Below are 287573 nucleotides of genomic sequence, written 5' to 3' on the forward strand. Positions count from 1 at the left end.
ATTGCCTTTGGTATTAAGACATGATGATTAAATGGCTCCGCACATCAACTGATACTGTATTTGTAACTGCCAAATCAATCATTTTTGAGACTCTAGTAAGTTGATCATTTTTGACAAGAGTTTTGCTGCAAGAAAAGTCAAAGAAGACAGCAATAAAAGATGCAGAATTAGGAGTATTGAGGGAAAAGCACTGCTGTCACTTTTGATTGGTAGCTGGCCTTTCATCAGTGATCATGCCACTCTTAACCCTTACGCCAAACTGATTATGATCGATTAGGAGGCGTACATGTTGTGGCCTAACTCTCATGGAACTGTCATGCTAACTAACCTTGTTTACAGATCAACATTTGAATTTTGTTCTCCTTTCTTTGGTGCTTGTTCAAACAAATCTTTCTTTTCCTTTGGACTTCCAAAAAAGCAAGCAGACCTGTTGTGACCCGGTTTAGAATGACTTTATAAATCATCTGAAGGGGTCATCCAGCTTTCTGCCATGTGATGTATTTATCAGTGTAATTGGATATAGACCTTAAAAAAAACAGTATTCTCTTAATGCACTGCGTTGCATTCAAATATGATTCCGGTTCTTAACTTTGTTAATTGTACTTAACTCTTCTGGGTTGTGTACTCCACTCAACACCCCCACCTTTCCTTGTAATGAATTTAATCACAAGGACGCTGATGTATTTTGACATGTATGCAGTAAATACTCATTGTTTGGTGACTTTTATCCTGGAAGGAGAATACATTTAGCTTTTTGTTTGACTGCCCTGCTCATCAGGGGTTTTTACCTCACATGCACGAAAAACAACAATCATTATGTTACAGTCCTGCAGCTCTATGTCAAATGACTCCCGCAGCACACTCTGCTCTAATGTTGTAAGGAGACTAAAGCAGGTGCGATTTTCTCCAAGAGGATTTTATTAGAAATGAGGGTTTTGACAATGAAATGAAGTAGTATTTTCTAGCAAACTTAGGGATGAATATCTCAAAATCTATGTGGATATCTTTGATTGAAATAACAGATTATTTCTTACGTAATGTGGATACAGGGTTTTTAAGATATTTTTTTCCAAAGGTTGTTTTTGAGTGACAATGCCAGTCCAAAATCAAAAGCTTGTTGAGCTTGAAACCTTCTTTGCATCGCGTCTAAATATCCCAAACTGTGAATGATGTTGAACGTTTGTGTTAGGATTTTCACTTGTTCCGAGATCGTTTTTTTAAGATGTGATAAAAATAAAAGAATGACTTCCATTGTACTGCAATGATATGAATGTGTTTAGAAAAATACATGGCTAAAGGTTGAGTGCGAGATACTGTTGTAATAAAGAGTTTCTATGTTTGTAAAACACTTTGGATGCATTCTCATAATTTCACAGACAGCATGGCGCCGCTGTCACATATATAGCTAAGTGATACCAAATGCATTACCCAGGGTCTTCATAGCTCCTTTCACTCAACACCTTAGTGCTCTGTCTCTGTATGATTGTACTCTCTGATTCAATGCGTGTGGCTTAATCTCGCTGCTTTGCTTTGATATTCCCTTGCAAGGGGTGGGGTGGAGCGAGGATAAAGTTCAAACACTTTGACCTTAAGGTAACATTTAAACTTCAAAGGCCAAAGCCAGTGGTATGACCTTAATCACAAAGAAAATATAACTGTCAATAGAGAGATAGATGGATTGATAGATGGCTGTAAATGTAGAGAAAAAATGTGGATACTCAATATAAACAAATGCATCTTGCCACTGTTCCATGCTGTGTTTCAGTTGGAAGGAGCTGGTGTGCAACAGGCCTCACACCTCAACATGGACCTCAGTCAAACCGCCCCCAGCTCGCCAGGCCCTGCCATCCCCATGGCAATTATTACCTAGTGACATTTCTCAGAGCTGTAGTGGGCGGGAGGAGGAGCTTGCTCTATTGGGAATCCAACAAGACACCCTTATCTGTGACTCCTAAAATAAATTCTCTAGACTAAACCAGAGCTGACATTTTTTTTCTATAATCTTGGGATTGCTTGTGTGAGTATCTCATACCGTAAATAACTCTCCGCCTATTCTGCTGTTCAGAGCAAGCTTTGATTATTTCTTCGAAATCTTGGATTGCTTTACCTTAATGTTTTCAAATTTAAATTTGAGTATCATATTCTAACTGTGTCTTCTGATAATCTAGACTCAAAATGCATTATTTTATATGAAGTAAAATGTTTGTATGCATAATTTTTGTTTGTAAGAATAATTAAGATTGTTGTCCTTGTACTTAAATTACATTACTTTTGCAAACATAACTGCAAATTGATCACTGTGCTTTGTTTTTTTTTTAAAGTAAAACAGTTAAGTACTGAAGCTAAAAGCACTAGTTGTTTACATTAAAATCAATATAACCTGTTACCTGGGACCAAAGAAATGCAAAGCAAAAGCTAAGCCATTGTTAAAAATGTGCTTCTCATGTAGACTGTGTGACAAAATAAAAGATAACTGAAAAAAACTGAAGAAAAACCAAGAACAACACAAGTTGCAAAGTGTGAGGATGCACAAGATCCCAAAGAGAAAGTAAATATCCACACATGTATGTACATAATAACGTTTATTATAGAACAAAGATCTGGAACATTAAAAACATCCAAATTGATCCTGTACACACTTAAAGCTGCAGTAATCATTTATTGCCACACTGGGGGGAAGTGGAGCAACCTGAAAATGCAACACTGGCATATTATCATTTTACAAAGTTGTTACGATGAAAATCTTCATGAACAGTTGCCTATTTACGGTACATATCTAGCAGGGACCAACATTAGTATTCATTTGGAGTTGTGTTTGTTGCCACCTGGTGAATGCAAGGCCAATATTCACTTTCCTTTTAGCTATGGTTTGGTCTCCATTAATTCTTGAAGGAAATATTAGATGCTCTTCAGCTGCTAAATGCTTTGCTATGTTCACCAGCTGGTTGCTACCGTTGTGTGTCTGCTGTTTGGTGCTGGCCAGGTAATGTAAAGTGTGTTTATCAAAGGGTTTTCACTAAAAACAGCTGCTGCTGCATCTGGGAGTGACACTGATGAGCGTTGAGAGACTGGACCAGAGCAGTAAAGTTCAAGGTTAGTAGGAATAATTCTCCATGAAGGCTCAACATGCACCATTTGACAAAGATATGTATGGATAGGGTTTGGGGGCCACTATCAAGAGAACATATGGTTATACTGTGTAATGTTGTTAGCCATATGGGGACACAGCACCAGACAAGGTTTCAAATGAACATTTTTGGGAGATTGTGAACAGCAGTCCTCAATGTATTCTGATGCCACTAAAGGTGGAGGGCCCAGCTGTTGTCTCAAAATCGTATTTTAGTTGTAATTGGTATTGAACCCGACGTGGAAGGGGGATATTGTTGCCGAACAAACCCAAAAAGTTGACTCCAGATGGAAGTCAGCGCTTCAGATCACGTTTCCTGCCACTGGTGATCAAGACGAAGTGACAGCAGATGGACAAGAGGGCTGCAGCCGGATTCTGTGGCAGAAACACAGACGAGGAGAGCAAGCAAACAGCAGTATCATTTGTTTGTTTGCACCAACTTTCCAGGCCAATTGTCAACATTTCACAACAGCGAGACACCGTTTACAACAGGGACCGCAAGCGGACAAGACAAAGGAAGAAGAAGTGAGAGGACAGAAGAGGAAATAAGATCTGCTGAATGGATGTAAAATTAAGAGACGAATAAAACTGTCAGACACATGGTCAGCATTAAGGTGAACATTATAAATATAATAATAAAAAAAACAAGTTATATTTTAATATTTTTAAGACAATAAGGAAAATGCAGCTATTGATACATTAATAATGTGATTTTTAATAAAGAAATCTTTGAGTAAATCATCACATCATATCAAAATCATTCTACAACAGGATCTACTAAATTATCGTTATAAATTAAGAGTTTATAACAGATAAAATTAGCTTCACCTTGAGGAGCTACATTACAATTATGCTTACATGTCCAATCAGTAATATCAACCCAATCATATATGACAATTTGCTGTAACACTGATGGCCCATGTCAGAATAATGTGTGTTATATTACTGGATTATAATTATCGATGTCTTGATGTATACATCAGATGTACTTAGTTACTTTTCACCATTGCTTTAATACATAGTAACACTACAGTAGGCCAAACCGTACTTGAGACAAGTGGAGTTTTTTACATTGAGGTATTACAAAGGAAAAAAGAGGTCTTAAAATAAAAGCAAAATGAACCACACTAAAGTCAAATTTCTCCATATTAAGAATAGTTTATCTTACATCCAACAAAATGAATATACAATAAGCTTCCTGGAAAAAAAAAAACCCTGACGACACCTGTTTGCGTGAGTCAGGTGTCTATCAGACGACCTTTGAACAGCGTCACAGTCAAAGCAGGCGGATCCTTTAAAACTTTAGAGGAAACTGCATTCACGTCAAAACAAACAGCGACCTGGTCGAACAAGGGTGGAGGATAGCTCTGGTAATTAACTATTCGCTTCGTTATATATTAATACACTGTTCGTTCAGGTGTAACGCTAGAAGTAAGGGGCGCCAGAGTTACCTCACTAACTTTATAATATAGCCAAGTATGAGATGTAACTGACGTTAGTTGACTTCTTTGTGGACAGTTAACAAGTCAGTGAGGCAGCTAAAAGCACATTTCCACGTTAGGAATGTGAAGCTTTCATTTGAGCAAACTTTCCAGGAACGTTTAGTCATATTATTTACCGTTAATAGATAATCTGGCGGTCCAGGTCTGTGTGTGTTAGCTTATCGGCTAGCTAACTTAGCTATCCACTGTCATGTTAACAGCGTGTGATGTTGTTCTGTGTGTTCGCTGCAGGGCAGTTCTTGTCTCGTGCTGCAGTCTAAACGTTCCTTCTGTTCCCTCTGGGTCCTCAACGATGTCTGGTGGTGAGTCAGCACAAACATCTGTCAGGAACCATTCAATACAAGTACTTACTGTGGCTAAGGTCCAGGTTGCAACATCAACAGCAACATGTTTCAAATATGGGCAGCAGCTTTAAACTTCTTTAATGTACTGTATGACCGTAGACTTACTGACCTTTTTTGAGCACTTTATTGTTTTTAGTGGCTTTTTCAACAACCAAAGTGGCTCATAAGGTTACACCCTCGTTTTCTGTCAGCCCAATATAACAATGTTACCTTAAAGGGTTTTACAAGCTGTACAACATATGACACCCTTAATCCCTACAGGCCCTTTCCTTGGATGAGATAAAACTAGTAGTTACTTGGTGTAAATATCACTGATTGTCATTAAAGAAGTACAGATATTTTAAGATTAGTGCTACATTTCTTAAAAAGTACATAGGTAACATGTCAAACTAGTGCTTTCAGAGACTACTCACATACATGGTTGCTCTGAAATGGCCATGGTGGCGTACTAATACCTTCAATTCAGTGATGTTTGTGGTGGTGACTGGCTTCTGTTTATTACAGAAGTTCCATAAAAAAACCCCACAAGTATTGCCCTACAAAAACTCCCCAAAGCTCTCAGTCTCAGTTATGCTCTTGCAAACAGAAGCAGTGCTGTTAATAGGAAAATGCCATGGCTCTGTTTTGTAAAAACGCTAAAACAATCCTGGGTTTCCTGCTCTCCTCATGCATAGGGTTGGCAACATCAGCCTTTGAATAAAATAATAAAGTATGAAAATTATGTGTTGGGTTGGGTTTGATGCATGGGAACAGAAAACCCTCTGGGGTTTTTTTTTTTGGTGTATGGTCTCTGGAAACAAATTGCTGAATTCCATGAGCTTTGCTCTGAATGAGTGAGTGAGCAGCCAGTGATATGCACAGTGGTCTCATTTTTAGCAAAAGGGCGTGTAGACAGAAAGCTTGACTAAGCAGCAGAGAGCACAGAGACAACCAAAGGATTAGCAGAAGCTGCCTCGCTAACTGTTTCTCCTGTTTCCAGGTAAGACCTTGAGAATGTCAGTGATTTGGTTTTAGCAAAATGCCTTTAATGGGGGCAGTTAAGATTTTTGTTTCAGACAAAAGTAGGCCTCTGTTTTTTAGCCTTTGCTGCTGCTGCTCCAGATGGTGAGTGTCAGCTCGCTCAAAAACTGGGTCAGATTTCAGAAAAGGCTGGAAACATCCTGGAACAAGATTTTTCTTGGAAACTTGGGAAAGATAAACCATGGTCAGTCAACACCAGAATTTATCTTGGAAACATGTTGTTGCCCAGCTGATTTAACATACAGGTTGAATTTTAGCTATTTGATTGCTGTACATGCAGGTCCGTTCTGTCTTCAGTGTGTAGTTTGTGATGGGAGTTTGGTCTTTGTTTTAGCTTATACTCTGATTCTAACGAAAAATAACTTATAGATTGTGTTTCAGTTTTAGAGATCAGTGTGATAGCTTTAAGCATTTTGGGGTTTGACCTCAGGCACAGTTGTATTAGTGAATATCTGATCCACATTTCACCAGTTTATTAACATCTAAATTCATTCTACTACATAAATTCAAATTTTTGCATTTTGTTCAGAGTTGATCAGATTCAGTCTATACATTAATGCCAGGAGCCAGTTTAATTGAAGACATTGTGAGCATAATCCTGTAGTTGCAGGATCTGTTCATATGTAGTGTATTAATTTAATTGTTGCTTTTAACAGCAACCCATATGCTGAGAGGGGACTAACATGTTTTTCTGTCACTGCATTAAACTTTCATACCACTAGATGGAGATATTTACTCTTTTTTTGTAGCTCACATGCTCTGGCTGCTCCGCAAGTCATGGAATCCCAAAGCACTAAAGTGTCTAATATTACATAGTCAGTGTCAGCCAGCCAATAACCAATTTCATTCAGCTCGAGTAATATAAAGTAGATGTGAAGCAGTTTTTGAATATATGTAGATTAATATGTGATGTGAAAAGCCAAATTAGAGGCAACACAATTAAAACTGTATTTGTGTATTGTCTTTATAATATGTACGAGTATGCTTAACAACAATTGTAACTTTTCAGTTGAGGAGGTTTTACTTTACAGTTCAGGGATGAGTGTGTCTATAGCATGAAATGTCAATAAAGCAAAGTTGAAAAAAGCGAACTGTCGTTAAAACAAAAGACAAAAAAACACAGCTTTATTTGTTTTACTTTCTCAGGCTCTGCTTATGTTTTGGAAGCTTGTGTGGTTATTACACTTATTTAAAGTGTTTAATAATTATTACTCCTAAACTACAGGAACCACAGAAGCAAAACTTGCGCGCATGCTCGTCACAGGTTGCATTACTGGCTCTTGCTAGGCTTTGGTTGTCACTATTTATAATACTTCATGTCAGGCGGGCCTGTGCTGTGTGTGTTTAGGCTGTGTGTCTCCCCTCAGAAATTTCCAGCAAAGAAGATTGAGAGTTCATTAGTCAGCTTACACACTAAGCTGGTTTCTGTGCTTATCCACTCCGACCATTCTGTATTCGTTTACTTATTTTGTCACCTGCCATTCATCTGGATCCTCTGTGCTTTTTTACCCCACTCAGTTGAATACAGTTCCTCATGATATCTAGTGTATCTAATTGCTATTTTTAGAAGAGTGGAAAAAAAACTTTTGTCCTTCACTCACCTTGGCACTCAGCTGGTGGGTTGTAGTCGGTTTCCAGGCTTGCTGGCTATCTGGCTAGCGACACACTTTGATCAGCAATGCCCTCTTCGGTGGCTGTTTTTCCCTGCATTGGCTACAGGAAGCTCATTCCCTGGTTGCTAGGGCAACCAAGGAGGATGGCCCCCAGCAGGAGTAGGGGAAGCCTTGGTCTGCCTTTCAGCTCGTCGTTGTGCAGCCTGCCTGCTGACCTGCCGCGGGCTGGGAGGAGGAGCCAGCTCTGCAGCCCAGTATGGGTCCTGCCGCCCTGCTGCCCCACCATGAGACAGAGCTCCAGCATTAGAACTAGTGCTCCTCTCTCCCTCTGCTGGCCACTGCACAGCTCTGACTCACTCTGCTTCGGTAGTAACAAGAGCACAGGCAGCAAGATGTCATCCTCTTTCTCCTCCTCCTCCTCCTCCTCCACCACCAACGATGGACAAGGGAAGCCTAAACCTAAATCCCCGTTTCGCAAGAGGGGAAGCCTGCAGAGCACCACCAGCCCTGGTGAGTGTGGGTGAGAAGGGGTCCCATAGAAAGAATGAGTGAACTCTCAGATGTTACATGAACGTGGAGGCAGAAAATTACACAGATGCGTGTGCAGTGGCATTTGAGAATCCACGGTGTTCACCAGAGATGAGGACTGCTGCAACTGTAGTTTGCTGCTCAGTTATGTTCTGTATCTGTTGTTGAGACATTGGTTGAATTTGTTTGAAGCTTTGACTGATGTTGTATATTTAGCATTCAGCAGACATGCTGCTTTGTGCGGAACTGTAATGCAATTTACTGCAGAGATTATTTTAACTAAACTGAGGCTGCAACTGAATTAATCCACTGATGATTGCTATTTTTTTTATTAAACATGTAATAGTTTAGTAAATGAAATGTTAGGAAATATGGGGGAAAAAGCACATAGCATTGCCTCAAGCCCAAAAACCAGGTGAAAATGCAAAGGGCGTTCACTTTGTGAAAAATACAAAAAAAAAAACTTCAATTCTAAAACAAATGAAATGGTACATTATAAGAGAGCCAAAACTTAAACACATTAAAATATGGATTGGACTCTGCTTTTGCTGATTTTACTGTCATATTGTACATGCTGATGAAACAACATCATGGTATACCATAGGAGCCCCTTCTGAGGGTGTTCCCAGAACAGTTACATGGTAGATATGCAGCCTTGAAGAAGTGCCCTTAATGGACCCCTTCGCCCATCCCTCGCAGCAACAGCAGTTCATAGGTCTACTGGCTGTGGTTGTCCTTATCAGCTTTGGTTAGGCGGTGCAGTAGGATTTGTTTATCTTGCAATTTACCATTATCAAGAACCTCCCCAACTGTTTGCCTGAAATCTCATTATTTGTCTAAGGGACGCAGTGACCATGTGGAGAGAAAGAAACATAATTGTATCATAGATTTTTTGTTACTACAAGCTAGAGATTACTGGATTTCATCCTCTCTTTACGTTACAGATTCTTCCATTAGCCTCACAGATGTGATGACGCTCATGAACTTTGAGTATATTTTCAGCCTGCTTTAGTGACCTCTGGACTTCTGAATCAAAACTGGACAGATTGTAACAAATGTCATGTTAGAAAATTTAGGGAATGCAGTTTCCTAATTACTTTTTTGGTTGTTTGGTTTGAGTTCCTTTGCTTGACTTAAATTGGGAAAACTGTTTTGTACAAAATTAATATGACAAAGCAGTTCAACCTCAAATGCTTCTCTATAAATATGATATTAGTCATATACACTTTAATTGGCTTTGTTACCATGGGCCTGTGTTTTTCTGGCGTATGGTGGTGTATCATTTACTGTTACCGTAGTGTCAATTCGTAAGGTATGCGTAGGTGTTTCATTAAGTTTTTAGTGTGATGGGATACAGGACAAATGATTGTAGCTCTATGATTACCTTTGAAGTTGATGCGAACTGGTCTCTGTGGGAAGAAACTAGACAAGCAATTTATTTGTGTAACAATTAAATGTTGAAATTGATTTGATCGAGCTACTTCCTCAGTGTGCCACAGCACAGCACAAATGCTGAGTGTTTGGAGGGATGCAGCAGCAGGTTTCAAGCAGTAACTCATGTTGACACACACACTGTACTGTATTTGCTGAGGAAGCCTGTCTTTGCTGCAGTAATAAATAACTTAGAGGTCTCTCCATCCATGCAGTCATTTAAGTCTTCTCAATTAGCCGCCTGGCTGAGCCCTCTGCGCTCCCAGTCCGTCATAAGAGCCACATGTAGGCCACCCATTATAGTACTTCCATCTGACCGCCCCAGTCTGTTGGTTTTCGTGATGCCAAATTTCTGCTGCAGAACAATCTCCTGTAGCTGCAGCTTGAGCAGCTGGTGTTTTTATCCATGTCATGAACTGAAGTCTTCAATATTTCCTTTGTTACTTCTTGTAGCAGCACCAGAAATAGCTCAGCTTCACAGCATCTTTCCTTTCAAGTCTGTTGAAAGTTTAGTTTTTTTGTTTTGTTTTTTAAGTATATTCTAATCCTCAGCACATCTGCACATTTGAAGCAGCTGTCTTATATAAGTGTTGGTGTTGATTTGCTGGTGGAAACATTGATTACTCAGTTTTCTCATCTGCAGGAATCTATCTCTGCCTGTAGGCTGCACTCTCCCACTGGACCTTCATTGCATCACATGAAGCAGAATATGTGATGTCCTGGCTTTGCAGCCCAAGCTATATGACGTGATATATAGAGGCTGTTAAGTATCTGCCAGAGAGGTGCAGGGAATTCCTCTCTCCAGCACTGCTGCACTTTCTGTTGTGATCTGATCTGATGCAGAGGCTCTCTTACTTTGATCTTCCCTAACGTACCAGCCCTTTAGTTTGATATCACTTTTTATCCCCAGGCTCTCTGGTAGGCTAGCTTATCTGATGAGTTTGTTGCCACAGATTTTCTTTGTTTCTTGGGTTGTCAATTCAATAACATTTGCACAGTAGTGTGATCCCTGACTCATTACCTGACTGTGCTCTGTATGGTACTGGATAATGTATACAGAGTAATACATCCTGCTCCATGCTGCAGTTGACTGGTCTCTGTACTGTCTCCACCCGTCCAGCCTCCCCCATAGTTCATTCTGTTTCATTATTAATCAGATGTACTGTTCCTGTCGTGGAATGTCTCTATTGTCTCTTGGACTCACGTGTATTCTGTTAATCATGAGTAGTCATATGAGCTCTGTTGAGTTACCCCTTTGGGGCTTTGTTACATTCCTTACCGAATAGCACATCTACATGTTGTTACCCTGTGGATTTTAACCTGCACAACTGACAACCCCCATTCCCGCCCATCTCACTCCACCCTCATCTGTACTCCCTGGCCCCTCAGCAGACAGAAATATGTGACAAGCAAACACTGGGAGTCCCTGTCCAGGGCCTCATAACCTCACAGCTGTGGTTGTGGGTGTAAGAGCATATTACCTACTCCTGCTGAAAAGGTGTCAGTGGGATTATTTTTTCTTCTTCAGAGACAAAACGGATCTCAGTGACACTGCACAATTTAATGTATCATTTATATTGTTAGACTGCAAAAACTTGAGCATTGCAGGAAACACTGAAGACTCATTTGGGTCTAAAAGGTATGGCAGTAATGACTTTTGTAGCACAAAACAGTCCATGAAATATGTTTGAGCTCAGTTAGGCCTGTGTGTATATATTGGGACTAAATGTGTCAACATTTAGAACATTTTCTTGTGAAGTGTTGCTCTACACTACATTTTAATAGCACATTTAATAGTACCTCACTTTTCCATCTCACCACTAGAGGGAGCCTCTGGCACAAAAGTGCTTGTAAAGTCAGACCATCAGTTTTAAACAAGTGGCTGGTGGTCAGTGTCTGGGGTCTTTGACTGTTCTGCAGTCTATGACTGAGGACCCGTTTGCTCTGTGTTTGGGTGGAAAATTCCAGGGCTTTCTTCTGCTATGAATAGCTCAGTTGCTTCCCATGCATCAGGGGAAGTGTGTCTGTTCTGGAAAAGGGATTTTAGAGAACCAGTAACCAAGGCCTCGAAAGCTGTAACACCAACAGGTGGGCCTGTTGTTGCTGGGGGCATGTAGATAAACGGCAGATAATCCTCACCACAACATAAACACACACACACTCACATGCACAGAGCAGCCAGACTCAACATCATGCTATTGGACACACCATATCTCACTGAGGTGATTTGCAGGCTGACAGACAGAGCTTATACACATGTGTTATGATGGGTTGAATTTCATCGCTGTGGTACAGTTAAGCTTTGTTCTGTCTCTGCTCTCAGCAGGGCTCCTAATGAAGATCCGTTTTCATTTAATCCACCTCATTTGATCACAGATGAACCAGTGTCAGCTGGTGTTTGGTCCCTGACTGGATTTTATTGTCCTGTGACTTCAGTGAGTCAGTGAATCGCTCGGCTAATGATCTCCCTGCTCATATTCCTTCTTTGTTTAGGAATACAGGCACACACATGGGCCTGTCACAGTATCTGCTTTTGTTGGATGATAATATTGTCCCAGAAATACTTGCAATAAACAATATTATTGTCATTTCAGGACCACTTTATGCCGCTGATATAATGATTGTATGATAGAATAATAATGCAAATACAGTTTGGTTTAGTTTGGTTTTATTAATTCATGCTTGCAATGAAGCCATGGCTCCACTGAAAAAACGCAGAACTTTACAAGAAAAACATTGGAAAAAGAAATTACACAACAATATCAAGATTAAGAAACATAAATAAATAAGTGAAATATTTCTGGAATATATCAGGGTAGTGAAACAGAGGCAGTTAGCAGTCATGGTGGCCATGCTGTGTTGTTGTTGTTGTTTTGTTTTGTTTTTTTTCTTTTTCTTTTTTCAGTCTAAGTAGTGTCATTATATAGCCTGACTGCTGTGTGCAGTGTTGAGTTTCTCAGCCTGCTGGTCTTGGCCATGGGTTCAGCCAGCTTGTGCTGGCTCCACCCTTTCAAAGAGCAATGAACTTTTGATTGTTAAGAATATTCTCTCATTTGATTTAAAGCCAAAATGTTCCCACAGTGAAGCCTTTGGGTGCAGCTTTGAAACCAACACTTAAACTTTCTGGCTGCAATATGCAGTCGGTAGGAAAAACAGCTATTAGCCTCGAGTAACACATTATCTTCACCTTACCTCTTTTGCTGTTGCTGCGTGCATATGTGTGTGTGAGCTGTCTGAGCCCCACCCACGGTGAAACTTCAACACAGGGCAGACGAGAGGACAGAAGCAGCACAAGCAGTAATGACAACAAAATGTGTCCCATCATATTTCTTGTTCTGTTGAATGAACCAGCTGTTTATTCTGGCATTATATTGGCTAAAATGTTGGTGACATTTGAATGTAAACACAACGGGAAGTATTGAGGTCAACAAAAATCATGAAGGTCATGTCCATATATTGTACGATCAATAACGTAATTATCTTGGCACACACATGCACCTCCACTCCAATGTAGTGTAAAAAGATACGGCACAGGAAGAACACCTTTACGGTTTCTCCACACACACTCACAAACATGATGACATCATGAGAGAGCTCTGAGAATAAACCGCTCATATTTGGCAGAGGCCTGAGATGAGTTTTCCACAGTCAGCATCGATCCAGTCAGATAGTTGGTCAGTTTTAATAAGCCTCCCAGTAATTATCAATATTGTGAAACTGTTTTTCATTGTTTGACATCAGGTGACATCAGGAAGCATGTTTTTTTTTTTTGTTTTTTTTGTTTGATGCAATAATGAAACACATCGTGAATAGTAAACTTGCAACTAACACTAACCCTCACCCCAAGTCCACACAGTGTGGTAAAAGGGCTTAACGTTAAAACAAACTTTCTACAATTTATAACATTCTTTCATTGCAGTTCTACCAAACAAACAAGATGTTAAATCAAAGCAGGAAAGATGAGTTCCAACACAGTACCCCACAGTAAAGATAGCAGTAACGAGGCTCGTGCGTGTACATGTGAGTCTGTATTGAAGTTCATGGAAACAGGACACGTGTTATCAGAAGCTTACTCACTTTGCCATGTCAGTGAAGCAACACTATTTTTATTGCCTCCAGCTTTGATCCCTGATACACCTTTAGTCTCAGGATCGGGATGCTAACCTCTTCATGTCCAAGCAGCGCTAACTACAGTGTGCTACATGTTGACAGTTTCAAGTGACACACTGCTCCTCTTTGCTATATTCAGATATGGTGAGAGCTGCACTGACAGTGGTGGTGGTGGTGAGTGGAGAGGGCTGTGTACTTATATGTGTGTGTACATATATATGGGAGTGTGCAGTTATTTCTTGTGTATCTGCATGCCATGGACTGCAGGAGGGTTTGTTGTTTTGAGAACTTTCCTGATGGATTCAGGAAGAGATACATAGCATCAGTCTGAATGCTGGGAAGCCATGAGTATTTTGTTTGAATGTTTGTTCTGTTTTATTCTCATGGGAATATTTGTGCAGGTTAGAGATTAGGCTTGCTTGACACGGCTTTAACAATAATGCCAGGCCTTGTTTTCCTCTGGGAGAAAGGGAGTGAAAAATGGTGAACAGCTACTCCCCCGTGCTGTTGATTAGCCTCTTGGGAAAAAGATGTGTTCAACACAACAGAGGTTGTGGCAGAAAAGCTCAAGCTGGGGTTCAAACAGATACTGAACCTCAGACTTATTTAGAGAAATGTGAATTAAGGAAAAAAAGTGGAGAATGTTTCATTGTTGAAACTGACACAACAGCAAACTTTTCAGCCTGCTCTGATTTTGATGTTATAAGTAAGAAATGATGGAACGCATACTCATCATTAAACTTATACAAGAGATGTGATGTCAGTTTTTACCCATTAATGTCCACAATGGACTTTTATAATTTTCTTTACAGCTTTTAAAGTACTAGCTGAGCTAAGCACAACTCCATTGAAAATCCATTCATTCATGCCTCCACTGAAACTTCTCATAGTATGAGCCTACAGCTTAACATACTTTTTTTAGTCTTTTGTCACAAGCAATCATAGAAATCTCTGATAAAATGTGTAACCCCACGCAACCAACTACAAAATATGGTATGATACAGCAATGGCTGTATCTCAAAATATGCAGGAACTAATATCAAATGCTTGGTACCTTTGGATTCAGAGCAACTGTAATTTCAATAATATGTGCTTTGATCCAGTGTGAATCTGATATTTAGCATGTCAAATTAATGTTAAACCTATTTTGTGATGTTTCGCATTATTAAAATAAACTTTGTCTCCCAGTTCTGCCATGAGAAGTATGAAAAATCAAACATTTTGATTGAGTCGTATGGAGCTACATGTTGCATGTTAGCAGTTTCCACTGCGTTTGAGTTTCCCCCTCTGATGTAGTTGTTAGTCATCAATGGGTTAATCTAAGAACAGACAGTCAAAGAAAGAGATTGGCCTCAAACTTGTACCAAGTTCACAGAAATATAATGCATGAGATGTAGGATATGTTGCAGGCACCATACATCTTCCAACACTTCAGGTGGCTGTAATTTACCGTAGAAGTGACAGTAGCATTCATCTGTAGAAATGAGCTAGTACGTTCACCTAGACCCCCTCAAACACCTGTATGTTATCATAATGTCCTTTATAACTGTTTGCATCTAAAGGCTCCTCTATAGGCTTTTGTCAGACTGATTGCTCTCCTCTAGTTAATTAAATCTATACCAAAAATGCAAGATTATGTTCAGATTGATTTTATTCTGCCCTAATATTTTGCAAATGATCCTTATTATTGTATGTATTTAGAAACTTGTGCTACATTGTAGCCTGTTTACAGTAGATACTGGAGCTGTGTTTGGGTTGCAGCAACAGCCTCTGTTGATTGACTTGCTGTCTGAAAAACTGCACACCCTATAATCAAGAAAAAGGGCAAAAATTGGACACATGTAGGAAACTGTTCTAGGTTAGTTATTCTTTTTTCTCCACAGTGCCAGGATCGCCCAAACATTTCAAGCTTTGCACTCTCCAAAATATACACCGCCATCACCACAAGCCTTCATGGAAAGTGGACATCTTTTTTTTTTTTGCTTTATCAAAGTCATGAGCGATGTACTCTAGGCTTTCAAAATTCTTATTAATTCTTCAGGTTTTGTGTTTATCTTTATACGTTAGCTAATTTAAATCACCATAGGTGCATCCACTGATATTGTTAAATTGATTGTTGACTTGCTGTGGTAACCTCAGCAGAGATGTAAAAGTCCTGCACATAGATTGTGTTCTCAGATTTAAAATACTGAGAGGCGTTGTCTTGTAGTAGCATGAAAGCTTGGTACATTTAGTTCCTCTGCCTGTCAAACTAGGTCGGACTGAGTTTGGAAACGGTAACATGAAAGCTGAAAAACAAACTCTCACTCATGAGTCAGACAAGTAGAGCAGCATTGTCATCGTCGTTTCCTCTGAGTCTTGTACACTGTATATTGTTGGCTTGACTTTACCTGCAGTTTGGTCATTTGTGTGTGATGGTGTTGCACAAAAATGAGGATCTGTCCAGAATTCAGTACCTGGTGTGGTTTGTGTCTGGCCTTTGTGTGTCTTTCATGCTGATGTTTGTGTGTGTCCCTGTGTGCCTATATTTGTTTGACCATCATCTGGAAAATTCCTTGATGATCTTTGTTGTGAGTGTTGCTTTGAAAATTCACTAAAATGGAACTTAAAAAGAGGTCTGGCAGATTTTTTTTTTGTAAATCGTGAAATCCTGGCAACAGGCCACCCTTGTGCTGTATAGCAGTCATGTGAGAGAGGAAGGAAATAGCCTCCCCTGGCATCATGTGATCAGAGAGTACCATGCATGTCAACACAATCATAAACTCGCACACCTCTATGTGCTTACTCATCAATACTAACCTCACAAACACAAGTAATCACACTTCAGACATTGAATCTAAACACCTGGCAGTCACATAAAATGACAGTCGACTTGCAGCATGGATAAAAGCAAGCAAGCAAATTAAACAACATTAGAGAAAGTAGCACATAATGGCAGTAAAACATTAAGTCACAGCAATAAATAGCTAAAATGAATGAATCAAAACAGCTCACACAGAAAAACAGCGCTACATGCAATCACACACAAGGTAAATAATTGATATGAGTGCAGATTAAGTGATTTTATCACACATACCAAGAGGGAAAGTTTCTATCTGCAAAATGTGTGATAATGTATGTGTGATTTCATGGACATGTAATAATTGTTTTTAAATACTGGTACTCATAACATAATTTAAAGGTTTGCAGTCATAAGATGATTGGAGCAGTGCATTCATGAATAGGAAGAGGGAGGTAGAGAAGCAGTGGGTGTGGCCAGAGATGCAGGGCCTCCTCCATTTTACAGCACAATAGAGCCTGAAGTAGTTCACCCCGGTCCCTCCCCTATTTTGCCACGTGGTATCTTCCAACCCAGTATTTAAATCCGGGAGCTTGAAGGCTGTGTTGTTCATGTACTGAAAACCGGCGTAATCCAGGAAGCAGCAGAGAGAGAGAGAGAGAAAAGATCAGAGGAAAAAGAGAAAAAAAACTGCTTCGCCAGCACACTGGAGGTGTCGACAGTTAGAACAGGAGAAGCAAAGAAAATTGGATTGTGTTATCCTGGTGTTAGAGCAGCTGGTGTTACGGGGAGAGCATATCTTGTGTCTCTCCTCTCTCTGTTTGCTGTCATTCTCTCCCCTCCACTGTGCCAGCGGGGGAGGGTGCCTCGGCCGTCCCAGGCCTAGTTACATGTCCCAGCATCCCGCAAGAGCTCAGACAAGGCCACTGCGACCGTAACGGAGACTGTGAGAACAGGACAAGGCAGGGAGATAGAGGTACTGTAAACTATGCTGAGTAATGATGAACAGCACCATCCATACTCTAGGGTCTGCTTACATGAATGCTGTGTTACTAGAAGTTTCAGCAGTTCTTTGTGATGCATGGTACTTATGACTCCAAATATACTGCACAAGCAAGCTGATAGTGGCAGTTGAGGTGCTAGTAAACACAGGTGCTGTGTACTGGAATAAGCCGACGGCATGCAGGAGACAGTGGGAGGAGGGGGATGTCTTTATGAGGAAGCATAAGCAGATGGAAGAGAAAAATATGTCATGCATGTGGTCTGTTGCTACGATGCTGGTATTTGGAAAGCTTGATTTGTTCCATAGTGTATTGCAGAGTCTGGCTGTTGCAGTGAGTGTTTTTTTTGGACCATCTAGTCCCTCCTGCTGTTTGCTACACTCCTGTATGATGCAGTCATATTGCCCAGTGGATTAATCACTGAGATTGTTGTGAGTGTGCTGACCAAAAGAAAAAGTACACATTATATGGAACACGTTCTACAAGTAAATCAGAAAGACAGTGCAGCAGAGTGTCAGTTACTGAAAAGATGCCACAGACGCTGGAGGAAAATAAATCTCCTATTCAGAATTACATCCCCATCAAGACTGTGACCCTCAGGCACAACTGCTCTCAGTTTTAAAAGTCCACCTGAACGTGTTGACCTTCCTGATGTTTATAATGCTGTTTTTGTGAGAACAGCTGACGTCTGTTTTATGTGTTGGTGTGTGTGTTGGCGGTGACTTATCCGTCCCCTCTTAAAGGCTGTTTATGTTACAGAAAGCTGTGGAGTAGCGCTAAAGGTAAACGGTCTCCTGCCACAGTGCTGACAACGATCTTGTGGTGGATTGAAATGTATTTCTGTCTCTCCAGTAGGCCGTCATTAAGTTATTTTAAAAAGAAAATTACGCCCCGACTGTTTACAAAGTGAATTTGCAGGCAGTAGTTTTTGGCTGACATATTTCATCACCCTTGTTTGTTTGCTTGCACCCAGCCTGCTGAGCACTGATAATATATTTTTTGAGTCGAGGACCCAAAGTAGAGGTTTATTCTCATCTGTGGTTGCTAAGGAACATCTGAAGCTTGTGTCATCACTCTCCCTCTCAGGGAATAAAGTGAAATCTGCAAAGAAAAACAAACGCTTCTAAACACTGGAACCAAAACACAATAGACCAAAACACATTACTGTGGGACACACACATTCACACACACATGCACTAGCATAGTGTTTGTGCCATCAACGCTTTCTTTCAAATTTAATATCCCTACAATTATAAGTTGTCAGCCTTTATTTAATTGATTTTTCTTGATGATTAATCTTGTGGTTTGATAAGGGTTTACATGTCTGAATAATACATGTACAAACATATGGTCAGCTGTGTAACTATAAGTAGGGCTTGCAATATTTCAATATTATCCCTTATTGACTTCCAGCAAGATCTTATTGTAATGACAAGATTATATATATATATATTATAAGCAAAGTATAATTAATTAGTAAGTGTTAACAAGTATTAATGAATTAGTAAGGGTTAAAATTAGTTGTTATAGTTTTAATTTTGCCTCATATGAAAAACGGTGTCATAAAAGTAGAACACAATTTGACATCAGCTTGATTATTTTATGTTAAATTATTATACATTTTCCATGTAAGGATCACATTGTGACATTGTACTTTGTTTTTAATATTGTGATAATGATATCATTACCTGTTCATTTAATCAAAGTATTAAGGATTGTTGTTATTTATTTTATTATTCTTATTGTTATATATATATTTTATTTTACTGTCTTGGCTCCTGATCAGCTATTACCAGTGGCCAGAGCCCCCAGACCTACATTTCACTGTTGGCAGAGGGTTATGTGGGATCACTTCGCCGTCTGACTAAAAGTCATACTTAGTATTATTTACAGTTCTAATTAAAGATTCTGATACTACAACAGATTGTAAAGGTAGACAAGAAAGGAGAGGAGGAACATGAATTGTTTGCTTAGCACAATAGTTAATTTCTCCACACAGCTACAGTCACCTTCACTTTTGGAAAAAAAAGCACACCTGCTAAACAGTGAAAAATACAATGACACCTCCTGTAAAAGGTGTGGTGCCAACAGAAATCTCTAACGGCTGTAGCAGTGTAGCACCCTGGTTGTTCACCTGGCAGAGCACATGGCACATATCGAGGCTGAGGACTGGGTTTGAATCGTGCCCAAGCCCTTTGCTCCATGTCATTCCCTCTCTCTCCACTGCCCATCCTGTCTCCTGTCTGCACTATCAAATAAAGAAGAAACCAAAAGTTTTTTAATTGTATATTAAACTAAAACTCTCAAAGCCTGTTTTGGCATTCCCAGACCACAATGACAAAAGGGAATTGGAGGCTGGCATAGTGAGGTTACATGTAAAAAAAAATTGAAAGAAAAGTATATTTCTTTCATTAATTCTTTGAGACATAAACTGGTGGAGTTCCTCGTAGCATGCTTTGGTTTTGGTGTCATGGTGGAGCAAAGAATGCTGCGCTACAACATGGAAGCATTTCCTCCATGCTGACATTGATATGTTCTTTGCCTGATGAGATGAGGCAGCGCAAGGCCGGATGTGGTGTCCAAAACGCCAGTTACCTTGGGTGTTGTTATTGTGGTGACAATTGTCTCTGTGAAATTGCTTTGAGAATAGTTGCGCAACAACAAGGTGTTTTTTCATCATGTCATGCAGTAATCTGGTAATTTAATCAGTGACCATACACTATTTTCTTGACAAATGTGATCATCAATTACTATTAAAATACATATAGAAATCATACTGGGAGATAACTGACACCACAAGTAGCAAAGATGCCGCTCATCCCTTCAGTGGCAGTTAAATGTCATTAATTCTGTGGATAACATAATGTTGATCATCACAGTAAATGGCTCAGCCAGTGGGCCTGCCAGGGAAGTTTTGGTAACAATTTGGGGCTCATGGGATTTGAAATTTCTTTGCACACAAAATGACAGAAGAAGAAGACAACAAAAGTTGGCAAATTGATATAGATATGTTCTGGTGATAGAATATTTTTGTGGACATACTGTGCAATGTTTTGATTGACCACTTCAGAATATGAACTAGAATGGCACTGCCAAAACTAGTCTGCTGCTACTTTTGGCCCGAGGGACATGGAGGATGAGACAGGCTGGAAGGATTGTATTGATCCTTGCAGAGCAGAGGCAGCTCCACAGATTCTAGATGACTGTCTCTCTGGTCGGGTTTAAAATAACAGGTGGGTTGTGTATGTGGGTGGTGTGCAGACGCAGGTCCCAGGGATGTGAGAGAAAGCTGAGATGGAGAGCTTTGTCAATATTACGCACTGGGCTCAGAAATTAACTCACAATGGCTGCAGGAAGATAGAAGGGCATTTCATTCTAAAATAGATAGACTCTCACACTAGTGCACGGCGTGATTGAGGTGAGGCTAGACTTTTTGGCCAGCTTTTGTGCAAAACATATTCTCGTGCACAGTGGTTTCAGAGAAAACAAACAAAAGTGTTTATGCCAAAACTTCACAGAAAAAGGAAATGATGATGTTTTGTCCCATGTTGAGCTACACTCTCTTCACAAATGAGTTGCATATATTATATTTGTCTGAAGGACAAGCAGAGGCTACAGCCTAAAGTGCTTTCTACCGTTGGGCTGCATCGTGGCTCAGACATCGAAGACATGTATTAGTCATTGTTCAAATTATAGATAACATTGTCAAGACAACCTAACAGTTTTCATTCATCTTTCTAGCTGCTATTTGGACAGACTTTTCCTTTAACTAGATTAATCATATACACCTTTATGACTAATTTCAAGGCTTTCTTGAAGTTTCCCATCAGAAACTTGTGAGGGCCTCTGTTGCAGTTTTGATGCTTGGCTCATGCTGTGTTTTTGTTGCGTTTGCATGTCTGTTGGCTGATTTTTGAAAGGGTTATCACAGCGGAGAGCAGCATATGAGCCAAAATTCACTGAGAGAATTTACTGACCGAAGTTTCATTCTTCTGCTTTACTTTATTTTTAGCTTCATATTCTTCAGAGTTTTTCCCAGCTTTGTTGTGTTTGCTTGTGTAGATGTGTGAAGAAAGTCTGTGCTCCCTGCTGCCATGATGTCACTGAGATAAGTAGAGTTGGGGGTGCTGGATTAAGAGTCATCTGTGGTGGAAAGGCCGGGGGATTATATGCATACTATACTGGGGATGACTCTGTTTGAATGTGTGTCTGTACACTTGAAGTCATGTGTTTGTCCATGTGAAAATGAACATGTCCTCATAGCCACGCACGCGTGTGCTCCGCATATAATCTGATAAACTGGTCCAGTAGATATGACGAAGATATGTTTGAGGGACTTTAGAAACAGTGTCATATGTGGTTTGTCCACCAGAGAACGCTGTTAAGTTTATTTTTCAGTGGTTAAATGGTTCGCTCAGTACATGTTGAGATCATAAGCCTTTAAAAATCAAAGTTATGAAATCTGTTTTTCCTCATGTTTATGTTGCATTTAAGAAATGTTTAAAACTATCCTATATGGATATCTGCCTCAATAGTCCAATATTGGTCAGGCAATAATGATATGCACACATGTTCAAGCTTTCTTCTTATGTCCTTGGGTATATGATTGTCAGCAGATTGTGGCACAGCTGTAACCTAGATCCTTTAAAACTCCTATGTGCGCTATTGAAATGCCTTACAGTGTCATGCCAGTCTTACTATACTATGGAGAGTTACCCTCTGTTCATTCCTAACTCCACAGCCTTGGAGGCAGACAGCAGATAGCAGAGACTAATTGTCACAGGCCAGACACAGCACCAACAATGGCAACAATTATAGAGGAGCGTGAACACTCCACTCCCAAAAGCCATTGACTTGTAATGAGTGAGTGATTACTGTGTGTGCACATAACTAAGGTACTCCTTAGATTGTGGTACTCTTCATCTTAAAAGCATGGCTGTCTTTAAAAAGTACAGAAGAATCAGTAAATTTGATCTTCCTCATTGTACCTCAGACAAAAATATTTTGTTTTTTGGTAGTTCTCCTCTGTTGTGTTGTGTGGTCTAGTCTGGAGAGGAGCTGGCGTCATCTGTTTCCAGCAGGTCTGGAGTGGGGAAGGCCCCTCTCTGTCACTCTCAGGTGTGTGTGCACACGACTAAGTGTGTACATGTGAGTCTGGGCAATTCTGTTTCAAGTGTATGCATGCACATGTGTGACTGAAGTGACACAGTATCTGCTTGTACAGCTGTCTTTCCTTAAGCCGGCTTCTGTTCTTGGTCATGCAGTCCTACAAGGGTTTTCATGCTCTGTCACAGATGGCAGCCACTGTCATTGTCACCAGAGCTTCATAGGTAATCATAATTATGTACATTTGATTAATGTATGGCTGACTGTTGAGTATTTGCAAATGATGTCTTTGTGTTTGATGTGTTTCGTGTAAGTAAAGAAAAATGGACAAATGTTTTCCTGTAGCCAGAGGAAAACAAAAGAAGTTATCGGCCATAATTTCTCAATCTCAAGAGCTCTGTTTTTCTCTCTTTAGCCTGTCTTTATGTTATGTGAACTGTAGTTGACAGATTTTCTAGTTTTATATAAAATGACGTGTTAGGAGCAGTTGTTTATATTAGCCGTATGTCCAAAATCTATAGTTTTTAACTAAATGATTGTGTATTTCTCTTTTTTTAGTTTTTCTCGTTTTTAGGATCACGTGCGACTATGCTGCAGTTTACTCAGTCTGAGCCAAATTTGTGGTTTCTAAAATCATAGTTCTCCACAGTCAACCCACCACACATTGCAATCTTTGGTCAACCAAACATTAACTGTTTTCTATTTCTGTCTAGATAGCTTTGTCTGTTTTTACATATTTGTCTGGCTCTGCTGTCAACAGACTGTGAAATGAAGAATAATTGTAGAGATTGACATCATTGCTATTGAATTAGCTGTGCGCCTGCAAAGCACCCAGATGGCCCTTGTGTGTCTGAATCCACATGACTTCTGCAACACACTGCCATGGCTGTTTTAATAGTAAACATTTACATTGTAAACTACAGGCCTCATCAGTCCAGCAATTATCTGTACATGCACACACACAACACACACACAACACATAAAAAGAGTTGAATATAGTTTAGGTGATTTTGAGGCAGGCTCCTTCTTTTAATGCAGACATTTAATGCTTTCTGGACTTTCAGCCTTTACCTTTTTATGGATGTTTTATGTTTGAATGTGTAGATGATTATGCTCAAAGGGCTTAGTTTTTGCAGTTTGTTACTTTTTGATTATAATCCATCTCCTCTGCCTTTACTGGGCACAGTACCAGAAAGAAAACACTTAATAATTTCTGATTCTGAAGTCATGGTGCCACCATGTGTTTCTGTCACATACTGTAACTCTGTCTGTGTCTGCCTACAGACCTGTGTGGTGCGTCTGGGCCCAAGCCCCTCAAGCCCCAGAGATCCCTCCCAGGGACGCCTGTTTCTATCACACACTACCCCATCGACCTGCGGACATCCATGGAAGAAAAGTACAAAGAGATTGCTGAGGTAAAGTTTCAAAGCTGCACAGACAATGTTGCCGCACTGTAAACTCACAGAAACTGTGTGATCCATGATTACTTCAGGTGTTTTGGGTACAGCTGATCTAAATAACCTCAAACTAGGAGCACTATTGATTTTTCACACAACAATGGCATACACATATGAACATTTATCTATACAGACACAGCACCTCACACATTTAGCTGCACATTGTTTTTGTTTTTATTATTTACATCACTATATTTCTATGTTATTGTGCTTTACACAACATTTTAATGCCCTTATTGTTAGTTTTATTTTTACTTCTGCTGCAATGTCAAGGAGCCAAAACCAAAACAAATTAACACTCTTGTAATTGTATATTTGAGAAGTAACAATAAAGAAATCTTGAATCTTGAATTAGCACCCTTGCACCAGTTTAAACCTTTCAGATATTTTGGCTGTTGTTGCCTTTGTTTGTGCCTTTTCCAGCTATGAAAATACATGTTGGCAAGTTTGAAAATCTTTCCTTAATATTTAACCAATTAACGACTTTGCAGCCTAACTATAAAAATAATGCATTCAATGTTTGCATAAACATTAGAAGCTAAGTCACAAGTTCATCAGAGTTTCCTCATTTTGAACAGCAGCACTTGAATTAGCTTTATTTGAAAGTAAATGCACCTGGTGGTTTCGAGTGAGCCTCTGAGTCTGCCATATGTTCGTAAGTGCATGGAAGTTGACCTGTTTGCCTGTTTTATGACACCATAAATGGTATAACTTGTGCTTGCACCAGGAGCTGTTCACACGCAGCATGGCAGAGAGCGAGATGCGTAGCGCTCCTTATGAGTTCCCAGAGGACAGCCCCATCGAGCAGCTGGAGGAGCGACGGCACCGCCTCGAGAGGCAAATCAGCCAAGACATTAAGTGAGGAAACACAAACACAGCACACACACAAAGCCGGTTAAAAAAACCCTTTACACCACCCCAGACAGATATAGGTCTCCCCTGCCCCGACCTTTTACACACAGTCTTGCTTTCCCCCATGCACACATGCTTATCAGCTTCCAACATGCCAGTTTGCGGGCTAACTAACCCCAGCAATCAGCTAACTGGGCTGGACAGCAGTTGGCACCTGTCCCGGTGTTCGGTACTTTTATGAGGAGGCGGGTTCTCTTTTGGTTGCTGGGGTTGACGCTATCTGCACCACTAAGCCAATCTTTTGGGTGGTGATTTGACACAACCCCTGCAATCCCCTGTTTACCAATCAGGGTGTAAAGCTACTAACTGATGATATTTGTCTGTTTGTGTCATCTCCTTGATCACTTAATACCTAATATGCTCTGCCTGTATATTTATGTATATGTGTGTGTGGGAGAGGGAGATTGTTTGTTTGAGTGTGTGATTATGTGTGTGCTTGTGCATATATTGGGTGTCTCCCCTTGTGTGCTATATTTCTTCTCACTACCTCTGATGGCCATTTGCCACCCCTGCCTTGCCCACACTTATCGTGCGCCGCTGCATATCACCCCAAGGCTTGAGCCAGAGATCTTGCTCCGTGCCAAACAGGACTTCATGAAAATCGACAGTGCTGCAGACCTCGAGTGAGTGAGATCTACTCCAGTATGTAGGATTTGTGTGGTGATCTTACCTTTGGTTGTGTATTTTCTCACAGTTCATCTCTATTTTGCTTGCTTGTACTCTTCTACTTATTTAAATATTCTAGCATTAACCAATACTACATACTTAGTCTGCAATATTTAGGAAATCTGGACTCAAGTTTGAGTACTTTTTTCCAGAACCAGCGGCAGAGATTATCAGCAGACGGAGATGGACCATTGACTTGATATAAAATGTATTTATCTTTTTGCTCCATTTTTGAGCCTCAGTGCCCCGTGGCATTAGAGATGACTGCAAATGTATTAAACTTAACACACAGAAATACCTCATCTACATATGTTGCCAGATCCTTTGCAATAACATTTTAAATCGAGTTTGGATGCATCCTCCTTAAGTCATTCCAGAGCTGTTTCTGCCTCCCTTTCTCTTGTTTTAAACTCTAATTTTCTCTGTTTGTAACCTTTAAGGTTAATGAAGGAGAAGAGCGTGGACACTGTTGATGATGGCTTGAAGGAGCGGGAAATGCCAATGGAGAAGGAGTACCAGCGGGTCTCAATATCTGGAGAGGAGAAGTGTGGGGTGAAGAGCTTTTGTTCTGATGAATTTTGATGTTCTCATCAGTAATTTAAACTTAGACTCCAGTAAGTTAAATTACCATCTATTGATATCTTCCCAGGTGCCCTTCACTGACCTGGTAGATGCTGCAAAGTGTGTGGTGAAGGCATTATTCATCCGGGAGAAGTACATAAATCGATCTATGCAGAATTTTTGTAAGACCACAGCTCACGCCCTGCAGGAGCTCGGGATGAAGCCTCTGGATCTGAGAGTCTATGAGGATATACCAGAGACCCCTGTAGATGCTGGTATTACCTGAACACACAGACTTTCTCACACAGACACTTAAAGTGTATTTTAAGATTATTTTTTGTAGTGTGGATGATACAATTTAATTAATATCAATTTCCTGTTTTCCCAGATGCACCTGTCCACCCACCTGTTTCAGAGACACACCCCTATGACAATCAGGATCCCAAGAATATGCCAGCAGACACAGGATACGGTTGCAAGATGGTGGATGGAGTAGTCCATGTCTACACCAAGAAAACTAACATGGACAAGTATGTGTTTGTACCTGCAGGATGACATGCTAATTCAACAAAAAGGGTGAGTCTGTTAACATAACTTTGATGCTGTCCTTTTCAGAAGTGCAGAACTGGACCTGCCCTATCCCGACCTGAAGGAGTATATCGCAGACATGAATGTAATGATGGCTCTCATTATCAACGGGCCAGTGTGAGTATTTCTTTGATACCATCATTCTGCTGATGTCATTGTTTTGTAGCCCAGCGTTTATTTTAAATATAATTTGCCTTGCTTGGAATCTACCCAGTAGGTTTCACACAAACAGAGTACAAGCCAGGAGAGTTATTGCATTACAGTGGAAAAGTATATGGACGCTCCCTCTATGAAACAGTGGAGAAAGGAACTTTCAGAATATATTGGTCTGGAAAGACTAACATACATTGTCAAAGGAAAACGAAAGGATTTTGTATACCACTGGCAACCATATTTAACAACATTACAGAAGCCGGGAAGTAGGCCTCATCTGTAAAAATGTGGATCATGTTTATTTTCACATTTATTTATGTATTTTATTTTATTTTAGGATATTGCATTTCATTGGTATATAATTTGTGCAAGTCTATTGTGTGTGTGTGTGTGTTTGTATGTTTGAATGATCAATTGTTGATCTGTGACCTGTGTTAATGTGGACCAATTGTTCATTTGTTTTTTAATGTAATAGCAAATACATGCCAAAATATCTGAAAATATATATACATATATATATAATTTGCCTGGATGGTGTTTACAGGAAGTCGTTCTGCTACCGGCGCCTACAGTACCTAAGCTCTAAATTTCAGATGCACATTCTCCTGAATGAGATGAAGGAGCTGGCGGCTCAAAAGAAAGTTCCCCACAGAGACTTCTACAACATACGAAAGGCAAGAGCCGACATATGACATGTGACAAATATTTAAACAAGACATTCTGAAATGATAAGCAGTGCTGGTGTAGCTAGAACTGAACTCTTGCATGTTCTGCATCGTCCTAACTCCAGGTGGACACGCACATACATGCGTCATCCTGCATGAATCAGAAGCACCTGCTGCGATTCATCAAGCGAGCCATGAAGAAATACCCCGAGGAGATCGTTCACATTGAGCGCGGCCGTGGTCAGACTCTTAAGGAGGTGTTTGAGACCATGAACCTGACGGCCTTTGACCTCAGCGTGGACACTCTTGACATGCATGCGGTGAGAAATGGGAACAGCCGTAAACACTTAACTTGAAGTGTTTTGAGAGATTATGCAAAGGAATACTGGTTGGGTCGGTTTAGACATAAATGTGGTTTGACTGTTGTTGTTAACTTATCAGGACCGCAACACGTTCCATCGCTTTGACAAATTCAACGCCAAATACAACCCCATCGGAGAGTCCATCCTCAGAGAGATCTTCATCAAGACCGACAACCACATTGAAGGAAAATACTTTGCACATATAGTCAAGGTGTGAAATCACTCGTATGTAAAGCATCGTCCAAACAATTTATCAGCACACACACTGATACATCGACGTCTCCTGTTACTCTGTGTCCAGGAGGTGATGTTTGACTTGGAGGAGAGTAAGTACCAGAACTCTGAGCTACGCCTGTCCATCTATGGTCGCTCCCGAGACGAATGGGATAAACTGGCTCAGTGGGCCGTTAAACATCGAGTGTACTCTGATAATGTGCGCTGGCTTATCCAGGTGCCCCGTCTGTTGTGAGTATTCCCGAAACTTGCGTTATCTTTAAGCTGAGATCTGCACCATTCTGATTTTAAATTGGTGATTGTTTGTCATAAATATCTTTCCTTCTTACTTAAGTAGACATGGATTATAGCTTCTAGGCTCTACACTGAAATCTACATTTGAAATACCAAACATGTCTATGGTAACAACAAATGTCGCTGTTCAATCACCACCTCTCTAGCGATGTGTACCACACAAAGAAGCAACTGGCTAATTTCCAGGAGATGTTGGAGAATATCTTCATGCCTCTGTTTGAAGTCACGATCAACCCCCGCAGTCATCCAGAGCTGCACCTCTTCCTGGACCATGTGAGTATCACCTCACAAGAAATCCAAGCTGTCCTGATGAGTCAAAGAGACAGACGGATTGTTGTTTACTTTTGTTGCTAGGTGGTGGGCTTCGACAGCGTGGACGACGAGTCTAAACCTGAGCACCACATTTTCAATCTTGACAGTCCGCTGCCAGCCAACTGGACAGATGAAGACAACCCGCCCTACTCCTACTACCTCTACTACACCTATGCCAACATGACTGTGCTCAACCACCTGCGAAGGTATGGGCCAGCTGCACATATTCAGAATATTTCACCCTTCATTAGGCCCCACGTCCATTCATTCAAGCACAATCATTCACAGAAAGCACAAAATACACAAGGTTGTTTTTGTCAATACATTTGTCTGACTCAGGCGGCGAGGCTTTCACACGTTCGTGCTGCGACCTCACTGTGGGGAAGCGGGGCCGATGCACCACCTGGTGTCGGGTTTCATGTTATCAGAGAACATCTCCCACGGGTTGCTGCTCAGAAAGGTAAGAACATACTGGATTGTTTGCAAAAGACTGCTGTGGAAATGTTTGTTGAATGCTGTGTGGCAAGTGAAGTGTATTAATGGGTGTTGTATGTCATGTGAAGGGTGAACACATTAACAAGAACAACTGAATTATAAATTTAGACATGTATTTTTGACTGTGTCAGAGCTCCATAGCAATTTTAGTGATAATTGTATTAGACTGCATTATATTTATAGTAGAGTTATAAATTAATGGGCCCCACTGATGGAACTACAAAAGGTTCAAGATTAAATGACATGGACACTCTGACATAATGGTGTCCAACATATGACACCCTTCCATCCTAATCAACCAACACTGATTACCAAAAAGGAAACCAATACCTACAAAATAAAATCATAGATAAAACAACATAAAACTATATTCCATAATAAACCTGTCAATCCATTATTCAAATAATAGAAAAGCAGGCCAAGGTAAAAATAACGTTTACGTCCTCTGTTATACTGCTGTGGACTCCCCTGTGGAAACAGTTCAGTGTGTTTGTGACAGGTGGTCTTAAACTAACTGCTGCTTTCAGGTAACTAGTGACATAGACTTTATACAGTGGGGCTGTAAAAAAAAAAATGCTGATGCTGTTTAGACGTCAGAGACAATGATGTACTCACAGCTGTATTTACTGGTTTATCTCTCATGCTGTCTGTCTCTTTGATATCCATCAGGCCCCGGTGCTGCAGTATCTTTACTACCTGGCTCAAATTGGCATCGCCATGTCACCACTGAGTAACAACAGCCTGTTCCTGAGCTACCATCGCAACCCGCTGCCAGAGTACCTCTCCAGAGGCCTCATGGTCTCTCTGTCCACCGATGATCCTCTTCAGTTCCACTTCACCAAGGTCAGCACAAAGCAAGCTTGTGTTAATCTATACATGACCTTCATTTAAAGTACAAACTGCAAAAAGAAGTGACGAAGCTGACAATTTTCTGTGTGTATTTTCTCCATCAGGAGCCTCTGATGGAGGAGTACAGCATTGCAACTCAGGTGTGGAAACTAAGTTCCTGTGACATGTGTGAGCTGGCGAGAAACAGTGTCCTCATGAGTGGGTTTTCACACAAGGTAAGCTAGTATAAGCCCGCTCTTCTTATTTTGTGTATTCAATCAACTGGCATGCGCTCAGTGGCCACTTTATTAGGCAAACAATCTGGTGCAATTCAGTACATCAGCTCTGCCATAAACTCTACCTTTATGAAGTTCAGAATGTTAAGTTTTTGGTGACATTGTCACAAATATGTAAATTTAGTCTTTATGTTTGTTATTGAGGTCATATTTCAAAGTGGTGTTACTGTGGACCACATTATATTAAGAGGTGTTTTTGCCCTCTCTATCCCTTTGTCCTCCCGTCACCACTCACAAGGACCTCAATGCTTAAACATACAACTGAATGGACACCTCTATGACAGTGGAAAACAAACAGAACATTATAGGTGTCATAATAGAAGACTTTAAAGCAGACCAGCTGTTAGATTGCATTAGATTGTAAAGGTGTGCTAATAAAGTGGCCACTGAGTGCAGTTTATCCTCATATGTGACACAGTCTACATTATTCTTTCTTGTGTCCCTCAGAGCCGTTAGTATTAAAGGGACACTTTAATTCCAATATGGGATGACAAACATAGGTGTCAGTCAGATGTATGTTTCCTTCTGTGTCTCACTTGTATCTGAGCCTCCCACTCATGTAGCCTCTCCTGATTCCAGGCCAAAAGCTACTGGCTGGGCCCCAGTTATTCTAAGGAGGGTCCTGTGAGCAACGACATCCGCCGTACCAACGTCCCCGATATCCGCGTGGCATACCGCAGCGAGACACTGTCAGAGGAGCTTCAGCTCATCACTCACGCCGTGCGCACAGAAGACCTGGACACGATTGACGAGGAGGACTCTCTGTCCATGGGCCCGCTCCCAGGAGGACGCTGAGATCACCCTCACCTGGATCCGTCCTGCTAATCCCCAAACCTGTGGTCCACTCGGTATGACACTGAAGAGATGTGGCGTGATAGTAATTCTGTCAGTCATCCTATATACAGCATAAACACCACCAACCATCACTAGAATTAATAAAAGTAAGCTACACACTAACAGATACACAGCTACCGAAAGGCCCAAGATACAGTCCTGCCAGAGCACTTCAGCGGCGATGTTCTTTTTTTAGGTCGCTGGAAAGGATTTAAAACCCATATTACAGTTGAGTTTTCAAAATTTATAGTCAAGGTTTCCCCCAGCTCTTCTTCTTTGACCTCTGCTTCTTTTGTTCTCACTGACATGTTCACTCTTAGCATTGTGAAGGTGAGCAGAGAGGAGCAGCAGCAGGGTTTCCTCTGAGTGAAAAGCAGGAAAACACTCACCACAGACACTTTCTGTATTTCTTCAGCGCTCCATCCTGTTCAGCCAAAGCTATTAGATGATCCCTGTGATTTATTCTGTTGTTCAGTGATATGATTTACTTCACCAGAGATATTATATAGCATGTAGTGTCTCTGTACTATCTATGTACGACAGAAACAACCAGCACATTGAGACTTTCGTCACATGAAGCTGCTCAGAACGTTGGTTATCTTCCACTTCACTGTACAGTCGCACTGCTTGTCTAAACTTAATGCATCTGTCATCGTCATTATATGAACTTATAATGAAGACATTGGTGATATTTGTGAAAGTTTTAAGCGACTTCAGGGCAGCTTAAAACTTGGACATTTACAATAACAGAATCAGAGAATCCTATAACCAGAGAGGATAGCTTCCCTCTGAATGCTGCAGCGCTGAGTATCAACCGTGCCTTGGCGCGCTTTCAGATCATTCATTTGCCAAATTGCACACAGAATCGTTCTTCCGTGATTTTAATCAGCTCGGAGTCTGGTCCGGAGAGAAGCGGACTTCCTGTGATTGACAGAAAACATTCCATGAAGCCAGCTGTCCTCTTCAGCTGCATATTAAAGGTGTTCCAGCAAACGTTGGAAACCAGAGATGTTAAAGGGGAAATGTGCATTGTAAATTGCAACCACAGCTCAAATACATGTGGATGAATTCAGCATCGTCTGAGGAGAACGCCCTCACCGTTACCTCACTGTGGCCACGAAGATATGGACTTTCTGTCCCTCCTTAGGGCCCTGATTTTGCTCATTCCTTCCCCAGCAGACAAACCACAAAGTTTTTTCCCTTTGCATGCAGTGCACTGTACATATGCACCAAGCCAAGACTTCACAGTGCCTTTTCATTTTCAGCTTCGGGCACTGCATGCCCAGTTTTTGTCTGTATCGCCTGCACCAAGTTTTGCATCTCTTTTCCTCAGTCACATACAGTAGGCCTCTATGCTGTTGTAACATTGTAACAACACCTAGCTGCATGCTCGGTGTAAAATAGCTTTTACCTTGGCCTTCATTTGAGGACGAAAGTTCATTTGTTTCTAGTTCTCTACTTTTAAGTGCTTTTTTTTGCATGTCTGCATGAATAATGGACGGCAGGAGACAATGAGCTGCTTACAGCAAGTTGTAACGTAAAGCATCTTAATCAATTCAGGGCTGCTGTTTAAATCTGTTTGCTCCCTGAAACAGATTTAAATTCATTGTCCACCATGTAGAAATGAGCAAACCATGCTGGGCCATGGTTAAGACTGTGGCATGGTTCTTGTAGCATTTTTTTTTTTAACTCGTCCCAAATCTGATTAAAGCTGGGATCACGTTTTGTATTGTAACCTCATCATATTATCACATCCTGCCACCGGACACGGTCCAACGTCCCTTCAAACTGTGAGCATTCGTCTTAAAACTAGATGCTACTGTCCACTAATATTTGATGCCAAGAGTAGGAGAGCCAATCAGAAAATGTCAGCCTTCATTTGAATAACCAACTGTAATGTATTGGTGTATACGTACATGTTTGCTTTATAGATGATTAGGCTCAAAGGTGAGGTCTTTGTTCAGTTAGAATACAGTAGCTTCTAAGTGTTCAAGGGATTGCACTGGCGCTGTGTGCTGAACATGGCGAAATCTGTGTGTTTGTTGGATTTCATGTATAAAGTGTATTTTTTTAAAGGTGATATAGAGATGAGAAATTTTATAATCACAATATATTGATGTCAAGGTTTAACACTTAGATTTGTTGCAGTTGAGCATTGTGAGTTGGCATTACATCAGAGTTTTTCAATATAGTTTTACTGTTGTTAGCCTTTTTAATTTGTTCATTAGATATTTTAGTGTTGGCTCTTCTCCAGTTTTTCCTCACACTTTTTTTTATTCTTGACCATTCTCAGTTCATTGTCAAAGTGCACCTGTTGTGCCCATGATAGATACCTCTTACTTCACAGCCAAAAGCTGTCTCAACAGTCAGAAACGACAACCTCGACACACAAAAAACAACAAAGCCTAATCTCTACACTCTATCAAAAAAAGGCATTTATTTGTCGTTTTTAATTTTTTGTTTTTGTTACGCATTTTAAGCATTGATCTACAACTGTCCTTTTGTCTGGTAGCGTCAGTCCACAGACTGAAGCACACATTTGATTATGTTCAATTATTGCAGCTTGATTTTGTTATTGGCCTTTTCTAGTCTGTTGTTGACTTCTTTGTGATATTTTGTAGGGTAATTACGGAAATATTGTAAGTGCTCGATGACAACACACCCTGCTGAGGTCCATTATAGCAGAGATAAAGTTAGTCTGGACTGACCTGAACCGTCTCCATCCATCCATGCAGCTTTACAACTCGTTACTGTATTATGTCCACTTCGTGGCTTCATGTTGTCTTTTACAGTCACCGCAGAGCCATTGTCTGTGCACTCACAACACAGTGCACCCTACCTCACGAACACTGATCTGTCATGTGGTGTCCTCAGCAACAGCAGGGCCACAACTAATGATTATTTTCACTGTTGATTAATCAACTGACTCTTCTTCTTCTGTTTTGTCTAACCAGCAGTCTGAAACCCAACAATATTCGCTTTGCCATCGTCAACAACTAAGAAAAAGCAACAAATCACACATTTGAGAAGCTTGAACCAGTCAATTTAAGTCATTTTTACTTTGAGAATTATTTTAAAGTTCAATAGATCATCACAATTGTTTCTTTTTTTGTGGATCAACTAATCAGTTAATCCCAATAAGTACTGTAATTGTACATGAGAAGTGATTCACAGGAGCCACGACACTGTCTAACAGCAGAGACCATTAAAAGTTGCTGTCCAGCTTTCACAGAGCAGTAACACAGTGATTACTTAGTTGAAACATGAAATCATACCAGTTATTCAAATATATACAGTATTCACAGATTTATAGTTCAGTGTGTGATTTTGGTTCTGATGCCGACACTCAGACTCTTTTTGTGTTCAGCTGATACTTGTCTCGTGAAGTATCTTTGTTTTTACAGTCCGGTCACTTTTTGACACTTCCTGATTCATATTTTTGAGTTTGCCTAATTTGTTGTCCATTCATCTGTAGCCATATTGTTGCCTGAAATGGATTGCCAGTGTTAAACAGATGCTTCTGCCAAGGTTCATGTGTAATGTTTGAACAATAAAATAAAGCATGTTTATTCACTAAACATTGTGTGTGTGCGTCAGTCATAACTTTTATTTACATAATGCTCACATTGACTCCAGTTTGTGTTATATAATTCAGACCATTACACCCGGTTGAGTGTCTTGCTGCACACCACACTATTGCTGGAGAAATTGTCTAAATGCACTTTAATTTACACTTGATCATGTAACTTGCCAGCTGATTGCCAAGTAATATATATTATTTGATAGAATGAGTGGCACAAAAAGTTTGAGAGGTTATTTTCTACCAAACAAGCTATAAACCATTATCTCAGAGCTTGCAGTATTTGACCACTGGTGACATGTTTCGGTCCATGATGATTTCATCTTCTTTGATGTTCTCTTCTTCATTATTGGTCCCATTCAACTGGCAGCCTAAACACAAAACAGTCAGAGGGGCGTCTGTGTTCACATCAGCACTCACCAGTCACACAACTATTCATCTCCAGATGGACGGTGGAGAAAAGTGAAGCTGCTCTGTGGCCTCTCACTTACAGCCAACGCAGACTTGACCGCTTGCAGCTGGAAGAAGACTCGGCCCCCTTCCTCAGGACACACTGTCTTCAGTTCCTCTCTGGTCATCCCCAGGAGCATGGAGCCGCTCAGTCCACCCAGACAGCGTACAGTGCTGCCAGTGACACAGTTATATTGATCTGTCGTTAATCAATGCTGGAACAAAAAGTGTTGTTTAACCAAACTCTAAGGCGTGTCGATGGAGTGCAGGTTTTTAAAGCTTCTGCTGAAGCAAAAAACATTAAACTGGTCAAAAGTAGCAACAGAGTCCAATATATCTTGACTCCAAAGCTCCAGAAACGCTTGGCCCTACATTTCCCATCATGCAACTCAATGATGTCTTTCATTAGACTGTCCCCCCTTGTTTCCTAAATGTCCACTTCATTCTAACCCCACGCCTCCAGTTTATGATACATGCTCTCCGTTCAAAGGTTTAAGTCTCAAATCACAAAGTAAGATAAATAAACCCGATAACCTAAAACTAACCCTGACTTCATCAAGCTCATGACATCACCAGGATTATTTTGATCTGAGGTTCCCTCCAGCTATTCTGTGCAGTGCTCTAAGTGACGACTAAGCTGAATGTCATGTGTAAAAGCAGTGTGCTGCCCACCTGTCCCTTTAAATTGATAAACAACAGAAACAAATACACCATAACACTGACACTTTATGCAGATTTACACACTTAAAAATATGCTTTTTTAAAATTCAATTTTTCTTAGAAGGCAGTGTGTAGAAACAAAACATACTGTTCGCCGGCACTGTCATCATCACGCATCAATAAAGCCACAAATGACTTTAATTTCTAAATTCAGATGCATCAGTAACACCTTAATTAGATTTTTTTGCATTCAGGTACAGTGGATTACACTTATGGTAAGAGGCAACGCTTCATATATAAACCAGTTAAATGAATGAATTAAATATAGCTTCCATTGCATTTACATGTCTTCATTTAATACTTTAATAACTGACGCACTTACATTTTACTGAAGCCCTTGTCTTCGAGCCAGGCTTTCACTTCTGCAGACTTGGACATCTTTTTCAGCACAGGAGAGCCTGCAGTCAGCTGAGGAAATGGAACAATGCACTGTGATTATACTAATGTAAGGATGGAAACTTTACACACTGATTACACCAACGATACCTTCAGCCTTTCATTCTGATCACATTTGCATTTCATCTGATGCAGTGGAGACTTTTCTTCTCATGTAAATATCAGCCACAAGGTCAAAATCACTGAGACTTGACACATAATGATGATGACACAAAAGTTTGTTGTGTAAGTAGTCAGCAATCAATTTTCTGGAGAACAGTTTGAAAGTGCAGTCCCTCCAGTGCTAACTGGAGGGACTGCAATGAAAATTTCATTGACATGTGCAATGACAATAAAGACTCTTGAATCTTGAATCTTGAACTGAGAGTGACATCCTGTTTCCTGACAGTGAAGCTGCTGCTTTCCTTCATCGTTGTCACCAGCATCATCCAGTGGCTTTAACAGCTTTCCTATAATAATGACTTAAGTTGACTGTCAGTGTTGGTGGCGCCCACCTCGATAGGCTGCTTGTCATCAGCCTCCAGGACATTGTTGGGCACAAAGCCCTCCTCCCCTGTGCTGTCCCTCACTTTCCACCACTGCTTCGACACGTCCAGCAGCTGTGCGTGCACAAAGCAAAGAGGTCGCGTCAGCTGAAGCGATGGACTGAAAGAACAGTTGCTTCATGTCACTAAAACTCACCTCAACTATCTCTCCTTTTCTGACGGTGAGCTCTCTGCTGTTTCTTGAAACAAAGTCATACTTAACACGCATGCGCTGCAGCTTTGGCTCGTCTGAGCTGAAAAACACATCAGAGGGCATTGAAAACTTTTGAGGTTTAAAACATTCAAATTGCGCTGCGTCATGTTTTGACATGTTGGTGCGTACCTTGCTTTTTGCGAGGGATGTGGCACTCTCCACTTGACTAAAGTCTGAACAGAAAAAGTACACAGCCTTGTTATGTTAGCTCTCCAAGCTGCGTGTCCTCCTGCGCCGGTGTCATACTGAATGTTTGATGTGGGGGTTTACCTGGCTGGGTGCAGGTTCTGGACTCTCCTGTCTGCTTTCTGGTTCTCTGGCTTCAGGTACTGCAGACACCTCGGAGGACTGCCAGCCATCGACAAACTCCAGAGTGTGTGTCGAGATGTCCTCATCATCTTTTGGCCATTTAGTGCTGGGAATATTATCAGAATCAGAGCTGATTATACTTATCAGACAGACAATCAGCAGTCTTACCAGTGTTATCAGCAAAACTACTCCAAAACTAACAGCTGGCATCAAAAGTAAAATTACTCGTTCTGCAGAAAATTGGCATAAGCAGCATTTTACTGCTGCAGCTGGTTTAGTTGAAGCTTGTTTGAATTACTTTTGTATCCAGGTTGGTGGTTCAGTCACAACCACTGTCATGTCTCGCCAGATCAAGTGTTTTTGTTCACGAGCGTCATGTCTTGTCTTACACTTCCTGTTTTATTGTGAAACCTAACTTTCCTCTCGTTTCAGGCCCTTGACTTCCCGGTGTGTTTCCCGCCTGTCTGATTGTCTTCCCCGCCCTAATTGTCTCCACCTGTTCATTGTTACCTCGTGTATATATAGTCCGCGTCTCCCTTTGTCCTGTGCCAGATTGTCTCGTGCCATGTCCTTGTATCAAGCCTTGATTTATCTAGCTCTCGTGATCCTTGTCTTCCTGTTTGTGCCTTGTATTTTGTTTGTAAGTAAGTCATCATTGATTGAGTGTTTTTGTAGTCTAGTCTTGATTCATTTGTTACTTTGTTTCATAGCCATTTGAGCCTCTTTGAGTTTTGATTTTTGTATTCTAAATTATCCTTAGCGTCCTTTGTTTGTACTTTGAAGCCATACGTTGTATGTGCTGTAATCATTTATCCTGAGCGCCTTTTGTTAATAAATTACTTCTTTTTTTTTTAAACTTCGCTGTTTGTGTCTGAGTCTTGCATTTGAGTCCTGAAACCGCGCGCCTCCGGGCTTGTCAACCACAGGAATGCATATTTGTTTTATTGGACTTTGCTCAGATGTTTGATTTTTTTGTGAAATAATGGATAGGTTTTTTTAAATAATTTTTTTGAGCCTGGGACAGTTGTTTAAATGCAACCATCTGAGAAGTTAGCAATGTTATTTAATGGAACTGCTCACAACTCATAGACATCTCAAACTTTGACAAGGGGCTCCAACTAAATGCAGATTTTTCTTTTGTAAGGGGTTACACACCAAAAATGTTGGAAATCACTGGCTTAATCTTTAATTGTATATAGTATTTCATGAACTGTCCTTGAGGTGTGGTGAGAAGCTTAGAAATCAGCAGCTTATTAGATCCAACAGTGTCCAGTGTCCCACCTGGGGATGATCCAGGCGTCCCCCAGAGACCGCCACAGCTGGTCTTCCTCAACATCGACCTCCTCGCTCATCAGACGGATACACTGAGGCGTCAGCAGCGGCTCTACTATGGTTGGTGGCAGATCCTTAGGGCAGTAAGAAACCACCTGGTGAGGAAAAAGCATAAATTAAGTGCTCATCAAAGTGCAGCAGTCTTGTAATTATCACACATCGATATCAGAGAAAATTAACTATCAAGAACATGAACACATTAAAAAAAATTGAATTCAGTGACACTAATTCATAACCAAAGGGTGGCTGAGCTAATCACACATAACAGAACATGATAACAGATTTTTTCATACTGGAGAACAAAACTAAAATCTTTTAACAGTGATTATAAATTCTAAAATCTTTACAATATATCACATTGAATGATTTAGCCACTTACGAGTGCTAATGTGGAGAATAAGGAGTGAACAATTGCAGGAGCACTGGGGTTATGAATGCTTCCATTGAGCTCTCCCTGCCAAAATGAGCACAGAATAATGAATAATACATAACATGCAGCAGCAGCAGCACTGTTACACATACTGCATACTACAGACACACACGTACCAGAAGGTTGAAAGCACGTTTGTATTTATGAAGACATGATGCAAATTCTGCTGCATGGGGCATGTTGGCCATTGCTGAAACACCAAAGTGAGAACATGATGACGCTGTCCCGTCTGGTACATGTTATACATATGCATAACTTCTGGCAGTGTGGCAGTGTCTGCCTTGAATTACCTTTTCCTTTTTTCTTTTTCTTCTTTTGGTTTGCATTTTTAGCCTCTACCTCACTTATCTGCCCTACGAAGATTTCTATGTCACTTATGATATCATTAAGGATATCCTGCAAAGAAAGGAGAAGAAAATCATTTCCATATTCTTCTTCTGTAATATTTTGCTACACATACACCCTGTTAAAGAAATCTGCCATAGTTTATTGGCATATCAAACATAGCTTTGAGCACAAAAGGACACTTACTGTATTCCTTTCCAGCTCTGCCTGTGACCGTGGAGTAGACAGAGTTTCGTCTCTGAAAGGGTCCTCCTCATCTTCCTCAGGTACCTGCAGCTCAGGCTCAGAGATGTCGTCCCCTATATGAACAAGGGAGACTGATTTTAACATCGTCATTGATAATCAGTGCAGCAGTTGTTTATCACCTGTCACACACTCACCATAGTCAGGATTCATCCATTTACGCTCAGGTGATTTTGCAGGATTCTCTCCCTTGTATGACATTGCTCGTGAGAGATCTCTTTGAACAAAGTCAGCCTGTAAACAACAACAACAACAACATGGACTCACTCATTTCTTTCATTTCACACGATAGCACAGCCGCGTTCATGGGTTTGACCTCACCCTGATGTCCTCGCACTGAAACATGAAGACGGTGGTAGTGTGTTTTCTCCTGGCCTTGACTGACACTGTGAGCAGGGAGTTAAACACTCCAGAGTCCAACACAGCCTTTAGCGCCAGGATGTCACTGAGAGCTATGGACTCCAGCTCCTCCTGAGAAAGCATAACAGGGTTTTACACACCTAAACCTCATCATAGACCTCTGCGCATACACAGCTGAGTGACAAATTTAAGGGAAAACCAACATCAAACATCCTCAACTTCAGTTTTATCAGCATGGTACGTGCAGAAATAAATACAGTGAATTTCTTGTACCAAGGCACTCTCAACAATTCCGAAATTAAAATACATGTTACAGTGTAAGATTAGTATAAGTTTATTTGCATCCTCCCTCCTATGAGTTATCATGTGTATTTGTAAGGTTTTGGGCCACCATGAACCTCTAGAACAGCATCAGTGGTCCTTGGCACAGTTCCCAGAAGTTCATGAACATCATTCTACTAATACATATTCCCTCATTTGATATCAACAATAATAAACATTTCTTTGTACAGCACATGTACATACAAAAAGAAGCAAAACAATGTTTTATGTTACATTACGTTAATGGGTACTGCTAATGGTTTATTATATGTTGTTTAACCTTGAAATATGGCCTTATGCCCCTCTGGATTTTCACTTAACATTGACTTTTCAGTTAATGACCAATCAGGAAGTGATGAAATGATAATGATTTGTCAGATTCCCAACACTTAAAGGACTTGCAGCCTGAAACACTAGCAGTATGATATTATCCTTTTTGTTAACAGCATTGGAGTTGCTCTTTAGAACCTAATGGCAGCAGTACAGGCATGAAAAGAATGGGTCCCAGGATTGAACCTTGGGGTACACCACAATAAATATTTGCTTTTTCTGAAAAGAAGTAGTCTTGCCCTGGTAAGTAAGACCAAAACCAGTCTACAAGCATGCTGGAGAGCCCAATCCGCATTTTCAATTGATCTTTAAGTGAGTCATGATTGAATGTATCAATGCGTTGCTCCAAAATCTCTCATGGGTGTTCACTTGAGTTGAGATCTTTTGACTGTCCAGGCTATAACAAATGATTCACATCTGTTATCATATTTATCTAATCATTCAGTGATCCTTTATGCCCCTGGGTGGGGTCGCTGTCATCCTCGAACAGACTACTCCCATCAGATCTATGTTTTAATCTGTCACCTGTCTGTAGGTCTCATATGGCGCTTACCTTGGTTTCAAAGTCTGTCAGCAGCAGTTTGGGACCTTGCACCTCCAGCAGCATGCTCTGACCCCACACACGACCTGTCCCGTCCAGCAGCTTCAGCCGCTCCACACAGTCTGCCACACTTCTCAACTCCCTCCCATCCAGGTCACAAGTGAACAAGTGCTGCAGGAGAGGGACGTTTAAATGCAACATTAAACATGGCACAATGCAGAAAGGGTCATATTTGTATGGATATTGTAAGGTATGATACCTCCACTCTGTACTGAAATTTGTTCATCATCTTGTTAACTGATTCTGCATACTTCTTCCTTTGCACTGTTAAAAAACAAACCACAGCTCTGTAGCATTCACAATTAAACGATCAAAGTGAGCAGGTGTAACAGCTGATTATGTCGATGACAGCAGTGTTAACTTACAGTAAATTGACTTTGCGCTGGGCCTCGACGGATTTGACATCTGTGACGACACTTCATCCACAGTGGAGTCACCACTGCCACAACAAATGCAAGCAATTTACAACACTGATCGTCTGCTGATGAATAAAGCAATGAGTCAGACAATCACTCAACTGATCAATCAGCTCCATAGAACTGTGAAACACATACTTGGACTGGATGGAATCGGCGTAGCTGCTGATGTCATTGCCAAAGAGAGCGTTAGTCCTGAACATCATCAGTATCGATCTAACACACCTGCAATATCATGATATGAAGAACGCACACCATAAATGTGTTATGTCAGAGGCATGAGCTGACTAAGCAGCCTGTATCTGAAATAAAACAAGTAATCACATGTGTGGGAGGTTTGTGGTGCCTTCAGTCTTTATTTAAAGCTGACTGAAGCTTAGGAATCTCAGGTTTTGTTAAGATTTTACTGAGAAACACAACCGTCACAGTGTCTTTTCCTAATCAATACCTCTGTTATTACCAATAAATTGATAACAGGGTCATGTTAATCATCAGCTAGTTATAGTCACCTAGCAACACAGCGCTGGGATTCACCTGACAACGACATCTTTATGGTGCTATATATCAAGAGGTTGCTTATTTTAAAGGCTGCTTTGTTGACCGTCGTAGATGAAATCAGTCCAAAGGTAAATCATCTGTTTGAATACAATAAAATAATCTCCACATGTTTCAAACACAAATTCAGTGTGATGGTTAAGAACAAGTTAGAAAAGTCTTCAGTCTGTTCTAGTCGATCTGTTCTCAAGACTTTCACAATAAGAAATACAAGGACGATTATGGTGGTGGTGATTTTATTTGAATTGTCTTAAATGCAGTAGTGGAATGTAGCTAAGTATTTTTTTTAGGTATTCTATTTTTTGCAACCTCATACTTCTTCTCCACTACACCTAAGAGGCAAATATTGTACTTTTTACATTTCCTGTCCAGTTAAAACTATACATCTTCAGATGTGTTGATTTTGAATGTTTGTGATAAACTGAAGGACTCAGTGTTCCTTTATGGGTTGAGAAAAATCTCCTGCTTTCTTAGATAAATGCGATCTTTAAAACCCCTCTGGATTAGCTAGATATTGCATCAACACAAAGCTGAAACCAGGGCCGTTCTTCTGAGCTCACGAAAAGCCAACTTTCTAGAGATACATGATTCTCACAAGACAGTGACACGACAGACATATGACGATCTTATAGAATATGATGGATTGCTGTAAGTTAAACTACCCAACAGTATATAAAGCAGTTTAACTTAAGATCAACCTTAAACATCTACAGCAGTAAAATGCAACATACACATTGATGCAGCAATGATATTAATTCAGAATCATCATATATGATATTAAAACACTGACAGGGACCATTTTACTGCTCAATGAGTACTTTTGCTTTTCACATTTTAAGTACATTTTGCTGATATCATTACTTTGCCTGCTGCTTAAATGAAATGCAAACACACAGGACTCCTCCACTTCAGATAATTTGCTCAAATAACAAAGACATTCAGTTTATTGTGGAAATTCGTTATAAAGTCCTCCTACCTTGTAGTCTGACAGGTGAATGCTGTTGTTATTTCCTTCTGTAATTACCAGTTAGTACAATGCATATTTGAATCCTGTTCCTCAGTCAACGATCTTATACACCAAAGACCTCTTCGTAAAAGGGAAGGACAAAGTCCAGAGTCAGTAGCAGAGCAATCTGTTGAGCTGACTCTGTGGCGGGAGTTAGATCTCTCGTTTGGGATCACACCTGAGCAAAGGTTATCAAATACGCAGGGAACCATCTTAACTTGCAAAAGCTTAAAGGTTTCAAGGGCTATAAAAGACAACTTGTTTCCTACCAGTGTTTTGTCATTTTGTCCAGATGATAACGTACTGGGATAGGCAGAATGTGCCACCTCCTCTTTTTTTCTTTGTCCTGATAGAAAACAAAAAAATAGTTTGGGCCAACAAATGTGCATGTCACTGCAGATAGAAACACATTGCTGTGAAATAAAATTATTTGTGACCAGTTCTCCTCAGGGAACGCCAATTTATAAAACTGCCATTTAATTATAGTTTATTTAAGATTTTTTTTATGTCTGCCAAAGTTAAGTTCATATCAGTTCGACATCCAGTTTTAAATGCTTTCATGTCTTCTTTTTGATATACTATATATAGTATATGAGGTCAACACTAAAGAAAGAGCAGTCTGAGAAGATAGACAAAGACAGACAGGCATCAGACAATTGTCGATATTTCTCCACCCTCTAGCTCTCCATTGAATCTAATCAAAGACACCATATCACCTGAATCACACTGCCAAACATTAACCAGATGAAATTCCTTTGTGATGGAATAAGCATGAGGGAAACAACACGGCCACATTTAGTTGAAAGACTCTCACGGTGGAGTCATGATGCAAACTGGAGAACTAACACAGCTCACATTCAGAAACTCAGCTGAACCTGTGGCTAAACAACAACCTTCACAGATCATAGCAATCCCATAGCAAGTTAACTTTACTGTTAGCTACAGAGTAATGAACCAGCCAAGTTATTATAAGCTCTCAGCAGCATTGATCTGTTCTCTAAACAGATGAGTTTAGACAAGCAAACATTGTTTAAATGTAAGTTATGCTAACTTAAAGCTAAAAGGCAATGTTTCGTAATGTTAGTGTGGTAATGAAGTTATTAGTATTACCGTAACATTTGTCCTCTAAGCAGCTGATTCCATGCCAATCAAGTACAGCCAAATGTAATCAAACAAAATGTTGATGGTAAGGAAAGGTGTATGTGGACGTGTCTACCTTATGTTGTGAGGACATAAATCTGCTTACACAGTCACATTGTGGGGATCCGCTGTACTTACGGGGACAAAACACAGGTCTCCATAACATAAATCATTAAATTTTAGGTTGATGACTTGGGTTTGGGTTTGGGTAAGGTGAAGTTAAGGTTAAGAGTTACGGTTATGGTGATGGTTATGGTTAGGGTAAGGGTCTCCAGGAAATTAATGTAAGTCTGTGTAATGTCCCTAAACGTGACAGAAACATGTGTGTGTGAGAGTGTGTGTGTGGGAGACAGAAAGGGAATATATCTTTCCTAACTTAGCCACAACTTAATAGATATGTTCATAGATTACTGTAGTTGTGTTTCTCTCTTGGGTTTTTGATTGTACTTCCCTGCCAATAGAGGCCGTAATACTGAATCTATTTGGGAATTCTATAGAAGATATGACTTAATGTAGTTTATTAGGCATTCAGAATACCAAAGACAGTTCTTACATATTAAGTTCAGGCAAAACTGTCAGAATTGAACTGCAATATAAATGGACAGTCATTAAATTATCTTCCTGATTGAAAGCATAATTTGTTCTCTTGGAGATATAATAATCAATGTTCTGTTTGGTTCATTCTAAACAGGCAGCTGTCTAGAACACTCACTACTTTTATTGAAAAGAGTATTGGCGTCTTGGTAGGATTATAAAGACAACATAAGCCTCTTTCACAACAGGTTCCAGTTACTGTAAGTGTACCCAGTTAGAAGGCCGCCTATCCCAGAATAGCAAGTCATTATGACACAACATATCTAGCGTTGTAAAGCTACTGAACTTGTCCCAGACCTGTTTCAGCCAAACTAAACCACTGGAGGTCAGCAGTGCTGCGTGAGACACTCAGAGGGTGCACAGCTGCTGGTCATTTACAACTCTGTCAGCCTTCAGAGTCACATGTCAGAAAAACAAACAAGTGTAGTCGACGTCTAACAGCTCTGTGAGAGGGGATGAGGCTATGAAAGTTCACTTGGAGTTAGGGCCGAAAAGCTGATGCATTTTTTCTCTTTTTGCCCTAAAATGTGTGCAAATATTAAAGTAGTGCAAAAACTCCAATCTTATTTTGGCTTATTTTATTGATAAAATAAACATACAATCACGGGATGAATGCACTTACATTCAGCTAGGCATAAAACATAATTCAGCACCCCGAAGTGCAGTGGCATCCATACTAAAACAGATCCGTACAGCTGAATGTTGTCTAGTTAAATGTCTGCCTGGATACAATAAATGGCTTAAAATCAAGGATATGAATACAAAAATATCCTACAATATAAAAGGAAAAATAAGACAACTAAAGACAAAACTGCAGGCTAGGTAACCAGAAAACTGGTCCTTCTGCCAAACAGGACCTTCTGTCAAACATTCATTAAAAAACTTGATACACCTCATGACATGTGCTCGCAGGAAAACGGGATCTGAAACAGCTGGACTGTTTAGTCATAAATGAAAGGAAGAAGAAAGTATGTGTGCTTTAATTCATATTTGCCTGTGCTATGTCATGCAAAATATACAAATCCCAAATAGGTGTGTTGCTTCAAAACATTTTATCTGACTTCAAAAACGCGAAATCATTCCGCCCTGTGTCTTGACTCCAGGCAAGTTTGCTGATCACTGACCTGTTTCGGATAAATACGACACAGGGCAATTTCTGTAACTCATTAACTATGTTAAATGTTCCAAATACAGCAAATAGGACTTTGGCCCATGCAACCACCACATCTGTCTATGGTCCCTGCACACTGAAGGCACTACTTCTGCATACAGAAAAGCGTCAACACAGCATATTTATACTAGAGAAAAGCATATGAATCCTACAGTATACTGTGCACACTTCTAAATACGATTACACATAAGTACTTCTTTGCTAACAGTAGGTAATTCTCAGCAGCAGTGTGAAACATACAGTGATCTATGATAAAACGTGAGTTCACTGAGAGGGCTGTTTCACTGCGCCTGCAGAGCCTGGACGATGTTCAGGCCCGAGCCAGGGGGCAACGCCCAGCTGTCCTGGCCCTGGTGGGTCTGTAGCAGGCAGTATAGCTGCTTTAGGTGGGTCACTATGTTGTCTTTGATATCTGGGATTGAAATCTGCAGGCGGACGCTGCCGCTGTCGAAGGATCGCGTGTTGTCTCCAGAAAACATCTCGGTAATCATACGGGCCACCACCGGAATGACCTGCGGGACAGAGGAGGAATGCAGGACCAGTATGAGTCACAAAATCAGAGACTGTAAACGCACAAAGAAAAGTGTGGAAAAAAAGAGCACAGCTTATTGACAGTCCTGTGGTCACTCAGTATGAGAAGAGTGTGGAAAAACCGTTTTTTTCAAGCAGTGAAATATTTCCTTGCAGTTTACTTTTGTTATGGAGTAGACTCTTCCTCCAACTGCTGTGGGATGGAGTTTGTTCCTGAGGTAAAGAGGTCTGAGCCCTGATCTGATTACCTGCCTGTGTTGTCCCTCCATGACCACAAACATTCATTACTACAGCCAAACTTCAACATTTCTCACCTGGACCATGATGAGCTTCCTCTCCCGGGGCCTCCCATCAGGCCACTCCTCTCCAAAACACAGGCTGATGTCAAACTGCGGGGGGCTTGGTGTCTGTCCTCGCTGGTAGGCTATCACCCCTGCACGCCATACAAACACATTTATAACAAATCTTCCTCAGAGAATATCACATTTAAATTAAATACAGACCTGCAAAGACCATCATTCAAAATCCAGTTATTTTACAAAAGCGGTAACTCTGCTTACCACTGAGAAAAGACTCCAGGCAGAAGAGTTTCACCTTCCTCTGGCGCTCTATGAGATTTGGTGCAGCCGGATTCGGAGCGCAGGGGCCGGACCAGTACACCTTACACTGGCAGAGACGGACTGCGTAGATATCGTGGCCGCTGACCTCCAGGATTAGGCCTCTGTCCATGACATCCAGCAGGCGGCCGGTGAAAATCCTCTGCTTGTCGTTGGTAATGTGCTCCGTGGTCGGGAAGCGTAGCTGCTCCAGGTTCACCGGCCCGAAGAGCTCCTCCTGGTTGACCATGGGGCCCAGGTCCCCGTAGAACAGCCTGCAGCCGTGCGGGTTACTGACGGTGGCTGTGGGACACATCTCCTTCCCTCTGTACAGGAACTGCACCTCCAGGTCTGTCACTGGACCAGACACAAACGAAGGCACGGGTTAAAACCACGTTGGATGTGTGACTGAAAATGGGACAGTTCATCCAAAAACATACCTCCCGCTGTGCCTGAAGTGCTGTGTCGACACTGTTTGGAGATCAAATTCATTAAAGACAGTGTTGTGATGCTCCAATTTTCTTACTGTCACCCAATGAATTGATCCTTCTAACACAGGTTGTCTGTGTGGTTTATTAGTCTGTGACACAGGCATCCACTGTGGGCCCAAAACTATTAAAACACCTCAATAAGCCACACTGCTTAACATGGGCACTGTAGTTTATTTAGAGCCTTCAAATCCAGAGCTGAAAATCATCCTCAACCAAGGCACTACTTCTCTACTCTAAGTATTGTTTAGTAGAAACTACAATGCCCAGCTGATTTAGTAATGAGGGGGACTTTAAAGGGCTCACCAGGTAATTAAAGTATGTAGCCTTTTCAAAGATGGAACCATACAACCAGTGCTCTGAGCAGAGACCAGTTGGGGAAGTCAGTAGATAGTGAGAGACGGATTAATACACTGTTGGCTGTGGTCTTTTCATTGTACAATAACAAAACATGATCCGCTGCCTCCTTTCAGAACAACTTTCTAACACAGTGCTCCTGCTCTCCATCTCTGTGCACAGTTAAAATTGTTGAATGTACAATCACAAAAAAGCTCCAAAAACGTTGGGACGTATTATTTGTGTAAAACACAAATAATACAGGCTGCGATAACACAGACTGCATTCTGGGAAATTATGTGTGGCGATCACTGGTTTTTCAGCGATGCTACAGGAGGTGTATACTTACTCGGGAGGGAACTGATCCATGTTTCTGGAGAGGCAAACAGGGTGTCGGGCAGAGGAGGGGGCTGCATTGAGTGATCGGGCAGAGGAGCGGGGGGCATGTCACCCAGGGGTGAGGGGTGCATCTCCACATCCACAGGCTCCTCTTTGGGCCAGATTTTAACAGGCTCCTCTTTGGGCCAGACCTCATTTGAAGGGGGGCAGCTGGGGGGCTGCATGGAGGACTCTGAGCCCATAGGAGACCACATAATGAGAGGAGAGGGGCTGGTGCCTAAACGAGGGAAGAGAGAACTAGCTCACGGATTTCTTTGCTTTTTGATTTACAAAATATACGTGGAGTCCACGAGGAGAAGCCACTCACCATTGGACGGGTATGGAGGGAGAGACTCTGGTGTATCTGGAATATCTTCCTCAACACCATCATCATCATGTGGAGTCCAAGAACCTGCGTCTGAGGACCCTGTGAGGTGACAATGAAGAACTGTAAATATGACGAAAATGAAAGCGAAATGTAGGAAAATTAGTAAACAGATTCGGTCATGCTCCCACTGACCTTGGTTGCTGAGCGGCTGCGGGATGTCACAGACGTCATATATCTTCAGAGGATTCATGGGGACCTCTTTGGTGCCGTCGTAGACCAGGTTGAATTCTCGGCTTTTGTTCAGGGCACATCGAAGCTGAGCTTTCCACTTTGCAGGATCGGGTTCATCAACTCCCTCTTGGAACTTCCCGGTCTCCACGGCCCACGCCTGGAGGGACATTCAAATGCAACGGGCGTATCAGTGTCAGCGTTTTCATATCTCTGCACGGGATGCAGGCGTGTGTACTACTGCTGATGGCTGATGCAACAAGTGGGGTCCAAAGAAAGGCGATGCACAGTGGTTACAGCTGCATCAGTAGAAGCAGACAATTTAAGGGACTCATAAGAAAGATGTCTCTTTCTCGTGAAGTGTTCAGCACCAAGATGTTTATTTCACTTTCCCATCTTGTTTGGCGAACACAAAACCAAATGCTCTCCTACGAGGAATGTAAACAATCTGTGATTACATGCCTGCATATAACCTCATAAAAAAGTCCCGACATCACAGTCATGATCTCCAATATCAGCACCACAAATACAGCCTCAGTGCTGGGACCTACCTGCCTGTCCTCTGTGCCATATATCTATATGACCTTATCTTTCCACCATGCTGGAAGCCAGAGACACAGCTCAAATGTAACTGAGAGCCAGGTTTATGTAACTGGGTTGTAAAACCAGATGTTGCCCCAGAAACATGAAAAGCTCTTGCCATTATGCAGGTATGAAGAAGCTTGAACTTGGGACAAAAAAAATCATGGACTGCTAAATGAGTCCAACTAACACTGCTCTGTTAAAGCCAGGTAGAGGTTTAACCTTAAATATGGTGTCCTCGTCCTCGTGCTGGGGTGTGTGGCGCGTGGCGTGTTTCCATGGGATCCTGAAGCGCATGGCATCACGGTCAATCCACACCAGACCCGGGTATCGCCCGCTGTCCACCTGAGCGACCAGCCAGGGCTTCAGCCGGACGCGTCGAGGGGTGACCGACATCCTGACTGACGAGAAAGACACAAAACCAGTCCGCCCACAGCGGATTAGACTCTGATTCACCTCCACAACCGACACACATATTTAATACAGTCCGTGACGAGCAGCGCTGCAGCTGAAACCCTGCAAATCCGGATTTTCCAAACGTTTTGAAACTGCTCGTCCACACCTGGACTGGCGCAACTTATTCGTTTATCATAATGCTGCAGTTTCCTCAAATGCCTTTTATTGTGAGCGTTTTTAACTGTGAGAAATGCAGCAGAATCGACCCAAAAGTCAGATAAACAAAGCGACAAAACACGATACTGAAGAACGACACTCGTACCTGTGCTGAACCAGGAAGTTGGAGAGCTCTTTCCGCGTCGACCTGCTGGACCAACAGCCGAAGATAAAACCGTGTGTTTCCTCTGCGGAGAGCCTCGATCCTGCAGATTTCCGCCGAGCAACGTTCACTGATCGTCCGCTCCGACGAAGGCCGCCGAGATGATCAACAAGAGGAAAATTAACCCCGGAGAATTCTGGAGAGCTGGTGTTGATCGCTCGGCTCGGCCCTTCCCCTTCCCCTCACCGAAACTCAGGTACGGCCGTGACGTCACGCCGGCGACACACCTTTTCTGAGCAGCTGGGGGACAGCGTTTCCTGAAGCACGTGGACAGGGAAGCAACCGCACGAACAAGAGTCTGACACAGAAACAATGACAAATGATTACTCAAGTAAGGAATCATGAGGTCCCTATAAATATCTTTTAACAAGCTTTTAGAATTTCAGGTGTGAAACCAGCTCATTTGGCTTTGTTCAAACAGCTCTGCCCATATTGTTTACATAAGAAACACTTTTTTATTTTTCCTCAACAATCAAATGTGATTTTACAGACTTGTATCACATTACATAAAGAGAAATTCAGGAAACACTAAACGTCTCTTTTCTATTTTTTCCAGGAAGTTAGTTTACATTAGAAGTGCGAAAACTGCATTTAATTTAGCCCATCTAAGGTTTTTAGGAGCCCATTTTTTTATTTTTCTCCACTGATGTTTATGTAATTGATTTCCTGCACATAATTATTCAAAATTTTCTGTATTCTTGTATCATATTTGCTTAGAAGAGTGTGCATTGGTCTAATATAACCGATGTCTGGACTAAGTATCCCTAAACTGGCCCAGATCCAGAGCTCACAGCAAGTGACAGGCCACTCAGCCGGCAGGCAGACGGGGACTTCCCATAGAAAAGAACAATATTGACACATCACTGGTGGTGGATGGCTGATGATGATCCCGTCGCTAACAGTCGCAAAAACAGCCCGACAATAACAAACCACTCCCTGAAACCACCCTTTGAGAGCGTGTGTCCGCCGTCAGCTGCGCACCTTTTCCTTTGGATCTCCTGGTTTCAACATAATATGCACAGCGAGCCTGTGGCCCTGTGTGTGATGCTAATTGTGCATTTTGCATTTTACAGTGCTTGGGTGTGTTAAGTTGTTTTGGGTCCACATAGGCCAACTTAGTGCCAGCTGCCTTTAGCATCACAAAGTATGTGACGTATGCAGTGGCTCCCAGACCCTCAGGTTGGGAGCCACTGCATACGTCACATAATTTGTTCCCTGAGGGGTACATGAGTCTGACATGAGGGGGACTTTAAAGGGCTCACCAGGTAATTAAAGGGATAAAAGAGATAAAACAAACATAACCATAACCGCTACCTGCCTAACCCTTACCCTAACCTTAACCCAAGTCTGCACCCTGAAATGTAATGATTCATATTATGGGGACTTGCTTTTTGTCCCCATAAGAAAGGCGAGTCCCCACAATGTGACTGTGTAAACAGATTTATATCCCCACAACCTGTTTACATGCATACTGAGCTGCCGGCTACATTAATGCAGGATTTGCTTCCTGCTTAGCACGTCACAACATGAACATATCAAAATGAAATCTTTTGAAACACAAACTCTCTGTGGCCTACAGACTTGACGTCATCAGAAACAAATCCAGCGTATGAAACAGCAGACTACAGGATCTCCTAATGCTGTGGGATGAACAGCCGAAGAACTGCAGAACATTTTAAAACATGTCAAAAAATCTGCAGCAGCCGTCTGCTGGCTGCTTCAGCCTTAAAACAACTCAACGGCCAACTCAAGGCAATCACACTAGAGGCTGATTACAGAAGAGAGTCAGATGATTTTATTGTTTATTGGTTAAAATATACATTCCAGCTACTGTCCAGCGACAGTACCTCAGTGTCTGTAGTTTGTTGTATCTAATTCATCCAGAGTATAAAAGAGCTTTGCTGTAAAGGCTTTGCAGAAACACCTACATTCTTCTAATGGCTCAGAAGAAGAGAGATCTCAGGGGGCTTTACTGTACTCTATATAAAACACTACAGTGAAGGAAGTTAAGAGGTCTCTGGACTCTACAGGCAGTGAGTTTCTACCAAAACACACGAAGGGCAATATGTATTTAATGTCAAACATGCAATGGCTAAAATTCATAGCAATAATGGCACTTGAAGTACATGGACAGAGATCATTTCAGCTGGAGTCCAGCAGAGGAAGCATCTGAACACTGTCACAGTTGGACAATGTTAATGATCAACTTGCCTTTATAACACAGAATTGAATTTGTTTCAGTTATTTCAGAACCTGAAGCTGATGAAGACAAGACAGTGTTTTATCACAAAGTAGCACCGAAATGCCGTCCTTTTTTCACGGTGAAGCACTGACATGTTAGTCATCAGCTTGTATGTGTCTGAGGTGGCATACTTTGGGTTTAGAGTTTGCGTCCTTGCATTGACTATTACATGAAAAGTCTTTACTGGCCCCTGAATATGAGGAAAGTCTGTCCTGTCGATGATTTGTGGGTGATCCTAACCCCACGCCTTCACCCGTTCGACCGCGGCAAAGACAAATGTTTGTTTCAGGGTCTGTAATGCTCCACGTTAGACGTTGGCTCTAAGCTCTCCCTGAATCTTTTGGACAATGTGTGTGAGGTCCAGACTCTCTGTTAGTGTCTTCAGCAGCTCCTCGTCGTTCTGGACCCCCTCCATGAACTCTTCATAGGACAGTTCACCTGGAAAACAAACAAACACAAACACACTGAACTCAAATCCTTGACTGCTGGTGGTGACAGAGGTTTAGTGAAGAGGACATTCTTCACTATAGTCCAGCCTCTCACCATCTCCATTGATGTCAATCTTGTCAAAAACCATGTTGGCAAAGTCCTCAGCTGACATCTCACAAGGGATTCCATTGATTGCACGGATGGACTGAAGAAGACATAAAGAAAGGAGATCATGTTATAAACCAGTGGTGGAAAGTAACTAAGTACATTTACTCATGTACTGTACTTAAGAACGATTTTTCGTGTACTTTGGTGTATTTTGCTCGAGTGTTTACATTTCATGCTACTTTTACTCTACACCACACTACACACACACACTTTCCGAGGGAAATGTTCCTTGTACTCATCTACATTTATTTCGCTATTAGCCTCTTAACAGATGAAGACTTTACATGTCTCCTCTAAACTCCTCAAGTGGTTTAATTTAAATACATGTCTGAGGCTCTACAAGGTCAAACTCTTAAATATTTCATAAAAGACAGCAAAAATGACAGAAATTCCCACAAAAAAGAGTACAGTATTTTTGTGTAGCAGGACATTTGTCTTCTTTTCAACCCCATTGACCCTTTGGTGGAGGCCTGACTCTTAGGTTGGGAATGACTGGATGAAGCTACCGGACAGTATATGAAGTACTTAGAGCTATGAAAGCTAAAAACACCTACATTTAATTGATAATACTACTGTACTTTAACCTGAGCTGGATTTTGAATGCATGACTTTTACTTGCAGTATTTCTACACTGTCGCCTGCATAATCAACACAGGCCGACTCATGGTTAGATTTATAGCTGCTGACATTTGTTTGACCAGTAGATGTCAGCTGAGTGTCAGCTATTTGCCTCTGCACCACAGCGTGTCCCACACTCCTCCAGACCTGAGGGAGGGGAGGGGGCTGTGTGCCTTGTATCCTCTTCAGACCCCTGTGGTGTGAGCAGGTTGTGGTCTGAGCAGGTTGTTCCAGGACAGCACTTGGGATTTTCTAAGATCTGTTGCTAAGCCACGAGGGCTCATATGCACCTTAATTATCAGAAGCAGCTCGTCACGGTCGATGCAGCCGCTCCCGTCTATATCATACAGCTTGAAGTACCAGCGGAGCTTCTGCTGCACTCCTCCTTTCAGCACCAGGCTCAGAGCAGCCACATACTCCATGAAATCAATGAAGCCATCCTACAAAAGAACAGGACACCATGAACATTCAAGGTGTACTCAAATTAAGCCCTATTGTAGTGTATAATTTCTTTAAATTATATACTTTGCTACACTGATCGACAGCCTAATGACCTAATAATGCAGTCATAACTACTGAATGAACACTTTTCTTAATTGGAAACTGAGAGATTTATCCCAGATCATACACCCGCTCCCCATTCACATATATGTAAAAAGAGGCTGTTCTGTTTCAGGTTGTGGGTCAGTTGGGTAAGCAGAGGCAATGGGATAAGCCCCTCTCTAATGGATTCAGCTCCTCTCAGATAGATTTCTGTCAGCAGATATAACATGGACAACTTTCCTCTCATGAAAACACAAGCAGACACTGAAGCGAAACACATGCACTGCTAATAGGCATGACTGCTGGAAATAAAGTACATACAACCACATAAACATGCATTTAAAAAAAATCTTGTTATTGTTAGATTTTCCTTATTTATATTATATTATAAGCTATCTATCTGCAAATGACTACATCTAATCTTTTTGTGCAAATTACACATTTTGAGAACCTGTCAATGCTTTTAAAAATTAGAGTAAAGATTAATAGCAACTACTGATGACTACACACAGAGATTCAGCTTCACTGAGACAATATCATTAGAATGAATGTATAACCCTGTGAGAGGAAAATGAAAAATGATCTCACATCATTCATATCAAACGTCATAAACATCGTCCGAACGTAGGCGTTTGACGTATCCGACAGGTTCCTCAGGCCAAAGAACTGCTTGAATTCGTAAAAGGTGAGAAGTCCAGAGGGGCACTCGGTCATGAATTTTCTGTACCACTGATGACTCTCACAGGCTTGCAGTTCCTCCACAGTCGACCCCGAGCAGTTTCCCATGTCTGCTTTTCAAAATCGAGATGTAAAAAAAACAGACATGAAAACCATAACCAGAGAGCACGGCACCCGCCAAGCATCCGGGCATGGCCAGCGCGCAGACAGAAAAACTGTTTGCAAGCAGCAGGATTCAGAGTGAGCGTTAGCCAATCATCTCACTGTGCGTCTGTGGGAAAGGCTCAGAAATTGTAATCCACTTTGCCGGCCAAATGACTAATTAAAGAGACCTAAGAGCAGAAATAAATCCCTGTCTACCAGCTGTCCAACAAACTACTATTAGATAAGATCTCTGATGACTCAAATATCAGTTATTGGTGCCAATTTCAATGCAGGCATTATTGTGCTTCATGAACTCTGCAACACAAATGGCTTCATGTTATCATTCAACTATGGGTCCACCTGATCAAAAACGCATCACATGACCAAAAACCTCTTCTATATTTATGTTAATATCCCCACTTTATCAATTTCAACTCACTATCAGTCTTTTTTTATGCTTCTTTTTGTTCCCGGCCTGTTTGGTCTGTATGTGTAGATACTGGTATAAATGCAATGTTTGTACTTCATTTGATCACATGTAAATGGTGTTTTCCTGCCATGCTCTATAAACAAGTCTACCAGTCTGTGCAGCCAGGCTAGCAGCTTCCTGAGGCTGTACTTGATGCTCACATCAGCATGCTAACATGAATACAACGATAATACCAGCATGTTGATGTTCAGTGTGTCGAAGTTGATGGGGACACCGTTACTGTTGCAGGTATTTTATCATAAAGGGACTAAGTTTGACTGATTCCGTAGATGTTTTCCTGCTCTGCTGTCAGATGTTATTTGGGCCTCTCCTTCGCTGGGTTGCGGTCTGTAATGCAAACATGCTGCCATTGTCTCACAGATGACGTGAAGGCCACAGATCAGCTCAGAGGGCCTCGCAGCGTGGAAGCCGGGGCCGTCCCCCAGCCGACGCTGTGAACGTGTTGCTCCTCTGCTGCTGCAGACATGAACTCAGCTGCACAGCGAGGGGGTCGCTGACACCTCGGGGAAAAGAAAAGGTGAACGTAGAGCTCCACACAGAGGTACATGCAAGGGAAGCCAGCTGTGTTTCCTAGCAGTCCACACACACTATGTGTTTGGGCTGCAAGTTAGAAATCCCCAATAGGGAGACGTTCTTATAATACAGCATAGCAACCTCTTTGAGGCAAACATCAGTTTGAAAATATTTGGCCATATTCATAAAGCTCCTTTCCTTAAGTCGTTTCACCGTAGTCCTAAGTGATCATTCAGCTTACCCTAGTTTCACTGGAGGAATGACAGCCTCTGGATTTCTTTAGACCCTCTTAGAGCTCCTCCATCTGCTGTCAGATCCACTGCGGTGGCGGCCGGCTTTCAGGGCTCGACAGGGACGGCAGTAAGCCTCCAGTGTGAACGTCCCCTTCTGCTGAGAGAAGTTATGGTCCTAAGAAAAATAACATGTAAGAGTGAGTGAGAGTGATTGTGCTACGTCAAGATGTTGAACGGTCAGTTCACCCACATCACAAAAAAGAGTTGTATGAAGTTAGTTTTGGTTTTATTCGCTTTGGTTTGAAGATGTCTGCTTCCACCAGTGGCGGTGAATGATTGTTTTTTAAAGTTTATACATATATATATTTTTAATAGGATGGATAAGAATATAAATAAGTTTATAAGCATGCAGAACAATATTAATATTGATAAAAAAAATATATAATGAGAGGCATCATTATGCTACATCATCACGCAGCCTACTAATTGAAACAGAAGCCTGGAGCACACTGAGCAAACAACACACACACATGAACCAAAAATAAATCCCTCTGGCACAATAAAAGCAAGACTACAATGAAAGCCGAGCATACAGGCTCGCACAGACCTCCCTGTGTACAGCTTTTATTGGAAATACTTTCTTCTTAATGAAATTCAAAGCTTCCTTCAAATGACAGATCTATGACGATGAACCACATTGCGACTGCCTCCATCATCTTAGAGGGGAATAAACCCTCCTCAGATCATCTATAGTTTAATTTCTGTTTTCAGTTGATTCATCAAGATGGCGTGTTCAGTATTTATGGTCTTTCAGTCCTTGTTTCCTTTTTTTACTACTGTTATGTCTGTAAACACATAATGTCAGCTGTCTTTGTGCTCATGTATGACTTTGCTAATTCACAGCGGCTAAATGCACACAGGAACAAAGGGGAGGAAAGCTGATTGACGAGAAAGACGTGCAGCACGCAGCAGCATGGTGCCTGTTAGCACATAAGGACACTGCCATGTTTCAATAAGACATCATAAAACTTTTATTAACTGCTCAAAGTCGATTTATTAGTTGATACGCAGGCAAAAGACATAATAAACTGCCATCATTGTGCCTGTCCTCATTTAATGAGCATAATGTGGCAATAACGGAATGAACGACTGACTAATGAGATGAATGAATGAGGAGCTGATGATATCACAGCTGTACAGTATGTTCAGCACAGCAAAGCAGCTGAAGTGTTAAAGGCTCTTGCCAGCACATTCTTCACATTTCTGCTGGCATCAGGAGACGTGATGAATTCTCACTGAAGACGGAGGAACTGGACGGACCAGTCTGGTTTGTCTCCGGGACAACTGAGGGCTAGGTGCGACAGGCCGACTCGACAGAAACAATGCTGCTGCTGCCAAGAGGAGAAAAGAGATTAACTGGCTTTCTGGAGAGCACGAATACTTCAAAAATCCTCTGTTATGTAATTTAAAAGCTTGGGGCCAAAACTGCTCCTGTTCTTTATTCTCTAATTGATATTAAGTGTTTGTCATCCTGCGTTTAATCTGATCAGGGAAATAAACCAATTGTCCTTATTGGATTATCAATATCTGTAAAAACCAGGGGTGGAAGAAGTATTCAGATCTTGTACTCAAGTAAAAGTTGTGACACCACAAAAAAAATGTTCCTTAAGTATCAAAAATAAACACACTCATAATGCTGGCAAACACTATCATAATATTAGTTTTTTGGATTATTATTTCTTTAAGTGATGCAATTTTCTTATGTAACTGCAATTAGCAACAATTAGTTCCAATCCCAAAAAGAGTGCATTAGGTAGATAGACCAAAGTGATGGAAGTTTTTATTTCATCACGATCATCCAGCCCTACGAACAGATCCTTGTGTTTTCTTCCTGGATATTTTACATATAATCATTCTTGAAGCACCATCTTAATGTTGTAGCTGGTTGAGGCGGAGTTTTAGGTAGACTGTGAAATATAACAAGGTGTAAAACACTCGGTGTCAGCTGCAGATAACCTCGCTGTTAACCCCCCCTGCTCCGAGGCCATGAAGAAACAAAGCTCATCGTTTAGCTCAGATGGAGGTGAATCGTGTCAGGGGTCAGCTCACTCTGAGCTTTAGAGGATTCTTGATCCTCTTTAGCCAAGGCTCTTCATCATTATATTTACAGTCATCCTGCTTACATAGGTCACATGCCTCGCCATCTTAAGGTGAAGAATGCCGTGTAATTCAGATTATACCCAAGTGATGACCCACTAATCAATATTAAAAAACCTAATGTTTAAACCATAATTAATAAATAAGTGAGAAAATATGCAGAGGGATAGACAGCATGGCACTTTGTTACAGCCTCTGACAAACACTAAAACTCCTCTGCGGTTTGGCTCCATAATGTGTTTCTGATATTTCTGACCAAACGTTGTTAAAGTTCCACAGTCCAGGCTCAGGACAAAGGGCGACCATGCTTTAGTTCTCTCACCTCCAACACAGTGCAAACAAGTGGCTGTATAGGCTGGTGCTTTTATAACGAATACTGGATTTACTGTATGTTGTTTGTTTGTTTCATTTCTCCATGTTTGACCATTGCCTGAATTTATTGTTGTATTTCATGGTATTTTATGTGCTAATGCAAATTTCCAAATGATGGAAATCATATTCAGATCATTAAAGTAAAGGAAAGGGAGTAATACCACACTATAGGAATACTCAGTAGAAGTCATCCATTGAAATTTTACTGAAGTAAACACACATACTCTATGTATTATCAGAACAATGTAGTTCATTCAAAAGTAAAAATGCTAACTCTGCAGAATACCAGAGTGGACCCTGTCAGTGTTTTATCATTATTGTTGTTGTTGTTGCTGGTTCAGTAATGTCTAAGCAGTACTTGTAATTTAGAAGCCGGTTGAAGTGGTTTATAATGCATAAACCACTTAATATTTTATAATCTGATCAAGGTTTTGCATTTAAAAGTCTAATCTTCAATGTATAGCTGTCTAAGTGCAGTAAGAAAATACAATATTGGCCTCTGGAATGTGGTGGTGTACAAGTAAAGTACTCCATAAGATGCAAATACTCAAGTACAAGTACATTAAATTCGTATTTAACAATGATGGAAGACGTTTTAATATATTTTGCTAAATAAAACTTGCAATACTGCAATTTACAAACATTCTTTTACAAGTAAAACTCCTGTGTTCAAAATCCCACTTTAGTAAAAGTGTGTAAGCATCATCAGGAAACTGTAGCCAAAGTGGGCCCTGCTGTTGTTAGATTATTAAATACTATAATGCAATGTTGTAGCTGGCTGCATTAAAGCTACTTATGTGGATTTTTGTACTGTTGGTAGCAATGCATTTTATATATTTGTGGTTTTTAAAAACTTCCCTCTGAAAAATAGAAGTAGAGAGGAGCAAAAAAATGAAAACACTTAAAGAGAGTACAAGTACCTCAGAACTGTACTCCAGTACAGAAGTTGAGTGAATGCACCCATATTTACTTCCTGCCAGGATAACCTGATAAGTCTGGTTTAGACAGAAATGAAATGTAATAAAGTCCACCTGCTTATGATTAGGATTACTGTTTTACTGCATCTTTTACAGCAGCCAGAGAGCAAAATAACCAAATGCATTCCCATCAACATGTTATTTCCTGTTGATAGCCAAACACACGTCCCCTGGTGCCTCATATACAAATAAATAAATGACCATTTGGCTCTTTGTCACGGTGCTGTAAAGTGAAGCTGTGTGCCTGCACATGCTCATATGTTTGTGATAAGCAAATTGGCCCCGTGTTTCTTCCAGGTGAAACCACGGTCACAGTCAGCTCTGCCAAGTAGGTAGACCACAGCGCTTTGAAGTGTTCACGATGATGCCAGACTCGTTCGAGGCGATCTGAACCAGGCGGTGAGAGCGCGGTGAGCGCCGAGGAGGGCGAGTAAAGGCGGAGAGCGGCCGGGTCGGTGCGCAGGTGCGCTCGGCTCAGGTTTGTGCTGGAATGCGTCTGGAAAGCAGAGCCGGGGCCTCACCTGTTGGGAGCGTATGAGCACGGGGAGGCACGGTGTAAGGAGAGTGGGCGGGGTTAGCTCCATTTTCTCTGTCTGTCCCGAAAAGTTTGCTCCAAACCGCTGGAATCAGGCTTACCTGGCGCGCGGCGGTGCACCTGTCGCTAGCTCACCTGCTCGCCTTTACCTCGGATTTACCTGTCCATCAAAATGCGTCAGTAATCCTGCCCGAGCCGATCAAACGTATAATCAACTAACCAATAATCATGAAGAGGGGAGCGCTGAATTTCCTGGGTCGGAAGAACCAGTCTCTCTTCGACACCAACATCAAAATCAAGGACAGAGGTGAGTACGCTGCTCCAGGCCCGCATGCTGACAACAAGCACTGACTTCAACCATGTACAGAAGAATAACACGACCTTTGCTCTCCGTGTTGACATGTTTCCTCGAGGCTCCCATGTGAACACTGTGCTGATCAACACTCTTTCACTACTTTTAATGACATGTCCTGATGAGCAGGTAGCATCAGGTGAATGTGCTTCATTCATGAGCACACTTCTCACACTTTAACGTCCCTTCTTGGTGAATCTGGGTGACCCTGCGCGTCTGAGCTGCCCTCAGTCCTCCACGAATCCTGTGACAACATGGTGAAGTGGTTTGTTGCTATAACAGTGCATGAGAGAAATCAGGGATTGTGGTTCAGGCGTCTCCAGAAACTCCTGACAAGTCGGGGGAAAGGGTGCAGCTGAAAATCTCCAAGATCCAACACAATTTTGTCTGAATCAGCTGCTTCCAGTGTGCTGCAGTGACTGAGTGTGACAGCTCTGACCTGTTCAGACAGTTTGAGGCGCAGTTAAGCGTTAAGATAAGCAACAAAATGTGATTTCTTGTTGTTTGTATATATATTGCAGGTATAATATCCTGAAGAAAATGTGATGACTTGGCAGTGGGAATGGATGATACTGATGAAATCAATTACTTTTTGTTTAAATAACTTGACATCAAAACACTTTTTTAGGGAGTAACCATTATTAGTACTATAAGAACAGAGTGTAACAATATATAACAGCATATGTACAAACTGTTAGAACTGAGCAAACACCGTCTGCTGAGGAAGACCACGAGATGTGGTTGAAAGCTTGTGAAAAAGATAGACATTTTGCCACACTATAAGGAGAGAATAAAAACGATGAGCCGGCATTAACCACTCCTTTCACTCCTAAGATCATATTGCTTGGATGTAAAGCAGCCTTGAAGAGCAGAAACACAGAGCCCAGAGAGTATCTGCTCTCACGTGCTGATATCAGTTTATGGATGAACAGCACAAGTGCCATTAGCTCTGTTTGACTGGTGTGAGCAGGAAAGAGCTATGCAAAGCTGTAACATGGGGGAGAGAGCACTATTAAAATGAGGCAGGTGCACAACAGGGAAACTAATGATTTGGTTAGACTGGTTTAACGCCACAGTCGATCCTCTCTGTAGTCGCCCAGACTGAGTTGATCCCTCAGCAGTAATCGCCTTCAGACAGTAAAGGAAAAAAAAAAAACCCAGTCGCTTTCCTCGCTTATAATGTCAAGCTCGCCTTCTTTGCTCAGCTTCGGTGGGAAGCGCCTCTGTGGGCGGCAGACTAAGTGCCTCTCAGTGACACGTTTCTTTCATCAGTCTCTTATTTGACAAGTGACATGACTGACACTAGAATGAACGGTAGAAGAATGTACGACTTTTAAAATTCTGTTCTCCAGCCAACCCCAGTGACCTCTGATACCATCAGTCTGTATTTGTACGTTTAGCTCGCGGGTCTTCGTCTCAGTGATCTTTCAACAGTTGCATTTGATGTGACATGCCGTGAGATAAAGACTTCAAGGCCATTTTCTGACTATTTCCACTAACAGTGAACAATATCTCTTTGCCACTTTGATTACACAATGCAGGCTCGTTACGCTCCGCTGTTTGCAGTACAAACAATACATAAGTAAAGAACTTTAATGTTTGGCAGACAGACGCCAGTCCCAAGAAGTGTTTAGATATGATGAACCGTATTGACTGTATTCCTTAGTCTTTATTCGGATCCCTGTGAGCTTCCACAAAAACTGCCCGCAACAATAAAAGTCACACAGTGTCAACAAAAAAGCAAAACTTTGTGTGTCTGTGTGTTGTGGTTAACGTCGGTTGTCACCATAACTGAGTGTTCATTTCAACACAACGGTGAAATATAAATAAAGATTACCAACGTCCATTCAGCTTCCCATAACCATTTAGTTGTCAGCAACAAAACTCTGTGCAGCAGCACATGTGGATCATTAGAGAGAGTGACAGCTACTGAGAGGCCACTTTGGTGCATGAAGTATCTCATTACCTGTACAATGACTAGAATGTACTAATCTCACCTGAAAGAAGAACAATGGACAGGTGAGCACAGTGCAGTTTCAGAGGGAGAAATGAGCCTTTTATGCATTTTAGAAAGTAATGGATTTCTGGAAGAGTAATCATAAACACCACATAAAGCTGCAGACGACAGAGTCTGCAGTAATGTGAGTTTACTGTTCTTGTGCCAGCGGATAAAAATCTTTTTCTTTTTATTTCCTCAGAAAATGTGGAGCTGGTGCTGGAGTCGTCAGCAATCCCAGAGTCAGGAACCGCCAGCGTGCGGGCCAGACCCACCGTAAAGCATCACAATGTGAGTATCTGAGTAGAGCTTCGTAGTGCGCATACTGTACGCATATTTGAATTTATCACTCCCTTTCCTGTATTGGAATAAAATGAGATATTCATCTGAACAGTCTCCACCCTGTTGTTAACCTGCATGTGCAATGAGCTCTGTATCTGCAGAGCCGCACGCATGCAAATTCACTGATAAAGGTCAGTTTAGTGTGTTTGAATGTGGGTCAGCTAAAATAAACACAGGGCCAGTACATGTGTGAATCAGGAAAAATGGCTCACATTGGGTAATGCGTGTCAACAAGTGTTTGTTAATCAGTCATTTGTAATTCTGTCAGGTTGAGCATTGACGTCATTGAGTTTGTAGATGTTTGTGTGTTCGTTCCCTCACAAGAACTATAATATTCTGTCATGCGGGAGTGATAGCACTGACGTTCTTCTTGAATTTCATGCAATATGGCTGTGGAAGATCATCCTGGTGCTTTGTAAAACATACCGTCAGACAGCAGCCGAATCTACAAATACGCAACTCATAAACAGTACAGTGCTCTGTGCATTTATCGCATTCAGAGGTGCTCTGATTACAACGTGCAGTCAGTAATTCATGCATTTAGATATAGAAACCGTCATACTTGGTGCCAGTGTATTGTTAATGTATCACCAGCAGTGGAAAATAACTAAGTACATTCACTCATTTTACTCAATTTTGTGTTACTCGCAGTTTACTTGAGTAGTTCGATACAATAGAAAACAGTGTTAAAGATGAAAAACAACCTTTTTGGCTTGTGGCCCCTTTATTAAAAATAGTCTAGTTGGGGTACATTATGTACAGTATAGCACTCAGCAGAATAAGCATTTGGCTTCAATCAAAATACATTTTGCTGACAGTACTTTCACACTTTTACGTTAAATTTGAATGTAAGACTTTTACTTGTAATGGAATATTTCTACATTGTGGTATTAGTACTTTTCCTCAAGTAATAGATTACAATACTTCTTAGGCCATGGCGTATCACAAGTGTAGACATTCCATTGACTTATTATACAGCTGCTAATATGCAATTTCAAAATGCTTTGGGAAGACTTGCCTTTACTCGTAGCACTACATTAGCAGCCTGCATGACTGTCAGGCCCTCCATTGTATTGTCATGGTGAGATATAAATAAACAGCTCATCTCTCCCCTGGTTCACACACCTCTGTGTTTGGGAGTGTTCTGTGAATGCGTGGCATGTGCTGGATGTGGCACACCCAGCAGCACATGGGCAGGACAGCTCAGACTCCTGCGACAGATGAAAGTGAGTCACAGCGCAGGGAACAAACAGATGAAATCAAACTGGATCGTACGCCATCTTTCCTGACACACCCTCGGCGTGGTGCGGCGTTCATACCTTTCTAAGAAGCTGCATGAGTGATTATCAGCAAAGGGAGAGCAGTATCGCTCACAGTGTGATATCAGACTGATGTAAAACTTATTTTCATCTTACGTAGATTTCCCTTGAAGCCTGCAGCTTCCTGAAACTGAGACCTGTTTCACTTCTGTTGGGATGAGGATTGTTGGCTGAATTTGCCCATACAGCAATGAGAGCAGTCTGAATCTTTGTGTAGGAACTGTCTACCTAGAATTTGAGAACATGTATTACAAGTATACAAACAAGCATCTAAAGGGCTGAGCAACTTTTACATCCTAATTCATTACCAGCCTCTTAAATAATACTTTTTGAAGAGTTTTTAGAGTGAAACTGGTACCCAGTTAACTCTCATGGGTTTGTATAGTGTCAACAACGTCTGTGTTTAGCAAATCTCACCCTGCCTCACTCACTCACTCACTGCCTCACACACACACGTACTCAAGTGACAGCCTGCGATTTTCTCAGCCAGGCCCACTTTAACACTAGACAATGAGATGAATAACAGGTGTGATTCACCAAGTGCTCCTCATGAGTGAAGTATGCGAAAGTGTGGTGTAGAAAAATGATCCTTTAGAAACCTCCACCTACAGTTTCGTCACAGCAAACTCAAGAACAGCCTAAAAAATGCACTTGTCTGTCTATCTTGTGCAGTCCTTTGTACAGATTTATCTTGCAAATAAGGCATTTATGATAATACCAAAACCCGGGAGCCAGTGAAGCTATTTTGCAACAACTGCAGTTCTATTGATGCCAGTAATGTAACAAATATTGGACGTGCTAATCTGTTTTCAAGGAGCATTCAGAGCCACATTAGTCGAGAACTGGTTTGTTGACTCCGAGAGTGAAAACCTGCCAGCAAAAAAATTATAAAAAAAAACTCTTTTCAGTGCTTTCAGAATAGGATTTAGTATTAATCTGGTGTTTACTGATGTTCTTGAATCATGCTTCGTTTCTTGTGTCTCAGATGTTGAAATATCAACAGTGAGATGGTGTTTATTTTTCTTCCTCACAGTCCTCCGGTTTGGACAGTTTTCAAGGGTTTGCCGTCCCCACACCCAAAGTCCCCCTCTTCCCCCGTGTCAGCGTTCCAAAGATGAACGGTTCAGGTGAGCATCGACCTTCCGCAGATATGTTCTTTAAGTTTAACATGACAAATGGGCCCATTATTTATGCTCATTTGTGGTGCCTTTACTCAGACTCAGTTGATGGCAATCAGATCGTGTCCGTTAAGGGTTGAAAACGAAGGGCAGGTAAATGTTTGTCCAGGTAGTTGCTCAATAGACCTCCTCAAATATTTACAGAATGGGAGTGTTTGCACGTATGGAGACATTCCTAAATCTGTGCAAGATTTTCGTCTTGTCTCAGGCTTTAAAATCTAAGAATTTTACACCATTTTATTGATTGTTTACGATTTATCTTGCTATTTCCCCTTTTTAACATATCTGCTCCAGGAGTTCTATTGTATTTTTACTGTCTTTCTGACAAACTTAACATTTCTCAAATAATTCTGAATGCTAGAAACAATGGTCAGGAACACATGTGTAGCATTGTAGGTGCTCCTGTTCCGCAGTGTACAGCAGCACTGAACTTGTATCCGTTATTCTCTCTCTTCTTCTTCCTTTTTCCTTTTCTTTTTAGTCGGTGGAGATCGCTTGTCCAATGGATCTGTTATATCTGTGCCTGACCTTGTTGAGGGGGAAATATTTGTTCCTCCTCCTCCCTCTATGGCACCTCCACCCCCACCAGGGAATTTTATCCCTCCTCCACCAGACTTCATGGGCGACCTGAACAGTCTAGACCTGGCAACTTCTCAGCCTCCTTCAATGCAGGCTCCAAAACCCCCTTCACTGGCAGTGTCCATGGGAGACTTAACCTCCTTAAAACCGCCACCAATGGCTCCGCCAAAGCCTCCATCTACTTGCTCTAGTGGCTCCTCATCATCCATACCAATTTCTACTCCCCCACATGCCATTGTTCCTGAGCATCCAAGATTCGCCCCACCACAGCCACCTTCTGAAAAGCAACACAAGACTTTTAAGACACCACCTCCAAAACCCATTAGACTGTCGTCCATCTCAACCCAAGACTCTCCACCACAGACTCCTGCCCCACCTCCCCCTGTGCAGACACCCACACTGTCCACCTTCAATCCCCAAAACACAGCAAAGCTTTACAATATTCCTACGGTCTCAATTCTCAGCGGGTATGAGGAGCGTGACATGAGACCCAAGCAGATGTTACTCCTGGAAGATTCTGGGTCTGTAAAATCTGCTCCAGTGCTTGTCCAGTTGGATGGGAATGCCCCGAAGGTGGCTACACCACCTAAACCAGTTTCCAAAGATGTACAGGAGCTAAAGGAAAACTTACAAATCACCCAACCGTCTCCACCACCCGTGCTTGAGCCAAAAAAGGAGACTAAAGCAGATTCAGCACCACCAGAGATTGCCAAACCTGTCCGGGCTCTACATCAGACGTTGCCACAGCCTCAGAAAGTTCACAACAGTTGGGTGAATTCAGAGCCCAGCGAGGACAAACTTGAAGGATCTGGCAACACTGGGACATTCAGTCCGTTATTAGATCATAAACTGCGCAACCTGAAGACCAGTGAAACCAGCGGCCAACGAGAGGGACCTGTAGCTTCCCCGCTGGCTCTTTTAATGGCGGCTAAAGAAAGAGATCGACAGAGATCAACTCAATCTCTGTCGCGGGAAAGCAGCAGCAAGAAGAATGAGCAGCCTAGTGCAAGCATTCACCCGAGTGACTCGAGTCCCAATTCCTTTATTGTCACCCCAAGGTCCAGCTTATCCTATTCTGTAACATCTCAGGACGTGATCCAGGAGACTCCAACGTCTGCCAGTCCTGTGGAACACATAAAAACTATTCAGACTCCACAAAAATCCAGCAGTCCTCCACCGGTCAAGGATGAGATGCCGTCTACCAGTTCAAGTCCCAGCATTATGGCTGCGTCCCCAAGTGCGACAAACCTGGATCCTCAGAAACAAAATGCAGAGCAAAGCCCCTCGCAGTCTCAAGCCACACAGCCTGAGGATAATAAAGAGGAGTTATTTATGCCATTACTCCCTCCACCGCCAGAGTTTGATGATTTAGAAGAGATTACGGAGCCCCCTCCTTCCACCCCTCCATTTGACGCTCCCATGGAAAAGGCACCAGCACCAACTGTGAGCTCTCTTCCTCGAGCTCAAGTTCCACCTCCTCCTCCGAAACCAAAACCTCTAGCAGCTCCAAAATTGCCACCTCCCAACACTGATGTCAAACCAAAGCCACCAGTTCAGGCGAAACCCAAGGTGGCCCCTGCCCAGCTACCATCCAATCTTTCAGCCAGTCAGACCACACTCCTGGGCATTTTACAAAAGAAGATGTTGGAAATGGACTACAAAATAGCCCCAGTGAAGGAGGCAGAGCCCAGTTCTGATGACTGGGGTACCCCGGTTTCTGACGAGAACAATAAGGTCCCTGTTCTCCCCAGAGCCACACCACAGAGCAAGAATTATACTGCAGTCAACAAAGCAGCAACCCTGGACATGCGGGAGCTGGAGAGTAAAGTGGTCAAAAAATGTCAGGAGATGTCATCAACCCAGGTTCCCACCAGGTAAGACTCAAATATGACACCTTCACTTTTTGAAACAGTAAGTCCAGTGTTTAGGTACAGACCCACTCATAATCATGAATCTCATCTTTTTTTCAGCAATGGACTGCAGTCAAAACATCAGTATGGTATGACCTTCAAGGTTCGGCCTGGAACCAAACAGCCCATTACGCTCGTTAGTAAAGAGGAGTCTCAATGAGACGTGTAAATGAGGCAGGTGTTCTTCTGGTCTAGCGCACACTGCATGTGAGTGGACAATGTGATTTTGCATCAGGAGTATACACAATGGGGAATAAAGCACTTTGAACAAATGAGTTACACAAATGTGGTTGGCAAATATGTTACAAATGTCCCATGAAGACGGTCCACTCAGTCATAGTCTGAATGCATTGCTCATTCTCTGGTGAACACACAGTCAAGTAGCGTTTTCTGTTTTCATATTTTATTTTTGAAGAGTCACAGTAGCAGCCAGTCACTTTTTTAAAGGTTTTTATCTGGCTGCTACTGTTAGAGGTATATATTGCATATGTTGCCTTTTTAACCAAAGCTCTTAAAGCCTCATGGGTAATGTTAAGCAAATAAAAAGTAAATTCTGCTAATTAACGCTTTATGCTTAAATTACTCATAGCTGTAATGTGGATGCCGAGTGAGGATGAATCTACATTATTTAGTAATTTGTCTTTAAGAGATTTATCTGTAACGTTGATTGTAAAATACAATAATAATGTACAACGCAATTATTGTGTATGCTGTAATCACGTGCCACAACTGAAATGTTCTTTCACTGTTACGTGTACATTATGTGGATCCATTAGAATGAAGCAAACAGCAAATTCAGAAAAGTGCCAGAGTGAATTTTTCCCTTGGTAGGATTGTTTCTCATATTTATTGATCTTGGAAATGTTTTGCCATCTGTATAATACCTATTCTACTGCAGTAAAGAAAATGTGTCCATGTACCAAGACTCAAGTTGTTTTTGCTGTACATATCAGGTTGTCTAACATGAAAACAGAACTTAGATATTGTAAGATGTAGTTTTATGTATAATGTCAAGGTTTTATAATCAGAGTATTTAAAATATCAGCTATAAAGTCTTTCAGTCGAGCTGTTTGTCTTTGCCAAATGTTGTCCAACAACTCCCCAATAGGAAAATAAATTCAAGATGTAATTGCATGTTTTAGTAAATGTCCTTGATCTTTTGTGTGAATATCAAGACATCTGTCAAGAATAGACAAAAGTGCAGCTAACATGGTGTGTTTGGGTATGCATACAAAAGACTTTAACGTTGCATGATGCTTTTTAATACGAACACTGAGTCTGAATGTCATTTTTTAAACTGACAATCCCACCTCTGGAATTTCATCATACTTATGTCTTATATCCAGGTACCCACCACATCCTAACTGAACTGGTTTTGGAGAATAATTTTGCTATTATGAAATTTATAGCCGTGAAGGAAGTGACTTTTTTTTAATGACAGCACCAAATGCAGCGGTTAAAAGTAAGAGCTTCCCCTTTGATATTTTTGGTAATTAAAATTTAACAAAAGCTTTTTCAAAAAGTAACTTGACAAACTCAAAATGATGAAAACACAGCATTCAATTATTGCAGGCCAGACTTGCTGTTCAAATGCTTCAAAGCTTTGTCTGACTCTCTATTGATAATGGCATTATGGTGTTATGATGGCCACAACACACTGCTCTGGTGCCATGTGAAAATGATTACAGCTCTAAGTCCAGTCTACGTCAGACCACAGATCAGTAATGACACCTTACCGTTCATGGTGTGCAAATCACACATGTAATCTTGTTAACTTCTGAGCCAGCCGCCCACATTTGTCACACACAAACACATAACACACTACCCTCTTTTGACCCAGCCGAGGGTAAATGGGGTCCTGCCTCAGTCACACTGTTTTGTCAGTATACAGCCGTAGCTTTAACCCCATAAAAACAAACTGCAGTTTCTTCCTGTAGTATTGCAGTTGTATGCATATAATAAATTGCTGGAAGCACAAAGAAACATCAAAATGTTTTTGCTATCACAATATTAAGTTACCTTTAATGTAAAATTATGCAGCACAAATGGTTTGTTAGGTGTGGTTGCACATGGAAATGCAATACAGAATGAAAGAAGTGGATAGAGAGAGACTGTTTTAGCATGAGTAACGCAGCTAGGCCAGGATTGTGGGAGCTAAAGTCCAAATAGTTTGCATATATCTGGGGTACTACATGACAACGAAACACGTGAATCCATATTTCCTGACTGACAGATTTGACTTTTAGATACACATGGACACACCTCAAAAACTGGGGGGGGAAGGTAGTTATTTCTAAGCATTGGTCTTCCAAGGTGTGCGAGCATCAGTTGGGTCTAAGAGGAGGCGATGGGAGCTCCAGCAGCCGGACCCACCGTGTGGTGAAGCACAAGGTGATCCCAGCCTATGGTTGTGAGAGTGTCGGAGCCACCGTGGAGCCAGCACACACCTTTGACAAAGTCCTGGTGTTGCCGATCTCTTAGTCTACAAAAGAAGAATACATGATTAGTCAGGACATGTACAAGACATTAAACAGGTGTTTTAGTATGAAGTACAAATGCTCACATTTCTCGTAGTTCAGAGTTCAAAACAGCGAGGGAGCAATCATCGCTTATGGAGGCTAGCATGGAGGCACTGAGATGGGGAAAAAAAAGTTAAAATTCTGTAGCGAAAGCTTGTGATAATATGATAAATAGAATATGATGATAATACCTATGTGTAGAGAAGGCGAGCCCGTTAACTCTGCGGCTGTGGACGCTCTCCACCTGGGCTGGTTCTGTCCCCAGGAAGTCCTTCACAGTCACTCTGCCCAGCTCATCACCTGGAGCACAACAAATATGATTAAACATGCACAGACAGCCAATCTAATGTCTCTGTCAATCAATTATCTGCTGCTGGGCCTTACCAAAAGCGATGGTGCTTCTGTGGTGGGGGTGCCAAGCTACTGTGGTAGGGGAGCAGCTGGGGGACTCGACATCTGAGACAAACACAAAGAATATGGAATATGCACAATTAAAAAAAGATCATGTCTTGACAAGATGTAGCACCCTATAATTACCTTGACAGACTATGAGATCCTGGGATCAACAGTCACAAGATCAAGGCCTGTTAAATCAGACAAACAGCCTCTAGGAAGTTCGACATTTCACATCTATTGTCAGAGATACTAATTTCCACTCTAGCTAAATTAACTCTACTGTGTCAACAACCTGGTGAAAATGAGCCTGGCTGTTAAAGCTGGAACATGTTGCTCACCTATTCTAGAGGCAGGTTTGTTTGGCTTCCTCCTGTCCCACATCAGCACACGACCATCCTGAGGGATGGAGGATAACAACAGGATGAGGTTAAGATGAGTGTCGTCTTATAGTTCTCTCTCTGTTCTCACAGCTGATCCGTTTTTGTCACTGCTACAATATTTATTGTAGCTTTCTTGTGTTTGATCATTATTAACATGAACAGTTAGATAAGCAGCAGAGTGTTCCAAAAAGTAGTTAGGTCTGTCCAATTATGGCAAAGAAAACAACTAAGAATTTAGATTACTTAAGACTATTATTAATTGAATTTGGAAACATCATGCATCTATTGATTTTTTTTTTGTCATTTACTTTTTATTGGTTTTTGATTTTACATGTAAACAGACAAACAGTCAAACTATTGACATGAAGACCTATAGATGAGTACAGAATACATAAGTGGACTAGTAATCACCTCCAGTTAAGAGAATATAAGTATTCTGATAGTACAGTCTGAAATTACCTGAAATCCGGTTTTATGGTAGAGACAAAAGCACTCCATTTTCACTATTGATTTTTTTAACAGTGGATTTCCTTGAATTGTAAATATAATTCAGCTGGAAAAGCAATTAAAAAATAAATGTAATGTACAGCAGCATCATGGGCTTCACTGTGTCCTTATAATTGTTCTGTGTGATACGTCTTAGTTTTCTATAACTCGTTTATTACTGAATGTGCCTGGTGAACAGCGACACTCTGTCAGCTCTAGGAACAGTCATCCTGTAGAGAGCCAATAGATGCGCTGCCAGCTGTCATGTGCTGCATGAGGTTTTGTGACTGGCACAGTTGGTTATGCTTAGGAGACAAAACCACTTGGTGCAGTTTAAGTTTAGGCCATCGCACCTTGTTAACCACGTGCTGACTCCTCCCATGTGCATTTTTTCTGTTTTTTTTCCTGACTGGCAAAGCTATGACATCACAAAACGTGATTTGTCAGATGGTCCTGGAGCAACATTAATTAAGATGTCGTAGGAAAAACACCACGCAGTGACATCGGATAAACCAGCCGCGCACCTTGTGATATCTTCCTGTCTCGTCTTTTTGACCAAAAGCTCTTCTTCTGTCATCTTGGCTCAAGATGACTAAACATGCCACAGCCTGGCTAAGACAGTTTGGGATTTAAGGGAGGGGCGAAAGCTGCTGTGAAGGAAAAGGGTGTGGTGGATTTATAACACAAGACAAGACAAGAGCATCACTGCAAATCTGAATGCGGCACAATAATCGTTTTATCTGGATTATCTTGTCTTCATAATTGTTGGAAGCCAAATGAATTATAAAATTCCCAGCCCTAGTGTTGTGTTTCCAACAATGTGTGCAAACTATCAATTAATCAGTATCTTACCTGACCACAGGAGATGAAGAGAGACTCGTCTATCGGACTGCAGGCAACACAACTAACGGGTTGCGTGTGCACTGGAAGAAGAAAAAAGTTAAGAGACATATTCAAATGTGATTTGTACCATCTTTATGAGTCAGCATGTTCAGGTTTTTTGATTACCGCTGACATTTCACAACCTCATTCTTCCAATTAGACAATTTATTATGCAATCATACTTGTGAATCACTAAATCACACAGTTTTACTGTGTTTTTGAAGTGAATAGGAGGCAGTATTTTTTAAATGCTGTAAAATGTTACAATTTTATTTAAATTATAGAACGTTTTATTCTCCAATTAAATGTATATAACAGGAAATTATATAACACAAGTGCTGAGGCCTTTTTAAGATATTGTGCACATAAACGGGATGAATCATGCATCAAGGGAATGATTCTTATTATTTAACAATGTGATATGTTTGAACAATGTGATTTATCATTCTACTTAACTTAAGTCAAAAGATTTTGACTTTGTGACAAAAATAAAATTAAAACTTTAATATAATGCGATTGATTCACAGAAAATAATAAATCAACACTTCCCATTACTATTATCTAGATGTTCCGAGAGCAGTTTCAAGATGTTCCCTTACCATTGTAGGTAGTGACAACTTTTTCCTGGCTGAGATCCCAGACTTTAATTCTGTAGAGATGAAAGAGTAAATGCATTGCAAGGAGACATAGGTTAAAGAATTTAGCGACAAAATCATAACACCAAAGTTTGCAGTGGCACTTCAGGCAACTGTGTGTGTATCAAAGTGAAACAGAGTCTAACCGACAGTCCATGCTGCCGGTGACAGCACTGTTTGCTCCAGTCACCGGGCTCACTGAGGTGACAATGTGGTCGTGATCATGTTTGGTGAAGCGATTCACAAGCAGGCGCTCATCCTCTGCCAGCTCCCAGAGCTCCAAGGCACCTGCACAGGACCCAGTCAAACAAAAAAACTGTTTAACATTTACTTCTCAAGACTAGCGCCTGGATCAGGAGTGCCATGTATCTGCTTCTTACCAGAGTCTGATGCAACAACAACACCCTTCTCTGACACCCATTTAGCATCTGTGACTCCAGCCTCAGTCTGCACACCAGCTTTGCACAGTTCCTCATTGGGGGCCTTCAATGGGTCGCTGTAGATCCAAACAGACCCCTGCCAGCTCCTGCCACTGAGGCTGGAGGCACCAAGAAGCAGAGTGCCATCTGTGAAGAAAGAGGGTAAGAAAAATACATAAAAAAAACACCGTATTTTAATGCTACCACAACAGATAACTGACTAACTACCACAACTTAAACACATTGTAGAGAGCAACTGCAGTTCAGAGTTGCTCATGTTGCGAATTTGTTTCATATCCAACCACCTGCAACAAATTAGACAGCTGGGATGCTAGCATGTGCACACCTTTTAGAAACCAAAATGTTATTTATTAAACAGTATGCGGATTGTACATACACCAAATTAAAAGTCAGTGAGTCAGCACAGATATAAACAGTCTAATAGTAACCAAATAAATGCACACCACGTGTTTACCTGCGTAACCTTTAGACAGCTTGTTACCTACCTGCTCTGTATTGCGCCGAGCACAGATGCTTCTCCATGCATGCTGGAGCATTGGGGGGTATGTTCCACTGGTTCTCCTTGATCATGCTCGTATCCACTGCGCTGTTCATTCAGATAACGCACCTCAATGTGATTTTCCAAACAACTTTAGAGCTAGTTCTACGTTAGCTAGCTGGCTAGCTAGCGTTACTCTTTGGTTGTTGAGACAGCGCTGGTTTCGTCTTTGGTTTTAGTTTGTAAAGATAATTTATCAGAAAATCACAAAGGTGTCCGCATTCCGCGAGAAACTAAAAATTGTAATGTCGTTAAATTGGTATTTTTAAGAATGAATGAACGTGTGAACAGCGACACATGGGACGTATGAACTTACAGTTCCAGCACCGGGTCTCTTCTTCTTCGTCGATGTTGCCGCCTCTGCTTCTTCTTCTTCTTCTTTCAGGGTTTACTGGGCTTGGCGTCTTTAATGGAGCAATACTGGCATCTTCTGGAGTAAATTATATTACTTCATTGATGTTGTTTTGTGTATTAAATTCTGTCATAAACAAATTATACATAATATAGTTGTGTAGTTGTTCATGCAAACAGATATGGACTTGACTTCAGTCAAAGAATCAGGCTCAAGTGGAGAGATATTTGGTTTACAGCTGCTTTATTGCTGAGTTGCAGCACATTCAGCGAACACAGGTGGTCTTTAGCTGTTTTTATTTGTGGTTGTGGTCTATAAAGAATAACTTTAAAAAAAAGAATACTATAATGCACCCTTGTCTTCCCCACTGTAATTGGTATTTTACAGAAGCTGGCATCCTTATTATCACGCAGGCTAAAGTGTTTCTTCTCTTTTCCTTCTTCCCTCTTCAAACTGGCAAATAATATTTACATCCCAAGCTGCCCAGCAGGTGTCATAGAGAAAAATCACACAGGACTGGCTTTGAAACATTGTCCAGTTATTGCATTGTCTGTTAATCTGACTCACATAAAGCAACAGCTGAACAACTGACATATCATTGCAACACATCTATTGGACCACGTAGACTTAATGTCAGGAGGGAGACATTTTAATACCTTTTTTCATATCATCACAAATTTGGCTTGAATATATCAATACTGTTGAGCTTCAGATATTAGAGAACCGTTATTCTGCCAACCAAATTGTGCTTTTCGTGTTTCCACTAGAGCTTATAACATGCAAAATATATGCACAATATGATTTAAAACAGGCTTCATGTTTATGAAAGTGACCACTTGACGTAGCTGATGTAGTTAGACGATTTGAAGTGGTTTCATTTGTAAAGTTAAATGTAACTACAAGGAAATTAGACAGCGACGTCCTATCTTAAAGGTTTTATTTTTTAATTGTGCCCTGGATATGGTTTATAAATATCAAAGTGGCCACCATTATGCGACCTGCTTATCACACAAATCCCATATTAAAGTGAGAAGAAGGGAAATAATTATTACAATCATTTAAAACGCACTTTTAACTGCATCGAACCGCAATACGCTTTTATTATGAAGGTGAACAAACGGAAGTGGCAGTTGAATTGTCGCTAACCTCACACTTGTGTCCCTCGGTCTAAAATCGATAAGTGATTGGTTTTCTTGATTTTGTGGGTCTGGTAACGTGCTCACAGAAGGTAAGCACACAACTATGTCAAGTGGACTGAAATGTAAGCAGAAATATTTTCCACGCTAGTGTCGTCGATGTTCTTGGCGGTAACGTTAGCTTTGTAACGTTAGACGCAGTTACAGTGATGCCTTTGTCTCGGCTCTAACTAGGTGATGTTGAGGGCTAACCGTTAACTGTAGCTAACGTTAGCTGCTGTGTGGTCCGTACCTGTCCGCCCTGACTGACAGGTACGTGGACAGCCGCTGCTCTGTGTGCTAGCTTACTGCTGCTGTGGGCGCAGCGGGCTGCGGTCAGTGCGCAGCTACATGACATCTGAGGGAGCGGTTAACGTGTTTGGTCGGTCAGACCTCCAGACACGCCGGCATCATTGGTGTCCGTTCACAGAAATGCCATCCCAGGTGATGAGAGTCAGCTGGTGTGGTTGTCACCTTTTCTAATATGGAAACAAGGGATATGAAAGCTACTAGGAGAGCAGATCCTGAGGAAAAACACCATTGAATTGCTTATTTCTGTTGACTTTTGAGACTTTAAATTTGATACCCGTGTCTATTGGGTGCTCATTCATCATTCAAGTTCATTTGGGGTGACATGACATCACTCATCATGGATGACATGTGGGTGTTTGCCATTAAATATTTTCTACCATATCTTCAGAAATATCCCTTCCTTTCCCCCATTTTTTAAAGAACATTTAAAGGTGAGATTCAAAGGGCCTTTTTTAGTGGAGGACATGCTGGCCTGCTCACAGTAGGAAAAGCACAGGTCTAAATGATAAAATGAATGATGGCTGCATTCTGTTTAGCTGCTTCAGTTTCAGGGTCATTTCAGAGCTCTCAAGGACATAGTAATAGAACGGAGTCGTATTAGTAACAGCTGCACTTTTCCTACTGCAACAAGTCAACATGTGTACTGTGAAAAACCCTATTAGTCATCAATAATTGCTCAGTCCTTCTGCAGTGGTAACAAAAGCCTCCTCCTTCACAGCAGTAGTCAGCAGTAGGGCTGCATGTAATGATTATTTCATTGTTGAGACATCTGTCGACTATTTGATGCACGAATATATAATAAATAAATAATGCAAAATGTCAGATAATGGTGACAAATGTCTATCAGTGTGTTCCCGAAGCCCATGATCAAATGTTGTGTTTTGTCCACAACCCAAAGATATTCGGTTCACTGTCATAAAGGAGAAAAAAAAACAGAAATTATCCATATTTAAGAAGCTGGAATCAGTGTTTTGAGGGTTTTTTTGGTAAAGAAAAAAAATTACTCAAATTGGTTATCAAAATAGTTGCCGATTAATTTGATAGTTGACAACTAATTGATCACTCGTTGCAGCTGTAGTCAGCAGAGCATTTGAAGCCATTTTCAAACCTTAAGCCAACTTTGTTCTGTTAAATATAGAAAATATGAAACTGCCATTTATGTGTAGCATTAAATAAGACAACAACTGCATGTCATGACTCACAATATTAAAAAAAAGGCCCCACTCTCCACCATAAGCCACCGGCACAGTAGATCTAAATGTTAATCCATCAAGCAATAATTGTGACAACTAAAGTGAGCAAAAACACACTGAGTGGGAGGGTGTGCCAGTTGTAGCTATAGTTAGACAATTAGCTCAGCAGTTGTGTTTTACAATGAATTCACTTTATTGAAGATTAGGACCAGTGTTTGGTGGAAGGAATCATTAAGGAATGGCACTTCTTTTCATAGAGGAACACTTCTGTACCTCGACAACAGAATATTAAATGTTTCTAGCTCTAACGTAAGATTTCCTCCATGGCTCTTTACCTCAGGGATTCGTCATGGCCTTGAAAAGGAGAAGGGCGACATCCCCCTCTAGCAGTGTGAGTGGAGGAGATTTTGATGATAACCAGACTTCATCGTTAGTGTCTTCAATTGGGAGAAAGAGGAGAAGGACTTCAAACATTCCAACTGTGGATCCTGTAATTTTTTACAAATTTCAGTCACTGTTTTTCTTTGAACATTCTTCCTGTGCAGATTAAGTAGTTGACATGGAAAAGGATGTGTTCACTGATTCATCCCTGCCTTGCAGATTGCTGTATGTCATGAACTGTACAACACAATCAGAGATTACAAGGACGACCAGGGCAGGATGTTGTGTGAGCTGTTCATCAGAGCCCCCAAACGGAGGTGAGGAAAGGGATGAGTGGTCAGTAGATATGTGCATATAGTTACATCCCTTAATATCAGTCAAGAAATGCAACATGAACATGAGACACAGAAAATGTGCAAGTACCCATTTCTTACAGGAATCAACCAGACTATTACCATGTGGTGTCTCAGCCTATTGACATGATGAAGATTCAGCAGAAATTAAAGATGGAGGAGTATGATGATGTTGAACAACTCACCAATGACTTTCAGCTGTTATTCAACAATGCAAAAACATATTACAAGGTAATATTGCATAAAGCTGTGGGCAGAAATTCTATCTATGTATTGCTCAGGCTGTGTGCCTACATGAATCTGTATGTTGTGCCCGTCTAGTCTGACAGTCCAGAGTACAAGGCAGCCTGTAAACTGTGGGACCTTTACCTGCGAACCAAGAATGAATTTGTTCAGCGAGGGGAATATGATGAGGATGATGAAGATGGGTTCGATGCGCAAGACAACCCTGGAGGGTCCACTGAGGATGAGGTGACACTCACACACCCTGCTGATAAGACTTTTTTAAAAATTTATTTTAATTTACTTATTGAAGTATGAGATGACTTACCATACTATTGTTACAGTGCTCATGTTAATATTTCCATTCTACGATAACAACTGCGTTGCCTTTATAAGAACATTATTTTTAATAAGCTCCATTACTGACCATGTTGTGTGTTCTGTATATTCCTTATTGATTTTAAGAGGACGGTATGCAGCTCAGGTGCCTCTTGTTACAAGATATTGTTGGCTGCAGCAAGGAAATTATTGAAAAGTGAAGCCCCACTGAAAGCAGACTTATCTCTCAGATTTGACTTATGCCTCTGATGAAGTTATGTGTTTGATTCTTGACCTCTTGTGTGTGACAGAATGCACCTACCTGCTTGAAAGAGGTCCTTGAGCAGCTCCTCGATGCTGTGGTGTCTTATACTGAGCCCACCGGCCGCCTGGTCAGCGAGCTGTTCCAGAAGCTTCCCTCCAAGATGGTATGAGCAAATTCAGCGTGACTTAAGTCATTATCAGTCAAATGAGTTTGATGCTTTGATGCATCATTTGCCCTTTTTTTCGTTTAGCAATATCCAGATTATTATGCCATCATTAAGGAACCAATAGATCTGAAAATCATCGCTCAAAAGATTCAGGTACACTGTTTCCTTTACTCTGTTGAATATTGATTTAATTGTTCGCAATGTTTTGTTGATAAAATGTCCAATAAATGTTTTGCTTTTAGTTGGGCCACTACAGAGGTGTCAGTGCCATGGCTAAAGATATCGATTTGCTAGTAAAGAATGCCAAAACTTACAATGAGCCTGGATCACAAGTGTTTAAGGTAAGTGTGTAACTGAGAATATGATAGACGCGGGAAGTCATTGACTGTGTTTGATGTACAAACCCTGATGATCCTCCCTTTTGTTCCAGGATGCAAACACCATCAAAAAGATTTTTTCACAAAAGAAGTCTGAGATGGAACACGGAGAACCGATCAAGTCCAGCATTCGTATCAGGTAAACAGGAGACTGCACTGGGAATAATGTGGAATGGCTGACAGCTGTCAAGCTAACATGTTAGTGTTGGGAATTTTGGGAATCACTTTCTCTGCCATTCTTGTACTACTAGCTGGCCATCCAATCATTTCATTCGGGGCTGAATGATTGGATGGGCTTATTACATGCCTACGACAGCCACAGATGCCAGATTTCTTTTCTTTCTTTTTTTTGTCAGAGCATTTGATTTATTGTTTGCTGTCACGATGTAGAGAGAATTCAACAAATATAACAAAAAATGCTTCTAAACTATCCACTCTAGCTTTAGCGTTAGATTTTTACTGTGTTGCTCTTCTTCTTCTTCTTCTGTCTGTCTGTCTGTCTGTCAGGAACAGAAGGTCTGCCCAGGGAGACCGCCTCTCAGCTATCACCATGGCCCTTCAGTATGAAAGTGATGAGGAGGGCATACTTTCTGGTACATCTTCACCTCATTATCCACATAAAACACACACATGCATCCACTGGGCATTCATAAAGATGCTCTGTGCAGTCTGCAACGAATGCTTCTTATTGATGGGTGTGTCATCATTTATCACCTGTGTTTCTCAGGCTCTGTCCACTATGATGAGGGAGAATCTGAGGCAGAGAGTATGACCTCTAACATAGACATGAGTAATCCCATCTTCCAGCTGTATGAGGCCGTCCGAGGTGCCAGGAATAGCCAGGGCCAGCTGATCTCTGAGCCTTTCTTGCAGCTGCCCTCCAGGAAGGACTACCCCGACTACTACCACCAGATCAGTCAACCCATCTGCCTCCATCAGATCAAGTATGACAACACCGCTACTGATCTAACTCAGTGTGTGTGTGCATGTCTGTGTCCACAAAGGCCTGTCAATGCAGATTTTATGTTTTGACTTTTTTTTTGTTTGTTTTTATTTAAATCCCCTTTTAAGATTCATTAAAAATAGATAACCTAAAGTAGCCTCTTAAAATGGTATTCAGTTTGGATTCAGGGTTTAATACCAGTTTAAGTTAGTATGTATGTATATCAATTAATTTCTAAAAGGGCATGTTTTTATTGTTATTATGTCATATTTTTTGCATAGTTGTTTATCTGGTCAATTTTGGATTACTTTTTTAAAATGATTTTAGAGATAAAATGTACATGAGGTCTTTTTATCAGCAAGGTCGACTATCACATCTACCAGAACAATTCCATATTTCTGACTGGCCAGTAGTTTGTTCATTTGTTTTTATTGCTGTGGAAAAAGTTAGTAACGATGACACAGAAATTTGACTTTTTATAGATCCTTTCCAAGAATCAGAATTTACAAACACTCCCTGGATGGAAACCCATTTTTTCTTCATGTTTTCATCATCGATTTGTTTTATTTTGTTTCACCAACGTTCTCTCTTTTTTTATTTTCTACCCCTGCGGCATCACACACACTCACTGTGCAGTACAGTATTTCTGTGCCCTCCTTCCCAAATGTGAGAGCCCGTAATTCCCCACAGGAACAAGATGAAGAACAACGAATACGAGAGTGTTGAGCATGTTGACTCTGATCTGACGCTGATGTTTGAGAATGCCAAACGCTACAATGTTCCTCACTCGTCCATCTACAAGCGTGCGCTCAAACTGCAGCACATTCAGCAGGTCAGTATCAGTGCATGCACATCATATTTGTGGTGTTTTCAAGAGGCATTATAACTGTTTGATATATATGTTACCTGTTAACCGTCTAGATGAAGAGGAAAGAGCTTTTGCAGAGAGATGATGACGATGGAGACAGCATGCTCTCCTCTGCCACATCTGACACCAGTAGCACCAAACGAAAAAGGTTTGCCATCCGTCATATTTAACTCCATCAGCTCTGTGTAGTAGTACTTTGTTGTTTTGTGGGAGTTTGACTTACCTTTTGTTTCCAGTCACAAGAAGAACACAAAGAAAAACCGAATGAAAATCCTCTTAGCTACTGTGACCGAGGCACGAGAAGCTGGCACCGGTCGGAGACTGTGTGACCTCTTCATGGTCAAGCCCTCAAAGAAGGACTATCCCGACTACTACAAGGTCATCTTGGAACCAATGGACCTCAGGACCATTGAGCACAACATCCGCTCTGACAAGTACATGACAGAAGATGCAATGGTGGAGGATATGAGGCTGATGTTCCGCAATGCTCGACACTACAATGAAGAAGGTTCCCAGGTAACAGCTGTTTGGCATTTGTCTCTAGTTTTCATTGGTGCTTTTATTAGTGTTTAGTCTGTATGTCTTTTTCATTACCATTTCTGAGTCTGAAATGTCTGCTGTTGCAAAGAAGAGTCCACTTAGGAATTAGCTGTAAAGTGGATAGATTGAGATGGCGATGGTAAGAATTAACTAAAAAGGAACTTTAACCTGAGGAACCTGGAGCTCCTCATGATGAACTTATTTGTCGTGTTCAAGGTCTACAATGATGCTGACATCCTAGAGAAAATAATGAAAGACAAACGCAGAGATCTCGGGCCAGCAACAGATGACGATGACATGATGTCGCCAAAATTAAAAATAAGTATGTCTCTTAGTCAGGCAGATTAACATTAATTGACTTAATAAAATTCAAGCAAATGTATGAGTTTGTTACCTGTCAAGCAGTGGGAAGGTTGGTTATCGTTAAAACACATACACTTTGTTTGATTGCAGGAAAGAACAGCATTACTCTGAAGAAGTCCAAGTACTTAACACCCTTACAACAGAAGCTGAATGAGCTTTATGAGGCCGTCAAGAACTACATAGATAAGCGGGGCCGTCGCCTCAGCACAATCTTCCTGCGGCTGCCGTCTCGCGCTGAGCTGCCTGATTACTACATCGCCATAAAGAAACCTGTGGACATGGAGAAGATCAAGAGCCACATGTTGGCTAATAAGTACCAGGATGTGGATGCTCTGGTAGAGGACTTGGTGCTCATGTTCAACAACGCCTGCACTTACAACGAGCCCGAGTCTCTGATCTACCGCGACGCCCTAGTGCTGCACAGGGTGCTGTTAGAGACGAGGCGTGACCTGGAGGGGGGAGATGACGCCCATGTGCCCGATGTGCCCCGTCTCATACAGGAGCTCATCCGCAGTCTCTTCGTCTCTGTGCTCGGTCATCAAGATGACGAGGGCCGCTGCTACAGTGATTCACTCGCTGAGATTCCTGCCCTAGACCCTGCATATCCTGAGAAGCCACGACTCAATTTTGAGATTATCAGGACTAATGTGGATCGAGGGAGGTATAAGAGGCTGGACGTGTTCCAGGACCACATGTTTGAAGTGCTGGAAAAGGCCAGACGATTGAACAGGTGAGGTACTGTTGACCATCCTGTGCAAAACCAAATCAGTTGTCGGATCGTCTTGTTATGCATTAATGTTATTGGATTATTGTATGAAAAGAAAGTCAAAGTGTTGTGACACTATGTTCATTGCAGGACTGATTCGGAGATCTTTGAAGATGCTGTGGAGCTGCAGCAGTTCCTCATCAGGATCAGAGATGAGCTATGTAAGAACGGAGAGATCTTGATGTCTCCTGCTCTCAGCTACACCTCCAAACACCTGCACAGCGATGTGGAAAAGGAGAAGAAAGAGAAGCTCCCCAAGGAGTTTGAGGAGGACAAAATCAAGAGGGAAGAGGAAAAAAGGGGTATTCTGTTCAATATATATTAAAGGACACTGCACATAGAAGTTCCATCATGCATTGTCTCAGCATATACTGTCGCAATGTTTCACTGACTCAGTTGTGAATTCCCAGAAGCTGAGAAGAGAGAGGACTCTGTTGGAGGATCATGGCAGTCTAGCCTGCAACGCACATACAGTCAGGACTGCAGCTTCAAAGACAGTATGTACCACGTGGGAGATTACGTGTATGTGGAGCCTGCAGAGCCAAACCTCCAGCCTCACATCATTTACATTGAACGCCTTTGGCAAGACGACACTGGTCAGTCTCATTTTTGCATTTAGTCAATTTTTCAATTAGTTTTTTCACATTTTCTGCAAGATTTTTAGCTTTTTAGCTTTTATTGAGACCTGTTTTAATAAATGCAGGTGAGAAGTGGCTGTATGGCTGCTGGTTCTACAGGCCAAATGAAACGTTTCATCTCGCCACAAGGAAGTTCTTGGAGAAGGAAGTTTTTAAGAGTGACTATTACAACAAAGCTCCTGTTAGCAAGATTCTGGGCAAATGTGTGGTCATGTTTGTAAAGGTGAGCTCTGTCGTTTTCCTGTACATTTGTTAGATTTACGTTTTGCTTTTGAGCAATGGCTTATTGAATGTGTGATGACCAAGTGTTTTTTGTGTGTGGAATTTAAGGAGTACTTCAAACTTCACCCAGAGGGCTTCAGAGCCGAGGACGTCTACGTCTGTGAATCACGCTACTCTGCCAAGTCCAAGTCCTTCAAGAAGATCAAGATGTGGGCCATGCCCTTGAGCTCTGTTCGGTTTCTTCCCAGAGAGATACCTCTACCTGTCGTCCGAGTGGCATCCATGTTTGCCCCCAAACAAGAGGAGAAACCACCAGAGATAGCTGATGAAAGTAAAATGACAGATGGTATTGTAGACAAGGTAAATGCCAGTTTCTTTGTTTATCCATTAAAAAATTATAGTGGACCTGTGATAAAACAGTCTACTGTCAGGAACATAATTTGTGTCAGCAGGAGAGAGAGGATGTGCCAATGGATATGACCAATGGGGAGCCGGGGTGTCAGTACTACGAGCAGCTCTGCTACAACAATCTGTGGCTGAAAGTGGGAGACTGTGTTTACATTGGTTCACATGGACTAGTGCGCCACCGAGTGGGCAGGTAGAGGAAATACATATATATTTACAGGACATGCTTACAGTATTCTGTTTTGAATGGTTGTGCATTGCTGGAGTGGATAAAAGGATTCAGTTTAAACTTGCCAAAGCTGATATTTTGTTTAATTTCTGTAAGAATTTTCTTGATTAAGGCACACAAGCAAATTAATGCAAAGGGTCGAAGTGTTGTTGGTTTTTTTCCAACTGACAATGATAGTTGACCAGGCATGTCACCTTCTTCCCATCAATCGTGGACACTCAAACTCTATATTGTGGTCGGAAAGTATGATGTGCAGGGATCTTGGCGCAGTGGCATGGTCATGTCTTTGAAACTATACAAAGGCTCTCTCATTTCCAGCATCTCTAATGCAACTTATTTTTAAAAATACCTTGAACAGGATTGAGAAAATGTGGATGCGAGATGGAGCAGGCTACTTCTTCGGTCCAATCTTCATCCATCCAGAGGAAACCGAGCATGAGCCGACCAAGATGTTCTACAAGAAGGAAGTGTTCCTCAGCAACCTTGAGGAGACTTGTCCTATGACCTGCATCATCGGTACCCTCCTACCTAAACAAAATACCAGCACTTTGTACTCCAACATGCTGCAGTGTATAAAGTTGCATGTGTGTAGTTCATAGAAATCATTTAATGCATTCGCTGAGTCGGTTTTCTTGTTTCATAGGGAAGTGTGTAGTGTCGTCCTTCAAAGACTATCTGTCATGTCGGCCAACTGAAGTGCCTGAGGAGAATGTTCTGCTCTGTGAGAGCCGCTACATTGAGAGTGAGAAGCAGATGAAGAAGTTCAAGGGTCTCAAGCGTTTTTCACTCTCTGGGAAGGTGGTGGAGGATGAAACTTACTATTTTAGGTGAAAAACCTTTACATGCTGTAAATGAACTGTTGGCAGTAGGACAGAAAAGATACAAATCTTTCAGATCAGAGACACTTTATCCTCCTTTGTAGTTAAATCTTTGGTTGTGTCCTTTGTGATTGTCTATGCCTGTTTTCCAGTTTAGTAAGAGTATAGCATCAAGTCCCTCCTAACTGGAGGATTTATTTGGAAAGGTGGATAAATTGCACAGTATTTTTCTGATTATCTTACACAGGAAGCTCATAGTACCCCAGAAGGAGCCATCCCCTCTGCTGGACAGGAAAATTGAGGAACTGGAGGCAAAGTTTGCTGATATGACAGATGAGGAGCTAGAGGATCTTGGGGATGATGATGGCGAGCTAGGAGACCAGTCTCTTCCTCAGATGCAGTCCTCCATGTCTGGTGACATGGATATCTTGCCTTACACTCCCCCGCAGGTGAGGGTGGAAGCTTTTCAAATTACCAAGCGATTCTGTAGCTTGTAGCATTTTTGTGAACACTTGTCCTGTGTTTGGTTGCCAGTCCACGCCAAAATCCATAAAAGGCCTTTCAAAGAAGGAGGGCTCAAAGCGGAAGATCAACATGAGTGGCTATATCCTGTTCAGCAGCGAGATGCGAGCGGTCATCAAAGCCCAGCACCCAGACTTCTCCTTTGGGGAGCTGAGCCGCCTTGTTGGCACAGAGTGGAGGAACCTGGAAAGCTCCAAGAAAGCAGAATATGAAGGTGAGCAGAACCCCTTTAAATTCTAGTCTTGATCCACACGTTTGTGTTTCAAGAAATGTGAACCACATGAAGTTAACGCCCTGTGCTCGTCTTTATTGTGCTGCAGAGCGAGCAGCTAAAGTGGCCGAGCAGCAGGAGCGTGAGAGGACCCAGCATCAGACATCCCCTAGAGCAGGTACCCCAGTAGGGGCACTGATGGGGGTGGTGCCTCCCCCAACCCCCATGGGGATGCTAGATCCCAGCATGACGCCTGTGTCAGGTAACCCCTCATAGATGCAGATGGATCTCCAGTGTACACTAGAGGGCTGGAATAAGAAGCTGAACTGCTAGATATATTCACATTTTTCTAAGTATTCCTAATCACCCCCATGTTAGCGTGTTTGTGATGTTGTAGTGTTGTGATTTAATTTCATGTTGCCTCTAACATCATTTGAAAAGCCCAAACCTTGATTGTCGTACAGTACTCTTTCTTCTTCCACCTTCACATCATGGTAGACTCCACATGTATTTGAATGCAGAACATGAAGTGGAAAGGTTGCTGTGCGCCATTTGAGAATTGGGACGAGTTAGTGCCTGATAGTAGAGCATGTGCACAAACTTGTTTTCATTGTGCATTTTTCATTTGTGCTGCTTTTCTTTCCATTCATATCCATCATAATGATCTGGTGATTATATGAAAGCGTATATATTAACATTTCTGCATGCTTGGTAGTGAAGTAGTTGATGCATGTTTGACGGATGCATGTTGCTGTCTTGTGTTACTGCTGTTCCTTCTTAACAAGGTATGATGGGTGCATATAGGTCAGCTATGATGCCCCGAAGGGGCCACGTTGCAGGCATGGTTAGTAAGACTGGCATACCACCACATCACATGAGGGTGCCTGTCTTTCCCCAACATCTCCTGCCCGCTATGCCTGGGTTTCCTGGAATGCCATGCTTTGGTAAGAGTGCTGTCATAGCCACCCCACCTGCCACGCAGTTGCTTCCTGTCTACCAATCTGACTCGCTGGAGGGGATACCTGTACCAATAGGCTGAAGTCCTTGAGTTGATGACTTATCAGTTGAGAGCATATATCCTCAACTGGGGCTTCGTTGTTTTCCTGCTCATTACCATTAGGCTTAATAAGCAAAAAAGTAAATGTGATATCGTAAAAAATATATTCATAATTGGCATTCTTAAGTGCTCTCATGTGATTAAAATGACACTGGTAAAGTTAAGTATTGGACTTTGAATGTAGTATTTGTAATATAAACATTATCAAGTATCCTGCTGCAGCTTTTGACAGCGACTTGATGTTGAATATCCCCACAGGTGTCAGTGGCATGGGAGGTGGACCTGCTGCAGGAAGCATTCATGGATCCCAGGTAATCTGTAAGGCTTTGTAAGAACGAAAGAAATTTTAAACAGGTAACAGGGAAGTGCAGGGAAGTGGTTTATTTGCTAGTCACATGTGCATACTGCGGAATATTTATAAAACACCCACATTAGGATAATCACGTTCAGCCTGGTATTATTGGACTTCACTACTGTGAAATGTCAAAGACAGGTCACGCAGAACAATAATCCACATAGTGATAACATCACTTCAGTGTCAAGGACAGCTCATGCCATGGATCTGACTTAAGCAATGAAAAAGAAATAAAATAACATCCACACTGTCCACAATTTGACTACAGTATGAATGAAATCAGCAGGATTGCCATCTTATCCCTTATGCTAAGATTAGCAGAACAGTTTCTCCATCACTGCCACACTTGGGAACAGACAAACACACACACACACAAAAATGTTTTTTTTTTTTTTTTACTTAGCTGTGTGTTTCTCACTGGTTTAACTCCAAGATAATGAAATATTCAGTGATGCCAAACAGCAAACTAGATAAAGGTTAATGTCAAGTTGTAGATGTCCATCGTTGTCTTTCATACTGGCAAACCTGCTAATGACTGAAGATTGAAGATTTACAAAAAAAAAAGGCTTCTCTGCCGTAACGCGTCTGTGCACCATTTTTTTCCCTTCCGCAGTAGATTAATCCCTGTAGACTGCTGCACAGTATCCCTGAAAAAAGTCCCATTTAGCCATTAATTCAGAACAGGACACAGATACACATCTATGTTCGCAACTTATGTGATGGACTCATTTATGTCAAACTAGATAAACAGAATTTCATATAACAGGAAAAGTAGTGTGTGATCTTATGGGTGTCTTAATGAGCAGGTGTGATTTCAGGAACAGCTGCCCCATCTCCCCCATGTTTTTAATTAATTAAGCCATTTATATTCTCATTAGGTGGGTTTGATGGGCTCAGGGCAGCAGGCTCCACCACCATACCCAGGACAAGGCCAGATAGGACAACCAGCGCTCCAGCAGCCCTCCACCCCAGTGTTTGTGTCCCCACCAGCCAAGTCTCAGCGGCTGCTGCACTCTGAGGCGTACCTCAGATACATTGAGGGCCTTACGGCAGAGTCCTCTACCATTAGCAAGTGGGACCAAACTCTTTCAGGTTAGTCTTGTTTTAGATTTCCAGTGATGAAGTCTACACAAAATGACTCTCACACTGACTAACGTAGATTGGGACATATGTGTTTCTGGGTTAAGCTTGTCCAGCTTTGATGAGTGACCCCTGATTTGAGCATTAATCCATACAGTAGGTTTCAGTTTGCAATGGTCTTCTTGGGGTGCGAGACACTAGCACTGATTTTTTTTTACACACTAATTAAAACCATTCCAAATGTAATGTATATTTGTGTACTTTTAGTTCAAAAACAAGATGTGCGCCTGACAAAAGAGCAAGAGAGCAGACTGCCATCTCACTGGCTGAAGAGTAAGGGGGCCCACAAGACAATGGCAGATGCACTTTGGCGAATCCGCGACCTGATGCTGCGAGACACCCTGAACGTCCGTCAGACGCACAACCTGTAGCATGCTCGTATTCTGAGCCTCTGTTCCCTCTGTGCCTGTGAGACAGGAAGAGGATCAAGCTCACTAAAAGTGTTTATTTTGTGTTGTCATTTAAAAAATGTATTTGTAGTCATAAAAGCTTTCTGTTTTGAAGCTGTTTTTCGTTTTTACATTTCAGATTCTAAGTGCATTATTGTTAATGACTGCCATTCTGTGATGATTGCCTTCATGCTTTCATGATTAAAATGTGAAGAGTTCAGTTTGGCTGCAAGTTAATTCCTGAGCAGAGCCTACTGCATGTCCATGTCGCTTGTGAAGGATGATCACGTGACTGTGAATTTTAATTTAAGCATTTTCTAAAAGCCATAAGTGAAAGTAGAAGGGAATGTCTAGCATATTCATATAGCGGAGATTATGAATATCCTTTACTTAGCATCGTGAATGATTATTTAACGCAAATAGTTACCTTGTGTTTCTGCAATTGATAGCCCAAGCAAGGGGTGTGTCTTACAGCTTTCGTCTGACATGTGCGCTTGCGCAGTACACTGACCGCGCAGTTCCTTTGCTTCAGACGACGTTTGAAAGCTGGCAAGGCGAGCACGTCTGAGCGGTCTGTAGTGCCTCTCCATCCCATCCTGACTGAAATTCACTGGAACGGTAAGACGTCCCAATGCTTTAATGTCCAGTAATATGGTATTAGACTTGGAAACGGTATGATGGTTCTCTATCTGGAGGGCGAATACGTTATGTTCGGACATTAGCTAACTTTATGGTCAGCACAAAACCCATTAGCAAGCTAACGCTAACGTTAGCAGGCTGTCTTGGAGGGGACCGGCTGCTGGATCAGTCTATTCACTGGAATTGGGATATTGCTTTCCATTCTGCTTTGAATAGTATTACACGTTATGTTTTTAGTTTGAGACAGTGGCGCATTGGATAACTTCCGTAGAACATAATTCTATATAAGCTCGAGTTCTTGCGACATCCGGACAACCATGTGCTTATATATGAACTATACACAGAAGACTACACAATCTTTACACTGCTAGCTGATACATTCGACTACATAAAACCGATCTGGAGTCAGCGGGGCCAGCTGAGCTAATACTAGATTGAGGCGATGTAGCTAGCTAGCTTAGCTGCTAGCAAGCTAAAGTCAACGGCAGTCTGAATGCATGAATGACTGAAACTAGCAGCGGAGCTGTAAACTTATAGCTATTAACAATAATTACTTTGACTTGTTAGATGGAGCAGTGAAGCTGTAAGTTTTAGCCACAACACGGGTTATTTCAACAATAAATTTAGTCCAGATATACGTACGATATGTAACTTTTAAGTATTTTGTTCTTCTAGTAACCAAATACACGCTTTAATAACGCATGGCTAAAATTTGTGTATAGGATTACTCAGCATTTAAGGTGAGATAAAGTCCATCCATATCTTGTAAAGCTAGGCACCGTCTTGAGGAAATTGCTGCCAGACGCCGGTTTATTTCTGTCATTCATTCAGTCAACGGTTTTCTTGCTTTTAGTTACGAGCATGGAACTGAATGACGCTAACCTACAAACCCTCACCGAGTTCCTCAGGAAAACACTGGACCCAGACCCAACAGTCAGACGTCCAGGTAATACATTATAATGACATGACATATTTTAACACAGTCTCTAAAGAATATTGCTCTTTTTGACCTATTTTTGCTAAGTGTTCACTTGCTTACATAATCTGTGCTTTGCAACACCTGTTTTTTATTTATCTTTTTTGTTTCTTAGCTGAAAAGTTTCTTGAATCTGTGGAGGGAAACCAGAACTACCCCTTATTACTACTCACTTTGCTAGAGAAGTCCCAAGACAACGTGATTCGTGTCTGTGCCGCTGTTACATTCAAGAACTACATCAAAAGAAACTGGCGCATTGTGAGTCTCACCAAGTAACAGCATGCTTACATGTTGTTGACTTTGCTCATACCTATTAGCTGGTATGTCGATATGTTTGTGTATGGAACAAACTGTATATAAAGTAATATTTAGTACCAAGTGTGATGAGGGCCATTGTTGTAATAGACTTGTTGACTATCCTACATTTGCAATATGTTTTCCCAAAGGTTGAAGATGAACCAAACAAAGTCTCTGATCCAGACCGGACAGCAATCAAAGCAAACATAGTGAATTTGATGCTAAGCAGCCCAGAACAGATTCAAAAACAGGTACATCCTCACATGGCACAGTGCCTTAAAGGGTCTGATTTGAATGTTTAAGGGAGATGCTCAACCAAGCCCCTGTTTATCCTATGCATTTCCACAGTTGAGTGATGCCATCAGCATCATAGGAAGGGAAGATTTCCCACAAAAATGGCCCGATCTGCTAACTGAGATGGTGACCCGCTTCAGAATTGGAGACTTCCACATCATCAATGGAGTGCTTCGCACCGCACATTCCCTCTTCAAGAGGTAGAGTTCCCTTCTTAATGGTTTTAAATGTTTTTATGATTAACTTCAAATGGAATTGTCAAATCTTTTCTGCTCCCCCCCTTTGTTTTGTTCTAGGTACCGCCATGAGTTCAAGTCAAATGAGCTTTGGTCAGAGATTAAACTAGTACTGGACACATTTGCCCTACCTCTGACAGACCTGTTTAAGGTTTGTAATGACTTTCAGATCAGTTGCCACAACACTTACAAGTTGCCCAGTTGTTATATAACGTAACAAATATTGAAATGCTTGACACAGTTATGACATTCCAATTTGACAAAGTATTTATCCTTAATTTTCTCTCTGTGTAGGCCACTATTGAGTTGTGTCGGACTCATTCTACAGATGTCAATGCTTTGAAAGTCCTATTCTCCTCCCTCACACTCATCTCCAAGCTCTTCTACAGTCTTAACTTCCAGGTCAGTTCATGTTTCTTTGTATTTCAAGGCCTTACCGTTTTGGACGGTTGCATTTTATGGTAATTCTTTTTCTCCCCTCAAAACAAGAGCACATCACAATCCAGACATGTATGTGTGCACTGTTTTCCCTTTATACATTTTGGTGGCATTTATTGCTGTGGACATGTTTGAAGTTGAATTCAAGATAAATGTTAATCATAAAGGATTAATATGAAGTAGCTGTTTTTGTGGCTCTTGATGGTCACAGAAGTCTCATATCACCGTTATAAAGATTTGATGTTGTATACAGTTGTACACCAGGATGTCAGCACCTCTTATCATGTGCACAACAAAAAATAATTAAGGGAACAGCAGATGTTTGGGAGCCCTGTCAGTTGGTGTGAAGCAACAGCTTTTGATAGGTGTATTGGCTGCTTGCATACAGTTTATGTACAGCTTGTATCAGCTTCTGTGTTAAGTGTCATGTGTTGAGGGCCTATGAATCAAGCATCATGTTTTCATTATTGACAAAGTTTCTTATCTTTAACATGCATGTAGCTAAACACTACAAATATTGAGTTTTTTGGGCTCTCCTGTACCTTAAAAGTCAATATCAGCAATTGCTGGTGATGCAGATGTTTCTGCATTGGAATTGTTTTCACTAATTGAATTCGCAATAGCCAATCATTCCTATGCCTTAATGAAATAAGTTGGACTCTGTAATAGAAATCATCCAAAAGAGGTTCTAAAGTTTCTCAAAAGCTAAATGTTTTCAAATTTGGTCAAGTATTCATTGATAAATTGTAATACATTTGTAATTATTGTAAGGCAGTCATGTAATATGACCACTAGTGAAGAGTTTGAAGTATTTTGCACCATGTGGCTGTCAAGTCAACTTTTCTTTCAGTAATTCATCTTCACTTTAATCAGGGATGTGAAATGTTTGCTTGCTTTTTACTCTGTATTATCTCACAGGACCTCCCAGAGTTTTTTGAAGACAACATGGAAACCTGGATGACCAATTTCCACGGCCTACTGACTTTGGATAACAAACTTTTACAAACGGATGTGAGTTTTTCTTTTCTTTTTTCACTCATGCCTCAGCTTTTCAACACTGATGTGCTAGATCATGGTTTTTAACATTTGTTTTGGGTCTCTTTTGACATCTCTGTAGGATGAGGAGGAGGCAGGTCTCCTGGAGCTGCTGAAGTCTCAAATTTGTGACAACGCTGCTCTTTACGCTCAGAAGTACGATGAAGAATTCCAGCCGTATCTGCCACGCTTTGTCACCGCTATCTGGAACCTTTTAGTTTCTACTGGCCAGGAAGTCAAATATGACTTGGTGAGAGAACTGACCCCCGACTCTGTGCCTGTGTTCTCTCTCAAGTTCATTTTCCCCTTGCTAACAATACACCTTGTCCTTGTTGCAGCTGGTAAGCAATGCTATCCAGTTCTTGGCATCAGTCTGTGAAAGGCCACACTACAAGCATCTATTTGAGGACCAGAATATACTCACTAGCATTTGCGAGAAGGTCATTGTGCCCAACATGGAGTTCAGAAGTAAGTAAATGCTTTATTTTGAGTCATGGGATTGCAACAAGAAATGTTACTCTGACTCTGCCTGCTTGGACACTAATGTGAGATACTGACCAGATTGCCTGTAATTCCTGATTAGGTGCAGATGAAGAGGCCTTTGAAGATAACTCTGAGGAATACATCCGAAGGGACCTTGAAGGATCTGGTAAAGATTTTGATTCTTGCTTTCCCTAATGTGAATTATTCACATAAATATGGGTAGTTATATTTAGTTCTGACTTACATTTTGAGTTTGACTGTTGTTTGTGAAGCGTTGCCTCTGGCATGTAAGCTTAGTCAAACCCCATGTACATACCTATTTAGTTAGCTGGTTAGTTAATACTTGCATCCAAATTTTCTTTAGGTTTCCACATACAGTTTGCCAAATATGGGACACTTAACAAAAGTATGCCAACGAAAACCACGTTAACAGTTTTCCCCTCCCTCCTCAGACATCGACACTCGTCGTAGGGCGGCATGTGACTTGGTGCGAGGTCTTTGTAAGTTTTTCGAGGGCCCCGTCACAGCAATCTTCTCCGGCTATGTGAACTCAATGCTGGCAGAGTATGCCAAGAATCCCGGGGAGAACTGGAAACACAAAGATGCTGCCATCTATTTGGTCACATCATTGGCGTCTAAAGCGCAGACACAGAAGGTATCGTTTAGCCTTTAATTATCAGAGGGTTTTTGAATATATGACTGCGAAAACACTGAACATTTAGAAACTGTGTTTGATAATTAGAATAATGTGTTCATTTTTCTCACCAGCATGGAATAACACAAGCCAATGAGTTGGTGAATCTCAATGAATTCTTTGTGAACCACATTCTCTCAGACTTAAAGTCACCCAATGGTAAGAATACTTACTTACTAAGAAGACTTACAGTTCTCTTTGTTTTAGAAATACAAGATGTATTATGTGTTACAACAGATGGCTCATGTTAAGTTTGGCTGATCAGTTGATATAAACACTGGTAATCTGACAGGATTTTAACTGCAACTTGCAACAGCATCAGCGAACTCTGGTGTAATTTGAATGTCTAAAATGTATTTGTGTATACACATCAATCAATCAGGCCTTCATTGTCATTGTAGTTAATGAGTTCCCGGTGCTGAAGGCAGATGCCATTAAGTATGTCATGATCTTCAGAAGCCAGGTATGAACAGTTAATTCATCCACAATTTGTTGAATTTCAGAACGCATACTGAGTGCATTACATACAGCTTCTTCTCTGTCCTTTTCCTTCAGCTTCCTAAGGAGCAGCTGCTGCAGGCAGTTCCTCTACTGATAAGTCACCTGCAGGCAGAGAGCACAGTTGAGCACACTTATGCTGCCCATGCTTTGGAGAGGCTCTTCACCATGAGAGGCCCCAACAACACCACACTGTAAGTATCGAACAGTAGATACTGGTATTTGAATTAACCAAAACAGTTTCCAGAGTATTGCTCACACAGTTTTTCCAGATACACAAAAAGTGAGCATTAATTGTACAGTGTATTATTCGAATAACGAAGTAAATTAGGTTTTATTCTACTTTCATCCTTGTAATTACATTTCTGTAACTCACACGTCTTTGTCCAGTCCAGTTAAGGAACAGGTCAAATGTCTCCATATTTAAATTCCGATTTGGGATGACTTTCTATTGGACAAAACTGGACAAGCTGTACATCTAAACCACATTAGGTGAAAGAGATCATTTTGTAAATATGTTAGTATATTTACTAGTATGTTTAAAGTAATGACCCATACCTAGGAAAGATTGCCTATTGAGCCTACTTACCTTTTCTGCAGGGATCAGTTGCTACATTCACCAGCAGTATTGCAATAATAGCAGTGCTATTTGTTAAAAAAGAAAGAAATTAGGTTTAGACAGCTCAGATGAAACAAGGTAAAGTGCAGGAAGGCAGCTCAGATTTTTGCATCCATCTTTACAAGCATCCTCTGTGTGTGTTTCAGTATCACACCCGCTGAGATGGCACCTTTTACTGAACAACTGCTCAACAACTTGTTCAAGGCACTTGCTCTTCCTGGTTCTGCGGAAAATGAATACATCATGAAAGGTAAACCTGTCTGTCCTCTGTCCTCTTAACAGCTCCTTGTTAATGTTCCCCAGTGTGTCAGACCAACTCCAGAGTTATTTTAAGTAGCCTCATCATGTCTTTGTTTTGTCTTTCTTTTTAATTTTTAAAGCCATCATGCGCAGCTTCTCCCTGCTACAGGAAGCCATTGTTCCGTACATTCCCACTCTGATTGGTCAGCTCACTCATAAGCTCCTCTTAGTCAGCAAGGTAACTCGCATTTTGTTTCTACTTATGGGTACAGTTAGATTCACCAACCTACAGGTTTGTTTAGGCGATCCACATGTCAACTAATTCAAAATCTGTCACCCATTTTCAGAATCCCAGCAAGCCTCACTTTAACCACTACCTGTTTGAGTCCCTGTGCCTGTCAATCCGGATCACCTGCAAGGCCAACCCCACCACTGTCGGTAGCTTTGAGGAAGCACTCTTCCCAGTCTTCACTGAGATTCTTCAGAACGATGTCCAAGGTGTGTCGGTTATCTATGGAATTGATTTATAGCCGTGTAGATGATATGCTGATAAATACAGCTTGCGGCTGATAGAGGCAACTCCACTCATCCACCTTTTGTGCTCTGTTGCAGAGTTTCTTCCATACGTGTTCCAGGTGATGTCTCTCCTCCTAGAGATCCACTCCAATTCTATTCCCTCTTCCTACATGGCTTTATTCCCTCACCTGCTGCAGCCTGTGCTATGGGAACGGACAGGAAACATCCCACCTCTGGTTCGCCTGCTCCAGGCTTACCTGGAGAAGGGAGGTGCCACTATTGCTGGTACTGCCGCAGATAAAATAGTAAGTGATGGCAGTGTTTTAGTTGTCTGCATTTACTAACAGTGATTATGTCTCCATTTGTTTAATTCTTAAAATTTATAGATTGCATTTATTCATTGTGTGACCAGTATGTTGACACTTGGGTCTTGTCTTGCTCATCTTTCCTCTCAGTCTGGCTTGCTTGGAGTTTTCCAAAAGCTTATTGCCTCTAAGGCCAATGATCACCAAGGTTTTTACCTTCTCAACAGCATCATAGAGCACATGCCCCCGTAAGTCCATTATAGTTCTCAGTGTAAAAATCATCTGTAAAATGTAGTACTTTCCGAAATTGATTGGTTTACGTCATGACGGGTTTTTTGTTTTCCTTCTTTTGCCAGAGAATCTATCACCCAGTACAGGAAACAGATCTTCATTTTGCTCTTCCAGAGGCTACAAAGCTCCAAAACCACCAAGTTCATCAAGAGTTAGTACCATGATCTCATTACAAACCTTGATTTTCTCTTAAGAGCACATGCCTTTTAACTCATGAATTAACTAGTGTGATAGGGCTGTCATAATTGGCTGAAAATAATGTTCAATCATTCCCTCTAAAAAACTGCATAGGTTCAAACCATTTGAATATCTGTGTTTATGCAATATGTCTGTAAGAGGCCAAAACAATACTACAAGAAACATGTATATTATTGTATATTATTTCAACATAAACATTTCTTTTAAAAGATTTACCTCTTTCAATGTAGAATATTTGTTGACAGTCCTACTGTCTTGTAATGGTAAGTTTTGAGTGTTATTGTTTACTTTCTTCTTTCAGGTTTCTTGGTGTTTGTGAACTTGTATTGTGTCAAATACGGAGCTATTGCACTTCAGGAGATTTTTGACAACATCCAGCCAAAGTAAGTGCATTTTCTGTACAGCAAGATGTAAACAGAAAGGTACACTGTTGTCTGACTGCAAAGCTGATGCGGTGGGCGGTTTCCTGCTCAGGCATGTGAGAGCTGCTCTGATTGGTCAGCTCTCACAAGTTGGGGATCTTAAAGAGACAGGCACTAAAAGAGTGTTTCAGACAGAGGGTTAATAGAGGTGCTGCAGCAATGGACAGAGAATAATAATGTTATTTGAACATTAATGCATGTTAACATTTTCGATTAGACACCAAAAATAACAGTATGAACCTAAAAATAAGCATAATATGGGACCTTCAGCACTATAAAAGACTCATAAACTGGCTGTCCTCTTGAATTTGATGGCCCACTCAAGCTGTTGAAGCCTGTCTTTGTTACTGCAAAGCTTTGCCAATGTCTAGAAATAGGACATATTCTAAAGGAGTACTCCATTATCAAACGCTCGGCCCTTTAAAGCTTGAAAGGTGGCTCATTGTGAAGGATGGAAGCTCCAGTCGGCTTGGATTTCACAGGCAACCCAGTTTAAAAAAATGTTTCTAACCTGCATCCTACCATCCTGCAACAATACTTGAACAATGAACACAGGTTTGTGGGTCAGGTTGAATATGGATTTGAAGGCACGCTGTTGACTGTAAGCTCAATGTAAATAAATAATAAATAATCCTGTTTTGTGTGTGTGTGTGTTGCAGAATGTTTGGTATGGTTTTGGAGAAAATAATTATTCCTGAGGTTCAGAAGGTGTCTGGAGCTGTTGAAAAGAAGATCTGCGCTGTTGGAATTACAAAAATCCTGACTGAATGTCCTGCAATGATGGACACGGAGTACACTAAACTCTGGTGAGAAATCATCCTGAAGGAAACAACCAGTACATTTGGCAGAAATTCTTCCCCGATGCATCCTAAGGGAGTGTGTTTCATTAACTTTTTTTGTCCTTAGTAAAACTCAAAAAAGTTTTTGATGTTTCTGTTCAGGACCCCTCTGCTCCAGGCACTCATTGGTCTATTTGAGTTGCCAGAAGATGACAGCATCCCAGATGACGAGCACTTCATCGACATTGAGGACACACCGGGCTATCAGACAGCATTCTCACAACTGGCCTTTGCCGGGAAGAAGGAGCACGACCCGATTGGAGACGCTGTCGGCAATCCAAAGATCCTGCTGGCACAGTCGCTCCACAAGCTCTCTACAGCCTGTCCGGGAAGGGTATGTTGAGACATGCAGGAGATATTTAGCAACTTATGCCAAAAACGTATGTTCTGTGGTTATTCTTTTCAATAAGTTCATGATAGTTTTGTTTGAGAAGAAATGTTAAGATTATTGCCTAAATGTCACTGTGCTCTGCTACAGATGATGGTTAAAAAAAACACTGATTCTTGTCTTGTTTTTTGGTGCAGGTTCCCTCGATGCTGAGCACCAGTCTGAACGCAGAAGCCCTTCAGTACCTGCAGGGGTACTTACAAGCAGCCACTGTGCAGTTGGTTTGAAATTGATGCGATGCTGTTCACGTCATATGGAGACCACAACACACTGCAGGAGCAATCACAGTGACCTCAGGTCATACGACAAACCTGCTTCGGCTGAACTTTAGTCTTTACAGATTTGTTTGATTGGTTTGACTTGACAGTTGTTGATGGATTTACCAGAGAAATGATAATGTTGCCTGAATAAAGGGTGTGTTCTCTAAGGCAAGTTTTTTTTAAGGGTTTTTAAAGACATGACCAAAAGTTGGCTTAACTGAAATACTGTTTAGTGTTGGGGCCCTTTGTTTGCTGTGTGGCAAAGCTTACAAGGATTTGGATATCATGTTCTGATACAATTGTCAGTTTATTATAATAACAGCTGCATCAGCAGAGGCATATTTCAACAGTATTGTGGAACGCTGAACATCTGAATCATATGGCAGATATTTCTTTACAGCTTCTTCTGTATGTTTGAATTCCTTTTTACAGTTATGGAGACTGTAGTCTGTGGCTCAAACATAAAGCTTAATATTTTTCTGTTGCATGTTTTCCATAGATTTGTTCATGTCTAGTCTTTGTTTCTGCACTTGTTTGTTAATGTGAATAAAAAGAGGCACTTGTATAGATCTGTTCTTACTGCAGTGTCTTTTTCTATGAACACTGTTTTCAGATTAATTTATCTTGGTTTGTGAATCTTACTAGCTGTTTGGCCTCCAGTGTTGCAGTTATTCAGAAGCTATTTTTACTTTTCATGAAACTATCCCTGGCTGCCCTTCAGATCCATTTATGGTTATTTTATCAGAAATAGATATTGTGTTGTCCCTTCAGATGACAAATTCATTTATTAAGAATACAACCCTGATTGCAAAATAGCTGAGATGTTGTGTGAAATTAAAAACAGAACGCAATCATTTGCAAACAAAATATTTACTGATGACAGTTTTACAGAGTGTTTCCAAACCTGTGTAGTAACATCCTTTACACAAAGTAGTGAACCTCGCTACATCCCTGCTTGTGAGCGACTGAGCCTTTCAAGGATGCTCCTTTCAAACCCAATCATGATACTATCACCTGTTACCAATCAACCTGTTTACCTGTGGAATGTTCCAAACAGGTGTTTTTAGAGCACTGAAACATTTTCCCAGTCTTTTGTTGCTCCTTGTTTGAAATGTGTTGCTGCACCAACCTCAGCATATATATAACTTAAGCATATATGTACAAAAATTAATGAGGTCAAACATTAAATAATTTGTTTTCAATTGAGTATATGTCAAAATTAGATTAGCAAATGATCACATTCTGTTTTATTTATATTTTTCCACAGCGTCCCAACTTTTTTGGAATCTGGGCTGTAGTATGAGCCTTTGGTGTCTGCATTGGTCCATGATTGAGCAAGGTTATAAGTCAGACTGACAGCGAGGTCTTAGGAGGAGGATTTGATGTGGCCGTTGGAGTTCTTCAGTTCAGCATTCTTTATGAAGGGTAGCATGCATTTGTCACCTCCCATGAAGCGGTATGTTGCCACATTTGCATCCCAAGGTAGCAATCTAGAGAAGGAAAACAAAACGAGGTCCACATTCATTTATTGTCTTGGTCCCAGTATATTTCTGTAAATATTTCTTTCTCACCACAAATAGCTTTAGCTTGTATTGTATGTTTGATAAATAATATAATCAGTACTCACGCCCGTGTGAGGAAGGGGATGTACATAAGGCGAGGAATGCAGATCATTTGCTGTTCGGCTAAAATGGCTTTCATGGACTGTTGTACAGTGTAGAGCGGCTCCAGAGGTGGAATTAGACTCCGAAGCTCCTTCCTGGTAGATATCAAACAAAAAGAATAGGCAGGACATAAAATATTGGATATAGCATCTATTTGTTTTCCAATGTTATCCAAAAAACAGCTCTGAAATAATGAATGGGCACATCTCACCTGATTTCACAACCTGCAAACATCCCTGTGTCTACAATATAAGGACAGACTAAAGTGGTTTTGATGCCATCCATGTCCTCTGCCAGCAGCTCGTGCGTCAGTGACTCGTGGAAACCAACAGCTCCAAATTTACTGGCACAGTAATCCTGGAGGGGGGAAGTTAACACCAGCAGAGTGATCAGCATTTAAATGTCCTCTGTGGTGGGATTTGTCTGCTCTGTTAGTGGTTGAGGAAGCCATTAATCATGTGTCTTACCTCCACACATGCAGTGCTGAATAGCCCGAGAGCACTGGCGATGGTTACAATGTGACCATGGTTCTTTGCTTTCATCTGAGGCAGGAAGGCCTTTGTCATCTTTTGGGGGAGGGGGAGGGTTAATAAGATGATATTAGTATCTCTTAATAGAAATTAAAAGGCGGCCTGATTAACCCATCAGGGCTGTGAACCCTTGGGGCTAGCTCTAACTCTGCATTGTTCACAGGACTACACAGTGCCCCTTCACAAAGTAGGTGTAATTATCTGAACCAGTGTGGTACCTGGGAAACAGGTGAGGACCAGTGGCAGAGCCAGATGTTGTAAACATTCGGGGCTTAGCCCAAAGCTAGGTGAGTGTGGGAACATGCTTCCCTAGTTGCTATGTGCACTATTTTTCAAGCCATTTGAGATAATAGAACACCTAAATATCTGTACATCATCATCAATATCTATATTTATATTAATAAAATCTAGATTTTGGGCATCTATATTCATATTTAAAGTATTGTTACCTATATTTTTTGCCATATATCTTTATATTGAGGTAATTTACGATATTTATCACTTCAAATTGAGTGTAATATCCGCAGAAATGGCACATCATGTGTTCAGAATTTCATTGGCTATATCAGTCATCTGCAAAATCTGTTGGGATTGGCTCAATCTTCACACGGAAGAAGAGAAAGAGGCCCTTCTCTTCAACTCAGACTGTTATTGGCTTCTGTGGTTGTTAGGCTTCATATGGCAGATCGTGGTTGGTCAAGCTAGGTGTCATTTGATAAGACAGTGCCTGATTGTATACATTTCCAGAAGTTAATACTGAATTCACAGAACACAAGCAGAAGACAAGAAGATCTCCTGCTAATTTGAAAGGAGAAAACATCTTTTTGTGGATTATTGTCATGTTTTGGACTAAATATTTTTATTTTGTGTCTGAGTGCTATCGATCTGTGGATCACTGAGAGACATCATCGTTGGTGAGTTGCCTCAATGTTGCATGAATTTTAAGAATGGTTGTTTGTCAGGTGTTGCCGTATACTGTGCCCTGGTTGTGACTGTATCTTGACATGGTTTGCATCAATCGATTGACGAGAGTCTTAGCTTTCTAACAGTGTATAACATGAGTATAAACATCAACGTAGCATTTGTGTCAATATAAGGGAAAAACAATAACAAACTATATGATGGGTTGCGGCTGGTCTAATCACCATCTCCCTGCTGCTAGCCAGCTCCAGATTCACAAACCTGAAACATCAGTTTGCGGTTCACTGGCTGATACTGATGATCCTGAACCATTTTCTATAGCTGGGTGCTGAGGTCGACTCGGCACAGTAAAAATCCTTGTGTCCGTAACTGTTAGTCTATAAACTGGTTAGGTAGCTAGCCAGCAACCTTGCTGAACTGAATGAGACTCGACACACATAAGACTACAACCCCTCATGAGAATGTTAGGACCTATAGATGGAGACATTTCCCCATTCATAAAACTTTGCTGCATTGATTTCCCCGTCCAGTCAGAGAGCCTGAGAGGAAATTACAGAAAGCTTAAGTTATTTTAAAAACCTAAATCCCTCCACTGTTGAGGACTTATCCAAACGTTTGCTCCAGAACCCAAATATGTTGAAATCTTCCAGCGTATATGTGTGAACCAGCTACTTTACTTTACTGATTAGACCTGAACAAAAGAATATTCTGTGCGTTTAAATGGTGCGAATTCTCAAACAAACAACCTGTGGCCTCAAAGGCAAAGCTGGATTACCAACTGGACAAAGTGGGTAACTGCCCAAGGGCCTCTGATCCCCAAGGCGCTCTAGAAAACTCCAGACCGACTGTTTGGAAATTGGTTTGTGGTCATTTGATTAATCCTAATGTTGGGAATATGCATAACTTGAGCACAGCATGACTAAAAGTTGATTTAACTGAAATACTGTTAAGTGTTGGGGCCCTTTGTTTGCTGTGTGGCAAAGCTATCAAGGCTTTGGATATCAAGATCTGAAACAGTTTATTTCAAAAACAGCTGCATCAGCAGAGGTATATGTCAACAGTATGGTGGAACATCTGTATCTTTGCGTCCTCTGAAACCCTACTGTGTTTATTATTTAGGCTGATATTGTGCTCATGTGGTCAACAACATTTCAGAGCTGGGACCATGTAGCATTAAAGTATTAGAGTACAGTACAAAATGCAGACACTGGGAAAAGCTAGAGTTAAGTAAGAGCCCTTCGGCTCATTTTTGCTCACAGACAGTAGGGTCTGGGGCAGCTGCCAACTACACCCAACAGAGAGGCTTTCTCCTTTGCCAGATTGGGTGCATTAGAGCTTGGAAGGTACTTTCATCACTCGCCCACTGTGTCTGTATCCTTCATATTTGGTGCAAATGAGCTTACTCTTTTATTGTATGAGCATGACTGAGGCTTTGAGAGGATCAAGGGCGTAATCACATGCTGTTTTAACTGGTGGGCTCTCCTCCTTTTATTATGGGGATGAGTGGATGAGGTTACCGCCACCTACTTGTAACCTCATGGTAACGTTTAACAGTCACGGGGGGTGCACAGGCCCTGCTGTGGCACAGGCTGCTCTGATCCCTTCACACATCAGTGCACAAATACTGTCCCGAGCCCGGGGAGGCTCACGGTGAATACATGTTACATAACTCATGTCAGGCTGGTACAGTGTGTTAGCTCTGTGTCCAGCAGCTAAGATGGAAGTTCATAGTTTCAGTTGTGCGTAAAAGGTGCGTGCGTCAAAGCCTCACCCAAAACAGCGCGTGGCAGTTCACCAGCAGAGTCCTCTCCAAAAGCTCGTCGGGACAGTCCAGCAGCCTCCGCCCGGCCACCACACCCGCGTTGTTGACCAGCATAGAAACTTCCCCGACCTCCGCCCTCACCCTGTCCGCCGTCTCGTAGATGCTCTGACGCTTGGACAGGTCCACCGTGTACGTGTGCACCCGAACCCCCAGCTCCCGCGCCAGCTTGGCGGTCTGCTCGTTGGCAGCCGTGTTGCAGTCCCACAGCACCAGGTGCGCTCCTTCTTTGGCGAACTCCAGGGCGAAGAGGCGACCCAGCGCGCCCCCGGCCCCCGTTATCAGACACAGCTCCCCATCGACGCACTTCAGCCGCGGCCGGAGGAAAGTCTGGATGACGGCGTGAAGGACGGAGTAGGTTAGGTCGATGAGCATCAGCAGCAGGTCCACTATAACAATCATGATGCTCCGGTCCGGGTTCAGGAGCCACACAAGCAGACCGCCAAGCCTTGGAGGAGTTGTTTCTGTGAGGCGCGGGATTGGATGGACATTTTATATAACTTGTGTGTGCCGGATTAGGACTCCGACTGATGGTGGCCACCAATAGGCTGGAGGGGCTTTTTGTCTGATGACCGCGGAGCTGACTGACTAACCCGTGCACATTAATAACTGCTCAGAAACAGTGGCTGAGTAAGACCGAGGCAGGGATTAAGATAACACTCAGGACCAGAGCCAAAGCACAGAACACTGTATTTTGCATCACTCAGAGAGACCCCACAGGTTTACCCGAGCAGGCCTCATTTAAACTTTACATGTCTGTATTTATTGAATCTCTTCGCATCCTATTTTGTAATGCTGGTTGGACAAACCAAGAATTGTGAAGGTGTCACTTTGTGCAAATTTGACAGCATTTCCCACTATTTTAAGAATAATAACAAAAAAAAAAAAAAAAAAAAAACAAGCAACCAGTCAACTAATGGAGAAAATAATCAGTAGATGCAGTCCTGTACAAAATAGTTAAAAATGAGCTTCACCTCGAGCAGCCACAAGAGTAAAATCCTGCTTTTATGTTAATAATAGATGTCACAGGGGACATTTTTTCTGCACTGAGTAATTTTACCTTCTCTTTAAGTACATTTTCCTGATAATACTTGCATACTTTTACTTTTTCAATGCATTTTCAATGAAGGACTTGTACTTGTAATGAGGTATTTTTACACTGTGGCATTCATACTTTTGCTTTTCTTCACCGCTGATTACATCTGTACTTTTGATTGTATTTCTCCACAGAAGGAGGACTTTAGTCTGATTTATACCCATCATGAACCACTTCATGAAGGGACCTGGTCACAGCATGTATGGAGCAGAGGAATGATTGCAATTACTTGCACAGATGAGCATTTTAGCAGTTTTAAAATAGAAAAAAATGACCCTCCCAAAGTTAAATAACTGTGGCTTTGAGTGTCGAGTTAGATATGCAGTTCCTCTAGTTTTTTCTGTGTCTCAGGTTTTTTGCTGTGAGTCCACTTACGTCAAAATGTCGTGAACCAGTTTGCAGTGAACTCTGAGTCAGCCGCTAATTATTTTGTTTCTGCAGACCTTTCAGAGTGATCTTTGGTGTTTAAAGGTCAAAACAAACTGAAATGACAGGGGACTCAGTTCAATCTGCATTTCCAGTGCTCAGGGTCACACAAAGACGGACGTAACTGAAAAAAGCTGTAGCTGCTGCTGTTACTGTGATCCAGCTTCCTTTGTCCACACCCTAAAACATGAAGGTGTCAGTCATTTAGGCTTTTAAATCTAAAGTCTGTAAACCGAATGAATCTCTGTTCTCTCTTGAGAGGGTTCACTTCTCTTTCATCTCTGTCCCTTCGTGCTTTTACAGTTGTCTGAATAACATCACAAATAACTGTTGTGATGTTTTCATATGTAAGAAAGTAACACATAACTTTTACTCTGAGCCTTTGTTTGACTTTTATGTAAGATTTTTACCCCCAGCCACAACCGACAAACCACTTTTACACAAGTATGATATTTATAGTATTTGATCTGCGACTCGTCACCTCTTACGTAGACATTCCCTTCATCTGTTATAAGAAGTTATTTTCTGATCCATGATGTGAGGTGGATTATCCAACTCTGAGTGAAATGTTAAGGTGATAAACTGCTTAGCACGTGTGCACAAATCCCTAAATATGCGTTCTTCGTAAACTCACATTCTCGGATAAGTGCTCCTTTTCTCCTGTACATCTAATTTGATTGTTTTGAAACATTTCACCGTGGTGAAACCGCTGCGGCCGAAGCTTTAGTGGTTTTGCTGTCAGTTTTTGCTGCAGAGAGGTTGTTGCTCATGGAAGTTAAGAGTGTTTGTGTCTTGGGAAAAGCCTAAAGTTGTGACTAGTATTGACTGTGATATAATCCTCTTCAAAACCTTGGTCATGATGTTGGGTGATGTAATATAACATAACAAATGGGAATCTGTTGCTGCTCTGGAAGAGACTTTCTCTAATATTTACTGTATCAGCTGATCAGAAATGTTGATGCTGAGGATCCAAAAAGATAAATGACCCCCAACAAAGACTTTCATAGTTGTTATTGTACATTTTGTCATAACCACAGTGTTGAACTGAAATCGTGGGAAAAACCAACATTAGATTGGCCTAAAATTATTAATCGATTAATCAGTTAGTTGCACCACAGAAAATGTGTCACAATTTTGATTTTCTCAGTATTTCTTTATTAATTTTTATTTCTCAAGCAAAAATGCCAAACCATTTGCTTGTTCCAGCTTGCTAAACGTTTTTACTGCTTCTCTTTTCTGTTTTGCATCTGTGTAAATTTAATATATTTTGAGTTTGGACTGATAAGTACATTTGACAAAACATTTGAAGACATTTGAAGATCTGGGAAATCATGATGGTAATTAAGTTGTTTTTTTTTTAATGTAGAGACCAAACAGTTGATTAATTGTAAAAATAATTAACAGAGTAATTGATACTGAATATGAACAAGTTTTTACTTTAAAGATAGAATTGAATTAAACAATCACTTAATTTGTCCACATTTAATCCAATCTAGACAGTGATCATCTTGTTTTACTTTTATCCAAACCTGATGCCAAAAAGTTGGGATGCTGTGGAAAACATAGATTGTTAATCCTGTTTGACATAAACTCAATTGAAAACAGTACAAAGACAATATATTTAATGTTTGACCTCATCATCTTCATTCATTTTTATAAATAATGTTTATTCTGAATTTGATGTTAGCAACACATTTCAAACAAGTTGGAAATTGGGACAGGAGCAACAAAAGACTGGGAAAGTTGTGCAATGCTCCAGAAACACCTGTTTGGATCATTCCACAGGTAAACAGGCTGATTGGTAACAGGTGATAGTATCATGATTGGGTAGGAATTCTAAATTGTCCATAGGTGTGAATGAGTGGTGTGTGTGGCTGTCTGTCTATATGTGTAGCCCTGTGGTAGGCTGGCGACCTGCCCAGGGTGTCCCCTGCCTTTGCCTGAGAGACGGCTGGGATAGGCTCCAGCCCCCCCGTGACCCTGCAAAGGATTCAGCGGTGTATAGATAATGGATGGATGGATCCTGGAGAGGCTCAGTCGTTCACAAGCGAGGATGGAGAGAGGTACAACACTTTGTGAACACATGTGTGGTATATGTGTATGTGAGGCTGGGGGTTGGGTTTTGTGTGTGCTCTCTCTCACAGTATCGGTGTGGCTTGCGGGCTGGAGGAGGAGCTGGCTGCACACACCTGTGCCTGATCTTCATCAGGAGCTTACTTAAGGCGGGCCCGCCAGTGTTCTTGCTGCCAGATTGTCACTGCTTTGTGGTAGATCGTTCGCTAGTGCCTCAGAGAATTTGGAGCTTGTGATTTCGTATACTTACATGTGTCTTCTATCTTCAGGATACAGCTCATTACCCTCAAGCCACCCAGCACCTGTACCAGTCAGCTTGAGCCACCGCTGTGCCACATGGCCTACCTTCCTCGCTGCCAGCCTCCTTGCCTCCCCTGCCTTCCCTGTGTCTGAAGACACCACCTCAACCTACTCTTCCCCCCTTACCGCTGCTTAAATAAACTTTCACCTAGCCACCTTTCCCACGTCTTAATGTCTGCATTTTGGGCCCTGCTCCCTAGCCTCATCACAACATGATTGGATAAAGAAGATTACATGGGCTCAGGAACACTTTGTAAAACTGTTGTCATTGAACATTTCGTTTGCAAATGACTGCATTCTGTTTTTGTTAATGTTTAACACAACAGTCCAACTTTTTTGGAATTGGGTTTCAAGCTATTTCGCTTAGTAAAAACAAGAATTTAAAACTCCATGTGTTTAGTCCAGCTCAGTCCTGCAATACCCCCTCGACCCGATGGAGGTGGTGGGAGAAAGCAGGTTGATGGCTACACTATCACCCCTGATGGAGAACACGTCCTGCTCCATGCAGGACACTCTGACAGCACTGAGCTCATTCAGTGACAGGCTGCTTCACCCACACTGTGTGAAGGAGAGGTTGAGCAGGTCCTTCCTTCCTGCTCCTGTCACCTTTAAAATCAACACTGCTCCCAGGAGACCACACAAACTGACAGATTAACTCATATTCACTCATGTGGAATATCAGTGTATACTAAACAGCGGAATAGCAATGTTTCCTATGTGCATTGTAAATTCAAGCATTATGTGTTTTATTTATTCATATCTTTTTTTTTGTTGCTTCTTCCTTTTGCACTATCCTGTTTTTCCTGATCCAGGATTAACAAGATTATTTTACTTCAGATTATGTTAACATGAATGTCGTGTAGAGCATTGATCCCCAACCCGTGGGCCGCGGCCCACTAGTGGGCCGTGGGTCATTTGGTACTGAGCCGCACAGAAAGAAAAAATGATTTCCATTATTTTGTTTTTTCACATAATTTGAAAAACAGGTGGTGCCTGACAGTGCCAGTCTGCAGCCAGGTCCTCTTGACATGATTAAAAAGTGGATTTACGTTCATTATTATTGTTATTATTATTATTAAAGAGAAAATACCACAGTTTTTAATGCCGATCTTATCATTTTATTTTGTTTTTATCTGCTACACCTTTAGACTGGGAATGGAAAATATTGTCAGACATTAAACTGGGCCATGGTACAGAAAAGGTTGGGGACCACTGGTGTAGAGAACTAGAACATATTTATTTTACTGAATACAGAAGTTAACACTAGAGGGTGCTGTTGTATAAGATTCTCAGTTTCCAACCACAAACAACAAGCTCAGTCATTGCACAATCTCACTGCTTGCTCTCATGGACTCCATGTGTTCAGTGGTTTTGTAAAAGCACATATCAGATAATAAAGTGAGGCTCGCTGCACAAAACACTGGATTATTGTCTTTTATTAAGCATCAGTCAGTAAAAGGAGAAAATTGCTTCAAAATTGCTGATCATAGACATTTTCCTATAGCTTCTTAGATGATATTTACAAGTACTGTGTGTCAAAGTTTAGTAGCGCTACATGCATTGAACAACAAGAAACCACAAAGATAATAAAGTCAATTGGTACAAAGTATGAAACTTTACAAAACAAACATTACCCCAGACACAGTAAGGGCAGCATACAGACCTGTGTGAGCTGAACAGACGTGATTCACTCCCTGAAGAACGGGGAAGATTCTTAAAATTAAAATGATGTGTCTGTACGTGGCTTAAACCTCTAGTGTGGCATATTGTGCTTGAAGAAAATGACATTGATACTTATTGACAGTGTAATAGCTTGTGCTTTTAGAAATTGTACTTGAACCAATGTGTAGCTTTGTACGTTGACATTTTACATTTGCATGGTCACTACTCAGCGGAGGATTTAGTACAGAAAAATCAATTAAGTGCAGTTCAGAAAACAAAAAAAAGATATAAAAAGCAATAAGGACATTGCTAACATTCATCCAGCAGACGCAAGAGTTGTTACCTTTTAAATAGACTATGGCTTGTTTGGAGTCCACTGTGATGAGAGACTCAATTCCAAAGATTTTGTCAGTATTTACTGCATGTCTGACTGTTGTCTGATGAATGCTAATAAATCTTCACTGTGTAAGACCCTCTCCTTTTCTTTCTTTCTTTTTCAAAATCTATCTAGTCTTTTCTTCTGTCTCTAATGCCTTGAGTAGTGGAAGCCATATCACCATTTGTCAGTTTGACATTTTTATCCCATTACCATGCAGCGTTAAGGGCTGGGCTGCAACAGATCCCACACACCACTGACTGTTGTCTAGTTTTTGTCAGCCTCTTTTGTTACAAAGTTTGTTCCTCAGAGCTCCATGACACAATCTGACCAAAGACATTGCTGTAACTGAGCCTTTCCTGCTGGCCCAGACCCTCCCTTTTCATGCCCGGGATGATATTTATAGAATCACACAAATGAACACATCCTCAAAAGGATGCCTCAACCCAACTGCCATTTTTGCATTGTCATTCTGCACAATAGACTCAAGCACAAGGCCGGCCCTTGTAATACAGGAGTGCCGTGTGAATAATCTGGCTGCGTAACCTCAGTTTCTCTATGGCAGAATATGATGGCCATTATCAAATCTGAGGGGATGCTTAACCTTCTACAATGAGCAAAAAAAAAAAAAAAAAGGTGAGAGAACTCACAGATAATGTCTGAATGAACATGTTGCCAATGTTAAAGAGCTATTTGGGCTGAAGTTGGACATGGTGAAGAAGCAGAGTGCTACAGCCATCATTAGGGATGTCAGTTGTAATCAGGCTGACTGCTCTGCTGCACAGCTTTCTCTGCCACACGCCGCTTGTTCCTATTCCATTCACATTTCACACTCACTCCCTCCACAGGAGAAGGTGGCTGAAGTGAACATCATAGCAACAGCACCTTAGTTTCAGGCGTGTGTTGCTGTGGCCATGCTCTGTCTTGATGAGATGTGTGCACGTTTCAAAAAAGAGAGAGTGAAGTAAAGGGATGCAAGTCAGATTGAAAGGCCCACAATCCCACATAGTTTTTTTTTTGTTACCATGATATTTTCAATAATTCAGGCTTCAGCGGACTGAAACCACAGATGAGGAGGGAAGAACATATATGAATGAATGAATGTGAACATGGTGTATATTTGAGTCTTTAAGGGCTCCATCTCTTCAAATTAGGCTCCCGGCTCGCATCAAATGCGAGCCAGCTAGTCATCTCAACCATCGCCATGGAAACAGCGGTCGTTCACTCTGCTGAGTGAGCGTGCACCTGTTTGTTTTTGTGGGTCGGGTCTTTCTCATGTAAATGTTGGGTGCGTTTAAGTGTAAGTGCACAGGAAAGACATTCAGAGGGAGGGGTGTGGATATCTAATGTAGCAGTCGGAGAGCTTGACGGCCCAGTTCACTGTGTGCTGACTTTATTTGCTGTACAGTTCATTTAATTGTCAATCGGGCTCAGCGACAGATTCAGGATGCGGAGCAGGCGTTTGTTAAAAGCAAAGGCACAGAAATATCTAACTCATATTATGTCTAATGATTGCAAACAGCCAGACAGAATAAATACTACTTTTTTTTGAAGATGCACTAGTAAAAATAGATGCTTTGTCGCATGCTTGCATGATATGTTGTAAAGTTAATAATGTTAGAAAACCATGCTTCCATGATTAATGTAACAAAGAGCATGAGAGCACCAGATGATCAACACCCAGATCGGTCATATGTGTGGAGTCAGGTGCATACAGAAAAGCAGGACGCAGGATATTTGGTTGAACTAAAGTGGCCTACAGACACACAGGGTTCCTCCGTGTTGTGTGTGTGCCTGAGAGGCGAGCTGTAGGTAGCTGTAAGAGACGTCATGTGAACTCACATGAGCATAATGTTTTGGATTTCTGGAAGCGAATCACTTGCCAAGATCCACAGTGTGTAAATAATCAAATTAGCGCCTCGAAATTGATGTAAAATAAAGTGCTGTGTTGTCTCTTTGTCTTACTTCTCGCCTCTCTTTTCATTCTCTGTCAACAGCTTCCTTCTCCAGAGGTCCGTCCTCTCCACGCCTTACACGTCTGTGCCCAGTGAGCAAGTATGGCTCCCTGAAATATATCAGCTTCTGTTGTTTAGAAAAGGAATTTGAATTTTGAGATAAAACAGTAAAACTTAGTATCATCCATATGAGTTATCAGAAAGAACAGTTCTTTGGTTCCTCACATCGCACAAAGGATAGAGGGGCAGACATTTACAGGAGACAGTAGCAAACAATACAAATTCATCTACTACTGTATATCGTCTAATAAATGCAACTCCATCAAAATAATGCAGTACATATATTGAAATGCAAAACTATGAGATTAGCACAATATATTTGTCTACGAGTCCATTCTTTTAGAAAATATCTTAAAAATATAAATTTTTTTGATTCTTTACCTTGTACAATAAATGTGTTTTCTTGTCATACTCTACTTTTGTAGTCATACATGTACAGTATTCACACTCCTACAAAACTGGAGGCTCAACATAGAAAATCTCTGATTTTCAGTGCTGTCTTTCCAGCTATAGTGATGCTCGCAAGCACTGCCATTTTACATGAAGTTCAGGTTATCAGCTACAATAGGAACGATGACTCCCCGAAACACCTTTTGAGAAAGTTTCGTTTTTACACAACACTTTTTTTGTTTGTTTTTGATTTTCTCCGGATTTGAACTCGAATTACACCAATCTGAGGGACACACACAGACATTTAGAAACAATGTAAATAAGTAAACAAACAAGAGTAAAGATTTTTTTCTCTGCGTTCATGATAAAAATAATTATCACATTAAGGTGCTCTCTCTTGCCAGCAGTCGGGCACAACGGGGACAAGAAGGAAATGATGCAGCCTCACAGTGTCTCTCTGTGTTGTCCATTCTGTGCAGTAAAAAAATGTCACAGAGCAAGACACAACTCCTGTCCAACAGAAACAGACTGAAACACTTGATTCTCCTCAAGTTCACACTTAAGACAAGAGACCAAGGACGCTACATTACAATAAATATACTGTATATGAAAGACAATCTGTGCACACTCTTATATGTGTGCGGTCCACCTGTCTGTCTCTCTCACTCATACAAACACAAACGTAAAACATGGGTGACAACATAAACTAAGGCCAGTTTTGAGGAAGGAAGTTATAGGAAGCAAACTATACATTTCCCCAACACACTATTGCCTTTGTAATGCCATGATTATATGCTCTGTAACCGTAACTTAAAGATAAATGCAAGCCCCCCCCCCACTACAATGTAGTTATTTGAACTCTCAGCTGAGTGGGTTTCCCAGTTTGCAGTGTCACGTTTCAGTGCCCTCTGTGCTTTGCTACTAATTGGACAGCTTTTGCTATAGTGGCTTTAAAGTGGTATCCAGGGTCAGAAAAATAAGGTTTTGCTTATGTATATAAAAAAAATCTATATTACAACTAGGCTGTAAATAATTTTCATGGGAGAATCATTTTGTATTACTGCTGTTCAAATGTTCCTGCAAGTGTTTTCAGTGCCTTTCATATTTTTGGGAAGATCAGTTTTGCTGAGTTCACTGTGCTTCTTATTTCCCTCTCTGCTGCCTCCTCTCCTGTATGTTTCCTCTGTGGTCTCTCACTTGTCGTATCTTTAAGCATTAGAGTGACTCGTCTCGCCCTGAAGTGGGTGTAGTTCCTGAGCCATGTGGTTCTCCTGTGCTTCCAGCGGCAGTGTGCTGTTCCCCATCTTCCTCTGCAGGCTCTCTGTGTGGTTGGACCCCTGCTGGAAGCTGGAGTGATGACCAAACTTGGGGCTGGCTTTGTCCAGGAGTCTTTGGGATGGGTTGTTGCCTGAACCATCATGCATGTGCTCCTCCTCATCTGTGTCAGCATCAATGAATTTGCTGATGGATGCATCGTGGAATGTGAAGATTGTGGGCAGTATATTCTCTGGGCTTTTGGTGGGCGTCCTGCTGCTGGCAGTTGTGTAGACGGACACCTCTGGGCTCTGGACTGATGAGCTGTCTGAGAGGGCCCCTGTCCCTGAATCCTCCCCACTCCTGAAGTTGACCTTGAGGGAGCGGCTTCTGAGTGGGTTTTTGAAGCGCAGACCCGTGGGGCTGTCAGAATACGGTCCAGGCTTGGTGCTTTGTCGTGATAGGGGTGTAGTGGTGCTCTGGGATCCTTCATGTTCATTCTCCAAGGTGGGCTCCAGGCCGGGGTTGGTGCTGACCTTCCCCGGCAGGTTGCCGATGGGGCTGTGGGAAAAGCGAGAGCTCTCAGGAAAGTCAGTGGCACAGCTGATGAAGCTGTCAATGCTGGACATGCTCCTCATGTCTGTTACTGCCTCTGCTGTGCTTGAGGTAGCTTCAGTAGGGATTCTTCCCATCTCAAATTCAGCTTTCTGCTCAACTGCTTTGGACAGCGGCCCTTTTTCCTTGCTGTTAAGGTTGGGTTGTGACTGAGCCTTGGCCATCTTGTTGTACATCTCCTCCAATTTTTGTGCGCTGAGGTGCTGAGGGCTGCCAGAGGGCTTGGCCTGCTCTTGGTAGTTTGGGTCAAGGGTCTTGGTGGGGCTGCTGGGGCTCATCACAGGCTTGAGTTTGGGTGTCCCTTTCGGCTGACAAGGAGACACATGATTATCATGCACCTTCTCCTTCTTTTCATCAATATTTTCTACCATTACATCCATGAGTTCTACACTGCGGCCAAATGCATCTTTAATGTTCATAGAGACAATGCTACCATTTCTCTTAGCCCTCTCCAGAGCCTCCCTTCTTTTGATGGCCTTCTCCTGCCTCTTTTGCTCTTTGTAGAACTCGGAAAAGTTATTCACGATGATGGGAATAGGCAGGGCTATCACCAGTACTCCAGCGATGCAGCACAAGCCTCCAACTATCTTTCCTAGCAAAGTTTTTGGGTAGATATCGCCATAGCCTACCGTTGTCATAGTAATCGTAGCCCACCAGAAGGAAGCTGGAATGCTTTTAAACTTGGTGTCCTCTTCATCCTTTTCTGCAAAGAAGACCAGACTGGAGAATATCATGATGCCCATGGCCAAGAAAAGAATCAGCAGGCCCAACTCATTATAGCTCCTCCTAAGTGTGAAGCCCAGAGACTGAAGACCTGTGGAGTGACGAGCCAGCTTCAAAATACGCAAGATCCGCATGATCCGAAAAATCTGAACCACTCGACGGACGTTCTGAAACTGCAGCACACTCTTGTTGGATTCTGTCAGGAAGATGGTGACATAGTAGGGCAAGATGGCCAGCAGGTCTATGATATTCAGAGGACCCTTAAAGAACTTCCACTTGCTGGGGGAGGAGAGGAAGCGAAGCAGGTACTCCATGGTAAACCAGGCAATACACACAGCTTCCACATGGGCCAGTTGTGGGTTGTCTGAGGACTGGCCAAACTCATCTGTGTCCTGTAGCTCTGGAAGGGTGTTCAGAGACAAGGCAATGGTAGACAGCACAATGAAGAGGATGGAGATAATTGCCAGGATCTGAAAAACACAGAAGACAACAAGAGTGAAAAATACTGAGGACTACATGTTAATGTTTGAGGAATATACGCCAGTGCTGTAAACCCATCTTGTGCCATTTCCCAGGGGTAGTAATGTCGATCAGTCCACCACTGAAATCTCTTATTGGATGGATGATCATGAAATTTTATTCAGACTTTCAAGCTCCTCTAGTGCCACCATGAAGTTCACTTGCATGGTTTTAGGTGAAATGCCTCAACAAGTATTATATGGATTGCAATGAAATTTGGTGCACATATCCATGTGCTGCTCAGAATGTATCACAATGACTTTGATAATCCCTTGATTTTTCGTTTAGAACCATAATTAGATCAAAATTTAATGTGTCCAACACTTTGGTTCATGACCAAAAACCTGCAAAAGCAATGAAATTCTCATTCTTCTCTCTCTCTCATCAGCCTTGTTAGCCATGTTAGCATGCTGATTGGTTGGCATCTAGCTCAAAACCACAGCTGTGCAATCCAGCCTCGTGAGCTGCTAGCATTTCTGTAGACTATTGTATAGTAATCGGTAGTTCATAAACTTTCCTTGAGGGTCACTTTGAAAAACAGCTCCTTTTATTAGGTTTTGAGGGCGTGCTGGTCAAATCCAAAGCACAAATATGCAAGCAAAACATGTATGGTTTCAGAGCCATTGCCTGTTCAGTCCAGGCTTTTAAGCTTTGTGGAACAGGCTGCAGACGTTTGATCATCAGTACATAACAGCACTGATGATGGTCGCCTACATTGAAACGACTAAAAGACTTAAAGATGAAAAGACTGCACTGATTATGCAATAACTCTGAAGCCATCTGTTTTGCGTCCTTCTCTTTACCTTGAACCTGTAGTTGGCAACACACTTTGAGAATGATTACAATTATACTAAACAAAAAACAAGAAAAGTAGATCCAGACAGTATTCATCCAGCATGCATCACAGATCTGAAAGAGTCATTTTGGCCCTTTGCAGCTGCAATATTGAAAGACATACGGTATATAAATGGTTGAATGTGAGTGTGGACGACCAGTGGAGCTTAAGTTAGCAGTTGCAGCCCCTGAACTGCATGCTGAAAGTTAAAGCGCTCCACCAAAGGGCAATAGTGCTTCACCGATGTCAAAGGAAGAAGGTCAGTGCCATGAGAAACTCCATTTCAATGTGTCAGACTGGTGCGGTTCCATTTGTGACACTAAATTGCTTTTCAGAACTGGCTAAAATATCCCAACTAGTGAGGCAATTTTCTGATGATATTATTCCACGGCCCATTTAACTTTCTGGCTACTCTCTCCAAAGCATTCATGAAATGTCATGTCAGCGTTTCAAAAGAAATAGGGTCAGAGCTAATGTGATCTCTGGGGCGGATGTTATTTTTTCTCCTCTTCAAGTCTTGATAGTACAGAGAAAGACAGTGAAGGAGGGAGACGAGAGAGGGAGTTTGAGATTGTATTTATACATTTTTTAAAACCCCTGCCACACTTGTTCTTCACTGTCTCCCTTTCTGTTCAGTCTGCCCCTTCAACCCCTCAATGCCCAAGGCTACAAGAACCACAGTGTATTACTCGTTTTACGAAGCACACCATGCGTGGTCAGTGAGCCGGCCTGACATACTACTGGAGACCTCTGAAGCACTGAGCCACCTACTAATGATACAATCTGCTGAGTACAATAGGGTTTGGTCATAGTGCCGGGGATTAAGAAGGCTGCACAGTTGTGGGTGTGTAGGTGTGCCACACCTATTATTCCTGTCCCAGAGTCAGAGTGAAATCCAACACAAGGTCACTGTGGAGGCTGTGTCCCAGGCCGGTGCCGAGCAGGATTATTCCCTGGCACCAATCAGCAGCCATAAGCTTTAATTAATCTCGACAGGTGACTGCTTGTACACCTACCTCGGCCTTTGAGGAGACAGGGACTAAGAGCAGAGAGGCCCTGCTGGGGTGGACGTAAGAGAGGGCAGGAGAAAGACTAGAGTAAAGGCATTTCAACTTCAGTAGCCAAATGGTTGAACTGTGAGAGTCAATTAAAGGGCAGACAAAAAATTAACTCTGTCAGAGCTTTCTCTGAAATAGCCTGTCTTGATCCCACTAGACCCAAGTGATGGATGGAAACTCTCAAATACAACCCATTAGAGGAAGATTTCCTGTTACTGAATGATCACCCCCAAGAGTATAAAACAACTAACGTCAACATGAAGCATCACCATGAACAGGAACAGACGTCACAGTCACTATATTCAGTGTTCCCTGAGAATGTGGGGGTCAGATAGGTTATCAGAGAGTCTGGAGACTTTGGACGAGGAAACTGTATGCGCATCGATTCTGCAGCAACATCTCAAAAGACAGAGACGAGAGCTGAGCGGCATTGGCTGCTGAGCCTCAGCTCTAAAAACGACCGTCCAGTGGAAAGCACACTCATCAGATCAACACTAATCTATCTTGACGCACTGACCAGACCTGGACGTTGCTAATGAATCATGCTGAACACAAAAGACACTACAGCAAGGTGTGCTGCGCGCGAAGAACAACTGAAGCATGACCGGCCCCACCTCCCATCAAATTCTCCCTCTTACTCACCTTTTCCCCTGCCACCCTGGCAGTACACCTGCCGGGGTCAGCCAGAGGGGAGATTATAGAGATGTGATCTCACCACAGAGATACAGATAGAGCGCGAGAAAGACGTGTCTGCCGAGGACACTCAGCACAGTGACAAATCTGTGACACAATGAGGCAAACCCAGACTGTACTTTGCAGCCGGAACTTGTGAGTTTCCTTGGTTAGGCAATGTGATATGAGCGCCTATGTATGATTTGTGCGTGCGGGGGTGACACTGTTTCACAAATGAGGAAACTGAGCGTGAATGTCTTCATGTAGTTGCCAGACAGAGCAGAGCAGGAAGAGAACAGACAATTAGAGTGAAGTGAGTATTCTCACAGCGCATTAAAGGTAGTAAAGTGAAAATGCAATTGGGTGAATATATTTTACTATGCAGTTGGGACATTAAGACACAGATGCACTGTTAAAGAGGGTTATAGTCAGTGTTCTGTTACCTCACTGGCTCTTAATGACAAGCGCTGAGGTCATGGGGACAGCTTGTCCCGCTTCCTGTTTGCATAAAGGGAAGATGAATCTGATCAAGACTGCTGCTACTCCTGCCCAACCCTGACACACACTCATCTCAAAAAACCACCTGCACACACACACACACACACACACACACACACACACACACACACACACATATTCATATCATATTTATTCACTCAGTAATTAGCCCCAAGCCTGCCTTCCCCACAGGCCAGGAGGCAGGAGACTGAATATTTAATGTCCTCCTGAAGTGCAAGCCATCCTGTCCTGGAAAAGGTGTGTGTGAGTGGGTGCTCGCTGGGCCATGACGGACCGCAGAGCCGGAGAGCTAGCCTAGTTTTCACACCGCATTCACCGCACAAGGTTAGTTCTGCTTCACGCTTGATCAAAGGACGGATGGACAGGGAGGGAGAGTTTCTATGAATACATAGCAGGAGGCTACTCAGAGAGGGAGCGTCCCATCAGGATTGGGGAGTTCAACGATTACCTGGTGCGTAGCCAGGTTGCGCTCGTTTTCCCAGAAATGGAAACCAAAGCATTTCAAGATTTTTGACAGGTTTTCCAGCTGTGTTTAATCAACAGCCTTCCTCTGGTCACAGACAACCTCATCTTATTTTGTGCTACCTGGACTCTTATTCCTCTTGCATTCCATTCACACTGAATGTAACAAAAGACAAAAAAAATACACTTGATTGTAAGTTGCTGTAAAAAGTTTGGAGCTGCTCCATCATGGAGAATGGAGGCCATAGTCAGCTCAAAATCATTGCAGTTAAAGAGGATGTTGTCCCTGGGGAAAACATTGAAAATGTTAACAGGAAAATTTTGAAACACTTGCATCATATTCAACTGTCTGTGAGGTTGCACGCCGTGCTGCTTTGAGCTAAATGCTAACGGCAGCATGCTTGCGTACCTACAGCGACGCTACCAGGCTGACGTTAAGCAGGTGTGTTTACTATCTTAGTTTTGTTAATTTTGTGACAGAGGAGTCAACGAAGAACAGGCAAAGGAGACAGAAGTGAGACAGCAGACGGGACAACTGGAGGAGAGTCGGATGAAGACCGGAGGCGTGTGAGGAATTAATGAAAACAGAAATACAAGACACACGAGTGACATTTAGGTATGAGGACAGATTACGTGATGAACAAAGTGGCATTGTGTTTGTCAGAAGAAATCTCTTCGTCTGGTATTTAGGGCTTTCCCCGGCGTCATGCTGTGTGAAATGTTGATTCACTTCTGGTCCGTCCTCATCGTAACTGGATTTGCCCTTTTCACCACATGAGCTGAATCAATGGAGGGATTATGTCACACCGTGACTCACTCACTTTATTTTTTTGTGGGCATGTTGAATGCGAGGTGGCATCTCTAATCCTCTTATATCTACTACTTCTTCTGTGATTTGCCAATAAATGTTTTCTGGCCCTGTGCGCTGACACTCGACCTTCCTCCTACACAGTCTGTTGTGGTTCTGCTGTATTTCCCTTTGTGGGATGCAGTATCAGATTTTGTTTTTGTTTTTGTTTTTTTTGCAGAGACTTCAGTGGAAAAGATGGATGAAATTAGACAGCCAGTAAACAAAGTGGAGAATCCTCTCCTCACCGGAGAAAATGGTAGAAGCCCCATGCAGCTGTAAACACTTCCTCCCCAGGGATACAGTCACCTTCCTGGAAAGTTCCACATGGAGACCAAAGCTGCTCTCATCTGCTGCCCTCTTACACAACACACACAAACACAGACTCCCATTCCCCCTTGTAGTTTTAAGATTGCTAAAGGTGATCCATATTTTGCTGCTGTCAACAAACCTCATACAAAGGCTAGAACCAGCTCTGTTTTAGTCCATCCCTCAGTACTTTCTGGACAACAATGGACGTCAATGGCACAAAGAAACAAGCTATATCAGGCTTCAGCTACACAGACAATACTCGCCAGCAGGATCAATTCATTGCTGGTTTTAGTCCTTTTATGGGTTTGTTGACAATGAGAAAAATATAGAATATCACCAGACTTGTCCTATAAAATCCACACTGACAGTATCATGTATTCTGTATTGGTTTGTTCTTTGCTGAAGAAACCCAAAAAGACAGTTTTTTTCATGGCTGCACTATTCCATCAAATGGAAATATTCTAAATGTCTTGTGAATCACTTTATACACAAATTCAGCCTGACATTTTAAATATCTTTGGAAAGTTTTGACTCTCCACCAGAATTTAAAACACATTTCTGTGGTTTTTAACAACTTTTGGCATCACTGGAGGAGTTTGTAATGACTGGTCCACCTGCAGACTGCTGCTTGTTGAGGGATCTTAATCTCCTAAACCTCCATTCATATTAGACGTTGACATGACCACTGAAAAATGATGGCATGAGAGAATGGCAGGAGTAAAGACTATTTTTAGGAGGCAAGCAGAAGGACATAGACTCATAAGGCACCACGCAGATCATCGAGAGGTCAGCTGTCATTCACTTATGCCTCTTTTACACAGTGCATATTTTTTAAATACTATAATGTATCAGTTTTATTTCAGTCCATTTTGCCAGTATTGGCTGGGTGACAAGTGTTAATTTTAGTTCAATTCAGTTTTAGTTTTAGTATTGTATTATTTAGTGTTTTTCTAATACACATCGTTCATAGACGTCATACTCAAAATGAATGTGAAAAGATTGTGATTACACAACAAATAGGACTAATGGCAACAAGTTTTTTACTGACTATTACTGAATGGACCAGTGTGTGTGATTTAGGGCGATCTATTGGCAGAAATGGAATCTAATATTCATAAGTATATTTTCATTAGTGTATAAGCCCAGAATGGACAAAAAAAACACTGGCTCTACAGAGTGCCTTTCGTGTTTTTGTGAGTTTCATGGTCACCATAGCTTCTCCTGCACGCTTGGTAAGGGAGGGGTGAGGAGAGGGGTGTTCATTTGGTTGCAATCTGCAACCTCCCATGCCACTAAATCCTACAGACTGGACCTTTACCATCAAAATCCAGTTTAAAAGCAATGAACAGTTAACTACACGTGCCCCCAGTCCAACTTCCCCATCTCTTTCTAAACCAGACAGGCAGCTACATTAAACATCTTCCAATTTGACAAGACCTCCTGTGTCCCGCACAGATGTGACTTCCGCCTCATTTGCCTCGTTTCACCTTGCCTGGCAACCTTTTCTGTTCCACCTTTGAGCCTATAGCAGGGAGCCTGTGCCTATCCTGTGCCGTGCACCAAGGTGCAGACAAGGAGATGGATTACTGAGCTTGCGGCTACACACAGGATGTGTCCTTTCAGAAGTGTGAAGGTGGTGCTAAAATGATGAGGCACACAGATGCAGGACGTGTGTGTGTGTGTGTGTGTGTATGTGTATGCACCAATATATGATTCAAGTCTTTTTTTGGCATCTGCAAAGAATGATTTTATTGTTTTTGTCAAAGAGAACACATATGCTAAATGTTTTGGAAGCTAACAAAATAAATGTGCAAACTTTAAGTATTCATGTGACTTTTCACTGCGCTCACGTTCATCGCCGGGTGCTGGCGGGTGTCCACTGAGGCCAACCAACTGTACTTTTGGAGGACATGTTTTTTTTTCTTGCCGGGCGAATGACAGAGAAGAGGTGAAAAAATGAGAAAAGCAACACAGATGTGTGAAAAATGAAGACAACATAAGAGTGTGACAGAGTGAGAAAACTCCCCTCTGGCTGATGTACAAACCAGAGTGTCAGTGGCCCTCGATAAAACATCTGTGCTTTTGCCACAGGCCTTCAGCCTGGGACAGAATACCTTAACTCCGAAACACCTGGGACACCTGCGTTATCAGGTGCACACTGAGAAGAAGAATACATGCTGTGATTAAAAGATTTCCTCCTCTGTGTGCAAGATGTTTAAAAAAAACATTGCAGAGAATTTGATAGCAAAACTATCTCATGTGTGCTGCACTGGGCTGCTGCACATTTCTCCCTTACTCCAGCTGAGTGATTTTGTAAGGCATATAAATCAGTTTAAGCATGAAATGAAAGACTGATCCAAGATTATTAAGTGATAAAATATGAGACAGGAGCTTCTCCGCTGGTAGAGCGAAGGAGGCCTATAGATCCACATCACTTGCATGATGTAAGACTATTGAGTTCAAACTATAAATTATTCCCTGATCCATAGAAATTATCCCGCGTCCTGCTGCTGTCACCATTTCTTACATGTATTGTAAAATTATCTGTAATGTGGGTGTTTGAGTCCTTCTGCAGTGGAAATATGGTTCCATATAGATCTAATGCTGTGAAATGTGCAGAATATGTCAGTGGATACAAATATTTCCCAACTATTATTGCTGTCCTGTATAGAATGAAAGGTATTACTGTCTGTTGTACGCACACATGCATACACACGATACACACACACCATACATACAGTATGTATCTTAAAATAAAATAATAAATGTACTCTACGCTTATTTATTTTATAATTCATGGTACATATGGAGTCAGTGAGTCCCATTTTCTGTTGCATTTAACACGCTATGATGATCTGAGAGTGTCAATTTTCCATGACACATCTTCCAAAACCCTCAAATATTCTGATACACAGATCATCAAAAATGGATATCAATTTGATGTGTTTAAGCTTGCTGATGTTGTCTCAAAGCCTGGAAAAGAAGGAAAGATGGATTATTCTATCAGTATTTATTGTGATTTCTCCAGTATTATACAGCGCAGCGGGGCTCAGCAGCAAGGCTTCATCCGTGGGCCAGTTATCAGCATTGTTTATTTGGGACCAGTGTGGAAATACAGACATTATTCCAATATGTTGCTTGTTTATTGCTTTTAAATCATTTTAGAATTAAATTGATTAATAAAACCTTCTAGGACTATAAATGACAGCAGATGCCATTATTGCCTCTGTTTTTTTTTTATAGTTGAATGAAAGTACTTTCCAAATAGGTCAAGTTATATTATTGACCTCTAACATTATTAGACTTAATTTCAGCACTACGTGTTGTTCAAAAAGTGTGCATCTCCTAATGTGCGGGCAGTATTAGATGCTATCAAGCCAAATTTATACTATTTACCTTTGTTTATGCGAAAGAGCTAATTTGTCTGCATTCTACCAAAAGTATATCATTTGCGGTGAAATGAGCTGAACCTTTAATGAACTGTGTGCCAGCTGTCTTTGCGCTCTCGGCTGAGTCTGAGACAGGCAGGCCTTTCTCACAGCATGTGCCTGTCTGTCTGTATGCCTGCTGTGGGACCCCTCAGTGGGCTGGGGAGGTTCTCCTCCAGGCAGTAGAAAAAGTTAAAACGCAGGCTGCATGGCTGAACTCTACTAATGAAATAAGCATGGTCTCTGTGATCCAGAGATGTACAGTCCTGATATACAGTGGGCGTTATTATGTAGTCTTAAAATACAGCACACCGACAAGACTCATGGCTCACAGCACAGTCACATCTCCACTCAGCGAAGACACATCACACCCAGCTGAAAATGACAAGTACTCAGAATCTGGCTTTGTTCTTGATACTTGTTTTTTTGCATGCTGGAGCTCCAGCTGTCTCTTGTTGCTATGGTCTTTGCTCAGTCTCAAACTGGCAGCAGTGTTGGCAGGCGAATGGGGGAAAAAAAGAAACAGAATATATGATGCTGAATCACCACCATCTCTGTGAAAATGGACCATTTGGCAGCACAGTGCATAACAAGATCATTGTTTCTTTTTCTTCTTTTATTATGAGCGCGTTCATTACACAAGAGGATAAGTACCAGTGGAGACAGCTAACAGGGTTTTGTGGCGTAATCAGCATGTCAATCAGTCAAGTCAAGCCAGGTTTAATTGCAATTATCAGACAGACCAGCCAACAGTGCCTAAACACTACTCGCTTTAATGCAGATTATGATCAGGATGCAAACAGAGGTCAGGAGATTACATCAGACAAAGAAGTTCATGACCTCTGCCAGAGAAAGTGATTTCTAAGGATGAAGAAATGATTGATTCACTTCCAGTGAAAGCTTTGAAAGTTCAGTAATATTAGACCAGATGTTGTTACACCATTCTGATGAAGAGGAATATCTCTTTTCTGTCATCAAGCTCTGCTATTTACTTACCCGCCATCTCCACGCTACAAAGCATAAAGCCTTATCACATGGTAGAATGGCCTGAAGCTTGATACGAGCCGTGCCAAGCAGCAGTCACAGAGGCCCGATAAGATGCCTTTACTGATCTGGTGTCTGCTGACAGCTAAGTAGCGTTCACTAATTTTCCCGTTTCAGGTGACCTGCCTCAGCGGTGCAGCAGCCCTGTTCGGTGTTTACCATAAAGAGCAGATGTCACTGGGGTCCAGTGACACGATTGGGTGTCAACACCGAGTGGAGAGAGTTACCTGGGCTGCTTACTGTAAGCACCACCTGAAACAGGAGAGGCCTGACCCCTGTCTAATCCTATATGACGCCATATCACTTCAACACTACAGTTTCAGTGCTAGACATTTGATGACATTCAAGAAAGATAAGTCTGATGCTCAGGTGTAATTACATTAAAAGGCACTGTGCGGTACAGTTCTACAGGCTGTTTCCAGCTGCTGTGGATGTTGCTTCATATTTGACAAACAGAAATAAGAGTAGAATCCCTGAAAGTTAGCTGGATGTCTCTTACATCAGCTTATTTATGACTATTTATCAATGTAATGTTTGTTTCTGACGGTCAGTCTGATTTAAAGGAAAACAAAAATGAGGCTGCGCAAATACACGGGTATGAAATAAAGTTTTATGTAACTGGAATCCAGCTAATTTAGTCGCATATCAATTAATGCATGAAGTAACTGATGATCTATTAGGTGTGAACTTGTCACATAAAGTCATAGTGACTTGGTCATTTGTTCACGGTGAGCAACAGGGATTCATGATCCATCCTTCATTAATTCATGAATTAAATCATCGTGAGTCATGCGCTAGTTAAGTATATGATTTGTACCCTTCTTATAAAGTGCTACCCAAACTTCTCATTGAGCACTCAAAACACAGTTCCCAAAATGTCAAACTAATCCTTCAGCATGCTGGCTGACTACTGTGTCATCTGTCCTTTGGTGAATTATCATGCGAGAGCTGAACTTCCGTCCGCTGATGAAAGCGGTGTTGATCCACACTCCAGCGGCGGCCTTCAACGTATTTCGTTTCTGACAAAGCCGTTATTGCGGCAGAGAAGCTCTGGTCTGTCACGCGCCACCTCTCTCCATGTATCTCTGTGTACCTGTGAAACTGCTAATGCATCGAAACTATAATTATCTCAACTGGTCCCAGTGTGCCACACAGTGTAGCTATGACAACAAATTCACAGGTTTGTAATTATAGAAAGTCCTGACAGCATCTGCTTCTGTACCGTTTCCTTTACGCTCGCTGTTACTTTAAGTCTGGCCGAGTGCGCGTGTTGGTCACGTCCCCCTCTGTCTGAATTGTAAAATATTTCTGTTTAAGTGATGGATGAAAGCAAGTGGTTCGTTGTAACACCAGATGGCACATGCACTGCGCTCCATTCAACACTGTCAGCTTTGAATAAAAATCTCGACGAGGAAACAGATGCACAGAGACTGAAATGGCCCACAGTCTTGTTTTAAAAGCATCTCTCATGGAGAAATAAACATTCAAACATTGATGCAACAGAAAATAACCAACCTCAGTGTGATGTGCACTGCCTCAGTGTGGCAAGTCCCTCAAGAGCTATTTCATTTTTGTTTCTGGCGAAATGAAATTTTCCAAAAGGGATGAATGAGATGAAAATATTCATTGATGTGCACCGCTTCTCTTCACCATGTTGGAGTTAGACTTAACACATGACAAATCGAATCTAAGAATATTCCTCACCCATTGAAACAGATGCTAAGTGTAACCTAAAACCATCTATTTTTCATTCTGTGGAAGTGAAACACCTGCTGTGAACCACAATCTCCTCTTAAATGATTCAGTAGGAGAGGAAGGGCAGACCAAGGAACTTCCTGCCTGACCACTGATGACCACAGCTCTGTGTGTGTGTGTGTGTGTGTGTGTGTGTGTGTGTGTCTATCTATCTGCCCGTACAGTATGTCTCCTACATCAGTGTCAGACCATTAAAGGTCTCTCTGGCCTGCTCATTTCTGTCCAGTTCCCCTGCGCTCTGGAGAACAGAGCACTCTGAGACGCCCGCTCATCCCCAGTGGTGAAGCGAGGTCAGAGATGCATAATGTAGCAGGAGATCGAGAGAAAAGCGCTGTTTGAAGTGCACAGTATAGTGTATAATGTATGCAGGAGAGATGTACAGGCGCCAAAGGTCCCTCGGGCAACAGGAAGAAACTTTAGGAGTGACCTATTTTCTTAAACACCTCAATGAAATGTTAAAATTAAGTTGTGCAGTAATGATCAGCGTCTGAAATAGAGCAGGAAAACACGATTAGTTTTCCGTCCTCCAACTCCACCGAGTACGAGAGAAAGAAACTGAGGGTCTGACATTTACAACAACAACAGTTTAGAGGGATCTAACCTTTAAAAGATGAACATTCACTCTGAGCTCTGAGGCCCGAGATACAAAAATGAAACATTCATTACATGACTTTGAAATGGAGCCTTTCATTGCAAGCTAAAAAGAACAAAAGGGCAGAATGGGAACATACTATACTTACAGTGAACTATACATCACAGAGTTTGTACAGTGAAATGGGAGATGCGGACCTTTCGGTCATGCTGTAGTAAGAGTGGACAGTGATTGTAATAGGACAGAAAAGCGTGTCTGTCACAACATATGGCGAGTGCGAACAACGGCAGGCAGCTGCCTGTGATCTGTGTGAACGACTGGGGCAGGATTTGCACACTGATGATCAAGAACAGGACTAGTCTCATCAATGCAGAATGCAGAGGGATTAATTGTCATGTTGTGATGATGCAGGAGGAAAGAAAGCAAGCCTTACCCCTCTCTTTCACACCATCTCCTCTCTCTTCCCTTTCGCACACATGCATTAATCTATTCACATGCAAGTACACAAACACACACACAAAGTGGCAGACAGCGGCACAGAGTGCACGCCGATCTCTTCGCGGGGAGACTGCGGCAATTTGGCACACAGCTCAGCTGATAGTTTCCATGGTGACATGAGGCTTTTTAGCATTTGCATAACAGACGCTGCAAAGCATTCATAAAAACAGGACGGAGAAAACGGCGGCGAGGGGACACGTGGTCGTGCTGAAGCACACAGTGGAAAGAAATACCGTTCATTCCCATCAGCGTTGATCTCTAATTGACACTGAGGATTCCTGGTAACAGTGAGAGCTCAGTAAACAGGCCTCAGTGAGCCAATGCAGCTCTGTGATTTGCAGGAATCAATGCACGAGTAGCATCAGCTGAATCTAAATAACACTCAGTTTATTTGGCAGGCTGCTTCCTGCTGCTTCGCTGAAACCCACATTCAATCTCTCCCACATCAACACAGAAAAAACATGACAACTCAAGGACAATTTAGTGCTTAGTAGCCGGTAAGGGAAAAGTTCAAGCCTCTGCCACTCTCTTACACTTTTCAAGCAAACGTTACCTATTTCCAGCATTTCAAACGGGAGAATGTGAGACTTTTCTTTGTCTTATGCGGAAATTAGAGGTTGTGGCATATTTTCTGACATTTTCCAGACATGCCTGAGGAAAAGGACGTTTTTCAGTCATCAAGAACAAACCCACTAAAGTTCTTCTTCAGCATAAGCCACAGTTACTGCTTTTACTACGACTCAAGGTCAGGCACTCAAAGTTTATTCGCACAGCCTTGATTTCTCATTAACAGTGTCAAAGGGCTTTGCCGTGTTATGTAAGTGCTGCAGGATCAAAACACTCACGTCAAGCTCAGACCCTTAATTACAGTAAAGAGAAACAAAAATCTGGTTGAAAAAAAGAGAAAGGAATCAACCTCGAAAAGCCCCTGACAGAGAGTCAAGCTCCCAGGACAGTAGCAGTAAATATAGCACCTGCGTACCACTTCAAATACAACGATGGCATTGCCTCAGACTGTGTGTGCAACCCTTAAAACAGACAAACTGGAGAATGTTTCAAAGATGACACCCACGATAATGAGCCAGACACCTCTGATGTAGTGGGGTGACTGGCTGAGGCCAATGTAAAGATATCGAACATGGGTTGTATATTACATATATGGTTTAAAAGCTGTAATTGTGTAATTATTTGCTGCCTGCGTCCAGACTAAATGTGCCATCGTAATACCGTCGGAAGAGGAAATATCTGCAGATCATTAGCGGCTGGCACAGAGCCAGTGCCGACCATCGCAGACCGTTGAATTCCAGTCTGGAATGGCCGAGCGTCCCAGTGGTTTACAGCGGCGGTGACAGTGACGATGATTTGCAAATGGAACAAAACCCTAAATTACAGAGGGATGTGTTCAATGCTGCTGCCATCCCCAGGATCCCAAAGCTGAGACAAGAGGCAGAGAGAAAGAAACAATCCTCTGATCAGAATTAAAGAGATGCTATCAAACTGTGCCAGACTAAATCATGATTAAAAAAAAAAACAAAAAAACACTTTTGTCTCCTGATTCTGTGCTCTCGCTTTAGTTTCCCAGACACGAAACTCAAGTGGAAAAAAAAAGGCTAAACACATGTCAGGCTGGTCGTTGATGCTCCACACACTACCTATATCCATCCAGCCTGCTGTAAACTGGCCGACAGTCAAGCACGCCGGCCCAAGCCAATCACTGCCATACATGGAGATGCTGACCCCAGATTAAAACACATTAACCGTCCTCCGTCTGCTTCTCCTGACCGTCGCTACGCTCTGTTGTACCTCCGCTGCCACCCATTTAAGATAATCCTCAGTTTATCTGAGCCAACCCCTCTTCCAGTCTTCCCCACACGCAGTCCCCGTTTCGGATCAAACTTTAATTTAGGGTGAGTAAACAGCACTTGATTGGCTGCACAGTGGGCCATCACAGCGCTTCCCTTTATGAAAGAAATCAATCAGAGAGCTATTTTAATTTGCAGCTGTTATCCTTTCCACAACTGATCTGCCTCTTCTGCTGCTAGTGCACCAACCACTGGATTGGTTCATGTATTGAAGACACAGCACCGTGTGACTACAATCTTCCATATCACTGATGGTTGCGAATGAAGACGATTCAGCATGATCATATTCCCCGCCACCCTCTTCCTCTCTTCATTCCTCTTCCTCTCTCTCCCATGGCAACTTCCGAACCATTTGTGGGCCATTACTTCTCATTTTGTGGTTACTCTTAAATCATTCAAGTAATGTTTATTTTCTTTCCCTCCCAAGGCCACTCCCAAACCATTTTTAACCTCTCAGTCTAATGTATGCACTGTACAGGCTATAACACTCATCAATCTTTCAGTGCACCATCTCCTCACAGTCATCCAGGCCCTCAAACCATAAACAATTAGTGCCTGCATTGGGGCTGAAGTAATCTAATTAATTTATCTTTATTAGGCTGGGCTCTCCTATTTGAACACCATGATTTTATACACCTTTACCCAGCGGATGTTTTTCATCGTATCCTCGTGATGTTTCACAAAAAGAATTGCAATCAATCGTGTAATCACTTTTTGGCATTAGACTCTAAGAGTGAGAGATCACACTAAGATTAGAAAGCAAATCCTTAGAGATTTGGCAACGCTGTTGTTGGCATTATCCACGGAGCCCGGGTTTCCATGGGATAGCCCCTGGGATTTCCATTTAATGCTGATTTTGATCTGGGCAGAGGGTTGATGAAGAGGCTCTGATGAGCAGCCTTCTCGTCACATTTTCTCAAAGCTCCGTCCTGCTCCAAACACACTGTCCTGACCACAACAGGAAGTGTATTACATGAAGGCATAACAAGTAAAAATGACTTGGACCTGCTGTCTTCATCCCCGCTTGATGATATCTGACAATGTTAATTATGAGTCGCGTTTACAGTGAACTGATCAATCGATTCGTCCATCCAGCCGACTGTGAATGGAACAGTTCTCTGTCTAACTCTGTGTTTCTGTCCTCAAAGAGCTGCATCTGGGACCACAAATGTGTTAATGCAGCAACAAGGGAGTCGAGTTTCCCACAGATCACTAACCCTTTCAATTTACATCACGCTGCTCGGTTTACACAGGATCCATCGACTCTCGGCTTCTGCTCTCACGGGAGACGGAGCTGCCTGAGGTGGTTTGAGGGGTCGACGTCACACGCGGCACGAGGCGTTCAGATGATGAATTTCCGACAATTATGAGCTTAAACCGGCAGCTGTAGATGCGTGTCACGTGACTGTGGCAACTTGAAGTGGACAGGAGAGAGAGCGAGGAAGAGGGAGATCACACAGGAACAGAATAGAGTGGTGGTATACATTGTGCTGATAGTATTAATAGCACTACTACAAAGTAACAGATCATGAACAGCAGACTATGTTATGCTGCACCTCTGGTCTTGATACCCACTCACTTTCTTTGATTTCCGAACCTTCAACCTGTGACCAACACCCTCTCCTCTCCTCTCCTGCTTGGCCCACTTTAGACCAACATGTCTATGCATCTCCGTGGCCCATATCTCGCACCAGACAGCGGTAAGGTGATGTGCTCGTGGCTGGTGTCTGGTAGGCGGAGGAAGCAGAGAGAAATGGGAGCAGCGAGTAGGCTGAGCCTCTGGCAGCAGACTGGGGAGAATAGAGACTCCTGGGACTCCTGCCTGGAGATTAGTGGGATAGTGACTGAAACTCACACAGTCCTCCCACTCTGCACCGCCAGACTAACCGCTACACCCGTTCTCAGTGTGAAGTAGCACAGTATGCGAAGGACAAGCATTTAAATTCAGATACATGCGTAGGACCTTTCCGTGAGCCTTTTAATGAGAAACTCCTGCGTGTGTCAGTCATTCGATGTGCTGAGTGGCCACAGGGTTTCAGGTGAGCTACCTGAGGAGGTGTACTGCTTTGAGTTGCCCCTGAGGGACTTCCTCTGTGATGTCATCCTGGCAAACACAGAGTCACGTCCCGCTAAAGCGATCTCCCGAGTCTCGTATGGCTCATGCACAGCACCCAGAGCCCTACTCCTGAATGTAATTACAACAAAACACCGGTTCCTCCTCAGTCAGCACGCCACAGGAGTCTCATGTAATTAGCATCAATATTAGCGTACAAATACCACAAGGATGTGGCCTCTGCTCCTCTCTCACATCCCCATATGTTTACACTGGATTTGCCATATTTTAACCTGACTTGTGCTCCTCTCACTTGAGTGTCTCTGCATCACCGTACCGGCTGCCTGGCGGTGCATCTGTTGCCACATTTGCATCCGTCAACGACAGCTCGCTCTAAACTTTGCGACCTGACACATGACATAGGCAGCTGACCGGCAGAAGAACCCAAACTTGCTCTGCTGACGCCTCGACAACAGAAACATTTTCAAACAGAGAGTATGTCCTCATATTGGGTTTTAAATAGAAGCGAAATCAGCTGCAATTCTTTGGCTGTGTTGACCTAGAAAAGCTTTTCTTTTCCACATCACGTCTCTCTCTCTCACTCGAACACCCTCAGACGAGCACGATAAACACACACACCCACCTACAGTATGTGGTACTGTAAATACAGGACACACAAACACTCATACAGTGTAATGCATCATGCAGACAGGTGTTGTAATCTGTCTCTTTCTATTTTAAGTATATAGGGAATATATGGTTTTGAGAAATATTTTTGCACATGAACAAGAACCCATTATCCATTTTATTCTTATTCTAATACCTGAAGCTACCGGCTGTGAAGTTTGTACAGCTTCTGTTGGTCTATAACGTCCTCTTACTTGCTGCTCTTTGGTACTTCAGTGGGTTCTTCTGTGGAAAATTGTTTCTGGGCGTCTGAGATTCGTCAGGGGTCTATTTGTTCTGTGCCATCAAGTGCAAATGAAACACCCATTTGGTACCAATTACAGCAGCCATTATGCAACAAGTACAAACAAGCTGTGCTTTTGGAGAAAGTGCACACAGGACACCATCAACTAATACTTTTTTAAAGAAGTAGCTTGACACTTTGGGGAATATGGGTATTTGCTTTCATGCAGCCAGTTAGATGAGAAGATCAAGACCACTCACAACTTGTCCAGTCAACGAAGCTAGTGCCAGCACTTGGTTAGCTTAGCTTAGCATTAACACTGAAGACAGGGCGAAACAACTAGCCTGACTCTTTCCAACGATTTCAAAATCCACCTATCAACACCTGTAGCTCATTAATTTACACGTGATATTTTATTTGTACAAAAAAAAAAAAAAAACTATTTCTTGGCACCACAAGTCTCTTGAGTCTTCGCAGGTTGACTGGCAACAACCCGGCCAAGAAAAAGTCTGGCACATAACCCCTCATATATCTGCATCTAGTGCCGATTACACAAATGTGTCAATCACAGAGCTTAAGAGGTGCCGATAGGTGGATTTTGTTACCTTTGGACAGAGCCAGGCTAGGTTTTTCCCCAGGTCCAATGTTCATGCTAGACTAAGCCAACTAGCTGCTGGCTGTAGCTTCATATCCAGCATACAGACATGAGCGTGGTATCAGTCACCTCATCTAACTCTCAACAAGAAACATTTTTCACAAAATGTTCAGATTTCTGTGCTCGCCCTAACAAATAAATACTAAAACTTGTGACAGCACTTCCGGCTACACTAAGGGGCACTGAGTCCACAACCCTCTGACCACTGTCCATCACCACAGACACTCTGCTATCACACCAGTCACACTCTTTCTCACTCACTCCCTGTTTCATTCCTCTGTCGGAAAGAGCTCCGCCTCACACTCTGATGACTTGGGAAAGAAACGTACTTGTCTGCTGTTGGGAAATTAGTTGACTTCCAAACAGTGTGATGTAGCCCTATGAAAAGGCTCCAAACAATCAGCTAAATTACATCAATGTGTCTATTTCAGGATGTAGATGTGTGTGTTTCATGGGTAGAATGAGTGGGTGGGGGAATAATGCATTTGAAAGAAAGCCGTAGAAAGGACGGGAAAATGTGCACGTTGGTGCGCGCATGTGTGTTTCTGTGTGTATACATGTGTGTGACAGCATATTTATTTATAGAAGCCCCCTGGGAGAGGAGTGCCATTACTGTGCTTAGGTAGAAAATGTGGTGGGGCTGTGCTAGATGTCACACTAAGGTGGCTTCATCACTCCTCGCAGGCTGCGCCTCATTAGGATGAGCACCACCCTGTATAATATTAACAGCTCACACTTGTTCTGCATTGTCCTTCTCCATGTCTTTGTGCAAACACCACTAAAAACAAACACCGCAGTCTCTCTGGGAGGAGCAGTTTTTGAATAGATAACTTCTGGTTCTGATTCTGATTCTGAGTGTTTTCATACGGAACATATTAAATAGTAAAGGGGTTTGCAGTGCTAGCTGTCATTATTGATTGCCTTTGTTTGAATTAGTTTCATAAGAATGAAAGAGAGTAGGCGGACTAATTGATCCAGAAATCGAACTGACCTCCCCGTGACTGCTTATCTCTCAGCGGATGGTCGAGCTGCCTCAGATCAGGTAACACGGGGGCTGATCTCTAATGCAATAGCTGCTCTTTTTGGGTCCACACAGGTGAGCAGAGAGGTGAGAAGGTCACAACAAAGCGAAGGCGTGATCTCCCTGTGCTGGCTTAATCATTAAAGGTGGGGACACCAGAAAAACCTCTAACCTTGCTCCCACACCAACCTTCCTGACCTCTCCGCAAACCCCAGCGGGACTTTGCTCAGAAACCCAGCATCACATGCTCTGTGTGAGGGCTGGATGAAACCAACCTCCTCACGCTGCAGAGGATCGGGTGCAAAGTATATTTGGAAATGTGCACCAGCCACACAGCTGGATTCAAAGCTGTCTTCTCTGAACGCACACATCTCGCCCTGAATGCGAGCTGTAAGTGCAGACGACAGGATTTAGACAAAGCTCCTGTGTTTGCTTTTCGTCTCTCACTCTGTTTGCTGAAGAGCAGAAGCTATCGAGTGAGACGTGTCTGGAGAACAATGGGCATCTCCCTCGCCCATCTGCCTCTTTTCCTGCTCACACTCTCCGCCGGCCGCATAACGTGTGCAGCCTCTGTTTTACTTTTCTCATGCAGATCAGCTCATTTGGAAACTGCATTTGTGTCAGGTAGATAAACCCACTGGATGCGAAGAAGTCTAATTTATTTACTGACGAGCCTAAACGTGCCTAAACCAGCATCTATCAAAATGATGCAAGCTGATACGTTCACCACAACAGTAACCCGACGCTTTATTTAACCCAGCCTGTCTAGCATGGCAGACATAATGCTCCACTGTGAGAGACTGGAGGTGATCTTGTGTTAATTGAACCCTGTTGTTGACTGTTCATCCATTGCGCTGTCAGGTGTTGGGTTCTGTATCAAGTTCAGTTAATTACTGTTCCACAGTCTGTCTGATATGAGCTCATGTTTGGATCTCGACATGCTGTCTTATAGTGCTCAGTTTGGTATTGTAGATTTTGTATTGTTATGAAAACATCTGTGCAGCTCAGAGGCGGCCATCATTTATGGCAAGAACACCTTCTTTTTCACTCACCACAGTGAACTAAAGGGCCTGGAAAGAAGACACAGGCTGATCTGAATATTAGTGCTGAGCCTTATTTTCCCTTGAGTATCATGTGACTAGTCCCATCTCAAACAGGAAGCCTGCAAGATACAACCATTATTCAAAAGATGCTCTCTGCTCATCAGTTAACCATTATAGCACTTGCAACCTTTTCTCCCAGGATGAGCTACCTCTAAATCCCACTGAGCTTTCTCCTGCAACCATCTCACTTCAGCAGAGGATACCGCAGGTTGAGGAGCAAAGACTGGAAGTGGATGCAAGTTCGTAAAATCGGCTGAGCTCAGGCGCTGTAGCCAAACAAAAGGGCAAAGCTCTAAACTTCGTCAGCTACTGTGGCATTGCATTGTGCTTCTGTACCACTGCTTGACAGCTTAGTGGCCGTGGATGAGGTGTACATGACGAAGGCAGCTGTTTAAAAATGCAAGAGCCGTCTTTTTGTTCTGCTGCAGCCCATTGATAACGAATAGGGTAAAGCACGTGTAGCACTTGAGTTTGGGCGAGAAGAAGCTAAAAGAGCGGCGTAACAGAGCGATGTCATGTAAAGGGAGAATCTGGGAAAGCTCAGAGATGGATTACCGGCTGCACAGAAAATATATCTGCTGTCAGAAAAGTATTGGACTGACTACAAAATTTCATTGCATTATTCAGTCATGCTTGTCATTCCTGTATGGGTGGCTGAAAACTGACCTTTTCAGTCTCAGCCTGCCGAGTGAGCGATGAAAACCTTGGTGTGTTGTGCAACTGCAGCTTAAGAAGCAGCTTTTAGCACGCAATGGCTTTGGGTTCTAATGTCTAACTCTCTGGAAACTTCTCTTTTAGTCTGCGGGTGACCACCTGGCCCCACACCACTCGACAGTACATCTACTTGAGCGATGCTCTCTCGCTGACAGGCCCGTCTGAATAATGAATGAAGGTCTCCGGCAAAGTAGTCGTGTCTCCGTCCCCTCCTGATTGACATCTCACCTTTTCAAATGTCGGTGTGGGTGAGCACCTCCACAGCCATAAACCCAGTTGCACCAATGTGTGAGTAATGTAAGGAAAGTCAGATAAAGCATTGTACTAAAAATACAGCATGGATTTTGTAGGCCTGTCAAACAGAGATACTATGCAGTGGGAGTCTGCTTGTGTCTGTGTGTGCATGTGTAGCATACAGTGTTGCCCCAGCTGGCTTGTGCGATAAGCTAATGTAGCGTATTAGATCACCTCTCTCCATGGAAACTGCAGGGCAAAAGAGGATCTATAGTGAAGAACCTCTTCCTCAAACCATATGTTCAAAACTGCAGCTAGTTAAGAGCAGCCATCCGGAATCTGGTACAATTGACTGATATTATTATTATGAATGATTTGTCAGTTGTTATTTCTACCCTCTCAGTGCCAATATTTGTCAAACACACAGTCAAACAGTGACATCTCAAATACTCTGAAAACTTCCTTGTTCTGAGCTGCACCATCGCTAATAATGAGACATGCCTAATAATTCAGTTAATTTCAGTTCAATTACATTAATGTGTTCCCAAACAAAGACAAAAAAAACTTTTGAGTTGATGTAAATACATTTTTTAGCAAATAACAAATACTTGTCTACATACACATGCAGCAGACACAGAGCCAAATTGGTATTCATGTGGAGTTGTGTTTCTGTCCACCTGGTGAATATAAGTTCAATATTAACCCTCTTTTTAGCTCTGTTTTTGGTCTCCATTGACTCCTGAGGGACATGTCTAGCTCTTTAGCAGTTAAATGCTCCACCATGTTGAACAGCTTGGTGCCTAGCAGTTGGTTTGCAGTTAATTTATTTAGTTTCTCACTGAAAACAGCTTCCTGCTGTGGCCTGAAAACCAAGCTGGTGACAGCGGTGAGACTGAACCAAAAGTTGTGGTTCAGGAATCCAAACAGTGTGCTGAAAGATGCTAAAACACCACAGCTGAGGGCCACTGTTGAGTTAGGTGATATTCTTCATCGTTCATCATTATAAGTGACCCCCTTTCACATACAGTTAGTCATTTGATCCATCGTTAATATAAAAGTATTGATTGGAGTCACTTTAAGAGAGACACTGCATGTATGCAAATGTTTTTTAATTAAAGAGAGCTTCTAATTTAGCACAGTAATATGTGCAAAACCATATTGCTTTTTTCCTGTGAAAACCTCATAACTCCAAATTTGGTGGTTTATGTATTCAAACCTCAGATGGAGAATTTCATGCTCTTGTATAAACCTAAATCCTATATAACCTCCTCCCCATGCATCGTAGTCTAACTGAAATTAAGGTTGTTTAAACATACATGCTGCAACAACACCAGCATGCTGGTAACTAGTGTTGTGCAAGTTCACACCTACAGGAGCCTGCTCAAAGTTCAGCTCGTACAGATTCAAGTAAACTAGTTCACATTCAAGAGTTGCAAAGGCTGCAGATCTTCTACAGTGTAGTCTAGCATAAGTATTTCCATTTCATGCAACTTTATGCTTCCACACCACTTCACCTCAATGTCAAATATTGTACTTTCTACTCCACTACATTTGTTTATAAAACATCCACAATGATGCAGTATATTATTCCGAAAGCATCAGACATAATAATAAAACACTGACAGGGGCAGTCTTAGTTTACTACTATTATTATATTATACTCTAAGTAAATTTAGCTGATGATACTTACATACTTTTAATTAAGTAAGGTTTTGAATGCAGGGGTTTTACCTGGAGTGGTGTGTGGTATTAGTACTTAAGTAAAGGGTCTGAATACTTCTTACACCACTGCAATGCTTTTTGTTGGGACATAAAGGTAAACGGGCCTTTACAAAATGCTGTGAGTTTGAACTGGGTGGAGAAGCTTTGCTGGTGTTGGCACAGATGCTGGAAGTCAGTCACAGTTGGGGTTGCTGAGAGAAAGTCACAATATTCATGTGTTTGCATTGATTTGAAGGCCGGGATAACTTATATCAAATAGCTATTAACAGCGTTTCACAGCATTTTCCACTACAGCACACAGCAAAGCAACCACAGAGCCAACAACACGGAACTAATGCATGAGAACAACGAGGAGATGAAGAGGGAGAGACTGCGCCTGGACGCGGGGCTGGAGATGTGACCCCTGACCAGTTCGTCATAGTTTGTAACAATGCAGCGCAGTGAGGATACAGACGTTTCATAGAGGAGACGAGCGAAGCCTAAACACGCATCTGTCTGTCTGTTTGTCACAGTTAACAGAGACTCCAGTCTGCAGTGTGCTTCATGCACCTCACTGACAAACCACAGAACTGTAGAGTAACATCAGGCGTCAGGATCAAAAGAGGTTTTTCTATCACACATCAACACTCCTCTCTCTGTTGCAAGTCTGCATCGCACTTTTTATGCATTGTTAACACTCTTAGGAATTAATGTTCATCAGTTGCAAAGTGACACGTTCAGTTCACCAAAAACATGTGAACGCCGAATCACAACACTGATGTTAATACAGCACATCCACCAATGAAGGAAGCCATTTAAAAACCGCAGGAACAGAATCCTGTTCTCCAAAACAGTGATTGGAGAGGACATAGAGAGGACATTTCTTCAAGATCTCAATACATTGGAGAGTCGTAACATAGCTTTCAGTCGTAGCTTAATGAATAAGCATGAAGCATTTAAAGGTCGAGTAGTCAAATGTGTAGGAAGCTGGCTTCAATGCAATGGGGAACCAACTTATGGCTTTGAAGTCTTGGAGAGATCATTTCGGCTTAGCGAATAAGATGCATGTGGAACACACTCTGGCCAACACACAAACAATTTAATCCTCACCTCTGCAGTTCACAGCCGACGGGCAGAGTTTGTCTATCGACCAGCAGCCGCTCTGATGGGATGCGTTACTTCCTTAGGTGAATTTCCATTCACACACACCGATCAAATGACATCAAAGGCATGTTTTAAATCAATAATGCTAATGTGTCTCTCAGTTTAGAGCAGAGCTTCAGCAGAGTGTTGTGACTGCGTAAAGACGATCCTCATGTGCAGCCCAAAAATAAAGATGAAGCTGTAAAGATAGATGCATGAAATAAAGCTCAGAAGAAAACAAGACAGAAATGCGTGGTTGCACTTTGCTATTTCAGCCAAAGCCTTTCAACGTGGCAACCTTTACATGTGTGGCTGTAACTGGTCCCAACAGACTCCAAAGTGTAAGAAAAGACTATGTAATGTCTGCAGGCTTTAAAAACAGCTGGTGGCATCAGGAAAAGGTTGTACATGTCAGTATATGGATGCTCTGTGTGTAGTTCGTGTAGATTAAACCTATAAATCATCTGTTTCTTTCTTCTTTAATATGGCCAGTAAATATTAATTTTAGATCCATCCATGGGTGCAGAGGGAGCTGAGAGCCGAATATTAAAAGCTGGAGAAGGACTTCTCAGTGGCTGTTATGGAATATGAGGGCAGCTATTGTTTCTGTGCATTTAGGTGAATAAGACAAATATATTTATAGAGCTCATTCTATCTTTAAATACAGTTTGTGCAATGAGTGCTTACATGCTCATTAGGTTGCGTGGACTTAAATAACGAGAAGAAAACAGAAACGGGGGATGTGATGATAAGAGCGTGAGAAAGAGACAGAGAGACTTTGGCTCAATCGGACTCTGTGTGAGCCCACTTGGAGATATATATGGCACTGCAATCAGTCAGCCAGCTGGGAAACTGTGTGACATTGATTTATGGCTATTCAAAGCTCACCTCAGCCCAGCGGAAGAGTTGTTGTCACCCAGCAACAACCCTTGAAAACAAATCATAAAACACACTCTGTCGGATAGCCCCGTGCCTGGCTATTAGCATGCATACGCACACAAATACAGCAAGAGACAGGTGGGGAGGGAGGGGGAGAAACACAAGAGACAGAGGAAACTCTCAGCTCCTTCACTCAGAGCCACGGCGGAGAATAACAGCACACGCCATAAAATCATAGTGACTGCATGTCCTCTGGTCCCGCTGCACTCCCTGTGACACAGTGCTGGAGGTTAGCATGAGTGACTGCGCTCCCTCATGCAGGACTCTCAGCAGGCAGTGGGCCATGGGACGTCACACGTCTTAGTCCCTCTCTAATGGCTCTAAAGGGTGTGTCCTCACTCACCCCGGCTTGCCTTACATCTTAATGTCTTTGCGATCGATTTCCTCCCATTCCAACAAAAAGTGGCCTGGCGGGCTGCATGGGGTGAACGTGCAGCAGGTAACAGGACACAGTGGATATCTCCACCCCGACACGGCACAGAGCCTTAGCCTTGATGCACGGAGTAATCTCAGACTTCACAAACAACAAAGCAAAGTGCTTACAGTGAAGTCGATCGGGCATATCTGATGTGCGGTAAAAAGTGCAGTTAAGTCGCCTCCAGTCATGGCTGTCTCTGGCTCGCTGAGAGGAGAAGTTTCCACGCAATTATTTGAAACAGCCTCTGCCAAGGCAAAAGAGCTAAGTGTCAGTTTTTATAGCTCAGTATCCTGTTCTGGACCAAAGCTTCAGTGGGTTGAGAGATCACTGAAAGGCTTTTAGGAGATGGCGATTCAAATTCCCAGAGTGTAGAGGTGTCAAAAGAGTCTGTCAAGTGAAAGCTGTATGTGTCAACATTATTTCTTCGGCTCTTCAAAATGTAACAGGGAGTTAACAATCAGAAGCTGCACGTATTAAGTTTATAGGTTATTATTCTGTCCAATCAGTTGTACTGTACTGCATGTTCACAAGCTTTCTAACTGAATAACTCTTTGTTGTGTTGTCCGTTATATGGTGTAAATTAAATCTATATACAACCATCAAACCCTAACCCTAACCCTAACCCTAACATAAATGTTAGTTTTCTCATCTTTCTAAGCTCTGGCAGGTTGCTTATACCTACGATTTTAAAACAACACAAGGAATTAAAAGATTTATCATCTATTTTCTAACTAATTCATACTGACGCAACTAAAAAATACTATTTCTATTATATTATATATATATTAAATTAACTTTCTTTCAAACTGCCTAAAGTTCACTTACATGTTTACCTGAAACTTGGTTTGAACTCTTCAGTATTTTTCTATAACATAAAATATTTGTGAAATAATAATCAGTATTTCATCAGATTGGATTAATAGTGGCCTGACAACAAAAGCTAAAAGCTTCACAACTGTCATCCCGTGATTCAGATTTTGCTAAATCCTGATTGGTGCATGGAAGTGCGTGACATCACCTTTTTTCAATTGCGCCCCGCCCTTCTCAAAACCCGTAAGCAGAGCACGGACAAAACCAAAAATACAGAGAAATAATGAGGAGCAAATTGTGAAATGACTTAAACTGTTCTGACTTTGGCAGAAATTTGTTTGTTCATGTCTGACTGTAAAGTGGTCAAGGAAACAGGTTTTCAGGGCATTCAAATAAGGTCAATCTTAGAGTTTACAGCAATGATAGTTCTAATGCCAAACCCCTGGGAGTGTAATTTATAGGGCGACTATGATCCCTCTGAGACTGAACTGCGCCTTAGAGAGATTGAGCAACAGCGGCATGCTGAGACATGCTGCATTACATAGGCTGGTTTCGTTCCTAACCCACTAAACCCTTTCCTCCCACTGGGCCACGCTAAAAATGACGACATGGGCATTCAGCACATACTGTTCTGCATCAACAAGAGCTTATCTTTCATTGATGAAATGATCACCTGCACATTTTTGCTTTGTTTTCAGGGGTGCGTATTGTCATGCTTAATAATTTGGGGGGCAGACCTGTGGTGGAAATGTAAACTGAAGTGGGTCTACAACTACTCATTAACACCTCAACACTTCCAAGAAGAAAGACAGACTGGCTGCACACATAGTGCCCTTTACTACTGCTCTGACATGAAAAATGGCTCGTCGAGAGCAAGCGCTGGTGCCTATGTGTATTTTTGGGGAGGTTATAACTCCAAAAGGTCTAGGATGAGGTGTCGTCTGAGCTATAGACATTTCGGATCACACCTTCTCTCTCTGGCATTAAGTCAAGCGTTATTAATGTGCAATTAAAGTTTCATCAGCACTGAAAAATAAATGAGGCAGGATATATGTTTGGGAACAAGCCGTTTCACCGATGCAACTCCTCAATTAAGCCTCTGAAACAAGGCTGTATTTAATGGCTGCCATTTAACCTCAGTTAGACATTTTTACTGTTCTCTGTCACATATGGAGAACTAAACAATGAGAAAATGGCCCCATTTGTCAAACAACGCCCCCTTCCCTACCCTTTCTGTCTCATTCAGAAGTTCCTGGGCCCCATCATTGTACACACTGTGCAGCATGCACTTGTGTGTTTAGCTGAGGACAAGAGCTGACATGTTAGTATGAGCATAAATTGTGTTCACATTTCTCTGTTTGACTGTGTGCAGAAACTGAAGCTGACGCAGCCACAGTGGAGGAGGAACATGAGCTAATGCTAAAGTGTGCATTAATGTATGTAACGAACCTGGAGGCGCTCCATGAGGTGGAAATTCTGCTTGTTAAGATTGTTTTTTAAACTGATGTGTAATACATTTACAAAAGAGTGCATAAATGCAAAATGGAGCTGATTAGTCATTAATGACTGTGCCATGGACCATGTGGAGCCAATTCTGAATTTGTACATTTAAAAAATCTGTTGTTTATTTGACCCTCACCCTTTACGAGCTCTGTGAACAGCAGCGGGCAAAAATTCAGAATCAAACATATATTTGTTCTTTTATTCTCACTGAAATCAGGTTCAAAAAGTCAATGACAAAATGAAAGATGCTATTCAGGATCAATCAGAACTATTATTAGATAAATTCAAAATGTTAAATCATCCAACAAGCTATAATGTCATATAATAACACCTAAAGATGGTGTAATTACGTCCATTCATAAGGTGCATAATACAGCAAAGTGGCTTCTCTGTGTCCAGTATTCACAAATGTAATATCGAAGGCTAGCCGGCTCTGTGAGGTGCTGCAGGGTTTAATTGCTTTTAAAAGCAAAGAGAAGTAGGAGTTAGTGTGACGTTTTCAGAGAAAAGCCTGATAAGGAAAAATAAGGTAAAATGGTAGAAATGTATTTTCTTATGTCTGCTAAAGAGGCCAGTCTTCATCATTGTTATGCCTCTCACATTAATGACTGGTGTGTCTGTGTCGCTCTCTGTATCACATCTGCAGACCATATGAAGTTATTTTAGAGTAGAATTAACAATATAAAGCATACTTTATGCATATATTTTTATTTTTACATTTCAACTCATTTTTCAGATGGATTTAAAGGTGAAAGTTTCCACTCAGCCACATTACTGGCTGGTTTTGTAAGTTAAATTTTACCACTGTTATATGTTTGGAGCAAGAAGAAGAGTTGCAGCAGTATGTGTTTGTGTTAACAAAATGCATTAAGGATTTAAAAGACTTAAAACAAAAGATTAATGAGAAATGCATGAAGAACATCAAAAGAACATTGTCTGCTGGTGTACACATGATAATGTGAACATGAAAATAAGTCTGGACAATTGTATTATTTATATATACTGACAATAAGAGAGGGCCGAGATTAGACCCTTGAGGAACTCCATCGTCAATTTGAAGGAAGACTGATTTAACATTAGCAATAATAGCCTGAGTTAGTAAACGCAGCAAAACATCTTTTCTCAAAATTAACAAATCCAAAACAATGTAACGCATTAGATTAAAAATATTGAAAGCCTTTTAAAAATTAGAGTATGGTAAGCTTTTTGCTTATTAAAAAAGTTTTTAAAAAATACTTTATTATTGTTTTAAAGGAGCAGTGGCTGATATTTGGTCTGATTGGTATAAAACCACCACAGGTTCCATTATCTCAAACTTAATATTTGCCACTCCTCGTGGGAGGCGGATCAGGTAGAGCTCCCTCTGCTGATCTACAAGATGTTTATTGTTTCAAAATCTCAAATATGTGGCCCTGCAAACATGATGAGTAACAGCTTCAGCTGCGGTCTTGTTCTTACAGACAGGAGTTGTTTCATAGATACAGTGTAGAAGAGAGGACCAGTAAAACTCAGATTTCCTTTCCTTGTTAATAATCTAACACACTGATTTCTCAGGTGTGTCAGTCAGCAGGTAAAGGCCGACCAGAGGACCTGGTGTTGGATGAGGCTTTGTCTGTGTGAATAATGGCTTCAGAGAGCTCCAGGGGGGACCGAGGGCCACTGGGTGTCTCAAAATGAGCATGTCTTTAAGCAACGTGATTGAATAATTTAGCTTCAGTAACTCAAGGTTAGAGATGGAGCAGGTTCTTTCAGTAGATGAGCTGAATAAATTATGCAGGACGCCCTGTTCAAGGAGGTGTTTGAAATTTCTTTGGGTAATGATTCAACCATGATATCCTCTCAGCCAGGCATGCCACTGGAGGTCTCATGCCTTCCTGACACATTTCTGTGCACACAAACGTGACATCTTGAAGCCGTTTGATGACACATGGTGAAATATTTGAAACTGCATCTGATAACAAAAGACTGACACAGTCACTGAGTGTAGTGCAAAATAAGATGAACTTTTTTTTTATTTTTCACCCTCTCGTGTAAATGCAGGATGACTGAGAAGGGCAACGTCTCTTCATGTGCAAATTCCCTGTTGTGGCGGTAACATGCAACTGGGTGATCACACTTTTAAATGAATATTGATCCAGTCAGCTCTTTCACAAAGTAAGTTCACTAACATGACATCTATCCATTGATCTAGGAAAAGTGAAGGCCTCTTGTTCCTGGAGTGTGAGCTATGAGCCTGTTAATGAGCAGGATGATTGAATACTGGACTGGAAATGAGGCAGGGGTTGCTAATGAAGCCAAGAGGGGGTGACTGTTGAGAGGGGGGGTGGGGTGGGGGTGTTATGCGATGGGCTAAAAATATCGATTTCGTGCAGTGGAGTTTCTTGCCGTCCTGACATGGATTAAACTCTAACAATAAGTGTCACTCCCTCCATCCTGTCTGCCGTTTTTCAATGAAAAACAAACATCCATAATTACCAAGAGACCAGCTTCCAGACAATACAGGCCTGGGAACACGTATCTGACTGAAACCAATAAAGGGAGACAATGAAGGCTGTCATGCACAAACAAAAAGGGGTTTTAATTGACTCGCCAGAAAAACAGCACCCGAGTCTTTTCTTCTCGGGAGAGTACACCTAGTTAAGATTATTGATTTAAGTGGAGTAGCAAAATGAGTTTCCAAAGTCACGGCGCTCAGATGAATAAGCAAAACTTTGCAGACAGCTTTGATGCACAACATCTCTCTCTCTCTGTCTGTCTCTCGCTCTCTCTCCAGCTGCTGAAAGTGACAGATTAAAAGCACTGGTTCAGGTTAAAAGAGAGTCAGACAGCAGATCAAGCCAGACTCAAAGAGAAGCTTCAGCTTGCCTCTGGATGCGGAACTGAATTTTTCCCCCTTTTTCTAACTGTTTTCTAAATTTAAACCCCAATCATCACCCAAAACTCAGCAAACTTCAAGTGATGATGGTCTGCTGGCTGTGGGCCAATGCTATTCTCTCTACAGCTTTCACTCTACCTGCCCTGATAGTGTGGTGATAAGAAGAGCCCAGGTGGACACTGTACCTTAGCAGCAAATGATGAGCTTGGCTTCTCCAAGAGGTCCCACAGCTTCTTCCTCTTCTCGGAGCAGCATGTGGTGGTAAACTCCTCTCCCTCCCTCTCCCTCATGTTCTCTGCCTCTCTTTTGAGCTCCTCGTTCATCTGCTCCTTCTTCTGGTGGTACCTGGCCTGGCAGCAGGACTCCAGGTAGATCTCGTCGATGCCCCAGAAATCCAGCTCTTGGCTGAAGGAGAGGGCGCACATCTCCTCCATCATGTGCAACTTTCCGGTGCGGTAGAAGTTCAGGATGGAGGTGAAGGCGCCGGGGTGCCTGTCGAAGAAGTACTCGTTGTTGGCCAAGCTGTAGTCGTCGCATATCTCCATGATGGAGTCGTGAGTGTTGCAGTCTCTCAGCTTGCCCAGTCTTGTGCGGGGCAGCCTGTCCAGAGTCCTCCACAGGACTTCGTGGAGTAGGCCCCCGACGTTGAGTCTCACCCGGCGGGTGTGGGTCTTGCTGCGGATGATGTCCATCGTGTCCGGCGGCAGCGAGGTGGCCGGCCGGGACCCCGCTTTGATCATCTTCACTCAAGTCACTCGGTCGCTGTGAAAGACTGGAAGATGCAGTCCGGTAGATTAAGAAGACATGGTCCTGTAGATGACCGCATCAGGGTCGCCCCTCGCTTCTTCTTGTGGCTGTAATAAAAGAAAAGAAAAAGATTTGAGCGCGGGTGAGCAGCCAGTGGCGGTGTCCTACAGCAGCAATGTCAGGTGGTTTATCCACTCATCAGAGAACCAAATAGATATTTTAATCAGCTTTAACGGGCACAGCCGCTTTTCTTGCTGACACGGGTGGCGGCGGGGTGGGGGTTGGAGAGCCGGGGCCAATGATAAACCGGACTCCACTTGTGAGCGCTGTCCGGTGCTGAAGCGCCTGTCTGTCACCCTGCAGACGCGCGTCCGTTGCTGTCCGCAGACTCCGGTGCTGAAGCGCCTCAGCCCGGGCGGGACAGCGACCAGCGCCGGTTCTGAAGCGCTCTCTGGAGTTACATTCAGCCGGACTAACACCGACATCAACTTTGATCGGGAGCCCACAACACATTACATCGCCCCCCAACACCAGCCTGCGTTCACAAGGTGAACGAAGCGTGTTCGCAACTATTAGACTAACGCACAAAGTTAATTTTATCCGAGGCAAACATTACTACTCTGTTTTGCGCATATCAGAGTTATGCAACACAGCTGCATTTTGGGGACATGAACATGAGCTGGCAGTGTAACTAGTAAATATTGCGATGATAGACAGCTACGCCAAAAAAAAAAAAAAAAGGCAGGACAGAAAATTTCAAAGTCAACCAAGCGGCCTGTAAAAGCTTCCTGGCTATAAAAACGAAAGCAAAAAAATAAATAACACAGTAAAATAAATATACATACATATCTTCCTTATATCCCGATTCACCTCAAGGACGGACAGCAGCAACATTTCAGGAGTCGACGCGTTAAAACTTCTGATGTCCGTCCAGGGCTTCGGCGCTCTGCTGGCAGCTGATGGAGGCATCATTAACTACGTAGCGACATGTTGACAAACGTAACAGTTGTACACAGACCATCAGCGCGTCCAGTCTGCCCTGTGCAGCCCTCCTGGGGGGGGCGGTGGTGGGGGGACTCCTGAGAGTAGGCGGAGTACTCGGTGCGTCCTCTCCTCCACCTGCTCGCAGTGTGAGTGAGTGAGTGCGCGCTGGCCGGCGCCTGTGACTGTGATCAGCAGGGGCTGATTTCACTCAGGCTCCTCCAGCGGCTGCAGCCTGTGCGAGTTTAACCCTCACAGAGCCAGCGAGGACCAGCTCAGTGCATCTACACTGTGTCTGTGCTGCAGCCTCACAGGCCAGCAAACACTGCTGTGGGAATTTAGTGCAATTCTGTGAGGATTCATTTAAACATTTTAAACTAAGACCACTAAACACACCACATTTCTCCATAGAGAGCCTACTATTAATAATAATGTAAGGCCTTACACGGATACAAAAGGGATCCTCTCTCTGGATGGTTGTCTGCGAGTCCTTACAAAAGTGGAAAATGGTGAAAAATGTCTGAAATTAGTAGCATAGTTCAGTCTTGGCAGAGACAACCTAACAGGACTGGGACCATGACACACTCAGGTCCAGTGGAAAAGTCACTCATGAATCCACACACAAAGGCACTCAAGCACTTAGGACACACAGTTAAACTGAGGCCAAACTTATTGGAGCTAAGGGCTAATTCTGTCCATGATGGTGCCCTAACTTCGTATGCATCGTCTCATTTAAACATCACGGCTTCAACATGATGACATGACATCCCTCACAGACCTGCACTAACCTGGGGTCTACGGTGGAGCCGCACCTGCTAGCAAGTGATCGGTCGCTTTCCGAACAACATGCAAATCCAAACTTTCCACTCAGCTTCACTCTGCAAACAGCAGGGATGTGCTGGTGTGACAGATGTGTGGCCGGCTCTGTTTACAGTACAGCCAGTCCCCTCATCATGCTCGTGCTCTCGATTTCACATACAGAGCCAAATGCTCCAAAGCTTAACTTGTAACAGCTCCTAAAAGCGACACTTTGTGAACACTGCTCAAATTGTAATATAAGCGAGTATAAAATGTAATTATGTGCAGGAACATAACTGACTTGAACCATTGAATCATTTTACCCAAAAACTTAAAGAAATTTGACAACACAAGATTACATACAAAGCATTATTTACATTTATTGATAAATAATAAAATATATATTACATACAGTATGACATAAATACACACCATAAATATAAAATACAAAAGTACAAAGGGCATATTGACACTATAAACAATGTGCATGTGTTGAAATGTGCTTAAAAGATATGTGTTTTGCTTGTCTAGAGTGTATTCCTGGGTCTGTATCGGACAAGCAAGTCCCCCTCTGGTTGTAGCATTCCAAATCCATATCGACTGGCATTTACCTCTGGCATCTGAGCATTTGGGTCACACAGCTCCAAATCATAGTTAGTCAACACCACGTAAACAAACCTGCAGAGCAAACACAGATAAACAGATGGAATTAGAACAACCCAAGCAGAACTTGGAGATAACAAACTCTCACAGCGTGGGACGTTTTAGCTCTTAACCAGTCGTAAAGATTGATGGTGGAGTGATTCGAGGACACTCACTGTCTGATGGTATTGATGGCAAACTGCTTTCCCACACAGCCATTGGTCCCTGCGCCCCATGGCATGGTGTAATATTTCAGCCGCCTCCCTCCTTTATAAAAGTCCCTCTTCACGGATCCATCTTTATTCAGGAAGCGATCGTACTTGTATTTCTGGAAAGGATTTTTTTCAAGAGCAGATGTTAGATTCTAGCAATTACAGAGGACACATTTATTTATGAAATTTAGCTTGATCGCACAGTTTAATGTCTGTTTCTGCCGGGCAGAGTTTTTCTAATACTAAACTGCCATGTCCTTCCCACGCCTATTAGCTGTGGTCCTGTTCTCGTGCTCGGCTAATCCCTCAGTGGTCCGCAGCTCTGGGTTTGACCTCTCACTGGGTTGTACAGGGTCAGCTTTGTGTAGGCGGTGATTCCACCTTACATAAACAACTACACTAATTACACTTAAGTCTGCCTCCAACTCCTCCCAAAGACAATTACTACTGTTCCTGTTGGCAGCACAGGTAGGTTTTGATAGAGTGAAGAGGATGGCATACAGCAAAGGTGTAACAAGACAGAACAACAAACCTGTGGCTCTTGGTGTATCTCTGGGTCCATTTGAGGGCTGTTGAAGGGGAACAAACACACCCTGTCTCCTTTCCTTAGCAGGTACTCTTGGCCGTCAGCCATGTGGAGGGTCTTATCCTGCACTACCTCTCTGGTGATGAAGGGGGCAGCAGTGAGTCTAAGTGTCTCATCCAAGGCGCTCTCTGTGAAGGGACAGAAAGAAAACGTTAACAGCAAAAGAGCAAGAGCATTTCTGTCATGTTTCTTATACTTTTTATGAATTTGTAACTAATCTGCTCTGTTTCATTCTGCACATCGTGAAAATTCAGATTTCTAAACTCCAAATTTTTTTGATTTAGTACGTTTTCTTTTTTCCATAAATCCTTGAGCACCATTTTGTGCATTATATACATACATATTGTCAATCATTCCAGATTTAATTCTACAGTATTTTTTGCATTCTGAAAAACACTTTTGTTTCACCCTCATCCTGCTGACAACAGCAACAACCTCCTACTCATAAATATCGTTGTGTTTACACAGTCTGGGATTAAGCCCTCACCAAACACTGGGGTGTTCACAGGTCTGTCCAGCACTGAGGTCTCTGAGGTTTCCATCTCGCTCTTCACCGCTGTCAGAGCCTCGGGATTTGTCAACAAGTAGCCCAACATCCAAAATGCAGCAGGACCGACATTACCCTGGAAACAAACAAACACTCGCATGACGACGATGATATGGCTGTCTCTCTCACCCTGCTGTTGCACAGGGCTGACGCAGGGAGTAATTTGGTAACAGCACGTAAGACATCCATACTACTCATGTCTATGCGGCGTGAGAGTCACACAAAGCACACATTTCAATTAAAGTAAAGGTCAATTAAATAAAAACAGCCTCACGCCGAGATTAAAAAAAGGACGGCTTCCTTTCATGTGTCTGGGATGAGAGGAGCCATGCTCTGGATAGTGTCACTACTAGCAAGGCGCAGAGCGGTGATGGTTTACTTAAAAAGGAAAGCCACTGGAAACCTGAGGTCCCCTGCCATCTGCCTGCATCCAAGGGCAGGACACTGAAGCGATTTAGTTTTACAGCAAACTGCAGCATTGTCTGCCAGGAGTCATGCATAAAATAGTGAGCACTGTGGAAACATAAGTGAGTAAACTTCCACAAAATTACCTCTTAAGTCACCACAAATACAATATTAAGTGTAATTAATGACATTATCCAAACTTTTGGCAGATCTGAGTGGGGGAAACCTTTTTTTATTGTATGCTTGAACTTAAAATTTACTGACATCAGCTGTCTGACAATCTGCACGTCCGAATGCATCATGAAAATACGTTAATTTCTCTGACTAAAATGTGACTCAGAGACAACTGACAAAATTATGACTCAAGACTTGTAATAGAATGGAAATAAACCACGGTGACAAGTGCAAAAAAAAAAAAAAAGATGAGTAAGCAGCCTGCAGGGTAAGACCAATGTTGAAGTAAATATCTGATTAACGTATCTGATGCAATGAACCCCTCAGCAGGGCTGTAGGCAAGACCGTATGAGTCAATACCAAGTCAACTCAAATCCCATTCAAGACTAAAACCATCGTCTTATAAATGTAGAAATAACAATCACTTTCTTTAACATGAGAGATGCAGATATGTATACGCTGCTTCATTACTAGAGCTTTAAACATAGAGTCCACCACACTCATCTAAAGGTTTTGGACTTATTATACAAACTATTTGCAGGCCGATTCCATACAGAGATTGTTCAGGAGAAACACTTTAAACCGTGCAGTCAGAGAACAATGTCAATGGAGCTGCAATTTGTTTTATTTTTAAGCAGCCTTTTGAGGTGCATTTCTTGCATGAGAAGTGCTATACAAACCAATTATTATTATTACTATTATCCAAATGTTGCCAATCCTCAACTACAACCCTCTGTCTTATATTCCTGAAGCTCTTTCATGGCTTTCCCGCTCTGAGGCAGAGTAGCTGCTGTGACAGCAGCGGTGAACAGCACACTCATGTGCCAAACAGGAGTACTGCTGCTGCTGCTACCGCACCTCTATGTCTCTATCTCAGGTCCGTTTGACTTCAGGTCTGCTTTGAGAGGCGGATCAAGTTCATCTGACAGAATCTCTGGAGGTGATCAACAACCGAAGTTGTCGTTTTGCAGATGCAGAATGTCTTTGCTGTCCCGACGCCTGACTCACCTGTGTGGCCCAGAGTTGCATCAGCACGGCCTTCCTCTGCGTCTCCTCGTCGGCCCCCTCCTCCTGCAGCAGCCGCCTGTAGGCGTGAAGCCAAGGGCTCGACCCCGAGTCCTCGGTCAGACCCGCTGGGGCCAAAAGCTCCCACAGTCTCTGCCGAACACTCTGGGCTGTCCTCTTCTCCTCTGTCAGATAAACATCGTACAGGAAGAGAGCGAGTGAGTCACAGGCAAAACATAAACAGCTCACCTGAGTCTGAATGTAAGTGAATTACATGCCAATAAACATATATTATTGTGCACAAGAGGCGGGAGGGGAACATTATTTCAGGAATGACAGGCACGACTGCAGGAGGAACAAAATAATATTACAACTGGCTGACTTCCTTGTGTGGGAAGGGTGGACCAAGTGCAATTACAAACAATGATACAGTACGCAAAGAAAGACAAGGCCTGGGGAAATAAGATGTGCTGTATCCAGTGACAGTGAAGTCAGCTACCTGTATGAGTGAGGTCACAGTCTGCAGAGGACTGTGATGATGAAGGTGAATCGTGAAAGTCAACAACAACACAAGAAGGCTCCTAGACACTATGTAAGCAACTGAGTAAGCGGAAGTCGCCGTGGCAACCCTCAAAACAAATCTGAGAGAATGCCCACCGGTGATGTCATAGCACGTTAGCGAGAGACAGTGACAAATGCAAAAAGTGAAGACACCTTCGCATGACTCATGGCCGGTGATGTCAGCGATCTAAAGCTGATTTACATCGTAACTGTTCATCTCTGGCTGAAGCTGCTGATAAGCTGATGAAGAGCGTCAGATTCTTAAAGCAGTTTACAGGGAGAGGTTTACCTGGCTTTAGGGTGCCTCTTGCCATTTTGGTAAGGAGATCATCAAACCTCTTGTACTCCTCATAGACGCTTGAGGGATCGGTGCTGTTGTTGTTCTGCTCTCCGCCGAACAGCGTCAGGTAGCCCGCCCTGCAGAGAAAGGAGACACAAAGTGTGGGAATGTGCGGCGCTTTATGGCAGATAAATCTGCAGATGGAAAGATAGCGAGCCCCTTTTGAGATTTTCCGGGCCACACAACATGTAGCATGTCACCTTGTCACATCAAGCATTACATACTGTCTCACATTCCAGACAGCTCCTGGATAACATCTGACGCTTCCTGCCATGAAAGCCAGAATATGTTCGAAACGGAAATGTGACCTCCAACATTTACGTGAAAGAGTGCAGCCCTCCTACATTTTTCGAGCTGTGTTTACAAACTGAAGACCACAGGAGTGACTTGAGGGTAAACTGTTTAGCTGAATGCCTTTGACCTGAATGCATGCTTCTTTTGACACAGCAAAGAGCATGTGTGTGTGTGTCTGTGTGTGTGTGTGTGTGTGTGGGAGGCTCTCTTACTTGAAGAGTAAGCTGTAAGAAAGGTTGAAAAGTCCCTCTTCTTTCCAGTCTTTCTGGTTCTGAGGCATCTCAGCTTTCAGCAAGGCCTGCAGGTGTCTGCTCGTGGCGCTGTTGAGGGCGTTCAAATTCATTCCCATGAAGTGCCTGTGGGTACGAAGCGTTGCGCCAGACAAGGGAGGAAAAGGTTAACTCCTGTGCCATCAAAGGGAGTCCTGTAAATCATGTCACACTGATTGCTGGTGTTGTGAAAACAGTGCAATCACTCAGTGACACACATTATGAAAGTCAACTGTTGACTTAGTCGCCCGCCCTGTTTTCACTGAGGTAATATAACTTAGGTTTTATGTTTAACAAATTTGGGAAGGTGTATATGCTCGTATAAATCAGATGCAGACGAAGGCAGCATGCACAAATGCCGATCATCTTAAATATTGCATCTAGTGTTCCCCCTCCTTTCTTAGATGTCTGCCTGACAGCCTGTATCTCTCGACAGCAGCGATGTTTTCTTTCATTTCTGCTCCACAAACAAAAACTCCATAGATGATAACTGAGCAATAACAAAACAAGAAGCCCTATAAATAGGTTTCCCAAAACAGGAAGACAGTTGTACAGAAATACCCACAGTGAGACTATTCATGAGACTTGAATGGGTGGATTTCCATGAACAAATTTCGCTTCTACATTCACATGAAATGAAAATGAAAATTGAAAAAAGACACAGCACAAGCTTTCAGCGGGGAGTAGGAGGTAATGAGGTCTTTACTTTTTCATCATCGCCTTCGCTCTCGCCGGCTGGTGGTGCGGCAGCCGCAGGTTGAAGATCCTCTCCATGAGCACCTGCGCGTAGCGAGTGAAGTCCAGGTTGTCCGAGTCGTTGATGACTGTGTCGTATGAGTGCGGGTCCAGCAGCACCGTCACGTAGCGGCCGGCAGCACGCACCTGGACAGCATCCAAGCCACAGCGTAAAAATGTGTGACATACGTACAGGTATGAAGAAGTACATTCGTTTTTCATGCATTCATCAGCATTTAAGTGTTTCATAGAGTGCAGTGAACACAGTAATAACTATTCAATGTGCATAATATCTTAAATCAGAAAACTTTGTATCTTGACAAATCAGATTCACCCCGGTTTATTAGATTTCTGTTGAAGTGCTGGGTCCTTTCAATCATCTTTAAAACACAAGATCACATTTCCTGGATCATTTGCTTTTCCCTCAAATCTGAAACTCATTTGCATTTCGTCTCAGGATAACTGACTGTCATAGCAGATCCTGATGTAAAGCCACGCTACGTGAACATGAACACATCCTTAAATCTCTCAGCTGTACGCTACAGTAACATTTGGAGGGGTAGTCGTGCTGTTGGCCTCCTCCGGGTTAGACTTGAGGAGATGTGATGTTGAAATTCACAACCCTTCATCACACTGAACAAACAGGACTTCTCTCCTGCTGCAATCCCTCGAAAGTGAGCATCAGCACTAGCTACTAAGCACTCAGTATTGTCTATTGTAAAACTGCATTGCATAATAAAGTTCACTCTTGGCTTTGGAAACTGCAGTTGACAGTTCAGCTGCTGCTCTGAAGATTTTGACTCTAAGCTATCACATTTCAAGGCTATTGAGGAATTGTAAATGTTTAAATTTGCTTTTTGTTTGTGACACTAAAAGTGTTCAGAAAACTGACATTTGAGCGTCCACAGATGTGACATCCCTGTACCACCATGTTTAGGTTTCTTCCACTCACTGTGAAAATGTCGCCATGCTTCAGCTTCATTCGATTCAAGAACTTGGAAGCATCTTTTCCAAATTCGAGTGCATGGCCTAGCCACGGGATCACTCCTTTGTCGAGGGGGGGATCACTCTTGGATCTACAGGAAATAAAAAAATACAAACAAAAAGGTGAAACAGATTTTAAACACTTTGAAGAGAGTTATCTGTCTGTCTGACACTTCATCCTACTGACATGACATTTTCTCTTCCATCATGTATCAGAGCACAAACAGTGCAGTCTGTGTTTGTGTGTTCAACCTTTTATAAGATTATGCTTGTAGAGGTAAAGGTCAACAGAACAATAACAGGGATTAGTCACAGAAAATATCATTACATCACGAACTTTTTGTGCCATTTTTAATTGCCTGAAAGGAAAACAAAAGAAAAACCTCCTCTGGACACTTCTAAATTTAACACTGTAGTAGTTCAACAACATTCCTCAGATTGCAGTGAGAACAACTCACTACACTAACAAAATAAATCTGTTTGCTTGCGGTGATAAAACCGCGTACTGACTCCTTTATCATTATTATTATTATCACCAGTGTTATTACTGATTACTCAGAAGTAGCCACACGTTGATTTAAACCAGGCACGAATCCGTGCGAGGGCTGACAGCTGAAACAGTGACACTGCGATGAAATCAGTGTCAAGCATAAGTTTTCTCACAGTGTTGATATCTGTGTGGAGCAACACGAGCGAGCAGCGGGGAAACTCACCTCGACCTGTGCGTGAGAAGAAAATAAAGCAGGACAGCTTGGACGAGCAGAAAAACGGTCCAGAACATCTCGCGTGGTTACTCCTCCGCTCCGCGGGATCAATGTAGGCAAGCTCGGGCCGCACGTGGCTTTTTATGCGCGAGCCCTCCTCACCCAGCGCTACGTCACCGCATTGTTTGTGTAAATCTGGTATGACCGCAGCTCATTTGACCCAGTGCTGACAGAAAGCACAGGAAATCAGATTAATGACACAAAGCGATCGTTTTACAGGCACCTACCCAGGGGAACATGAATTATTATTATTATTGTTAGTTAGTATTAGTTTAAGGTTGTGAAATTGAACAAAACTGCAATATATGTTATCAAATTACCTGCAGAACCTACAGTGTACGTCTTTTCCTGTTTCCTGACAATTACGTTTCCTTTTCGTACAGTAGTTATGGCGAACTGCTCAAAAACTCCCGTTGTATTTTTCCTGTTCGGGAAAAACCCTTTGATCAGACATGACTTGATAGACAGGCTGAAGTGTAATCCTGCCTGCCTGCAAACGTTCACGCACACAAACATTACAGTCACTTGCTCTGAGTCACACACTCACACACGCAGACACACTTCCTTCTCTGCATCATAACAGCTGATCAGCCTCTAGTGTGCCCACTTGAGGTGTGCTGGCCCTGATGCCTATCAAAGGTGGGGAGGGCACACACTCTTACTTTCTTGTCAGGAGGTCCAATCAAAACATTTTCCAGCAAATACACAAAAATATATTTGAAAGTGCAGCCGCCCATTCCGCTCAGGGCAATCTTCTTAATATTGGCTGCATATAATGTATTATGGGATGAACACATACATCAGCTGACACTTGGTTTGACTCTTTATTGATCAGAACAAATGGCAGGTTTGAGGTGTGCAGTGAGACAGCCATCAGCAGGTTCCTGTCAGTCAGACAGAATGCTGAACGTGACAGCAGCTTTTTCTCTTTCCAGTTCAGCATTTATCAAATTGAACCAAATGAGAAATGTACAAAAAAAAAGTGATACAGCAAAACTGCTTGGCACCCTTGACCAGAGAACCTGAATTAAGAGAATATAAATAATGTTGATCCTACATGGCCTCAAATGTAAATTCAGAACTTGAACGCAGGATGTGAACTAGGAGAGCTTCTTGTCATCCTTCTCCTCCCCCTGCGTTCCTCGTGATTCATAGACGTCCTCCGGCGTTTGGCCAAACACGGCCCCGGTCCGCTTGAGGAGGTAGACTCCAGCATGTAAACCCCCGACATTGACCCAAACAGTGTGCAGCTTCCTCCACAGTCCTCCCATCCTCGAGATAGCCTGGAGACGACATAAATCACGTCAGGGAAAACTAACAAATGAGACAGTATGTTTTGCGTAAAACGAGACCTCTGCTTAGACAAATGCAGCTGCTTCAAGACGTGTTCCGTGATAAAGTGGCTGAGCTGAGTTAGACCTGCATCACTCAAACTGCAGAGGGGTTATTTATAGATTATTTCAGGATAAACTGATTCTGCACGCAAGCTTTTAAACGCAGCACTTTGAGCTGAAGGGAGGGGGGAGAACGGCACACTTCTGTAAATCATTCTGGTATTTTAAGAAACGATATACTTCAGTCTAAACTAGAATTACCACCTTGTGCTTGTTTGCCTTCACCAGCCAGTCAAGATGCAGTTCATCCACGTCTTTCCAGACTCGTATAATACATGCAGCAAAGACTTTGAAGGGATTTAATAAAAGGCATTATGTGTATTTTTTTTTTTTGTGAAATGGAAGTTCACTATAATGACATGTATGACTGCAGTGAATAATTTCCAGTGAGAAATACGCTGTCTTCATTTAGACTGTTTTTCCAGAGGACTGATAGAGAACTTCATCACATGGTGCAACTACAATCACATGAACACAGAACCAATGAGCTTGTGGTGAACTACAATGCTTCAGATTAGTGTCACCAATTCAGTATCTGACCAAATGTGAAATATGGTCACAGCCTCCCCTTCTGTTCCTAACTTGTGGTGCTGAATCATGTTAAGAATGTTATGATGTCACAGTGAATTTGACCTTTGACTTTTTGTCACCACTTCCTTCTTTTATCCAACAAGATATTTGTGTGAAATTTTGTCAGGACCATCCTGTGAATTCTTGAGCTACAGCCAAAAAAACGTTTTGTGAGGTCACGTCGACCGTTGACGACCAAAATCTAAGCAGTTCATTAAAACTCAGGATTCTGTTAATGTTAGAATATGGTAGTTATACTTTAACTTGTACTTCTTTCTGGTTTTACTGTGTCACTCACTTTGCAACGTGTTTTCAAAAGCTGTTATTACTTTTAATTGTGGAAACAAACACAACCCGTCACCTCACCGACTTCATAGTTTTATCTTTTTAGATGGCAATGTTGGTGTGACAGTCAATCCACCACTTTGGTCCAGACTGAAATATCTAAACAACTATTGTGTTAGATGTATTGCCAATGATTTGGTCCAAAACAGGATGAATCCTAATGACTTGAGTGATCATATGACTTTTCTTCTAGCGCCACCATTAGTTCAAAATTAAAACTTGCAGAATACTTAGCAGCTGACATTTGCATTAAGCTCAAAGCACCACCTCAAGAGGTGTTCTCATATTGTTGACAGGCAGAGTGATCTCAATACATGTCATTTTAATTATTTTTCAGACTAACCGCCTGACTGCTACATTACAGGTTAAGGGCTACTTCATCTGTGGCGTGTGACGGAGAAAAAAACACAGGTCCTTCCTTCCTGCTGCTATCAGACTTCACAATTAACACTACTCCTAGTACACCACACACACCTAAACTGATGAATTCACTCATGTGCAATATCAATACTTCCTATGTGCAATTATGTGAATTTAACCACTGAGTCTGTTCACTTATTTATCATACTGTGCTGTTGCTTCTTACTAGCGCACTGCAAACGTGTCCACTGTGGGATTAATGAAGGATTATTTTATCTTGAATGAGGTGGAGAAATACTTCTGCACATGTGAGAGGACTGCTTTGACGAGAGACTCTTTGTGGCGACAGTCTGATAAAATCACACCTGAAGAATCGTTCCAGTCAACGGTGTAACCATCAGTGCAAATCAGGGTGAAAAGTGCAGCATGTTAAAACTGCAGGTCACCATAGCAACAGTAGTGGTTCATGCTTCATTATCAAGACCTGAGCTTGTTAACTGCTGGTTTAACTGACTACAATAAACCAAAAACACTGATGTTATTTTGAACACAGCCAGCATTTTCCTCTTTGCAAAGTGAATATGGTTTAAGTACAATCACACATGTGGTGTCAGCTTTTCACCTCCACTCCCTGGTTTGGCAATTCTTTTCTACTGTGAAAAGGCAGCACGTCACACAGTGCAGTCACTGTGTGTTTTCTCGGGGAGCGTGCGCACTTTAAGGAATGACTGAGGAATTTGGCTTTTGTTTCCTTCACTTTGGGATGTGGCCTCAGACTGCCATTTATTTCTGCTGTGCTCATAGCAAAACATGGTAAGCACTTTGCCTAACGCTATTCCATTCTATTTAGGCTGTGGTGGTTTGCATCTGCAATTAAATGCCTTTCATGTATTGCCACATACACACACACACACACACACACACACACACACACAAACATGCATACATACATGCATACACAAATACACACACGCATACACACACACAAAAAAAATCCCTTTTGGCTTCAGTTTTAAGGGAAACACTACGCAAAACCCTGAAAGTCAAGCTAGTTAAAAGTGATTGTAGATAGTAGTCAGTCAGCAGGTGAAGCTCATTTAAATGCACTATTTGGAGAATGACTTCCATGGCAACAGGTTGTATACTTATACACACTGTGCACCAATTAATTTAATCTTGACCTGCTTACTTTTGCTCAGCTGACTGAGTTGTGGAAAAATTAGAGCCACTGATTATAAGAGGGTGGGGTTACAAACCAATACAACTGTCCTCGGATGGAACATGGTACTTACACTGTGTATTGTCCTGCTGTGAGAGGAACAGTCTACTGCAGCTGCACCCATCAGCAGTTAATGATAATTACAATGATTTATTGAGCAGGTACAACTGTTCCCGCCCCAGCATTAATGAATACAAGTTTTGTAGCACAACAGTTACTATCATTACATATGTGTACGTAAAAAGGCTCCATCTCTTTTAACTTTATCCGTCACTGATTAAAAGCAGCACCTGTCAGGAGTGTTAGGTGCTATAACGTAACAAACATGCTGCCAAAACTGTCTGAGGGCTCCAAAGAGGCATCAAGTTCCCAAACTCAAGAAACTGGATTCTTTTCTGTTTCTGTATCACTGTCACTAAGGCCCAACAGTGCAGTGACAGCATTAAGTGCGTTGTCACTGTGTTCGCTGATGCACCTATGTACACATCTCTGTGTTGTCTTGCATAGCTTTAAGGATCATTGGTTACTCTCCTTTTTGTTCATGGGTGTGGGTTAGGTGCTGCTTTCTGAACAATATGGGCACAGAGGAAGGCAGTTATTGTATCCCTAACAGGCAGTCGGTCGTGTGCATATGGTGCCAAGTGTCCGGATTAAAATTGGATTACGCAAACAACAGCTAGTGAGAATCATTATTAGGAAAGTGGGTGGCAGGAAAGGACTTGCACTGTGACTTATTTGAAAGTTCTCACGTAACGGTGTCTAATTTTCTTGGAAAGATTCTGTGATAGCTGAATTTCCTCTTTATCCACGGTTACCTTGGAAAAGCATTTCTTGTCCTGTGTCAACAAGACAGCCTTTCCTGAGCCTGGTCTGCACACACGGGCCATTTCTCTCAGACAGGAGGGGTAAAGGTCCCAGTTCTTCTTCTTCGAGCCCATCCTTCAAGAAAACAAACGAAAGGCTTTACCGCACGGTTGAGTGAAATATAAACACACAGAATTCAAAACATCAACTTATTTAGTATAATTTCTACATGCTATTCAATCAACTGCGTACTGTACGGTGCAGCACTGTTATTAAGGTACCTCTTTCCAAAGGGCATGTCAGTGATGATTATGTCAACAGAGCTGGTCCTTATGGGTAAATTGCACAGATCCCAACGCACCGTGTCAATGGGCAATCCAGAGGCACTGTTTGAAAGGATCCAAGGAGGATTTGAAATCATCGTGACAATCAACTCCATAAAATAGCACATAAAAACGACCTGATATGAGATGCTGAGCCGTCTGCCCTCTCACCTGCCCTTGTCTGCCCTCCGCTTCTGGATGTGACAAATATTATTGACCGTGCGGTTAACCGCCATGTCGTAGTTGTCACCGGCAATGTAGAATGAACTGTTAAATTCAATGGCCCCCTGGAGAAGAAAGACATTAGGCAATTAGCAGTCTGTGGCCTTTCGTTCTTGATAGCCCTCCCAACACTGAATAAGCCTGCTTCCTCACAGCACTCAGTGAATCACATTTGATGATGTCCAGCAATCGCAGTTCAGGTTCGGAGACAGGACATGGGTCAGACTGCTTCTGCACAAATGAAAATGCATCCAAGATCAATCTGAAGTCTTCAGTCTGTCGTTTGCTCATGAGGTGAATTTGATGTGGGCCTTCAGAAGACTTGTGCAGGTGTGGCGGGAATTTCTTCTTCACCTCATGATTCAGTTCTGATTCAGTTCAGGGCTACGCTGCCGTTATAAAACAATTATCGACGCATCTTGATGCATCAAAACGTTTGACTTCTGTACATGATTTATTTTTTCACTGTGTCTGACTCCTTGCTACTTTTAAAACATACAGTAGCATATTTGTAATGATCCGTAACTAAAATAAACTGATTCAATGATTTTACTTTCAATATCATGCTCACCAAAACACAATAAGTAGCCTAGCTGGCCGTTACGTGTCACCACCCAGCCAGGTCTTACAAAACCGTTAGAGGCGATCATGATGTCAAGAATTGGATTTTAAATTTCCGATTATTGACTTTTCTGCAGGGACGATCTTTTAAGAGATAATCACGATGCATCTAAGAACTGAGTTTCTCCTCCACTCCGATGTGGTGCAGTGTAATGACGTGCAGATCATAGCTGTGTTGTGTTCAATCATGAGGTTATCTGAGAGGGTGTTCATACATATTCTTTAACTTCATGTTTTCTCCTTTTTGAGTAATATTTGCAAACACACTGTAAGAACACTGCAGTCCAGGTACAGAAGTTAAATCTCACCTCCAAAGGTATAGCTCCAGTCCCGCACATTGGATCAAGTATTATATCTGATGCCTGAGGTTTACACAGCCTGTCAACAGACAAAAGAGGATCAATATAACACCAAGATGCAACATTATAGATTTTAGTATGGTGCATTTTACATCTTTAACAGCATCCCAAATCTGCCACACATGCCAGAAAGCTCATAAGCCCATCATGATTCAGTAACTGAACAGTACTGCCCTACTGCATTTTACATACACCTAACTACGCCTTTCCTCCCTCAACAACACTTTGTATCTGATGTTTCTGTTGTTTCTAACATCACTGTGCGCCAGTCACTTAATTAAGATAATACACTTAAAGCTGCAAAGGGTAGAATCACTAAATGCCAAATACTTGAATTTCATCCAAGCCATATTTATAGTGCTGTTAGTGATGAATTACATTGTTATGATGTATTTCTTTTGCGCAAGTGTCGTTGCGCTCATTTGTAAAGTACACAAATGAGGCTCACCTGTGTAAGCTTTGTTGCATTCTGTCAATTTATGTTTATCTTCATGGAAAATGTTACTCAGCAGAGCTGTTATTTGTGCATTTTGTTACGCCTAAGAATAAACACTGAGGTGTGACTTGCAAATATATCTCAACAGAGACGAGTTTTTCTTGGCTAGTGTGACGGTATTGTGCGTGCCTGCGCGCATGCCTACCTCACTGTCAACTTAGTCATGTGCGCTTTCAGATGAGTGATTGTTCTAACCTGACGCGCTAGATGGTTTAGTACACAGAACCATCTGGGAAGTCGTCCTTGGGAACTGCTTGGTAAAGGGCTGGTACTTTCAAAACATACTTGGCAGGTGATTGGATCAACCATCTGTCTATTATGGGCTATCATAGGCTAACTTCAACCAGTCAGATCAACGGACAACATGGGGTCTTGCCAAAGCTGGTGGGTAGCAGATTAACAACATCTTTTCCATGGAGAAAAGTCTAAACCTGCGCTAACCGTCATTGTTGTTTTAGAACAAACAGTAGATTCATTTGCTGCCATCCCACCTTAACCACGAACACCTGTAGCGGCCAGTAGTTCCACACAGGACACTGATGGGTCTGAACCACTGTGATTTGGTCAAATATGCATAGCTAGATACCTGGTAAGATAGATTTGCGTGATCTCGTGGGTCATCAGGATCACATGGTGCACCAGGTGAAACCAGTGTTAAAGAATTACCTGAGCATGCCATAGCACAAGGTCGACCGCAGAGTGGTGGGTCCAAAGTGACTGATGTTTCTCCTGTGAAGACTCTCTTCGGTGAGAGCAATGCCGATCACCACCTCTTGATTGTGTATGTTTAGTAACACCTACAGTGCAGCGACATACAGCACATGATTACAAATCAATCATCAGTGTAACCCAACTTTTTTATATTCTATGGAGCTGAAAAATAAATTCTAATGCAAACTTTTTTGATTTGGGTTAACTGTTTCAGTAATTTTTAAGCAACAATGCCAAACAGCTTGTAGTCCTGCTTGGGAAATGTGAGGATTTGCTGCTTTTAGTCATATATGATTGCAAATTGAATATCTTTTTAGCTTTGTACTGTTGCTACGGCAAAACAATCAGTTTGATAACATCAGCTTGGGCTCTGAAAACTTGTTATCACTATTTTTCACTATTTTTATGACATTTCAGAAATCAGCAACTGATTAATTGAAAAACGAATCTGCAGAATAATCAATAATGGAAATAATAGTTAGTTGCAAGCCTAATATTCTAGTGTATCATCTTCAGCAAACTGAAGCATGCAAGCACAAAGTGAACACATTTAGGGCAGTTTACAAAATATTTCAAAATGCACCCAAATATGCATCTAAATGTCAGCTAACCAAGAACAGGCACTTTAACTGAATTCAGTCTGGGGGAAAACTACAGTTTTAGGAGTTAAATTACACAAACCTGCAGCAACTGCACCGACCAGTAAAATACTTCAAGCGATTTGGTCACAGATCGTCATCACTATGTGAAGCCCTTGTTATGTTCATTTAAGAAACAAACACATCATCCCATCACGTGACACAACACTGAAACACTTTTCAACTTGTCACATGTGAACAGCTTATCAGCCTGGAAAATCTTAATTAAATGAGCTGTTATTTCTTCTTTTGTCGCTCATTAAAACAATAATAGGTTACGCCTTGCCTTGTATATGTATCTGAAGTTTTTTTTGGCTGATGCCATGGCATTCACTGTGCGTCAGTCGGGTCTGAACAAGAACGCCTACCTCTATGTCAAACTTTGTCATGTCGGCTTTCCACTGGAAGAATTCTTGCACGGCTCCACCAAAGTCTCTGGCTGCCTCGTTAGAGGAAAAGCTGTGTTTGTCACCAGCTCTGTTGCACGTCACGCGAAACTTGATGAGTTTGGCCTCGGGTGCTACCTCCCCTGAGTCCGGCATGCTGGACTCCATGTCTGGCGTGGTCTCTGCCTTGGTCTGGCTCTCTGCAGCAGAGGCTGCTTGAGGTTGCTCTTGCTGCTCTGTGTCAGCCATGGTTGCATCAGTGGCCTCACTATTAGCTTTAACTTTGTTGCCATTTCCTCCTTTCCTGTAGCCTTTCTTCTTTTTTAGCGTACGATTTAGTTCCCAAACCTCTAACGCATTAGTCCAGGGCAGTTTGGAAGCAAGCTGCTGCAACTCCATCAAAGTCTCCTCCTGTACAAAATACAGTGTTTAGGACCCTGATGATAATGCACTTAACATCGGATGCAACAGAAAACAGTTGGCTGCAAGTTACCTTTGATTCTTTGAACTGGTAATGATCATACTCCTCAACCACAACAAACAGGTTGTCCACAGACCTCAGAAGATGGACCTACAGTGGGGAATTCAATGAATAGATAAAAAAGAAAGACAGACTGTACACTTCCTTTTGCACTTTAAACTGGGAGTTTCAACATATCATCACCTCCATATAAACAGCTATTACCATAGATCATCAGAGCAGATTTTTCTATGCTTATAGTGCAATCTGACAGCGAGAAACACTGTACAAAAACAAGACATGGATGTTAACATGTCACACCTGGAAAAGCTTGTCAGTGGTTATTGGGAAGTATATGCGACCACGATCTTTGCTGATGCGTGCGTCGGCCCCAATCTTCTCCTTGACCTCCTCTGCAGCAGTGTGCTCGAAACCTGTGGGCACAGTTGCTCCGACAGTGACGGTGATGATGTCCCTAGAGGTGGCATCATCCTCAGTGGAGGAAGAGGTGGATGGCCCCTCTGCGTTGGGGCCCTGCTCTGCAGCCCCATCTTCCTGGGTGGACATGCTGTATTTGTGTACTGCAGACACAGAGGTGTAAGTGAGATGATCACAGGTGGGGCCAAGATGAGTGGCTCAGGTGTAACACCTGGAGGGAGGGAGAGAGGGAGAGGGCGAGAGAGAGAGAGAGAGAGAGAGAGAGAGAGAGATTCAAATTAACAATGCTGCATTTTGTGCCATATTCAGACATAAAGAGTAATTTCAAGGAAACAGCGTATTCCAGAGAACTATTTAGTGCTATCATATAGTCGTAAGTTAGTATGTTAGCGTCCGTTTATTTGAACCACGTAAAAACACGTGCAACGTTATTAATGGAGAAGTAAGTTAACATTACCAGTTAACTGAGCCGGCTATCGTTAGCTTTGATGAGCTAAAAAGTTGTTACGAATAAAAAACAATGTAACGTTAGCCACTGATACTGCTTTTATATTAGATTTCTGCCAAGTCATGATATGTGTTTAAGCAATGAGCCCACCGGTTGAACCGCAGAAGTTGGTAACAGCCTTGCAAGGGTCTGCTGTATTAAACTTGCTAACTGGAGTCAAACCAAGCTGTCAAACACGAGGCGACATGTTGTTTCCGCTTAGCAGCAACACTTCCGGCCCAAATCCTTCAAAATAAAAGCATCATCTCCGTGGACACTGACAAAAAACTGTAAAAATATAACGTCAAAATACTTCTCAAAATCAACCATACACTGAATGAAGTGTACTGTGTCCCCTCCATTACTCTCCACTTTCCAATTATTACCACTGGCATGTTCTCAGTTACTCTGAAGGTTTTATGCAAAGTCACCATGTCAGAATATTCACGTTCACACACATTAACATATTCTTTCTAAACATCTGTGAATTATTCAACATGAAAAAGTACAAAAAAATTGCAATAAATTACATTTATGTAGCTGGTGCTTTTATCCAAAGTGTATACGACCATACAGATACAACTAAAAAAATGTAAGACTCAAGAAAATACATGAACTTCACAAAATATGCTCAAATGCTTCAAGTGATACAAAATCTTAAAATTAGTATTAAAAAACATGTTGCATGATAAGTAAAATAAATAAATTACATTTATAATTAAGACAGGAATGCATTCTATGTTTTTGTTTGTCCGCTTTTTGCTTGACCTTCTTACATCATTGATTACATGACCTTCATATAGTGGGTAATCAAATTTACATTATTAAGACTATTTTAAAGCTTAAAAACTTTTTTTTTATTTTGAAATCCACTGGCCCAAACAGAAAATCTAGTTGGAGCCAGGTGCACTCATCTTTATCATGTGTTTTTTTTTCATGTTCACTGTCTACTACTTCCGGGTACACCTTTCCACAAGCGACCGGCAGAGGGCGCCATAATATTTCTTTTTGATCTGGGTGGGAGCACACTGATAACCTTGACCTCACGTGGCAGTGCATGAAAGGCAGAGGCAGTGTGCAGGATCTGTCAAACGCCTGTCAACACCCCACCAATATGAAATGAGGAAGGCAGGATTAAAATAATCTTTTCCGTGCATTTTTATCTGTAATTATGGCTTTTGTTTTCTCTTTGAACTGTGGCTATAATTCGTTGTATGGATGTTGGGTTGACAGAGATAAAATAGTTTCTTTATAATTGTGATTAAGTATGCATTCACCAGCAGTGAGATAAATAAGATGAACATTCAGTTTAGTCAAACACATATCACACCAGTTACTCATGGTGACAAAATACATTTTGGCCCATAATCTCCTAATTTATCATTTGTGATTCATTTAGTTTATGTAGGGAGAAGTGATAAGAGTAACTGTCTTCTCCTCAGTGTCACATTTCCTCGTGTGATTAGTTGATCCTCTGGGCAGCAGAAGGAGCAGCTTTAACTCCATTTGACAATTCTCTATCTTTTAGAAAACACCTGTGGAGGAAAATAAAGAGCAAGTCATATGTTTAGTATGTTGATTGAAAATGTTTTCTTGTTTTTCGAATGTTCTGTTCCATTCTGTGAAGTCTGAGAGACAAGTGGGCGTGTGTTTATGACAGGGAACGAAAAGTCCTGCACAACAGATGGCAAGTGCTGCACGGAGTACAGTCAGGCACTGCAAGCAACTTTTACCAGCTTAATTATCTTATAAACACATTGGCAAAGGCAGGTTTTGACATAATGCATCAATTAATCCGCTCTGCAAAGAGAACGTGCAGTATGGCGGACAGGGCAAAGAAACTCAGAGTGCAAAAGAAGATCAAACAGACACAGTCCTGTTTGATCTGTGTGTCACTCAGGTGCAATCCATGCAGGTAGACCCGCTTCTATCCTCACATGTAAGCTCAGCTGCACAAACGTGCAATGAGGAGAAAAGACAAGCATGCACGAAAGAGGGAATATCCTCAAAGCAGGCTTGACAAACCCTGTGGGATTTTACACTGGGATTTTCTGCCAGGGCTGAGCAGCCCCTCACTGGGATTATTCCTCAGATCCTTCTCTCTGTGTGGTATTACTTATTACAATAAAAGTGACAGTTACAGAGATATGAGCCGACCTCTCAGGGAAGAAAATGCAAGGCATATCAAGGAGACATCTCTCTCTCAGCGTGAGCGCTTGATGATTGATTGATGACAGCGTAAATCAGCATCAAGGAAAATGTATCAAAGGCGTCGATAGAGGTTGTCAGTGGTTTGCGTGTGACTGTCGTAAGTCAGAACCTCTGCAGCCTTTAACTAATTGGAAAGAAAATATAACAGTGAACACAATGTGAAATCAGCATCATGTACGCCTGGAGAAATGTGCCATTAAAAACATGGATCACTTTATAATGCTGCAAATACATTTAACAGTACAGTCGACGGACAGCAGCAGCAGCAGGACACATGATTTCACCTTTAATCCAGAGTCATCACTCAGATCACTCATTTATTGTATTTCTGCCCAGTTCATTACAATAATGTCAAAATTATATCAGAAAATGGGAGTAATTGCACTTCTAACTTCAGAAACATGTCATATTATCCTTCCTTTCCTCCTCTTTCTTCTTTTAGAGGTAGTGCAGGATAAATGCACAGAGGGGCGTCCCACAGTGGCTATTATATTATTATTTTATAAGCTTTAAGAGGGCCAGAGCTGTCTGCAACTGACAAAAATTTACCCCTTTTACACAAATATATGGCACATTTATGCATGTACACAAAGTATACTGCAGAGGTTTATTCTGGAAATTCTAGACATTTGCCGTGGCTTCTGTATTCATTGATTAAGCTTGAATTGCTAATACTTAAAGTCACTTGAAACACCGAAAATAGGATGAAAACGCATTCTTAATCTGCGGTGATTAGGAAATTATTATTATTATTTATTATTACTGTGACAAATCGAATGCAATTTGTCAATTTGTTAAAGGGGTGTGTGTGTCAGTTTGTGTACTGATTCCAAAATGCACAGTGCATGTTGAAGGCAGTGCAGTGCAATAAATAAATGAATGAATAAATAGATACCCACCTTCACATTCTCCACACATTTACTGCAGATTACCCACTGAAGGATCATTGCTGCATGTCCAGCCATCCTGTAGCTTCAGAGCAGAGAAACCGGTTACGTGATGTGCTGCCGATTCGAAGATTACCACAGGGCAAAGATCTTTTAGATTAAAAGATGTACATTTGTGAGAGAGAACCCACACATGTCTGTGCAAAGCTTTGTCTAGATGAAGAAAAAGGAAAATATTAGGAAGAATCAGCCTTAAATTCTCATCTGCTATCTTCTTTCCCAGAGTTTGGATGATCACCCTGACTCTTAACTTGAGCACCTTTCTTACTAATGCAGTATTTTCTCAACATACTGTGCAAAAAGTGTTCATCAGTTAATTCGTCGGCCTACATTCTCACTTTCTTTTAAATTTCATGAAGTACACATAAATAACCTGAAGTCACAGGAGGTGATTTACAGTATGTCCTACTGATGCCTGGGTCACTTGGCAACTTCTGTTGCAAGTCACCTCCAAGTTTTCTTTCACTTGCCAGTGAAATCTCTGACAAATTAAATTCATTGTAATCAAAAACGTTACCTCCCAGTGACAACCTTTCTTCCATTTGTTGCTGTGCAGAAAAACAATTATTTGTATGCATTTATAGATTCACTGAGAGACTTTTAGCTGCCAAAACCTATTTGTGTGCCTTAACACTTATTAGTTATTATCCAGCAGAGCATTCAGGCCCAGGGTGGCATTTCTTCACAGTTCCCACTCTTGTTCTATAGTAAAAGGATCTCACAATGGATCTTTGTGCCATAAAAACAGTGAAGTCATAGTTTCCCAGGCTTCCCCCCTGAGATGCCTGATGAGAGAGGCAAGGGTGAGGAGCAGAGGGATGGTGGGAGGGGATGAAGGGCCTGCACAGAAAGGTTACCTCTGCTGGCTCCTCAGTGGTAAACACAAACAAAAGCAGAATCCGCCCTGCTGTCCCTCTGAGCCTCCGCCAGGCCTCCCTGCCACAGCTGCTGTGTTTCAAGCGAAGCGTCAGCTCTCTCGTGGCTTCACTCCTCAGATGTGAAGGTGATACATAAGGCCCCAACACGCAACTTTAACTCGGAGCTGCAAAGGCACAAAAGATGGCGAGATGCAGTGAGACACAGGATATATATATATATATATATATATCATATCCTGACTCTCTGAACACATGCACAGACACAGATACACACTTCCAGAGACCATTTAAAATTCCTCAGGGGCTTTTACTCCTGTAAAGAGGGCTGGATGCTTTGTTCAACAGCCAGAAAATATGTTTGGACATCACAAGGCCAGCAAAGAGATCAAACCTGGTTTCTTAAGTGGTGGGAAAGCATGAGGACGGGAGCACGGCTGCATTAGCTTAAATGGATATTCATGAAGTGAGAGGAACACAGCAGAAGTCCTCCTTGTCTCTGTAATTGTTCAATTAGACTCTCTTGGGTGGCTAATTGTTCCACCTCATTTGTGTCCAGTGTAATATCTTCACATTTCATATTACAGTGCCTGTTAAGTTGGTGTTGCTGGCTGCAGGCTAACATGAGGCTGTAGCTTACAGCAATGTGCATTACATTGATATGTAATTAGAGAAACATGGACGTCATTCTGACAGCGTGTCCAAAAAAACATGTAAAACTCACATACTTGTTGAATAGACTGATTGCAAATGTCAAAATAATATAACAGGCTTATAATGGTGTTACTAATGCTTTATTATGGATGAATTATAAACCATTTATACAAACATGCTTTTGGGTTGCCAGGTTGTGGAAAATTCATTTGGAAGGTGTTTAAGATTGCACATATATGTTGGTAATCCATTAAAAAATACTGATTGGTTGATCACACAAATTAAGCCAGCAGGACTGCAGTTACAAACGTTAGTAAGAGTAGTGTAAGTGGTCTGATTCTGTGTTTTATCGTTTTATCGTTTTTGTCATCTTGAAATATACATTGAAGGCCGGGTGCTGCAGGTGGAAATGAAAAGCAGAGAGCTTCGAAAGTGTGGCAGTTTGCAGGTTTGAGTCACCCCACGGTGAGTCAACAGCCTGTTCCCTCCTGAACTGGGAATAGCGAAGGTGACAGACAACAAACTGAGTCCCACAGACTGCTGAAAAACACAGCGAAGCACAGATGACAGTATCTGTCAGGGAACACAGTCAGTCCTCGTCGCTACAATGCTTTAAAAAGCTGCTTTTCGTCATGATCTGAGTTCAAATACTTACTTTTCCCATGTGAGAAACCTGATTCCTGTCACACAGGCACAGGTGTACGAGTGTAATTCCTTTAAAGACAAAAGCTGAACTAATTTAAACCAAATTACGGACAGGACATTACATGCTCAGCCATATTCCACCTTCAGTATTTTGAAAAGTTGGTGCGATGTGGAGTTCTTATCCCCTTTGTTTCATGTATTCTTGCCTCTATAGGCTTTTCTTATCTTTTAACAGCTGAAGCCACTTCTATCACTGATGACTTTCTTGCTATCACAGTCATCTTTAATTACCAGCATCAGCTCTGCTAGCAGAGAAGAAGAGGATGAGTGAACAATGGACGCAACAAGGGCCTGCCGGTACACCTGAGTGCTGGAACAAAGGAGCTTGGTGTAAAGGCCAGTTTGCCTATTAAAAGGATATATAAAAGATAATGGCTTTACGTACACTTGCAGCTACGACCTGCCGTGCCCTCATGATTACACATCAAAGCATCAGCAGTGGTGTTGCCGCTGGTGTGTCATGCCTAAACCATTTAACCACCAGGCCTCTGCTCTGGGCGTGTGATGCGGCTGCAGCGTGTCACAGATTATCCCCCTCACAACCTCTGCTGAGATGTGCCACGTCTCCTGAACAGTAGCCACGGCGAAAGTCACACCAGAGACAAAAGTGTGAGGTTTCCATGGAGACGGGGTCTAAAGAGGGGCAAATTTTCAGTGATGGGTCTATTTTTACCGCTGAAAAAATGAACATGGTTGTTATGAGGACGTGAGCAGGAGACCGACACGTGGTAATATGCTGCTGATGTGTGTAAAATGTGATCAGAAAGGGTGGCTATATGCATAAATTACAATTATATGTGTGGAGATGTGCTAGTCATGTTGTGGGGACATAAACCTGACTTCTCACTCACATTGTGGGGACTGGCTGTCCTTATGGGGACAGAGCGCATGTCCCCATAATGCACATTTTTCAGTTTTAGAAGACTTAGGGAGGTTAAAGGTTGTGCAAGTAGTGCTTTATGGTTGTTAATGTAATGTCCTCTGAAGTGATGCAAACACGACTGTGTGCATGTGTGTGTGTGTGTGTGTGTGTGTGTGTGTGAGTGAGAGAGAGAGAGGGCGGGGTGACTGCTGGCTGACAATATGAGGAGGCTCACGTGACGATCTTTTAAATTCCTGTTTCCCTGCAGCGCAATTTGTCAGAGCACGGATGGTGTCTGCCCGCCTCGCTCTTCGTACGCATGTCTGCTCATTTTCGGCCACAGAAGGTACAAGGACTCGGCAGCCTGAAGCCTTCGAGCGTCGCTTCCCTCTCCTTCATCATGTTGTTCGCGTAGTTTGGAGCTCGCTTCTGTCTTCTGTGGGTTTTTTTTTCCCTGCCGAAGCCGTTTTGAGTTGACTGGTGCCAGGCAGGAGGAGGCTCCACTGCCACAGAGAGAAAACCCTTGCAGAGAAAGAGACGAGAATGCAACAGTGCTGTGATTTCTGCACCCATGTCCACGATAAGGTGATTTAAAGTGTCGGGCTTCAGGGATATCGCACGTTGAAGCATTTCTGCTCCTGAATGCGCGGCCACTAGAAGGGAAAGAAAGACGGGGGAAAAACGGAGGAAAGCGCTGCAGCGTTACAAGTCGGGGATCATCACCTAAGACCTAAGAGAGTCCTCGTCTGACAGGGTCTCACCCTAAAAACCAGAAGAACGATGTCATCTACCAAATTCAAGAAGGACAAGGAGATCATTGCGGATTATGAGACCCAAGTGAAAGGTGCGGTGTGAGTGTGATGCGTGCGTCCGCTTCGTGTGCATTGTCTGTCCGTCGACTCTGACCCAGAGCCCGTTTGATCTGCATGCATGTGTGTTTTTTTGCCTCTTTCATCCATCTAATGTAATGCAGTCCGCCTCTTGTGCAGGGTTGCAACAGAGAGCCCCGTTGCATGACAGGTAACCTGTGACAGTGAGCACCAGAGCGAGCCCCGCTGTTAATTTCAGGGATTTCTCTGTCGGTCGCGTGTGCAAAGGTTTCTTCGACTCAACAACTACCGGAGGGATATTTGTGATTTGTCTTGATGTGGTTTTCTGCAGCTTTGTTGCTGGGTGAAACGGTCCCCCTGTTATAACCAGCGCAGGATGGATGGAGGACTGGCTGTCGTGTTGAACCTCATTCTTTCACATGTTCTGGGGCCTGTATTTGGTGTGTGTGGTCCGAGATGTTGGTCAGATGTCTGGGAACAGATTTAAGGCGTCAAACACACATTCATTTCCCGTGCGCTTGTCTCTTATTGGCTTGGCACGTCAAGGTGGCTTCAGCTTTAATCCTCAAACCTGATCACACATTGCTCACGTTTCTGCCTTTTGGTTCGTTGTCAGTCATTGGCTGATTTCTGACACTGCTCTCACCTGGCAACGTGGATTAAACGCTGTGGCTTTAACGTCACCATTGGCTCTTTTTCACACTCTGCAGCCTCCTTACCTGTAACATGATTTTGCTAACTGAGTGTTTCAGAATCCTAATTACCTAAAATCTGAGGAAGGGTTGCAGACTGGTGGGTCTAAAAACATTTTATCAGTTAATTTCTGAAACTGGATTTTTTCGTTGTTGTGTTACTCCCGGAGTCGTGTATTGGTTATAGATTCAGGCTTGTGCTTTAATTCTCCAATCATACCAGTGCTTGCCTGCATATGAAGAACAGTGGAGCCAGAATTGATAATAGTCCATGCAGACAGGAAATACAGGCCACCCACATAAACAGTTTCTTCTGCCGTGCAGTGTAAAAATGAAGGGGTGTAATGTGCATGCAGACAGAGTGGAATAGCTTTGAGTAGATACTTCCCTAAGTGGCTCTGAGGTTCAGTTTCAAGGCCCTGGACCCATTACTAGCACTCCCAGTGGTTTCACGACTGTTCCGCCTCAGGGGCTTCAGCTCATCATCCCTGGAGTATTGCACCAGACCAGACCTTTGGATGTTCAGTGTGTGAGCAGCTGGATTTGTAGGGTTGAACTACACACCCGTTCCCTCTGCCTCTGTAACCTCGGTTCTGTCTTGTGGCATGTGCTGGTCATTCACAACTCTATCATGTCAACGTGTTTTATCTTTGCCATATCGATGCCCATTGTATTCGGCTGCTTTCCACTTTACCCCAGGCCGTTTTTTTGCTTATTCTGCCATCAATTATTCAGCTTAGATCCAAAGGTGTCATGGGAGAATTGCTCTTGTTTTCACAGAGCCAGGCCCTGTCTGCTCCTCTTCCCATTAGCCAGGGCCCTTGAACTGTGCGAGGAGGAAGAATTTTAATTTATGGAGAACGCTGCTTGTTTCTCATTCACAGCTGGTGTGTTGCATTGCCTACAGACACAGAGGGCTGCGCTCCTCACAATCCACCACCTCACAACAATGGCAGTGTTATGCGTTGAAGGGGCAGGCAGTGAGCAAACCGTAATGAAATTCAGATTGGAAATTGCACCTGTCTTGCTCTGAGTTATTGCTTTATGGTTAATGTGTACACGGCAGAAGGGACCAAATCATCAGTGGATCGTTGGTTGGGTCATAACAAGATCACAGGGGTTGCTTTATTATGTATGAGGGCTAATAGAAAAATCACTTGGTTTCAGCAGTGGTTTAACAACAAAGAAGAAACGCAGCAGACAATGGCCAAATATTGCTTAGATGCAAGTGCTGCATGTGGGACAGCAGATCATAACATAACATTTAATTCCTCTGTTCCAGTGTAGCGCACCACTCTGCTAAAATCTGAACCCACGGCCATTAATGAATTTTTGACGACCCTCGAGGTGGACTGCCAAAGCCCACATCTCTGAAGGACCTTGGGAGATGGTGTTCACTTCATTCAAGCTGCTCAGCCTTCAGATCCTGCATTAGCATGTCAACAGAGAGGGGCTGTACACTGAACACAGAGAGACCAGCTCTGTTTTGTAGCTTAGCACCGTGTTGTTGTTGCTGGATGGCAGCTCTGCCTCCTCCTGTTTGTTCCTGTTTCACAGACAGCTTGTTAAGTGTTGTTGTCAGCAGCTGTTTGACATTCACCCTTGAGGTTCTGAGACTGAAATATGGCTTCAGTATAAACTCGTACTTCCACATCAGGATGAACTGATCCTTCAGTCTGGGTGCTTTCAAAGTCCAGTGATCATAAGTTAACCAGCTGGCTTCGAGGACCAGCGTGAGGGATTTAGTGGCATCAAGTGGTGAGGTTGCAGATTGCAACCAGCTGAATACCCCTTTCCACACCATCTCCTGCAGTGGTTCGTCCCTTCTGGGCTACTGTAGACTCAAGCTCTCTGTAGATATAAAGAGCTCATTCTAAGGTAACAAAAACACAACAGTACTTATTTCCAGAGCTGCTGATGATACAGTACATGCACAGGATAAAACTCTGAAACCAAACCTGAGCTCTTAAATGACATTAGTAAATGTCAAGCCATGGGTGTACCCAGGCAGGACTCCATTCAGCACAGCTCGGTTTTATTAAACCAGTCTTGTGTTTACATCTTGACTTGAGGGACAGCAGGTTGCCTGTTCTGGTTGGCTGTGTTCCCTGAGTTCCCCTCTGCAATGAATTTCTGATTCATTGTGTTTGGAGTGCAGCACAGTTTTGCCCCACTCTCGTTTTCTGCCAAACTGTACCCTTAATGATAGCATTTTTCAAATAAAAGTCATCACGATCAGTTCTTTAAAGTTCCTCTCCAGGCATTGATTAAACCCCTAAAAACTTATCTAAATTACATGTTTAGAAGGTTTTTCCATAAAAAAAATCCCTTTATGCCTTTAAATTGGCCTAGATTTACCTCTGTACCTTTCCCTTCATTTAGTATACACAGATCTAAGTAGTCCTGACCTCTATCCCCACCCACCGCTTCACCGCTCGCCTGTAGCTTCGACTCTGCTCGTCAAACACAAAAGACCTCATCAGCATTTTACTAGCTAACTAACTTTATTCGCTAATCGTTGGCTAACATTACCCCGCACACTGGCTCGCACTGGCTGGGTCTCCAGGATGAATGGATGGTAGTTCGTTGGGCTTCAGTATAAGTTTTCGAGGCTCTGCAATTGTTTTGAAAATAGTGAAGCTTAGCTTGAAGAACATCGATATGTAGCTACACCGACCGAGAATTGTGTTTGAGAGGAGGCGCAGGCTCGGTGTGATGAAAACGTCACAAGACTTCATTTGTTTGTCCTTGTTTTTCCTCCCGGCTGCCAGCAACTGCTGTGATCAGGGAAATGAATGCAGGCAACTGCTCGTGGAAATTGTTCAGTGTCCTCCAGACGTGCAAATTATTGTCCACCCGTACCAACCACACACACACACACACACACACACACACACACACACACACTCTCTCGCTGATAGTAAAAAGGAAGCTCCCCAGCAGATCTGATAAAAACCTCAAAGTAATTTGATCAACATAAATTTCTGCCGCAGGGCTCTGCGTGAAGCGTTTCTATTTCGGTTTCTTGCTGGGTGCCTTCTTCAGAAATTCAAGAGAGTTTTCTGCCATCACAGGGTGTAATATGTGATCACACCCACCTGTTTATGCGAAATGATTGATACCATTTAAACTCTCCGCACATGTCTGTCCTCAGCCTCGGTGTTTAGGTAACAGCAGTCTGATCTCAACAAATGCCCAGTGTACCACCCTCGCATAGGAAAATAAAACTGCACTGTGTCTTACGTGATGTGATGATTCCTCTAACGACCCTGTAGAGTGTTGCTGGTTTGGTAAAAGAATCATGCGTGGCACTAGGCGTGTCTCTGCTGAAGGAGATTAACTGAAAGTGGTTCACAGTGTTGTAGGGTTTTTTTTTTAGCAAAGCAACAATGATTACTACTGAATACAGCCTGTAGTCTCTTTGCACTCTCAAATACCTGCGACGAGCGATGTCAACTCAGGTTTATTACTGGTACTGAGTGTGCTGATGCTGGAAATGTCTCTCAAGATCAGAGCTTGTTACCATCGTGGTTAGTTGGCTATTAACACCCCGCTGGGCGGCATGAAGCTGGCTGTGCAGAAGCCGACAGGCTGGGAGTTTAAGAAATGGTTGCACTGACTCAGCGGCTCAGGATGCTCCAGCTGCCAGCCAGTTTGGCAAACCCGCTGCTGACTGAGAGAACATTTGCAAAGAGAAATCATTTACAAGCTATTTAGGCAGAATAATCTTCAGCGGGACAGCTTGTTTGTTCTTGCCGTCCAATAAATTTTGGGCTTCATTCAGGGTCGGTTTGTTTGTGTGGTGTGGCAGTGAGTAGCCAAACAAACGGGAAGCTCAGGATGCTCTGCTGCTGACTCAGATTGCATGATTTCATTCTATTAATATACAGTCTTAAAGGAAAAGTTTGACATTTTGGACAATGCGCTTATTCACTTTGTAACTCCCGTGTGTGCGCTAAGTATGAAGTTACCTCCAGCAGCTGGTTAGCTTAGCTTAGAATAAAGACTGGAAACAGAGGGAAGCAGCTAGCCTTGCTCTGCCCAACACTAGCAGATTCCACCTGCCAGCAAAAGCTCATTAATCAGCACATTGTATCTCTTTTAATCCACACAGAAGTCGAAATGTTAAAAACTTTTATTTGTTTCTTTTTACAGGGCTTGTGTGACTATGTCTTGCTAGCTGTTTCTGCCATTCTTCAGTATTTATGCTAAGCTAAGTTAGCCAGCTGCTTACAATAGTTTCATACTTAACGGACAGACATAACAGTGGCATAGATCCTTTCATCTAACTCTCAAGAGACTTACTATTCAATTTATTCCTTTAACCGTATTTGTACCTTATGACACACTGAAGAAAATTAATATTGTAGAAGTTCGACGTGTATTTCTCATTGCGATATAAGAAGTCGGTGAATTTGTAGCCAACATGTTTGAGATCTGAGACTTCTCACTCTTGATTTGAGTCCGTCAAAGCAGTACAAGATATTGCGCAAGTGTGAAGACTGTGGCAAGAGATCCACTTGTGGCTGTAACCCTTTAAAAAACAATACATTCACGCCATACTGAGCCATCATCAGGCCCTCTGCCATGCTAAATCATCCAGTTTTGCACCAGACTTCTCTCAGCTCGGCTCTGGTCTTCATAAACGCAGTGTGATGAATGCAGCTGCTTGATAAACTGAGAGTTTGTTCTGTCCGTCTCACAAGGAGTCAAGAGATAATCAGCCTTTCATGAAACGGGTGATCTGCCAGGCGTAGATTATCATTTAACACAGTCTCAGAATAAGGTTTTTTTTGTTTATTTGTTTGTTTGTGTGCTGGCATTGATGAAGAAGACAAAGGTCCATTAAATAGAAACCCAGTTTCTTGGTTATTTGGTGCTAGTCAGCACATGATTTCACTTCTCTTTTCATTCAGTTATCTGTGTTGAAAGAATTTTAATCAGCACTGTGTGAGGAAGTGCAGTTTTCAACACCAGTAATGCCTTTTGCTGCAGAACTAAAGTCTAGTTGGAGAGCTGTTACACTTGAATTTAACTCAAATCAAGAATGATTGATCTGACACACCAAGTGCATTAAATGCTTCTTTGGAAAAGTTTCAGGGATGAAAAATAGTGGAACAAATGGATGCTTTTTGATATGCAAACCATATTTTACAAAAATACTACTTAAGAGAAGTTCCAACTAATTTGAAAGTTCTTCCAAAGATGCACGTCGGTTTGAGCTGTGAAGGTACACATAGAATTTTCTATTTTTAAAGCAGATTCCACTAATGTCAGGAAAAACTCTACAAGCTCAGGTCCCATGTGATAAGGATGTCAACCCTGAGATGAAGAGTGTTTGGGTTCAACTGATAACCTGGCATTATGTGAGCAAACAGTGTCAGTGTGCTCCCTGTGGACCGAAACTTTGACATGAGTTTCAGTGGATTCATTTTTGAAAATGTCACCATTTAAACCTGTTGTTCAGTCTGCAAGGATTCAACAGAAGTTTTATGGAGCGTCTTCTGTCTCAAAACATTCTCTGAGAGTTGACGGCGGTAAAAAGAAAAACCTGACAGTCTAACAGAGATGAGTGACTGTCAGCTCAGCCCCCACCCCTTTTTATAACCGTAGAAAATCCAAGTGGAGAAAAAAATGTCGCAAATTTTACTGTTAAAAAATTGAGAAATCAAAAATGACAGGAAGTTATGCCATTCTTCTGTTTTATTACCCAACAGATGCAGCAATGGTTGATACGAGAAAAAAATTAATAAACAAACTTCCTGCCAAGAGACGGTAACCTTAGTAACAGAGGAAAGAGGGCAGCTGTACAAAAATAACTCCACAGTGAGAGTTTGAAAGAGTCACCATTTGAGGAAGTAATTAGTTAAGTTATTGTAGTGTAGGCTTGGGACCTGTTAGATTAACTTTATTATGTACCAGTGAAGCGCGCGTCCCACTTCAGACTTTAGATGATTAAAGAGTGCACCTATTTGCAGCCCACAAATCCCTCTCAGCCACCACTGATGGTAGAAATAGAAGCACATGTGGCACAGGTTCACCAGTCACTGTGTCACAGAAGTGTGGCATTTTCTTTTTCAACTGTTCACTGCGGACCTGCAGCTAATAATTTTCATTCTCCATTAATTTGAATGTATTGATAATCTTCTTCAATAATTGATCATGTGGTCTGTAAAATGGCAGAAAAGACACAGTTTTCTTAAGGCCCAAGGTGGTGCTCCAAACATGGCCAGTCACCTGTCATATAAGACAAAGAAAAGCTTCCAGTGCATTTCTGAGCATGTGTGGTGGGATTATTTCATTTTTAATGCAGTGTTCAGAAGGAAGCTGCTCTGATCAGATGCTGCTGCACCTTGTCGGCTTCGCACACAAATTTACACCACGTCTCTGTGCATACATCCGCATGTGCCTCCTCGCTCGCTTCTACACCTATTCACATCCACCAGGCTCCGCCTCTCCTCCAATAAGCTGCTCCTCGGGGACTGGTGCACGCCCGTGTTGCCATGGAGACACCTCTCAGCCCGGTCCTGCGGAGCTGGATCCTGGATACATCAGTGATGGACAGCTTGACTCTGAAAGGGCGTGTTTCTGGTTGTAGCTCATGCTCAGGCTTCCCTCAAGCATCAGACTCATGTGACGCGCTGACGTGATGACGATCCGCGCTCCAGAGAGGAAATCGGTGTCGGAGAGCGACGAGGAAGGCTGGGATGATTTGAGACAATTGATTGTTAATATTTATTTTATCGTCATCAGCAGTTTATCACAGTTTGGGAGGCTTAAATGAGCAGCCTGTCTCAGATTGTTTGACATAACAAGAGGCAGTAGCATAAATAGGGATCATTGGGACCACAGAAAGCTGCAAGTTAGTGGTAATAAGGCACAAGACAAGCTCATTGGATGAACATTTCTGGATTGATTTTTAGTTTGACAGAACATTCAGTGGAAAATTGGATAAGACAGCAGATAATTAGGAGGGAGGATTAAGAGTGAGGGACGAGCTGGAGACTGACAGCTGACATCTTGCTGTCGGACGCTCCGTCGGCTCACCTCTGCTCCAGCCATTGATTGGTCTCAGCTCCTGTTGCCTTATCTTTGAGTACATGTGCTGCAGCAGTCTGGGCTAATGAGGGAACAGGCGGGATAGAGGCAGACAGAGAAGAACCTGCGCTGACATCAGGAGCACGTCCTCATGAATCCAAAATTGCATTAATCATTAGGGGATTTAAAGGAGAAAAAAAAGAACAGAGAAATGGGGGATTAGTTCAATGACTGGAACTTGTATTATGTGCGACGGACAGAGAGAGTGAATTAGGGTCTGGATAAGGGTTGTCTGTGTGTCTGTTTTTCATGTGAATTTGGCTCTGCGGTGTACTGTAGAGCCCAGATACTGCAGAGCTGAGTTGGGGATTAGGTTAGTGAAATTTGGCTCGGAGTGGCTTTTGTCTGGAGTGTGTGTGTGTGTGTGTGTGTGTGTGTGTGTGTGTGTGTGTGTGTGTGTGTGTGTGTGTGTGTGTGTGTGTGTGTGTGTGTGTGTGCCTACTGTGTGGGTCTTACTGCACGGTGATGTGCACGCCTGAGGACATCATTTTCAAAGTGTTTAGCACTTCCTGAGGCTGGTTATGATTTATAATTTGGCCCTATTACACAGAGACATGTGGTTCTTCCCTCCACATACACTGCACCAATATACAGTTTAGCAAAAACAAAAAAGGTCGAATCTGTGCTCTTATTGATTCATTGAAACATCTAAATCTATGCTCAGCACGGCTGTAAAGAAGTCATGTATACTGGCAAACCCCACAGTGTGTGAGCTCATAAGTTAGCCTTTTTATCCTGCAGTGAAACAATCCGTCTCTCCCGCTCCTCCTCGGGCTGCCTGCTGCCCCGTGTTGCCCGGCTTTCCTTGCTGCCCCCAGGATGCTCTGCAGAAAATCCCTTTCATTCACCGCGCTCCACTTTTATCTCGACTTCATTGCGTCAAGACGTCACGTGGCCCTCTTAAACAGCAGGCTTGCAGCAAAACGCTGCACCAGTGCATCACCCCTGGTGTCCTGAGATGACTTCAGGAGGCGGAGCGGGTTTAATTTTTTTATAAGATAGTAAGTAACGTCTTGTTCCCGGCCCTTAAATGTGTCCATATCTGTTCGGAGTACATGAGAGGCAATGACAACTTAAGTGCAGAAGAAATGTCCTTTTTAAGGTGCGTCAGTTTGAACTTTTGCATCTCCCTCATTGGGGGGTTGTTGACAATGTTTTGCACTGAGCCTGAGGGAGCCAAAAAGTAAAACATTACAGCTATTGTGAGAGGAACTTTGCACACAGTGTTTGCGCAATAAACACTCAACCCATGTAGATTATAGATGTGGCTATAAAATGTTCGCAGTTTTGTCCTTCGCTAAGAACAGAGGCTTTATTCAGCTTGAGTAACAGCTGATTTTAACAGTGGGGGAAAAAAGTATCATAACATCCATAGAAACCTCTCAGACAGCACCTGCCACCTTATTCATTGCTCTGATGTCCATCTGTATCCTCCAAACAGTCATATTTTCAACAAAATATGGCACACTGCAAATGAGCCTGCAGGAACAGAGCCACAGGCAAGTTTGTCCACATTCACTACTGCAGGTCATGTGATGCACTCTGACTTCTTCACACACTGTTATAAACAGAAGGTAAAATGACAATTAGATTTTTCTGAGCATCACAAACACCTGAAATCAAAATTTTATCCATATGGATCCAATAATGATTTGAAACGTAAGGTATTATTAAGTCATTTCATGCCATTCGTGTGTGCAGGGGCCAACAGGAAGTCAGAGGAAGTCTCTAACGTGGACACTCTCAGCCAGCTGTACTGTTCATGCTCTGTGGGCCCAAAAACTCAAAAGTCTGTGGAAACCTGAAAACGACTTGGGCGTATTCGTCCTGTATCCGGTTCTCTGAATTCATCTGTAGTGCAAGCCAATGCACATAATGTCTAATAACGAGCTTGATGGTAGCGCGCATGAGAATTAAGATGGAGGCTGTCATTTGATGCATTGTTTTCATGCTCAGTGAACCAAACATTTTACAGGCAATTGATCAGCGGGTTTGGGTGGAGTGAACCTCCAGTAGACCGTTTTCACTTCATTCAACTTAAACCTTGGCCCAAAATGCATTTCATTTTTCTGCACCAGTCATTGCTAGAAACACCATCATGCTGTGCTGTAACACAGCTGCCAACAGAGTTCGGCCTGTGTGGGTCAAAGTTCAGGGATCTCCAACATCCTACTATTGTTTTCAGAGGTTTTCCTGTGCTGTGAGGAGACAAGTGTCCAATGCGCTTTCAGTTCCTGTCTCTAAATGCAGTAGGAGGAATGATATTGTGGAGCAGGTGTCCAGAGGAAGCGGTAGGGCTCTTATAACGATGATGTATGGACCTGAGGTCAGGAATGTGAAGGCACACAGTATATATCATCATTAAACTGCACAGTAACTTGCAGAGCAGCAGTAATGAGCCTGCCTGCAGAACATTAAAACATGACTGTTGACCTTAGACAGATAATCAAACTTGCTGGAGACTTAAAGTGCTGTGCATTTTGCTCACACTGTGCATGAACATATGTGCACTTTCACACACATTTTCAACTTGGGGAACTGTTTTATTATGTGTGGACCCCACTTGTCTGCAGACGACTCCGGTTCAAAAGCAAAAAGCTGCAGATCTAAGAAGAGTAAAAATACTACTCCATCATTAGTTTAGTGTTACAGAAAGCCTCTGATTAGAGGTGTTATTGGATTCCTGCAGCTTTATTTCTGCTTTTGCTCAGCATTATTTGGAGGGTTAGAGGGAAATGTATTTATAATTATAGTTGATATATCAAGCGGCTCAGAAGCAGTGTTTGTTAAAGGGAAACAACTATGTGGAAGAAGCAAAGAACAACAATGTTTGCATGACACAGAAAGGCTATTTTTCAATGCATAGAACTGAGCTAGTACAAAAGGTCCACGTTAAGCTCAATTACGCAAGCAACAATCAAACTTAATTGTACTGTCTGTCACATGGTCCTCCAATTATAGGCTGTTATAAAGCTTTAAAGGATAAAATCATACTTCAAACAAAGAATCTTGGCCTCATGTGATCCCACTAGAATTTGACCATATTTCAGCTGCTCCACTCTCACCCCCCCTTCCTCCATCAGCCTTTTTGTCAGAAGATAACCCCCACCTCCCTTCTCCCAAACAAAAAAGAAGAAAAAAAAAGCAGATGGCTCCTTCTCTAAATAGAAAGACACAGAGGCAACACACAGGAGGTCTGCCACAGATGATAGCTGCATGCTTAATCAAGCAGCCACATTAAAGTAAAAGTTGCTCACGTTGAATCAGAGGAGTTGTGTTTTTGGTACATCGCCCAAAACAATCCCACCTGCACCTGCACCGGCACTGTCCCTAAATTCAGTTACAGTGAATGTCTTCAGTGAGCCCACGCTTTAATACCGCGACTTGCTTTGCTCTTAAACTGCTGTTGACCATGCTGATAGTCAAATGGTTAAACATTGGATGTATAATTTTATTAAGAGGCCCATCTGGGACACAGTGCTTTGTATGGGATTTATCATATTCTGGTTAGAAAGCAATTTGTTTTGTTTTCAACCCAAGAAAACCAGAGCAGCCAAGCTGAAAGTGGGGCACCCATGTTTAGCACGTTCACACATGTTGGTAACATACATGCCAGAAAGGTGGGGAGATGTGAGGTGGTGGTGTAGTTGAAGACATTTGTACTACGCTAACGTTTTATAGAATTATTATAGAAGAGGAGCTTTCAAAAGCTTTAAAAGGACTTGATTTGTTGGTGGTTTGAAGCTGTAATCATTCTTGAAAGCAGTAAAGGCTTCTTGTGTGTCAGACTACTCACTGAGTGTTTTATCTGCGCTATAAACACTGGTCTTCTTTATTTCTGCACCTGACCGTGAATCAGATCACAGACAATTACGGATATTAGAAGAATTTCTTGATCCCAGCAGGGTAATAATCGTGCACAGGACTTGTTTTTTGTGGTGTTTAAACAAGTAAACATCTCCACTTTTATGACAGGCCTACATTCACAGCATACTCTCTCCTCGCAGATTGAAAAGAACCACAGAGGGGTCCTTTACTTTAAATAAACTACAACCAGTGAAGCCAGTCAAAGAGCTGGGAATACTTAGGGAATAATTCTCCAATTGCTCATGGTTTCTCAGAAGGAAGGGCACACTTCTGGTGTGCGTGACCTATTTTTCCAAACTCTTCTGTCAATTTGCAGAGCTGCAGCTGGTTCAGAGTTCCCGTTTTGTCAAAGGCTGTTTTCAAAAGTGCTGCCTGTCACTCATGCAAATCGGTGTCACATTTTCCTGGGGCATTTCTCTTGGCTCGCCTGCTTTGGTGCTGTTTTTCTCCTTTAAAGAAAAAAAAAACATTGAACAAACAACTTTTCAAACAGGGAACATAGCTGCATGTCTGGGAAGGCAAGGCATTCTCGACAGCACTGAAGCAGAAGTGGTGGTAGCTGCTGTCTCTGAGCTCCGGTTCAGGACTCCCACCGAAAACGGAGCTTTAAAGCCCTCAGAGCTGGGAGGGAGAGGCAGGCCCCTGGATGAAGGGGAGGGCTGGGACAATGGTTAACCACAGAGCGGAGCATGCCGCTCGAGGCTGAGGCCAGGCGGCACGACATCACAGGGAGGGAAGAGGCTCGCCCAGCACAACATCACTGTTTCAGCTCAAATGGCAAGCTTCCCCAGCAGTCAGAGCCCATGCATATATCCACGCGGAGGGCTTGGCTGACCAAATTACACCCTCGACAGCATGGAAACACAGTCACTGTGTCACTGCTGTGGTTTCAGAATTCAGTCAGCAGTTCATCTGCCCGCCAGAGTGTCACTGCTGCGGCGCAGATATGTATAAAATCCAGCCCTTCGTCCTGTTTTTTAGGGTTATAACTTACAGTGAGTCATGTTGTAACTCAAGGAGGTTACAACATGCACTGACTTACATTTAGGAAGTTCCCTGCAGACCTTTTTAAGACAGGGATAACACGAAAAAGCCCTTTTGAGTGGAGGGAAACCTTGAATGAGCTGGCCATTTAAATGATATGCAAGAAAAACACTGAAAGCCTACAAACACTGTGATGAAACCTCTGCTGTAACCTGAAATCTTATATTCTCCTTTTTTAATTCTACTGCTACAGTTGACTTAGGAGCTGTGTTAATAGAGTTTTTATGTGACAATAAGAGATCCTTCGTATGAGATGATCAAAACACATGTGTTTTCTAATAAAGGTCGCTCATTAATTCGGGACGTTTCCTTCCTCTTGAGCGGTGACACCGCTCATCCTGTTTACTGTTGCTCCTTCCATCATGTTGGGTTTTTGTTCTGCAAAATAGGCCTTTCTCTGTTCCTGAGTCGCGGCATCCTCGCTGCTGATGACAGCACGACAAAGAGGAATCGGGTTTCTCTCGTGTGTTCCCACTGGCATGACAGATCTGTCGTCTGCCTGGCAGCATCAGGTTCCTCTAAAGCAGAAACGTTGCTCCGCTGCTCGCGGTTTGTGGGGGAGTGCATTAGCTTCTCATTAAATCAGCTTGAACTCGCAGAACATCCACAGCCTACACGCTTATGAGAGGTCATACACACAGGTCATCGTACTGGCTTGGCGTGGACCCTCGCCGGTCATTCTCACTCTCAGCTGGAGGCGTTATGGTTGCTGTTGATCTGAAGGGGTGTAATGAAATGGCTTAGAGTAACTGAAATAGAAGCATTTGATGGTTATTAATTGTGAGCCCCGAAATTGTGACACTGTAAGATTGTAGATGATTCATTAGGCAGAGTGTGTTGGCCTGTGTTAAAGTGTTAAGGAATATGGTGCTTTGTCACATCTGCAGCATTTTGGGCCATCATGCTTTTCAGATGATGCTCAAACTCTTCACATATTTCTCCTAACATGTTAGCACAAAGTGTAGCTGCTGCAAACACTCTATTTTAAACGTAGGAAACGATTCCTAATGAATCTTAAAAGTGCTCTAAATATTATGTTATTTCAATTAATCGTCATGCATTTGGTTGTGTGTGTGTATGTGTGTGTCCTTGTGTGTATCTGCCCACAACTAATCTCTCATTCTACTGGACCCATCAGCCTAACATTTTTTGTGCACATTTCCAAGTGTATTGTCAAGGTCCTCAGTTTGGAATCCTGTACATGGTCTATTTCAGGCCACATTTCAGCCTTTGTCATAGCTGAAAATTGCCATCCATAGAAAAGTGTGGTCTCATCTTGAACCGGACCATCTGCAGATTAATTCCATAACTGATCTGTTATGATCCACTGAAGTTTGGCACGATACGAGATGAATAAATCTTTGTTTTTGTTATCTTTGCCACCACACACAGTTTGAACTTCTAGTTCAAACCGTGTTAGTTCATCATTCAGCAGCAAACCAAGTGGAGTATTTTTTCCATTTCTGTTTCTTATAGTGGCTGATTAATCACACTAAACATTCTTGTCTTGAGTCAATCAACATCAAAAACCTTTTGAAGAAACAAATATCCCCTGATACACACAGCAACAGCATGCACAAGAAGTGAGGCTCATCTTCACCTTGGATTGTTTGTGTAGTGTATTTGTACTAAGGTATCGTCTTTTAAAATGAGAAGATAAGATACGACTTTATTAATCCCCAGATGGGGGAAATTTGGGATAATAATGTAGCGCCCTTCACGATAATGTAGTGCTTGACATCTGCATGACACCTTTGACCAGGGCATGTTGTGCACTGTTGTGACAGCGGTATAAAGAGTTGACTCACAGCGTTCTTGTCTGGTGTTTTGATGGACAGAGATTCGGAACCAGCTGGTGGAGCAGTTCAAATGCTTGGAGCAGCAGTCTGAGTCTCGTATCCAGCTGCTGCAGGACCTGCAGGAGTTCTTCCGCCGCAAAGCAGAGATTGAGCTGGAATACTCCCGCAGCCTAGACAAGCTGGCCGAGAGGTTCTCCTCCAAGATCCGCAGCTCGAGGGAACACCAGCAGTTCAAGTGAGTTGCCCCTCCCCCTCGTGCATTTGCTGCTGAAACATGTTACATGTACAGTGTTTGTTCATTTGTGAACTGGGGGACACAAAACGCTTTCCAAATTAGTGGTAGTCTAATAAAACAATTGAAATTATAAGCTCATACTTTGTGATAGATAAACACTAAAAACAATACTGCCCTTTACTGTTCAATTATAGCATGTTGTTAAGAGTGAAGTGAGTTGTTTTTTTAACCTGTATTTGTGCACAGTGTTTGTCGCATTTTTTCAGCTCCAAGTAGTGCCTGCAGTTTTTCTGTCAGGCTGCAGGACAGCTCAGGGTGATGAGATGTTTGAGCAGTAGCCTATACGTAGCCTGAGAGGTGAAACCCAGGGCATAATAACTCCATTCTACTGGACAGTAAGAGGATATTGTTTAGAGAGATTTAGATGAGGAAATATGAAACTTAAACAATATAAGTGGGAGCACAATGATTGGATTTTGAAAAATGAGGAGCACATGTCTCCCGCCTCCTCAGTGGAAATCACATCCTGTGCTTGTGTGTTGTTGTCTGAAAGCAGCAGCATTTTCGTATTTGCTTTGTTTGCTTCAACTCAACTGCTTTCTGTTTAGTCTGAATGTATTTTTGTCAAGTAACTGTCCCTTTTTCCTTTCAATGTGTACCCAGACCGCAGGGATCTGTGTGCCAAGGGACTCTACCCCCCTCTAAACACGCCACTATTTATAACCTGGCTGTAAGACCCAGCCCTGCTGCTAATCACAGTGCCTTGTTTGATTACAGTGTAGAAGTAAACAACAATATGCTCCACGACTGTAAGGGAGGATCTGTTATTACAGTCAAGAGCTTTATGACGTCTTCAAAGGTCAGCTGGCTGTTGGATGCAGTTCATTAAAGAAGTTAAAGACTGCTGAGTGGCGGACATAACAAATCCAAAGCACTGCTGTCATCTAGCACTTAACTTTACAGAAGAAGCCTTTGAGTGAAGCTTTATGCTTCATTAAGTTTTGAATTGCATCCATTATGTACAAATATGGCAGAATCTCCACAGGCTCTCAGACAGAAACCTGTGGGTTGCATCAGCATGAGTGTGGAGGCTGATATTGAATTAAAAGCCATGTAATTTATGCAAGATAGTAATTTATTGGCAAAAATAGTACAGATACCACACTGTGTCATTGCTATTGTACATGTTTGCTGGATTGTTGCCAAACAGTAAAAGACACATCACTGTATTTCTGTAATGTTACTGATTAACAAAGGTTAATATTCTTTGTCATAATAGACTAAAATGTGTTATAATAATATAAAACTGCAAATCATTTCCTGTTACATGCAACATTCCAAAGTGTTTTGAAGAGAACAGTGAAACCAATGACAGAAATAAAGGCAAAAAGCCTAAATCATAGGAGTGAAGGAAACGGTGAATAAGGAAGCCCGCTGAGTGCCATCAGATCAAAAAGCCTCGACCCATTTAGATTTGCAGCTCTGCAAACTCTGAAACGTGGAAATAAAAAAAGCAAAAAAAAAAAAAGAGGGATCGTCTGCACGGAAACCACCACTAACACATTGGCACATGACTCACGCAGGGCATGAAATTAAGCGCTGCCGCTCCCAAAATCAAGCACCTCAGGCAAGCTTTGCTGCGTCTGGAAATGGGACACTAACCCAGCTGTGATCTGGCAGCAGATCTCAGACACGAATCTACACCAACATATATGTCCTCTAACCCCAGCTCTGATTCTTGCAAATGGAACCAGCAGGACACAGTTCCTGACTTCTGTTTTTTAAAGCAACATCATGCAACTTTTTTACCTTAAAATAACAGTTTCAAAATCATTCTGATGGTTCGCTCAGTTATAGAAAGGAGAATATCAGCCCCACTCTGCGACCAAATGACGACCAGGTGACGATGGAGGAAAGTGAACAGCACAAACTGGTTGTAAAAAACACAAGTTCTTGCATTAGGCTGCTTTAAGTTGACATGTGTAAAACGACGAGGACTCTCAAATACTCACTTATCTGCTGGATGATGATGTTGTTACTAGCGTGCTCAACTTAAAAGACAAAACAGATGTTCACAAATCTGCTGCGAAAAGACGAATTCAGTGAATCCATGTACTGTGAATACTTTATAGATATATACATGGCATTATTCAGTAAATACAGTAAATGACAACACAATTAATTAGGCTGCAATGCTAACTGCATGTGCATACTCTATTATACAGTATTGCAACGTTAAAAATGCATAGTGTAAATATACAGGTTCAGTTCTCTTTGTCAATCAATGACTTTTGACCACATGATCCACAAAACAGATTTACCCTCCGTGCCTGCCTTTCTGAAATGTTACCATCCACCTATGAGAAGCGAGTTCATATACGTGCTGAATGGTTTCAATGTGAAGAGATGTGAGTGACAGGTTTTTTTTTTTCTGTTTGGTTGAAAATTAACAGCAGCACATGAGGCACAATAAGCCAAACATGGCAGCCAATCAAAAGTCCTTTTATTTGAGGAACATACTTTGACAGTCTTGACGCTCCTGACACAGAATGAGATCACGTAGAAGTGTGTGCATACATATGTGGACTGTATGCAGGAGAGCTGTGTGTGTGTGTGCATGCGTGCGTGCGTGCATGAGAAGTGGAGGAGGATTTGACTGGATAATTGAGTCCAGCTGTGTCAGATGAGACGTGCTTCACTCTGGTGTCTTGGTTGATAGCAGACAGACCTGTGCTGCTGCAGCTGCTGCTGAGACACGGCTTAACCTTTGACCCGTACAGTTGATCTTATCCACACACAGTGCGGGACGGGTGTGAGAAAAAGCACACCTAATCCTCTGACACATGTTCCCATAATTATTACACTTTACACGGCCAATATCATGGCGGACCTGAAAGCCTGAAGCCAGCAAGCATCTCTGTGCAGTGTCTTGACAACACACTCACACACACACACACACACACACACACACACACACACACACACACACACAGTTCTGTTTCCTTTCTTTCAGAGGACATTGAGTTACATTTATTTCTTGGAGACTTACCCTAGCCTAACCATAACCACTTCTTGCCTTAACCCTAACAGCCCCTAGCCTTAACTCAAGTCTTCACCCTAAAAATGAATGATTTATGTTAGGGGGACTTTTTTTGTCCCCATAAGAAAGATGAGTCCCCACAATGTGGCTGTGTAAACTGATTTATGTCCCTGCAACACGAGTTAAGCACACACAGACACACACACACATAGACACACACTACTGCATAGTGATACCTATCTTTTAATGCAAACCCACGCATACTTTATTCGCGTCATTTAAATTCCATTTATTGAGAAAATGTTCAAGCGAACGGAGTGAAAGGACTGAGCCAGTGACAGACCGCAGAGGAAGTGTGGGTGGGAGGCTACTACCCATGCTTGACATGCATAGAGGATGTAATATTCAGTCATACTGAAAGTGCGCTACCCGTCAGTCACACCGCACACACTTTCTTAAGTATTCAAATTAAAGCAGTTTCACTGTTTTTCTGGCTTGGAAGATACAGTGTGTGTGAAACTCAAAGCGAGCCGTATATCATCCAAAGTGAGTGTTTTAAACCTTTGGTAAAGCCACAAAAATGCTCATAACATGATTGCACCTTGTGCCATCCACTGCTGGTCTGAGCAGGCAAGCAGCCACAAATCCTGCGTAATCAGCTGTGACACGCCCTTGAATGTGCCTTTCCTCCCACTTTAGTGTAGTTAAGTTCATGGCGAGCCACCAAAACACCAAATGGGCCCGGGCAAGAAAAACACTTGTGTTTGTCTAATAAAACACTTTCTTGGCTTAAAGCCCACACATCGTCAAAAATACAGAAAACCATTTTAGGCATTTTTTCTGTGCAAGCAGTTGTTTTTGTCTCTGTTATCTCTGAACTGGTATTTCATCTGCTGCAACACATCTGAGCTATCCTTTTCCTGACGCCCTTCAACACGCCCGTGACTGTCTTTCATTGCTCTGTAAACTGCGCCGGACTGCAGAGTAGTACCTCAGAGCCTGCCTAGTTATACCTTTAGGATTTTGATCAAAACACAGCAGTAAAACAGTCATCTTGACCAGGACGGACTTCCATATGTGCTGGATCACAGCCTGCAGTCTGTTGGCTGAACCCTTCCAGCGCAGATTCATTAGCAAGCTTAAATGCCACAGTGATTTACAGCTACTGCAGCTAAAGCCTCACCGCAGCAACCCGACCAAGGGTAATTTTGCTCTTCCACTTTACCTCATTTGCCACAGTGAAAAGACACACTGAGGGGTTACAGTACTCAGCCGCTCTATACTGCAACCGCTGTGCCAGATAGTGCACCGCTTCCTTTTTTTTTTTCTTACTGGCTCACAGTTCCTGAGAGACAACAGCTAACTTGATTTTAATTATGGGCAGACGTTTCAGGGTAAATCATGAATGGGATTTATAATGTACCCCATCAAATTAGAGAGGATCGGTATCGTCTGTCTGTCATGAAGATATATTCAGACGTAACATAGCACCATTAGAAAGGCAACTCATGCAATATTGATACTGAGAATAACCTGTCTGGGAAAGATAAGACAGGGCTTGTAGTGGGGTCCAAATTGGTGTGAGTGCGCTTATGTGTTAATCTCTTTGTGTGTGTGTGTGTGTCCAAGCAATTGGTTTGGGAGTAACTGGGGGAGAAAAGTGTTCGGTATCTTTACAAGGCCAGATCTTTGTACAGCCTGTGCGAGTTATTCTACTTTTGAAGCCGCCTTTGCTCATTTCCAAGTGAAGTCTGTTCGTTTCACGGTCGGCACGACGCAGCTTTGACAATCTATCAGAGGATATTCCAACACGTATGATGCAGCCTGTGTCCAGAACACGTCTGTCTTTAAAGAGCCATCATGAAAGAGTGCGATGCTTTGCTTTAGCTATGATATAACTATGAGGAATGATATCTGCTGCGGTAGGATTGTACCAGATGCTTTATTGGCTTTGTTCACTGGCACCAAACTACACTTCAGTCCCATTGTGTGTCAACCATTGCTGCTCTCAGGAGCTCAGAGGGCCGAAGGGTAAAAGGTTAAACTATATCTGTCCAGGCTTGGTTTGTTTGAACAATTCCCTGCTCTTGTCAGCATGTGCAACATCAATAGATTAACTGGTTTGCAGTTTGTTTTTCAGATCTTGTCAAAGCCTCGTCTCCTCGTCATTGACGCTGCATCGCGCTCTGCTCTGGCCCCTGCGCCTGTGCAGCTGTGCATTATCGAATGTTGGCAGCGAGTCTCCTCACACAAAAAAGGGAAAAAGAAAATGCTAAATGATGTGCAAATCAGCAATGTAGCATATTGAAGCCCCGCTTGAAAACGGGGGCAAAGCGCATTTGAATGGCAAAGCTGGCGGCATGTGCCCACGTGCCCCTTGTCTTTTGAAACTGTGTTTGGCTCCGGCTCCTCTTCCTTGGCTGTTTCATTGATAAGCAGCAGGCAGGCAGTGTGGAGGGGATTAAAGGCCTTCATAGAGCCGAGTCCTGGTTTGATAAATACACACTTCCTTCTGGAAATCCTGGCTCAGACACATCATAGGCGCAGGGTGATTAGATGGTGGCATCCAGTGCAGCCATGACTAATGCACGTGCACTGTTCTATACAATGCTGACTTGTTCAGGGTATGCACGTTATGGAGACAGCTTGCCATCAATTTATCCATGAATCAAAGGATTATTGCAGCGTTCTCCAACCATATGCTCTTTCCTTTGTTTGCCCTTTCACTTCCGCTGTCTCTGTGTCTGATTTTCTTCACGATCCTCCATGCATTGACAGATTAGGCTGCATGTATGTATCTGCCTCACAGGGGCAGTGAGGCAATGCAGGCCTTGTAAAAACCCACGGAGACAGTCAGGCTGTGCTTTGCAGGATGAGACAGATGTAATAGGATGCCAGAAAGCTGCACTCGGCTCTCCTCTTCTTCTTCCTTCTCACTTCTCTAGAGACTCTCATAGCTCATCGTTTGCCTTCTGCATGTTAATGATATCCTGTGTATGAATACCAAGGGCATGGAGCCATCCAAAACCAACCTGGATTAATCGACCTGTAGGCTCTCGACTGATACCCAACCTTTCATGGTGATGGGACAATGATGGGAGAATGAGTTTTGCTGCATGCTGAAGTGATGGATAGGACTGTATAAAAGCCGGTATAGAAAGGTAGTGTCCCATAAACCAAGTCGAGGAGCCACATTTACTGCCGTGTTAAAATACTCAGCTCCCAGAGATGCAGCTGGTACACAGGCCTAATTACTGACCCTCTGCTCCTAATTTCTGTGAAATGAAGACAGCGACTGGGGAAAAAGAAATCTTGTCCTTTGTCTGTGTCTCTTCAAGGCTTCAACCCTGAGCATTAAGAACATATACATATACACCACTGCCAGATTATTCTTAAAATTGCTAAATTTAGAGTTTGTCAGTTGTCATGATTTTTCTACTTTTCTGTCAACAAACTGTCAGATTCATTAGTTGGTAGATAAGAACAGGCAGTGAAAGCCTGCTTCTGAAGACAAGTCTTCTAAAGTGTTTTTGACACAGAGCAGCTACCTTTATAGATGGTAGATGGTCAGTCCACCACTTTGGTCCAGACTGAAATATCTCAACAACTCCTGAATAGATTGTCCTGACGTCTGTACAAACATGCATAATCCCCAGAGTATGAATCATACTGACTTTGATGATCCCCTGACTTTCTCCTGTAGCGCCACCAGCAGGTCAGAAGACCTCCATATCTACTAGATGGATTGGCCGCAACGGTTTGTGCAGATAGAGTTTTAGTAATGTTGAGGACCCTCTGACTCCTCATCTGGTACTGTCATCTGGTCCCATTTGAAATTTGTCCACTACTTTTGTTTATGACCACTACCTGCCAGACTAATGATGTTTGTATTACTCCAATCGTACTTTGTGTTTATTGCTAATTAGCAAATGTTAGCATGCTGGCTTGTTACTAAGATGGTGAACATAATACAATGTAAATGCTCCTGTTATTGTGGCGCTACCATGGCTATAGACTCTAATTTGTTATTTTATTTTTGTGTGTACATTCCTGCAGATTGAACTCCTTTAAGGCCTAGAAATGACAAAATTGTTATTGTTGGTTATCATTGTGAGGTGAAAGTAAATAACCTGGTCTTCCAATCAAATGAAACACATAATAATGTAGAAAGAAGAAGTGATTTGAGCAGCAGACTGAGCAGCAGTATTATATTGGGGACCGCAGGACAAACACTTTTAACCATCAGAGGAGGGTGGAGGATTTACCTCCAATTCACAGAGGACAGTGATTGGGTGGGAAACTGAGGAGGATAAAAAATGGACAAAAACCGGAGCCTGGTTATGCTTAGGGATGTGATGAAGCATCTCTGACCACTTTTAGGGATTAGCAGAGAGTAGAGGTGCTTGTTCCCTAAACCTCTCAACCACAAACAGCAATTATTCACTGAGGAGCGGCGTCCTTTCCAGGCAGATAGGTCAGTCAAGCAGAACTGGTGCACAATGAGGGATGGTGAGACAGTAGAAATAGGCCATGCCAGTGGAGTGAAGGAGATCTATTGTTAGTAGAAGCAAAAATCCTCCCCACACTTTGCACAGTCTGTCATCATCTCACTTTGATACAGCAAATTAATGTCCAGTTTAATCATTTTATTATTACTTCTGGATTGGCAGACTGAAGTGTGGCATAGATTGATGGCTGGATTTTCTCTGCTCTTTCAAATCACCATTACATTTCTGTAATAGCAAAATAATTGACTCGCCTTTTCAGACAAAGCGCATCTCAGGACACCATCTTCAATCTCTGGCAGTCATTCTCAAACAGTGGCCCTGTAATAAATGCATAGACAAAGTTTAGTCTGTGTGCTGTCCTGTTTTCTGATGTTAAGAGAGATGTTATGTGCTGGTGTCCTGTCAGCCTGGTCTAAGTGCGTTTAGGGCCAGAGCTAAGTAAAGGAATAATGGGGAAAGCACTCTGGAGTAGCTAGATATCAACTTCATTAGATGTGATTAGCATTATGGAAGCTCTCTGAAGGGGGTCGCTTTGATGTTGGTGCTGCTCATCCCTTTTTTCTGCTCCACAGTGAAGCCCTATCCCCCACCCTGCTCTGGCTCTCTCCCTCCTCTGCTCCCATTTCCCTCTCTCTCTTTGTCTCCTCCTCTGGGTTAGTTGATTGATTAATGCTCAGATAGGATCCAGACAAGGGTATGAGTTTGAAGGGATTTTGTGTGTGAGTCTGTGTGTGTGTGTGTGTGTGTGTGTGTGTGTCCTATTCGATGTCTATGTGCCTTGGTCTTTCGGTTTGAAAGCACCCTAGGCGGAGACAGTTTAAACTGATTATGAAGCAATCAGGGCCCATGACTCTCTGGATCATTATGGTCACCAGCATTATACATTTTACAAGTTGATGCATTGCTGCATCGCTGCATTGTTTCGAGTGAGGGTGGAAGATATTCACCGAGGCAGAAAGTGAGAAAGAAAAGAAAAAAGGAAATGTTTTGGTATGTTATGCCACAAGAGGCTGTCTTCTTTTGGCAGGTCGTGTCTGTAGCCATATCATTTACTCCAACAATAACTTCCCACGCTTTCATGCTTAGCCGAACAACATTATTACTGCCTCTAAAATGCTATAGTGCAGTATGTGGCCTTTTGGATTTGCTCACTGTGTAGTATTGTTGTAACTAGTTGTTGGACAAATTAGATGAGATCATTCAGTATTTTCTGAGCATGGCTCCAGGGATGGTGAGGTCAATCTGTTGGCAGACTACTTTGGTCCAAACTGAAATATCTGAAGAATAGTTTGATGGATTGTCATGAAAGTTTGTGCAGACATTCATGATCCCCAGAGGAGAAATGATTATGACTTTGGTGATCCCTGACTTTTCCTGTAGCACTATCATCAGTTTGATGTTTAAGATATCATTTGTATCTTTGTGTGAGATGTCTCAACAGTTATTGGGTAGATTGGTACTGTTTATTCTGTAACAGTTCAAACAGTCCTGTGTTCCCACGGTGTTTTTCAGGAAAGACCAACACCTGCTGTCCTCCGTAAACTGTTGGTACCTGGTGCTGAACCAGACGAGGCGAGAGAGCCGCGACCACGCCACCCTCAGCGACATCTACACCAACAATGTCATCGTCCGCTTGGCCCAGATCAGCGAGGACGTCATCCGCCTGTTCAAGAAGGTCAGTGAGACTGTCATCCTCCCATCCTCCCCTCCCCAGTGCACAGACTGTTAGAGTCCAGGAAAGATGCAAATACAGAGCTGTTAGCTTTAAGTTTTTATTTGCTGGGCCTCATCCATTGTGCCTCATTGTTTCTATAAATGTTCAAGGTACAAGTCGCTTCCAAGACTTATAGTTACTCAAAAAAGTGTGGTGCTTTGAGCTGTGCCCCAGCGCACATGGAGTTAGTAAGAGGTGTAGGAGTTCTGTCTGGCCTGGCAGTCAAAATAGCATTGGGACAAATGAAGCTGAGACGCCCCTCCCCACCCACCAGCCCAAGACCGGTCCAACACCCTGCAGCCCCAACTTGTGTGAGCAATGTTTGGCTCACTGTCAGCACATAGCAGAGATGACTGAGGTCTTATCCAAACATCAGAACCCTGTTTTCACCTTGCAGACCTTCCTGTAGGTGAGCTGCTCTGTGCTTACCAGGCTCCATTCAGATATAGCTCTGTGTGTGTGTGTGTGTGTGTGTGTGTGTGTGCGTGTGTGTGCCAGAGCTGAAGGTAGAAACATTCCATCCTTTTAAAGTCAGGTGCTGTCAGGTAGCTTTTCTATATCTGAAAGTATGAATGGATGGCACGGCTGCTGCTTGCTGGCAGGCATATTGGGAGTCAATAAATAATGTATCAAAAACGTTGGAGAGACAATTGAAATGACAAATGAAATGAATGAAAGCTTTGGATGATTGACTGTTGGACATGACAAGGTGATCAAGAACAAAAAGTACAGCCGTTGACTAAAACTTGATCAAGGGCTTGTTTAACATCTAACCACCAAAACTGAGACTTATAAGCTGCAGCAGCAGATGGTTTGTTACACTGAGCCATCTGGGAAGTCGTTCATAGAAACTGTTTGGAAAAGGGCAGGCACTTTCAAAAAAAAAATTAAAAAAATACTTGCCAGGTGATTGGATGACCCATCTGTCTATCACTGTCAATCACAGGCTAACCAACCAATCAGATCAACGCACAACATGATGTAGCAGGAGACCAAAGCTCTTGAAGCCCATCGGGAGAAGAGCGAAAATGAGAAAGTCCTTTATTACTGTTCTTTGCTCTTCTCCAGTTCTGACGTAGCTTGCACTACAGCAGCGTATGCTAACCTCTTTAGGAGCTGCCATTGTTGTTTTCAGACGAGCAGCTGCGCTGTCATCCCACCTAAACCACACCCGTAGCTGCCGCTCGTTCTCGAATAATGCAGTTACAGCAGGAGTGACAAATGTGAATGTACAGAAGGCAGCTTTCACCGCTGTCTGCTCAATGCTCCGTGACCAGAAATTAATTGCAAAGAGAATAAATTAATAAATTACATTTGTTGCCGCTGTGCTACTTGCTGTCTTTCGCAGAACGTAGTTTGTTCGCAGGCGTAACTATAAGGCCTGTTCGAATACGACCTGCCGCGGCTCTTACATCGTGTTGCATCACGGTCGCTCACTCGCTGGTTGAACCCTCCCCGCTCCCCCTGAGCCTCTGCAGTACATGCTGCAGTCTGCCTCACTTCAGAGCCACTGATGCATACAGACGCCATTCACCAGCTGCTGGAGCCCTCCGAGGATACTCCCCATTTATCCCACTCAGCCCGACGCTTGCTTGAGTAGGACTTAATGCCGGCACTCCAGATAAAAACAAACAATAAATCCCTGCTGTATTACGGAGGTTATTTTGTCTGATCTCTGCTGGGCGCGTTTCAATGAAGAGCGGTCGGAGCAAGATTTTTTGTTCCCTCTTTGATGATTAGTTACATGTCTGACTCACCAGTAGCAAGTTTTCTCAAGCACGCTTATTGTAGCCGAGCAGGGTGTGGACAGAAATGTTAACTTTCATCTGCCTATGAATGCCTCTGAACAGAGGGTAGGTGTGGTTTGAGTAGGTGTGTGCACGAGTGAATTACATGTGTACATGCCCTGTCTCTCCTCAGTTAGTCATTGTCAATACTCTATAGGTGCAGTGAGGTTTTCTTTCAGCACTGCTCCTCCTTGTTGTATCGATCGGATAGAAAATGATACTTCTCATAATGATTCATATGTGGAGCAGCCATTATGCATCTTGCTGAGTCACTACGTTGCACCAGAATTAATGAGTCAGCTGTTGACTGACACTGTGGAGGGAGTGGGAGGGGGTTTACAGAGTGATTTTTAATGTTAATGCCATATTTGACAGCAAACCACATGCTGTGCACTTAAGTATGCAGTATGCAAGGCATCAGTTATTCTTAGCTGGACGCGGACGGACCACTGGTCTAACCTAATTAGGTTTTTGCATCAATCTCCCACTGACGAGCGTCATCGTTCCGCTCACGAACACAACCTTAATTTTATTGTTCTTTTCACTTTCAGCAGTTTTTCCTTCCTCTAAAAACTCTTCAAAACTGACTGCCAAGTTGGATGTGTTTTGCTGTTCTAGCGGTCTAATTTTATTCTCTATAAGTTAGTTTTCATGTTGCCTCCTGCCTTAATGTTGATCATTAACACACTCAAGTTTCTCAGCACAGCAGTGATGATCAGAAGTTTCAGGGGTGGACTCCGGCTCTGTGGTCGCCACAGCTGCTGCGTCCATTTTGGCTGACTTATTTTCTCTTTTAACAAAAAACAAAGCAATGTTGCTGAGTCTAATTTTCCATCATCATCACTGTATTAATCTATACAAAAGGTGAAAAAGAAGAAAAGATGTTTTTTCAATCATGACACATATTGTTAAAACATACTTTGCAGCTAAGACAAACACTGGCTCTAACAGGCTCGCACACGCTGTTTTTTGAATGCATGAGCCTGTGTCTGCTTTGCATATATATATGCTGTGATGTTTTTGGCTCAAAGTGTTCTCAGCTCTCACAGCTGCGGTGACCACTTCAACAACAAAAGCCCAACATCAGAATATGTGATCAGATGGAGGAATTGAATTGGCTGGAGAAGCTTTGCACATATGGCCGACATTACAGACATTACACCTACTGCTGCATGACTAATCCATGAGAGTGAAGTTGCCAAGTTGAAAATTTGTGTGTTTAGCAGAAAGTTAGTCGACGTTTTCGGTCAAAACCTGCACTGATTATCCATGTTAGGGGAATGACTGGCAGTTCGGTTATGGCCGTACCTAAAGCAAGCTCATGATGTGTGCATGGTGTGTCAGGTCTGGTTGTTCAGGGCCTAACTCACCCCTGGATGCTTTTACCCAGAAGCCTTATCACACCTGCGAGCCAGAAAGAGCGAGGGAGCTACTAATATGACTACTAAAGAGCGTGCTGCTCAAGCCAACAGTCCACTTAATCAAACACACTGAAACAAAGTGAAATAGACCCCGAAGTTGAGACATAACTCAAACCATGTGAGTTCACCATCGCTCGGCCACATTAGAGACTGGCTGGTAATGGAAACAAGTATAAATGTATTCGTGAAAGTAGCAGGGTCGTACAGTTTTCTGTTTGCGATCGCACTGAAGATGTTTTGTTTTTTCTCAAACATAACAAGTTCCTCTAACTCGGTGTTGCTGGAGGAGGTGTTGCTCCTGTTTGTTTTTTTATGTGTCAGACCGTCACACTGAGATATGCCGGGGCCGTCGGTGCATTTTCTCACCTCCGAGTCTTCGAATAAAGGCTCTGTGCCTCCCTCCCACACGAGCAGGTGTTATTCCATTGCTCCGGTGGCTATTTCTCCTTCCAGTCCAGGTGCGTCCCCTGGTTTTGATCTGTGTGGTGCAATGTGGAAAAGTCGAGGTGCGTTCGCACTGAAAGACTGAACTGTGCGGCTTCACGAGGCATTCGCCGCATCTCTGGTGGTCTCTTCAGTGAGACTCAGAGCAAAACAAATTAGAGAGAAATGACGGCTTCAGCAATCTTTTCGCTATTAAAATGAGCTATGAAACTGGAAATAGGACTTGTCGTTCCTCTCGACACATTATTGATTTCTATTTATGCCCGTGGAGCGCAGCGAAACATCAACGGACAGTGTTGTCCTTCGTGAGAGGATGTCACACATCGTCCTCACCCCTTGACACACTTGACACATGCACACAGGCATAGGCTTTGTACAAAAAAGAAGCGTCTTTTCAAAAAGCCTGAGTGTGAAGCGCAGTTTAACGTGCAACATTCACAGGAAGTTGAATGTGCATGTGAGCACAGTTAGCAACAAGCAGAGAGGTGCAGTGAGTAAGTGTGTGATTAGCATGTTGAAAGCCTCACAGCACTGCGACTGCTTGTGCACTGTACGGTTGAGTCACGAGCCTGGGTGGTAAGCGGTGTCCTCCATATTTTCATTCATATCCTCATGCAGTCTGTTTCATATTTGGCTGGAAGGAGGAGCTGGTGAAATGCAGGGAGAAGGGAAATTTCTGTGGCCGTGGAGGCTCAAACTTTAGAGGATCCATTTAGAGTTCAATTAATCAGGATGTTTATGACAAATAAAAACAAATATGACAACATAATGCTCATAACACCTCAGAAATCTAAATTGTTGGATAGATAGCACACAAAGAAGAGGGGTTTATTCTCTGGTGAGCATTGAAGCGTCAGTTATTTATTTTACAGGTCTTTTTCTACGAATGAAATGAATTCAAATGTTAAATGAGTGGAAACTCTAGGCGCTAGATGAAAAGTCAGGGCATGAACAAAGTCAGCGGGAGTCATCCTCTGACGCCTTTGAATATCTGTACCGACTCCAAGATCCAAGATCTCCACTTTGTACCAAGATATTTCTCTACAACCCACCGAAGTCACAGTGTCAGCATAACTGGCTGAGTGTGTTCCAGCAGGCCAGAGCTATCCCTTATTTGTTTTCTCACCTCTGTTCCTCCTGCTCACTGTGTTTCAGAGCAAAGACATCGGGATCCAGATGCACGAGGAGCTGGTGAAGGTGACGAATGAACTCTACACTGTAAGTAACCCGCAGATCGATCCCTCACACCTTATCTCATCCCTGAGCTCATCCGCTCCTTTTTTCCTCTCTCTGTCTCATTTTTCTTCTCTCATTTAGCGCCTTTCTTGCTTCTTCGTACATTCTGAAAGGCTCGAGCTTTCCTCTCTCCGTACTTTCTTTTTAGGCTGTCGAGGGTCTTCTGGGAAATTATTCTCGTCTTTAAAGGTGTCTTTTGAAAAAATTAGACTTTGCTCAAGTGTACACACCAAGTAAAGCAAAGTTCCACGTTTGCGACCAAAATAAAGGCAGTTTTATTATGACACGACTATCATCAGCCCTCCTGTGTCTGTTATGCACTGTGTTTATTAGGTACAGCCAGCTAAAACCTATAATAAACCAACTAATGTCGAGAGGTGTTGATTCAATCTCATGGTCATTGCGTAGGATGTCATTTGTATTGCTGTTTTATTATCAGGTTGCATTATACTGAGAGATGCTTCTATTATGCACTCTCTCATTGATATAAAAGGGTCGGACATAAAAAAAGAAACACCTCTCAGTATGATGAAACGTAATTCAACTGCACCTCGAGCTGCAGCCTCCAAAATAACCACATAGTTGAATCAACGCCTCTCTGAAATGGGCCCAAGCAAACCCTGAACATTATAACCTTCATGAAGGGAGGATTTATTGCAGGGCTGTTGCATTTGTTTTTGCTAAGCGTACTTAATAAACCGACAGCTGAGTGTAGATTAAAGGCCAATGAATTTGCCTTTCAAAATGCTCCTCCTCTTTAGTTTGGTTTTTAGGTCAAGTTGGAAAATATTCAAGGTGTGTTTCTAAATCGTGCATCAGATTTTTGCAGTATTAACTTGTTATTATTGGATACATTTATCAAAAATGTCTGAATGATGAGGGGCAGTCATAAATGGGGAAATGGAACGCTACATTTTCTCTCCAAGCCGGCCAGTTTCTGGTCTCAGATCATTTTCACATCTGCCGGCTGCATCAGCGCCGGTCCTGCTCGGGGCGGGGTCACGTCGCTGGCTGTCCCCGTGGAGGCCTGTGAAATACCTGCCTGCCTCAAATCGCGACCGTGTCATTCGTCAGAGAGCCACAGAGCTTCTGAAAAGAAATAATAAGCAGATTGCGTGATGTGCATCTTCTCTTTATAACAATAGTCACACTCAGTCGTCTTAGGTCACCTGTTCCAGCTCGGTTGCTTTGTTGTATCTGATTCCACCCGTTTGCTTTGTTGTGGAATCTATAATATTACTATAATGGCCAGTTTCTGCTGGTGCATTATGTCCTCTTTATCTTGTTGTTGTGCTGAAACGGTCCATCGGTTGAGAAAAAGGTAGTCCACATCATTATTTTTCTCTCAGCTTTCATGCAGCCTTTTTTCCCCTTCCATTGCTCTTTTTTTTTTTTTTTTTAAGCCATCAGCTCTTGGGCATCGGGCAGCTGCTTCCCATATGTTTTAATATAAAGAAAGGTGCTGAATGGATGTATGGATGGATGTTTCCTGTCATACTTCACAGCCAAGATGTTTGGTTTTAGCTTCCCCATAATTGATATTTTGTTATATTTATGAATTCCTCTTGGATTAAACTGTGAGCTGAGTTTTTACAGTCAGAAATCAGTATGACAGCGATAATGAAGGCAGCATGTCTCCCAAGCCCACATTTTTTCTATTGTATTTTTAAAAGCGCTGTCAGTATGTCAGACAGGCAATATCAAATAACAAGAAACCATCTTGCATAAGTTGTGATGAATGTTTCTCTTTATTCTGCAGTAATTGGTCAAAACTGGAAGAAGTGAATTGTTAATAATCGGATTTTCTGCAGGAAACCCTGCAGATAGATGAGCGTATGTCGGGGATGAGGACATGCTGTACTGGTGCTGCACCGTTACAGAGACGAGTTCTTATTGAGGGAGGCTTAGTGCCCAAAACTGGACGAGCTCCAGGCAACTTCAGCAATCTTCTGCCCCCTGAGGTGAAACAGAAGAGATGGCAGAGCTGCCTTATATGACTTATTCATCTGTGCAATGTGATGAGAGTCAAACTACCAAAGGGCAGAGCTGGCATCCCTCCCTGATCCTGCCATCTGTACATTTGGATGCTGAAACAGGCTAGTGTTATCTAAAGGCTGACCAAGGCTGCTGTACTCAACGCTTTATCTTGATACATGAAAATGCCGTTTTTTTCCCTCCTCCAGTTTTGTTTCCAGTGTCAGGGTTTGTTTCAGGTTCACCGTGGAGTTCAGACACACTTGGAAACACATGATTCAATACTTTTATATGGTTTTACTATATATCTGTTCCACTCGTTCTCCCCTCTCTGGCGGCGTAATAAAACTCAGATGGTCCCTCCTCTCGTGCTCCACTTGGCCTCAGCTGCTGTCTGGCTGAAAACTCAAAATCCAAATGTTGACATATAGCCGCATTCTTTCTAAATATGAAAAGGGGATTGTGGGAGTTGTGTGAAACTTCACAGCTAAGGTGGAAAAATGTTTTGCTGCCACACAACACAAACATCTCTTCCTATGAAATCCATCATTTCACGCTGGTCAACACAGCACAAACATTTTCACATTCAATGATTGTTTTTTCAATCTAAATATCAGTGTCATTGTGAGCATGCTTGAAGGGGGTGCCGTGTTTTGGTACCTCTTTGGCTGACTTCTTTCTTTTGTTTTCTTTAATGGCTTTTGTGCTTATTGATCTTAGTGAAGGGTCTAGCAATGACAGATTTGTATTGATCGGTCTCATCATGCTGCCTTTGTGCAGCTCTTTAGGACCAACTCCAAGTGACGAAGTGAAGACAAGTTTCTCATTGGAAATATAGTGATAACTTCCATTTAACCAAACAGTACACTTAATCCCTTTTGTTGGATCTGGACAGATGTGGATGTAAACTACAACTTGACTGGCTGGTGGAGGCAAACAACCACGAGGCGGTAATTCAGGTTTACCGTGGCTGCAGCCTTGTTAGTATCTAATTGTACAGAAATAGCTAAATCAATAGCGTGGCCACATGGTTATTGCCTTGTGGTGTTTTCCAACAGTTTTCACTGGCTGCCAAAAAAACAAATTTTGCTGAGAGAAAAGTGTGAAATCCCGTTTGGATCCCTGGCTGCTCAACGGGGTGTAAGACTGAGGGTTGAGGTTATTGTTCAGACATTGTTGAGGGTATGATGCTGCAGCAGGAGTATCAGAGAGTTAAGATCCTGTTGTCTGTCGTTAATACCAGACCCAAACTGAGAAATGGGAGCCTGACTGTATGAAGAGCCAGCCACTTCCTGAGGCTGCTTTCAGCAACATGTCTCTGTGAAATTCAGTTTTCTTTGATTGAACCTGTTTTAATTTCCTGCTACACCGACTTAATATCCCCACCGGGATCAATAAAGCTTCAGCTTATCTTATCTTTCTGATCCACCACCTTGTGTCTGATGTCTGCTCTTCAGCCCCATACACCATTATTCTTTTGTTAACAACAACACTGAAAGTCTCTCTCTCTCTGGCTTGGCTGCTGGTGTAGCTTTCATTCATTCACTCATTCATTTGTAGTCACTCATTCATCGTTTTTCTCAGCAGTATTTATTTCCTCACAGCATGTTAGTGCTGAAGAAGAAACATCAAAATATCCCAGCTGCCGCATATTTGGGAAAAAATTCAGCATTAATTATTTAGATTTTTATATTTCAGATTTTCAAATAGCTAAAATCAGCTTTATTTTGTGCATGATTGGTCTCAAACCTTTTTTGGCCTAATTTGTATCTACTAATAAAGATTTTATCCTGCTTTTAGGCATCATATTTTCTGTAGAATGTTTCCCCTCATGCTTTATGTTCTTGCTCATGCTTCACCCACCACATACACTATGTAGATGATGTTATGAAACACTTTTGCCCCACTTATATTTTACCCTACAAGCCCTGTTTCACTCACAGTTTGGCAGATTTATGTGGTTAGAGAGGAGAATTATTTTTTTAAGGGGAGACAAAGGAGGAATGAAGTGCAGCAAATGTCCCCAGCCAGAGTCAAACCAGGGATGTTGTGATTCGTCCCAGGCTTCAATCCCTGGAATATTTAGGTTCATGTTGAAAAGAAGTATCGTCTTCTGGCCTTGCAGTCGTTAGGAAAAACTCCAGCCATCCTCTCACTGGTGTGTGTCTCTCAGCAGCTCAGAGACTCTGCTCAGGAGTGAAATGGCCCGAGGCTGTCGTCAGAGGACTCAAGTATACACACACCTCCTGTAGACACAGCTGAAGCTCAGTCTTCCTGCAAATTACTTTGTGTCTTTAGCTGCAGGTCCTCTTTTCAGATGGCTCAAAGTTGGCTGGAAATCTAGCACATTTTCAGAGGAATATGAAAGAAATGCTTTGACAGCCCGGGGAGGAACAGAGTGTTAGCCTAGTTTCTCTCGTCTAGGAGCAGCTACATCGATGTTGAGCTTTGTCACTCTGAGAATAGACTAGGGGCTCTCACTTGATGTATTTATTTTACTTTCAGGTGTTTGCCTCACAGTGCTTTGTCACTCCGTTGTTCTTGTTGTTCCCGCCTGGAGAGGAGTCGTATTTATTCTAGGACAGCGAGGGGAATAAATAGAGCCTCTTTAAGTGGCAGCACTGGTAAATATTACTATCACAGGGTTGGAGGTCAGTAGGAGATTATAGGTGCGAGTGACCCGACGGCGAACACGTGGTTTTGATGAGTTGCAGACTCCAAAAAAATGGAACCCTGCTGCTCAAGTTCAGCACCAAGCGAGCATTTACTTACAGCCACGGGAAACAAATAAATGACTGTTTATGTTGACTGTCTAACATCCTGAGGTGTTCAGAGACGATTCTGAGCGCTCGAGACGTTTGAAGACGCAGCTCACATCTGGACGGTCCTTTACGAGGCTTAAGAACGAGGAGACTCCCTCAACGAGCATCTGGGATGAATTAAGACAGACTGAGGATGCTTCTGTGTTGTCTAACAAGGGTATTCTGCTCCTACAGTTAGGCATCACCATGTTGGAGTGGGATGTGGAGGTGTCTGAGTGTCTAAGTAGAGATCAAAGTAAAGAGGTAACTGCAGAGAACACAGGAACCAACGCTGTCACTCTGCAGAGCTGAAAATGAACAAGCCCGCAGTGATGAAGAGTTGCTGTAAAGAATGATGTAGAGGCCAGGAAAGGAGTAAGGAAGGCATGGGGGGGTGGGGGGGGGTTGAAGATTTGACAGCCAAGGCTAAACCACACACAACCCCGGGCCCCTGGATTCACTTAAAATATTCCACATGTAGTCACATCTGCGTTAACGCTGCATCGAAGCCCAAATTGATCCACCAGGCCACCATGAAAAGGCTGAAATCCAACCAGGTTTTGGAAGGAAATGACACTGAGGACTTTGAAAGACGTGCTCTTTCCTCTCCTTAGTGTTGGTCACATCTGGCAGCGTCAACACAACAGTAAAGCTATTGTCAGTCAGTGTACAGGCATGGGTGGCTGTGTGAATGAGCACAGGTTGCAGTTCTAGCATTGTAGAAAGCATTGATATAAAACCTCCTCATCAATTTCAGAGCAACACTCTAAGCAGCTGTTTGTCTGTGAGGCTACTGAATGTACTGGTGATAAACCAGAGCACCCTCCGACTGTCACTTTCTCTTGCAGAGTTTGGCATCATCTGCGAAGCATCTTTACGTGTTGACTGTTCAGTCTGTCGTAGCCCATGTTGAAAATGTGATGACGACGAGCCGTGCTAACGTTCAATCCGCTGATTATCTGTGGTGCTCCTGCGGCAGGTGATGAAAACATACCACATGTACCACACTGAGAGCATCAGTGCAGAGAGCAAGCTGAAGGATGCTGAGAAGCAGGAGGAGAAGCAGTTCAGCAAGTCCGGCGATCTCAACGTGAACCTCCTGCGCCACGAGGACCGCCAACCACGACGCAGCTTCGTCAGGAAAATCGAGAAGATGAAAGAGAAGGTGAGTGTGCCCGAGGATGCGTAGTGTTGTGTTTGTATATGTATGTGCTATTCAGCTTCAGTCTGCTTGCTAAAAATCCTGAATTTAGGAAAGCTAAGATGTTTAAAGCTGCTATAATCAGTATTTTTATACAGACAGTTCTTTTAATTATTACTTGTAATGGAAAGAGGGTTGCTCAGTGAGGACCCCACAGAGAATTATCGCTGAAATCTGCAGTTTCTCAGAGAAACTAAAAGAAGCTTTATAGCTTCTTTTAGCTCATTGTTTTGGTTCTCGGGCCTGCAGCTTGATTGTTTCGGTTCACTCTCACCACTCTCATACCATCATTTTTGGTCACCTGCCCAGCACCAAAGTAACACATTTAGCAGCTGGAGTCAGATATTTCCATCAGGAGTTAGTGAAGACGAGGGGCAGAGCTAAAAGGAGAGTGAATATTAGACTTATTGTTGCCAGGTGTTCAGAAATTGGACTCCAAATGAATGCTAATGTTGCTCCATGTCTGTGTCTAACGTATGCTAACAAGTTCACCATGTCAACTAAAAAGATGATGGCATGTAAGTATTCTGCTTGCAGCTGGTTTCCATTGCCCCAAGTGATCAAAACCATCAGTTATTGCAGGCTGAGCAGCTTCTCCTCAAGGCTGAAAGACGAGGCTGGAAGAGTCTTGTTCTGTAAATGGAGAACAAGCTGTGTTTGATGGGCTCACCTGCAGGGAGAGACCAGCAGACAGACAGCATCATAATGTCAGAGAGATGCATGCTGTAGGTCTGCAGCCAAATACGCACTGAGCAAACAGCAATACCCCCAGCCAATAACCCAGCTCGCTTTCCATCGTATGCACATTTCTAGTTTATAAAATCTTCTCTGCCAGCAGTGTTAGCCTGGTGGTCTCTGGAGCACACTGTACTTTAAATGCACCCATGCATCCTTTATTCTGGAGCTTCTTCTGGAATATCTTCTTGCAAATGAAGCTCCCAGTATCTCTCAGGTGCAGGAAATCAAAAAGCTGTCAAGGCGGCAGCGTTTCTCCCACCTCAGGCGACTCTCCTCAGAGCCGCTGCTTGGCTTGGGAAATGAACCCTATTTATAACATAGCATGGCTATGAATATTCTTCTTCCCAGTGTCTTGTTTCTAAGCTTTTGTCTCATTACTCTGCCTGCGAACAGGTTGGATGAAGAAGAGGAAGAAATAAAAGTTCATCTCTGTTCCTCTAACCCACTGCCGCAATTTGCATGATAATGGCTTCGTGAAATTGGAAGTAAAATGTCTGTGTATAGTGAAATGTACAAACAGGCAATTCAAATAATGAGCGAAATGCCTCTGCTTTAGAATTGCAGTGCTTTTGTTGTATTTCAGACGGCCGTAATCCTTTTCTGAGTCGTGCCTGAAACATTGTGTTGCTAAGATGAAACTACTTCGTCAATACTGTTAAGCACAAGTTTGCAAAATCAATGTGTTGTATTTATTCAGTACAAATGTTGCTTAATGGAAAATGCTGTCGTTCCCTTTATATTCTTTAGTACTTAGTGCAATTGCATGTATTTGTCTGAGTTTTGTCTGGAGATGCAGGCCCACAGAGAGCCAACCATCAAAGCTAAACTTGTATGATCAAACACAAAGACTGTTAAGACTTCTTACATGCAGTCTGTGTATATTGTAATTAATAAAAAAAGAAACAGTTCAACATTTTGGGAAATGCGCTTATTGCACTTCCTTGCTGCTGAGAGTTGCTGAGATGAGAAGATCGATACCACTCTCATTTCTGTACGGCAAATATGCAGCTGGAGCCAGCAGCTGATTAGCTTATCTTAGCATAAAGACTGGAATAGTCTGGCTCTGTCCAAAGGTAGCAAACCTGCCCACTTGTTGTTGCTGCACTTTTTGTACAGATTAAACAAACGAGCTATGACATGTTAATTAGGTTTAGAGGTGCTGCTGTCTTATGCTAAGACCAGCTTCATATTTACTGTGCAGATGCAGGAGTAGTATCTGTCTTTTAATCTGGCTTTATGCAGGAAAGCTAATAAGCATTTTCCCCAAAATGTCAAACTCTTCCTTTGATGCTACGTTCCACTAAGCTGTTGAACATTTCACACATATATTAAATGAACATGGTTTAAATTTATGCTGCTCGCCAAGCCAGAGCCTCTTTGTCAGCATCTCTGTACAGCCTCTGCTACTGAAGTGTTGAGAAACAGAATAAAGACTAAATGCAAGCCTGGCTGTGGCACTTAACACATTTGTAACACTGTCTATAGGCAGCTTCTCTAGAGCCTGTTTTCCCAAACTTTCCCTGCCATCTCCACCTGTCTGACGGTGCCGAAGCTGCAGCTGCCTGAGCACACACTCCACCCCTCCCTACTGCTTGATTTCCCTGCACTGATGGTTTTTCCCCTCATCTGCTCTGTCTCTTCTCTCCTCCCCAGAGGCAAGCCAAGTACTCAGAGAATAAGCTGAAATGCACAAAAGCCCGGAATGACTATTTGTTGAACCTGGCGGCAACAAATGCAGTTGTGGCAAAATATTACATCCATGACGTCTCTGATATGATCGATGTAAGTATGCGCTAGGCACATGTGTTTGTTTACATCTCTCAGCTGCGATTTCTGATGTTGATTTAACTCTGCAGCACTGTCGCTTTTCTCACCATCTGTTCCTGTGTCTCATTCACTCTCAGCCTGTTAGCTGTTTGTTTTCAAGCTGCGCTGTTGGCCCCAATAAATGTATTTGCCATAATTTTTTCATTATTAATGTCTGCATAGCAAACTTAACACTGATATGCTGGCGGCTGACTGCCGTTGACATGAATATTAGTTCAGTGATCTGTGGTTTTCAGCCAAATCGCCAGAATAAAATGTCGGCATTGTGTGTTTCTGCAAGCCACAGATTAAATTTGTACTTTTCAAACTCATCGTATCAACGTTTCTACAGTAGGTTGAAGTTCAGGTTACCGCTACATTCACAAGAGCTGAATTTATCATCAGGAGGAGACGGGACGGCGTTGGCGTGAGAGCCAGGTGAGACGGCCGCCAATCACCAGACCAGCGGGTATTTTTAACGAGACGTCTGGCCATTTCCCAGCCATGTTTGCGGCAACAAACCTGGGTATTTTAAGCCAAAACATGATCTTTTCCTAACCCTAGCTGAGCGCTTTTTGTGCCTAAACCCACATAAAGAAGTTTCACCATACTTGTGGTTTGCAGAAACACACAATGCTGACCTATATTCTTGAGTTTGGTTTGGTCGTATCATGCGGCTACAGACGGATGTTCTTGACAGATGACTTCAAGGGGCTCCTTCAGTGTCGTGTCTCCCTCTCTCCTCTTCCTCGGTCTGGTCCTTATTCATTTGTTCTCGCTAATGCTGCTTTTGGGAGCTTTGCTGGCACAAACACAGCACGTCCTTGCGACTGTCCGCCTCCAACTGTGACCGAGGGAAAACCACGACCCAAGACACTCGCGCTCCCTCCATTGTCTGTCCTTCTGTTGTCTCTCCTTTCATTGGTCAGAGTGGAGGAAGCAGCCTCTCTAACACTGACTCACGAATCTGTTTGTGTGTTAAGTGAAAGCTCAGTATTCTCTTCATTACTACCTTCAATAATCCCCATTTTGTATGTCCAGAAAACCCTGCATTTAAAGTCACTTTTATTCAAATCATGAGCCAGTAGCACTGCTGGAAAGTCTTATTGCCACGAGTTTAAAAGAGTGACTTTGTTTAGCAAACCACTAATAGCTGGAAGTCGGTCAAAGTCAGCTGGTGAGCAGAGGCTGTGTTTACGCAGGCATGAATGCGGTTAATGTGGTTGGCACGGGGCTCTCAGCCCCGGGTGACCTGCTACCAGTCACCCTGCTTACAGACAGACAGACAGACGCATGAACATTAAGATGAAGAGCCTTTATCAGCCATTTTAGACAAGTAGCATTCTGCATGTATTCCTTTTAGATGTGCGCACACACACACACACACACACACACACACATAGCTCCCTCTGAAGATTTGCATCTATGGCCTTGTTTTGTCATTGACTATTGATGAGTAAAAAGGAAAAATTCATGCTGTTATGGAGGCCTGTGTTGCAGAGTTTACATGAAAATGACAAAAAAATCATAAATATCGGGGTCAGATTTCTATCACCAAGCTTAACCTGTCAGCCCCTCGATATGCCTGTTTTCCACCATTTCTCTGCGTGCTAATGGTCCGGTTGTCACATTTTTGCTTGAGGCCAGACCATCGTGCGCCACTACAGTGTATCTATTCGACAGCGATCATACACATTTTCCTGGTCGGGTATGATAAGTCACGACTTGAATGAGATTTCTACAATATAATGAACATTACTTGCACATTTAAACCATTGCCATTGAGATAATCTGAACAGTATTGGTGGTAACTGGACATCCTTAGAACCGGATTCATGGCTTTCCCTGCCTCTTTGCTGAACCTCGTTGATGGATCCAGCCTCTTGAAGCTGAAATGTCCATGTCATACCAAATCCTGCTGAGCTGCAGGGAAAGGGATTGTGAGCATGACTGGTTTGGCTGCCACAAGCGGTGCAGAGGAGGAAAACAGGGTTCGTTTGTCACGTCGGAGTATCTGCCCACCACACATCAAACCAGACGTTCACGCAGCAAGGAGGCAGCTTCGTCAGCATCAGTGACTTTAAACTGTTGAAGTGTAATTCTGGACAACGTGTTGCGTTTGTTCTACCACTGCAGGGCTCAGAACTGATGAATGCTGTGGTGAGTGACGCCGGTCAGTGGTGTCAGCATGATAAAATCTCTTGTAGTTGGAGAATAAGCTTAAAATGGTCATCTCTGTGGAGATATTTGATTTTTGCAGCAGCATATATTACATCTATTATGGTGCTTACATGCGACTGAATGAGGTATTATTGCTGGAGCTAAAATAATTGAGAGGACTTTAATGAAACAAAAATGTAACCCATGCAAACATGAACATATTTAAAATGCAATGAGTGGCATTTGAAATAAATGGGAAATATTTGCACATATGAATGCACTCTATACGCAGTATATATACTCCTGCAGCATGTTTGGGAGGCTCTAAAGAGAAAGATGAGAATATGAAAAACAAAGTGGCCAACAGTATTCGGATTAAAGAGTGTGTCCAATCTTTCTTGCCTGATTATCTGCTCCTCCAGGCTGCTGCTGCTGATATGAATGTGCTCACACTCAGTTTGCCCATTTAAAAAGAGGCTAATTTGCTCCCTTTAGTCTTTACTCTACTGAGTCATTTTGACTGAGTGGTGCAATGAGGCTTGCGCACCAAAGTGTAGCGACTACTTCCACAGAGCTAAAGAGCGTTTACTTAGTGATTCTCAGAGCTGTCAGTTGCCTCTAGCTCCCTCTAAACCTCCTCACTACCATCCTCTGTTTAATTAGGTTCATCCAGCTCGCTGCGATAAGGCTCTGTAATTATCCCTGGTGTCCTACTGTGCTAGCTCCTGTAATTCTGTGAACTCCTTCTATTTTTGCAAGGTAACCTGTAGCAGGACGTAACTTGGGATTTAGTTCATTAAAGTGGTCTGAACAAGATGGAAGGTGCTCAGACTAACACAGTTTAGAATAGAAATTTGTACTTTCACGTCATTCCACCTGCCCTGATAAGTTTTTATTGACTTCTCGAATTAAAGAGCAGCTTAACAAGAGCTCTTTTGATAGTTTTCGCAACCTTCCCACGCTGCTGCAGTGACGTAGAGGTGTACTCCAGGGCGTCGACAGTACACCTCGACATCACTGTTGGGTGTGGTTACAGGTGCGACAGAGCACATTATGAAGGCAGCCACCAATGATGCTGGGTGAAACGTTGTTAAACTACTCTTTTGAGAACACAAGCAACATTTTGCCATTCCATCTACTATCATTACCACCTCCACCAGGGAGGTTCTCTTGTCTGTCCGGTTTGTTGTTTCATAGAAGAGTATACTATTGACCTTGGTCGAGGTCTGCGCTCTCCGAGTGCCCGTCTAGTTTACAAAGTGCTGTTCCTGGTTATTTATCATACGTTCTATCTACACAGTGCTGTGACCTAGGTTACCATGCCAGCTTGGCACGCACCTTCAGGACCTACTTATCTGCTGAGTACAACCTGGAGACATCCCGCCACGAGGGACTGGATATCATAGAGAATGCGGTGGACAACCTGGACTCCCGCAGTGACAAGCACAAGATCATGGATATGCATAACCAGGTGTTCTGCCCTCCAATGCGCTTTGAGTACCTACCACACATGGGAGACGAGGTGAGATGCTGCAGCTCTCGTGCAGGATTTGTTTAACGCTCTGAAGAATGTGTTCTTACAAAGTAACTCTTGAAGCTTCAGATGGATCCTGATCGCCTGTTCTAACCCACGTGTTTCTCCCCCTCAGGTGTGCCAGGTGAGCGCCCAACAGCCCGTCCAGACTGAACTCCTGATGCGCTACCACCAGCTGCAATCTCGCTTAGCTACGCTAAAGATTGAGAACGAGGAGGTGAGGATTTATGATGGCTCTGTGTCTGTCCAGCCGCCACCTTCAGCCCCACCCCCCAAAAACAGAAGGCCCTGTCTCATTTTCCCCAGAGCCAAGTAGGAGGGCCACATCACCATCTGTTCTCATTGCAATTACCCTCCAGTGACCCCTGCTCTGTAGGAGCTGAGAATATATTTGGATTGTCATGGTGCCAATGTTGTGTTTTCTGTGAAGTTATATATGAAATAGTCTATTGTGTGATGAAGAGAGGGCTTTCTCATTAAGAGGCGTAGACACAAAGGTACAAATGGATGTGATAATAACTGGGGCCCGTTAGACTATCCTGTGCCAATGGCTCTGTCTCTTCCCTGTCTCCCTGTGTCTTGTGTTCTGGAGGATAATGGATGAGCCATGCCATTACTGGAAATGAGCTTTATCAATCTCGGCCCTAGACAAAAAGCCTCCTTTAGTAATTTCACGTACAATTTGTATCTTCGCCAGGCGCTCTTCATTTTCATGTCTTGGTCTGATGTATGCCTGACCTGCGGGTTGCTCTGGGCTGACGTTTAGGTGCTGCTCCATGTCATTTCAGAGCAATCCAAGGTCATTTATTGTTTAAGGGTCAATTTGTAATGAATATTCTAGTCCTGCAAATCACTCACTCTCGCCCTTGAAAATGTCATCAGTCACTTTGGTTCCGTCAAGGCATGGAAAAAAATTGCCTTCAATCTCACGAAAAGGAAAATACGACCAAGACGGAGTAAGTTATGAGGCTTCATTTGTCATCTGCTTTCCTTTGTATATTCCCCCATCTGTGCAGGTGAGAAAGACCTTGGATGCCACCATGCAAACGCTGCAGGACATGCTGACAGTAGAGGACTTTGACGTGTCGGATGCCTTCCAACACAGTCGCTCCACTGAATCCATTAAGTCTGTGGCCTCCGAGTCTTACATGAGCAAGCTGAATGTAGCCAAGAGGAGGGCCAACCAACAGGAGACTGAAATGTTCTACTTTTCAGTGAGTTCATGTCGATTTCGGCCCAAAACTGTTTCGAGTTGCTACACTGCTTTCCAAAATCAAGCCATCAGTCATTGTTTCCGAATGCTCTGAAAACAGAAATGAAATTAAAACTGGAACAGATTGAATTTATGCTGATTTGAGCGACACTGAATTGTTTAACTGCGCTCATGTTACACTGGATTAGTGCTGCTGCTCGCTCATTGTTGCCATCGTCTCTCTGCCTAGAAATTCAAGGAGTACCTGAATGGCAGCAACCTCATCATTAAACTGCAGGCCAAGCATGACTTACTGAAGCAGACGCTGGGTGAAGGTAAGGAGTCTTTCTTCTTCATCTGTCTTTAAATAGCGTGCACCTGACCTCGTGTTTCATCCTGTCTTTGTAACCCACAGAGTCCAGCCGCAGCGCTGCAAAATCGCTGCCTTGGGGGTTATAGGGTGCAGGTCTTATCTAATAAGCAGCAGGGAACGAGCTATAGAAGGCTACAAAGACATTGATTTTTTTTTTTATTTGGGGAAGCAGGAAGGAAAATGAGGAAATGAGAGTTAATACACAGACCGAAAACTATCACACCAAAAGCAGACCGCATTTACTATGAGGTATCCACTGCCTTTCCACTTATCTCCATTGCTTAAAGCATTATCCGGTTAGTCTCTGTATGCTGTAGCCGCAGGGAGGGTTTCCAGTTCCAGGGTGTATGGGAAAGGCTTCCCTCGGCCCCTCCCTTCCCCAGGGGTCCCCTTGTCACCTCACCCGTGAACGGTTTACGCCCAATCAATCACCAGGACCAGTTCCAGGCCCGTCTCCGCAGCTGCTCCTGCATCAGGGCTTCAGCTAATAGAAAAGTGCATCAGGCGCAGACAGCTGAGGCCTTGCAACACACATGTACAATTCCAGATTTCACAACTTGGATTCATCCGTTCATTCATTCAAGTCTTAATCAATAATTTCTTTTGCTCTGCCGAGCTTTCGGGACCTCATGAAGCCCTTCTCTCTGAGCTCTGATACAAACGGCGTGCTTTCGCAGTCAGAAACGCTCACATTGTACTTCGTGTCAATGTCTGGTCAGATCTGTGTGTATGTCCACAGTTGAGCAGCTGAGAGAGTGTATGAATGTGGCATATGGCGTCTCCAGGTACCACCCATGTTTAATTATTCAGGTGATCAATCAGGGGTGCGTCGTGCTCATTATCTCGCCACTTCACACCCAGAGTAAGCGTGTCTGTGTATGTGCGTTGTTGTTTGCGAGCACGACGGAGAGAACACGATGAGACCGTTGAGTGCCACATGGTGTTTACATCTTGCTGCATGTATTAATAAAAACATAATGTCAAGGATTGGCGCCAGGCAAGATGGTGCTAGGATATCTGCCAGCTCTTGTTTCCCAGATAAGGAGTCACCAATTCCCCTGTTCAGTGAATCTGATTTGTGCTTGTCACCTTTTTGTGTGTAGAATACATGTCTCTCTATCATGGAGGGACTCTGGCACTTTAGGATATGAAATTAGGTGAAAATCAATGTATGCTTGAGAAACTGGGTGCAATTTTGAGGTTGGCTGGTCAGAGGTAGACAGGGCTATCACTCGGAGGAATGATGTCTGAGGAATGTGCTGTTGTTTCTTCACATGAGTGCTCCGGAGACCTTGTCCCATCTGTCAGAGTGATGTGTTAGAAATGGGTTAGCCTCTGCTCTTTCTGTCCATTGTCAGGCGGAGCGAAGACTTAATGTTGGAACGCTTTGGTGCCATTGCTGCTTTTGTTGTACATTGACTCCCTTCCAGTTGATAATCCAGGGAATAGCTGTGTTTCTACAGATGAAGGTGGATGGAAACGGCAAAATTCGAACGTCCTCAGCTTTGCAAATTTTCAAGTTTTCCCATCACTTAAAGTTTTTTTTGCACTCAATGGAATGAATAAAACCTGACGTGGCGAACATTGAACTCACATGACTGATCAGCTGTTTCCGCTCTGAGAGGAGAAGAGGAAGAAGTAGAAGAAGCTGTTTCTGCAGACTGAAACGTCTCCTTATGGCTCCACACAGATCTGATGTAACCTTCCTCACATGAATACATGAAACAAACAGAAATGTCATATTTCCATCGTGGTTTCTACATTTTCATCGACTTGTTACATCATCTTGCGGCGCCTGCAGTGACAAAACCGGCGCCACCTTTTTCTTATCTCGATGAACCAGCTCTTAATAATCACATAAGAGCAGCGGATGAAAACAAGCATTCATTTGCATTTTCTTCTGCCGATTTTCTTGAAATTTGGTTAAGATTTGCGTCACATTTGGATGGAAACTCAGCTATTGGCAGACAAAAACACACTCTTACTCTGAGCTGAGAATGAACTGGCTGAGCTGTATTCTGTTTTAAAGATGTGTGTTATGGTATAGCTGAGTGTAATGGCCGTGTTTTCTTGGAGTATACGCCTATAACATGTGCGTGTGTTGTTGGAAACCCATAACAAAAGGCTCAGTGAACCAGCGCAGACATTCCCCACTGTCACCACCGACGGACCCCTCCCTCCTCAACATACACACACTGCAGCCGCCACCCCCTTTTCTTTTCTCTGAGAGGAGGTCTATAACCCCACAGGGTCCTCTGGGTCCCCTGAGGTTTCAGCAGCGACTGCTCAATGGCTTTGTCCAATGAATGGTGTTAGCACTGCTCCATTCATCGCTCTCTCAATAGTCATGTTGTCCCTCATCAAAGCCTTCAGTGACGCCGGACGCCTGTATAATATCGTCTGTATAATATGTACCACAAAGATATAACATGTCCCTCTTGTGCTTGTTCCACAGGGGAAAGGGCCGAGTGTGGAACTACAAGGTATGACGTCCTTTGAGATTCCTGTCTTTCAGCCATGAAGCGTTATATTTACATGAGTCTTTTTTAAAAACACCAAAAAATGAATGATTCATATGTTCTACATATATACGCATATTGTATTTGATGACATTGCATGTGTCTAAACAAATATCATTTTCATTTTGTTATATACACATGAAATTAAGGTTAAATCTATAAAAATATGAACATATTGCAATTGTGTTTTACATAAATATTAAAATAACTTTTAGCTGCATCTCATTGAACTTGTGCTTGCATGTTCATGTGTGGTCGTGACAGTGTGTGCATATGCATGCATGATTTTATAATGCTGAATAATCATTTACAGCACTTTTGCATTTTGACATTTATTATTAATAGAATGACACATTGTATATTCAGTGAGGAATCATAAAGTAATGAGTTCCAGCTTGTGTTAATATCTGATGTGCTTGGGTTTCTAGTTTAATGCTGAACTCTTCTGTCTGACAACATGACATATTGATTGGCCGGCTTGATTTTACTGGCCTTGTTAATGACGTTCATTAATCTGCGCTTTGTGTTTAGTAAGTCACTACGTGTTTTATTGAAGATCCAGACCTAGTGTCTTGTACCAAGACCCCTCAGTAGTAATTAAAAGACTGACTTTAAGATAAAAGACTTCAGTAATGAAACTTCTCATTTGGGTTTTTCACAATTTTTAAGAGATTCCTCTAGACTCTACTTAAACAGAGAATTTGTTTTGAACCTTAATGTTTGGTTCGACAGTTTTCACAGAATATGGTGTTTTTGTTCCCTTTGTCCATCGTTTCCCAGGCCCCCCACCCTCCCCCCTAAACCACAGAAAATGCGGAAGCCTAGGCCTCGCTCCATGTATAACCATAAGCTGTTTAACGGCAATATGGAGACCTTCATCAAGGTACCCTGTGTTGGTGGTGTATGACTGAGCGGCCCTCGTGGATTATGAGGGGAGGGCATCCAGAGCCTTCGCTCCCATTCTCTTCCTCTCTTTGGCCTTCTGTTCCTCCCTCTTCCAGCTGCCCTTGATCATGATATAACGCCTCTGTTTAACCTCTAATCCTCTTCCTCCCTTCCGTGGCTTTGCCGGTGCAGAAAGAGCGGCAGTCAGCTGTCTCGTCATTCCCCTCCAGAACAATTTACCATCTCTGGCTTTATTTCTAAATCCAGTTGCTCTTTAGGCGACTGAGAGGCAGGAGAAAGCAGTGGGTCTGCTTTGTCCCTCACTGCACCCAACCCCTGACTGCATCTCTGTAGCTGTCCTATCGCCAGTCCCTGTGCTTAGCCTTCTTTAACCTCCAGAGGAGTCATCTGTCATCTGAGCTTTTCTAACTTTGTGCTTGTCTGCCCTCTCTTCCTCTGCTACTCTGTGCCTTGCTGCTTTCTGTCCCAGAGGAAGAAGGAATGCCCGCACCCGCATTCAGGTACCACTGCTGTTGGAGAGTATAGGTCAGGGTGACAGGGCACTAAAACCTTCAGACTAATGCTAGAAATGTGGTGGCTTCTGCTCAGGCTACACTTGCATGCTGCTAGTTTCCACAGCTGTTTGAATTCTGTAACATCAGGTTACCTGCTCTGTATTTTGTGTGTTTTTGTTTGTTTTACACTGCTCATGTAGGGTGACCAGGTGTCCCCAAAAACTCACAACATTCGAATCCCGAGTCCTGTCCTGTTTGTCCCGAAATTAGACTAAACCAGAGTTTTGATGAGACATTAATTGATTTACACTCTGTTGCATACAACACAGTCATCGTGTTTGTTTTCCTAATTACAGAAAGTTGACTTCATGCACAAAATTATTGGTTTGGGGGTTGGGTTTTGACTTCAACATGTTTTACTCTTCATTGACACTATGTGTGACATACTGGCGGTGACGCCGACCCCCTGCGCCCCGTCCCTGGCTTTCACCCGTTCTCATCTGGTCACCCTGTGCTCATGAGATTTGCCTAATAAATGTTTATGAGGCATCAGGATGTTTATGAGGTGTTGGGTGTTGTTGTGGTAAATGGAGCATTAGACTTCTCCTGTCTTGCATATCTTTAATTAATATGAACTAGAACAGGAGATTTGTCATTTGCATGTATTAAAAGGAGAATACTGTATTTTAATACATTATTAAGAAGATGCTACTGTATAAAAGCTACACAAAATACTTAAAATTGCTTCCTCTTTTAGCCATGTATTATTTTTGGCATTATTTGTCTTGCCTGGTCTGTATTTATTTATATTTCGCATCATTTCATTTCAGGATTCAGGTCAACCAATCCCACTTGTCGTCGAAAGCTGTATCAGATACATCAATCTCTACGGTAAGTCTGGCCTCGTGCCGCTGTGGCTTCTACTTCTGAGTGAAAGAGCAGAAAAAGAAAGTGACCTGCGAAGTCCTTCGAAAACTCCTTCAGCCTCATAAGAAGCGACAGCAGCTATTGGACGAGGCAATCTATTTCAACAAATAGCCGCAGGTAGAGAGGCTGACCTGCTCTGCTCTCCACCTCAGTCCCTGAGGTGCTCAGCTGCCTGCCAGTGATTTGACAAGCTCATAACAATAGATCACACACGGAGAGTTTTGAAAGTCCCATTGCTCTTTGTTCAGTCAGCTCAGCCCCCTCCCCCACTCGCCTTATAACTCCTCCCTGTCTACCTTCACATCTGTCTTCAGCTCATTGCTGTAGCCTGCAGGCCTTTCCTCTGGATCTGGACCTAATGAAACTCCAGAAAACTGATTAGGAGCCCTCTAACTGAAACCATATGCTGCAGCCTCACTGAGGGGCCCTCTCATGGAAAAATACGCATCTCCCTTTTATTACTAGATTACATTTCCTGCTCTGTGTTATGTGTTTCCAGTGGGCTTTCATGAAACTGGCACTGGGGTTTGGAGATAATGGTGGTGAGCGTAACTCTTGAGTCTCCAAATTCTGGGTTGTATTTATTTCAGGTTTGCAGCAGCAGGGCATATTCCGCGTGCCAGGATCACAGGTGGAAGTCAATGATATTAAAAACTCATTTGAGAGAGGTGAGTCAAAGGTAGACGGCATTATATTCGCATTTTTCATGTCACAAATGCTTAAACGGGATAAACCATGTTTCACCAAATGTCACCACTGAACGCACACATGTTCTTGTCGATCAGGAGAAGATCCCCTGGTTGATGACCAGAATGAGCACGATATCAACTCGGTGGCAGGTGTGCTGAAGCTGTACTTCAGAGGACTGGAGAACCCCCTCTTCCCGAAGGAGCGCTTCCTGGACTTCATCTCTACCATCAGTGAGTCACGCGCAGCAGAAAATAATAAAATCCAGCACCGTAGTTTAGTGGACCGATCGAACAGGAAGAGACAAAACACACCTTGCGTTTCGTTAGAAACTCTTCCGAAGAGGAGGAAGGCACGCCGTGCAGCACGCTGAAGCAATCTTAACGCCAGTGCTCTCTGTCTGATGTGTAACAGAGAGCCGGTAGGAAGAGGAGAGTGTGCGAGTTCACCACAGAATCATTTCCCTGCTGTTTCTGCAGTAATAGTTTGATCGCTCAGCGTGCCGTAGGGGTCTGCTGAAAGGCAGGAGGGGGCATCTATTAAAGTGTCAAGTAACAGCCTTTCATGATCTCATCTGCCTTTTGCTTTTAGTTGCTTTAAACAATTTTCCTTGCTAGGGTCTGGTTTATATTATATTTTAGCGGTCAGCGTTGTTGTAGGATCAGTGCTCATATGTATAAAAGTTTAAAAGCTCCATTTGTCTCGGGTTTATTGCAGTGTAAACCCCCTGTTGTTACACCTGTCTGTCTCCATCCTTCATGTTTCAGAGCTGGAGTCTGGAGCTGAGAGAGCGCATCACATCCAGCAGATCGTCGTAACTCTTCCTCGCACCATCATAATCGTCATGAGATACCTTTTTGCTTTCCTCAATCAGTAAGTTTCACATTACATTTGAAGCCAGTGGACACAGAAAAACATGTAGAGATGAGTTTATTCGTATTGTTTAGCTTATATATTACATTTTTGTTGGGGAAAACCAAACACTGAATGTCTACAGTCAGGTGAAAAGACAAGACACAAAAATTCACGGACAAAAACAACCTGCTGTTTATTGCCACGTCTGTCTGCAGTGTTTGAGAAGTTATTTATGTGCTCGGAAACTCATGCCTCGCTGCAGCAGTATACCTGTCCTCTTATAATAGATGTTATTAATGCTCCTTTTACTGGGTTTGCCTGCAGAACAAAGAGTTTGATTTCATACCCCAGCTTTTACTCTGCTCTTCAGCAGCGCCTTCACTGCTGCAGCTGCTCCAGCTGCGGCTTTACTGCTCAGCCTCAGCTTGTTGATCGTGTGCAAGGACTGATTGTGACTTCCTCTTGCAGCACTCAGTGATTTGGTTAGCAAGAGTGGGCTGTGGCGTGTGTCGGCTAAGTTGATTTGTTTAAGGGGTTGGCCGATCGGAGTGCTTTTTAAGCAAATCTCTAACTAAGCTGTGCAATGAAGCATGTAATACCGCATGTCAAAGCTGAATTCAGTTGAAGCCAGTGACTCTGTAAGAGATGTTTCTGCTACAGAGTTCATTTTTCAGGCATCATGGGATATCTTAAAGCTGCTGGAATCAATATTTCTACATTAGCAATGGACCACATTATTAATTATCCAAATCAAGGCTCTAAGGAGCTTTTAGCAGCTAAAGAGGCAGATATTTCCTACAGGAGTTGGTGGAGGCCAAAAACAGAGCTTTAAGGAGAGGGGCTATTGGACTTACCTTCACCAGGTGGCCAGAAACACAATTCTAAATTTCTAAGTTTCTGCTGGATGTATGAAAACGTAGCTGTTTACTTACACATTCATCATGTCAACTTAAAAGGATATTAAAAATATAATAATCAATTTATACATGACATAATCTATAATCCAAGCCTTGTCACTCCCAATTTAATTTCTAGTCTTTTAATACACAGACTAACACTAGACGTAATCAAAGCATACAGTATTTATTATCTATTGTTGTTTAAGTTTGCTTACATTATTACATTGCTTACATGTATTTTTGTATACACAGGAATAAACACTATGCTCCCCTGTCCTCTCCCTCAGTCTCTCCCAGTACAGTGACGAGAACATGATGGATTCATACAATTTGGCGATCTGCTTCGGTCCAACCCTGATGCCCATCCCAGACGGACAGGATCCTGTAGCGTGCCAGGCACATGTTAACGAAGTCATCAAGACCATCATCGTCCACAATGAACTCATCTTTCCCAGCCAGCGCGAGCTGGACGGCCCAGTGTACGAGAAGTGCATGACCGGAGGGGAGGAGTACTGGTGAGTACTGGATCGACATGTGGGGCGAAGTAGAATTATGGTGAGACCGCTCTTCTGTTGACTCTAACTTGAGCGTAAGAGGAGCAGCTGTGATTTTATCAGCTGATCACCTGCGTAAACATATTTATTGTTCATAAATCAAATATGTGCCAAGCGCCAATGTCTACATATCGTTGAGTTTTCACTTTCCATTTGCTCTCACAGTGACAGCCCCCACAGTGAACCAGGAACTATTGATGAGGCGGACAATGGAACTGAACCACACACCAGTGATGAAGGTCAGTATAGTAGTCATAGTCATTGTAGTCATTTCCCATCTCTTTTTATGAACGGCCCTTGTTATTATCCAGGTATGTCCGTAGCCATGTGGCTTAATATCTTAACAACTATTGGCAGTGAAATTTGATAGAGGCATTCATGATCCGCATACGATGAGTCACACTGGCTTTAGCGGTCCCCTTACTTTACCTCTAGCAGCACCAGCATGTTGTCTTTCCATCCAGAGTCATCCTCAGGTCCAAATTTTAATTTGTCCAGTGCTTTGCTTTATGACTAAATACACTAATAATATACCCTTAGCCTCTGTAGCTGTACTTTGTGTGAGATGCATCCTTCTTTAAAAATGGGAAATTCATTTTTTTATTCTGTTGTTATTTTACACACACACACGCCTGAAATACACGTGCACACACACATAGTAAAAATAAATAAACAACTATATACATGTACTAATGTATGTATATATACACAGACATTATGTATGGAGAGAGGCATGCCACATAGTCAGCACCTGGAGCAGTTTGGTGCAATCCTCAGGGTATCTGGGTGAACAGGCACCTGTCCAGCTACCACACTCTGCACCAGCCAGTCCATGCTGGACTTGAACTGGCCACTGGTTCCCAAGCTGAGTCCCCGCAGACTGCCGCCCCTGCCCAACGTTTGCATGCCGAACGTTTGCACGCTAAACCAAGGCTGCTAACATGAAACATTAAACCTGCTAAACCTCAACATGTTAGCATTATTTCTGTGAACATGCTAGCGTGCTGACCTTCTAGCTCAAAGCACCTCTGTGGCCAAATGCAGCCTGGCTCTTAATCTTGCTTCTTCACGCTGGCCATTTTTCCTGATTTACTGCTGCTGATGTTAGGGGCCATGTGAACTGCTGAGCTTGCCTTTGTGCACTGTAGTCAATATCAGAGCGAGGGGAAGATGTTTCCGCTATTTTCTCCAATGCTCCAGTCTACACTTAGACTTGTTGCTGCCGTCTCTGTTAACAATGCATGGGAAAGCAGTATTTCAACAGCTCCAGTTAAGCAGAGGCTAATTCTACAATTGTGTTAGAGGCGAGTTTGAAACAACTTGTTCGATAGATGTTGCTGTCTGGCTGTTTCATCATTTCAAGAGAAGTTCACATCTTGGCAAATAGCATTGCATGGATTTCACATGAGACTATATGTGATGTGGCTTTACTAGTGTTTGTGGATAAGAAAGCGTTACATACAAACTGACCTTTCTTATTAAGTGCTTTTGACTGAGAGGTGAGGGAGGTTTGCACTGCAACAGCTTATGATTGCAAAGGCTTATGTGATGTTTTGAAGCTGAAGGCAAGTTGAGTAAACAGTGTTGGCATGCAGCGCTGCCTCTTTGATCTGCCTTTCTGTGTGTGTGTGTGTGTGTGTGTGTGTGTGTGTGTGTGTGTGTGTGTGTGTGTGTGTGTGTGTGTGTGTGTGTGTGTGAGTCTCTCTCCTCTCTCCCCCCTCTCCCTCCTCCCTGGCTCGCTCTTTGTTCAGTGTTAGTCAGCAGTTCTCCTGGGACTTTCTCCTTTGTGCAGTATTTCCCCAATTCTCCTCCGAGCTTTGAATGCATAACTGGGCCAGGCACAACAGCCAAAACACACATAATACACAGAATAGTATCTCCTGCGCCGTCAGTGAAGAGTCAGTGAACAGGTCTGTGAAGTGCGGAGTGTGTCAGGTCAGACCGGAGTAACCGAGCTTCATCTGTGCTGTTGGCGGCGTCTGTAATGAGCGCTGACCCTTCCTCCCTTCTCCTGCTCTCACTTGGAGATGACAACAAAGGCTGGCTCTCTGCTGCACGATCTGCTCTTGCTGGCCTTAATAGAGAGTTTTGATGTGACGTTATGGGCTCTGGTGTTGTGCTGCAGTTTCTGTAGTCGGTTCAGTTGGTGTCCTCTGGCAGCAGTTCAGTTTTTATGGAAGAAAAACAAGTTGGTGCTAAATTAAGAACTGAAGAAGAAACCATGTTGTGATAACGGTGCCTTTATATTTTCATTACTTTCTAATTGAAACCAAATTTGAACAGAACTGCTTTTCATCTTTATCCTCTCTAACCGTCTTTGTACCCCTCGCGGCAGGTTTTTCAAAATAAAAGCCATGACGCTAGCAATGCAGTTAATTCTGACTGACCCCTGCTGGCTAGCTTGTTAAAATGCACCGCAGACAGCACTAGTTTTCTTTTTTAAATTTAGCCAGTAATCATTGCAAAATCCATGTCAGTTCACCCCTATTTCTGATCTGTTTGTGAATAACATTATATACTGGATCACAGCAATGATGTTCATATAGTAAAGATTCAATTAGAAACCAGTCAAAGCTCTCTTGATTGTTTACTATTGTTTTACTACATGTTCTTAATAAGAGTCAGGATTATATTATTATATCGTTGATCAAGGCAAGGAAAGAAGCATCTTATCATGTCTGTACCATATTGAGGTCTATTGTGCCAGGTTTTTTCATGTGTCTTTGTCTATTTATTTTTCCAGAGGTTGAACAGATCGAGGCCATCGCTAAGTTTGACTACGTGGGACGCACTCCCAGGGAGCTGTCCTTCAAGAAGGGAGCCTCTCTGCTCCTGTACCACCGAGCGTCTGAAGACTGGTGGGAGGGCCGCCACAATGGTGTGGATGGCCTCATCCCACATCAGTACATTGTAGTACAAGACCTGTGAGTAACATCGTCATTACAGTGAACTGTTGCCTGAATAACTTTACTTTGTGTGTGTATCTGATGCTCACCAGCAGTGCCTCTGCTCTTTCAGGGATGATGCTTTCTCAGACAACCTCAGCCAGAAAGCAGATAGTGAAGCGAGCAGCGGACCATTGCTGGACGATAAGGGTTCATCCAAAAATGATGTGCCGTCACCATGTGAACAATCACCTGATTACAACTTCGGAGGAGTCATGGGAAGGTGGCTACAATTAAGAATAACACCATTCTTGTTTTAAAAGTTCTGTTGAGTGCTCTTTAGGAGTTTTCCTGTTTGCCTAGTGGTCTGATCTGATCCGTTTCTACAGGGTAAGGTTACGGTCCGACGGGGCTGCAATCCCACGCCGCCGGAGTGGCACAGACACCCACAGCCCAACCAGAGTGGCCGACACTCCGCCACGTGCTGCGGCCTGTCCCAGCAGCCCCCACAAAGTGTCCATCAGCAAGGGTCGAATGGAGAGCCCAGAAAAGAGGCGCCTTGGCACCTTTGGTAGTGCTGGAAGCATCAACTACCCAGACAGGAAGGCCTATCCTGAGGGCCACCCTCTGAGACCAGTACCAGGGGCCACCCGTCACAGCAGCCTCGGGGACCACAAGTCACTGGAAACAGAAGCTCTGGCTGAGGTAGGGGTGGCACATTTCAGGTAGAGGCAAAAGTGATGGGACAGAAGTTGTCTCTGTTAGTTTCATTTGTTTACATATTTGTCTTTGGTGGCTCTGAAGTCTCAGTACCAGACTTGATGTGAAGTGTCAGGTAATTATAGCTTATAAGCCGATTGGAAAGGTTTGGTACAGAGCCAGGGCCCCTGATGTGGCTGTCAATCTGAGAGCAGCAGCTGGGACCTGGAGTAAATGTCAGGGCCAGACTGCAGCAGGGAGATAGACACACCTCAAGGACACAGAGGCCTGGAACTGAATAATAAGCTTAAGAGGACTGAAGGTTCAGCACCGAATTCTCCTCATTAGCTAATGGCTGCAGGATATTGTGTCATAGAAATGTTTTTGTTTTGTCTTGTTTTATACCATTCCAGGCACCCATTGTTTTGCATTAATTTCCGTCATGTCAAATATGCAAGGGATTGTTATTAAGAAGCTAAATCTTGCAAACACAAAGGTATGGTTGTAAGTATAATCCTCTGAAAATAAGACTCATTGCATTTTTGTTACCTCAGAGTGAGCTCTTTATATCTACAGATATATATATATATATCTACCGCCATGTTTCCACAGTAGCCGAGAACAGACAAACCAGACACTGGCTCCTTCTCACCTTTTGAGTGTCTCAGCCACCATAGGCTTTCCTACATGCTGGAAAGGGAGGGGTGAGGCGAGGCGCTGCAGTTGGTTGCACTCTGCAACCTCACCACTAGATGCCACTAAATCCCACACACTAGTCCTTTAAAATTATTTTTTAACTGCTATGTCTCCCTGTCCTGACTGTTATTTTTGATTGCTCTGTTCTCGTCAACTCTCCTCTACCAGGACATCGAGAAGACTATGACTACAGCGCTCCATGAGCTACGTGAGCTGGAGAGACAGAACACCGTTAAACAGGCTCCTGACGTCGTCTTGGACACCCTGGAGCCCATGAAGAACCCGGTTAGCTCCGAGCCCGGTAGCCCACTGCATACCATCATGATCCGTGACCCGGATGCAGCCATGCGTCGCAGCAGCAGCTCCACCTCTGAGATGATGACCACCTTCAAACCCGCTCTCTCCGCCCGGCTGGCTGGAGCTCAGCTGCGCCCGCCACCCATGAGGCCCGTGCGCCCTCCTACCACCCAGCACCGCTCGAGCAGCTCCAGCTCTTCAGGGGTCGGCAGCCCTGCTGTAACTCCCACTGAGAAGATGTTTCCAAGTAACAGTACAGCTGCTGGTTCTAATATGAATACGTCCAGCGATGCCGGGGATAAGTCTGGCACCATGTAGCGAAGGTGGAATCTGCTAGGTGTGGAGGTTTGGAAGGCTTTCCAAATGAGGGGAGAGCTTAGGGAAATGGGTGCTGCTGATGTGTGAAAAGCAGCTTTAGATATATGGAAGTGTTTTCTGCCTGACTTAATTAATATATTCAGGAAGCTCCTGAAGCAAGCCTACAGTTTGTTACCATGGTGATAAAGCGGTGGAAGAAGCCGTAGAGGTGCGATCGCGTAAAGCTCGACTCTCTTTGAAACTTGATTTAGCTACACAAGATGTGTGCAAGGATACATGTATTTCAGTTTTACCTCAGTTTCAAAAGAACTCATGTTCTCAGATGTAATGAATGCAAGTGAAGCAATACTTGTGTGAAATTCGGTATTAGTTTCCACCCAGCGCACGCTGTCCAGCGGATGTTTCAGTCACGCCTGCAGACGTGTATGAAACACCTCATCTTGACGGGTGTGAACATTCAGGCTAAAGTACCGCGTCTGATTATCCATTTAGGTCACAGGCCTCATGGCTGTACATACAAACTTACTTGAAGTCGCCATGCTTTCTGTTTGTATTATAATACAGTGGATGTTCAGCAAAGTATCAGCTTAGTGACATTGTACTGTATACGTCTGCATGCAGGGTTTGGAAAAAAAGAGAACTTGCATCATGGAGAGAAATATAACGATGTGGGATTTTCTCATTTGGTCGCTATAAGCAGAAGATATTAGTTTGAAACCTAATTTTCAAAGTGACAAAGTGACACATTGGGATCTTACAGTGTCATATTTTAAATCTGCCATGTGTAGCTGTTGGTACTGTAGATGTTTTACCTGAAGATAGAAGCATCACGGCATGAAGACGATCTCTGAAGTCTTAGATATTACTAATGAGAACTTTGCGAGGCAAGTCATCCTCCAGCATCGTGTATGGTTGGACAGTGGGCAGACCTTTTTTTTCCTATGTCCTGTATATGAAATGCAGAAAAGTAATGCACCAACTAATGTAGGAATCCTGTGGTAAACATGTACATAATAACATAGCTAGTAATTTTTTTAAGTGTTAATCTTGTACAGGCTGAAGGGAAAAAGGCAAAGGGTTGGCTGTGAATGGCACTTGTTAAGATCATAATCCACCTTTTTACCATCTTCAGTAAACTGCACACATACTCCCCTGGCTGTGTACCTTGTACTGTGTGTTTAGAATGCATTTGGTAATTGTACTGTGGAAACTGATTGCTGTTTAACAGACAACAGAGGCTGAACAGATGTTTTCTCTGTTATGTTTTTGACGCCCATTTTTCCTCACAGTTTGCAGAACTTGAACTCTTGCCTCTTCAATTCGAATCCGGGTGATTTTTATTATTGCAAAAGATGAATTGAAAAGTACAGTTCCTCTTTCCCATTTAAAATGTGACACACAACCAGAGGAGCGTGAGAAGTTGTGACATACTAATATCACAGCTGTTTCCTTCCTTCCTGTCTTGTTCTTATCCCCGTTGATAATACAGTTCTGCTCAGACTGTAGCCTGTTCCTTTTTTCATTGGAAGAAAACTAAAGGAGAACATTTCAGTGTTTATATCTACTGTACCTCTTGTCTTTCTGACAGCTGTGGTCCAGAGACCGTGTTACCTGCATCCCAAAGAGCCTGCTCTGTTCTGCATGTTTTGCGCTGTAATGTCTGACTCATATTCTGGGGCAGTTAAACAATGGCTGTATCTGGTGCCTTGCCTTGGTAAAACGCACAAATTAAATTACTATTGGATTGGTTTTTGTTTTTTTTTTCTTAAGAAGCGGGCCTTAAAATTTATGGGGATTGGGAATGATGAAATAAGATGCTTGCTGCAGTTGCTAAAATAGAAGTGAAGCAGATTAATGCTTGATTGAGCGAAAGAAACTTAAATATTAGCATGTGAACCAGGCCCTGATTCCACTGTCAACTCTGCAGTCAGTCTGTACATTCTGCAGTGTAACTGAGATACATGCTGTAAACTGAAAAGAATTGCTTGTTGTCAATGGATTTTTTTATTTTTCTTTGTCACAGACAGATTTATAAATGTCCAGGGTGGGAGAGCAGAGAGCTCCTCAGCCAGTGATGCAGCATTTTAACTCATACAGTGCACTCACGTCCTCTGCTGGCTCCTGCTGGTACTGCGTCTTGATCGTGGGCATTACGAGTTATGATCTGGGGCTGATGTTACAATCACTGAACTCATCCATGCAGTTCTATTTGTCTGTCCTGGTTACAATTTTGCACCATGTCAAAATCTATGAAGATAATGGTAGAAAAAAAACATATGTTTATTGAAATAAGAAGAAAGCACACACATTTCAAAAAGGTGGATTTATCATCATTATATTTAACTAGACTTTTTTTAATTTATACACACTTGTGTAAGTAGAGCAGACAATTTGAGTGCCTTTTGTGCACAACATCAATTTTTATTGGACTTTTCTATTTACTTTTTTTAACTGTATTAGTTGTCATGTTTTATTATAAACTGTTGCTTTTTTATCTTTACTTTCTATTGCTACTCAGTCGTCAAACTACCATAAGGACTATGTTGTGTAAAGATATTCCTCTCATGTTTTACAGAAAAATCATCATGGAACGCTCGTCTGTGTTTGGGTGATCGCTGAAGAAGAGTTATTAAAAAAAAAAAAAAAAACTACTGTACACACGATCTACTGGTGAAGTTCAGTAGAATCATCTCAGAATATTTCTTTCACCTTTTTGTTTTTATCTGCGTGAAATGCCTGTGCTGTGGTTGAGCCGTAACTCTTCTCATTTAGCTCCTTCCCTTTCGCAGCAAAATCACTGCAGTACTGTTGGAAGAGGCGGGACTGATGCGGACCCTCTTCTTGCAGAGGCAATGAGGCGCTTGGTGCGCTCTCCTTTTCCCGACGTGTGATGTTGCGCTGGACATTTTCTTTCCTGGAATGTGTGCTAAATTAAGTTAATACTGGATAAGGACATTGCAGTCAGAGAGCAGACTGAGCGCCTGGTCGCGTGGCGGGGGCCGGGGTGTGAGTTGCTGTCACACTGTTTACCTTCTCTTTAACTGTTTGTCTAGTGATGCTGTTTGTTGATGAGTGTCTGGTTGGTTGAAACCCTGTGATGTAATGTACACCAAGCCACTGATTGGATGTTGAAAACCCCTGCGTCCAAATAAAACCATTATCGCTCTGTGATCTGGATGCAGTGAGTAACGTGTTTCTGATTTGTGACATTAAAAGGCTCATCTGGATTTCCAGTTGTGAAGGAAAGGTATAGAGATTTAAAAGATGGCAGACAAGGTCTACTTTTTACATAGGCTACTTTAAATCCCCTGAAAACCTGCTTTAGATTTTTCTCTATAATTATAAAGAGTTGTTATTAAATAAACAACAATGAAAATAAGAGGAAGAAATGGAAAGAATATCTAATTTTGGTAAATTCTATTAAAAGCTAACACTAAATAACTAAGAAAACAGTCCCCTGAGGCTCAAACAGGAAGTTATCCTGAATTATAATTGGCTATCTGCTCAGAGGGAGACGGGACCTTGGTTCATACAAAGTGACTGTTTTCTTGGAAGTGCTTTTTGGGGACTAAAAGACTAGAGAGGTTTTATATTATATTGTTGCTCTGTTGTGATTGGTGGGACTATTTATCTTTTATGTGAATATTTTTATGTAAAAAAAAAAAAAAAAAAAGGTAAGATACTGTAATTTTAGTAATAAAGTAGATATGAGAAATCTTCCCACGCTTGGGCCACCCAGTGAAATAAAGTCTGGACACCCCACAGACAATCCCAGACGTTTCTAAATCCTTATTGGTGCATGGAAGCACATGACATCACCTTTTTCCAACTGAGTCCCGCCCACTTCAAACCTGTGAGAAAGGGACAGAGAAATGCAGGAATGCAGAAATATCTTGTGTGAAATAAAGTTGGGTGTTTGTGTCGGAGTCCATCAGTCATAGTAAGAACCTGGCTGAGAAAATTCTCAACTAACCCCAGATTTAAATTTTCATCATTGTTGATGCATTTTAATGCAGACATACACACTTAAACAAGGAGGCTGCAAGTGCCCGAAAGTAAGTATCAATCACAACACAAATACACCATGTTTAAATTTGCAAGAAGAAGAAGTATTTTTTGAAAAACCCTAATGAAAACCAGGTATCAGCAAAAACAAAATGAAGTGACTCTTTCTATAAAAACACAAGAATAATTTGATGGAAAGCATGTCGCAGAGTCTGTAGTTCATTTTGTGGCCACATGATGGAGTAACTGCAGCAGAGAAAGTGGATGGCATGTAGAGTATGCAGTCAGCAACGTGTTGATTGCTCTTTAAGGATCATGAGCGCGTGGGTTTTGCATTAATTAGATGATAACATCTCCCTTTGAAATTGGCTTTCTAGTCCGTCGGTCAGAGGGCGTCACAGCAGCAGCTCACACTGCTGGAGCATAAACGAAATTCAACTTATTCCACCTGAGAAAGGCCTGTTCAACAAGGACACGAAGCCGACCAACAAGCAACTGTGTTCACATTTTTCCTGAGCCTGGAAGGTATACCACTTACTAACAAGTAGACATCTTTAAAAGAGCTGGAAAGGTGCCAGTAGGCTAGTAAAGACAGACACATTAAAGGTGTACTATACTCTGTAGCCTCCAGCCAGCGGAGTACAGGGGAGTTTGCCATCAGGTGCAGGACCACACTGGCGGGGCCGGGGAGGAGGGACAAAGTTTGCATGCTGTATTCACAAACACTGATCTACAATTTATGCATAGTACACTTTTAACATGTAACACATTAAGTTTTGAAAATTAATCTGGGATCTCCATGTGTTCAAGGTGTGAGATCATATGGCATCTCAGATGGCATTTTAAGTCATAATAATGAATTGAATATTGCCTTTACTAACAATGAGGGTCTAAAAAGGAAAGATTATACGCATCATATGACATATTGTGTATTAGAAAGGAAGCAATGGTTGATAGGATGAAGCGAGAAAACACATGTGTTAAATTACACCAATAACAACAGCAGATCACATCGTGCCTCAGTGCCTTCTTCAATCCTCTCCACTGCTGATTATGTTGCATGACAAGCATTTAGGTTTTGAAGTTATTTTTATTCCTTTTTATTTACAAAAACAGTGAGCACACATCCCTGCTGAACTTAGACTTCAAAGGGCAAAGATGGCAAAACTCAGGACACGCATGTGTGTGTTTGCTTTAAGGCACAAAAAGGTGGGTTTAAAGATAAACTAGCAAATCTTTATTTTGATTACGTAGAAAGCAAAGAAGATGGGGGAGAAAACCCAACAAAACAAATCTCCAGTTCCTTCCGCTGGCATGGAAATTCTTTTATCCCTCTCTAGAATGAGGTATGCTTCATCAATGACGAACAGATGTTACAGCTGCTTTGAAAAATAAGTTGCATAAGGCCTCTCTGGTGGCCTAATTTGTCTTATCTTCCATTGTAATTAACACGCAAATGAGAGCAAACTCTTCGGTAACACATAATCTCTTTGTAGGAGTCACAGCAGAGCAAAATTATCATAACTTCCTGTTTCAACCTTCACCCTCTCTGCCTTCAGCTTAGCTACATCACAATAATTAATGGTAAAGCAGTTACGCCGTTAAGCGAAATCCCCTTGAGAGCCAGTGATGAGTCGTAGATCATTCATATTCATAATTGGAGTAAAACAATGTTAACAACTGGAAGTCATGTTTCAGTTATTCCTCCTGAAGGTATATCGCGTCACATACCATGTCATTCTGAGCAGGAGTCACCTGTTGACTTAGCATGGTTGTAGGAGGCAGTTTTATTTCAGGGATTTCAAATCAAACACAGTATTTGTTTTCTAATCAGCAAGCAGATTAACAAAATAACCACAGTACAAGACAACAGTCTGTTAATCTCTCTTAATTATCTGGGAATTTGACCAAAAAACAAGACAAAACAATGTCTTGTGTTTGTCCCGAGGCAGTAGATTATCTTTTGCTTGAAAATGGAGCAAAGGCTCATCTTTCTATCCTCAGGATTAATGTTTTCCATATCTGTGCTGAAGTTGACGACTGCCACATTGTCTTCTGCACATTCTTAATGTAATGTGACTCTTCATCACAGCATGGCTTCATTCAGCAGAGTTTATAATTCCATGAGCTCAATTTGCGCTAAGTTTGATTTCGGCATCACTTACCTTGACAATCACAGTGAGCCAGCAGGGGTTTGGTGTCTTGCTCAAGGATGCTTTGGTTTGATGTAGTATAGATGCTGGAGGGCTCAAACCAGGGACTTCCCAGTCAAGAGAGCTGTTTCATTTTTCATATTTTGCCAGTTTCAGTGTTTCAGACACACGTCAGAGAATGCTGCAGAGATCCCTCAAATGCTTAATACTTTATGCTATAGACCCTACAGTGTAAGGCAATGAATAATTTTACTTTGATGCATTTTCATGACCTCACTCAGAAACGGGAACATCTTATCAGCTTCTGTACATACGTGAAACAATGTGACGGGCTTAATGAGGCATGAACGGAGAGAAACCCGAACGATCATCAGACTTTCAAGGTTATAGCAGAAGTCTGCACCTCTGAATTCAGTGACATTTCCAGCCATGGCTGTATCTTTGATGTGCGGGGATGCAGCCGCTGACTGCATGTAGAGCATGCATAATAAATTAAGCCCAAAGACGCAGAGCAAGCCGGCCTGTCTTTATTGTTCATGCGCACCCTCACACAAACCAAGAGTACGTGACATGCCACACGTGCACGGGCAAGATCACTTTACATAAGTCCCGATGATATGGCCTGACAACAAACACATGCGCATTGATTGCACCTTAAAGCTCAGAGATCTTATTCTTGCTTATTTATATTTATGATGTTTTCGCACTGGCACGCCAAATCTGGCTTTGCCGTCATGATGGAACTTTGAATTGAGGTTTGTGAAGAGGAGAGATGCCAGCTCTGTGGCTGCAGGCAGAGCTGACCCTGCATTAACAATCACTCTTGTGTTCATTTTTGATGCAAGCGAAAACAAATGACCCACATAATATGATCTGTTACAGCCAGTCTTTAACTTACAGCTACTTGTACTGTAGGTGAAGCGGTTGGCACCAGATATTATTTGTTGTTAATGCATCTGTGATGAAATGGTTTATCGATGATGTTCTTTATTCGCTTGGTCAGTGGTTCCCAACCTTTTTCCTTCAGGGACCTCTTTTTTAAATCATTGAGTAAACTGATGATCCCCGTATAAGTGACATATTTTATGGATGTTTCACATATTCAATGCATGACAATAACACTACAGTACAAGTGATAAGCTGTTAAATTAACCCAAACAGTGAACACTGCTTAATAAAAGAGAAAAGCAACACAAAAACAGCAGGAAGTTTGTGTAAAATGATTGGAATGAATTTTGAGCAGATTATTTGCTGTGAATATTGCAACAGAGATTAGTTTTTCTGATATTTTAGAAACTTTTTAAACATTTCTCTGTCTGTATTCTGCATTTTCTCTGTTTCTAATTGTCATGAATATTTAATAGGCTGTGTGTTTTCTTCTCCCTGGTGCTTGGTCTTTGCTCTTTGAGTTGTTTTAAGTGTGTACTTTTAATGCAGGAAGGGGCTTTTAAACTTTAAAAACAAAAATTTCATTTAGTTTCCTTCACATAAACACGTGAAATGCTGAGATACAGACCTACTGTCTATTTTTGAAAAAGGTTGGTCACATGCATATTAGTAGCATATTGGCTTATTATTAGTCATTATAAAGCACTTTTTAATACTTTATTCTGGGGGTTAGTAGATTTGGGTTTTTAAGATCTTAATGTACAACAACCTCCTTACTCTCTATAAATGAACAATGATGTGCACCTTCAAATAAAGTGTTGCCAGGTCGGGAGCCAGTGCTCTCGGTTAACACAAATGTTCCTGGAAAGCAGACCAGTAAAATGATCTCAGCTGAGTTACTGAGTTATGAGTTTAAGAACCTAATGCGGTAAATGGTTGACTCTCTTTAGATACAATCTTTCTTTTGTGTTTTAAGGTGCATGGCTTTTGTAAAATGAACAAATAATACTATAATGTATGGCTTTTTGAAATTCAGATTCAGTTTCCTTGTGGCTGACTAGGACAAGGTGCCATGAAGTGACAACAGCAGCAATCTGCCTCGCAGTATATTCCTCTGTCCCTGATCCTTCCTGTCAGCGTACACTGTCAAAGCAGAAATTCCAAAACCCCATCACAAAAAAACAAAAATAAATAAATAACAAAACTGATGTGATGAGGTTAGCTGCTGGTTGAAGGGTAAATATCCTGTCTGGCCTACTTAACAGTTCAGTTAACCACAAGTTAGCAATTAACTCGGGCAAAAATTCAATTACGTGAACCTGCATCGACAAAGGACGTGGCTGCAGATAAGATGAGTACCAGCTCAGTAATTGAATGGACCTGTACGTGCAATATTCATGCAACCTGTATGATACATTATGTAAATATAGACTTTCTGATAAGAACATCAGCTTCTGTCAATTATAATCACTTTGTTACAAGTTCAATTCAATTGAACCGCAGATAGCATTTCAGGTCACATGTAATGAGCAATGTGTGCGTGACTAATAATAGGCTGCAGTGCAAGACGTTCAAATCCAGGATGCAAAACAGCCCCATTAATATCTGAAACAGACTTTAGTAAATATTATAATAGTGAAATGCATTAAAACAAACAAGGTAGGAATAACCAAAATATTTCAGTCTTCATATTTATGCGGTTAAAGGTCTTTGCAAATTCTTTCCACTCCACCAGTAGATCCAAAACGCTTAAGGGGATATTGTTGCCCTTTGGCCCCCTGCTAAATGAAACCGAAGCCCAATGTTTAACAATCTAAGGAGTGAAACACACGAAAAACACGTGAAAAATTAATCAAGAATTAATCACTAAAACAGAGCTCTGTTGTCAACATCTTCAAGGACAAAGCTGTCTGACCTGTTTAAGCCCATTGTTTAACACCAGACACAACGCCGGCTTCATCTGTTTGCTCTCGTTTCCCGCCGCTCCAGCCATTGTTAAGATCCCAGACGGGCCCTGAGAAAAAGACACCGCTGGATGACTCACTTGTTCAGGGTATCATTAGCTAGAGATATGTGCAGAATAGATAGTGGTTAACACTGATAAGGCAAAACACAGTGCAGACCTTTGACAGCATGTATATCATGTAGCAGATCTTTCAGGCAAAGCCCCATTACACAATTAATGTAATCTGTGGTTGAATATTAAGCTTTGCATATACCACGTGCAGCTATTTTGAATTAACTAAAGACTTTTTGGGGGAAACATATCAGATGAATTTCCGCATGAAGGCCCATATTTCCCTGGTCATTAAAAAGTTGATTAATATGTGACAGTGATCTATTGTGTGTTCTCTGGAACTTGCTTTAGAGGCACATTTAAGTGAAAAAGGCAGTACAGATTTTCACGCTGCCTGGAGCAGCATGCTCTCACCATTTGAACAATATTTCAGCAACAGCAGCAGGCCACTGCAGAGCTGCATAAAATTATGAACCCGAAACCTCAGTTACAGTTCAGTGTACTGTACTAGTAATCTGTGATGCTTGTTTGAATCCACATCAAAGAGCGACACATGCTACACATGACCGAGATAGGCTGAACAAGCTTTGCCCACGGATGTCTCCCCTGTGTGACCTGTTCTGGCTCGTGGTGCTACGCATCATTGACGAGCGAGGGTCTGTTGCGTAGCTTTTTAACCTGAAATCAAGCACATATTCTGAACTTCACTCATAAAATCCTCTCAAGCAAAGTAGCACTCAACCACTTTTTCTTTCTTTCTTTTCTTTCTTTCTTTTAGCTTGGAATTAAGAATTTGCCTCTCATATGCTGAAAGAAGCGAGCTGTCCTCTTTGGAAATAATGGGGGAAAGCCATCCCTGACCCAACATGTGCTTGATATTACCTGTATCAAGATAATGTTTTCTGCATGTGAGGAGAGAGTTAGAAAGTAATGAAGAAGAAAAAACACACTAAATGACAGGCTTAGTCTAACAAAATATCAGAAAACATTTAATGTTCTGGAGATAATCCTTGAACACACAGAATCAGTAACACAACTCTGCACTGAAAAGAACGTTTCAAAATTCCAGACTGAAATAGACCCTGCATTAAACACCTGGTAATGGGTTTAACCCGCAACATAATTCCTGAGAGTCTCACAGGCGTTCAGTACATCATGTCATCTTGCTAATGTAAGCATATAATCACGGCTTGGCTGAGCATACAGTCATTAAAATCCCCAGTTTCCAAAACCCATCAGGATATCCCGGCAGAGCGATGGAGGAGGACTTGTCAAACTCCAGCTGAAATCATTTGATACAGAGCCGACTTTAAGTCCATTCTACATGATTTATCTCTGTATGTGTGTTATGTCTATTCTGCAGTAGGATAAATAAAAATGAAACAGTACAGTTGTTCATGCTTCGTGTTGCTTTAAAACAGCTCAGTGCAGCCGGTTAGTCGATCAATGCAGGTCCACAGAAGTCAAAGCATGGGCCATGCCTCACATTTGTGATTTTTTAAGTAAGAAGAAATGAAATGAAGTCAACCATACATTCACACACACACACAAACTCACACAACTGAAGAAATTGTTTCAATATGAAGACTTCAATCAGGAAAGGGCAAAGCAGAGCAGCATAATATCATCTTAGGCCGAATTAATTCAACTAATCAGACCTAACACAGCAAACTGAAATAGAGAAGCCTGATTGGCTTTGACATTTACAATTTCATTGACTCTGGAGGCATTTTGACTTTCTTGCATTCAAACAGGTGTGACAGTGGCCACAAAAGAAATAATGAATGGTGCAAAAATAATAATTTAATAATGAGATGATAACAGACAGGAGCCTATTACAAAGACACGTCATTTGCTGTGACACTTCCTGTGATAAATGCCAAACAACTGTAATGCAATGCTATGGGGACCGTGTGAAAGAGTCATTTATGCTTTGGCAACACGGTGAAATGAATTAACTGGCCAAATCCTTGCGGGGTTGCATCCTCTAAACCACCAGCAAAAATCTAATTACAGCACGTTAATGTCTCTGGATATTCATATAACATGTGAGGGAATAATCACATTGGAGCACACATGTGACATGGCCCAACAGAAATACATTTGTATGATAATGTCTTGTTGCCCGGCCTCAGAGACCAGTCATACACTCATTCTGATAAAATTTGTGCATGAAAATTACAGACTACCTCTATACAACTGCACAAATATGGTTGGAATACATGCATTTTACATACATATGCAGAAAATCTTACATTTACATCACTGAATATATGTGATGCAGTGCCCAAGCTTCTCCTGGAAGGCTGAATATGCATTGAATAAAAAATATTATGAACTAATTTAAATTCATTCATGGCACACACCAGGTCCCTAGCTATTTATTGCATAAATGTAGTAACACTAACCAGTGAGTAATGAAAGATGGTTATTTTATAGGTCATTGTGGGCCTTTTGTAGGAGCTTGCTGGCATAAAAGGTTCTTAAGGGAAAATACTGTATATGCTCACTGACTGTGAGGCCCCTCAAAGGCCTGCTCAGCATTTTCCTATTCAAAGGACAAGATGTTGTTCTTACTCCTTGATGCTTTAAATATGGAGAAAGTGTTTAGTTTAAGACTTTGCCATCAGTTACCAAGATGACCTGAAAACAACTGTCAAAGCCACACACAAAGGTATAATAATATGTTTCCAATGATTAGCTTGGAACTGGTTCCACAGTATTTTTTGCTACCTTATTTTACTTACACTTGTCATCCAGAATCACTTGTATCTATCAGCTGAAATTAAGAGCAGCGAGGCTGTCATGGTCCAGGCACCACATGTAAGTAATTTGTCATGGAATACCTATTTTCCACTCTCACATTTCCAGGTTGGAGTCATGGTTAGATTTAACAGAGTTTAAATTTTGAGGGTCTGACTTGGTTAATGAAAAGAATACAAACATCTGGTAAAGTCTTGTCTAATGCCAACTTTCCCTCATTCAACCTAGTTCCCATCAGCTGTACCAAAGAATGCGATTTTTTTTAAGGCCTTTATGGCTTATGGATCCATTATCTTGATTCTTTACTCAAGCTTTTATGTGCTGCTTCTACTGCTGTGCTGCAGAGTTTTGCACAGTGACTTACACTGAATTATCATTTAGATTGTTCAAAGTTGACTCACTCTCAGTTTTCACAATTAAACATACACTAAAACAGTTGACATGTCACGTTCATCCTGTATAACCAAGTTTAACAGCATCATCACTCAGCATAAACAATGCAAAAATAGAAATGTATTTGACATTTAGTCATCCTTTATACTAAGAGACATTTTAAAAAATAATGGAAGGCACAGGACACATTGAATAAAGTACAGTGTATTAAGTTATTCAATATTTTCTTATTGTGCTATGCTAAAAAAGCTGTTTAATTCAATACATAATTGTAGAAAGGGTTTTGTTTTTTTTTTCATTTTGTAGCTATTTAATCTAATTCATCAAGTTATTTAAAATATCAGGCATCTCTGTGTTGTTTCTATAGACTTTTTTAAATAAAGAAAAGAATATTATTCCTATAAAAACACATCTGGAAGATCCATCAACTAAGTGAGGGACCTGGTCCAGCCGAACATCCGCAGCACAGCGGAACAAATCTCAGACTGCAACTCAGCGGAAGTCGTCAAATGACGTAGAAGTGGCCAGCATCCCTTCGAGCGGGACTTTGTCTGCAGATTACTTTAACAAAAAGTTTCGTGACTTTCTCATATAGCTGCTTTTTGTTTACTGGTCATGGCCTTTCATATTGAAGCGGATCTACCACCCGGCCTTGCATGCCTGAAAGTAAGTTGTGCAATTTTAGAATGTGCTTGTTTTGCTAACATAAGGGCCAGTAACGTTAGGTCTTAGCCAAATGAGAACCACAACAGCTAGCCTCATCCAGAGAGTGCCAGGAACGTTAGCTAACGGTTACAAATCTAAAGCAACCCCCCCCACAAAACAAATGAATGTTATACATCCACTTCCCTTATTTGCCACTGATTGGTGTGCTAACTGGCGCTAACGTAACGATAGCTAACCTTCTAGCTGCAGTGCAACAAACATCTGTGATGTAACTGACGTTATGCTAATGAGGTAGATAGGTTTAGTGACTAACGTTAAAGTTAACGTTAAAGCTGATCCTAATGTCTGATCTTATTTAATGTTTAACGTAAGTTACTTTATACGGAACAACCTTAAAAACGCATTGATGCTTTGTCAAGCTACCTTAACACACTTCGCTAGGGGTCATACCAGGTAAGGCAGACTGATTTAGGTACAATATGCAGCATGACAAATGCTGTGAAACACATCGCATGGACATGTGACTAAATGGGAGAGTACTAGCTGCAGGTTAGTTGTTTTTTAAATCGTACACAGAATGCGTTTGAAGTGACATTACCCAGTGAAAAGAACCCATGATTTAAGGAACTTCCGGTGTAATCTGTGGGGTATTTATGGGTTGTAGGGAATAGTGTCCGTCTGCAGGAATGTGTGTGAAACTCTTTGCCAGCTTTATGGTCGCGTTTCCTTCAGTGAAATCATCAGCTCTGCATGGAAGGTCTGTGTAGCCACCAGTCAGCCAGTGACATGTTGCTTATATGACTTTTGCTCCATTGAAATAAGAAAAAAAACGTTCTTTTAATTCAAACATAGTTTTTAAATATACTCTGACTTCAAAATGTAACCAGCTAATACAATACTCACTTACTTACAGTAAGACTGTTTTAAATCTGTTTAAAATTTAATCAAAGTAGTTATTCACAGTGTAATTTCCCATGTTCAACCTGACTAGAGCTGTCCTATCTAGTCTGGTTGCGCATGAACTGATGAAGCCTGCTCGGATGAGAGGCGAAACATCTTCTAAGACAAACTGATGAGGTCCAGTTGCGAACGATTGAATGCCCTAAAGCTCAACCTGCCGTGCTTTCAGCAGATATGAAACATCTTATTGCCAGGCCACTTTATTTTGGACAGTTTTTTGTCTCAGCTTGTGGTCATTAGCAGACAGCTAATAGCTGAGTTGTTTGGTGAGTACTGTCTTTCTAACTGTGGTTTTTCTCCTCTGCAGAATGTTGATGCCCTGCTTCGGTGTCCCATTTGCTTCGACTTCCTCAGTATTTCAATGATGACTAAATGCTCTCACAACTGTAAGTAAAAGATAGAGCTGCTTTCAGAGTAGCTATGCTAGCTGAGGTTGCTTTTAGGGAAGTTTACCAAGCATTGAGCATATGAAGGCAAAACCACTGAGCGACTTGTAAATCCTTTTTAAAAAAAATCATTTTCTTTTACTTACTTTTGAAATTTGTTTCAGCGCAGTAAGAATTGAATGATAATGGATGTCTGTCTATGTATGTCTGTGGTAGGTGCTTGTACAGGTATAGCATATGTTAGCTTTGATAACGTCATCATTTATTTTTTCTCTTCTGAATTCTGCTTTGTGTTGTATGTGAGTGCACCGCTAGGTTGGTACACAAATAAGCAGCTATGACAGGGCCAAGCTGGACCCTCCTCATATGTGGATTGAGTCCAGTTGTGCACTAAAGAGAACATTCTGTTGCGTGGATCGTTCAATTCAAATTGTCTTTGCATAACAACTTTGATGACAGAAAGGAAATGATCTACCTGTTTGCTAACAGTCTAAGTGTAACAGAAACTTTGCTTGTGTTTCATTTCACAGTTTGCTCCTTGTGCATCAGAAAATTTCTTTCCTATAAATTGCAATGTCCAATTTGCAATACAGTAAGTATGAACTTGACTTGCCTTAATTAACTTGACTTAATTATGACCCCAAATCTATTTGCATAATGATCGGGGTCATTACCTCAATAAAGACGCCACAATTGCAGGCCATCATCCGTAATTAATTGTGTTAATTTGATAAAGGAGGCAGCTTTCCTTCACATCTCGCTTCTTTTTCTTTTAGCAAACAGCAGAACAAGATCTAAGAAACAACCGTTTACTGGACGACTTGGTCGTGAACTTTAAAGCCGCAAGGTAACGCTCAACACTTTTTATAAATGGTTACAAGTAAACTGGCTCACGTCTGATAAGTATCAGAACTTTCTCTGTAAATGGACCTGAGTGCACCCTGCGTCAGTAGCTGTTTTTCAAAACATTGTCACAGTTATCAGGGTGAACGAGTCACCATACACATGGAACAAAATGCTGTTTTGATACAACCCTTACCACAATTGTCTACATAAACAAGTCAGCAAACATAGACACTTGGTGCTGTAGTTGCTGAGTTACTGGCTTGTTGGTCTAAATACTATTCTAAGTTCTATTAAATCCAAGTATTTTTCGGGCCTTTTGCACACCAGCATGGATGAAGAGCGGTGATCTGCACTATTCCATCTGCAGCAGACAGCAGCTTTTATATTTAGTGTGATTACTTTAAGTTATTTTGCCCTCAGAGATAGACTGACAGAATAATGAAAAGGGCAGAACAGGAAATAAGGCTCACTCAAAAATCCATGTGCAACCTCTTTACCATGAACACAGGTGTGCCACCTGAGCATCTCTTCAGTTTTTATCCTCATGCTTCTAAGAAGTGAAGAGAAAAAAAGATTACTGTGTCATTTCAGGGGATCTTGTCGTTATTGACAAGATTACAGTATGTCCACCAGGGACCAATTTCAGTTTACTTCAATTTACCAGCATTAGAGAAACACTTATAATTGCCTCCCAGTTATCTACTTCTGATTTAAGGATTTTCTGTAAATCAAATGGGGATTTTGTTTTCATCAGCTGAGGTCATTCAAGGTTCTCATTCTATTGCCTTTCAGTGTGTGTTTTGTAGCTTTAGGGCTGATATTTTTCCATTACAGCAGGATGCAGGCATAGGGAGCTGGTCTAAAGGAAATTTGTTGGTACTCTAGATTTTATTTTATTTTTCTCTGGTGACATTTATCACAGTGTTGGAAAACATTTCCTCTGAGTTGAGTATCCTGTTATTGGTAGCGCTGGTCACATGGGTGCAGCCAGCCACATGGTTGCACTCTTTGGTTGTTTTAGACGCACAAATAGAGAGATAAATTCTGGGCTGTTTTCCTGCAGTGTCACAGTTGTTCTGCGAAGAGAAATCAACTGAAATGTACAATGTCAAGATACAGTAGGTCACCCTGAGCTCTGGGCTTGTTTATCCCCGTTGTTTTTGGGCCATGACCCTTTTCTTTTAATGTAATCCCTGCTCTGTGGCCCTGTACGTGCTTGTCTCTTTCAGTGAAGAAATAATGTAAAAGGACAAAAGAGCAGAGGTACATCTCAGGTGTGTGTATTGTTGTTAGGTGTGTGTGGAAATCCAGAAACAGTTTCATGAGTGATCCATGTTTTGGTTTTTTTTTGTGTCTATCAACTTTCTCTATATGTACATCTGTCCAGAAGAAATCTATGAAAATAAACCTTCTAGACTAACTAACTCATTCTCTGCTCATTAGTTGGAAAAAAAAAGAGTAAAAACTCCCACTGAAATCATCAGAATTGTGCCTCCGGTGTCTGAGCTAATGTCAATATAATGTGTTAGTATTGTTATCGGTCAATAAGCCACGACGCTTCTCACTTTCATCAATCACCTCTAATGTTATCAACCCTCTGAAAGGTCTCCCTTCTAATCGGAGACCCTCTGATTGTCATCACTGTTGCGAGTGAGAGGCTTGCGCAGCTGCTCTTTCCTCTGTTTTTTAATATCCTGTGGTCTAGCTGCGAGCGCCTGAAAAATGGGATTCCTTGATAGGCGCCTCTGTCATAAACAGTTGTTGTTATGTAACAATAGACTTGTCTCAAACACTTTACTTTTGGATGAGTTCCTCTGCTCTGAAATACTGTTACATTTAAGGACTGGTTCTGCTCTAGATTTAAATGACAGACCTGCTTAAAGTCTTATCTGTACAGACTCACACAGGGAAAAACATGTCTGCCTGTGTGTTTGCTGTGTTTTCTGCTGTAGCGTTTGTGGATTGTTTCTGTCACTGGGCCACTCACATTTTTCTAGCAAACCATTAGCTCTTATCGCAGTGCCACACGTTCGTATTATCGCCATATTTTCGCAGTAAACAGCAACCTCGTAGTCTCTCCTCTCACTCAGTAAACTTATTTACTTAGTTAGAAGTGGAGCTTATACACTGAGACATTATAATGGCTGTTTAAATGATTTAATCACCAAGGCCGCAGTGCCCTTTTCTGTTGGGACTACAGTATGTGGTTTTTTGTAATAGGCCATTGTCCTCATACTTCAGAGCAGCTGTGGTATGAGGACAATGCTGTAATTTTTATTCTTGCTTTCTTTAGTTCATTAGTATAATTGTTAGTTTGTTTGTAAAAACATGTTTTGATGTGCATTTTTTCTCATTGTCATTGAATTATGTTTAAATCCCATTTTAGAGTTGAATAATCAATGAGATTTTATATATTGTGAGAAATTTGGTCAGAATAATCATACTTATACAAAATGTTATGTTGCACAGGCTGGCCAAAGGAGTGTGGGCCTACGAACATGTGTTTAAAGTCCCTTACACCCAGCTTTAAAAGTGCAATAGTAGTAGCTTTCCTTGCACTTAACACCCACTTCTAATTGCAAAAGGTTGTTCCTCACGTTGTAGATCAATATGACGGGACAATTTAAATTCAGTTAAGGTGTGTAATTTAAAAAGAGGGTATTGACTTGCTTTCGGCTCTTTTGGTCACCACAGGTCTGGACCTGGAAGACCAATGAGACCTCAGACAAAATGCCCTGAATGTCATTTTAAAGAGGAGTTATAGAATATGTTTTATGTTATGTACCAGCGCTGGAATAAGGCAGTATTATTGGGAATGGGTACTCATGTACTGGCTTATCCCTGAAATTGTTAAATGTTTCTATTGACATTTCCAATTTCCATTATCTGCCCAGTCTTTAAGTACCTGACAGATACTGTTGACCAGTTAATTCTTTCTTTTTCTTTATTCTTTGACAAACGGTGCCTTTAAGTCACAGAAAAATGATATCAGGTTAAACGTCCGTCACGACGTAACTGTGGTGTAATGTGTGTTACTAACTCTATACACAAATCTTGCTAAATATCTACCACATTTCTAAAAGTATAGTCTGATTTACTCTTCTGGCTGGTGAGTTATCTGTGGCGATAGCCAGGAAACTGCTGGGGCAGAGTCGCATTTAGAACCATTTGACATGCTAAAGTGATGGAAAAAGCCTGTTTGCTCAAATGAGGCAGAAACGGTTACAACTAATGGCTGTAATGTAAGGCAATAGTAAATTTGAATTATCCAGGTTGTGCTGAGTAACAGTGCAATTAAATATAAACAATACGATGCAAATTTACAGTCGGGACAATGTTAAATAAATATCTGAAACCAGCAACTTTTCACTCATGGTGATTTTGTTTTGTTTTTCCATACATTTTTGTCATTTTACTCACCTTCTCTAAATATATTGCACTTGGATAATTCAAAATAATTTGTTGCAATAGAGTGTACTCAGTAATAGTCATGTCTGGCTGTATGCAGTGCAGATTAATGGCTGGGGGAGAGCATATTTCTTCACGATCTTTGTGCAAACTGCCTTTGGCAAGTGTGTGTGTGTTTGCATATGTGTGAACCTGCTCTAATGGGGACAGTAAGCAAGTTTCAGATATGGAAAAGAGAACATCACACACCTCATTGATTCCTTTTTATTGCCAAGTAATGGCCAAGCTGCAGTTTGTTTGCTTTCCACATTTCCATGACTGTAGCCAAAGTGTCTATTTTTTCTCTCGCTCAGGAGAAAAGGAGTGAGATAATTGCAGGTGCAGTTAACGTCAAAGGGCTCACTTTACTGTCTGCAGAATTTATTGGCATATACCGCTCTTCTCTTTTTAATGGGCACAGTATGTTCTTAAAGAGGACCTTAAGTCTGTTACCCTACAGAACATACTTTATATACAGACAGAAGCAGAACACGCTGCTTTATGTATCAGAATGCATCTAAACTTTTAAAAGAGCTTTGCTGCCTGCGTTTCTAAATCATATGCTGCACACGTTCTCATTGACATGCACTTTGCCTTTCTTTTTCTTTCCAGGCAGCAGTTGTCAAAAGCAACATTCGACTCTCCTCCAATATCACCCAAGACCCCAGCCTCAGCTGTCAAATGCACGACTCCCAGAGAGAGGGGCCAGAAGTGTAACAGCTCTGTTTTGAGTCACTTTTTCCAAAAGAGGCCGAAGACGTCTCCCACTAAAGAAGCCCAGCACGAAAGCTCTGTTGCTCAGTGTGTTCGGCAGGGGAAATCAGAGAATGCGCGCACTCACAATGCAAATGACGGCGACCTACATTCAGCAACCGCTCAGCTTTCAGTGGCTGTGAAGGAAGAGCCGATGGATGTGGAGGTGCCATCGATCCAGGGTTTGATGTCTGTCAAACAGGAGGACACAGGCTCGCACAGTATCAGCACTGGGGTTGAGATGGCACATTCCTCGTCACCATCGCAAGACGTCAAGCCCGTAATCAAAGGTGAAGCTTTTCTCCAGGAACAGGAAATGCGACGCGCCCGATCTCACTGGCTTGTTAAGTCATTCACAAACTCACAATCGCACTCATTCATGTTCACAGGGCTGCAGAATCTCCACATAAGAGAGCTGCTCCATCACTGTCCGATCATTTCTATGCCTGCAAAACGGCATCAGCAGAGGTTAAGAAGTGCAGATGTAGACCTGATGTTGATGTCATCCACAGGCAAAGAAAGTAAAGGCTGCTGCAGTTTGAACATGCGACCCAAAGGCTTTACATTGAAAACCTCTACCAGTCAACAGTTATGGCAACTGTGACCCATCAGTGTAACTGTGTCACATGTCAACGTTCTCTTTCTATGCATCTATGAAGCAGGCACAGCATTAAGGTTTTCTGAAGCTAATCGTCTAATCAACATACAACAGACGAGTAAATGATGCCAAAGCTAAATGTATTATTCAAACATTCTGCACCAAAGACAGAATTTAGTCAACCCGTATTGGTTTGATTGTAGCCCACTAGTACAGTCTGGTTAGGACCCTCTCCTCATGTCCCAAAACTAACCAAGTGATGTTTTTGGCAGTAGTCAATGATAACGTGTGGTTACTGGGGATCAAACCCACTGGTATGTTCCTGAAGCAAAGGATTGTTTTACTTTTTGCTGTTGGTCAGTAGGTGTTGCTGTTAGTTAAAGATCAGCTCTTCATCTGTTTCATTTGAGTCCTAAATGCAGCCTTTGTTGTGTTGTATAAACCCTTTCTGATTAAGTGCGCCAAGGGGAGTGGTTCGGATTTGGCAGTGGAATGAAACGTGACTCATGGCACCAAAAATGTGTTCATTTGATTTAATCAAGCCATTAATGATGTCTGTGTATGTATCTTTTTGCAGTGGAGTGCCCTGTGTGTTCTGTAAGCGTGTCACAGCAGTTTATCAACAAGCATCTGGACACGTGTCTTTCCAGAGGAGAGAAGAAGGAAAGCTTGAGGAGGTAAAATACTCGCTTAATCACTTAAGGCTCTCGTCTGTTGTTTGCCCAAGATGTAATGCTCTATAGGGAGGTGGGATACTAGATAAAGACACTTACTAGATTATCTGCAGATAAGAATGAGGCGAGAAGTGTAGCATTGTCAACACTATTCTTGGGTGGGCTCTGAATAGAGTCTGTAGACGCATACAGAAGCAGAACAACGTGTAGTGTCTTCACGGGAGCAGGTAAAACTGAAAGCTTTAGTTTACATTATTAACAAGCTACTACCAGATTAGACACACCATGTAATTTTGCCCACATCCCGAAAGTCATCTGTTGAGCTGTAAATGAACTTACCTAGCATTTGCTTTGGTGCTGGTCATGAAGTTGACTCATATGATTCAGTGTTGCAGGGATTTACTGCATGTTCTGCTGACAGGGTGTCCATCTTCGTTGTTTCCCTCAGCACTCTTATAAAGACCAAAATATGACCACATGTCAGATTTAGTCCTCTTAAAAGGGTGAAGAATCACCAGAGCGCTGTTTGCTGCTGTCCACCATCTTTTCATCGATGTGAATCAAAAACAAACGTTGCTGCGGCTGCGTCTGAGAGACCGTAGCTAAATGTGGTTGACGCTATAGTATTGTGAGTGTACTGTGAGTTTTTCAAAGCCTGTCCATGATCATTAAAAATTCAAACAGTAATATTAACTGTCTCAAATTTTACCGTGGTTTAACGTGAAACTGGTAACCATTTCATCCTGAACCTGTTACTGCATGCAGCATCTGACATGTTCTGTATACGTTCAGGGATGCCATATCAAGGATGTTGGATTCAAATCTATAAAAATGTTTTAGATGTGTCGATCAAGGGATTGTTGTCTGTTTGGGATGGATCCTCCTGTGTGTGCAGTGGATTTGGATTGAAAGACAATGATGTAAGAAGAAGAAATATTTGTTCAGGGATGATGGAGCTAGGCTAGCAATTTTCTCCTGCTTCCAGTGTTTTGGGCCAGGACATACTGCAGATCTTTGCAACTTACATTGTAGGATGTATCATCAGTTGACTTTGTATGTGCTCTTGTTCTGCTATCTGTTCTGTTCCACTGAGTATTTATTTCTGGAAAAAGTAAGGGGAAGATGATGATTTATTTTACCTTTGAAACTTGAAGACCTGTACACTGCAGCCATTCACTAAGCTTTAAAAACTAAAATAGAGTTACAGCAGATATACAGTTGCAATTATGAATAGATTTGTAGTATTACCTTTCAAGCTGGCTACATATCTTTCTGAATCATGTCTGTGTCATTATTGCAGAGACTGATCCTTATGAGTGCCTAGAAGCTTAGTCTTCCAGGGTGATTGATGATACAGCAGTTATGACGTTACGGTAATTATTTGTCATATTATTGTCATATTTGTGTAGCAGTGCCACATCTTAATTTGAAGTCAACCATGATGTCATAATGATAAATTGCAGAACCTTTAATATTCTTGCCTTATGTAGCCAGCCTGAATGAGGGGGTTTCCTCTAGCTACCAACCTTAATAACTCAAACTAAATGTCTTTTATTCATGACAAAATATATGATACAGCTTTTGTCTGTGTATAACAGGACTGTGGGTCAGCAGAGGTGTGTGTGTGTGTGTCTTCACCAGGCTGATAAATGGCAACTCCCATCTGTTAATATGATTTTGTTATGAGGTCAGCCGGTGTGGCCAGTGTGTGATACATTTGATTAAGTTGACATTTCCATCATTCTTTTCTGCTTATGATGTCCAAGACTTTAATTTAGTCCAGACAGAGACTAGACGGAGCAAAGAAAGACGCCCCCATCAGGCATTAGCAAGTAATATCTGGTGATTACTGAGATAAACTAGTCCACATGTCTGTTGCAGCTCCCTTGGCAAGGCGAGGCGTCCAATGGGGAAGCTGGTGTACAACCTGCTCTCCCTGCAGGAGCTGAAGCGGAGGCTGAAGGAGTGCCATCTCTCAGTGCAGGGCTCTCGAGACCAGCTGATCAAAAGACACCGGGAGTTTGTCCACATGTATAACGCCCAGTGCGATTCCCTAAACCCAAAATCAGGTGATGGCATTTGGCCCATTACGTGTTTTTTTTTTTTCTTGTTTGTGAGACATGAACATTACAGATGTGTGAACTCATTTGATCTTACAGGTTGTTTTTTTCTTCACTGGCTTCCCGGAGAATGCCTCAGTTTTGAACACCGTCCTCATGGGTCGAAGCCTTTTTATGTGTTTGATAGCACAATTCATGTAACGGCCAATATTTGGGATCTCAAGAGTAATAAAGATTTTTCTTTCCTCTGTCAACAGCTGAGGATATTGCCAAAGAGCTGGAGGCCAATGAGAAGATGAGGAATCAGCTGCAGGGGAAAGCCAAACCTGTATGTACTAACAGCTTGAATTGTTTGAATTGTTGAATTCCAGTCACAGTAAGAAAACCATTCTTAATTGTTGGCTGAAACCAAGCTTTCACTGGGCAGCTGCTTTGCAAATATTTTAATATTGCCACGTGCTTTTTTCACTGATGCACATTAATGCTAATATGCACATTTTTGTCAATTCACATCTCTTGCAGGTCATGGTTTTCTCAAAGAATCAGTCTGAGAAGGAGATTGATGCGATGCATTCAAATTACAGTAAGTGATTTTTCTTTTCGGGACACTCTGTGACACCTTTGGAGTCTGACAGTTATAAATCCCTGCCTACAAAACTTAACTGATGAAGCTGTTTTGCACAACTGTACAACTTCTGTTGAAAGGTGCATTTGAATACAGTAAAGACTGTTTTCTACCACTGTTAAATGGTTTAAAATATACATCAATGTGTAATATCAAAGCCATGACTTCAAAGACAACAAAAAGTGCCAAAGAAATTGTGTTTTCTCAGAGGAGGCTGGCGTAGTTATCTAGTAATTACCATTTTTTTACCAAGAGAATCTGTTAAGTCCAACATATTTAAATCTCTTCAGTAATAATGTCCGGCAAGAATAATTCCTGAATTAGACATGAGGATATTCTGGCTCTACGTGCTGTTTTCCACTGCTGCCTCTCTCGTACTTTCTCTGGCTCCTCTCCCGATTTGGTGAATTAAGAGTTTATTTGGACCAAACCTTGTTTGGTGACGATTCTCAGAACAATGGAAAGTTGAACTAAGAAGGTTTTGGTGAGCTTTATTTTGTATCTGTTGAGTTTCAATGAAATGTGTTTAATGATGACAAAATTACTGTTTCTATGAATGGAGTCTGTTGGCTTTAGTGACTGTTTGTGGTCCAACAAAACAGCTCTTACTCTTTAACAAAAAGGATTATCTCTGTAGGGATCCTTTCCATAATGTTGTCAGACATTTGTTATAATAATCTGAGCCAGTCACTGGCAAAGACGAACACTTTCAGTGGACGGACATTGACGGTGTGCAGGGTGGCGCACCAGGAGGGATTGCATTACAGCACGTTTTGTGGCTGCCAGCTGCAGTGCTCTCGCTGGACCAATTTTAAAAATTGTCTCCATTAGTCACTTAGACACAAAAACATGGGAATATAGGGCCCTTAAACACTGTTAATATTTAACTGGAATTTCTCCTATTTGCATGGGACATTGAAATCAGCACCAACCGGAAACTCACACGTCACTTTCTTTGGAAAAGAAATGTAGGTCAGACTGAAACGAACAAATAATTGACGTCTGTGTTGAAGTGAATATACCTACTTGCAAACAGTGTGCCTCTTATTGTACTGGCTTTACCTCTTATGGACATAATGCCCAAAAATAGATATTCGTATGGGTTGAATCTATGGGTTGTTGTTTCTTTTAGAAGGAATAGTCAAACCTCATTTTAACAGCCCTAATTACCCTGTCACTTTCTCTTTTATAATCAGTATCAGTAGCCTGCTGTATTACATTTCTGAAGTATACCCAGCACAGTTAGTGATGGGTGGGTGGGACCCCTCATGTATTTTGAAATTGAATCTCTCTGATGTTATGGGTTGCTGGTTTGGAAAAGACTCTTACTTGTAGTGTTTGGGGAGGCCATGGCCCACAGTAGCCTATTTTCACAATGAAGCAATTAGGGGAAGATGATGTGCTGCTTTTTTTCATTGATGACCATCTCCCAGGATGCAGTGGAAGGCTGTAAAGACAACAGATGATACATACTGTTTAATTTCATACTTTTTGTTGTCTTGCACAGGCTTTAGGGATGTAGTGGTCTTGCAATTTCTATTTGCCTATTGTATTTATCCTGCTGCATGGCTAAATAAAACAAATCTTTCAAATTTCTATTCAGAATAACCCAGATGAATGCATTTAATCGTTAAGATTCATCATTATGCTTCATTAGTTTTAGCAATTATCTTCCGGGGTTCTGAACAGTCCCTAGTTTTCTCTACCTACACAATGTTCTCACCTTTTTTACCTCTAACGTGTTTATATCCCTGAATATTAAATCATACAGAAAAACATTGTTTATTAGAGGAAGAAAATGACATGCTTTATTATAAGCAACTCTGTCCCTCATTAGTGAGAAAAAAGGTATAGTAGATGACACTAGGAGCCCCTGTAGTTGTGGCTCAATGGCTAAACTGTGTCCAAAATATGGTCGGTTGCAAAAATGTATGAATGCTGCCTCTTGCAGAAAAAGATATACATACGCGTATGAGTTGCATGAAAGCCTATCAAACAAAAAAAACTTTTGTTACATCAGATGGACGGACCTCTTCTATCCCGAATTTGAATTTGTTTTTGAACTCTAGTTTTGACCCATTTAGCGTTCACTGAAATGGTCGATGATGTTGCTTTCCCCTTTTTTTACTGTCAGTAAACAAACACAGCACTGAAAGATGGTTGGACGACGCTTTGGTGTGATTTTCCGTTGTGTTGCACACACTAGGGCTCAGTTTAGGAGGGCTCCTCTATGGAGTCCTGCAGTTTGACTGACTATGCAGCTGTGATATTGGGTTCACATGCATAGCTAGGAAATAACAGACCTTTTCACTTTTGTTACTTAAAATATAAATATTTAGGGATTTATATATGAATTAGCTTCAGAGAGGTTCATTCCATACAGAACCATAATTAAGGCTTAACAGCCTTTATGGACGTAATCAGATATACAGAATTTACTGCACTAACCTCATCTACCTGTTCCAACCATATAACTATAACTTTTATTCCTTAGTCCATGGCCTTTTTTATTTAATCCATCTCATCTTTTTTAATTTCATTTTCCCTCTCAATTCCCATTTAATTTATTCTTGGTCTTATGTAGTGGAAACTGGGAACTGCCCTTTGTTTGAAAGGTGCACTACAAATAAAGTTTGCCTTGCCCTCACACTCCCACTCATGCTCATGAGACAAGGATAGGAATTGAAGGCAGCACCTTTGATATTGAGTTTCCCTCAGGAAATTTCTTAACAGCGAATACGAACTCTGTTCTTTTTCTCTGAAGATTTATGTTTTATTACATGAAGGTGCATTAATTCCTTCTGACATTAGCGGAGACAGTCTTTATTTCAGATGACAGAGCCCACTGCTGCTTTGAAATACAATAGATGATGATTTTCCAAAGCAGACGTAGACTTTTAGACCGATCAGTGTGCTTATTTTTTCCACTTCTAGGCCTCTGGTTTAGTAGGAAAATACACCTGTGAAGACGTGAATTTTGCTCAAGAGGCAATGATCACAGAGCAAGACATTATTTTGTCAAAGTTGAGTAATTGTTGCAAGATAATGCAGTAGAGAAGTAGAGACCAAAGAGGCAATATTCACAGAGTATTGCATGCTTTGATGCCTCCAAACAAAATCATAATGATTTTTCATATTCAGTGTTTCTCCCATCCATAATCTCAATCTTACCTTATTCAGGCCCTGCATTAGGAGCCAGTCTCATACACCTTCCAAAACACATTGGCAGCAACAGAAACGAGCAGAATTGCTGTGTCTTCCATGAGTAATTCAGCAGCAATGGGTGGAATGAAAAGTAAAACTGATGAGGTGATTTAGGTTTCTGCCTCAGTGTAAATCATACAGATAATACTGTTCTAAATATGACTTGAAGGGTTCCTTGACCATTTAAGTGTCTGTCTGAGATTTGTTTTCCGTTCCCTATGAGCTCATAGATAATCACTCAGGCACACACAGATGCAGTGAAATCTAGACCGGGTTCATGTTTTCTCCTCAGGGCAGAGGTCAAGTAAGAACAGCAGGATTAGAGAACCTCCGAAGTCTTGTTGTCATGGTCGAACGAGATGAAAAGCTTGTGAGAAATAACTCTGCAGAGCTAACTTTAAAAGCGGCTGAAAAATGGATGTGAGTCATCGGAGGTGGGTTCTATAAATAGCTGCACTGCTGTGATAACCTCTTGATTTATCAGGGAAGGATGTGGATGACTCACTCTGCCAGCATGGGGAATCGTGAATGAGCCGAGAGGAAGGTGAAAGCGTGACACGCGCCTGCAGACGCACTGAATCCATCAGGTGCTGGCAGCCTTCTTTTAATGTGCCAGTGTTCTTTGAGCGTAAAGACAATCCGAAACAGAACTGAGAGGAAAAGCTGTGAAATCCTGTTTTGGTTAGAACAGCTCCTGAGAAGTTGCATCAGCATATGTGCTTTGCAACTGTAATCTTTGAAAAAGAAAATGTTTTGCCTGCAGTAGCACACTGAATGGCCACTGTTAGACTTTATCCACTATCCAGTTGGAATGCTAACTCAGTCCAACCTAAACCACATTTTAGCAGTCAAAACAAAGATGTATTTAAAAAACTCACTCATCATGCAACCACCGTATTATACTGGTAAATTTTTATGAAATGGAAAATACCCTCCTTGAAATATAATTCATCCCAGTAATCTGTGTTTGATTGACTAGAGTGTCACTTGTTCCGACCTCACCTTACCTATAGCGAGGTTTCCTGTCTGTGAAATTGAACTGGATGTCTGTGTCAGAATAAAACATGTCTTTGCTCGTGAAGATTTCATTGAGTCTGAGGTAGCAGAGTTGTTCTATGTATGAAAGGTTTGTCTCAGAATAACAGAGTGGCGCCCACTGTCCTGGTCACTCACTGTCACGTCACAGTGTGCATTTATTGCTGCAGTGGTAAAAGAAAATGAATGTGTCGCTGGCAAGTGTTACTATAACTAGATTTCCATATGTGCGCACTAAAACCATGGAAGGAGTGGATTGCTTTTTAGATATTTAGAAGAAATCTTGCTCATAGTTACTGTGGAGGTTTTGATGGAAACATTGAATTTAAGCACATAGAGATCTCAGTGTATTAGCTGCTGCTAGGGTAACAACTAGTATGGATCCAAATAAAAAATAGATATTCAGGCCTCAAAAGTGAAATGAAAAGTAATTGTTTGTATATTAAATTCTGCTGTTGTCACTCATGCTAACCAGAAGCCAAAATAAGAGAGTGGCTAACATGTACAAAAAGACCTCGTTAGTACATCATTTCAAAACTGTGTCTTCTGTAAAACAATAATCCTGGTCTTCTTTTCAACAAAGTCCAGTTGCACCAGTTTTAACATTCAGATCACATATCAATTGTAGTGCTTGAGCATAAAGGTTTTTTTTTTAGCTTTCTATCAGTTTCTCTCAGTCTCCCTCTCTCTGTTCTCCTGTCTTTGTTTAAATGAACATCACAGATTTACAGATGCTCCGGGGTCCTGTTGAAAATGCTTAAAACCTTTATTTGCTATTAGATTGTTGATAAAAAAAACTACTTTTCTTTTGCCCTCCTTCAGTTCAGAGTTGGCTACAATGTCTTTATTATGACTGTTTGGCCCCCACCACAGTAGCAGAAGGATTTATTTATTTAGATGTTCTATTTTTTGCCACAGTGATCTCACCTTGGAGCTTCTGCTGTGTTGAATACAACCTTGTATTTCCCCAAATCTATACAACCTTTCAAGGTTGGGACTTTGTCATTTCCAAGTCAAAATATGAATCTGACTGTCCTGATGTTGTTATCTAGTGAAGAAAAATGAGCCCGCATTCATTATAAATATTAATACACGCTTTCCCAAACGACATACTGTTCAGTACACTCGGGGTGGTTTGGTATTTCTTTATATTATTTTCTTTGAGGGCATACTGAGTGGGCTGTGTTTGTCACCTGTTTTCCACCCACTACACTCTTTCAGTCAACTTAACATTATTAGCAACAGTGTAGCCCTAACCTTGAGCGATTAGATGTGGTGAAACTCATTTCATTCTGTATCATTGATGAGTATTACATGCCTCAGATACTGCAAGCCATTTAAAATTCTGCCCTGCTTTAGTTATTTCACTGCATATGCTCTGTTGCCTGCAGGGAAGCAGCACAGCAGCGACTTTTCCCGCCTGATTGCCCAGGTCCGGGGCCGCCTAAAGACCGCCCAACAGACTAGTGTCAAAGAGGAAGTCACTGCAGAAGGAGAGGAATCAACAAAAACACACTCTGCAGGTACTGTAGTATTCTCAAGGAATAAAGTACCCTCTGGCCACAGGAGACCTTTAAGCTTCTCCAGTACCCTTCAGCATAAGTCACCTGAGCCCCATGATGACCTGCTGTGGCATGTTCCCCTTGTGTCTTTAACAAAACAACTTTTCCTTTTGTAAAACTATGAGAAATGAATGGCTGTGTTTCATTTTTTAAGCCATGTGATGCAGCTTGACGGGGTTCTTGTGGCTCCCTGCTGGCTGCATGTGTGGAGAGTTTTGTGAATGAAGCGCACTCAATTTATTGTTCCATCCTTGTCAAATGACTGTGCACTCCATTGTTGTGCACATCTGGTAAGAGTGGATAAATATACGTCAATAACTGTAATCAATGTTGGTGTTATTTCATGTGTTTGTTTTTTTTTGGAATGAGTGGAAATGCAGAGAACAATTGACCAAATGTTAAAGAGGAAGTGCATCAGGAGGAAGGCACTTTTCACTCATTTATTGTCTTCTGATCTGTGCAAAGATCACTTGCTGTGTCTAAATAAAGTCTAGTAGCCAAACTTTACATCTGGGACGCTGAAACCTGACAAGCTCCTTCACTACGATAATTATCGCCTCTTGTCTGTGCCGTCAGCAGAGTGCTGCAGGAGTCCTTTTTAAAGTAGAGGTTGTGACTCTTAATCCAGATCCCTGCACACCTTTCTGTCTTGTTCAGGTCACGGATGGTGATGTGGCTGCGCTGCTGACACTTTTATTCAAGTGCTAATGCAGTTTGTTAGTGCCCTGAAACACTTTCTTTCTTTCTCCTTATATAAGCTTGAGGCTGGTTAAGGGAAATTAACTTGTTGCAGCACACCTGTGCGGATCTCCTCAGGTATCACCAGTTCATTCAGAAAGTAGCTGCCCTCAGCAAACCGCAACCATGGCAATGAAACTACATTCAGCATACTTTTATATGAAAGATCTTTCTCAGTGCTTGTGAGTGGTGGCTTTATACAAGGACTCCAAGTACCAAGGCCAGCTATGGAGAGCTGCATGAAATAAACTTCCAAACATCCACTTAATGATATATATGTACCCAATACCAGCAACCAAATAAGGATCAGTTAAAGCTAATTTTCAGTTTGTAGCAGAGTGGCATTAAAAACACTAGAAACAGTCAAAGTTTGGGGAGCATTGCAGTTTGAAATAGGATAAATTATATTATGTTGATCTTTGCTTATGTTCTTCCATATTGGCAGCTGGATGTTACAACAACAATGCAAGCTGGAACTAAAACTCTTCCCTGCAATGGTGACAGAGCTATAAAGTGAGTTCCAACTCATTGTTTAGCTCTTCAGCCCACAACTTTACTGTGTTAATTCTCTCTCTCCACTGTCATAGCATCGTTTTCAGAACGTTTTCAAAACATCTAAAACCCTGCTGAACACTACCTGCAGCAGGCTCAGTGTAGCCTTCAGCATCTAACGAATCACATGTTTCCCTGAGGAGAGACCAAATGCAGAGTGAATATTGGACTTCAGTAGTTGGACAGAGACACGGCTCCACATGAACGATAATGTTGCCCCATAACTGCTGAATGTGTAGATAAGCAACTGTTAACAAGCCTGACCTATCAACTTAAAAGGTGCTGACGTGTCAGTGTTAGGTTCGCAACTTTCCGCTGCTCCCAGGTGGCAAAAAAAAACCCAAAACAGTTATTGCAGGTTTAAATTAAGTGTGACTTCTGCTTATTTTAAAAAAATAATCAATGATGCTGGATGTTGCTAATTTGTACACAGTATACAAATAAAAAGGCACACACAAAAATTGCATGACACTGTCCACTGTCTCAGAGGCTGGGTATATGTGATCTCAGGTTTTCTCTTACCATTGAGAATATATGGAAATCTGGTGTCTGAAGGAGACTAGGTTGTCAGAGGCATTTATTTTATGCATACTCCTTTTGACAGGTCATTCCTCCACTGTTCGATTCCCCCTGTATGTCTGACATATTTCTACATATTTTTACCTCCTTCAGATCAAGTCTTAGAATCAAAAAGCTGCTTAGTGATGACGGTAGACGATGGGGAAGCTGACAACGAGCCATCTGCGAGAAGGATTGAATTGTCGCCCAGCTCCACTTATAGTGATGTGTCCATCAGCAGGTGAGCTCTTTACGAAGGACGCATCCCGCACTTACGGTGGTTGACACCATAAAAGCTTGTTGGCAAGGGTTGGTCTTTTTCAAGTGGCTGTAGAAAAAAGTGGGATCCTTGTTTTTGACAACATCTCCACAGTTTGATTATGACTGAATGCAATTTCACAGTGAAAGTGACCAAGATGGGTTTGAACCTCTCTGATTGGTTGTGAAAAAAGCTGTGCTACATGTCCTATAACTACATTACTATCTTCGTTTCAGAAACATGATTGCGTTTCATTTTATGTGTCTTGCGCGACAGGACAACACTGTAATGTTCTGCGATGAATTTGATATTTAATTAGCATTTTGTGTGAACTCCATCACTGTAATGTCATTTATTGTGGTAATCCAATCTGAGTTAATTGCATTCAGACGTAAACACATTGGGGGGTGGGAAAGGAGACGACCTTCTTTGCCTGGACAGCTGTCTCTGAAAGCTCATCTGTATCCTTTGATTACTCAGAAAATATGGCCCCACACATAAATACACTTCCTCTCATTAAGCATTTTACTTAAGATATCATATACACTAAGTATATACTAATTAATGCTGATGTAATACTAAATGGTGTCACCAGTACTACTAAACTATCACTTAACTGTTACATACATAGACAATAAAAATGTAACATTGCCCATACTGAATCTGCACATTGATGAAATACTGTATCAGGAGGTTCTTACAAATTTCTGTAGTTGATAACAAGCACATTCGGAGAACCAGCAGATCCAGTTAGGGGAACAAGGCACATTATCAGCCGATCAGCTTGTAGATGAAAGTAAGTGCTGTTTAGTTATGGGTGGCTGAATGGCTCCACTTGGAACGACAAATAAAGTGTGACATTTTACCTCCTGTAAATTGAGACTGTAGAGCTCATCTGTGGAGTAGCTATGGCAGCCATCAAACATTAAATGGACACTCATACAGCATACTCTGTTATATTCCAAGTTCTCCGTCACTCACATCACAGCTGTTCACTTAATTCTTTGTTTCATTAAAAAGAACTGTCATTGTTTTGGGGTAAACATGAAATGACAGCACACACTTTCATGAATGAACAGACTGTGATCTTACCACGGTGCCTCTCTAATGGCGATGCACCTTTAATGTAAAAGGAATGCTGCAGAATCATCATTCAGTATGATAGTGATGATTTCTATTTGAACCTTGAACATTCTCAGTAGGGGTAGATATCACCTTTTTTACACCACATATGATTCAAACGTCCTTCTTCACCCTTTATATTCTCCTCCTACATTCACTTAACTTTTATTGTGCTACTGCGATGATACTGCAGGTAAATACACCTGGCCGGCGCTCAAACGAGCAATTATTTTTAACTTTGGCTTCTATTCTCTTGTATTGTTTTAAATTTTTGACTCCTGATCCATACACACTTTTTTGCCTTGTTTGTTTAGTTTCCCGTATATGAGGGAGGAGCAGCTGCTGCAAATATCCGGTCAACAAATGTCTGGTGGTGCCTTAATACAGCTCCTCTACCAGAAGTTAAACTGAAACAATGCTAGAAATGACCGGAGGATTTCAGTCCTTGTGCTTCTCAGATGTTAACAGAGATGGATAACAAAGAAAACAAGTTAAAGCAATGCTCATAAAAAAGGATATGACTACAGACTTATTTTATATATAGCGATTGGTACCTTGACCTGCCGAGATCAAGACAGTTGCATTTTTAGTTCAGCAGATCCCATCAGCATGGGTGCCAAGAGGTGGCACTGAGTTAATGTGGGTGTGGCAGCTGCTTTTTCACTCTTTTAGATTTATAGAGTGCTGTATTTGTAAGTGTTTCATGAGGTTGAGAGCAGAGAATGTGAATATGCAGCGTTAAATGAAATCGCCTGACACTGGCAGCTTCATCATCATTTGGGGACAGTTAGGAATTGGAAAATTCCAGCTATGTTAGAATGAATTAATGTTCCATAGATAGATGTAGCACCGTTTGTCCACAAGCTTTTCATTTAGGTCCTAACCACTCAGGAGTACTCGTTCTCAATACTCATACCTAACGTCAAGGGATATCAGGTTGTTGCAGCACACCTGTGCCCATCTCCTCAGGTATCACCAGTGAAGTGGGAAAGTTGTTGCACTCAGCACACTACAGCTGTGGCAATGAAACCCTTACCACTGTAGCAGCTGACTGTCACAATAAAAAAGGCAAGTTAGAACTAAAAAGCTCTCTCTATTGACCGCATTCAGCAGTTTGCATTCTTTTGATGGTGCTCGTGGATTTTTATTGTTTTTATAGATATGAAAGAAGGCCAGCTATGAACAGCTGCATGCAGTGAATTCATGCCAACTAAAAAAGCGATCGTGCTGCCTTGCTAGATGCCGAGGCACACCGAATAAGTTATGATAATATGTTTTCATACAAGGAAAACACACGATCACAATGTGTTCTTTTTTATAGCAGACTTACCATAGTTAATTTCTTCCATATTTACTGAGCATCTACAGAAATACACGACTGATATGTTGTTTTGTTCTGTGTTAGCTGCAGTTTTGGTTGAGTTTTGCAGCAAGAAGTTAGAGAAATATAGTCGAAGTGGCCTGTTGCAGTTCTAAAGGGGAAAATCCAGTGTTTGATAAGTGTGTGTTACACCAACAACATGTGTTTAGGGACTCGAGAACTGGCTCCCTGGCAGAGGGACAAACTTCAAATATGTCTTTAAAACCGTTTGGGATGTCCTGCATGGATTTAATTTGCATGCTGACCTTTAAATACTGCATTTAGTTTGTTAGACAGTGGAACACGGTCACGCTGGATTATGCTTTTCACGCCGCATCGTGTTGTTTTCGCATCTGCTTCTGTTTTTAGTTTTCTCTTGAAGTGTTTTGACCATCACACACTTTTTCCCTTAGTGTATCTCTTCTCTCTCTCTCTCTTGTTTAAAATCCCAATAGTACAAACACCAGGATGATGTGGGGGATTCAGATGACCCCAAAATGTCACACAAAAGCAAACACACATCTTTTGCTCGGTCAAACTATAGCTTTTAACTTTGGTACACAGAGATGGTAATAACAACCAAGGACTCGTAAATTATATGTTTGTGCCAGCTCAGTTTTAACCACGTACAAAATACTGCCGTAAGTAACAGGTAACAACAGAATAGTTGCTGTGTGTCTGAAGTTTGGAAGCCTTTTTATTTTGAGTGCAATGGAGTATGAATTCACATGAGCAAAGAGACCAGTTTCACAGTACAGACATCATATTTATGCAGCGCAGCCCTATTACTCAGTTCCACCAAATATCAACAACAGAATGGTTTCATGCTCTAAAATAATGTTGTTTTTAAAAATGTGTGACTGACTTTCCACAAAATTTCAAGCTGTATTTTGGCCAAACAAATAAAATCCATCATAGTGCTGATTTGGCATAAGGATAATGAGCCTCATGCTCTTCATCTTCAAAATGCATATTTGCAAACTCCAGAGTGGCTGTCCGTGTTGTTGTATTTGCAGGATATGTATGGGAATCTCACAATGCTGGGAGTGTGGATGGAGTGCACAGGTGCTGAGCTGTAGACACAGTTTAAACACTTTAACTTCCAGATCTTGCTGATTGAAAGTACAAGAGGAAAAAGGATAGTTCTGCTCTTTTATTTCTATATCGCGTGACTTATTATGAGGTGTTTGCCTGAGGCAGTCTCATGCAACTACAGTATAGCCTCCTACTTAGTAGTGTGAAAGATCAGATATCTGGATTTGACTCCTTCTTTGAAGTAGATTCCTGAGCCACAACATTTTGTTAACGATGGCATGGCTATTCCACTCTAAAGTTGGTTCTACTGGTGGGTGGTACATGAAAAACACCTGCTCCTGTGAGTCTAAGACAGCAGGTATCACTCACAGATTGCAGAGCATCACAGTCTAGAAATGGCTTTCAGGCAGTTACTCAGGTATAAAACATGACATTACAGCAAATACCCTGTATCAGTTCAACTTTGAGAATGATGTTCTCCCTTTCTTTCTCTCCTCTCCCTCTTTCTCCCATTCCAGTTCTATTTCAGACATCTTTGGTCCAGAGCCTGACAGAAACTTTGAGTAAGTGATTCTGCTGTCATAGCTACTGATGTCAGTTTAGTTTTTTCTACTGTGCCACCCTTTAATGCTTACAGTCTGTCTTCCATTGCAAGTAAATCCATGTTTTTGTTGATGTATAGATTGGATGTCAACACAGGATCTGTTTTCTGTGCAAGTCAATATAACATGTTAAGCACACAGAAAGTACAACGAATGAGGTATCTCAATTAGCAACACCAGAACTCGGCGGTCTTTTAATTTCCAATACAATGAAGCTTATACTACAATAAAGCTTACAGCAACACAATATCATGAACCTGTTTCTACGCAGATAATAGCCTCTTACTTGTAATCGCTTTGGGAGTGATTAACATGTGTTTCAGTCCATCTGGTGCTTCCAGCAACGTTTCCTTGAGCTCAGATTGTGGCAGGGCCACTGCATTGCTTTGTCTGTGGTTTATAGCATCCGAAATCCAAAACTTCCATCTGCAGGCAAAGTGAGATTGCTGGCTATACAAACTGCCGATCTTTTTGAGGATCCAAACGTAAGATATTTAAAGTGCAAACGTTTGACTGGGAACGATACACCTCCTGTAGCAACTTGGAGTGGAGCGGACCGTTCATTCTTTATATACTTGATTGCGTTATGCCGCGTCGTGGGTCTCCATCCAATTGGAATCCAGGTGAGATTTGCAGAGGCCTGGCAGCATTTCCTTGTTCTTTCTCCTGAGCTCTTTGTTCAGGCTTTAGTTTTTGTGGGCCTCTGTTTGTTCATCCATGTAGTGAGGACCCAACATAATGCTGCCAAACAGAGGGAGTAAATGTCTTAAATTAAATCGATATTTTACCAAATATATTACCAAAATCATTATAATAAGACAGTGACATCCATCTCTTGGCATTGCTTTTTTTTACCAAGTGTTATATTTTTTTGGGAGACACATAATTGTGGCCGGCGAGCCACGAAAACAATACAAAACAAGGAGAGCAGCTAAAGCCTGCAGTCGGTAGTATATGTCCTTTCATAGACGCTGCTCTTCGCTCACAGCATGAGGTTGGACGGGTTGTCCCTCGTGTCCTCTGTGACCACAGAACGTAATGCTTTTCCTTGAGCATGTTTGGGGAAATTCACTTCTTAACAGAGGCAGCAAGATAGCAATGCACATTAGGTTGCTGCTGTCAACGAGTGTTGGCAGTTAGCGAACAGGTTTTTTTGTAGTTGGTGTCCCTGAGCTCCTGGTGAGTGCTCAGACAACTTAACATCCACAGAAAAATGACTATATCCAATTGAGCTGTTTCTCAGGAACTGAGCTACATCAGCAATAAACAGAGTTGTCCAGGGATGGTGGTGGTCATATTTCAAAGCAATTACCGCTGTGACTAGTCGGCTGAATATTAGCACGCTTAGCACGTACTGTTTTTGAAAGACTGCTTCCTGTATTCTCTTTTATCCTCCCTATTTTTCCTCTTCGATCCGTTTGTTACTGGGCTTTTACTGCTGTCATCTCTGTCAAATGATTTTGACAGCCCAATAAGACAGCCACACACAGCACCTCACCCTAGAGATCTCACATAAACAACTGCACTGGCTGTGCCGTCCTCATTTACTTGCAAACTGTGCACTAAGACAGAGGATCATAGCTGTTAGCCACAATTGGGCAATTGATGCTGCCTAAAAAGTCACGTGTCAAATTTTATCATCACACTGTGCTGCTTTGTTACCCACAAACAGGCAAGTCTGTTTCAAGGACATTCCACATACATGAAGCTTCACTCTCACGCTACTGACAAAACAACAGACGCACATACATCTGAATGTGATTTTACCTCAGACTCATTGTGGATAATTCAAAACTCTGTTCTTCATTTATTTCTGAATGACCCCGAAGCAATGTCCAGACCTGCCAGTGTTCATTTTGGGTGTCACCCCTCCACACACCATGCAGCATGTCGTCATCGTACACCTGGAGTATTGGGCCTTGGAATGCCTCATCAACTCGGTGGGCAGAAGCCAAGTCTGTGCTTGTAACAAGTGTGAAAGGAAATTTTTTTCCATCAGGCAAGGCTTTATCTCCATCCTCCAGCTTTTGTCAGGCAGTGATAACAAGTTAACTGTTGATTGTTTTAGTCCTGATCCACGCTCTACACCGAGGAAAATGCCTGCTTACCACTAATCCAATATACGTAGCCGTCTCCCCATCCTCCTACTGCCCACATGTTCTTCATGTACTTCTCGTCCGAATTCCAGTGCTGGAATTTTGTTTTTCTAGTCCATACAGTCAAGATAAAGAGGCATTGGACCTTGTCACTGGCTGGAGGGTGATTCACATCTGAAGCATGATCAGCTGAAGGGAGCCCTTCATGTGAAGCTTTAAGTGGTTCCACGTGTGGTTTTAGGGCTCCCCACAGGCTTCGAAGCGATGTTATCTGAACGTTTCTTAAGGAGGAGATTTCAATGACCACCAGTTATGTCAGAGGTGATTCAGTAATGGGCTGTAACTTGACACTGCATGCTGAGCTGTGGAGCCCACGGAGGCTCACATGGCAGCAAGACATATTGATATGGCAGTGGGTAATCTGTAAGGGGAAAACGGCTTGTTTAAAGGCACCGAGCGCTCAGTCCAGATGTGTTCCTCTGACAACAGTGAGGTTTCCTTCAGAATAAAAGCAGAGAAATTTGAGAGTCTTTTTGGATTCACCTCAATCAAAATACAGATTAAAAAATGGTCTCTGAAAGATGAATAAAATACCAAAATATGCATAATCTTTGAGCCCTAGAATGAATGTACTCGTTTCCTTCAGTAGGTTACATTCAGTATGTCAGTAGAGTGCATTGCATTTACCTCTCATACATACACTCCTAAACCAACAGTATTTTCACAGTATCTTTCACTTCACTGTAGTGCCTCATAGTTTCTGGAAGGGATAAACATCATAATCATAGCATAATCTCAGTGTCCAAATGTTCACTTAAATATTCAGGATTGAGCTGTTATTTTAGAGAGACTCCAATCCAGCGGAACCTCTTCCCCAGACCTCCTTTCAGATGGGTAGTAATTTTCAATGAGCCATCAGTATGTTTAATGCTGTGCAAATATATTGTCCAGATTATGCCAGATTTTTTACCACAAATTGCCCCCCCCGACAAATGTTAGTCCAAACGTCTGTCCAGTTTCCCACACGGCTGCCATCAAGAGATCTGTTAGAAACTGTTGTATTATTATTGGAGTAGGTTTCTATTTTACATCCAAGTAACAGTGCCTTTTTCCTTATAGTCAACATATCTGCGGGGGTGGTTGTGTGTCTTGAATGAACTTTATTCGAATTGTCAGTGAACAAAAACAAGTGAGTTTGGCCTCTTGAGATAATTTTGATTTGTGATTCCAGGCTATATAAATAAGAGTGACTTTACTGCACTTAACTCATCTAACAAGATAAATAAAAACATGCAGTGTCTAACCAGCTGAAGTTGGCCTAAGTTTTGTGCTTTGACAAAGGAGAACAACTTAATAATGTTCTGGTAGAAAATCTTTTCAGCGGACCAAAAAAGGAAATGTTTTTTTCTGTCACTTTGCTGGATGGGCAGACACTGGTGTAAGAGCTTTGTGTTAGCATAAACATTTTTTTTGTCCTCCTAATTGGACATGCAAATTTCCCTCTAAGTGATTTTACTGGCGTGAGCAACCACTTATTCCAGTGTAATGTATTTGCTGGAGGGGTGTCAAGCAGCTGGTGCTGAAGATGGGAGTCAAAATAATGTGTTAAATCACTTCAGAAGTATGATAATCAAGTGTGGATGCACTCAGGCTAACCGCCCCCCTCCATTTCCTGTTGGTCAGTCGCAGTCTGCAGAATTTTTAGCATCTCCGCTGCATGAGCTGGTCAAAGTAAAGGTGCTTTTGCTGTTAATTTATTGAATTACTAAAGTGATTGAATTTATTATGAACTGTTGGTTAATTAGAGGCAGCTGCTTGCAACAAATGGACAACTAGGCATTCTTTTTAACTTCTCATTCACCGCTTATAGTATTGCTATTTTTGAAGTCTTGGTAGCTTGATTCCACTGAAATGCTAATGATTAAAGTAATATATGCTAGCAGACGCCTGACCGTCTTTGAAGTGATTAAATTGTGATCTATCCCCTACTCTGTTTTCTGAAGACACACACCCAGGTTTGTCAATGGATAAAGGGACTCATAGCAGCTGTTCAGATTAGTTTATGTATCAGTGTTTTAAAACTGTGGTTCCTGAATGTTCTGGACATGAAAGTCTACCAATGATACAACCTCACGCTTTGTTTTCAGAAATTTTGCATATTCCAATTCCCCTCTGTTCACAAAAGACTAAGAGATCATCTCCGAAAATGTTCTTTCATAGAGACACGGAGAGGACCTCAGTCCAAAAGCGAACGTCCAGCTTGAGAGGAGATGATGCAGCTTCATCGCCCGTCCCTGGAAAACGACGGCGTAAAACGTTACGACTGACGGAGGAAAGGGAAGGAGGAGAACAAAAGATCTCTCGTAGATCAAACCAACGCCAGTGAACTTGTGACTGACTTTCCAGCACATGAAGAAGTGATTTTTTATGCACATTCCTGTCCAGCATTTCAGGGGAGTTTCTTAAGATGCACTGTTCATTTATTGTTTCAAGGTGTGAATAAATGTCATATTTTAACATGTTCTGGACTCTTGTCGTCCATGATGAGCTGTGGCCTCCAGAATTTCATCAGGTTACATCAGGAATAAGAAGACTGTGAAATCAATACTTGAATCTGTTTTTTTGTGCTAAAGGTTTAGTTTCTATGCTTAACAGTTAGAATCAAACATATCTAGTTGTGGACACTTTGTTTTTATTTTTATTTTATTTTATTTTTTTATTTTTTGCATATTTTAAGTGTAAGATGCAGTTCAAACTGAAATAAACATGTTGCAGTAGTTTTGCATATGAAGACATTTTGTGTTGCACCATGGGTTTATCTTCCAACATTAGCCGCCCCTGGAGTCACAGATGCACTTGTGTGCAGAGCTTAACTCTTGGTCTTTGTCGCTGAGGTCGATTGAAGTAGCAGCTGTGTAAATGATTGCTAGAAATACATAAAAGTGCACCTTTTTCCACCGCATAGCTGGACGTCTCTCTGTGTATCACTTCCATCTTCAAATTTGCCCTCACATTTAGGTTATTTCTTCGCCAACACGGATTAGGAGCTTAGTCGCTCGGGACTCATCTGTCATTCGCAATTTGAAAGCGTGCAACAAGTCTTTAGCTTTCAAATTGATTGTTTTCTTTGAAAGGAAAGTAACCGGGGTCAGTTTAATTCAATCTGCCCAGCGTTTGTGGAAACCTTAGGTCAAAACAAAGGCGAGTATAAACACTCAGGATGGGGAGCTGGTGTTTATGTATACGTGCATGGGAGAGTGAGCAGGAGCGCGTTTGGGAGCCGACCTTGATTGAAAACAGAGCTTGCCTGCAGTCAGAAACGCGGTGCTTCTGATTCGGTTGTCTCGCTGACAGACGTTGCTTGATTCATATCGAGGTGGCGTGCTCATTACACCACACAACCTCTTTGTCCCATCGCATCTTTGCTTCTCCTAGACAAAGATGCTGTTTGTCTCTGGCTCAATAAGAAGGGATGTTAGTGTTGTTTGAAAGGAGGAGATCTGAGTGGCTCTTGATCCCTGCCTCGATTTGGGAGGCAGTGAAGCAGACAGTGACATCACCGATTCCTTCCACGCACCGCCTCTGGGAAAGGTCCACAGAGACTGAAGCCTTTCAGTAGAGATCACAGTCACCTTATTTGTTTGTGTTTGTCATCTATCTAACACAGGGTGAAACAGGTTTTAAATCTCGTAAATCTGTGCTAATTATATGGCGCCCCCCCGCTCTGGTCCTAGCCTACATTTGCTCATATTCCAAATGCCCGGCACAGCCGTGACAGTCTTTTGTAAACCATGCAAACCTCCAAAAGAGAGGATAACCAATCCCGATGTCATGGTGAGGGGTCAGTTAGATTTGTTACGAAGGCAGGGGCGCGTTCGGCCCCAGGACTGAATGTTCTGCATGAACTTCTCTGCCCCTGACGACAGCTCTCATTAAGCTGAGCCTGGAGGACAGCGTGGCAGCAGCGTTAACAGGCCCCCCACGCTTCAAATCCTGAAACAGTTGAAGGATTCTGCCAATGAAGTCACTAATTTCTGCTGATCCTGGAATTACCCAGAGGCGAGCCTGAAGAGGTGCCCACACTAATATGGAAATGTCAATGTGTTAGTGTCAGATATCTTTAGGAGGAAGACATTTCCATTTGCTTATACACTCATAGACTCTTTAAGATTTGTTTCAAGAATAATGTCTGCTTCATCTTCTGTTGTCTGTAATTATAAGAATAACAATAAAATGAAAAGGTCCTGTGATACCAAAGGGTTTAGACTTTATATTTAGATTAACTTAGTTACACAAAGCAGAAGGACAGGCAACATAGACGGAGGAGAGTCCAATAAGTATCCATAAGGAGTAATACAGAAAAGTTGCATGTCCATTTTATAGTTAAACTTTAACAAAGAAACAATCACACTCTTTGACTAAGTTATGTGTCTTTTTCTCTGGAGTCTCTTTAGTCTTTTCCTCATGAGGTAATACTTCTATCAAAGCAGCTTCTTGAGCATCAGTGTTTCCTCCTTTTTGTACTTTTTCACATCTGCATTCCAAAACGGCTCCAAGACGACGTCTGTCAGTGCTGTGATAGATCAGCGCAGCTGCCGAGGCCAGACGATGCACGCGGCGCTGGTGTGATGAAATGTGGTTTAAGGTTTGTTAGAAATAAGTGAAGCTGTCTCACCTTTGGTTTGACCGTCATGGTAGCCCTTGATTTCCAGTATGGACCGCCATATGTTGTTGAATGACACATTTTTTTAGGCTCAGATTTTGAAATGCAACCTGCAAAATAATAATATTCATACGTGGAGACATAAGAAATCATGCAATCTGTGAAAAATTGGAAAATGCACAGACTATTAAAAAACATTATTATACAGTGATACTCTGGTATTTCTGCATCATACTTGGGTTTTCTCCCTCCAGCATCAAATCTCATTACTGCATTTTCTCAAAGGTTTTCTTTCCGGAACGCTGACTGAAAAAAAAAAAAAAAAAAAAGGCAGCAACCCCCCACTAATGTGAACATAATGGTTTCAGCAGGAGTATCGTAGATTTTTGACTTGTCAGATAGAGAGTTAAACGCTGAGAACAACTATTTGCTGGCAGTGGGCCAACACTTGTAGACACTGGGAGAAGCATGCTGCGATTAGTCAACTTTATAACCTTCAATTAAAGTCTCAGTAGGCCTCATGATGCCCATGTTATGAGATAGTAAATGAAAACCACTTTACCCAAACATAGACCCCCGGCGGTGATGAGGAAAAACTCCCATGAAAGCATGAATAAAAACGAGGTGGTAGAGACTCTCTGGTTTGAAGAGCTGCACTGGAACAGTTCAATTTTAAGGGTTCAAAACTAAATGGAACATGGACCAAAACACACAATATGAATACAGCCATGTCGAGCTGGAAGATTCATGCTCGACCTTGAAAATAGCAGCTTGACTGACACAAGGTACACGGTCTTTGTGCTTGTGAAGTTTTCGCCCACACCTCATGGCTGTTTTCAGTGGATGGAGTCTTTCAGTTGACTGAACCATAAACTCCAAGACATCTCCGTGGTAACACGCTCGTGCACTGCTGCAGGAAATCTCTTGACATTTTCTTGCATGTTCCTAAAAGGGATTTGTGATGACAATTTAAGTACTTGAATAGTTGTGACACTGTGTAACAGAAACATCAAGCAGAATGTGCTCATTTGCTAATCCTTTCTGACATACCTCATTGGAAACAGCACAGAGTCAATATATGTTGTTTGATGTCATCAGCTTCATTGATTTTTCTTAATATTTGCTTATTCTGAATTTGATGCAGCAACATGTTTTAAACAAGTTGGGACAGGAGCAACTAAAGACTGGGAAAGATGTGGAACGCTCCAAAAACACCTGTTTGAAACATTCCACAGGTAAACAGGTTCAAAGTGGCGAAAGGCCTCCTCAAAGGCTCAGTCACAAACTCATAATTGTATGAAGGATTTTACTACATGGGCTCAGGAACACTTCGTAAATCTGTTTGTTTGTTTGCAAATGACTGCTTCTGTTTTTAGTCATGTCTTACACAGCGGCCAGTACTTTAAATTGTAATTTTGTGAATTATTTGTAGTGCCGTAAGTATTAAGCTGAGCCTTCTGCGGGGAACATATATCTTGGACACGTCGTGTTTTAGTGCTACAACATGCTTTGCAACAAGACAGATCACATGGTACAGGGACGCCAGGCTGTCCCATTAACAAGATGCAGTCCGATCGAGATGAGGTGCTGTGGGCGACTCTCGGTCTCTTTTCCGGCAAACCTATTACGCCTCGCTACCATAATAGCGATTTAGTTTAGTACAAAATTGGAAAATGTACCTGTGTGGTTCAAGTAAAGCAGTGATTGTTTTCTTCCTTTGCTAAATTAATGCAATTAACTGCCTGGTTGGATGAAACACCAGCAGCACCCGCAAAATGAATCTCCTCAGACAGGATGTGTCTGTAATAAACACCAGCAGAGAGAGAAAGAATCGATGTGTTTGCATCCCTGATTCTTCCTGTACTTTCTTTGACGTCTTATTATTTTGGAGGGGGCCCACAGTGAGCTGACTTTGGCCATTACTGAGCTTTTTGGCAGCACCAGCGACCTTGAGGAGTTCTCAGATGGGTTGAAGATTGGTTTTACCGTTAAAATTACATTGATATGCAGGGCGCTTTCACGCTTAACTCAAGTATATGCCTGCTTCACTTTTTGCCATTAGTAGCTTTAATGAATGTCCCCGATCAGTTGCACAGGATGCAAAAAAGTGATGCATCTTAAGAAACTCTCCTCAGAGTGCTTTGTCTTTTGTTATCTTTAAAAGTTTGCGCAGTTCGATGCAAGAGAGAGAGAAGTCTCTTCAATCTCTCATCCTCTTGTCTGGAACAACAGCAGCAGTCTGAGTCGCTGCTGAAAGGATAAAAAAAAACTATTGAACTGACAGACAAGCTAAATTACAGTCATTTACAGTATCAGATGGTTTCTTTGGACAGGAACCTATTCTTCAACATAACAAACTGCAGCTACAGCACAGTTATTTGCTGCAAAAGCTGCACAAGACAAAACATTAGCTGCTCTTTTTGTAGCTTTGTGAAAATGAAGTTGTGAAAGCCCAGCGAGAGCGTTTGTTTGTGCAGTGTGTTTCTATTTAAATCTGAATATATTGTCTTTTTTTATCAAAGCTCAATAATGTTGCTCTGTTCTGAGTTTGGTTTCTGATTTGACAAGTTATAGAGCATTTTAGTGACTGTGTGTCCACCTTTTCGTCCAGTCTCTGGTTTCCATGCAGCCTTGTCAACTGCTATTCTGTTCAGTCAAACACCTCATTTAGATGAAAATAAAACTATCAGCCTGACTTGTTTTAACATTGCCGCCCAGTGAAAGGTGCTCACTTTTTCAAAAATCCTTTCAGCAGTTGAATTTCGTCTTTACAGTTTGACGTGACACACCAACTGCGTCGCACATCTTGAATCTATGCGTTTCATTACCGTACCAGATGGCAGACTGACAATTTAGCTAATTGTTCCCTAGGTAAGAGGAGAATGCGATGAGAGGGGCAATTGCAACACAGGCATGTTTAAATGATTTAATGTGGCCTGGCAGATGCTGGATTCAAACAAAACGATGACCAAACAAACAATATTTTCAGAATATGGCGAATTGAAGCTGTTGTTACAAGTTCAACAGGAAGGCAGTCACACTCATTTCAGCACAGATGCACATCTTTATCTGAGGTGCCTATTAGCATAATATAACACAATGCAATAGTTTGGTACACATGGCTGAGAAACGCCAGACTGTATGTAGCTGCCTGTGCATGTTAAACAGAGTGAAGACACCTGCACGCATGGAGACATTTAGCTCTACTTAATATTCAGGCTTCTTTTAGTGGACCTCAGCCAATGATCCAATTAGTTTCCTGTATGAACAGCCAGTGTCACGTTCGGTGATTGGTGGTTTTGAAACAAAATAACTAAAAAAGAAATTTGTATAAAAACACCAGAGGATCATGCGACGATGCCGTCTAACTCCAGAAAACAAAAGCAAAGTCCGCCATGCACGTTCAGTCAGATCCCTTCGATTAAGCTCTACGCTGTCTGTGTTTATCCAGAACGGGGACAGTCTCTTTCATTTAGCATTAGACGTGATTACCCTCTGAAGAGGGCCTCTCCATACAGCGCTGGGATGAGGCAGTGATTCAGTAGGAGCTGGATATGTCTCTGAATGCCAAAACTGTGCTCCGCTGTGATATTACATCACCCAACTAATATTAATTTTGTAAAATAGATTTATGACTTTGACATCGCTGAAGTTTTTTCCTGGCAGTTAAAACCTGTAGTCTTGTATTTTCTCCAAGCCCTGCGTGCATATTTTTGGATCTGCTGCCTAGTTTTGTGATTTTTGAGTCTGCCCAATGGCTGCCCAGAATCCAATTACCCCTCTGGGAAAAGTTTGCTGAATTGAATTACAAAGCCATATCATTCTTTATGGCTCCTGTGACTTTGAGAGACGCGAATGGGTCGCTCAGCAGCAGCTCGTGCAGTGACTTTCGAGACCCTCTTTTGGATGGAAAAGTGAATAGAAACATCTTCCAGCACTCGAGTGCCATCGGGGGAAGATGCTGAATACCCATTTGCACCAGTTCTGTTAAGTTTGCGCCTTGACCTCCCCGTGGAGGAAAGTGCGAGACGTCTCAGAGATCAATGGAGTAAAACACAGATCACTTCCCTTCGGCATAGCTACGCCTGGAGAGTCGAAGCAGTGCAGCGTGACCCCACAGTTAAACTCACAGTTTCGTGGTTTTAACTTCTAATGCAGTTTCAACTATTCTTCTACCACAGGAATGTTTTTTTTTTTGCTGTTAATCATGTCATCCGGGGCATTTCCCCAGCCACCCTGTCAGTGCTTGTTACCATGTTTCATATCATGTTGAGAGACCGCCACAGAGGAAGGCATAATGAGGCAGACGAGAGGTTAATTAGAGGTGAAATACATTTTAATCAAGGCTTTTTTTTTATCAGTGAAACACGAGTTTTTACCTCTTACAATCATAAAGAATTGTGAAATGAGCTCTGCTCATGTGTTGAGCCTGTGGATTTAATCATACTGCACATTAAAACACTATCTGCTGTTAAATTCACGTGCAAGTGCAGTTAGTGCTGTTGAAGTTGTTCATCTTAAAGGGGAACGCAGCTGATTTCACACATCAAAGTCTCGGAGAGTGCTCCTGTTCTTTGTGGTGCCAGAGGGAGCTGCAAGAAATCTGATGGGTTGCCTCAAGGTGATGTCACTTGAGTCAGCGTGGCTTGGGGTTGAAGATTACAAGTGTGAAAATGAAAAGAAGTAATGAGACGCTCTTAACAATCTACAAAGAAGAACAGATGGTGATTACAAACCCCCATCCATCGTTTTTATGCAGCTGAACATACTGTAATCTGTCACACCGCTGCTCCATTTCCTTCTTCTAATGTTTCTTTTCTTTGTCGACTAGCTTTCCCCTGAATCATCTTCATTTTCAGTGGGAGCTATTACAGCCCTCTGAATCCATTTGTGCTCTGTGGTTGTGTTCCAGTGTTTATAGTATGTTTGCACTATCCCAGCGCAGTAAAGAGTAATATTATACCTTCCTGTACAGCCACTTTAAAATATGCACAATGTGCCTGCCGCAATGACTTTACGTTTCAAATGTGCGGACTTAAAGCTGCAGCTGGCCTCAGTCTCCAGCCCTTCAGTTTTTCTGCTCTTTAATTATTTAAGATAACCTGCATTCTGTTGTCATATTTGGAGTGACATTCGATGATTCTCTAATTATCTTAGGTGAAAGCACATCCTGGTCATTTGAGCCCGTTATTGAAGTTAGAGTGATGATGACTTGGAACATGGAGCTCGTACGCAGAGCCATAAAAGGCAGTGAAGTGGTTCTGCAGCATCTTCTCTAGTAAATACTTGTAGTCTTATCTCGCCAAGGGGGAAAACAGGGAGGGAGAGCTGCCCTTTCTAATTTATCTATGATTAGTGAGACTTTAAGGAATCAAAGACTGCTGTCTGACAAGAAACGCTGAGCTTCTTTGTTTTTTTTTTGTCTGTTTAAATAAGGACTCACTCTTTTCATTAGTGCTGATTTTCAAAAGAATTGCACCTACATGTGATGCACGCATAACTGTGCTCCCTGTAATACACACAGGGTAATAATCAGTGTCCCACAGTGCATAAAAACATGAGTTGATGAGCTCAATTGACCCCAGAACTATTTCCTCTGTGAAATAGCAATATGCCAACTACAAATAGAGAAATCAGCACAGGCCTGTGGATAATTTGCTCCAGTGTTGCTGCTAATGCCTTGATTGCGTTGTCGATGTATCAACAAAACATGCATTTGTGCTTCAAACCAAATGACCACTCCATGCTGTTGACTGGCCTCATGTTTATTGGATTCATCACTGATGCTCCAGCTAGAACACGCCACATCATTACAAATCTCATCAGACCGCTGCAGCATCTGCCCGACAACGTCTCGTAGCCACTCCCGGTACCGGTTTGCAGCTAGTGGAGACAGGAATGACTTTCAAAAGACTCGTGAATTGGACAGTTTCATTCCTATCTCTGCCCTCCAGGTCTCTATTCCAGAGACATTTTCTGGCACGCCTGTGCCAGTTCGTCACTGCTGTAGGTTTTTTCTCCCCGTATATTAAAGTTTCTCTTTTCCCTTTTTTTCTTCCGCCATTGCATCGCCATGATTTGACTCTTTGCTGGCTGTCAGAGCTTGTTCTTAATGTATTTGTCTGGTATTATGCAAAGGTTAAGTAGAAATAGAGGTCAAATCAAAATAAATATTGGGAGGGCCAGCAGGAAATTGAAAACACCAGACCAATCATGCATGCCCTCCAGTGCTGCTGGACCCCTTCTGGGTGAATTTCATGGGATCATTTTTGTTATTCCACTCTCTGACTAAACCTGGTCCGTTCTGTCCGTCACCTTGGTGGATAGTTACACAGCTGAAGCTTCTTCTTTCAAACAGTAAATGCATGAAACATTGGTATGTGTTGCTGTATCAATCACGGAATGAGAGCAGCGTAACAGTGACATTCAAAGAAGAATGTCACGGGCGATTCCTTCTTGCATGAGTTATATATGAAGGTCTGGAACCTTTATGTGATATATGTAAGGATCTAAAAGCTTATTTTGTGTCTGTGTTGAAATGGCAGGGAGATTCAGGTGATATGATGAGTCTGGATTAACAGGAAAACAAGATTCAAACTTAAAAAACTGTAAAAGTGTCTAAAAACGTGACATATTTTTGAAGGCATTTGGCTCATGTGCTTTGTCAGAGCCCGTCTCGTCAAAGGTCAGAGAGGAGCGGTGGCGTCCGCTGGATGCCTTTTTATGAGCTTCCTTCTTATTGCTCGTCCTGCCAGCGCTTTTGTTTGCTTTTCTCGCACTTCAGCAGCGTAAACCCCATCCATCACATTATTGTCGGGATAAAGCCCTGTGGTGAGGCACGCTACGCCTGCCGATGTGTTCCTGCATCACCGCGGCACCACAAAGCAGCACGAACTGGAGCGGTCCTCTCAGAGGGCGACGTTTCATTTGCTTTCCTCTCATCTGCCGATACGTCACAAGCAATCGGCTTCATTATTGTCGCCTTTTGGCTGAGACACGGCGAGGTGCAGGGTGATCCATCTCTCAGCTGCCGTGAAAGGTTGCACTGAGATTTATAGAAACAGTAAAACTCCACAGAATGTTACACAGCAGTGAGGAACTTTCATTTAGGAAACAAACTAAGACGTGATTGCTTGTTAGGTGTTTTCCAGCAGGTGAAAGAACAACTGGCAGAGTGACTAAGACAGGGGGGTCATGAGCTTAATGTAGCTTTGTCTTTGTAAACAGTCTAACTGAATCACAGTGTTTTCCCAGACCTCTGACATTTTCACTGAGTTGATTTTATTAACTCATGCACTGCCATTTCCATGTATCTTCTGCTGACTCCCTCTGGCGTGGCCCTGATTGATCACTGCCGGAGCGTGAAATGGAGAGAGAATAAAATGTGTTTTCATAGAGCTGGATCACAGCACTTTCAGTTGTCAAGGGGATTGCAAATACGATGGGGCGGGTGGGAAGAAAACATCAGCCCTGCGTTAATAGGTTCAGAACATTGTGCATGTAATCATTTCAACGGCTTGTAAATTAAATGGTTCCTTGGAGACAGCACACAGTGTTCATGTTGTCAAATCTATTATCTGCAAGAGGCTTGTCCCTGGAGCCCTCTCCATAATCCTGTGTGCTATGACATTGTAACCTTGTGTGTTGTTGACTGTACTCTTTGTGCCATCCATCCACTGTGCCTCATCATCCCGTGGCACCAAGGAAGACGCGTTTAAATTTGACAAATTCTTCCCTGCCTGCACTGACAGGTGCTTCGGGGTAACACATGCCATTTACACCCATAAACGCCCACTCAGTCCCCTTAGCTGCCACCGTAAACCGACTACAACATTCTTCATTAGTATGACGAAAAATGTCTTTTATTTCACTATGCGGAAAGTGAAAGTGTGGAGTTTCCACTTAGATAAAGTCTCCGCTACATCAGCCTCAGCTGGGCCGTTGCAGAGCATCCATAATGCATGCTTATGAGAGAGATAGAGTTCACAGTTGCGCTGCCTTCTGCTGCTCATCAGACATCAATTGCTTTCAAACTTCATAAAAATTTATGAAATACACTCTCATTAATCTGGAGCCAGAATTTAAAAAAAAGTCTGGACCTGGGATACTATTCTTATTCCTTTACTCTTCTAAAACTTTGATAACATAAGCAGTAGACTTTAATTTAGAGCAGTTTTTCTTTTTGTTCATACATTTTGCATTGACATTACAGTCTGACCATAAAAGGATGATTCATCAAATGAGAAACCGGCTGTAGAAAATGCAAAGCAGCACAGGAACATTTACATTCTCATTTAGTTTCTCTTAGCATAAATCCTTTTTTTCAATTAACTTCTTGCGCTTTGTTGCTGCTGTAAGTCCAACAAAATAGAGCTAAAGCAGCGGCCGGTGAGTGGGCTCGCTGTGACATTGCAATTGAGGAAGTGGAATGCCATGCGGTGGGATTTCAGGATGGAATACACCGCAGGGGCAATGTATTGTCTGACTTCCTGCACTGTGATGTATGTCCCTCTCTGTTCTCAGGCGCCTCTGAACTCGGAGACTCCGCGAGTTGAAAAGAGCCTGCAGGTACAGTTTGCCACACGGAAGAGGAAACTCTTCAGTAACTGCTCGGCCTGCCTGTCATGTTGTGTGTGACGCAGTGAATACTAACAGGACTAATTATAGGGGTGCAGCTGTTTGCTTAAGCTACAAAATCTGATCCCTGAGGAGGGAAAATATGACCCAAACCCCTGCTATTTATTTGTCTGTGTGTGCCGGTCTCTGTTTGTGTAAACCTGTGCTTATTAAAGCCTCTGACCTCAGGGTCACTCACCCCCTCCCTCTGTAGCAAATTTCAACCTGTGACTTAAAGATCTGCACAACCTTCCCCGTGTGCAAGTCAAGAAGCATCTTATTTTAATTCACACCACTTTTTCCTTCTGTGTGAGTTAAGCCTTTGCTAAAGACCTGAGCTCGGGGTCTTCAAGGACTGTTTGACAAATGTTGTCAAGTCCCTCCTTGTTTGATTAGTGTAATATCTTGAAAAATAGTTCTGAAAGTTTTGTATGCTTTTAAGCAGAAAAGTTTCAGGAATGCAAAATGAAAAAAAAAAAAAAATCAAGGCTGAAAAAATAATTCCTCTCCCTTCAGAGCAGGATGCTCAGAAAATAAGACATAATGATTTTGCATCCTGCTATTTGCTCTCCACACTTGATGGTATCTTAACCTCGGTGGAACTAATTAGAAGCCCACGTTACACTGGAAGCACATTTCCATTCTCGCGTGGCAGCTCCAAACCGAGCGCAGTCCAACATACACACAAAACAGCCAAGACAGTCAGACAATCTGACAGCACAACTGGCCACCGTGGCTCACGCAGATATTTGAGGGGAATTCTTTTGTCATAGCGACATTGTTGAGTTGAATGCAGAGACGCAGCGTATAGTTTGGTGGCTCAGTTTCTGTCTCGGAGGCTATCGCTTTAGCCGTGCTCCTCCTTTGGGGATTCGTGTCTGTGTGCAGAGGCACATATAGAATTTATTGTTTACATGCGCGGGATGGATGCTATAAACCCTATCAGCAGTCTAACAGGCCCAGAGCCTCTGAGACACAATATTGGAGTCGCTTAGAAATGAGCCGTCGTCATCCATCACTGCAGACTTGGATAGAACGTGGTGACCTTACTCTCCTCTGCAAGGTGTGTGACCAGTTATGACTTAAAGGTCCTTGTCATCCATATGAGGAAACAGCATATCAGGTTTTTTATTGTTATTATTCCTGTCTAGCCATAAATATATAGAGGATAGTGGACCCACGCAGAAACCTCCAGTGTCACTGTGGCTTTTAGTTCAAATTCTTGTCACTGAGTAACGTTTCTGTCATATTGCATGCATTTAAGGTGAATATGCAGTACGACACCACATTGAAATTCAGGTTAATTTTGTGGTAACTTCGTTCATATAAATCCCCACTCTCGTGTTATGTCAGGGCAGTTTTCTGCATTTCATTCAATTCTTTTGTGCCATTTAAACATCAGTCTTTGATCAGATGTGTTGAAGTCCATTTTGATGATATGTCAAAACACGTTTAAGTATTGCTTTCCAGTGTGCAAGCAGACCCTCAAGGGAGAAATATATTCCACTTATTATATTGGCAGCAGGCTTCAGTGTCTTATCGTCACATTGAGCAGCGAGTTCAGACCCATACAAAGGTCTGTGAATATTCTCCTGTTATTCTCTATCTGAGCATCACCTAGCCTGATGATGATTTTCCATTCGTGTCCCTGGAGATGCGCATCATTTTTATGTGATGTCTCGTCAGGATCGTTAACTTTTCAACATATCTCAAGGTTGCATTTCAGAGACATTATTCCAGTTTTCCTGGAATTAATTATCAAGCAATTTAATAATGTGTAATCTCATTTGAGGCATAGTTCGTGGTTTTTACAGTGACTTAATTAAACTCACAGGCCACAAATCGGATAAAAGATCAAGATGTTTTATGAAATCATTAGGAAGAAGTCTGCTGTGTGGTTTCCCACAGGGCATCTTCACTAATATAGTTAGCTGAAAAGTATGGAGACTGTCTGATGATAGGGTTGAGATCACACCTCTGCATGAAACCAGGCCCAAAATGCATTAAGCTTATGATGAGGAAATACTGCTCTAATCAAACTCTGTCAAACATTTTCCTCATACAACAACTTAATGCTGATGAATACAGCAAACATGTCAGACATCTGTCATGGTCATTGTGTTATTCCCTCCTTTCAACTTGTGTTGTTTCTTAATTAGTTGGACACTTATCATTGGCAATAATTTTTAATCACTCCAGTGATGTATTGTCATTGCCGCTGCGGTTGACATCAAACATTGTTACTTAGCATGGATAAGACAGGAAATGATGCAACAAATAAAACCAAATCCAGTTACTGCTCCGGCAGTAACAGGAGGCATCCGTCAGACAGCATGAGACACCAAAACCGAGCAGAGAGATTCAGCAGACACCTAAAAACGGCTGGATACTATACGATGCTGTTTTTACATTCTGCGCTTGATGGGTTTCATTTACATGAGGAAAATGGTGTGATAAATCCATCTGTCATCAGCACTTTCTCACTCAGTGAAGGGTTTTTCAGCAAGTGTGCTCAGAATGGGTCGCAACATTTGAGCAATGGTTTTCTCTTGCTATGGGGGTGGGGGGCGGGGGGTGGGGCTGGGGGGGGGGCATTGCTTTTCACCTTATGACCCGAACCGGTCCATTGACTTTCGGTGACACCGAGGATCTCCAACTTACTGTTTGATTTTGGTGAAGACATTATTATTATTATCATTATTATAATTATTATTCTCAAGTGCCAAAACTGCCTAACCTAAATCTAGCTTCTTAGTATGTAAACTAAGCAGCTAAACAGGATTATGTTGGAATGAAATATTAGTTTTACATATATTATTTTACTTACTGTATAACACTTGGACTGACTCGCTCTACACTGTGGTGCTACTGCATTTCAGTCTTCTAAATGCATCAGCAGCTGGTGAGGATGATGAGCTTTTGCCTGGGATATGCAGCTTTAGCCTCAGTCTTTGGGCACAATATCATGTGGCTAGCTCTTAAGTCTAAGACCTAAGACCACAGACAGTAAAAATGGACAGAGCTTCCAGGTTTGAAAAGTGAAGTCAGTGTCTTTAACCTGCATTGGTTCTAATGGCCAGCAGGGGGCGACCCCACCTGGTTGCAAAAAGAAGTGTGATTGTGTGTGAACGTATGAGAAAATGCCCCTACTTCTCAATTGATTCATTACCTCAGTGAACACTTTCCTGTTGAGTTTATGGTCGCAGTCACTACTTTCCACTCTTCTTCAATACAGCCTGATGCTAGTTTTTTCAAATGATGGTCACACTTAGAGTAAAATAGATGATGAAGCCGGGGAGGCTTTAGGGTGTGGCCCCCTTGTGACTGACAAGTTGCTACCACGCCGTTTCCCTGGGTTCTCCTTCATATCCAATCAGGATAGAGGTGTCGCAAGGCCTTATGAGAAGACTGGCTATTCTACTGATATTTGAGTTGGAATTTGCTTGAGTCCATTTATGCTTTGTGTTTTATCATCTGCATTAAAAGATAATGAAGGGATATTATGAGAAACTCACCACAGGCACAATGGCCCCTCGACTATTTGGACAAAATGGAAAAGTTGACACTAATGCAGGGTGAGCATAATCCTCCGTCTTCCTCCTAATGGGGTGACAGAGGACTGACTAAGCAGCTATGTCTCACTTGCTAAGAGGATTATGTTTTGTTTCAACTAAATGGGATTATTAATCACTGAGTCCATACTCTTTGGTGTTGGGCAGGATCATGAGCAGAAGTTCACTTTCATGATTGTCACCCGCTGTCGAACAATAACTTCATTATACTCAGACTACTGTTGAAGCATGACGTTGGAAACCTGGATGAATACTTACAAGTAACAAGAAGCAGTAACTCTTTGAAGGACAGTTACATAACCATCAACATCTCATGCAAGCAAAACCCTCTTCTTTCTTGCAAAATCTCAAGACAGTAGTCCATCCAGTCCATGCATACATAAATCCTCTGGTCTCTTATCTGGCATATTGTAACAGTTTGGTGATTGTTGCTCCTCTATAAAGACTGCAAACTGTATGCAACTGTACTGACTGTATGCCATTTATAATTTAAGATGCACTAAACACATTTCATATCAACAATGGATCAGATAAAAGTGAAAGGACTCACTCAAACCCACCGACAGTTATCAGCCAGCTTTTGATGATGCACGTTAGCATCTTTCTTCTAGTTGTTTTGGTTTACGGCCAAATTGCAGACAAAGCTAGCAGCTGTCAGTGCTGAACTTACATTTGCTAGAACCACGAATCCAAATGAATGTTAACGTTGCTCCGTGTCTGCAGAACGTGTAAATAAGCAACATGTTTGTTTAACTACTTTAAATGTGATAGTATGTCAATATTATGTGTTCATGGCTTGTTCTGCTGCCCCCAAGTGGCCAGTTTCAATTAATGCTGCTTGAATAGTTACAGTAATTACCTCTGACAATCCTGCATCTAATTAGTGTACTATAACAAAGTAAGAGGGCTGTAATATGCAACTATGAAATATTGCATGTTGATGTTAATTGTTTTTGACATTCATAATTATTCTTCTTTGATTATGTTCTGTCTTGATTTAATTACATGGTGTTTTATATGGTTTATCTTTATTAAATACAAAATAAATCAGCAGATATGCAGCTTACAACAACAATGGCCAACACACCCCACAGCACATCGCTCACTGTGTTTTACAGAAATGCACAGGAACATGTAGAGGATGGTGTTGTTTTGTTGTTTTCACTGTGTCAGCCTGCACACAGTTAGAGATATGTCCTGTGCAGAAGAGTCTCAGAGGATGTTTTTGTTGAACAGTAGCTATTTGTGTGTGCGTGTTTGAGCTGTTGAGAGTCATTTCAGGAAATGATTCTTGAAATGACCAACAGTTTGTGGACCCTCCTGCTGGCTGGCGTGCGTGCAAAACAGCTTCATAAGACTGCAAATCAGAGATGGCCAATCGTGGTAAAATCACTTTTTTTTTTTTTTTTTTTTTTTGGCTTTCAATGGATTATATGTCAAGAAGGATTTTACTTCTGTTTTACACAGCGTCACAACTTTTTGGGAATCAGGCTTGTGTTTTTAACCTCAAGGAAGATGCTAATATTTTTTGTAACACAACACACACACAAACACACACTTGCACTGTAAACTGTAAGGAATTACGCTGTATATTGCAGGCCGAAATCTAAAGTTTTATAGAAAGTGATTTGAGAAATTACAAGCATATAAAGTTAAGCATCGTAAAATTCATCTTTAGGACTGTGCCACATTATGTAAACTGGTCAGAACAGAAGAGCTAACGCAGACCTCAGACCCGGTTTTATCTTACCTAACATAACTAACTTTATTTCACCAGGATGTTGGTTTCTTAGCTCTGCTGCTGTGTTACACATGCACCGCTGTATTTCTATATTCATTTTGTTGTTTAAACTGTTTAAAAATGTTGGTTTTGTAAGAAGAGGTGTGTGGAAGAGGTAATTGTTACTCAAGACCTGAACGAGCTTGAACCTTTCAGCTTTATCATTGTTGGTAGAAGCAGCACAAAACCAACACTTCATTTAAAGACTATAAAAAGTGCACAGGCACGTTCTCCAGATTCCAGCATGTTGCGTTTACTGATGGCAGCCTTCTAAGTACTTTTGGAAATCACTGTGACTTAGTGGCCGGTGGCACAATTAATCTGACATGGATTACATTTGAAACGAAAGCCCCGGGCGGACTGCTGGAAAGATATTAAAGCTATGGAAGTGGTTTTTCAGGTGTTTGTAATGGCACCATACACTCAAAAACCCCAGAGCTCACCTCCCACAGCAACACACACACACACACACGCGCGCGCGCAGGATAACAAATGGTCCAGTGGCCAGCAGCTAACTGGTGTATTTGGAGGTAATGATGCGAGAGAAGGGAGCTACCGGTATTTCAAAGAGCTGTGATTATCCTCCCTCACGTACAGCTCTGCGCCATGTCTGCTTGTCTTGATCAGAATTAAAGTGTGATAAGCCAGTATCCCTTTTCTGCCTGTGTCGCATCATAGCTTCAAAAGCAACACTTGCTCATACAAGCCACACTTTGCTCGGCTTTCAAGCACATCACAGCGGTCCATTTCTTAGGCTTTTAAATGTTAAACGCAGACAATATCAAACCAGTTTATTCAAGTCCTGCACACAAAGAAATTCAGGTAGTGTTTGAATCGTATGTTCAGGTCCTCTTCCCAGAACCAATCAATCAACCAATCAACACGCAGCAGGTGGATTCTTTATTGATTCAAATTCCTATTTTGCTGCACAAATACATACAAATGCCTGATTTTTGAAAGGTGTAACAGAGATCCAGCACAAATAGAACATGTACCGGACCTGTAGAGCAAATAAGCTTTTCCTGACTCACTCCTGTTTGAGTTTTTGTTTGTTTTTATGTGAATTCAGTGTTTCTGCAGCAGACAAAACCTTTTCCTTTTGCCTTCCTCCACCCTATTTCCCCACAAATCACACAATAAAACGTGTGCATAATGAAAGAGACGTTGTTAATGTGCTTTCATGCACTAGGTCCCCCACAGTCAATGAATTTGTCCTCTGTTCTACTACTATAATGTGTCCTGTGATTACAGCAACACTGTAACAGAGAGGGACATTGTGCTGTCTTAAATGTCTTTTCATTTTCATTCATTAAGTTGAAAAAGATTTTCAACTTAATCCTGTGCTGTTAAGATTATCACAGCAGTTTCACATCTGTGCTTGTTATTTATTTTGCTGCAGCGCACGTTATACGTGCAGTAAAAGCTGTTTTGTTTTTGCTTTGGCTCAAAAGCACCACTGTGCACTGAAATATGAGCATGGAAAGCATTAGTGAGGCAGGCGTGTTTACTGGTGGCAGGTGCATGTGTGAGGTCAGAACGTTTGAGAGGCCTGGGTCTGACTCTTTGCTCCATACAAGGCTGTAAGAGGCTATAAACAACGTCACATCGAGGCTCTGACATATGGTGAAGGTCACAATGGAAATGATTGTGTTCTGTTGATTGTTGTGTCTGTGACTGATGCTGCACCAGATGCTGCACCGTTACTTATGAGGAAAAGTATCAAGTGTACTAAAACATTGATATAAATGCTCAATGTGTGAGGTTTGAACATCATGTGATTTGACTTTCCAAAAAAACCTTGTGGTTGGATAATAAGATAAATATGACAGCTGTAACCTGACATCCAGAGAAATGGTTGAGTAAATCCTTGACAATAGTGTCTCCCTTGAATATAAATGCATGTAATCAAAGTGGAACATGCGTTTTAATATCACTTGTCTCACTGCCTGCAGCAAGCTGGGAATCATCGGTACAGACGTGATGCCACAAGACTGAATCTGCAGCTGTGCAGGTGGCTCTGTGAGGCTGGACTGCAGCACAGCAGGGCTTTGAGTGACATGTCAACACACCTTAGTTTAGCATGTTAACATGTAGTTAGCACAGCTGATGGGAGTGCCGTTTTTGCAGTTATTTGGTGATAAAGTACTGGCCAAGTTAAAATGTTGACCTGATGGTGGCGCTGTATGTAAAGGCAGGGGATCACCAAAGTGGTAACAATCTACCCTGAGGGGGACGTGACTGTGTGCACCGATTTTCATGACAATTCATCCCCAAGTTGTCAGGACATTACACTGAACGCTGAAAAGTGGCAGCCTGCCGGTGGAGCCACTCTGCTTGCATGGCCAAAAATAGTCCCCTCACTTTAGGTTTCAGTCAGCTCATCTCGGTAGTGTCGAGGTAGTAAAAAGTGGTACTTGTACCTCTTATAGCATGTTGTGATCATATGCTGGAAAGGAAAGTGTGATGGATGAAGTGTTATTCACAGCGCGGACACAGCCCTGATCTTTCACACCAATAGAAGCCAGAAGAAGAGGAGCACAGTTTACTGGTTCGAAAGCACGATAAGCCCTGCTTTTATAAACTAAGGCATTGTGAATGTGGAAAACCCAATTACTGCTATCTGACATCACCGCAGCTTGTAATGAAAAGTGATTCACAATAACACATCTCTAATCACTATGTTCTACCGAGTTTCCAATCTTCACCCGTCTGTGGCATGAGTCATCTGTAGCCACCCATTTATTATATGATTAGCTTTTTTTTGTTTCTGAAAACGGGCCAAATATGATTCATGGCTCGCCACACTGCTTCAAACAGCGCGTGTTCTGTCCCACAAACACAAAACGGGCATTAGATGAAGGTTATTGTTGAGTTGTTTGCTTTTCGTCGATTCAAGATCCACTGTTACTTCCTGTAAATGCCCTTCAGAGTGGGCAAACCCAAATAGAAGCAACTCTTCCAGACGCCCCGCGGGAGGCCTTATCCTGTTATTGTTATGGAAGCAGATATCTTAGATCCTGACTTTAAAAAAAGCTCAAGGCAGAGACTCAGGAAGCCCCTGTAATGAAGCGGGGCATTCTCACAGAAGTGAGGCCCACCTGAGCGGCCCTGCGTGCAATATTGTCTAACACATTTGCAAATTACAACTCTTGCAACTCCAAGCTTGAGTGAGATATGTCTCGAGTTGGTGTGATGTACGACTTAACTTTGCTTGTTTACGCTCAATCTTAACAGGCCTCTGAAACATGTGGCGATCATCTCAGTAATCGCCGGCGCCCTCTCCTCTGTGAAGATAACGGCTCGCTGTGGTGCTCTAAGTGATATTAGCATGCAGAATATGTCATGCACCCACTGAGCCGCGAGTGACGGCGTCCCTCTGCACCCTGCTGTGTGTTCGTTTACTTTGTACATGCACCTCATGTCATGAGATCACCCAGAGGAAAATGGGAGGCTGAGAACCTCATGTACTGAGTGATTACATAAGCAGCAGGAGCCAAAAGTATTAGCGTGCAGATCCTTTGTATTTTACTTCATCAGGGGGCCTGGGCCTGAACCTTGTCTCTAATTAGATCTGTCAACTCAAAGCCCAGTGTCTGTGGGAATAGCACAGAGAACTGCTGAGCAGCTGGGATCAGTGGGGGCCGGGGGGGTGGGGGGTGGGAGAGATATGCTGCGCAGGTTTCCATAGCTGGAGAAGTGAAGGAATACACTCATTTATTTCTATAATACTGGATGTGATCACCAGCAAGTTTAAAACAGGCCTTTTTTGCCAGCGTTCACTGTACGTCCAACGTCCACATCCATCATTTAACTGGGCAGCTGTCCCTGAGCCGTAACAGCTGTATGACAACAACTCAGCATGACTTTCCAGAAAAAAGGATGTGGAGCGTATGCCGCCGAGATATCAGGTGGCAGCAAGAGGAGGTCTCCCCTGATGTCTTTTGTATTTTATGATGATGCCTTATTGATCCCTGATGGGAAATTGACAGCAGCACAGAGACAGACTAGGAGGTTAGAAAACAGAGAAAGAACTGTTCGAATGAAATACAGAAAATATAGAATAAGAAATTAGAGACATTAAA

The 287573-nt window shown here is 42.1% G+C and overlaps 14 protein-coding genes across 22 annotated transcripts; 6 read left to right on the forward strand and 8 right to left on the reverse strand.

Annotated features, from left to right (window-relative positions):
* The first annotated feature begins 4423 nt into the window (after window positions 1-4423).
* LOC121614434 (AMP deaminase 2-like) lies at window positions 4424-34785 on the forward strand. Of its 3 annotated transcripts, XM_041948301.1 has the most exons (19): window positions 4424-4497; window positions 4861-4931; window positions 23846-23976; window positions 24746-24876; window positions 25485-25553; window positions 26037-26148; window positions 26246-26432; window positions 26546-26687; window positions 26773-26862; window positions 27443-27572; window positions 27689-27883; window positions 28005-28136; window positions 28227-28390; window positions 28600-28726; window positions 28808-28971; window positions 29105-29225; window positions 29930-30103; window positions 30214-30324; window positions 30964-34785. In XM_041948301.1, the coding sequence occupies exons 2-19, from the start codon at window positions 4922-4924 to the stop codon at window positions 31177-31179; spliced, it is 2406 nt and encodes an 801-aa protein (XP_041804235.1). In that variant the 5' UTR covers window positions 4424-4497; window positions 4861-4921; the 3' UTR covers window positions 31180-34785. The 3 variants fall into 3 exon arrangements, with proteins under 3 accessions (XP_041804235.1, XP_041804240.1, XP_041804247.1); XM_041948306.1 differs by lacking the exon at window positions 25485-25553; XM_041948313.1 differs by lacking the exons at window positions 4424-4497; window positions 4861-4931 and adding an exon at window positions 17085-17430.
* A 280-nt stretch (window positions 34786-35065) lies between these two features.
* eps8l3a (EPS8-like 3a) lies at window positions 35066-41992 on the reverse strand. Its single transcript, XM_041945707.1, has 18 exons — window positions 41928-41992; window positions 41739-41812; window positions 41573-41637; window positions 41326-41484; window positions 40083-40232; window positions 39899-39995; window positions 39705-39817; window positions 39464-39569; window positions 39290-39363; window positions 39123-39197; window positions 38693-38838; window positions 37373-37517; window positions 37232-37275; window positions 37046-37142; window positions 36859-36963; window positions 36291-36376; window positions 35286-35422; window positions 35066-35169 (listed from the first exon to the last, which is right to left on the reverse strand). The coding sequence occupies exons 1-18, from the start codon at window positions 41990-41992 to the stop codon at window positions 35066-35068; spliced, it is 1842 nt and encodes a 613-aa protein (XP_041801641.1).
* A 4056-nt stretch (window positions 41993-46048) lies between these two features.
* irf6 (interferon regulatory factor 6) lies at window positions 46049-50697 on the reverse strand. Of its 2 annotated transcripts, none has more exons than XM_041953428.1 (8): window positions 50441-50697; window positions 49945-50119; window positions 49105-49300; window positions 48913-49011; window positions 48556-48822; window positions 47347-47739; window positions 47101-47219; window positions 46049-46767 (listed from the first exon to the last, which is right to left on the reverse strand). In XM_041953428.1, the coding sequence occupies exons 2-8, from the start codon at window positions 50116-50118 to the stop codon at window positions 46537-46539; spliced, it is 1479 nt and encodes a 492-aa protein (XP_041809362.1). In that variant the 5' UTR covers window position 50119; window positions 50441-50697; the 3' UTR covers window positions 46049-46536. The 2 variants fall into 2 exon arrangements, with proteins under 2 accessions (XP_041809362.1, XP_041809372.1); XM_041953438.1 differs by having other exon boundaries at window positions 49945-50123.
* Window positions 50698-52402: 1705 nt separating this feature from the next.
* On the reverse strand, window positions 52403-60826 carry LOC121614370 (guanylyl cyclase-activating protein 1). The gene is made up of 6 exons (XM_041948204.1): window positions 60583-60826; window positions 56564-56730; window positions 55086-55285; window positions 54245-54394; window positions 53283-53373; window positions 52403-53177 (listed from the first exon to the last, which is right to left on the reverse strand). The coding sequence occupies exons 3-6, from the start codon at window positions 55281-55283 to the stop codon at window positions 53047-53049; spliced, it is 570 nt and encodes a 189-aa protein (XP_041804138.1). The 5' UTR covers window positions 55284-55285; window positions 56564-56730; window positions 60583-60826; the 3' UTR covers window positions 52403-53046.
* On the forward strand, window positions 60647-69406 carry LOC121614348 (uncharacterized protein C6orf132 homolog). The gene is made up of 5 exons (XM_041948170.1): window positions 60647-60903; window positions 63147-63235; window positions 65639-65732; window positions 66265-68236; window positions 68333-69406. Exons 1-5 carry the CDS (start codon window positions 60825-60827, stop codon window positions 68430-68432), a joined length of 2334 nt encoding a protein of 777 aa, XP_041804104.1. The 5' UTR covers window positions 60647-60824; the 3' UTR covers window positions 68433-69406.
* A 262-nt stretch (window positions 69407-69668) lies between these two features.
* Window positions 69669-74900, reverse strand: wdr77 (WD repeat domain 77). Of its 2 annotated transcripts, XM_041948193.1 has the most exons (11): window positions 74865-74900; window positions 74496-74596; window positions 73951-74136; window positions 73717-73858; window positions 73535-73584; window positions 72906-72976; window positions 71526-71583; window positions 71176-71247; window positions 70983-71091; window positions 70836-70904; window positions 69669-70754 (listed from the first exon to the last, which is right to left on the reverse strand). In XM_041948193.1, the coding sequence occupies exons 2-11, from the start codon at window positions 74578-74580 to the stop codon at window positions 70607-70609; spliced, it is 990 nt and encodes a 329-aa protein (XP_041804127.1). In that variant the 5' UTR covers window positions 74581-74596; window positions 74865-74900; the 3' UTR covers window positions 69669-70606. The 2 variants fall into 2 exon arrangements, with proteins under 2 accessions (XP_041804127.1, XP_041804117.1); XM_041948183.1 differs by lacking the exon at window positions 74865-74900 and having other exon boundaries at window positions 74496-74858.
* Window positions 74901-77929: 3029 nt separating this feature from the next.
* On the forward strand, window positions 77930-89110 carry LOC121612251 (protein polybromo-1-like). 4 transcript variants are annotated; one of them, XM_041945003.1, is made up of 29 exons: window positions 77930-78070; window positions 78181-78278; window positions 78398-78545; window positions 78636-78785; window positions 79166-79282; window positions 79370-79438; window positions 79528-79626; window positions 79716-79801; window positions 80170-80255; window positions 80390-80606; window positions 81296-81437; window positions 81527-81621; window positions 81710-81989; window positions 82230-82335; window positions 82467-83106; window positions 83233-83451; window positions 83539-83738; window positions 83846-84003; window positions 84111-84362; window positions 84455-84600; window positions 84995-85152; window positions 85280-85463; window positions 85702-85903; window positions 85989-86190; window positions 86297-86449; window positions 86973-87137; window positions 87503-87555; window positions 88478-88691; window positions 88947-89110. In XM_041945003.1, the coding sequence occupies exons 1-29, from the start codon at window positions 77930-77932 to the stop codon at window positions 89108-89110; spliced, it is 4944 nt and encodes a 1647-aa protein (XP_041800937.1). The 4 variants fall into 4 exon arrangements, with proteins under 4 accessions (XP_041800937.1, XP_041800953.1, XP_041800945.1 ...); XM_041945019.1 differs by having other exon boundaries at window positions 83233-83444; window positions 83553-83738; window positions 84434-84600; window positions 86973-87131; window positions 88505-88691; XM_041945011.1 differs by having other exon boundaries at window positions 83233-83444; window positions 83553-83738; window positions 86973-87131.
* Window positions 89111-89656: 546 nt separating this feature from the next.
* On the forward strand, window positions 89657-99365 carry cse1l (CSE1 chromosome segregation 1-like (yeast)). The gene is made up of 25 exons (XM_041948041.1): window positions 89657-89746; window positions 90621-90713; window positions 90859-91001; window positions 91190-91291; window positions 91389-91534; window positions 91631-91721; window positions 91865-91972; window positions 92927-93019; window positions 93126-93293; window positions 93382-93511; window positions 93627-93692; window positions 93979-94181; window positions 94295-94379; window positions 94622-94683; window positions 94776-94912; window positions 95484-95587; window positions 95718-95815; window positions 95925-96075; window positions 96190-96398; window positions 96549-96646; window positions 96755-96840; window positions 97189-97270; window positions 97969-98115; window positions 98251-98482; window positions 98674-99365. Exons 2-25 carry the CDS (start codon window positions 90629-90631, stop codon window positions 98761-98763), a joined length of 2916 nt encoding a protein of 971 aa, XP_041803975.1. The 5' UTR covers window positions 89657-89746; window positions 90621-90628; the 3' UTR covers window positions 98764-99365.
* Window positions 99366-100162: 797 nt separating this feature from the next.
* LOC121612676 (retinol dehydrogenase 10-B-like) lies at window positions 100163-104132 on the reverse strand. Its single transcript, XM_041945719.1, has 5 exons — window positions 103683-104132; window positions 100928-101026; window positions 100672-100817; window positions 100424-100555; window positions 100163-100286 (listed from the first exon to the last, which is right to left on the reverse strand). Exons 1-5 carry the CDS (start codon window positions 104130-104132, stop codon window positions 100163-100165), a joined length of 951 nt encoding a protein of 316 aa, XP_041801653.1.
* An 8329-nt stretch (window positions 104133-112461) lies between these two features.
* On the reverse strand, window positions 112462-146753 carry LOC121615582 (potassium voltage-gated channel subfamily B member 1-like). Its single transcript, XM_041949967.1, has 3 exons — window positions 146735-146753; window positions 145328-145996; window positions 112462-115130 (listed from the first exon to the last, which is right to left on the reverse strand). The coding sequence occupies exons 2-3, from the start codon at window positions 145880-145882 to the stop codon at window positions 113277-113279; spliced, it is 2409 nt and encodes an 802-aa protein (XP_041805901.1). The 5' UTR covers window positions 145883-145996; window positions 146735-146753; the 3' UTR covers window positions 112462-113276.
* A 1275-nt stretch (window positions 146754-148028) lies between these two features.
* LOC121616000 (prostacyclin synthase-like) lies at window positions 148029-155272 on the reverse strand. Its single transcript, XM_041950580.1, has 10 exons — window positions 155136-155272; window positions 154391-154514; window positions 153410-153585; window positions 152647-152790; window positions 152090-152217; window positions 151243-151424; window positions 149596-149731; window positions 149055-149236; window positions 148487-148638; window positions 148029-148346 (listed from the first exon to the last, which is right to left on the reverse strand). The coding sequence occupies exons 1-10, from the start codon at window positions 155201-155203 to the stop codon at window positions 148196-148198; spliced, it is 1443 nt and encodes a 480-aa protein (XP_041806514.1). The 5' UTR covers window positions 155204-155272; the 3' UTR covers window positions 148029-148195.
* Window positions 155273-156006: 734 nt separating this feature from the next.
* Window positions 156007-165252, reverse strand: thumpd3 (THUMP domain containing 3). Its single transcript, XM_041955614.1, has 10 exons — window positions 165131-165252; window positions 164416-164743; window positions 164128-164205; window positions 163617-164045; window positions 162566-162696; window positions 161353-161422; window positions 160373-160488; window positions 160160-160264; window positions 159890-160013; window positions 156007-156469 (listed from the first exon to the last, which is right to left on the reverse strand). Exons 2-10 carry the CDS (start codon window positions 164659-164661, stop codon window positions 156287-156289), a joined length of 1482 nt encoding a protein of 493 aa, XP_041811548.1. The 5' UTR covers window positions 164662-164743; window positions 165131-165252; the 3' UTR covers window positions 156007-156286.
* Window positions 165253-171768: 6516 nt separating this feature from the next.
* On the forward strand, window positions 171769-229272 carry srgap3 (SLIT-ROBO Rho GTPase activating protein 3). Its single transcript, XM_041947997.1, has 22 exons — window positions 171769-172117; window positions 186643-186838; window positions 195899-196061; window positions 200908-200970; window positions 206743-206928; window positions 209356-209484; window positions 212969-213190; window positions 213318-213419; window positions 214219-214416; window positions 214645-214729; window positions 217223-217250; window positions 218067-218169; window positions 219517-219577; window positions 220204-220281; window positions 220399-220533; window positions 221068-221173; window positions 222342-222569; window positions 222774-222847; window positions 225352-225532; window positions 225627-225776; window positions 225883-226198; window positions 227057-229272. Exons 1-22 carry the CDS (start codon window positions 172054-172056, stop codon window positions 227501-227503), a joined length of 3315 nt encoding a protein of 1104 aa, XP_041803931.1. The 5' UTR covers window positions 171769-172053; the 3' UTR covers window positions 227504-229272.
* Window positions 229273-240247: 10975 nt separating this feature from the next.
* Window positions 240248-267381, forward strand: rad18 (RAD18 E3 ubiquitin protein ligase). 2 transcript variants are annotated; one of them, XM_041962795.1, is made up of 13 exons: window positions 240248-240388; window positions 241656-241734; window positions 242265-242326; window positions 242511-242581; window positions 246640-247070; window positions 247956-248055; window positions 249934-250121; window positions 250370-250440; window positions 250635-250695; window positions 256368-256499; window positions 258501-258627; window positions 262681-262725; window positions 267081-267381. In XM_041962795.1, the coding sequence occupies exons 1-13, from the start codon at window positions 240338-240340 to the stop codon at window positions 267244-267246; spliced, it is 1584 nt and encodes a 527-aa protein (XP_041818729.1). In that variant the 5' UTR covers window positions 240248-240337; the 3' UTR covers window positions 267247-267381. The 2 variants fall into 2 exon arrangements, with proteins under 2 accessions (XP_041818729.1, XP_041818739.1); XM_041962805.1 differs by lacking the exon at window positions 262681-262725.
* Window positions 267382-287573: the final 20192 nt, after the last annotated feature.

Source organism: Chelmon rostratus, chromosome 2 (assembly GCF_017976325.1).
Source record: "Chelmon rostratus isolate fCheRos1 chromosome 2, fCheRos1.pri, whole genome shotgun sequence".
In the NCBI taxonomy this organism is placed as follows: domain Eukaryota; kingdom Metazoa; phylum Chordata; class Actinopteri; order Chaetodontiformes; family Chaetodontidae; genus Chelmon; species Chelmon rostratus.

Coding starts and splice junctions, on each gene's coding strand:
- LOC121614434 (XM_041948301.1), top strand. Junction 27,573..27,688: donor ACTTCTACAACATACGAAAG/GCAAGAGCCGAC, acceptor TCCTAACTCCAG/GTGGACACGCACATACATGC. Junction 30,325..30,963: donor TGAGTGGGTTTTCACACAAG/GTAAGCTAGTAT, acceptor TCCTGATTCCAG/GCCAAAAGCTACTGGCTGGG.
- eps8l3a (XM_041945707.1), bottom strand. CDS start 41,992: ATGTTCAGGACTAACGCTCTCTTTGGCAATGACATCAGCAGCTACGCC. Junction 37,276..37,372: donor CAGAACCTGCACCCAGCCAG/GTAAACCCCCAC, acceptor TTTTCTGTTCAG/ACTTTAGTCAAGTGGAGAGT. Junction 36,377..36,858: donor ATGACAAGCAGCCTATCGAG/GTGGGCGCCACC, acceptor CCATTTCCTCAG/CTGACTGCAGGCTCTCCTGT.
- irf6 (XM_041953428.1), bottom strand. CDS start 50,118: ATGTCGGTCACCCCTCGACGCGTCCGGCTGAAGCCCTGGCTGGTCGCT. Junction 48,823..48,912: donor CCCTCCATACCCGTCCAATG/GTGAGTGGCTTC, acceptor TCCCTCGTTTAG/GCACCAGCCCCTCTCCTCTC. Junction 47,220..47,346: donor CCTGGAGTCTTTTCTCAGTG/GTAAGCAGAGTT, acceptor TATGGCGTGCAG/GGGTGATAGCCTACCAGCGA.
- LOC121614370 (XM_041948204.1), bottom strand. CDS start 55,283: ATGGGAAACTGCTCGGGGTCGACTGTGGAGGAACTGCAAGCCTGTGAG. Junction 54,395..55,085: donor TGACGTTTGATATGAATGAT/GTGAGATCATTT, acceptor GTTCTTTTGTAG/GATGGCTTCATTGATTTCAT. Junction 53,374..54,244: donor AGCTGCTTCTGATAATTAAG/GTGCATATGAGC, acceptor TGTCTTCTTCAG/TCCATCCGTGCAATCAATGG.
- LOC121614348 (XM_041948170.1), top strand. CDS start 60,825: ATGAAGAGGGGAGCGCTGAATTTCCTGGGTCGGAAGAACCAGTCTCTC. Junction 60,904..63,146: donor CATCAAAATCAAGGACAGAG/GTGAGTACGCTG, acceptor TTATTTCCTCAG/AAAATGTGGAGCTGGTGCTG. Junction 65,733..66,264: donor TCCAAAGATGAACGGTTCAG/GTGAGCATCGAC, acceptor TTTTCTTTTTAG/TCGGTGGAGATCGCTTGTCC.
- wdr77 (XM_041948183.1), bottom strand. CDS start 74,604: ATGAACAGCGCAGTGGATACGAGCATGATCAAGGAGAACCAGTGGAAC. Junction 71,248..71,525: donor CAAACCTGCCTCTAGAATAG/GTGAGCAACATG, acceptor TGTTTGTCTCAG/ATGTCGAGTCCCCCAGCTGC. Junction 70,905..70,982: donor CTCGCCTTCTCTACACATAG/GTATTATCATCA, acceptor TCCCCATCTCAG/TGCCTCCATGCTAGCCTCCA.
- LOC121612251 (XM_041945003.1), top strand. CDS start 77,930: ATGGCCTTGAAAAGGAGAAGGGCGACATCCCCCTCTAGCAGTGTGAGT. Junction 79,439..79,527: donor TCATCGCTCAAAAGATTCAG/GTACACTGTTTC, acceptor TTTTGCTTTTAG/TTGGGCCACTACAGAGGTGT. Junction 87,556..88,477: donor GAAGCATTCATGGATCCCAG/GTAATCTGTAAG, acceptor TATTCTCATTAG/GTGGGTTTGATGGGCTCAGG.
- cse1l (XM_041948041.1), top strand. CDS start 90,629: ATGGAACTGAATGACGCTAACCTACAAACCCTCACCGAGTTCCTCAGG. Junction 91,535..91,630: donor GCACATTCCCTCTTCAAGAG/GTAGAGTTCCCT, acceptor GTTTTGTTCTAG/GTACCGCCATGAGTTCAAGT. Junction 94,913..95,483: donor GGCCCCAACAACACCACACT/GTAAGTATCGAA, acceptor TGTGTGTTTCAG/TATCACACCCGCTGAGATGG.
- LOC121612676 (XM_041945719.1), bottom strand. CDS start 104,132: ATGATTGTTATAGTGGACCTGCTGCTGATGCTCATCGACCTAACCTAC. Junction 101,027..103,682: donor ACTGCCACGCGCTGTTTTGG/GTGAGGCTTTGA, acceptor CTCCCCCAAAAG/ATGACAAAGGCCTTCCTGCC. Junction 100,556..100,671: donor TTTGCAGGTTGTGAAATCAG/GTGAGATGTGCC, acceptor GATATCTACCAG/GAAGGAGCTTCGGAGTCTAA.
- LOC121615582 (XM_041949967.1), bottom strand. CDS start 145,882: ATGATCAAAGCGGGGTCCCGGCCGGCCACCTCGCTGCCGCCGGACACG. Junction 115,131..145,327: donor GCTCATCATTTGCTGCTAAG/GTACAGTGTCCA, acceptor TGTGTTTTTCAG/ATCCTGGCAATTATCTCCAT.
- LOC121616000 (XM_041950580.1), bottom strand. CDS start 155,203: ATGTTCTGGACCGTTTTTCTGCTCGTCCAAGCTGTCCTGCTTTATTTT. Junction 152,218..152,646: donor TCTTACAGCTTACTCTTCAA/GTAAGAGAGCCT, acceptor CTTTCTCTGCAG/GGCGGGCTACCTGACGCTGT. Junction 148,639..149,054: donor AGATACACCAAGAGCCACAG/GTTTGTTGTTCT, acceptor AATCCTTTCCAG/AAATACAAGTACGATCGCTT.
- thumpd3 (XM_041955614.1), bottom strand. CDS start 164,661: ATGTCCACCCAGGAAGATGGGGCTGCAGAGCAGGGCCCCAACGCAGAG. Junction 161,423..162,565: donor TTGTGCTATGGCATGCTCAG/GTAATTCTTTAA, acceptor GTCTGTTGACAG/GCTGTGTAAACCTCAGGCAT. Junction 156,470..159,889: donor ACAAGAAATGCTTTTCCAAG/GTAACCGTGGAT, acceptor TGTCGTCTCCAG/GCTATCTCGAGGATGGGAGG.
- srgap3 (XM_041947997.1), top strand. CDS start 172,054: ATGTCATCTACCAAATTCAAGAAGGACAAGGAGATCATTGCGGATTAT. Junction 213,420..214,218: donor TAAAGATTGAGAACGAGGAG/GTGAGGATTTAT, acceptor CCATCTGTGCAG/GTGAGAAAGACCTTGGATGC. Junction 220,534..221,067: donor GGACTTCATCTCTACCATCA/GTGAGTCACGCG, acceptor TTCATGTTTCAG/AGCTGGAGTCTGGAGCTGAG.
- rad18 (XM_041962795.1), top strand. CDS start 240,338: ATGGCCTTTCATATTGAAGCGGATCTACCACCCGGCCTTGCATGCCTG. Junction 240,389..241,655: donor CCGGCCTTGCATGCCTGAAA/GTAAGTTGTGCA, acceptor TCTCCTCTGCAG/AATGTTGATGCCCTGCTTCG. Junction 262,726..267,080: donor GAGCCTGACAGAAACTTTGA/GTAAGTGATTCT, acceptor GTTCTTTCATAG/AGACACGGAGAGGACCTCAG.